Below are 288,358 nucleotides of genomic sequence, written 5' to 3' on the forward strand. Positions count from 1 at the left end.
TTTTTTTTTTCCTGAGTTTTGTGACACAGATGGTACTATTGCCAATTCTCGAATCCCTAACTTTTACCTCGGTCCTTAAGTTTCAAAGGGGATGGTGCTTGTGCTTAATTGTTGTGTTCACAGTAATTTTGCAGCTTGCGTTATGATAGCCGGCACGGTTCTCCAGCCCCTGAGAGACGTTCTACGGGCACTAAACGGTTCAGCTCCGTTCTTGCCATACCTTTCACCATTGGTCATCCTTTTATTTTCCAGATACTTGGCTGTTTGTTAGAGGAGAGTATGCAGTGACTCTCGAAATCGCTGGCAACCCCTCCTCTTCCTCAATGCGCCGCCTTTGTGATACGCTGAGGGAACAGCCGCAGCTCGGTTCCTCAGGCCGGTGAGGTGCGGGGCGGGGCCTCGGCGGCTGCCGTAGCAAACTGCAGGGAGGTCACGCCTTCCGGCCCCCGCCCCACGCACGAGGCCCACGACGTCAGCCGCCCGCGCGAGCCTAGTCCTAGGGTGTGCGGGAGGTCCAGTGCGCATGCTCCGACTGGGTCGCCTCTGGCGACGGAGGCTGAGGGAGGGGTAGACAGCGGTCTTACTAGTGGGCGTCCCTGCTGGTTGGCTCTGCTCCTCTGCCACCGCCCTCTTGGCCCCCAGGGGCCCGTTGCTCCCCTCCCCGCGACCGTTGGCTTGGCAGTAGCTCGCAGGGTGAAGGGTCCCTCTCCTCGGCTCCCCTCCCCCCCACCCCGTCGCCCCGCCCACTCTGGGCTGGGCGGCAGGGTTTGGGGCCGAGCGGAGCGGGGTGAGTATTCCCACAACCTTTGCCGGCCGCCTCTTTCCGGCTCTGTTTCCCGCACGGTCCTCACCCAACTGCCGGGATAGAGAGGAAGGGCGGGCGCGGGTGGGAGGGAAACAGCCCAGACCCGAACAAAAGGCCAGGGAAGCGGGGCTCCCGCCGGTGAAATGTAGGCCGGGTCGCGCTGGAGCCGCTGCGCGGGGGCCAGCCGCTGGCGGGTGTGGATCGCACTCCTGGGCCACCATGGAGACCTCACCCTCGATTTAGGTAGTTAACAGACCTGTGTTTAAAGCCTGTACCGAGACAGAAATTCTTTGCCTCGTAACTTTGAAACAGAGGATATGAAGTTACTGGTGATTCCAGCGGTTAAGTGCCACTTAACTTGAAGGAGTTTCTAATCATTAAGAATTAGGAGTTTTTCTTACAAATAACGTATCTGCTCAGCATTTGAAATCACGAATGGGGGGTGGGTGGGATAAAGGAATAGTTAACTGATTAGTTGAAACAAACTTTTATGATGGTAGAAATTATAAACATCTCTGACAAGGCGAAAGGATAGCTACATGTCTTTTCAAAGTCAAAATAGAGCCTTGTCTGATAGGCCCACCTGAGAATCAGTTATCTAGGGGACTATAGTTTTGCTTGACATAGTATCGATTAGGGCCCAGGCTTTGCAGTTACTTTTTTTTTTTTTTCCTGTCTAATGGAGCAAATTATTTCTGACTGGGAGAAAAAAATACTACTGATGATTATAGTTTTATTGCCCTATTTCCAAGATTTTTATAATTTTTACCATTAAGCTTGCTCCTTCATTATGAGTTCAGTAAATCTTTGCCACAGGCTCACTTTTTATGAATCATGTTTATTATAACGTTTCAAAAATTACACTTCGATTATGGCCTCACTCTTAAGTGGCAAAAGCTTAGTTTATACTTTTCAGAAATGGAAGTCATAGACCCTATGTAGTGTTCAATTACATTATTAGAATCCCGCGTAGAATCCTCCTTGCTTCTGAAGGGTCAAATATGGACAAGAGGAGACATTTACAAAATGAAAACTTGGCCAAAAAAAAAAAAAGTTGAGTATTGAGAAAGTCAAATTAAAGTCTTGCAATTACAAGGTTTAAAAATTGATATTTTAGGGCTTCCCTGGTGGCTTAGTGGTTGAGAGTTTGCCTGCCGATGCAGGGGATACAGGTTCGTGACCCGGTCCGGGAAGATGCCACATGCCGCGGAGCGGCTGGGCCCGTGAACCATGGCCGCTGAGCCTGCGCGTCCGGAGCCTGTGCTCCGCAACAGGAGAGGCTACAACAGTGAGAGGCCTGCATACTGAAAAAAAAAAAAAAAAAAAAAAATGATATTTTAATTGAAACTAGTGGAAACAGTCTTTTCACTGGTTCTAAACTGGATTCATTGGATATACAATAGAATGTTACAAGATTATGCTTTTAAGTTTCTGAGAATTATAAGCAACCCCTTAGGAAAAACAAGTAAGGTAAAGTTTATGTAAGTAGTTTCCTTAAGACGGCTTGATTTGGTTATTGATATATTTGAAGCCTAGAGACGTGTTTGGGACCCTCGAGGCAGTGAACATGCTCAGGGAACCATAACAACAACAAAATGCCCTAGAGATTATTTGGTGATTAACAAATGTCTTCAGGGGCCAAGTGCAGCTGGGTATAAAACAACTGGAAATAGGGAAACAGAGAAGAAACGCTATGTAAAAGCATCCAGATTAGGGAGAGGCAGCTGAAAACGATGTAGAACCAGAGGCTACGCTAATGTACCTGGCACCCCAGGCCTTAAAGTGCTTGACCTTGTAGGGTTTATAGGACCCAGGAAGAGTATTTACTAATATGAATTTAGCTTTGAAGTTAGAGTTATTTCATATCACTGTCATGTAATAGCTTTTCGAGAAAAACTTTTTAATCATCTCTTGTGAGTTCAAGGCTTAACAATAGCTTCCTGTTGTCCACTGTTTTAAATAGAATCTCTTTAGAGTTTTAAGGTGATTTAGAAACTGCTCCACTCCCCCTTTCCCACCCCCAGTATTCCTATATTCCTTAATATTCCTAACAGTCTCTAGTTAGGCTCTTTACCTGTCTACTCTGCCTCATTTCAACCTGTTCCTAGATTCACTGACTGCCCCCACTCCTCATTTTTTGTAGCATCTCTGCCTTTCAGTATCCTTTTATACTAATAGCATTATCTGAAATGTACCTCTTCTAGAGCAGAGGCTCTGGTTCCAGACTGACTGCCTTAGTACAAACTGCCACATTTAACAGCTGTTACCTTGGACAAATTGCTTAACCTCTCTGTCACAATTTCTTCATCTGTAAAATGGAGAAAATCACAGTGACTACCTCATAGGGTTGCTGTGAGGATTTAACAAGTTACTATAGTTTTGGTACATAGTAGGAGCTGAATACATGCTATTGTAATGATTATTTAATCCATAGTAATTCTTTAGACAGTGGTTGTACAATTTATCACTAATTTTTACTGTCTTTTATTCTCTAATGTTCTTTTCAGAATCTTTTCCTATAAATTTGATTACAAACTGTTGAGGGCAAAGGTCATATATTATAATCTTTTAAAAAAGTCTCTTGAAGTTCTCCCAGGATGATTCTGGGGGCGTGATATATTTTTTCCCTATCTTACTATCTAGTTTTCTATTTTCTGTTTTCCATTTTACTTCCGTTGGTTATATTTTAAAATTTATACTCTATTTTGTTCTAAAAGTACTTACAGTCGATTGTAAACTATATATAATATAAAAACATACAAAATAAAGGTAAATCAGTCATGAAAATATGAAGCTTGAATAGAAAGGTGAGGTTGGGGTGCATTATACTCATATACTGTAACCAGTTGTATAATTGTTAGTGGTGGGATACAGACTGAGTTCCGAGCTTCATGATGGTCAGAGGAAAGAAGGAAACATATCACTTGCTGAGGAAGAACATAGCTTCCTTGGAAGTATTTAGTGAGTGAAATACACGTTGTGATCACAGATTTCAAAGATATGCATGCAAAGTCATACTAAGAAACCCTAGGGTTAAGTTCTCCAACCTTGTTAAGCCTACTTCTCATTTTTTCTCAAAGGGGGCTCAACTGCCATTTTTATGGAACTGTTCCATACATTGCAGGATGCTTATCATACTTGGTCCCTGAGCTCCAAATGGCAATAGCAAACTACAACCTCCATCCCCGCTTTGTGACAACCCAGTGTGGTCCTACTCATTTTCAAACAACCCCTTCAAGAGTGGTTCCTCCTGATGTTGGGAACCATTGGACCTTATCTGCCCATATTTTATACAACCTATGCTTCAACTACCGCTTTTTTTTTTTTTTTTTTTTCTTTTAACCTAGCATATTCTTTTCAGGCCCTGTCTTGCTGGAGCACTTCCATCTTTTTGATATGCTTTTGTCTCCACATGGTAGGCCCTTATTCAAATTTCAAAATTCAGTTCTGCGTTTTCTAGACTCCCTGTTTTTTTGGAGTCTTCTCTGATTATCCCAGAAAAAGTTTGACACTTCTTCCTCTGAGGACACACACATACTAAGTGCTAGGATATTGTAGGTGCTGAGTGAATGAATGAAAAGCTTGTGGAGATAAGAAGGCACATTAATCTAGCCTTTAATGGAGACTTTGCAAGAAGAAAAATTTTAAGGGACTGTCTCTTCCATTACAAAAAAGTCCAACAGCTTTTTTTTTAAAAAAAATAATGACACTTGGTAATATATTTTAAAAACACATTGCTCTATCATATATTCAGACTATTTAGACCAGCACTGAGTCCATACCCTCTGATACAGTGTTGATCTTTTTGTACCTTCTTATTTGTTGAATATCTTTGGCCAAGGTCATAAGCCTTTAGTTTCTGGTTCTGGTCTAATTAACATATGTGCTGACTAGAGTTAGTTCTACAAGTCCCACTGTTCAAAGGCAGCAAAAGAGTTTGAGCTGGTGGATCAGTTCAAATCATCACTGTCAGAGGAACAATTTCTCTCATGTGCATGCAGAGAAGTCTTAGTTTATGTAAAAAAAGGATAATCTTCTTATAAAAGTAATGACACCAGTATCAGAAAGATTAGATGTCATATAAATCTGTTGTTTGAATTGGAAAAGATCCAATTGATGAATAGGTTTAAAAGTTTAGTTGAAGAAAGGTGCTATAAAGAGGTAGAGATACGTAAAATAAATTCATTTAAAATTTTGAATTTTTCTTTTGTTCCTTACAATTTTTACTTAATATTTACTGTGTGTTTAACTCTGTTATAGGTGCTAAGACATAAAATTATAAGTCATAGGTCCTCAGCTGTTTAGACATTGATCTATCATCTTCCAGTTTTCCTTGCTGTGGAAGAGATGGCTAAGGCTACACTGTTTTTTGTTCCTTTGTAGGTAAACTGCTTTTTTCTGCATGCTATTTTGTTTTCCTTTTTATTCTTTAGATAAAGATATTCCATAGACTACCTGTAGGCATAGGTTTCCTTCTAGCAGTTTTCTCAAACATAGTGAGTTCACTCAATTTATAGAAGTAAATCTCTTTAATCTTTCTTTTACCCAGATCAGGAAAAATTTTTCCATGGTATGTTTGCTTATGATTTCAATTCAGAAATGCCAGTTATTTGTAGGTTGGGTCTGTGTTCTTTGTCGTTTTTGTCAATCAGTATGCATTGTTTTCATCTTGGTTCTTTTCCTTCTGTGTTTGGAGATCACCTTATGTGTATATGCTAAAATGTTAATGAGATTCCTTTCCAGCTTCTGTACTTCTCTCTTTTGCCTCTTATATAGAGTTTGTCTAATATTGGGTTGGCCCAGGTTCGTTCCTGTTTTTGCATAACATCTTATGGAAAAACCTGAACAAACCTTTTGGCCAACCCAATATTATATGTTTGAATTCCCTTCCAGGTTTTTCTTCTTCAGTTTCCTTTTTAATCTTAGCTGTTTTTTCCTTCTCATCTCTTGCTTTCAGAGGCTGCGTTTTTATTTTTCCTTTTTCTTTTTCAATTGGTAAATTAGATAATTTCTAAGTTTTTCTCCTGATTCCCAGTGTAAGCCCATTATAGGAGCAAGCTTTCTCTCTTCCTTTTTATGGAAGTGCTTCTCTTTCTTATGGTGCACAAGCTTCATCTCGGTCCTGTGCTATTATTGAGGTTTTTGGTTTTCTTGACAGAAGAGGGACTTGTGTAGGGATGGTGTTGCTCATTCTTGTCAGAGTGAGTAAGCTACCTTCATCCTCCTCACTACACTTAGATGCTGGAGGACTCTTCTTCTCAGTGTTAGGTTGGAGAGCATGTTGATAGATACAATCCAATTTATGAAGGATAGATCTTTCTGTACTCAGGAGAGGTCTTATTTTCCTATTGTCTAATCTTTCAGTCCTATGTCTCTAATGAGGGGAGTATTTTTCTGTAATTTGAAGTGGTTTATAGTTTGTTTTTTAATAAATTTATTTTGTTTTTATTTTTTTTGGCTGTTTTGGGTCTCTGTTGCTGCACGTGGGCTTTCTCTAGTTGCAGTGAGTGGGGGCTACTCTTCGTTGCAGTGTGCGGGCTTCTCATTGCTGTGGCTTCTCGTTGCAGAGCGTGGGCTCTAGGCGCGCAGGCTTCAGTAGTTGTGGCTCATGGGCTCTAGAGTGCAGGCTCAGTAGTTGTGGTACACGGGTTTAGTTGCTCCACATCATCTAGGATCTTCCTGGACCGGGGCTCGAACCCGTGTCACCTGCGTTGGCAGGCAGATTCTTAACCACTGCACCACCAGGGAAGCCTGGTTTATAGTTTTTTGAGTGTAGTGGTGAGACCATATTCTTCTGAGGGCTCATACTGTTCCCACAGCTACCTATTGCTGACACCTTCCACTTCTGGCCATGAACATTATATCATTGGTAAAGAATGTTCTTGAAAGAGAATTACTAATGGGTATTAGAAGCCAGTTGTGGCATTTGCCAATTTCTGTGGTGTAAATATTCCCACTGTGGTCAATTTCAGGCTGTCAACATGATGTCAACTGGCTCCCCAAATTCCTGAAAACTTAACTATTGACTCTTTGATACAATCCAGCTGCAGCATGCCACTGCATAAAGTCCCACTGTAGGAGATGTTCCCTAAACTCTTGGAAGATGGTGGGGGTTGAGGAAAGGAAGTGGTCTCATAAACTCTGTCCTCAGCCCCAAGCTGCGGGGCCACTGCAGGCTCTTTTTTTCTGAAGGAAATACAGAATTGAGGAGAGTGAGACTCCTTCTTACCCTCTTCCTAACTGGACCTTTTGCTGCAGAGGCCATAGCAAGCATCAGCTACCAATAAAGCTACCCCAAATCCCTCAATTCCAGTTTAGGTACAATGTTGTATCCTGTTTAAAGTTTGATTTCAGATGTGTTTTTCAGTGGGAAGGCAAGGAAGGAGTACTGAGCCTGCTGGCCAACTGCTGCCAAGCCTGAACCAGCTTCCTTTCTTTTGCTGCTTCCTGTGCTATTTTTTGGATTACTGGGGTCACACCTGCTGTGCCCTGCCCAGGCTGCCAAATGCCTTGAAATCCAGGCCCATTAACACCCCTATTAAAATAATCTATCTTTTGTCTCAGTGTTCTAGCATGAATCCTCCTCAAAAGTATCTCTGGTGCTAATTACAAATGCTTATTTTGGGGCCTTCAGAATCAGGTAATGTTTCTGGTCTGAGCCTAGGATTCCACATTTAAATTTGTACCCTGGGTGCTTCTTTACTCTCTAAAATTTGAGGACCACTGCCCGAGGATACTGCTAGGTAAGTGATTAACTAATCTAAATTAATTCAAGCCAAATTCTCATAAAGATAATAGGTTGAATTCACTTCCCTAGCTAGTAATTGCATGTTTTTTTAGGGAAGAGTCTAAATCTACAGTTAAAATGCAGAATTGCTGCAGGGAGGGACAAGTACAGAGGAAGTTGCCTACTTTTATTAGTTAAAAATGATCTTTAATGTTTAAAGGTGTGCATAGTACAATATGTTCTGTGATAATCACATTTTTATATATGATCTTAAGGTCTGGGGAAATTTAGTTATATGTCATAAAGTGTTTTAGTCTTGTTATGACTCTGATATATATTGATTTATAGATTCATCAAAAGAAATGTCTCTGACCAAAACCATAAAACAAACAAAAACAAAGAATCAGTTCCCCACACATTAGATTAAAAATCCTATAAAAAATGTGGAGAGCTGTAGTGAAAAAAATTGTTTTTAAAATTAAGAAGGATCTTTTGAACAATGATTATATACACAGTGTTAGAATTCGTTGGGGCCGCTTTTCTGAAAAGATATATTTAATAGCAGCAGAATAAGCTTCTTCACACTGTGTACTTTAGGGCTAACCTATAGTTTAGAAAGACTTCTTTCACTTGGTGAGGAAAAAAAATTATTCTACCTTTCCAATCTTTAGCCTCTGTTGGAGCACTTAAAATAAGGTTTTGATTGTTTGAGCTTAAAAAAAGCAGCTGTTTAGCAAGTGTGAAACTCAAGCAAAATAGATTTATTAACAACTTACACTTTATGACACGAAAGAGCTCTGTCTCATTTCTTTTCCTTATAATAAGAGATGAGAGGTTCATTGTTTAGGATAAGATGAGAATTGGAAGTAGTCTTTTACTGTGAGTTCATCTGTGTTCTGTTGTCACCTCTGGTCTGAAGATAGCTTAAGTCTGGAAACATAGGCAGTTCACATGTCTCAGGTTTTCTATGTGCAAAATAAGGATTATTCTTGCCATTATTGCTTAATAAGCTGCAGTTGTGGTTATTTCCATTTTTCACCATAATTTCAGCCATCTCATAATAGAAAGTTCTTAAGATTCTAATTTCTGGCTCTACTAGTCTAGGAACTTGGTAGAGGACCCAGAGTATTACAACTTGAAAAGTACATATAAAAATGTTAATTGAACTATATTTTCATTTTTAATGAGTTGAAATATTCTAACTTGAGCAAAGAGGCGATAATTACTCAGTGATATTTCATTATACCATATTATGATGATTTCAATTGAGATGGATATCATTTTAATATAATATAATTCCTAATTTTGTAATCAAGCCATAAGTGTTTTTATTATTGTATGTAACATCCTTCAGCAAAGCCCGGTCCTTAGATAATTTTAAAAGTATTCAACCAAATATTAATTAGTGCTTTGATGTTCAGTCATCTTGCTAGTGGCACAGTGCTGTTAATTAGATAAACTATGGCTATTGAGTAAAATTTTATGTTTTGACTAACATTTTGAAGAGTTCAGTAAGCCTCAAGTAACTGGAGGGCTTAGGAAAGGGAGTGTTTTCACTTAGTTCAATTTTATTATTAAGTGAGGGTTTGTCTGGAATTTATAGAATGTTCCAAAATGTATTAGTATTCTTTATGAATTAAATTCAGTTTTTCTTTGATTTAGTATCTCTCAGTATATGTCATGGTCATCATATAGTTGGAGAAATTATTTCTCTAACCACTTTGTTTTGGTCTTTTTTTTTTTTTTTTTTTTTTGCGGTACGCTGGCCTCTCACTGTTGTGGCCTCTCCCATTGTGGTGCACAGGCTCCGGACGCGCAGGCTCAGCCGCCATGGCTCACGGGCCTAGACGCTCCGCGGCATGTGGGATATTCCTGGACCGGGGAACGAACCCGTGTTCTCTGCATCGGCAGGCGGACTCTCAACCACTGCGCCACCAGGGAAGTCCTGTTTTGGTCTTTCTATTCTCGTTCTGTATCCTCTCCCTAAGTGATCAGATGTGTTCTGTTATCTATGAAATGCTGATTTAGAATCAATATTTCTAGCTCAGATTTCTCCTTCCTCTTGAGTTCCAGATCCATCTCAGAATTCCTGCTGGATCTCTTTGCTGGGTATTCCATAGGCATTTCAAACTCAAATTCCATAGTGCTACATTAAACCCATCTCACTCCCAGACCTCCTTTTCCTAGAGGGATCTGTTTCAGTCAGTAGACTACCACTTAAGGCAAAGAGCTAGGACTCTTTCTTGAAACTTTTCTCCCATCAGTCCCTCACATACCAAGGTCAGCCAGTTGTTGTAATGAGTATACTACACTATCAAAATATCTCCGTCTCTCTTCTACCCTACTGCCAATCTTTGGCTCTGTTTAGCATTATTTTGTCTCTCCTAAATGATTGTAAGGACCTTTTAACTGTCTTCAGTCTGGTTAGATCTGTAGTTCCCTTTGGAAAACAGAATGCAAATCTGATCGGTTTACTACAATTTCAAAACCCTTTTGAGTCCTCAGGCTACAAGGCTCTCTTGTCTTCAACTGTGGTTTTCTCAATACCCTTCCTCTACCTCTGTATTTCGGTCAAACAAGAGTTCTTCAATTACCAGACCTTCTCTTACATTCTTAGGCTTTTGCACAGTCTGTTCCCTTTACCTCCTCCTTTTGCTAAGTTAGCTTCTGTTCTTCCTTTTACAGACTTCTTAGATGTCACTTTCTCAACTTGTATCTGCACTGAAGCACCTTGTTAACCAGAATTCTTTGTGTAAACTGGAGATCTCACTTACACCCTTGAAACATTTGACTGCCCTTGTAGAAGCCCCTGGAGTTTATCGACTCTTCTGTACTTGGTTCCTGTACTTGGTGCTTTCTCTTCCCAAACTTGTTCTCCCACTGTTCCCCTATTCCTTTCCATTGTGATCTCAGGAGCACACATCCACAGTAAAAAAAAAAACCTTGTTAAACCCTTAATTCATTATTTCCTTTACTACATTCTGTGGAGTAAGATGTTAAAAAGTGTTCCCAGGAAAAAGAATTTTGTGGTCAAAAGAGTTGGGAAACCCTGAGTTAATAGTTTCCCCATATAAATGTGCATTGTGAATCTCCAGGGTGGGAGTGGTGAGTGGACGTAGTGTGGATGTTTCCACACGTATCTTACATGATGTTAACATCTGCACAGGTTAGTGCTTCCACTAACTCGTTTTAAAGGAAACTTGACTTAAAAAACAAACAAAACCCAAAAACTCTTTGAATGGAGGCTTTTTCCTCCACTCTACAAAGCTCAGGGTACTGAGATTGCTGGTAACCCCCACTTCTGAAGAGCCAACTTTAGGTTACTGCTTCTCCAGCCTCATGTAAATATTCCTGCTCCTTTGAGGCTCATGAAATTCAGCTCTGCCAGGTATGGCAAGGTAGACTTTTTTCTCACATGCTGTCCCTAATCACTGGTAGTTGCTGCCTTGAGCGCCATCTTGAGAAGGAATCCAAGGCTGTGTTTGGCTATCATGAACACAGGTATTGGTTTATTAGTGATTATTCTTGATGGACTTGGCATTATATACCACATATTACTTACCAACTCTGTGCTCTATTGTCTTCTACCGTTTGCCTCTTGTCATGTCTAAATCTTCTAGTTTAACTTACATATTTTTTAAAGAGCTCTCCATTCCCAGTAGCTCTCAGAATAATTCTAAATGACTTTAGCGTCCATGTGGAAGACAGCAAACATTACACATCTTATAGTTGTTTAAACTTCCTGAGCTCCAGTGACCTTCATCTCCAAGCTACTTTATATACTTATTTCCATGGCCACAGCTGAGACTTTCTCAATTTCTAACTCTCATAGTCTTCCCATCTTCCATTTCCCTCCTTTCACTGCAGTTGTCCTTTACCCTCTTTCATATGTAGTATTTCTTGATACTGCCATATTTTCCCAGCCCCTTTAACCTTCTCTTGGCATCTTTTCTTTTTCTACATAATCTGGACCTCTGAGCTGTTCTCACTAGCATATTCTGTTTCCTCTTTCACACTTATCCTTCCACTGACTCAACCCAGCAAAACCTCAACTTGCATGCATAGTCAGTGCAGCCCTCTCTGCTTGTTCTGACGCTTGGGGAGCTGAGCACTGCTGAAGGCAACCACAATACCTCACAGAGTGTTGCACTGCAAATTCAGGCTCCCATCCTGTGCTGGGCCTTCACTTGTATCTGTTCATCTTAAAATGCTGTCCTCGCTTCTTCTTCACCATCAATTCCTAATCTATACTCGCTTTCTCAAACACTCTCCTTTTATCATTATCCTCTACCCCTGCATCTGAAAATCTTGTGATCATCAGACTTTGTCTTCCTTAACTTGGGGTGCCATTTGAAAAACTTCTCTAATTTTTATATTCATCCTCAAATGCCTTTCCTCTGATTGCAAGGGACAAGGTGTTAATTGTGTTGTTCAAATCCATCCTCCTGTGCTGATGACCACTTCTCCTCCCAGCCCGTTTAGGATATTGCTTCATCAGTCACTTTCTCTCTCTGGTATTTTCAACTTTTACCTCTCTCCAACCCCCTTTGCTCAGCTTAAACATATATTCATATCTCCCTTTCTTAGGAAAAACAGTATCCTCTCTTAAGCCTATGTGCTGCTTCTGTTACCAATTTGTATCTACTTTTCAATCAAATTTTTTGAAAAGTAGTCTACAAAGTTTTTACTTATTTCCTCACTTGTAGTTTTCTCCTCAGCCCACCACAACCTGGCTTCTCTCTCCACCATTGCTGAAACTGCTCACTAAGGCATCAATGACTGCTTCATTTTCAAGCTCCATGAATGTTTTCAGTTCTTTTCTTTCTCCACCATTGCTGAAACTGCTCACTAAGGCATCAGTGACTGCTTCATTTTCAAGCTCCATGGATGTTTTCAGTCCTTTTCTTAACGGGCCTCTCTTTTCTTTTGACATTGTTGGTTCTTTGTTAGTTATTCTCTACTCCCTGGGCTCTGTGGCACTGCTCTTGCTAGGATCTCCTGATGCCTAACTCATTCTCTAGCTCTTTTGTTCGTTCCTCTTCCTCAATAGGTCCCTTAAATGCTGCTGCTCTGAAGGTTTCTTTCTTAACCCACTGCTCTTCTCACTATGCATAGAGGTTCCTAACTTTCTGGTTAAGACCCCTCAACAATCTTTTGAAAATTATAGAATCTTTCCTTTCCAAAATATAGATAGGCATATACATACAAAATTTAGTGTAAAATTTCATCACCCACCAGAAGGCTTATTAAGAATTTGCTATATGCATTCCAGCTGGGCAGTATTCACCGTCATGGTTTCATTTGTCTCTTTTAAACAGATGACTTCCAAATCTCTTAAGTTCATTTTAGCTTGTCTCCATAACTTAAGATGTGTATTCTTTCTGCTCCATTTCATTGCCTGGCTTTAGATCCTCATGACCTCTCATCCAGCAACAAATTCTAACTCTCCTCCCTGCCCTCAGGCTATACTCTTCAGATCCATCTTCCACAGATCCACCAATGATTTACCATTCTGACCTTTTCAGCTCCAACGTCTGATTCTCTGTTTCCTGTGGAGACAGTCCAAACTCTGGCATGGCACACAAGTGACCTTTCAGGAAGTTCATCACTATTCTATCTGGTATCTTTGAGGACCTTCCCATCCATTTCTTCTCCACTAGTGAGAGCAGACAGATTTAACTTGCATGGGATTTGACTATCCCTGTCTTACTATACTCTCTTTATCATGTTGGTGACGTCAAACTTGCAGTTCTCTATACCCTTACTTACCTTGGTTCACACTGTCCTACCCGCTTGGACCACTGTTCTAACCCCTGTGCTTTACTCACTGACAATTTTCCCTGCAAAAACTCCTACTTAACCTTAAAGATTCATCTCCTCCCCCACCCCACACACTTTCCCACACCATCCCCTCTTTGTAAGAAACTCTTCTTGTGCCTGCCATAATCTGTGCATCACTCCGTTGTATATACTTTTTTTTTTTTTTTTTTTTTTTTTGCGGGCCTCTCACTGTTGTGGCCTCTCCCACTGCGGAGCACAGGCTCCGGACGCCCAGGCCCGGCGGCCATGGCTCACGGGCCCAGCCACTCAGCGGCATGTGGGATCCTCCCGGACCGGGACACGAACCCGCGTCCCCTGCATCGGCAGGCGGACCCCCAACCACTGCGCCACCAGGGAAACCCTAGCCATTGTTTTACAGAGGGAATAGATGCTGTGTCAGTTAATCTGGCAAGTTGAATGGCAGTTGGTCTTATAAGAGAGTTTCTGCTGTAATTATTGTTACTGGTTATCTCCCTTCATTGCAAGATAAGTTCTTTTTTTGTTTGTTTTTTTTTACAGTTCATACTTTATTTAATTATTCATTCATCCAACAAATGTTTATCAGGTTCAGTCTAGAGCCAGGCACTAAGCTGGGTGCTGGGGGTACCTAGATGAATTAGACTCGGATCTTGTCCTCGAGATGTTCATGGTCTCGTTGGGGAAACACAAGGTACATCTTGATGGAAGCATCCTGGAGGGACACCTGTAGAATGTTTATGAGTTTGCCAGGTGGGTAAACGCTTCTGCAATCACGAAGGACAGAGAAGTAAGCAGCTGTAGAGTGACTGTCCCCCTGGGAACCTTTGGGAATGTCTGGAGACATTTTTGGTTGTCACAACTGGGGAAAGGGATGCTACTGACATAGAGACCAGGAATGCTGCTCAACATCCTACAATGCTTCATTCAAGATAAGTTCTTATAAGGCAAGGACTATACATTTTTCCTTTTTTGTGTATCTAACCTTTACCTATGCACGATTCCTACTCCTTACATACAATATGTATTTGTTGGATGAGTGAACAAATTCTTATGTATGTCATACTAAATTTGAATAATGAGAAAGAACACTGGACTGGGAATCAGCTAGTATAGACAGATCATTGGCCCTGGAGCCAAACTGGGGTTTGAACTTTTCCTCATTTGTATTCTTGAGCAGATTACTTACTCTTTTTCACTTGAGGAATGAGGATAACAGCAGCTTTTGGGTTGTGCAAGGATTAAATGGGAACGTGAAGTGTCTAGCATAAGTACCTGACATAGTAAGCAGTTAACAAGTGCTAATTGTCCTGATAGTGCTTATCACTAATGAGGAGAATGTGGGAATTCACTTGGTCCAACTTTTCTCATCGAGAGACTTGAACTATATAATCTGTGAGTTTCCTTCCAGCTGCTCTAAAATTTTCTTTCTATAAACAATGTTTCATGTTTTAGATAGATTTATATAACAAATATATGGGTAATCCTTGATTTTGGCACATTTGTAGACTCAATAAAGTAGGTAATTAATTAGGTGATCATCACCTTACACCTTGCTAAACAAATACTTTCAGGCTTTAGAACATCTTTTGTTAGTGAGTTGAACTCTAGTATAAGGTGTGAAGAACAGCCCAGCTCCACTAATCACTGTGATGCTGTCTATATAAGAGCTAAGGTAGGAGATAGAGAAGGAAGTGTGAGGAGGTTGTTTGGAAGCATTAGCGTAGAAGAAGTGAGATAATAAACACTTGAAAGTAAATTTATGGACAAACTAAACTTTTTGAACCATAGATACGTATTTGTTATCAATACAAAGCTAGGTTTTGGATTTTCATTTTTTTTTTTAAAATAAATTTATTTATTTATTTATTTATTTTTGGATACATTGGGTCTTCGTTGCTGCACACAGGCTTTCTCTAGTTGCGCGAGCAGGGGCTACTCTTCATTGCGCTGCGTGGGCTTCTCACTGCGGTGGCTTCTCTTGTTGCGGAGCACGCGCTGTAGGCACGTGGGCTTCCGTAGTTGTGGCTTGCGGGCTCTAGAGCGCGGGCTCAGTAGTTGTGGTGCATGGGCTTAGTTGGTCTGCAGCATGTGGGATCCTCCCGGACCAGGGCTTGAACCCGTGTCCCCTGAATTGGCAGGCGGATTCCCAGCCCCTGCATCACCAGGGAAGTCCCTGGGTTTTCATGTTGATCACATTTTCTTCCTGATTAAAAAAGGGGAAAAGGGTGAGAAAGATGGAAACAAAACACTTTTTTTTTTTGGAGTGGCTCTGAGGTTATTTTCCAATGTGCATCCCAAGTTTTTGTTTGTTTAAAGAAATAAGTGAATTAGCTGAATTCTTTTCAGTATTCATTCCACAGCTGATGCTAATAGTTTTTATATTTCAGTTGTTATTTAGTATGGAAGAAGATGAGTTCTTTGGAGAAGAAATGTTCCAGCATTATTGTGCAGAATTCATTAAACATTCACAGAAGATAGGCGATGGCTGGGAATGGAGAACTTCAAAGGTAAGAAAATTTTATTTTCTATTTCAATGGGGTTTTTTTTTGTCCCCCCACAACAAAAACCTCAGTAATTGAAAGTAATGTATGAAAGCGAGTTTGATTTAGTAGAAGGCTTAAATTGAAGAATGTTTTAAAACAGATGTCCAATTTATTACTTCAGCTATATATACTCATTATAATTAGGTTAATGTAGTATTATCTACAAAAGTCCTTAGGTGAACTGCTTTAATTTAATAATAAGAGTTGTTAGCATATTAATTATCTGAATGTAAACAGATGCTTCTGTGGTGCTTCAAACCATTTGCTTACACTATTGATTTTTTTAGGAAACTACTTTTGTCCAGAGAGTGGAAAGATAATCCAGAAACCAAACCATAGTCAAATAATCACAAATTCTGAAATATTGAGGACTGTGTTCACTGGGAATTTCTTAATAATATAAGTACTTCCAAAATATTCTTTCTTTTGATTCTATTCAGTAGTAATAATGTAAAAGGTCTATGTACTAATTATTTCCACACATACATTTAGTAAGGTTCTCTGCCAAAAGCTCTTTGAGAGTTCCTTGAAATCCTGTTCTTAGAGAATAAGTAAGTTTTCTCTACTTGACATTTTATCTGATCCGTGAAAAATGGTGAATCCTGATTCTCTGCTGATTAGCTCTGTTTCCTATATGAAATCTGAGAAATGAGAACAGTTTTGTGCTTATTCCTATGATTCAGATCTAGAGGCTAGGGAAATGCAGGCCTTGATCAGATCTAGATTGTCACTGGGAGGAGAAGCCATGATTCCTCTTGGGTTGTATATCAACCGGCTTTGACAGGGGAGCTCATGTGAGGGTTCAGAGGTATAGAGTCAATTTCTTGTGGTGGATTCTAGCCCCACTCTCTAAGCTAGTGATGGGACAGTTCATAAACTTTTAAGGCATCTCTTGCTCTAGGATAACATGACCTTACTAGCATCTTTTATTAATTTTGTTCCTGAGTATTTAATAATTTTGTTTGCTATTGTGTTTGAATTTTTATTCATCTTTTATTCATCTATGATTATTATTGACATATAAAAGAACTGCTAATTTTTGTATTTTAATTTTGTAATCATTCAGTCATCTTACTGAATTCTCCTGTTAATTTTCATAATTTTTCAGTGATTTCTCTTGTGTCTTCTAGGTAGAGTGAGCTTATCTGCAAATGAGGAGTTTTTTGTTGCCTTCTTTGTAATATTTCTCCCTACTATTTTATGAACTGAGTAGAAAAATGTTAATAGTAATAACAGCTCTCTTTGTCTTTTTTCTAACTTTAATATTAATGCTTCTGATATGTAATGATTAAAATGTTGGTTGTTTATTCATTGAATGAGAATAAGTTTCTGACCCCTTTTGTCCTGTAATAATTTGTGTGATTATTCCTTGGGAACTTTCCCTTTTTACCAGGTTAAAAAAAAAAAAGAATTTTTCTTTTATCTTAAGTTGGAGGCAGGATAATAGAGATTCCTGTTACCATTTTAGTGACCTAGCAGAGTTGGGGAGCAGAAAGGTAGGGAGGAAGTTGGGTCTCTGTGTGTGTGTGTATGTGTGTGTGTTGGGGGACTCTGGGGAAGATCTCCAGGAGACAAATTAATATGTCAGAAGTTTCTTCACTGAATTTGTTGAAACTAGTGCCATAAGAACCTGTTTCCAGGATTTGTTTTTATTCTGGCCTGGCCTCTACTTCACGATGGGTATGGCTAAGTCTAGTTTCTTGTTTGCTGCCACTTTCTGCTGAGTTCCCTACCCTTTGGAGTAAGAATTGCACCTCTAATTAAGGACTGTTCTCTTTAATGTGAGGGTAAGCCTGTAGATAGTATCAAAACAAAACAAAACATTCATCAGAGAAAATCGTTATAGCCTTAGGGTAAGGACTGCAAACTCAAAAGTCTGTGAAGACCTGGTTGGGTAATGTAAGTGGGTCAAGCTGCCAGGGACAAGACAGAATGGACACTGAGTCTTGGGGCCTGTGGCTGACTAGAGTGCTTGGCCTGAGGCCAGGTTGGAAACATGGGCCCAGGGGTTTACCAGATCTTCCAAGAAAAGTAAAAAAGATTTGGGGGTAAAATCTAAATTTTTAAAGGTTGGCAACTAATTAAAAAATATATTTTTTAAACACAGTGAGGACCAAACCAAACGTGCCAGCGTTGTATAATATGTGGACTCTGTGTGGCCAGTGGGTGACTTCTGGGACTGGGTGTCTGCATGGTGTTGACTGTGGTTTCTCACCCAGCCCTGCCTCAGTGCATGCTGTTGATCTGAATTAGGAGAAGGGGCTTCCGCAAGGAGATCCCTCTCTTCTGTATTTTGGAATATTAGTGTTTTTACTACTTAATTTCTGCAGTCCTATACCCAGTTTAAGAAGGAAATTGTGAATCAGTCAGTTGTGTATTTCTTTTAACCTTCCATCTTTATGACATCTCAGGCTTTGTGGGACTGTTTGGAGACAATACTTAGAATATTATTTTACTTTTTAGGCTCCAGAAATTAATTTTTATATTAAAAATGGTTGTATTGATGTATAATTAGCAAACAATAAACTGCACATATTTAAAGTATATAATTTGATAAGTTTTGACATACATACGGACCTTGAACCTTCACTACAATCATGAGAGTGAACATATCCGTCATCCCCAAAAGTTTCCTAATACAACTTTTTGATGCCTCTCTCTGCCCCTTTTTGCCCCTTATTTTTTAAAAAACCTTTGTTTATCCCTGTATGTAGAGACTCCTTTAAAGAGTACATATATTGTCACTCATACCTTCAGGTTTGTTCATAAATCACTTTGGTACCACCCATTTTATTTTTTAATTTTAAAATAATTGTGACAATGTTTAGAGAATTGGTATAATTCAACTTTTTATATAAGGCAAAGCATCATTTTTCCTGCAAAGTTGATGAGAAAAGCAATGTGAATTAATGAAACATGTAAATAATTTAAAATTTTTAAAAGGAAGAAGTTTCTTAAAATAAAGTAGTCCTAATTTTTATATCTGGAGGTATGCAGATTAAGGAGAATACTTCTAAATCAATATTTTTTCTGTGGGGCTTAATTCTGTTGGCATCTGGGCAGGATAGTTCTTCTTTTTCTCCTACCCCCATCATCTCCAAACCCTTTAGGAAGGCGGTACACTTTTGTTGAGAGCCATTGTTTAACATGATGGTCTGTCAGATATTAAAGATAGTGGTTAATAGCATGGGCTTGATAGTTAGATAGACCTGAATACAAATCCTGACTCTACCATTTACTAGCTGGATTTTAGACAAATTACTTAATGTCTCCAAACTTCATTTTCTTTATCTATAAAATAGGAATAATAATAATACTCACCTAACGTGGCTATTGTATATGTTAAATGAGATTTGCATTCAAAAAGTTTAGCACAGTTTCTGGCACAAGGACAGTTATATTGTGGTTATAATTTTTAGTTGGTTGTTTGAAATTTTCAGCATCTTTTGTTATAGAAATAAAGCTATGAATGAAATTGTAGTTAGGTTTTCAGAAACCTTTATGAAAATCTATTAGCACCAAATATACCGTAATGGTCCATAGTATATTGTTCTGAATTCTCTACAATAAGAAAGGGGAGCAGAAGATGCTAAATAACAATGAATGCAATTGTTTGAAACACATTATAGGGTTACGTTGTTTTATTGCACTTTGCTTTATTGCACTTTATGGATATTGCATGTTTTACAAATTGAAGTTTTGTGGCAACCCTGCCTCGAGCAAGTCTATTGGTGCCACTTTTCCAACAACATTTGCTCACTCATGTCTCTGTGTCATATTTTGATAATTCTCACAGTATTTCAAACTTTTTCATTATTATATTTGTTATGGTGATCTGTGACCAATGAACTTTGATGTTAGTATTGTGATTGTTTTGGGGTGCCAGGAATCCTGCCCATTAAGACAGTGAACTTAATAAATGTGTGTGTTCTGACTGCTCTACTAACTGGCCATTGCCCCATCTCTGTCCCTCTCCTCGGGCCTCCCTCTTTCCTGAGACACAACAATATTGAAATTAGGCCAATTAATAACCCTACAATGGCCTCTAAGTGCTCAAGTGAAAGTAAGCATTGCCTATCTTCACTTTGAATCAGAAACTGGAAATGATTAAGCTTAGTGAGGAAGGCATGTCAAAAGCTGAGATAGATCAAAACCTAGGCCTCTTGAAGGAAGTTAAGTGTGCTACTCCAGTGAATATTCGAATGGTAAGAAAGTGAAACAGCCTTACTGCTGATAAGAAGAAAGTTTTAGTGGTTGGGTTAGAAGATCAAACCAGGACAACTTCCCATAAGCCAAAGCCTAATCCAGAGGAAGGCCCTATCTCTTCAATTCTGTGAGGGCTGAGAAAGGTGAGGGAGTTGCAGAAGAAAAGTTTGAAGCTAGCAGAGTTTGGCTCATGAGGTTTCAGGAAAGAAACTATCTCCATAACATAGAAGTGTGAGGTGAAGCAGCAAGGGCTGAATGTAGAAGCTGCAGCAAGTTATCCAGAAGATCTAGCTAAGATCATCAATTAAGGTACCTACACTAAACAACAAATTTTCAGTGTAGACAAAACAGCCTTCTATTGGAAGAAGATGCCATCTAGCACTTTCACAGCTAGGGAGGAGAAGTCAATGCCTGGCTTCAAAACTTCAAAGACATAAAGGCTGACTATCTTGTTAGGGGCTAATACAGCTGGTGACTTTAAGTTGAAGCCAGTGCTCATTTATCATTCTGAAAATTTTAGGGCCCTTTAGGTTATACTAAATCTACTCTGCCTGTGTTCTATAAATGGAGCATAAAAGCCTGGATGATAGCACATCTATTTATAAGTGGTTTACTGAATATATTAAGCCCACTGTTGAGATATACTGTTCAGCAAAAAAGATTCATTTCAAAATAGTACTGGTCATTGACAATGTACCTAGTCACCCAAGAGCTCTGATGGAGATGTACAACAAGATTAATAATTGTTTTCATGCTTACTACCACAACATCCATTCTACAGCCCATGGTTCGAGTAATTTCAACTTTCAAGTCACATTTTGTAAGAGATACATTTCATAAGGTTATAGCTGCCAAAGATAGTGATTCCTCAGTTGAATCTGGGCAAAGTCAATTGAAAGCCTCCTGGAAAGGACTCACCATTCTAGGTGCCATTAGGAACACTGTGATTCATGGGAAGAAGTCAAAATGTCACCATTAACAGGAGTTTGGAAGAAGTTGACCAATCCTCATGGATGACTTTGAGGGGTTCAAGACTTCAATGGAGGAAGTCACTGCAGATGTAGTAGAAATAGCAAGAGAACTAGCATTAGAAATGGAGCCTGAAGATGTGACTGACTTACAGCAATCTCATGATAAAACTTGAACAGATGAGGAGTTGCTTCTTACAGATGAACAAAGAAAGTGGTTTCATGAGATAGAATCTACTCCTGGTGAAGATGCTGTGATGAACTGACAACAAAGTATTTAGAATATGACATAAACTTAGTTGATAAAGCAGAAGCAGGGTTTGGGAGGTCTGACTCCAGTTTAGAAAGAAATTCAAAATGGGTGAAAGGCTATCAAACAGCATTGTATGCTACAGAGACATCGTTGGTGAAAGAAGTGGTCAGTCGATGTTGCAAACTTCATTGTTGTCTTATTTTAAGAAATTGCCACAGCCATCCCAACTTTCAGCAACCACCACCCTGATGAGTCAGCAGCCATCAACATCGAGACAAGACACTCCACCAGCAAAATGATTATGACTCACTGGAGGCTCAGATGATGGTTAACATTTTTAAGCAATAAAGTATTTTTTGTTCATACAATGTGTTTTTAGGCCTAATGCTATTGCACACTTAATATAGTGTATACATAACTTTTATATGCATTGGGAAACCAAAAAATTCATGTGACTCGCTGTATTGTGATATTTGCTTTATTGTGGAAGTCTGAAACCTAGCCCTTTATATCTCCAATATATGTCTGTATATATCTTAAAAACCCATGGGCTCATAATGTTAGAGAAGAAGGGAGGGATCAGGGGGATGGGGACAAAGAGAGAGAGAGAGATGAAGAGAGAGTGGATCAGAAGAGACTCCAAACCTAACTCATTGAACACCATTGGGAGTATCTAGGACATCAACTCATCAACTCCTTGGTCTGAAAATTGTTGGTCAAAAGGAAAGAAATAAGCATTTATCCTGTCTTTCCTGTATGAATTATATCTCATAGTAACTAAATAGCCTAATTTGATAAGGAAATTTTTTTCCCTGAGAATTCCATCTAATAAATATAGAAGGGATGATAGAATTAGAAAGTCACCACTTTTCAATCCCTAATGAAATGAATTAGTCAACAATAATCAGTAGATGAAAATATAAGGTGAAAAATTGATGTGAAATTTACAAAAGAGGGATTGATCTATGATTACCTGAACCTAGCATTCAATCTTATCATTACTAAAAATAGGATATCCAGATATTATATACTTTCTGAAGTTTTATAACCTGAATCACAGAGCACAGTCTATGGAATATTCTTGCCCCTAAAGATGAACCTGAATAGAACCAATTAAGGAAGACAAGTGATAGAGGACCAAGTTAATTGACACCACAGGAAGCAAATAGAAAAATCCAGAAATCTAAAGGACATATGACCCAGTTTCCTTAAAAAGTTAATGGTAGGATAAAGAAGTGAGGAGGAGGACTACACTTCTAACTATTTAGAATTAAGGACCAGTTTTTTGTTTTGTTTTTAAAATATCCTTGGGGCAGCAACCAGTAAGCTGTCCCGGTGCGCAAAGCTAGTGTGCAGCTCAGATCATGTGAGACTCAGTCATGGGAGGGTGAGATGACCAGCCTGGTTCACTAGATGGGTCCACTGACCATGCACTTGGGTGTGTTGACAGTGTCAACTGGCTATGAAAGTTTCTAAGTCCTTACTTTCCTTTTCTGAATTTATCTTATTGACCCATAACAAAGAGTTTGCAGATTGAGAGCAGTTTTGGGACTGGTAATTTACAATTAGTTCTTGAATTGGCACCAGTTCAGACCACATTTTGAGTAGCATTACTCTAAATTAATAGAAATCAGGAGGCATAGCCTAATGTAATGTGTGAACCTTCTTTGGACCCTGACTCAAATCAACTGTAAAAGGACCTTTTTTGAAACAGTTGGGGATTTTTGATTATGGACTAAGGTATAAAATGATACTAATGAGGTTAACAAACAAGAAAATACACCAGGAATAGATGAAGCAAATGTGGCAAAATCATGACATATATTGAATATAAGTAATGTGTATATAGGTTTAATTTTGGTACTGTTCTCTCTACTTTTTTGTATATTACATATATGCTTCCTTTTCTTCAGTGTCATCACAATTTATTCTTCACCCTAAACTTTGTTCATCATTGCAAATGTTCTTAGCCTTTTCTTAGATTCAGAGCCCTTTTGGGAATTTGTGCAGTTTAAAACTTCAAAGCAACTTGCCTTCTAAAATTTTTGTTTTTGTTTTTTTACTCACTGGATATGAGTACATTAGTTCTGTGATATCACCTTTTATAGGTTATTGATAAAATAATTTCCCATAGCTTTTCAACTATATTCTCTCACTTTTGTATAGCAGAAACAGGAAGAGAGACCATTCAGATACTGAAAACAAAAGATTCTATTAATACTAATTTTGAGATTAAATTTTATACAAATAACACTAGATTATTTTGTATGTTATCTGTTTTTTAAAAAAAATTTAAATTGAAGTATAGTTGATTTACTTTGATTTACAATGATATGCAGAAGAATTGTTTATTTTATTTTATTTTATTTATTTTGGCCGCATTGCATGGCATGAAGGCGGCATGAGGGACCTTACAAGACCAGGGATCAAACCCATGCCCTCTGCAATGGAAGCACAGAGTCTTAACCATTGGAACACCATGGAAGTCCTGTTATTCTTAAAGAAGAATTAAAAGGCCTCTGCTCCCCACCCCCCATTAATCCCTGTCTCTTCAGTTAAACCTACTTGATTATATTTTGAAATTTCATAACAGCACACTAGAAATATTTTGATTATTTTCCTGACAGCTTAGGAACCCATATTGAAAGGGCTTATTTCCTAATTTATATAGAGTAAAAATTTAAAATTTTATTTTATTCTTAGAAATTTAAACAATTTAAATTTCTTTCTGATTCCTGATTTTTCATTCTGTTTTAATTCCTTCCTTTCAGTAGTCTTTCTGATTAATTCACATTGATTTTCTTAAAACCCTTCACCATTATCCTAATTACATCAAATTCATATTTTAAAAATAGATTCTAAAATATTTCCATATCTTACTTCATTCCATCTTTTAACACTATCTTGTTAGAAAACCCACCCTACCCTTCCCATCAATCCTGCTGCCGTGCTGAATTTCTCACCTTGTTTATTTGCACAGATATCTTTATTTTTAATGTCTTACTATGAAAAATTTTAAGCATACAAAAGCAAAGAGACTAGTATAATGAATTCCCATGTACCTATCACGTAGCTCCCACAATTATCAACTCACAGCCAGGAATATACTGTTTTAAAGCTTATATCATGAAGTGACATGATATATCTCAATTTAATTAAGTTGGCTTTCTTTTTTCCTCTTCCCCCATATGTCTTAAAATTATGGGTTTTTCAAGTGCACTCTAAATTTATTTATCATTAATATTAAAATTAATGATCTCAGAAAAAGACTCTAGAGACATAAAATATTATTTCTACAAATTTTTATTTATTTTAAAAATTATGGTAAAATACATATACATAACAAAATTTATCATCTTAACCATTTTTAAGTGTATAGTTCAGTAGCCTTAAGTACATTCACATTGTTGTGCAACCAAGTTCCAGAACTGTTTTCATCTTGCAAAATCAAAACTCTATACCCCTTAAACACTAACTCCTCATTCCTCCCTTCCCCAACCCCTGGCAACTACCCTTCTACTTTCTATGAATTTGACTACTCTAGGTAGTTCATATAAGGGGAATCATACAGTATTTATCTTTTGTGTGACTGGCTTATTTCACTTAGCATGACATCTTCGAAGTTCACCCATTCATTTCTACAAATTTTGACTTAGGGATTTATAAAGTAGAGAACTAAACAGAGAATTGGGGGTGAATTTCTGTTAGATGATGACATCTTGAATTACATAGCCTCACTCTGTTAAGAGATTTTATTTCTTTTATTTTGAAGCACGACATTATTAAAGAGAGTTAAAAATGCTTTCTATGTATGTCTGGTGAGACTAATTTTTCATCATGTCTCCAATTTGCTGATACTATATAAATCCTACTGGCTAGTTCTATCAGAAACATCAAATTAGAGACTAAATAATGGTATTAATATCTTAAATACAGTTATTTTACTTTGCCTATGCATTCATTTTTGTGGTATTTATACATTGAGTTGTTGGGAGTAAGGCTTTCTATTTTATTTTTATTTTTAAAATTTTTACTCCTTTTATTATGAAAACAGAGGATGGGAAAAATAAGGTGGGTTACACAATGTTATATGTACCTGTATTTTTTTTTTTTTAAACATCTTTGAGTATAACTGTTTTACAATAGTGTGTTAGTTTCTCCTTTACAACAAAGTGAATCAGTTATACATATACATATGTTCCCATATCTCTTCCCTCTTGCGTCACCCTCCCTCCCACCCTCCCTATCCCACCCCTCTAGGTGGTCACAAAGCACAGAGGTGAACTCCCTGTGCTATGCAGCAGCTTCCCACTAGCTATCTAATTTACTTTTGGTAGTGTGTATATGTCCCTGCCACTCTCTCACATCGTCACAGCTTACGCTTCCCCCTCCCCATATCCTCAAGTCCATGCTCTAGTAGGTCTGTGTTTAGGGCTTTCTATTTTAAAGGTGAAATATTAACTATCCTCTTATATCTCTATGTACACAATATCCTTAGATAGATTCTTTGCTAAAATTTAGTGACAATTTTAAGGTTTACGAAAAGAATAGATGTTTCCCACAGGTTTCTTAAGTATAATATTGCTTTATGTGAGTAACAAATAAATACATTTGTTGGTTTGAAATACTTAATTTTGCTTAACTTTTATTCTTCTTCCTCTAGCTTATTAAAAACATTTTTTATATATCCCAGTATTAATCCTTTTTAGGGTGGCTGTGAGTATGTTATTGCTATTAGTTTTAGTGTAATGCTGTATTTGTTTAAGTCATCTACTGTGAGTTAATGAAATATCATTTCTGGCCCCAAATGTCACTAGATAAAGATTAAATATATTGCATTCACATAGTCTCTTGATTAGACTAAAGTAGAGTTTTTTTTAGTTTATCTTTGGAGGTTAGGAGAGAAATGCACTTGGAGCAGCATGCTGTGTTTTTGTAACAAACATTGACTCATAGTTACACTAGGTTTTTCATTCATAATTTATTGTGTGTTATGATATTATCTGTCACTTAAGCATATGCAAATCTTAAGCAATCACTTCAAGAAGAACAAGTTGTATTACTTGTGAATTAAATATTTTTGAACACCATTTTTAAAGACTATCAAGAGTATCAGAAAGGAAAGCTGTAATACTTTACAAATTTATCAATTGAACTTAAACAGTGATAGTAATTGTGCACATTTAACAATTAAAAGCACATTCTTGGCTAACAGTGATGTTTGGGTTCATTGGGCAGGCTGTCAGGCTCTATTTCAAAAAGCCTCCTAGGGAGTTAACACCGGTAAGTTTATCAAGCCCAGGATCTGACCCTCAGATTCAGATAGAATGGAATGGAGCTGTCTCTCATAGAGGGATCCACATCGAGCAGTGTCAAATTATATATATATGTGTGTGTATATATATCCTTTGACATATGTATCCTGATATATATATATATGAGAATCTAATTTATTAATTTATAATGAATAAAATTGTCAAATGAACTGAAATGCTCCTGTCATTGTGATGATTCATTTTTGTAAGTGGGCAAATCACAATTGCTTGAACACAGAATGAGTACAAATTCTCATGTGTAGTTGTATGAATGAAATATTTAGTGGCATAATCTAAGAGTGGCATCATACATCTGGCTCTGCAGTAAGGATAATCTTACCATTTGAGGCCAAGTTGTTTAAAGTATTGATATGCAGGGTAGGAAATCTCTTTCTTGAATAGTGTAGTGGGCAATGCTAATGTTTCCTCCACTGATATCATTTTATTTTTTTAAAGTTTTAATGACTGACCAGTCTCTTTTAGTTGCCATTTGATTATAGCCAAATCTTGCAGACTGGGGAGCTATTCTGTCTCTTTAGGGTCATTTGCCCATCTGCTCTGATCTATTATGAGTTAATTTCATGCTTGAACTTGAAAAATGCTTATTTCCAAAGCCTTGGATTGGGCCTCCAGTTACAGACAACATTACCCTGATCTTGAATGTTTGTAGAAATAGAAAAAAAAATCATAAAAGAATCACATTACCCTAATACAATTGTGGTTGTTTTGGTGAATTTCCTTCATATGTAGGCTTTCATTTTTAGGTCCTCTTAAACACGTGTTGCTAAATTTCCCAAATGGGATTTTATTGGTTGTTCTTTTAAATTTAAAATATTGGAGTGAAATTACATATCTAAAACATTGTCTTCCCTTTTAGGAACAGAATAGGTGTTCACTTTAAATATTGGTTTTGCTAGGTATATTTTGTAACTGATTACCTAAATGAACTGTCATACTACTTCTAGTGCTTTTAAAAATAATTATTTGGTGCTTTCCATGTCATCTGACATAGCAAAAATATGGTTTCTTTTCCAATATATATGGCTTCATTTTGGTCATATTGTTTTAGTGACAATTTCCAGAACTAATTGCATGCTATAGCAGCAATCACATGTATTCTTGCTTTACAGCATCCTTTTTTAGGCTCACAACACTTTGTAAGTATATGGGGCAGTCTTTTTTTCTTCATTTTGTGTCAAGATAACTTAAATAAATGAATAAACTTGGACACCGAGATAACAATTGACCTGCCCAAATCTGAGCTACCACTGGAGCAAGGACCCATGTCTTTGGACCACTACAGTCCCGAATTTCCATATACTGCTTATCTTCTTCTAAATAATAGTCTTTGTACAAAGTTTAATCACATAAGTGATCTCACAGATTAGAGTTTGGTAACCTCGAGCTCCTCATCTTTCAACCTCCTGTCAGTTGAATTCTTTGTTTTAGTAGATGGCTCTACCATCCTTCTGGCTCAGGCCATAAACCTGAAGGCTTTTACATTCCTCTGTCTCCTCAATACCTAGACCTGATGGATCATTATATCAGTTTATTCCACCTTTAAAAATCTCTCACATTGGCTTACCTCTGCCTCCTCTGCCCTCCTTTCCCATTGCCACTGTCTTGGCTCAGGCCATTGTTTCTGCTTTCTGTCTCTGATCTCTCCCTCCGCCAACCTGACTTCCACCCTGACAAAGTGATCTTATAAAACGCATTTCCAATCCATTACTCCCTGGTTAAGATCCTTTAGTGATTCTCCGTTACTTCAGGATATAGTTTAGGGTCTTTAGCTAAGCATACACAGCTCATGCCTAAAAAAGATGCACTATTTTGAGTCTGGCTTTGTTTGTTCAACATTCATTTATGCATAACTTTATGGTCAGTGATTGGTCAGAGGTTATGCTTGGACACCTGAGCATGATGGATGGAGTAAGACTTCCACCCTTCTCAAAGGATCTATATGTGGGTTGGGGAGCACATTCAAAGTTCAGGCAGGTTTCTACTCTGCCCCTGCCTTCTATTTTCTCCCATGTCCTCTGTTCATGTGAGCAGCTCCACCATCAGCCCAGGACTTGAGGACAGTATGGTTTTCTTGAGGCATGTGGGTGGAGGCAGCCAGGGTTGCTTGCAGAGTTCAAGCCCCTCTGTGGTGTCTCATTTCCAGGATCTACCTATTACCTTTATGGTTTTGTTGTTGGGAGGTTGCTTGTCCCAACTGGGATGGCTACCTCAGACTTGCTCCTGAGATTGTTACATTTGCTGGCGATGGTGCTGGACTATATATTTTCATCTTTGGCTCCAGATCAGTTGAGCCTCTCTGGCCTTGAAGCTGCCCTAGCCTACGGTCCAGGGAGAACCCTATCCCTGACCACCTGACCACAGGGGAGGGATGGCAGCAGCCCCAGGCAGGAGTGTCACAGAGTCCCACTGCTCTTACCCTAATTTCAACAGTGTTTCATGAGTAAGTACTTCTTACTAAGTTATTTGACTTTGGTTGATTACCAGAATCCTGAAATGTTTTTTTTTTTTTTAAAAAACAATTTCGAACAATTTCCAAGTTGTTTTTTGGAGAAGATTTGAAGTCCTGCCTCCTGACACCACAGAGTGAATTTAATTTGCATTTTCCTAAAAACTAGTTCATTTGAGCACCTTTTCATATGTTTATTAGTTTATTGTACCTTCCTTTGTGATTTGTTTGGTTAAGTCTTTTGCACATAATCACTACATTTTTTTTGAGATTAAATTTAAGCAGATAGGTAACCCCACCCTCAAGTTCAGTTTAGAAGCCTGCCCCTTCTCTGTAGTTTCATATAATTGATGCACAATTCTGTATGGCGGTTATCTGTAAACTTGCCTGATTCCCCACAGTAGTCTGAAAGCTCCTTGACTGTAGGAATTTTGTTTCTGTATCCTCACTTCTATATCCTTGGTGCTTAGTGTAGTAAGCACTCTATATGCATTTCTTTTTAAAAAAAATTTAATTAATTTATTTATTTTTGGCTGCATTGGGTCTTTGTTGCTGCGCATGGGCTTTCTCTAGTTGAGGTGCGAGGGGGCTACTCTTCAATGTGGTGCACAGGCTTCTCATTGCAGTGGCTTTTCTTTGTTGCGGAACACAGGCAGTAGGCGTGCGGGCTTCCGTAGTTGTGGCATGCAGGCTCAGTAGTTGTGGCTACTGGGCTCTGAGTGCAGGCTTAGTAGTTGGGGTGCATGGGCTTAGTTGCTCGGTGGCATGTAGGATCTTCCCGGACCAGGGCTCGAACCTGTGTCCCCTGCATTGGCAGGCAGATTCTTAACCACTGCACCACCAGGGAAGCCCTCTGCCAGGTTTTTTATTTGTGTAAATGCATCTCATTGTATTTCATTTCATTGTATAATATATTGTTTGAAATAAATGGATCGTTGACCAATATTTAAAAACCTATTTGTTTTATAAGAATTTTCATTAAATAGTAAAATTCCTTTTTAGTAGAATGAATCATTGGGTCCAATGTTATTATGTAATGTTATCGGTGACCTCTAAATTTATTGCTGCTAAGCTCACTGGTAAATTCTTTGATCTTTTAGTAGTATTTGACAAGGATTGATCATTCTTTTCTCCTTGAAATATTGTTTTCATTTGGTGTCCTTACTCTCTTGGTTTACCGCCTATATTACTCTTCACTCCTTTTCAGTCCTCTTAGCTGTTTTTTCTTTTTTCCATAACCTCATAATATTAGGGCATCCAGGCACACTGACTTTCTTGCTGTTCCTCAAACACACCAGACAAACACTGCCTCCTGGGGGCCTCTGAACTGGCTGGGCTCTCTGTTTAGAACCCTCTTCTTTCAGATATGACTAACTGCCCCCATCCCTCTGTCCCCCCATCCTGTGTTTCCTCACACGTCACCTTCTTTCTGAGGCTTCCTTGACCACCCTATTCAATATTTCAAACCACTTGGTCCACCTACCTACAGCCTCACTCCTGATTTCCCTTATCCTCTTCTACATTTTCTTTTTCTCATACTATATTCACCTTCGAACATGCTCAGTTATTTACTTATTTATTATGTTTATTGTTTAATGTCTCTTTTTCCCTGCTCAGGCTATGAGGACAGAGATCTTTATTTTGTTTGCTGATATGCCCAAAGTAACTAGAATATCACTGGGTATAAAGTAGGTACACAAACAGATATTTGCTAAATGAATGATTGAATATCTGATTTTCTGAAAAAAAGAAAAATCTACACTTTGTCTGAAGAATTTTATTAGACAAAAAGTTTTATTTGAAAAAATATGAGAAATTAAAAAAAATGCCCATGTTCTTCTTTTATACCTTAATTGATGAATTAGGATCCATGAAAACACCATAAAATTTACATAAAAAGTTAATAAGTATCATTCAAATAACCTCTGCAGGGCAGTCTTTTTAATAAAACAGGCATTTCTGTAAAAATGGAATTCTTCTATAATGATATGCAGTATAGTAGAATTTAATGCATACTTTAGATTTTAAAATAACCATATAACAGTGTGTTGAGTGGGACCTTTTTATCTTGCTCCTGAATTGCAGCTAAGGCCTCAAGCTGAGGACAAAAGACTTTTGAGTAACTGATTTTCTATATTTGGATTGCTATGAATAATCTACTAGCCACTGGGGTCAGAAACCTGCCTGCAGAGACTGCTCAGAGGAACCATTCCTGAAGAACTGGAATCCACCACCCCACCCCAATATGAGAACAGGACTCAGCGAGCAGAAGTGCAGAGTCTTATTGAGAAACGATTCCCTCCCTCACAAACCTCTCTTCGTTCTCCAAAGAACCACTTGTAAAGTATGGGGTACTTTACAGTTGGGAGAGGGGACATTTCATTGCCTAGTTGAGCACTGGCTTATCCATGGACTTGCTGATCTGCTGTTTTCTGCTGGAGCAAGGCTAAAGGGAGTTGAGAGTAAGAATGGGAAGCAGAGGACACTGTTCAGTCTGCTTAATATGGTCACTTCAGAGAATAGCTGTGCTGGACTTATTTTTCCATTGTCCTGCTCAAGCCAGGAGGTGTAAAGGGACCTCAGCAGTGGTAGAGGGTGGATGGTTACTGTCTAGATCAGATAAATGTCCCTGCAAGATATTCTGAAGAGCCCATTTAATCACTCACGAGGGAGTCAGCAGCTGCATGCCTGCCACATGCAGGAGCAGTCAGTGTCAGCCAGAGAAGCAACAGCAAACAAGGAGAGGACTGTGACTGCACCCAGTTAAGCAAGGGGATGATTCTCCTTCCTGCTTCCAGTTCTCCAGCCATGGGCTCCTGGAAGAAGTAGTGAGGGGCAGAAGGTTTCTCTGAGCAAGACAATGCTTCATTTCTCCATTCTAAGCAGCAGAGAGTGTGGGTTGAACTACAGGGAAAAAAGAACTTCAAATTGATTTTGCGTCTGAAATCTTCAAAATAACAAAAATAATATAAGATTGAGTCTTAATTTTCTGAAGTCTCGAGTTCTAAAAACTGAAAGCATCTAAAAAGTTATAGATTGGGACCAAGTTGTTGTTTAAGGATCCCTAATATATCAGTTAGGAATTGCAGCATAATAAATCATTATAAAACTTAGTGGTTTAAAACAATAACCAGTTATTATTTCTCAGAAACCTACAAATTGGCTGGACAGTTCTGCTGATCTTTGGCAGGCTCAGTTGATCCCCATAGGGCTTACTTATATATCTACAATCCAGTCGAGTATTGGCTGGGAGCTGGCTAGTCTAAGAGGGCCTCATCTAAGAGGGATGATTCAGCCTGCTTCTGTGTTCCAGCAGGCTAGCCTGAGCCTGTTCTCATAGCAGTGGTTAGGGTCCAAAGGAAGAAAGTAGAAACACTCAAGCACTCTTTCAGACCTTTACTTGAGCTTTTCTTGGGGGGCCAAGCTCAGAGTCAGTGTGGAATGGCACTACCAAAGGACAAGATATAGAGAGGTGTGAAAAATTGGGGTCACTAATGCAATCAATCTGCCACACCTATCAGGTGGGAAAGGAGATTCCACACAGGAAAGCTAAGAGCAGTTATTGGAAAAAATAAATCCATTTCGTATTTCTGCTCTGAGGAGTAGACCCCTTAATCACAGGTTACAATTGATTTGGACTACATAGGCTCTTAAAACAGAGACTGTTTGCTCTATATATTCTTTCTAATATGAATTTACTCCAGAAGTCATTGTTTAAAGATCCTGGTGTTTTAATTTGGGGGTCACACTGAATTTGAATATATATAATCTACGTAATATATCAATAGATAGTATCTAAACTTTATGTATCAGGAGAAAGCTGTATACAGAAGACATATGGAATTTGGAGATGAATGACAGAAGATATAGCAAGGAAAGTTATAAGAGGTTGCCTCTGGGTAGGCTGACCAAAGTATGGGGAGGGGTAAGAAAGGGGCTGCTGATTTTTGTTATAACTACATTCTAGTGCAGTTTGACTGTTTAAATTATGTACTAAATCACTTTGATTAAAATCAGTAAAAATTTTTTTCTATAGAGGAAAGTCTATTTTCAAAGCACCATCACTGTGCTGTTATTTACATATAGTACCTCATTTAATTTAATCCTTACAATGTCTCTATGAGTTAGCTGTTGTTATATCTACTTCAGATGAAGCATGTGGGACTAGAGAAATTAAGTGACTTGTCCCAGGTTACCTGGTCTTTATGTAAGAGGCAGAGTCAAGATTGGAACCAACGAGTGTCTGCTTTCAAAGACTGTGGACTTAACCCCCAACCTGTAGTTTAATATTGAATTCATCTACTTAGTTAGAAGCTGAAGTTTAATCTGCTCTATACCAGAGACCCATGCTATTTTGTAGCTAACACAAAATAACTGGAATATATGTATTCTTTTCCTATCAAATTTTAGTTGCTTCTTAACAACATCTAGGTTTGAAATGGAAAAATAGCAATTGAGTAAATTCTTCCAGTGGGAATATGATGAATATCCAGCATGTATAAATTTGCTCTGAGGAAAAAACATTTACTTTTATTTAATAATTTGAGTATTATATTAGATGCTTAGATTTTAGATATTGGATTATAATACCTATATTTAGATTTTTCTTGAAAGGTGTATTTATAGTATAAGAAAAGCATTTATAATTAGGAGTTTGATTAAGATGAACTGTTCTGTTTTCATGAATTTTCCAAGTTATCAATATCCAGCTGTATTATCTTTAGGTTTTAAATTTGGTCCAAACTTCATACACTAATTGCCCTTAACAGTTGCTGTAGATATTTATTGCAAAATGTCATTGAAAAGACAGATTTAATATATTAGTTTAGTGCACATGGCGATTTAAAGATTAGAATATGTTAAATAAACTGTCAGAAATTATAAATAAACTAAAATGAGTAAAATTATCCTTAAATTGCTAGACAAGTCTTCACATTTAATGTTACATTAATGAGTTTTGTACAGAGACTGTTTAGAATAAAATCCCTTTTTCATCAGATGTTGCACATATGCCTTCACTGTTTGTTTTTCTTCAAAGTAAAACTTAATGAAACAGCTAATAAAACCCAATTTTACTCCTGATCCTCAAAAGAAGCAAGCCCTTGAAGTGTGCCCACTGTTTATTCTTTTGCACTGGTTTTTGCTACTTTTCAGCATGTAAATTTTCAAGTAATGGAAAACAGTCAAAGGCCATTAAACTGTTTCTTCCAAGTCTTATAAACCCAGCGTTTATTTCTTATTTGTAAAGCAGTTGCACAATGGAAACATGCTTTGCACACATACAGAGAAGTTTGGTCTCAGATCTTCATGTTCACCTCCTGCTGACTTCAGGAGGGTATAGTGCATGTGCATTTAAATGGATCTTTATTATGTAAATAACCAAGAACCAGAATAGGGATTTTAACTACCCTAAAAAAATGAGAGGTTTCAAAATGAAAGGTGTATATGAGACACCTAGACTGTGTTACTCTGATAAACCTGAAAGTGTATTCAGTTGGTGAATGGCTTATGAAAAAGGATCATCTTGCATGAATTAGAAATCTATAGATGGCAGATGTGTGTATACCCCAAGTAGCTTTTTCACTAACCATACCATATGGCATCCTCTATCTTCCTGCTTCTTTATGGAGAGGATTGTTTGGTGATAGGATGGAGGTAGATATTTGGGTTGGGATGAGAGAGCGGTGCTACTCAGTGTGGTCCTAGATTGACACCAATGCAAAGAGATAAGTAAAGAAATTGAAAACAAGTACTTAGAAACTTGTTAGTAATTTGACAGAGTAATTTTATGTCTGTCAAATATAAATTAAAAAAAGATACTGACAATGGGGGAGGCTATGCATGTGTGGAGGCAGGGGATATATGGGATATCTCTGTACCTTCCTATCAAATTTGCTGTGAACCTAAAACTACTCTAAAAAAAGTTCTTCTTTTTTTTTTTTTTAAATTGGGGCTTGTATTTTGTATGTTTTGGATTTTTAAATTTAATTTTTATTTTTTTCTAGTAATCCATTTTTAGTGTTTTTCACAAAAGTATGTCTATGACAGATTGGAAATAAAAATCCTGATATTTCACCACAGATGGCTTGAAAAGCATTTGGTCTAAGATGAGATTTTCAAATGTTGATTTATGTCCTTTTGCCCCATTATATAACATTAGATATTAAAATTTGAATAAAAAGGAAAAACCATCATTTATAATTCCCATACCCTAACAGAACAGCTTGATGTTATTGAATGGTTAATGAGCTAAGGGCTGGGTAGTAGAACCTGAAGTGGAGATATTCTGATTCCCATTAAGTGCAGGTCCATATGCTCTAGTGACCACTGAGTGAAAGTTGGTGTTGACATTCTCATAAGAAAATCTCATAAGAAAAGCCTGACTAGGATCTTGTGTCCAAATGGAAGTGGGCCATTGCCAAATAGATATTTTTAAAAATGAGAGTAGGTTTTAGGTGCAGGAAGGGAAAGAACAGAGAAAGCTGAATTACATACTTTGGGTTACTTTTGAAGGATCAGGAATTTTGGACCAGCATGGGACATTATGTGGGCCTCGATAACAAAGGGGAAGTAGAAATAGGAGAGTATCAATTGACAAATTTCATTTACTTCTCAGTTTTACCTAGCGTATCTTAGTGCTACTAAAAATCATCACGAGGCATGCCTCTTTGGTATGCATTTTATTCATTGCTGATACCTGGACAAGCAATCAGAGTATAAAGCTGAGATTTATGTGTTATATAACCTCGAGTCATAAAAATGTTCATAAGTCATAGAAATAGAGGTTTACAGTTAGGAGGTCATATAATTCACCTTGTTCCGAATACTGCTTCTACTAAGGCTGCTTATGATGCATTTTTGTAGCCATTCTATGGGTTCTGCTCTTGAGGGTGGGGTGTGCCGGAAGGGAGATATCCTGGGCTGTAGCATGCAAGAAGCACAGGTCTCAAGACCTGGTTGAGCTGGAATGAGACTTACCCAGAGGATTGTACAAGAATATGCTGAGCTTGGGAGAGAGATAAGCTGATCCAGGAGAAAGCTGAAAGTTGACTACTGGATCAGAGCTTCCTAATTGCCATGCCATGCACATTGCTGTGCCACACTGCTGTGCCATGAACAGGCCACAAGGGGCCTCAAGATACTACGGTCATAATTCATTAACAGTGTTTTGTACCATCATTCAGAAATTTATAGTAGTTGAAATTATACTTGAGTATTATTTGAATGGCTCCCTATGTAAACTAAATTCATTAATTATTTTGGACCAAAAAGCTTTAGGTGTGGTACTTGTGGCCTGGAGGTTCTCTGTAGTTTCTACATCACATTGCACCTACCCTTGACATTAGACCTTAAATCATTACAGTATGTCTGATTACACACTTGTGATATACTTGTCATTATCAAGCTTTTTTTTAATTCTTAAAATTGTGATAAAATATATACAACAAAAAATATATGTAAAACATAAAGTGTACCATTTTAAGCATTTAAATTAAAATATTTTAAAATTATGGGAAAAATACATAAGATTTACCATCTTAACCCATTTTTAAGTAGTTCAGTTCAGTAGTACAGTTTAGTATTATTCACTACATTCATATTGTTATACAGCCATTACTAGCACCCTTCTCCAGAACTTTTTCATCTTAGTAAACTGAAACTCTTTACTCACAAAACAACTCCTTCCGCCCAGCCCAGGCAACCACCATTGCACTTTCTGTTTCTATGAACTTGACTGCTACCTCATATAAGTGGAATCATATATTTGTCCTTTTGAAACTGATTTATTCTACTTAGCATAATGTCTTCAAGGTTCATTCATATTATAGAATGTGTCATAATTTCCTTCCTTCTTAAGGCTGAATAATATTCTATTGTATATATATTACATTTTATTTATTCATTCATCTTTTGATGGATATTTGGGTTGCTTTCATCTTTAAAAATTTTTTTTAATGCATGTAAAATATTTGTATTTTAATTTCAATTTAATTTTGCTATCACCATCATCATTTTATAATTTTTCTGACAGAACTTATGTATGATTCTTTTTATTACCTTTATTATCATTTTCTGATACTAAGTGTTGCTAAATAAAACATTGAATTTTGTTGCTTTTTGATTTATTTACTTACTTATACTTAGTTTTTGCTTTTGGTGTTAACAATTAGCCAAAGTCACATTCTTGTTAGAATTTTGTAATGAATTATTGTTTTTGGAAATTATTTGTTTCTAAAAATCAAATAATCATTGAATGTAATTTAATTAAGTTGATTAATTAAAAGGCTTTCTAGTTTCCGGAAATAAATTGTCAAAATATTTTAATCATATATCTACCAATTTATGCATTATATATATTCTGTGAATATTTCAAAGTTTTAATTTTTGGAGTGATAAATGACTGAATTTTCATGAAATTTGTTTTTAAAACATTTTAATGAACACAGATTTCTCATTCCTGTAAACAGGTTTTATGTGGTTGTAAAAGCCTATTGGCCCTATTCTTCCTATTTAACAAATATTTAAATTTTACAGATATTGTACTTACTTTACAATCTTAATGGATAACTTTTTATTAGAGCTGGAAAGCCATCAGTTTCACAAAGAAACACAGTATCAAAAAAAGTTGAAGTCACTAGTTAGGTAATGAAATTAGAATCATCTCAAACTTTGATGTATGTGCCTGTGACTTTTTTCCCCTTAGCCTAAATGCCTTCCTGGCAGGAGAAGTTATCAGATGAAGACACAGTACCAAGCAAACTGCACTGACACCTCACCCCCAACTATTTCAGTTTATTTAGATTAAGCTAAATAAACCAGTTACATGATCACATCATTAAAAGCTGAAGCCAAACTGCCTCCCACAAGGATGGAAGCCCTCATTTTACCAGCCAGGCTATAAACTTAGGCCAGTAAAGCAAAAAGATGGAGGTGACACTCTCAAATAATACTTGTATTGATGATATGTCAGATGGCATAAAGACAAAATTAACCCTGATTATTATTAAATCAAACAAGCTTTTATTTCACATTGGTGAATCTATACGTTAGAAACTGCCAAATTCCGGCACAGGTAGAATTCCTAAAGAGAAACGCTAGGAGGAATATTGGTTCTCTGTAAAGAAGTACCAAAACAAATTACCGAGGATGAAATATTGAAGGTGGTAAATTCATACTTTGAAATAAATAAGGTATTATGGAAACATGCTTGAATTTGTATTACTGGTAGAGTGACTGCAGTGACAGGATGGCATAACAGCTACACATCAAGAGTTGTGAAAACACTGAGATTCAAATAATACGATGTTTTATTCACAGAGAAACTCTGTTGTGTAAAAGTTTGCCTGTATATGGGTTTCACATACTCTCATATATCAAAATGGAGAATCTAATGTAACTGAAGCTGCTTCACTCACATTTGTTTTTGGCTTCATGTAAAGAAATGGGATTGGAATACAACTTTCCACTGAAGGGCAGAGGATGTCCAACAAAGAGTTTTGTCAAAAGTTTATGAAAGAATTAGAAGTTGTTTTGGTAAGCAATTCTTACTTTGAAGATTTATTAAAAGGTAGTTACTTGGGTAGGATGGGAATAAAACACAGACTTACTAGAGCATGGACTTGAAGATATGGGGAGGGGGAAGGGTAAGCTGTGACGAAGTGAGAGAGTGGCAGGGACATATATACACTACCAAATGTAAATTAGATAGCTAGTGGGAAGCTGCTGCATAGCACAGGGAGATCACGTCTGTGCTTTGTGACCACCTAGAGGGGTGGGATAGGGAGGGTGGGAGAGAGGGTGACTCAAGAGGGAAGAGATATGGGAACATATGTATATGTATAACTGATTCACTTTGTTGTAAAGGAAAAACTAACACACTATTGTAAAACAGTTATACTCCAATAAAGATGTTTAAAAAAAAAAAAAGGTAGTTACTTGGCTTTAAAAAATAGCTTAGGTCTTCCCTGGTGGCGCAGTGGTTAAGAATCCACCTGCTAATGCAGGGGACATGGGTTCGAGCCCTGGGCTGGGAAGACCCCACATGCCGTGGAGCAATTAAGCCCATGCGCCACAACTACTGAGCCTGTGCTCTAGAGCCCTCGAGCCACAACTACTGAAGCCCGCACACCTAGAGCCCATGCTCCACAGCAAGGAAAGCCACCACAATGAGAAGCTTGCACATCACAACGAAGAGTAGCCCCAGCTTGCCACAACTAGAGAAAGCCCACACGCAGCAACGAAGACCCAACGCAGCCAAAATAAATGAATAAATAAATTTATTTTTTTTTTAAAAAAAGCTTAGAGAATTCCTTGGTGGTCTAGTTGTTAGGTCTCTGTACTCTCACTAGCCATGCGGCGTAGCAAAAAAAAAAAGCTGAATGAATGAACCTAGTTAATAGAAAATTGCCAGGACCTCATGATAATGTATTCACATGTACTGATAAAATTTATGGATTCAAGTCAAAAATTCAGCTTTGGAAATAAGGAGTTAAAAAAGATTCACTTGTGGTATTTAGTCTGTGTCACAGTTTGAATAGTAAAGAATGATTATTAAGACAAGTAGAGCAACATCGTGTATACTTAAGGAAAAGCTGCTTCACTGGTTAAAGCAGCTTTTCAGTTGTATTTACAATTTATTCATACTATCATAAGAAATTTTCACATTTCATTTGTTGTTGATAGTAAAGGAAGGTCTATTTGTTTTACTGCATGATGGCACTTTTTTTTTTTTTTTTTTTCGGTACGCGGGCCTCTCACTGTTGTGGCCTCTCCCATTGCAGGGCACAGGCTCCGGACGCACACGCTCAGTGGCCACAGCTCACGGGCCTAGCCGCTCCGCGGCATGTGGGATCTTCCCGGACCGGGGCACGAACCCGTGTCCCCTGCATCGGCAGGCGGACTCTCAACCACTGCGCCACCAGGGAAGCCCTGAATGATGGCACTTTTGAAGTACAGTTTAGATTTGAATTATCCAAGTTGTGGTTAGTGATGAGAAAGGAGTTTCCATCATTTGGAGAAAAGTGATAAATACTCCTGCTGTAGAGACAGAAAGTAGATTAGCCTGGGACTGGGAGTAGGAATGGGAATTGACTGTAATAATTGTATAGTATAAAGAAAATATATTCAAGATTTTTTTCACCAGCTTTCATATAGACACCACCAAATACCCTACAGTTTACTCCATTATACTGTTCAAATATGAATTTTTATGTGTCATGATGTGAAAAGGGTTAGGAAGCACTGGACTGAATCATATGACAATCTGGAAGGCTGAAGCAGGAATGCTAACTGTGATGGGTCCCAAATTTAATAACTAAGAGATATCAGAAAATGGAGTAAAAAGCAAGAACTGGGAGAGGGTAAAGTTTCAGGAAATATATTTACCAACTGGGCATGTGTGGTATCTTATGTCTTACTGATATGGGGGCCAGCAGTAGTGGGATGCATAGATGGCAGGAGGGTGATGAACCAGACTAAGCTGGATTAAGCCAGATAGCTGTACAGATGGTTTCTGAACTCAGGCAGTGTGGTTTTCAAGTCTGTGTGCTTAACTCTACCCATACTGCTTCTCAAGTCTGTAGTAATACTAACCACCCATCTCCTTCTAAACTCCCACCTCTGGTCTCAGGCAGATTAATCTTATGGCTTGGGCCTTTTCCTGTAGAGAATGTGGCCTACAGTGGATGCTATAGTAGGGCCTCCTCCTAGACTGTGACTCGGATGTTGCTGGGTCCCACTTCAGTTGCTTGCTTGGGGGAAAGCTAAAGAATATAGTCTGATCTTAAAATGTTATCAGAACATTTACTCTGCAGCAGCCCATCATTTATGTGCTGTGCCGTAGAATATGGAGGCCACTAGCCACATGTGGCTATTCAAATTGAAATTTAAATTAAGTAAAGTTAAATAAAATGAAAAATGTGGTTTCCTGGTTGCACTCACTGCATTTTAAGTGGCTACTGCCTACCATTTTGGACAAAACAAAAAACATTACCATCATCACTGCTGGTTTTGTTGGACAATAGCATTCTCACTGGTCCCCTTCTTCAAGTCTGCTCCATCAGAAGTGAGAGCTCAATTCCTATTGGCTTCTAACTCCTCAGGCTGCCTTACTTCAGTGGCTGGCCCCACTATTTCTGTCTTTCCTCATATTGTGAAAGACAGTGATACCAGAAAATAATAGATTTCTGTGGTCATTAATTGCTGGTTCATACAAGATTTACTTTCTTAAAACAGTTCTGTAATACTGTTGACCTTGTTCTCCTTTATCCTGCAAGTATAACAATTACAAACTGAGTTCTAAGAAATCCCTTCATGACAGCCTGTCACACTTTGGCTCCTATTGAACTTGAAGGCATCTATATCTTGTGGCTTAAAGGTGTGCTTTGCTGTTAAGCAGAGCTCCTGTATTTGTGTAGCTGGATTTTTGAGCCTAGTTTTAGGATTTTGCTTTTATTCATGCCAAATATCATCTCATTTTTGCCTGAGATTTTTTTAAAATTAAATCTTGATTTGATCATCTGATAAACCATTATTATTATTATTATTATACCTAGCTTTTATAAGCATACCTTTGTAGGCTGGCTAAAAAGAAGTCATGTCAAACTAATCTATTTCCTTTTGAGAAGGTTACCAGATTGGCAGGATGCTGTAGAAGGAGTGAGTTTGGTCTCAACCAGATAATTTAGAATGTTTTCAGGAGTGGGCTGTTAGGTGAATAAGGACTGCAGAAAACATATCGAATTTGAAAAACCTGAGAATATTTCGTCTGGAGAAAAATAAACTAATTTAGATATTCAAAAGACTGTGTCGAGTGAGCACTGTTGATCAGAAGGAGAATTTATTGTTATCAGAGGAAGTTTTCAAGGTTAGTTATGAGAAATATAAAGTGTTGTTAGTATGTTCAGGGGAACACAAAGGTTCCCAAGACCTTGGAGCAGCACCACATAAGAAGGGGTAACTGCAGGATATTTCCATTCTTGCGACCACAAAAGTGAAGTGAGCCAAAAAACACAGTGGGAATTAAACGAAGTAGGGTTAAGTTTTCATTAAAGACTGTGCTGTGCGTTCACCACTCCTGGTTGCCCTGGCAACCAGGCTCCCTCACATGCTAATGACATTATAATGAGAAAAAACACATGCAAATGCAGTAAATAGTAATTAGAGGCACAGCCATACATGGAGTAGTGAGCTCTACCTTGGGAAGGTCTGGGAAGGAGCTGGTGAAGGGTTTATACTGAAGACAAAGAAAGAAGTGATGAAAAACATTGAGTTATGTACAAAAGAGTTAAGTTGAGCCTGCATAGAGTATGCTTTAGTATTTGTCTCCTGCAAATACACGTTGTTTCTTCAAGCAGAATTTAGTCAAAGTCAGAAGTCATGCAATTGTACATCCACATTGTATTAACCATTCTACCTGTTGGTGTCATTAAATGGAAAGAATCTTAGCTGTATTTGCTTTAGATTTGGAGCAGCTGTAGCAGCCTGCTGCTTGGAGTGCTCTCTCTGCCCACACTGGGCAGGGCTGGGCTCGCCCAGACAAGGTAGTGGAGCCAGAATATGTAGCCAAGAGTCAGTCTTGGTGAAGAGAGAGTCTTAAATGTGTTACTTCGGATGAGACAAGTAGGACCAGTGAGGGACTATATTTGGTTAATATAAGGTGACACATGCTGTCTATGTCACTGGAAATGTGTCAGGAGACACTGGGTGACTGCCTCTCTCAGGTGTGATAGGTAGGGCTTTTGTTTGCCTGAATGGTTAGACTCAGAGTCTGTGAATCTGTGCTTGACTTCATTCTCTTCCCTTTATTTCATTATTCAGGCTCTTCTTTTCTGTCTTCTATTTTTATTGCCACAAGTCTGTCTGTGTATCTTTCTTGGAAATGGCTAAAAAATGTTACATTACCTGCTTCACTTTATCCCAGTTCTTTGATTTATCTTTTTTGGTGTCAGCTGAATAGAAATTGCAATAGCTTTTGAGGTCCATAAATGTTTACTGTTCTTTTCTCTTCTCTAAATTAAAAAAAAAAGTTTAAAAATTTCATAAGAAATGCATGTATACTTTTGTAAAAATCTGCACTAGTATATTATTAAAAATGAAAGTAATTTAGACATATATGTCAAAATGTTTTAAGTGCCTTTCAGCTATCCCTCACCCCTCTGCCAACTCCCAGTCCCAAACTTCTCCTCGGAGAAAACCAGTGTTAACAGTTTGGAGAGTAAATTTCAAAATCTCTTCCTATGCACACGTCTATATGGTTATTATATATTATAATGTACACTATTAAGACATTATTCATATCTAACACTTATTGAGGGATTACTATATGCCAGACACTGATCTTTTTTGTATATTAATTCATTTAATCCTTAGAACCGCCATTTGAGGGATTTTATAGGAGAGAGGAAGGTCAGAAAAGTTAAGAAATTTGTTCATGGTAACAAGCCAAATTTATATCTGAGGAAGTCTGATTTGGAGCTCATGCTTTCTCTCATCACAATATCCTGCCTGCCCTGCAGGTAACATGTATGTATATGTTTTCTTTTTCCATATATGGGGAATCAATCGTTTCATATGATTGTTCTTAAAGTAGTTTTTTAACTTAATATCCATAGGTTATTCCATATCAATAACTTCCATCTGCCAGGTTTTTAAAAAAAAAATTGTTACATTTTGTTCTCTTGTTCAGATGCACTATAATTTAAGCTTTGCTCTATTGATGGGCATTTAATTTTCTATGGCAAATGATACTTTAATAAATGTCCATGCAAAACAATTTTTATGTGTACTTATTCTTATTTCTGTAGAATAGATAAATAGCATTACTGAATGAGAGGGTATGCTCACTTGACATTTTGACAGATGCTGCAAAATTGGCGCAGCTATCACTCCCTTCTTGAACTACTCCTCGGCGCCTGAGACGCTGACCTTGTGGTTTCCTTCTACCTCTCAACTGTTCTTAGTGGCTTCCTCTGCTGCTTCCTCCTCACCTCCCAATAGCTCAACTCTGGAGTGCCCCAGGGCTCAATCTTTGGACTTCTCTTCTCCAATTAGACACTTTCTCTAGAGATCTTACCCAGCTCCTTGCCTGTAAATACTATATATGCACTGATAACTCTTGAAATTGTATTTTTAACACCTATTATGTCCCTGAACTTCAGGCTTTTATATCCAGCAACCTGACAAACATTTGAGTGTCTATGAGGCAGCACATTTAACTCACTTTTACTTAACCTTCCCCCTCTCCCTCACAACCTACTTTTTCCACATTTCCCTATTTCAGTAAATATTAGCTTCTAGTTGCTAGGGACAAGAACCTGGCATTCCCCTTGACTTCTCTCTTACATCCCATGTTTAATCCATTAATAAATCCTACTATATCTTCAAAATATATCCATAATCAACCACTTCTCACCACCTCCACTGCACCACTGTAGCCCAGGCTGCCATTATTTCTCGCCTGGCCTATTGCAATAGCTTCCGAACTAATGCCCATTAGGAATCTGGTCTCTAAACAGCAGCTACAGTGATCCTTTAAAAATGTGAGTACAATCATAACAATCTGTGCCTCAGAATCCTCCAATGATTTCCAGTCTTTGTCAGAGTAAAATCCAAAGCTCTGACCGTGACTTCCATGGCCTAAATTTTTCTCACCCCTTTCCTCTCTAGTCTTAAATTCCATCATTTTTGTGCTCCTTCACTCTGCTCCAGCCATATACTATCCCTGCTGTTTCCACTATGGAGTCTACGTGCAGCTCATTCCCACTGTCTAGTGTGTTCATAAAGGTAGCTTTATGACTTATTCCCTACTTCAGTCGGATCATCCCTCACCTTATCAGCAAGGTCCTCTTTCTGTCCATCCTCTGTAAAATAGCATCTTCCTAACCCTATCACTTCAGTCCCCTTCACTCTAATTTATTTATTTTTATTGTACTAAAACCATCTACTGTACATATTCAGTTGTTGTCTTCTCCGCCCTGCATCTGTTCCTCCAGAGTGCAAGCTGCCTGAGGGCAAGAACTTCTGTCTGTTTGGTTCACTGCTGTATTCCTAGGGCCTAGCACACCATGTTATATGAACTAAGTGCTAATATTTGTTGAATGAATAAATGAGTGAAAGAGAAAGGCAAAATTTCTCTCCTGACATGAGCAATTTATATTCTTAAATAGTATATGAGTATGCCCATTTTCTCATACTCTCTAGACTATGAGATATTACTGATCTTTAAAAATTTTCATTCTAAAAGATGAAAAATGATATATTGTTTCAATTTGCATTTTCCTCATTACATTGGTGTTGAGCATATTTTTATATGCTTATTGGTCACTGGTATTTCTTCTAGGAATTTCTTGTTTATGCCCTTTGTCTCTTTTACTGTAGTTGTTTATCTTTGTAATAGTGATTTGTAGAAGTAACTTATATATTACAACTATCAATCCTTCATTTCCTATATGTATTGAAAATATTTTTTCCCAGACTGTCACTTCTCTTTTCACTTTGTTAATAGTATCATTTGTCAAACAGGAGTTTTTTAATATTTAATAAATCTGCCAGTCTTTTGCTTTATGGCTTCTGGGTTGGTGTTTTGCTCAGGAAATCTTTCCTAACTTCAAATTAAAATATTCTCTTATATTTTCCTTTAGACCTTTATTAGTTTATTTTTTATGTTTAGGGCTTTAATCCATCTGGAATTTATTTTAGAGATTATGAGATGTGGTAATGTAGTTTGTTTATTTTATTTAATGGTGAACCTCTTGACTTCATTTCATCATTGACTCATCCATTCTTCCATCTGTGATCCAAATTCTCTTTTTATCATATATTAAATTCCAACATGTAAACGTGTCTATTTCTAGACTCCATACTCTAATCCCTGATCTATTTTTCTTTTCTATCATAATAACATAGATTTTAATTATTACTAGTGTTCTTTAGTTGGTTTTGATATCTAATAATCCTATCATTCATTGTTTTTTTTAAATTAATTACCCCATGCATTTTCTTTTAAAAGTAATTTTAGAATCATTTTACAAGTTTCATAAAAAACTTGTTGGGATTATTTTCATGTCCTACAGTATAATTATAGAGTTTTCTTGACATAATGATAGGTATTTTCCTGGATATTTGACAATTTGTGTTCGTACCAGGAATAGTGTATTTTATCTTTATGATTTTAACTGATTATTGCTACAGTTGTAAAGTTACTGATTTTTATATGTTGATCTTTTTCCTGGCCACTCTCTGAAACTCTCTATTTTATTACTTTTTCTGTTGATTCTCTTAGATTATTTAAACAAACAATGAAATCATTTGCCATTTTAATCTTTTTCTTTGAGAACTTTCTTCAGGCAGTGAGCTGGGACACTTGTAGAGCTTACCTTGTTTATTTCCTTTTCCTCAGAGATCACTGTCCTATACTGCCTGTGTCCAACATATGCAAACCCCAATTTCATATATTTTTTGTTTGGTTTTCTAGTTGCTTAAGATGGGAGAGTAGATCTAGTTTCTGTTATTCTATCATGGCTAGAAGACCAAAGAAACACTTAGATGAATGCAAAAATTCTTGAAGGATACCAATCTATCGCCTTATTATATGAAATGTAAATTTAATGAATACTGATTTTAAGCTAAGATTCTGTTAGATACATGACCATAAGTTCAGCTGGTCTGTTTCTAAACCTATGGTTGGGAACACAGCAGGGGGAGAACATGATTAATTCATGGAAATGAGAGAAGACTCTCTAAGATTTGTAGCATAAGTGTGGGGTGAGGTGGTGAGCTTCTGCTCCTTCTCTACTGCATTGTGTCCACCCGCACAACTCCTGCCTTGATGCAGAGGCAACCTGCTAATGTCAAGCTATGGGAAGCAGGAGTTCTGATGGAAGATACAGAAAGAGAGGGCATCAGTATAAGAGCTTTAAACATGCACAGGGTTGGAATGGAAATAACTATGATGGCAGAGATTGTGAGTCATTCTGGAAAATATGTCAGGAAACTTTTGTTACATCAATAAAAAAGGCTGAGTGGACAACATCCTCCCTCTCTCCTTCCTACTTTTCACTCTTCTCTGCCAGCAGTGTGAGTTTGCCACGTTTCTGGTTTTGATCCAAGTAGCGGATATTGAATGCTCTTTTTGGCACATAGGATGACTCCAGTAAAGTCTTCAATCTCACATTATCCAGGTCCCATGCATAAAAACAGTGAGTGTACTACTGTGCAGCCTTCTCTAAAAGCTGTCAATACTTTCATCCCCGTTATTGGTCAAAGCCCTTTTGTTTTCCCGCAACAGCCGTGAGAATCTGGCCTAGTATCTTCAAGCTGGAACAGCTTCTGAAACACTGGCCTCCCTCAGCTGTTCTGGGCGAACTATCCCTGTGTTAGGTGCAGGAGCTGTGGGACTGCCTTTCTTCCACCTCTTTCTGCCTCTTCACCTGTACTGGGCTGAATAGTGTCCCCCCAAATTCATGTCCACCCAGAACCTGTGAATGTGACTTTATTTGAAAATAGGGTCTTTGCAGATGTAATTAAGTTAAGACGAGGCCATACTGGATTAGCATGTGTCTTAAATGCAATCTGACTGGTGTCCTTCTAAGAAGAGGGAAATCTGGACACAGAGATACAGACACACAGGAAAGAAGGCATGTGAATACAGAGGCAGAAATGGGAATGATGTGTCTATAAGTAGTCAACAACCAGTACCTAGGAGGAGACAAGGAAAGATTCTCCCTTAGAGCCTGAAGAGAGAGCATGGCCCTGTCGATACCTTGATTTCAGACTTCTAGCTTCCGGATCTAGACCCGTGAGAGAATTAATCTTTGTTGTTTTAAGCCACCCATTTTGCGGTACTTTGTATGCACCCATGCCAGGAAGGCCTTTCTCACCTTCCTTTCCTTCTTCCCACCCGCACAGCAGGATCCTTCTCCCAGTAAAACTGCTTAAGCTCAGGCATCCTTCATTTCATGAAAAAATAGGAAACTTAATAAATTATTTATATGGCTTTGCAAGGACAGCGCTTTGAAATGAAAGTGACCATTTGCTACCCTGATAATTTGCTACTGTCTATAAAATTTCTTTCAATTTATTTTATTAAGTACAAAATTACTTTAATATTCTTAATTTTCTTGAATAATTCCCTTATAACAGGTAATTTTGTAAAAATATTATTTATGAGAGGAATAAGATTTGGAGTAACTTTAAATTTAGAAATCAAGATGGAGAAGGTCAGAACTTGGGTCATCTTTGTTTTCTTATTTTATCTATGATATTAGAAAAGCAGTGATAAACCTTTGAGAACATTTCATCTAGAGCAAACAAAATATCGTAATATCTCTACAAACTTAAATTGAAAGCAGAGACAAAGAGAGAAAAAAATTTTTTTCTACAGCAGGCCCCCATCTCCCCTCCAATCAGTTTTAGCATTTGTTGGCCAATCCTTGGGCACAAATAAGCAGGACTGCTCTTGGAAGCAGAACCAAATTGTTTAATATAATAAAAAGTATAAGCGTACACATGGAGGTCCTACATTTATGAACTGAAAGTTTAAAAATCAAAATGGGCAGTTTGGAAAACTTGAAAAAAAATTATTAAAAGGTGAAAGAGGGGAAAGAGAATGAAATTCCACAAAAATGCTTAATAGTGAAACAACATTGTAGATATCTGTTGAAAGTGTTAATAAAGAAAATGGAACCAATGTGATCTAAACTTACTTTTGATGCTTTGGCTCCAAGAAAGAGAAGGGATTTAGCATTACTTAAACTATAACCATTAAAAAAATTTGCATGAAATAAGCAGGCTGTGCAAGTACACATCAACAGATATGCGTGTGTGCTCATCCCCACCCCCTCTCCCCAATAAGGCCATCAAATTAGTCCAGTAACCTTTTCTGGGCTGACAAGTGGCTGATTTTCTTCTGCTCTTTATTTCCTGGGGTCACTGCGCTTGCTGTGCTTTTTTTTTTTTTTTTTTTTTTTTTTTAATTTTTTAATTTAATTTTATTTTTTTATACAGCAGGTACTTGCTGTGCTTTGACCTGCCTTTGGGGAAGGGGAGAGCAGTGTGTTCTACTGCTCATCTAGGAAGTCGGAAGGGGTTAGAGGTAAAAAGCAGAGGGACTTGGTAGGGTAGGTCTAAGAGTCCTGTCAGGGAAAGGGAGTAGGACTATTGTAGGAAAACTAACTAAAATGAGCACAGTGCTGGGGTTCTCAATATGTCTTTATTGAATGGAATTGAAAATTGAAGGCCCTAAGTGGTGTAAAACAGTGTCCACTTGAGAAGAAAAGTGAAGGTATACCATAATCTAGGAAAATCTAGGAAAGAAGTATTGGCCTTATTTTGGTTTAGCAACTAGAGGGTAAGTTTAAAAAGGAGAGAAAATAAAAGTTAATATTGTATGCAAGAACATTTTATGGTTCTTAGAGTATTATTGATTGTAGAGAGTGGAAGGAAAGCACAGTATTACATTTTTCTTTCACGGATTGGATTTTTATATTTAATCAAATAACTTTTACAAGGAAAAACAATACATGATCATTGTAAAAATTCTAATAATAAATAGATATATAAAATACAGATGAAAATATTTCCTCCCTCTCCTCTGACTCAATTCTGTAGTTTGTTTTCTATGCACATGTAAATATATGTACGTTTATAACATATTTACGAAAGTGGGATCATTGTTTTGTAACTTACTTTTTCCACCTAACAGTACATAATGGACATCTTTCTTTGTGAGCATATGTAGAACTATCTCATGATTACTGATCGCTACATAGTATTCCATCATATAGATGATTTAAATTTGTTTAAAGGAACCCCTATTGGTGAAGAATAACAGTTATTCTCACAGTGATCCCTATAACCTTTAACAATATATCAATACTTTTAATTCCTGATTTTTCATTTTTGGATAGTAACTATTGATTCCTGCTGTGATAGATGAGGAATTTAGAGTACTTATACTATATCCCACATTCCTTTCTGTTCCTCCTTCTGATTTTTAAATTAATTATATTATTATTTTTACATCATCAAGATTTATAATATTTAGATTCTGTTTAGTAACTATAATTAGTCCTCTGTGCTTTGTTTATAGGTTGATTAGAACTTTAAACCTATTAAGAGTCTGTAATGAGTATGCTAATGTAAACAAGAGTAACTGGTGAACTAAGTATTGTAAGAGAAGGCAGTATAACCCTCTGACACACGGCTGCCTTAGAGAGAATATTTCAAATTAAAATCCCACAGATTCTCTTTTAGTTTCATACCATGACCATGCTAAGAAAAAGCTCTTTTAAACTGGGCAGAGCCAGAGAACCTCCAATCAAGGACCAATGGTCACCATGTTTTATGGTTTAATTCCCAGCTAGTGAACCAATGTGTTCAGTAGTCATTCACACCTTAGGTCACACAGATAAAGGCAATAATCATAACGGGTTATGTTGTGCAAATGGTGAAACAAGGGGGTATGGGCCTCTATTGGATGCGACCACACATCCAGAAGAAGATTTAATTCTTTCCCAGAAGGACAACCTCAGCTCCCTCAGCTGGAATTTATTATTATCTGAGGTGTATCTCCAACCCTCTCCCCCAGAAGGTATGGAGAAGGTATTGGTGGACTATTCAATAAATGGCTGTGTCATGTTTAATAAACTCCAAAAGACTACAAGACCAAGGAGAAGAACAAGGTCTTTTTCAAAGGTGAAATATGTCATATACCTACTTTTACTTTTGGGTTTTTGGTTTCTTGAATTTTTGGTCTTTTGAATTTTTGCCTGAGTCAAAGGCCAGCAGTTACCCATGAATCACTTTGACTGGATCTGGTCACTCTTGATACTGACTCAGAGGCATCAGAGTCAGCCATGGTCAACATCCACACACATATTGGGAAGGTGTGGCAGTATCAGTTAGTGAGATTGGGTGGGGGTTGGGGCATGAGGAGACATTTTAATATATTCAAAATTGTGTTCTGGAAGATCTTTAAATCCTTAACAGTTATCTTCATACACCATTTAACTTTCAGGCTTTAAAAAAAATGAACAGATATTAGTTTAGTGTCTGACTTACCCAGTGTAAACTTTGCTTTTCAGCAGCAGTTTTTCTTTTTTTTTTTTTTGACCCCAAGATTAATTAGCTCTGGGCAGTTACTGGTAGTATTGGTTTGATCTCTTACAGAGGAAAGAACAACCACTTGAGATCTGTGGCTTAGGTCTGGCCTGTTCCTCAGGGTTCCATTGGCCTTGAAGGTCCTGTTGTTTGTTCAGTGCCAGCAGTGACCTAGAAACCTCCTCTTGTCTTAATTCCTCCCCAGTGGCCTTGACAAGCCCTTCCTGCAGCTGATCATTATGGCAGTTAACTTGAGTTTACATCCTACATGCAATCCTTTATTCCAAAGCAGGATTGAGGCTCTTAGATAACCACCTAATTTTTTAGACAGCAGTGTTTTTCTAGAGTAGATTGTTAAAAGCTTATTAAAATTCAACTACAAGAGCCCCATAGTTATTTGGGTAGCTGCATTCCAGCAGGCATAACATAACTGTCTGGGTGGCATAGCTTTTGACAGCTTGTGGGAAAGCAGACCTAAACATGTTCTGTTAGGAAATCCTTAGTATGCAGTCAGTACTACACTAGAAAACTTGGTTGTCTCTCTAGGGTTCTATAAGGCCTCCAGAACATTTTCTCCTGAGAAGTTCAAGTTGGAATCCATTGCAGCATTGTGCTGGCCTGGAGGCATATGTTCAAAAGGCAAACAAATCAAGTATTTGTTTAACATGAAGTGTTTTTTATATATAGGCACAAAAGGGTTTGTACACTAAAAATCTAAGTTTCCTTCCTAACCTTCCCACCCCCCTTACCCAAACCTCAGAGGTCATTACTCATACCAGTGTCTTGGGTGTCCTTTCAGATATCTTCAATGTACACAAGCATATGCGTTTATATTTAAACAAATGGTAGGATCATATACATATATACATGCTGTTCTGCATATTTTTAACTTAATGATCTATTTTGGTTATTATTCCATATGAATACTTATAGTCACTTTTTTATGACTGCATAGCATTCTATTATTTGGATATACTATAATTTATTTAACCAATCCTCACCTATGGGCATTTAGGTTATTTCCAATATTGTGCTATTAAAACAATACTTTAATACATATCATTGCATGAATTTTACTTTCTACATGTGCAATTGTATCTGTATGATAAATTCCTGGAAGTAGCATTTCTGGATGGAAGGTATGTGCATTTTAAGTTTAGATAGTTATTGTCAACTTGCTCTACAGGGAGGTTATACTAATTTAAACTACCCTGCCCTTGGCAATGTATGAGAGCACCTGCCTGTTTTATCCACATCTTTGTCTACAGAGTGTATTTCACACTTTCTGATGTTTGCCAATCTGATAGGTAAGAAATGGTATCACATAGTTTTAATTTGCATTTTTCATATGGGTAACATTGAACATATTTTTATATGACTAAAATCCACATATACTTCCTGTTTAGTGTTTGCTTATTTTTCTGTTGGGCTGTTTGTCTTATTGGTTTGTGAGAACTATTAATACACTGAGGAAATTAAAGCTATTTATATATTGACAAAATTAGTCCTTTTCTATGATTAGAACTACAGATCTTTTTTTCACATTTTAATATTTGCCTTTTGACTTTATGGTGTTCAGAATTTTTTCCATGCAGTAGAATTTATCATTATTTTACATGATTCCAAGATTTTTATTTACTTTTAAAATATCCTTTAAAAGCTTTTAGGGAATTCATTGGTAGTGCAGTGGTTAAGACTCTGTGCTTCCACTGCAGGGGGCATGGGTTTGATCCCTGGTCAGGGAAAGAAGATGCTGCAAGCCTCGTAGCCAAAAATAAAAAATAAAAAAATTTTAAAAAATAGATAAAAGAGTTTATAATCTTCCAGTGTTTTCACTGAACACATTTATGGTATTGTTTTCCTCATTTAAATCTTTATTCCTTGTTTTGGCATAAGGTGAAGGGCATTCCATGTAGAAGACCTGAGGAGTTTTGACTGTGAGGAAGTGTTCTCTTTTTATTAGTGGTGTCTGGGTTACATACAGCACCTGCATTTCCTATTAGTTTCTCTTCTACAGTGATATTGTGGAGCAACCTGCTTTGTGGCAGTGGGCAGCAGGGGCTCCTGATGGCAGAAGTGTAGTTGGACATGGGAAGGTTTTAAGTTATGAGATTACTGGCTGTTACAGATGACCAAGTCAAGGCTGGGCAGGTTGCTAGAGAGTAGGGTTTGAGGTGGTAGTGAAGACCATATAAAAAGCAGTCTCAGCACAGTCGAAGCTCCAAGATGAGCATCCACGGAGGCAAGTTTAGTATATGGAGTGCTCCGAGTGAGGCCTGGAATTCCTGAAAGTTGGGAGCTGTTTGTGGCCTTTTCTGCTGAGGCAGCTGCAGAGTCTGTGGTTGGCTCTGTTCTCAGAGTTCAGAAGGGGACTCCAGTGAATTTAGTGCAGTGGTTCTCTACCCTGGCTTTTCATTAGAGGCTACTGGGAAGATTCTTACTTCACCAGTCTGAGGGTGGACCCCAGCAACAGCATTTTGAAAACTCCTCAGGTGATTCAGATGTGCAGCTAGGGTTGAGAACCACTGTTTAATGCAGTCAGATTGCTGTCCCGCAGGGATTGCAGTGCTCCCTGCCTCAGTGCTTCCAAATGTGCACACAAATCATCGGGGATCCTGTTAAATACAGATTCCAATTCAGAAGGTCTGAAGTGGGGCTTGGGATTCTGCATGTCTAACAAGCTCCCAGGTGACCCTGAGGCTGCTGGTCCCCAGACCACACTTTGAGTGGCTTGAGCTTGTTATTCCATGTGCAGAGCCTGGCGTGTACCAGTCCGCGAGCATCAGTGAAGATCTTTCTGCCATGATCCTGCTCTCTGGCAGAACTTTCTTAGTGTAGTAGAAAGAACACAGGCCAAGAGGCTTGCCTTCTACTTCTAGCTCTGCCCCTAATTAGCTGTAAGACAAGTCTCTTAAAAGTGCTTCAGTCCTTCACCTTCTTATCGCTAAAGCAGGAGGGTTGAACTGGGTAAGCTGTAAGGTTCTTTTTGTTCCACCTCCTCCCATGCAAGTCCGGGGTGTTTTCAGACTCTGTGGGGATGAGGTTTTTATGTGGAGGACAGTCTAGATTCTACAGTAAGGACCCTGGCTTCCCGTTGCAGCCTTTCTTTCTCCAGTGGTGGGGCCTAGGCCCTGATCTTAGGATCGACTGGAGGAAGTAAAACTAATCAATGTTAAAAAATTAAAGGAGGTTAATGTTAAATTGTAAGTACAAAAAGAATGCAGGGAAGCTAGAACGGAACGTCCACTGGAATTTTCAGGGGGAGGTTTGAGTTCAACTTTGTTTACTGGCCTTGATTGACTGTAGAGCCAGTTCAGAGGGCAATTTTCATACCTTTATGTTTGTTGTCTCTAAAAAAGCATCCTTCAACAGCGAAGAATAAAACATTTTCTGACTTAAATTAAAATGATGTGGGAGAAAGGCCTACTTCTGTGGAAGTAAATGTTTGAAATGCTATAAAACTCTTCTTTTTCTATATTTAATTTTTCAAGGTTAATCTTGACTATTAAGAGATTGATACTGAAAAGAAAATCACCATGACCAAATATAGGCTGAGTCAAAAACCCTTTTGCACCTCCCTATAGACACTAATAAATAGTATCAGAAATTGCCTAAACAGAGATTTAAATTGCTTAAATTATAAGTAATACTGAAAATAACGTCTCTATCTTAAAAGATACCATATAATTTATTTAGATTTTATAACATAGGTGTACAGGAATTTCTGACTCACCTCTTTGATGTCAAAGGAGGTGTATTTTGCATTGTAATTAGAGTTTTACTAAATTGTAGCTTCCCTTAGGAAGAGGTTGTATGACCAGCACTCAGGTATAGAAAATATGAAATAGAACATTTATCCCCATTTGATGAATTATACTCAGTACACACAGTTTAGCTCTAACTTTTCTCTGAATATCCTATGATTTTTTTTTCTCTGTTGCTAGATTATTTTTTTTTAATTTTTTTTTGGAAAAGAAGTGAAACCATCTTTATTAATAGATGATACAAATATTATAATTGTAAAATCAAAAACAGTCTCTAAACAAACTTAGCAAAGTTGCTGGCTACAAAGTCGCTAGATTATTTTTAATTTGCAGACTATGAGTATTTTTTCTCAGAAACACATACTATTATGGTTTTGTTGTATTTGGTAAATCTTTTATATAATCAGGTATTGATTATCATAATGAGAGTGATAATACAATACAGTAGAAAATCTCATTTTAAGCTAATAAATGCAATATAGGTCACTTTATAAAAAGATTATTTTGGTTACAAGTGATAGAAAATCCAGCTTAAGTTGGGTGAAGCAAATAAGGGACTTTTGGGGTCCATGTAATTGAAAAATTTGAGGGTAGAGCTAGCTTCAGGTATGGTTGGTATAAATAGTGTAATCAGGATCTGGTCTCTGCATATTATGGCCTTGCTTTCCTCTCCATTGGCTTTATTCTCAGGCTCCATTTAATCACACGGTGGCTGCCGACACTGCCAGGGTTTTATCTTTCTGGTTCAAATCTAGTAGAAAAGAGAATAGCTTTCACTAGAATTTAAAACAATAATTCCATCTACAAAATGTAGAACCTTAGTGAAATAATAAAAGATGATAGTATTTGATGCCTAATAGCTTACTTTACAGGCAGGAAGTATATTCAAAATATTTAACAACCTATGGTAGTGGCATCAACCAGTCTGAATGAGTTGGCTGCAGTCAATCAGAACTAGTGTTGATCATGACCAAACAGCAGGGCGGCCCCTGTGTGAGTCCTGGTGGGATGACAGCCTAACTAACTGGGAGGTATTATGAAGGTACCACCAGATTTCTCAGAAAATATAGTTTCTGTATTAGTTTCCTAGGGCTGCCATAACAATGTACACAAACTGGGTGGCTTAAAACACAGAAATTTATTCTCTCACAGTTCTGGAAGTTGGAAGCTGGAAATCAGGGTGTCAGCAGGGCCATTCTCCCTCCAAAGTCTCTAGAGAAGAATCTTTCTGTGTCTTTTCTAGCTTCTGAGTAGTTGATGGCAATCCTTGGCATTCTTTGGCTTGTAGATGCACCACTCCAATCTTTGCCTCTTTCTTCCCATGACTTTCTCCCATGTGTCTGTCTCTGTAGCCAAATTTCCCTCTTCTTATAACTACACCAGTCATATTGGATTTAGGGTCTAGTCTATTCCAGTATGATTTCATCTTAACTTGATTACATCTGCACAGACGCTGTTTCCAAATAAGGTCACAGACTAAGTTCCCAGTGGACATGAAATTTGGGAGGATACAATTCAACCCAGGATAGTTACCTAATATCAAATGCTCTTACATAGTTGTCATGACACAAATTTTAAAAAATACTCAATATTAAATAGCTCACAAACACTCTAAAATTGTCTTATTTTATAGTTAAAAACTGGATATTTGAATCTTAGTAAAAGTATTTAAGTGAATTATGAATTTTTTAGTTTGGATGCTATTTTTTTTTTTTTTACTACGTCAGATTAAGTAACCATGTTTTTCTTAATTATAATTATTTTAATTCTGTTAAAATACGAATGTTAGTGTGACATTTTGGTGGAGAATTAATAATATTCATTGATATGTGAGTATGTTTGTGCATGACGTGTTATTACATTTTTACACGACTTCATTAAGTTCAAACAAGTTTTGCCTTAAAAAAAGAAACTTACCACAATTAGATGAACAACATCCATTAGTGTATTTAACAGTAAGTATAAAAAGCAGGAGAGAAATGCAACTGGTGAAGGGCTTGGAGATCGTATCTTACAACAAGCATTTGAAAATGGTGGTAATTGTCTTCAACTCTTTGAATAATGGCTCTGTGGAAAAGAGTTTAGACTCCAGAGGGCAGAACTAGAACCAGTGAATTAAGGTTAAAGGGAAATATTTTAGTACAATGTAGAACTAAACTTTCTCAATGAACAATGTGTCATATGCCAAAATGGAGGTGGTAGTCATGTAAGGGAGTGAAGTGCATGTTCCTGGAAGTGCTTAGGAAGGTGCTGAATGATTACCTCTCTGGGACCTTTTAATGGAGATCTTCCCTTGAACAAGAAATTGAAATAGAGGGTCTCTTCTAGCTCCAAGATGCATGTCCTCCTAAAATTTCTATTTCTGTATATGCCATGAATATCAGTATTAATTATGTGACAAGATATTTCTATAAGTTTAGATATTTTTAAACAGCTGCCAACCCATCGTGTCTATGAATTCTATGCTTTGAAATGCTTGGGGAATAAAAGGGATTTAATCTAAGAGAAGAGGAAACATCATTAATAGGTATGAAAAGTAGGGGATTAAAATTTCTATTGAGTACCTACTATGTACAGGGGTCTTGGATGAGTTTCTTTATCCATATTATCTCATTTAATATACTTAGTTTTTCATTGCTCAGTTTGGAACTTATGAGATGCTGTAGATCTTAGAATGATGAGTTCTTACAATAATTGGCATTTTCTTATGTATTGTTTGGTGATGGAACACAGGACTATTCTGATGGCTACATGTGCAAAACGCAGTTTCAAATTAAAAATGGGACTGCAGTGTCGCATCGAGGAACATCTGCCCGTGTACAAACATGTCTTCCCATGGAGGTGAGTGATTTAACATGTCATGTTTTCCTTTTCAGTCTTTGTAAAGTATAAAGTAAAAATTTAAATCTGGTAAATAATATATTTAAAAAATTAACTGCCATCAGATCCTGGACCTGCTGTAGGGGGAGAAGTGAACATCATTTGTAGGAGGTTATTTTCTATAATACTGAGAGCAGGAACTGTGGTAAAGTTAAGATTCACTCCGGGTCTATACAGATTGTAGTTAGCCTTCACCCTTTTGGTTTCTCTTGCATCTAAAGACCACAGATGCCTTCCGTTGCCTGTTGATTTTTTTCCCAGTGAAATCCCCCCAGAATAATACAGGCCTATACCTCAGCTGCTTAATACATGGATGGAGATCTCTTTACCTAGTCTGCCTTTAATTTTTCTCCTATGTCCTTTAAAATATGCTGGATCTGGGTCTCATTCCTTAGGCAACTTTAACCTTGACTTGAAAATCTTGCTAAATTAAAATTTAATAAGGTGCTAATAATGGCTTAATGGTTTTCTGGGATATTTTCAATTTTCTTTTTATCAAAATGCAAATAGCCTTATTGTACTTTATATTGTTAATAAGATTTTTAATATATCTATCGTAAAAATAAACAATAGAGAAATATATTAAAAGAGTAAAAAAACTCCCATATGTCCTTCAACTGGAGGTAACCACTATTAATATTTTAGTAAGTAGTAATATTTTAGTAAGTACCCTTATACATATTTCTGTCATACACACGCATACATACTTGTGTTCTGAAATGAACAAGCATAGCATGGACATCTTTCCATGTCAGTAGATGTAGATATCCATAGTTCTTTTTTTTTTCTTTTTTTTTTTGCAGTACGTGGGCCTCTCACTGCTGTGGCTTCTCCCGTTGCGGAGCACAGGCTCCGGACGCGCAGGCTCAGCGGCCATGGCTCACGGGCCCAGCCGCTCGGCAGCATGTGGGATCTTCCTGGACCGGGGTATGAACCCTTGTCCCCTGCATTGGCAGGCAGACTCTCAACCACTGTGCCACCAGGGAAGCCCCATAGTTCTTTTTTAATAGCTCCATTGCATTCCATCCTATGGATGCATCATAATTATGTGGAACCCATATTGAAGTAAAATACTTGAATTTTAAAATTGAATTGGTGGGAATCTAATTGCTTCAACATAAAGAAAGAACTCTAATGCTTAGAATTCTGAATATCCTGGTAAAATGGGAAAGGAGACTTTTTTGTAAAGGAAGAGTCCTTTCTTAGGACCTGTTAAATCAGTCCCCTTGGGCAGTCCAGCCCTAACCCCCTCTGCCTGTGTATGATGCTGGCCTGGAAGTAACTCTCGCCTGTACAGTTTAGTTTGCAAGTTATTCTTGAGGGTAGTGTGCTTGGTAATAAGGTAAGTGCCCCCGAGTAGGTGTTCAAATCTTGATTACTGTTTCCTGGTTCAAGTAACCAACATCCTATCTGAAGCCAAGCATGTTAGGAAGCATTTCAGTTCATTATATGTTAGCTTTTTTTTTTTTTTTTTTTTTTTTTTTTTTTTTTTTTTTTTTTTTTTTTTGCGGTATGCGGGCCTCTCACTGTTGTGGCCTCTCCCGTTGCGGAGCACAGGCTCCGGACGCGCAGGCTCAGCGGCCATGGCTCACGGGCTTAGTTGCTCCGCGGCATGTGGGATCTTCCCGGACCAGGGCACGAACCCGCGTCTCCTGCATCGGCAGGCGGATTCTCAACCACTGCGCCACCAGGGAAGCCCTATATGTTAGCTTTAAAAAATGCACATGGAGATGATGATTTAAAAGATAAATTACTAGTTTTTGCTTAACAAGTTGTCAGACATTTGAAAAGCACTAAAAAGTGGTGTTGACAGTGTGAGGGAACTGACACTTTCTGGTTGATGTTTTAACTTTACAAAGTTTGAAGATGTGCACATACTATGAACAGTCTATTCCAATTCTAGGAATTTAGCTTCATAAAATATATTTTTTCAACATTTTTTATTTTAAAAATTTCCCAACAAATTTCAAACACATATGAAAAAGTTGAAAGAATTTTGCAATGAACATCCATGTACTCATCACCTGGATTCTACCATTAACATTTTGCTGTGCTTGCTGTATTACATATCCATCCCTGATTCATCTATCAATACATCTTCTTTTTTGATGCAGTACTTTTACATCAAAGTAAATTGCAGACAAATACTTATAAAATAATCAGAAATGTACACAAAGTTTTACATGCAAGTATATTCATTTTACCATTATTTATAATAGGAAAAATAGAAACTAAAATGTTCAACAGTAGTGGATTAGTTACTTACAGCACATCTCTGTGATGGAGTTTGTGATTCAGTAGGTTTGGACTGGGGCCTCAGAATTTGCAGTTCTAACAAGTTCCCATGTTATGCTGATGCTGCTGGTACAGGGACCACCACACTTTGAGAACCACTGCAGTACTTTATAATAGAATTCTTAGCATATTTGAGATGGTGTACAGCTGAGATGGTTAGCTAATATGATGTATGGTAGACTTGATATTGCAATAATCTTGATGAGATAAAAAATGTCTTAGGTTGAGCCTGATATGGAGATTCCTGTTAAAGTGACTTATTAGGGATGTGTTCTTAGGAGAAAACGAGTGCCAGAAGCAGGACAGAACAAGGGATAAAAGCTAAGGAAGATTGTGGTATCACTAGAGACTAACTTTAGTCTGATCTCCTTGAAGCTCTGGAGCACAGATACCCAGAATTAGTCCTACTTTGTGTCCTTGAGGCTGACCTCTTGTACTCTGTACAGTTATTGGTTTGTCAGTCAGTCATTGGCTGACATAGAGATAGACATAGCTTCCCAAGCAAGATGGCTCCAGTATTACTGAGAAATTCTTCAGAGAAGGGGGCTGCTGTGTGTTATCAGCCAACAATTACACCGGCCTTAAGGGGACCTGGGTAGGGCACCAACAGCGTCTACTACCAAAGGGTAACCTGAAGCCAACAAAATGGCATCTGTAGGGAAATTTATGTATAAGGTCTGAATTGACATGACAGCAATTTGTTTGAGAAAGAGCGAGTGATTTTAGTTGACCATAAGCTCAAGATAAGTGAAAAGAATGCCATGGATGCTAGAGAAAATAACTGGAACCTAAGCTACACCAATGAAAGCATTTATAAATGGATTCCAAATATTGTCTGGGGACCCCTGGAGGGTCCCTGAAAGAAACCCTTTCAAGGGGTCCACAAGGTCAAAACTATTTAACAATATTAAAATATTATTTACATTTTTTACTTCCATTCTCCCCAAGTTTTCCAGAGGCTCCCTATGTGTGATATTGCAACAGAATGAATGCAGAAATAGTTATAGGAATCCAGCTGTCTTTAATTGAGTCAGACATTAAAAATATTTGCAAAATGTAAAACAATACTGCTTTACTTATTTATGTTATTTTGGAAAACAATTATTTTTCATAGAAATTTGCTATTACTAAATATTTTTAAAGTGAATTAACAGATTTTTTTAAAAATTCAATTTTAATTTCTAATGTAGTAAATATCCATACACATAACTCTCAAACAAAAGTTCTTTGGAATCCTCAATGAATTTTAAAAGTATAAAGGAGTATTGAGACCAGAAAGTTTAAAAATCACTGATCTAAAGGAAATATTACATTATTACATGTGAAGAGCAACATTGATAGCTAGATTGTATAATGAAAGAATCCATAAGTAATAGTTGAAAATAAATCATAAATAGTGTTTATCCATTCAAAGAAGCATGCCATGGGTGGGCTTGAAAATATATTATTATGAGGACTATTGGGGAGCTCTGAAGACCTAAGAAGGTTAGTTGTCTTAAGATATCTAGAAGGCTTTCCTGTGGAAGACAGAGTAGACTCATTTTGTTTCTAAGGATAGAATTAGTTTGTGTCTGGAAATTATTCTAGACAAGTCTCTACTGTTTAGGGTTGCCTATAGTGAAATTGGTCAACTTACAAAGTTGTGAGTTCCCTTCCCTTTCATGGGTATGTTCAGCCACAGAGTAGATAACCCTTTCTCCAGAACATTGGTCACTGAAGGAAATGTTCAGATGCTTAAAGCACCAGGCAGATGATGAGTGAGTGAAGTGGGGTGATGGTAAGTGGTGGGAGCTGTGGAGAAGTGGAGAGGGAATGGCTCACCCAAAGGGGCAGTAGAAATGCAGCTCCAGGTGGGTTTAATTGAAAAACAAACAAACTGTGCAGGCCAAATAGACTATGTGTATGGGCTTCAAATGGTCCTTAGGCCACCAGTTTATAACCTAGCCTCTAATATTGTAGAAAGGAGTCCTGCATTGTGTAGAAGACTGAGCCAGGGGACCTCTGAATTCTCTTTAGAATTTAAAGCCTGATCCATATCTGTATATCACATTTCCTATTTATTTGAAAGAATGCCTCTACTAATAGTTGCTTTAAAAAGATTTTTTAAAAAATTGGCCATGTATGAAGTGGGAAGTCAACTCACTTCTTTGTTCTAACCAGAACCAGCAGTCTTAACTGTAGAAGCGTAGCTGGATTCATGATTTTTATGCCTGTGAGTTTAATCCTTTAATAAACAGGATTTTTAAAATCAAAGTGAAATATAATGGAATATATAATGAAGTAATTTGTGAAAATCATAAACTATGTCCTTTTTGAATTTTAAAATGATACTTAAAAGAGTGAGATGATATTCAGAAATCTAAATATATTGGGGTATCTTAGTTCTGGTTTTGGGAAACAGGAGTTCTTATAGGTTAATCATTAGATAAGACATTTATTGTTGAGAGTAGTTTATATGATTTGCTTGTGACATTTCTGAGTTTGTGAAATAACAAGACTGTGGCAATTTTTGAACAAATCTTTTCTTTACCAGTTACCAAGAGAAATTCATTGCCTCAATTTAAAATCTTATAAATGTAAGTGAATATTTTCAACAGGAGCCAACATAATCAACACTGGTTCTTGAATATCTTATTATATATAACACTAATTTCTTTTTAAAAAATTATTTATTTATTTATTTATTTATGGCTGTGTTGGGTCTTCATTGCTGCACACGGGCTTTCTCTAGTTGTGGCAAGCAGGGGCTACTTTTTGTTGTGCATGGGCTTCTCACTGCAATGGCTTCTCTTGTTGCAGAGTACAGGCTCTAGGCGCACGGGCTTCAGTAGTTGTGGCATGCAGGCTCAGTAGTTGTGGCTCGTGAGCTCTAGAGTGCAGGCTCAGTAGTTGTGGCACACGGGCTTCGTAGCTCCGCGGCATGTGGGATCTTCCCCAACCACAGCTCAAACCCGTGTCTCCTGCATTGGAAGGCAGATTCTTAATCACTGCGACACCAGGGAAGTCCGTAACACTAATTTCTATAAATGGATGTTGGTGCTCACTTTGTCAACTTACGACTTTTTGGATTTAACTGAAGACTTTTCTTAGATAAATTAAGATATCATTTAACACTAGTGAAAAACATGATTTAACATGTTAAATGCTTTAACAAATATGAGCTTATTGTGGAAAGTCTTATCAAAGCCTTATTTACATAAATAAATCAATAGATTGAGAACAGAAGTGGGAGCAAAGGCTCTGTATTCATGTTAGACAATTTTTTGAGGAAAATCAGTTATTATTAACCTTTAAAACTCATGTGAATATTATTGCAAAATAACTACTAAACTTTAAAAATGTTTTGTGGGCTTCCCTGATGGTGCAGTGGTTGAGAACCTGCCTGCCAATGCAGGGGACATGGTTTCGAGCCCTGTTCCGGGAAGATCCCACATGCCATGGAGCAGCTAAGCCCGTGCGCCACAGCTACTGAGCCTGCACTCTAGAGCCCGTGAGCCACAACTACTGAGCCCGTGCTCCACAACAAGAGAAGCCATCGCAATGAGAAGCCTGCGTATCTCAATGAAGAGTAATCCCTACTCGCCACAACTGGAGAAAAGCCCACGTGCAGCAACAAAGACCCAACGCAGCCAAAAATAAATAAATAAATAAATATATTTTGTAAGGTTCTAAATTAACTCACTGGCCAATAAAGACTACAATGACTAGAATGAAGAAACAAGGTGTAAGTTTTTTTTTTATCATGTTTAACATTAAACCACTCTAAATAAAAGGAAATAATTAGATGAATATTCAACATGGATATTGATTGTTAATAAATGAGTAGTAAAAATTATTAATGAATTCTTAGAAGAGGGAGATGCCTGAAAGTCTTTCCTGTAGAACTAGCTTTTGTCTGACATTGCTTTGCATTTTATTTTTATCTCTAACTTCTTCATTTATAAAATTCTGAATCATTTTTCATAGAATAGAGATGGCCCAGATTTTACCCTTTGATTTATTCAATTTAGATACCCATAAATATTTATTTTAGGTTGGTCAGTGATTTTTTTATATTATTGAAGTTTGGATTCTTCTGTCTGAAGTTCCATTTCTTCCTTTTGATGAGGTATCAGAGATGGGTATTGAGAATGTTTTATTTATTCATTTACTATCTTCATTACTTTAAAGCCTGAGGTTACACCTTCAGATTAAATTTTTTAAAACTATGAAAATGATAGATTCATAAAAATAGTAATAGTATGCTACTGGAAAAAGGGATTTTTGTCTTAGGGCCTTGTAGTCCACTAACTGGGACTTTCCTTAGTACAGGGCAGGTAGAATATTATAGGGAGCCCTGAACAAAAAACAACCTATCATAAATTCCCTGAAGCATAAAGCTGAGAATCAGTAACAGGAGATGATCTCAATTGCCAAAAGAACATATTCAGAGATTGATGATCTTCTGATGTAACCAGGTCTTCAAATATACACATTTGCCCTAAGGATTTTATTAAGTGGCTTCTAGGATGAGTTCTATTTTGTATGTCTGAAATAGACTCATATGTCAGAATATTGTGGGTTTTTTTTAATATATAATGGATAAATGACAAGCTACTGTTCTCAGTGTTAACAATTTCTCTGTAAAGCAACTTCTATTTTTAGACTGAAGTATAGACATGTTGATAAATGTAAATGATGAATAATAAGCATGATTACCACTAGTATTTGAAAATGTAATTATTAAAGCTATGCTAACATACCAGAAAGTCTGTTATATTTAATGTGTGTAGATGCAAATAAAAGTACCTGTAATAGTCAGTATTTATTTATTGATTTAATGAATCTAATGTTGATAGATAAGTGGATTTTTAAAGTAAATAACTATTAATACAGCAGACCCCAGTCCCACAATACCATTTTTGTGTTTTTCTTGAGGTATTATGAATACGTTCAAAGGCAAAGTAAATTTTAATTTTGTTTAATTTAGAGTGTAAATATATGCCACAGAGAACTGTGGTGTTTGAGAGGGGATAGTATAGGATATTCTGAAAACTAGTCAGGTCTGATTAGGATTTTCATTTCTAATAAAACTGTGGGTTATTGCACTAGATATAGTATTTATTACATAAACTATATTTCTTTAACTACTGTATGACAGAAATGTGTGTTTACTTACTCATAGAACTCATCAGAAACCACATATAGAGATGTGGCAGTAAAATTATTTGAATTACCTAATAAAATCTTAGGGGGTCTTAAAGCAACTTAGCGTTTGACTGCAAAACCAGGAAGTCTTATATAGAGGCAGGGACATGCTCCATATTCTCCCGAATCTTCTTTCTTCTCTAGGCTCTTGGTACCTGAGTAATATCACTTTGCAAAACTCAGAGAGAGTATTAGGTGTAGTGAGAACCTATAACCTAATGGGCTTCTTCTTCTTTTTTTTTTTTTTGAATTTTTGAATTTTATTTGTCATACAGCAGGTTCTTATTAGTTAGCTATTTTATACACATTAGTGTATATATGTCAATCCCAGTCGCCCAGTTCAGCCCACCACCATCCCCAACCCCCCCAGAGATTTCCCCGCTTGGTGTCCATACGGTTGTTCTCTACATCTGTGTCTCCATTTCTGCCCTGCAAACCAGTTCATCTGTACCATTTTTCTAGGTTCCACATATATGCATTAATATACGATATATTTTTTCCTCTTTCTGACTTACTTCACTCTGTATGACAGTCTCTAGATCCATCCACATCTCTACAAATGACCCAATTTCGTTCCTTTTTATGGCTGAGTTATATTCCATTGTATATATTTACCACATCTTCCTTATCCATTTGTCTGTCAATGGACATTTAGGTTGCTTCCATGACCTGGCTATTGTAAATGGTGCTGCAGTGAACATTGGGGTGCATGTGTCTTTTTGAATCATGGTTTTCTCTGGGTATATGCCCAGTAGTGGGATTACTGGGTCATATGGTAATTCTATTTTTAGTTTTTTTAAGGAACCTCCATAGTGTTCTCCATAGTGGCTGTATCAATTTACATTCCCACGAACAGTGTAGGAGGGTTCCTTTTTCTCCACACCCTCTCCAGCATTGGTTGTTTGTAGATTTTCTGATGATGCCCATTCTAACTGGTGTGAGGTGATAGCTCATTGTAGTTTTGATCTGCCTTTCTCTAATAATTAGTGATGTTGAGCAGCTTTTCCTGTGCTTCTTGGCCATCTGTATATCTTCTTTGGAGAAATGTCTATTTAGGTCTTCTGCCCATTTTTTTTTTTTTTTTTTTTTTGCGGTACGCGGGCCTTTCACTGTTGGGGCCTCTCCCGTTGCGGAGCACAGGCTCCAGACGCGCAGGCTCAGCAGCCATGGCTCACGGGCCCAGCCGCTCCGTGGCATGTGGGATCTTCCCGGACCGGGGCACGAACCCGTGTCCCCTGCATCGGCAGGCGGACTCTCAACCACTGCGCCACCAGGGAAGCCCCTTCTGCCCATTTTTTGATTGGGTTGTTTGTTTTTTTAATATTGAGCTGCATGAGCTGTTTATGTATTTTGGAGATTAATCCTTTGTCCATTGTTTCGTTTGCAAATATTTTCTCCCATTCTGAGGGTTGTCTTTTTGTCTTGTTTGTAGTTTGCTTTGCAAAAGCTTTAAAGTTTCATTAGTTCCCATTTGTAAATTTTTGTTTTTATTTCCATTACTCTAGGAGGTAAATCAAAAAAGATCTTGGTGATTTATGTCAAGGAGTGTTTTTTCTATATTTTCCTCTAAGAATTTTATAGTGTCTGGTCTTACATAGATCTCAAATCCATTTTGAGTTTATTTTTGTGTATGGTGTTAGGGAGTGTTCTAATTTCATTCTTTTATGTGTAGCTGTCTAGTTTTCCAAGCACCACTTATTGAAGAGACTGTCTTTTCTCCATTGTGTATCCTTGCCTCCTTTGTCATAGATTAGTTGACCATAGGTGCGTGGGTTCATCTCTGGGCTTTCTAGCCTGTTCCATTGATCTATATTTCTGTTTTTGTGCTAGTACCATATTGTCTTGATTACTATAGCTTTGTAGTATAGTCTGAAGTCAGGGAGTCTGATTGCTCCAGCTCCGTTTTCTTCCCTCAAGACTCCTTTGGCTATTCAGGGTCTTTTGTGTCTCCATGCAAATTTTAAGATTTTTTTTTCTAGTTCTATAAAAAATGCCACTGGTAATTTGATAGGGATTGCATTGAATCTGTAGATTGCTTTGGGTAGTATAGTCATTTCACAATATTGATTCTTCCAATCCAAGAATAGGGTATATCTCTCCATCAGTTTGTGTCATCTTTGATTTCTTTCATCAGTGTCTTATAGTTTTCTGAGTACAGGTCTTTTACCTCCTTAGGTAGGTTTATTCCTAGGTATTTTATTCTTTTTGTTGCAATGGTGAATGGGATTCTTTCCTTAATTTCTCTTTCTCATCTTTTGTTGTTAGTGTATAGGAAAGCAAGAGATTCCTGTGCATTAATTTTGTATCCTGCAACTCTACCAAATTCATTGATTAGCTGTAGTAGTTTTCTGGTAGCATCTTTAGGATTCTCTATGTATAGTATCATGTCATCTGCAAACAGTGACAGTTTTACTTCTTCTTTTCCAATTTGTACTCCTTTTATTTGTTTTTCTTTTCTGATTGCCGTGGCTAGGACTTCCAAAACTATGTTGAATAATAGTGGGGAGAGTGGACATCCTTGTCTTGTTCCTGATCTTAGAGGAAATACTTTCAGTTTTTCACCATTAAGAATGATGTTTGCTGTGGGTTTGTTGTATATAGCCTGTATTATGTTGAGGTAGGTTCCCTCTATGCCCACTTTCTGGAAAGTTTTTATCATAAATGGGTGTTGAATTTTGTCAGAAGGTTTTTCTGCATCTATTGAGGTGATCATATGGTTTTTCTTCTTCAGTTTGTTAATATGGTGTATCACATTGATTGATTTGCGTATATTGAAGAATCCTTGCACCCCTGGGATAAATCCCACTTGACCATGGTGTATGATCCTTTTAATGTGTTGTTGGATTCTGTTTGCTAGTATATATATATATTTTTTGTGGTATGCAGGCCTCTCACTGTTGTGGCTTCTTCTGTTGCGAAGCACAGGCTCCGGACGTGCAGGCTCAGCGGCCATGGCTCACGGGCCCAGCCGCTCCGCGGCATGTGGGATCTTCCTGGACCGGGGCACGAACCCCTGTCCCCTGCATCTGCAGGCGGATTCTCAACCACTGCGCCACCAGGGAAGCCCTGTTTGCTAGTATTTTGTTGAGGATTTTTGCATCTATATTCATCAGTGATATTGGCCTGTAGTTTTCTTTTTTTGTGATATCTTTATCTGGTTTTGGTATCAGGGTGATGGTGGCCTCATAGAATGAGTTTGGGATTGTTCCTTCCTCTGCAATTTTTTGGAAGAGTTTGAGAAGGATGGGTCTTAGCTCTTCTGTAAATGTTTGATAGAATTCACCTGTGAAGCTATCTGATCCTGGACTTTGGTTTGTTGGAAGATTTTTAATCACAGTTTCAATTTCATTACTTGTGATTGGTCTGTTCATATATTCTATTTCTTCCTGGTTCAGTCTTAGAAGATCATACCTTTCTAACAATTTGTCCATTTCTTCCAGGTTGTTCATTTTATTGCACTGAGTTGCTTGTAGGAGTCTCCTAGGATGCTTTTTATTTCTTCGGTGTCTGTTGTAATTCCTCCTTTTTCATTTCTAATTTTATTGATTTAGTCCTCTTCCTCTTTTTCTTGATGAGTCTGGCTAAAGGTTTATCAATTTTGTTTATCTTCTCAAAGAACCGGCTTTTAGTTTTATTGACCTTTGCTATTGTTTTCTTTGTTTCTATTTAATTTATTTCTGCTCTGATTTTTATGATTTCTTTCCTTCTACTAACTTCGGGGGTTTTTTGTTCTTCTTTCTCTAGTTCCTTTAGGTGTAAGGTTAGATTGTTTATTTGAGATTTTTCTTGTTTCTTGAGGTAGGCTTGTATTGCTATAAACTTCCCTCTTAGAACTGCTTTTGCTGTATCCTATAGGTTTTGGATCATCATGTTTTTGTTGTAATTTGTCTCTAGGTATTTTCTGATTTCTTCTTTGATTTCTTCAGTGATCTCTTGGTTATTTAGTAGCATATTGTTTAGCCTCCATGTGTTTGGGTTTTTTGTTTTTTCCCTGTAATTTATTTCTAATCTCATAGCGTTGTGGTCAGAAAAGATACTTGATATGATTTCAATTTTCTTAAATTTATCAGAGCTTGATTTGTGACCCAAGATGTGATTTATCCTGCAGAATGTTCCATCTGCCCTTGAGAAGAAAGTGCAATCTGCTGTTTTTGGATGGAATGTTGTATGAATATCAATTAAATCTATCTGGTCTATTGTGTCATTTAAAGGTTGTGTTTCCTTATTAATTTTCTGTGTGGATGATCTGTCCATTGGTGTAAGTGAGGTGTTAAAAGAAAAATCCCCCACTGTTATTGTGTCACTGTCAGTTTCCTCTTTTATAGCTGTTAGCAGTTGCCTTATGTATCGAGGTGCTCCTATGTTGGGTGCAGATATATTTATAATTGTTAGATCTTCTTCTTGGATTGATCCCTTGATCATTATGTAGTGTCTTTTCTTGTCTCTAGTAACATTCTTTATTTTAAAGTCTGTTTTATCTGATATGAGTATTAGTACTCCAGCTTTCATTTGATTCCCATTTGCATGGAATATCTTTTTGCATCTGCTCACTTTCAGTCTGTATGTGTCCCTAGATCTGAAGTGAGTCTCTTGTAGATAGCATATATAAGGGTCTTGTTTTTGTATCCATTCAGCAAGCGTCTGTCTTTTGGTTGGAGCATTTAATCCATTCACATTGAAGGTAATTATTGATATGTATGTTCCTATGACCATTTTGTTAATTGTTTTGGGTTTGTTTTTGTAGGTCCTTTTCTTCTCTTGTGTTTCCCACTTAGAGAAGTTCCTTCAGCATTTGTTGTAGAGCTGGTTTGGTGGTGCTGAATTCTCTTAGCTTTTGCTTGTCTGTAAAGCTTTTGATTTCTCCATGTAACCTGAAAGAGATCCTTGCTGGGTAGAGTAATCTTGGTTGTCGGTTCTTCCCTTTCATCACTTTAAATATATCGTGTCACTCCCTTCTGGCCTGTAGAGTTTCTGCTGAGAAATCAGCTTTTAACCTTATGTGTGTTCCCTTGTATGTTATTTGTCATTTTTCCCTTGTTGCTTTCAATAATTTTTCTTTGTCTTTAATTTTTGTCAATTTGATTACTATTTGTCTCGGGGTGTTTGTCCTTGGGTTTATCCTGCCTGGGACTCTATGTGCTTCCTGGACTTGGGTGGCTATTTCCTTTCCCATGTTAGGGAAGTTCTTGACTCTAATTTGTTGAAATATTTTCTCAGGTCCTTTCTCTCTCTCTTCTCCTTCTGGGACCCCTATGATGCGAATGTTGTTGCATTTAATGTTGTCCCAGAGGTTTCTTAGGCTGTATTCATTTCTTTTCATTTCTTTTTTCTTTATTCTGTTCCTCAACAGTGAATTCCACCATTCTGCCTGCCAGGTCACTTATCTGTTCTTCTGCCTCAGTTATTCTGCTGCTGATTCCTTCTAGTGTATTTTTCATTTCAGTTATTGTATTGTTCGTCTTTGTTTGTTCGTTCTTTTGTTTGTTTTTTCTTCTAAGTGTTCTTTATTTCTTCTAGGTCTTTGTTAAACATTTCTGGCATCTTTTCGATCTTTGCCTTCATTGTTTTCTGAGGTCCTGGATCATCTTCACTCTCATTATTCTGAATTCTTTTTTGGAGGGTTGCCTATTTCCACTTCATTTAGTTGTTTTTCTGGGGTTTTATCTTGTTCCTTCATCTGGTACAAAGTCCTCTGCCTTTTCATTTTGTCTGTCTTTCTGTGGATGTGGTTTTCCTTCCACAGGCTGCAGAATTGTAGTTCTTCTTGCTTCTGCTATCTGCCCTCTGGTGGATGAGGCTCTCTAAGAGGATTATGCAAGTTTCCTGATGGGTGGGACTGGTGGTGGGTAGAGCTGGGTGTTTCTCTGTTGGGCAGAACTCAGTAAAACTTTAATCTGCTTGTCTATTTATGTGTGGGACTGTGTTCTCTCCCTGTTGGTTGTTTGGCCTGAGGCTGCCCAGCACTGGAGGCTATATGGCTCTTTTCTGGGGCTAATGGCAGCCTCTGGGAGGGCTCACGCCAAGGAGTACTTCCCAGAACTACTGTTGCCAGTGTCCTTGTCCCCACAGTGAGCCACAGCCACCCCCACCCCCCGCCTCTGCAGGAGACTCACCAACACTAGTAGATAGGTCTGATTCAGTCTCCTATGGGGTCACTGCTCCTTCCCCTGGGTCCCCATGTGCACTACTTTGTGTGTGTCTTCCAAGAGTGGAGTCTCTGTTGTCCCCCGTCCTGTAGAAGTCTTGCAATCAAATCCTGCTAAGCTTCAAAGTCTGATTCTCTAGGAATTCCTCCTCCCATTGCCAGACCCTCAGGTTTGGAAGCCTGACGTGGGTTCAGAACCTTCATTCCTGTGGGTGGACTTCTGTGGTATAAGTGTTCTCCAGTTTGTCAGTCACCCACACAGCTATTATGTGATTTGATTTTATTGTGACTGCACCCCTCCTGCCATCTCATTGCAGCTACTCCTTTGTCTTTGGATGTGGGGTAACTTTTTTGATAAGTTCCAGTGTCTTCCTGTCGATGATTTTTCAGCAGTTAGTTGTGATTCCGGTGCTCTTGCAAGAGGAAGTCCAAATGGCTTCTTAAGTTTACTCCTACCTTTGAAATTCTCTGTGCTCTGTTTTCCTTAGCAGAGCAAAGAGAGAATCTATTTTTTGAGAGAAATCAAGTTGAATCAATCCAGATAGGTAACTAATTCTCTTTCTATTTTTCAAGCCAGTAGAAAAGCCTTTGTAAAGGCACCTGACAAAGCCATTGTAATTTAACTCAGCAGTGAGTTACGTCACAAAGCTTTCTTTATGTATAGTCCTAATATTGGGGTGGTTTTCTAAAAATCAAAAGTATGATCATTTCTAGCAGCAGATGTGTACTTGAGAGAATATTGAGCTGATATTTTCTGTATGAAAATCTGACTTTCAATGTGGAATGCTTATGTCCAGTTGTAAAGGTCTAACAGGAACCAGTTGTTTCTGAGGAAAAACGCTTAGTGTATTATTTTAATTGCTCTAATTATTTCTCCCATTTACAAAAAACAATGAGTGTGAGATATTTTCCATGATATAGCTTTAAAAAAGAAAGAATGGATTGATTAGAGCTTTCAGTCTTTATGTGGATCTTTTTAAATGGAAAATTTCTGAGCAGGATATCTTGATTTTATAATCAAATCTAAAATAAATGAAAGTGAACCCACTATTTAGTACTTCTTCCTCTCCCTTTATTTTGTTTGAAGTCAGTGGAAACTCCATGTGTGGAGAGGGATACATTGGTTGGAATATATTCCAATGAGATTTGCTCTCACAAAAGATTAAATAGGATCTAAAATATTTGAGTCTTCAAGAGTATTTTATCAATTATATTCAAAATTCTTTTTCTTCCTTAGTTAATTTTGTTTGTTTTTGTTTTATTTCTTTTGGTGCCTTGCAGCATTTAGGATCTTGGTTCCCTGACCAGGGATTGAACCTGTGCCCCCTGCAGTAGAAGCACAGAATATTTTTTTAAAAAAATATTTATTCATTTATTTATTATTATTATTATTATTATTGGCTGTGTCAGGTCTTAGTTGCAGCACATGGGATCTTTCGTTGAAGCTTGCTGGATCCTTATTGCGGTGTGCGGACTTCTCTGTTGTGGCATGTGGGTTCCAAAGCATGTGGGCTCTGTAGTTGTGGCCTGCCAGCTCTCTAGTTGTGGCACGTGGGGTCTCTCGTTGTGGCATGTGGGCTTAGTTGTTCCGCAGCATGTAGGATCTTACTTCCCTGATCAGGGGTCCCCTGCATTGCAAGATAGATTCTCAACCACTTGGACCACCAGGGAAGTCCTGGAAGCATGGAATCTTAACCACTGGACTGCCAGGGAAGTCCTCCTTAGTTAAGTTGAAAAGGTTAATATAAAAAATATCTTCTGGAGTGAAAGAAATGCCCATCAGCATAATATTCTATGCAGGGCTCAAAAAGTCTAAAGAAATTGAATGTTGAAATGAAAATGTGAAATATCATGGAAAACTGCAATCTTTGGATGTTTAAAAGATTGGTTTTTTTTGTTCTTTAGCTTGAATGAAATTAGCTACTTGGCAGGATTATTTTTAAGTGTCAGATAAAGACTATTATATAGAATATTGTTTTACTACAAAATTATTGCCTAGAACTAAGGACAGTTATACATGTAGATTGCTACTTATATAATTGGACCAATATAGCTCCCAATATTTCTTCCACTAATACCTGAAATGCTCCTATTAAAGAGGCTTTATTAAAAATGTGGATGGACTATTTTTACAGGGAGAGAACAAAACATTTTCAGACTGGAATAGTGGTTCTCAACCTTGCTCCTAGACTCTAAGCATTGACCTGGTTAGATCACTTCGATCCCTGCTGTGTCCTAAGCATCTAGCCCAGTGCCTGGCATATTAATGCCAGAAACTAATGTAGCCTGTATCTTGATTTTTCTGGATTGGAACTGTCTAAAATTCCCCTCTCTCTGAAATATTGATAACTTACTAAAAGTCAGCAATGTTAGAATAAATATTTTGTCATTATCAATTTTTTGTCTGTTTATTAAATGAAGTGGCCAGTAATATTTGTTAAAGTTTATTTCTGTATTTACGTGCTTAAGGGTGAAAAATAACTTTACATAAAATAAATGGAAATAACTAGTATTGTCTGAAATCTGTTGCTTGTAGAAGCGCCAAGGTATATTAAGATGAAATTTCAATCGCCAGTTATCCCAAAGGACCGAAAGTGGCATATTTGACAGAAGATCTTTTTCAAGAAAAGTTTGCCAGCTTCCACACTGGAGCTTTTACATATAAGATGATTGGTAGTTTAGCGTTCTTTTTAAAAAATAATAAACAAATGAATATTTCAGGAAACCTCTGCTAGACAGAATCAGGTGGAACTGATTTAATGTTATGGATAATTACATAATTAGTGCTTAAAAAATAAACCATACCGTCTACTTGATGGACTGGAGCTGCTGTGAAGGAGGTATGTAATTATACAATCAGCATCCTCCTCCTATGCTGATTCTAGGTAATCCTTTTTCTTCCTTGTCTGAGAAGGGGCTTCCTGTCTTGTGTTTCTTGATGTTAATTTTAAATGAACAGAGCTGAGCATTGAGTAGTTTCCAGTCCCTTGATAAGTCTTTCCATGATCCAGGTCTGAGTGAGAGCATCCTCTGAGACCAGTGGCTTTCAGACGTTTTTGACATATACCCACACTAAGAAATACATTTTACATCAGGACCCAGTACACTCCATACACACATACCTGAAACCAAGGTTCATGAGAAACAATTCTTACTCTTTTTGATCTACCTACTCTATTAATCTATTCTGCTCTATTTTGTTTTTTTAAAAATGCTGAAGTCCACCAGTTGATTTCAGAACCTTCTAACAGCTCATGACTCATATTTAGAAAATGTTACTTAGATCCTTGATGATTGCTAATGTCAGTGGAAGGGATTCAGAGAGTAGCATAATGGGGCTGCCGTGGGCTTTAGGTAGCAGGTGGTGTGGCATGGTTGAAAGAGCAAGGGCTTTGGAGTTGGCAAATTTGGTTTTAAATCCCTACTTTTCCTCACTTTAACTGTGTACTTTGAACATGTTACTGAACCTCTTTGAGCCTCAAATCCCTCATCTGTAAACACAGATTCCAAATATTTGAGGGACTCAGGAAGTGGGGAATTGGGGGCTCTATATTAAATGATGTCATGGAAGAAAGCACCTGACCATTGCTGAGAAAGTGGTAGGTGCTTCATAAAGTTTATGTTCCTTTCCCCACTCTTTTTCAGCTTCAAACACCTCACCTGGGGAAGGGTGTGGTAATAACCCCTGCCTCATAGGGTAGTTGTGAGGATCACATAGGATAATGGGAGCCAAGGATTAACTAATGTTAATTTTTATCAGAGCATCCTTAAGGCAGCATCACTCTTTCAGAATAAATCTTTGTGCAAGTGGGATAGAGAGTCCCGCAAAGGTTAAGTGACAACACTAGAAAACAAAACTGGTTCTGAAATTCTGTATGATGACTTAGTAGCAAGGATTGTTTGGAGATGTAGTGGTATCGCATGTGGATATTGGAGAACTGCTACCAAACTGCCAAAGGATGATTTATAGTGCCTATTATAAATTACTATATACAAGTTGTTCCATTCTGCATTATATATAGAAATTAAAGAAACTTAAAAATTATTCAACAGAGGATTTTGCTTCATCAAGACCTGGTAAATGAACATCAGAAGACAACTAATTACCTATTGTATAATATTTCTGTTGTTTTCTTTACCTTAACTGGAATGCAGTATAATAATTTAATTGTGAGACGTAGAAGAATGTAGCCTCCATCTCACAGCTTGAACTCTTGGGAGGAAGGAGAATTTTCATTGTATATTTGTATGTTTTTATAAAAGCACCTTCTTTACTTTAAAGGTGTTATAGTTTTTACTACTTCTACATTAGTTCATAACTTTGAAATGCTGTTTCCTCACTAGTTTTAATTTTTTATTTTCTTGCCTGAAAGAAAACTCCTTGGTTTTGATACTGTCTGTGCTTCTCTCTTCCATTCATCTTTTCTCTAGAATTTTACTGATGTTGTGATTATTTAGTGGTAACCTGGGCTTTGTTGGTTGTGGGGAAGGGACGTAAATCAGACAAGGCAAGTATAAGGCCATGACAGATACAAAGCATCTTTTCTATATCTCTTATTCTCCATGGTGTCCAGTCTCTGGTTGTTCTGAAATATTTCGCTTTCATTTTAGGCCTGTGCTGGTTGATTGCACTTAATTTCTGTTTCATTTCTATGTTTCCAGTACCTTACATTGTGTTAGGAAATCACCTAACACTTTAAGTTCAAATCACACTTATATTCAGAAGAGGCATGGCTCCTTTAAGACAGAAGTACCTTTTTCTCTGCCAGAAAGCTCATTTGGGCTTAACCAAAAAGGGTTTCAATGTAAATTGAATATTGATAAAGAAGGGAGGTTAATTGGCCTTAGTAACTTGGTTGCTAAGGAAGCATTTTCCTGATTGGGAGGAAACTCTCCTGGGTATTCTGCAGCTTCTTGTGGACCTAAGATGCTTTGTTTTATCTTACTTTCTGTTTCTGAGTTGGAAGAGGAAAAAGCAGAAAGCTATCATAGGAATGAAAAGCTGTGGGAAGCAGATGGTTGCTCTCTCTTCGCTACAGAAAGAGAGAGCTAAATACTGACTAGCAACAAGCCAATGCCAGCAAGGACTCTTTGTGTAAGGCAGACAGTTGGAAAATACTATGAAGGCAAGATATAAAGAGCTTGCATAGGAGGACATAGAGAGGTTAAGACTAGGGTTTTTTCAGTGGCTGGAAACATGTAGGTGAGAGAAATTAAAGGATATTTTTAATGGACATCCAACATCCATGTTAAATAGCAGGATTAAATGTTTTCTGTATGGCTGAGTTTATTAAGAGGAGTTATTTGCATTTTGAAGGTTTTGTACTATATTCTATATTAAATTTAGTTAATCTGTAATTACTTTAATAAAGAATGTTTAATTACAAACATCTCTGTCATTGTGTAGTTTATTGCATAGTAGTACTAAAAGTAACTTTGGAATAAACAAATTACACATTTTTCATTGAAATATTTTTTTCAAAACAAAAATGCCTTTGAATATTGGTTATCCATATATGCTAAGCTTTAGGTAATACTTTAAGTAATTTGTGAAGTATTAGTTCTGCATACTGAATTATGCTCCACTAACCTCAGTAAGTTAGTGCCTATATTTTTTTTAATTTCATTTTTTTAACTCACCACTTCATTCAACAAATATTTTTTAGTATCTACTGAGTGTTAGGCACTATGTTAAAGGATACCAAAAGGAATAAAACACTCCTCGGAAGCAGTGACATACATCTCAGGAGAGTTTAGAAAAGAATATTTTTTCTGGCATTTTATGGTTTGTGTTAGGTTTTTCAGGTTTTCTCCATAACTAATATTGAATATTATTATTTGTACTGAACATTAGTATTTAGTTTTTTATGATATTTTTAAATTGTAAAATTCTTTTAAATAGTATTATTTGGATCATTTTTATGGACATACTTAAAGAGACAACCAGAATTTCTTGGCTTCTCCTATAACCCTGAAGTGCCATAAGAGGTTACATAAGTCCTCCTTGGGAGCCTCTCTGGAATTTATCTTTAGTTTTTGTGGTCGTGTAGTTCTTGTCCTGAGTGCGACTGGAAGATCTTAGAGAAAAAGCAAAATGTGATGATCCTTTTGAGGGCCTCTGATTATAAAAATATTCTCAGAAAAACTAGTTTAACATGGATTACTTAAATATAACCAGACGGCCTAATATATGGGTGGTCATCAGTGATGAATTTTACACTGAAAGGTCAGACAAGATGACCAACTAACAGACCAAATTGGACTCCTTCAGAAGTATAGTATTAGAATAATATGAAGAGTACTCAATGGTCCTCTTTCCTTTTTAATTTGGATGTATAGGTACATTCTGATAGTTGAAAAAAATTATATGCTAAGTCTACATTTTCAGATTTATCTGCTACCTAATTTTAATCTTGCTTCACAATTCATTGGTTTAGGCTTTTTATAAGCTTTGTAAGTTGGATTGTCTTTCAAGGATTTGGGGTTTAGTAAATGAAAGGTGTCATTAGGGATAAAGGAGAGCAACAAATATGAGATTCAATGTTAAAAGGTAAATGTTTTACAGATTTTTGAGCAGAATGATGAGTAAATGAGAAAAACTCGTGTTTGTAATAATTATAATACTTAGTGACTCTTTGGATATCACATTTATTTTAACTTAGTATTCATTACTTTATAATAGGAGTATTGTTTATTTTTTTATAGTTGTGAAAGAGACTGCACTGAGCTGAGATTTTAAAAAATTGTATTTTTTTAAGAACTCAACTGCTTCTATTAAGATGAAGCTCAGCTAGTAAACTCATTAAGTAAGGACCCTAGGCAGTTCTCTAGCTGAGACTGAAAGCACAGTACTGCAGATATCTTTGCATTATCGCCATGAATGACCTTGAAGGAATCCAGCACTTCATAAAGCAAAATCCGCTCTGTGCCACTTCATTCTGATTTGATTGATGCCTTAGAAAAAGCTGCAAGATTTCCTTTCCTTTATAGTGTGGGGCATATACTCCTTACACTTCATAGATATTGCACTTGTCTGGAGTATTTTGTTGGCAGGTTCTTATAGGTTCTGATCTTTCACTGACTGCAGTACAAGTAAGCAGTGAAATCTCTCTCCTTTGATCAATTATTACTAGGGAGTAAGGTCTTGGTACATTGGGATCATGGTTTTTAAGAATGGAAATATACTGACTTTCTAACTTGAGTGTGATACAGTCATTTTTCTAACATCATAATCTTTCCAAGCATCTCAGTAGGTCGAAGGATTTTAATACTGAGGTTTTATGATTTATATTATTCAAAGGATATAGATTCCTGTCTAGCCACTATTCACTGTGCTTTCTTAGATTGATAGTACCCCTTCCTTTTAGTTTTTTACTTTAATGTGCAATGAAAGTTTTAGTATACATTTTTATACTCAAAGAAGAAGGCACCAGAAATCTTAGAAGATAAAGTGATTATTTTGTCTCTTTGGAGTTCCTTGGTCATTTACTACATAAGAAATTATAAATAAGGATCATACAAAAGTGCAGTCATTTATTTGTCTGCTCTCACCTTGCTGTAGGAACACCAGGAGGAAACTTTTCAATATTTTGGCTCTGAAAAATGTGTAAAAGCTACCTTAGGATCCTTGAAGCTAAGTATTTAGGGATTAACACATGCATTACATTGGGTGGTGGTGAAGCTAATACCAGCTTCAACCTGGTGTATTGCAGAGACCATTTAGAGCCTTTTCCTTTCCACCAGGGAGCCTGGTCAGCCAGTGACTCCAAACCGCAGTGCCTCACTTTCCCTCTCTGAGATCTGAAACTGGTACTCCTGACCTACCTCTGCTAACCTGACTGAATTTTGCACCTTGCTTTGCTCATCTTTCTGCTTTTCTTTGTACTTGGTCCTGTGTGAATCTCCATTTATTTCTGAACTCAACCTTGTAATTTGATTCACATTCCTGGTCTCTTCCTTTGTTTCACAGTTTGCTTTGATGCTCCATGGTTCTGTCTGGACTAAGCCAGTCATTCAGTTTTCTTGATAAACTTCAAGTCCTGACCCCTAAACTTCTGTTTTATGAAGGTAAAGGAGTACAATGAGACTGGCTTTTTTTCTAATCCTCTTGGCCACAATGATTTACAACAATCTATACATCCTGGAATTCAGTGAAGTGACTGTGTGAGAGTTTTTGAAGAAGGTAGTAAAAATATAAGAAATATAATTTAGGAATACCTAAACACCTATTCTTTTATATCTTCTCATTTGTTGAACCCAGAAATATCTCAGTAAATAGGAACTTAGTCATGCTGAGTTTTTTTTTTTTTTCTTCAATTACTTGATTAACATCATGTCTCAAGGGCAGCTTCATTCTGAAGACCCTCTTGAGAGTCTTTGAACATGCTTAATTTATTCTAAATTCCTTTTATAACATATTTTCTGACTGATGAACTTCTAGATTTTCTTTTAAAAGTGCATATGAGTGCATTGGGACTAAAATAAATTCTCAGCCTTTTATCCAACTGTTAGTACTTTTTCTTTCTTTCCTTCTTTTTTTTTTTTTAAACCAAGTTACTAAAGTGGTTAGAAACTCACTCACTTTCATGAAATAGAAAGCAAATTAAGAAGTTATGGAGGTCTTTAAGTCATTTTGAGTTTATTTTTGTGTATGGTGAGAGTATGTATTCTAACTTTATTGATTTACATGCGCTGTCCAACTTTCCCAACACCACTTGCTGAAGAGACTGTGACACCATAAAACTCCTAGAAATCATAGACAAAACATTCTCAGACATAAATTGTGCCAACGTTTTCTTAGGTCAGTCTCCCAAGGCAATGGAAATAAAAACAAAAATAAACAAATGGGACCTAATCAAACTTACAAGCTTTTGCACAGCAAAGGAAACCATAAACAGAATGAAAAGACAACCTACAGAATGGAAGAAAGTATTTGTAACAATGCAACTGACAAGGGCTTAATTTCCAAAATATACAAACAGAACATACAACTCAACAACAAAAAAACAAACAACCCAATCAAAAAATGGGTAGAAGACCTAAATAGACATTTCTCCAAAGAAGAAATACGAATAGCCAATAGGCACATGAAATGATGTTCAACAGCTCTAATTATTAGAGAAATGTAAATCAAAACTATCCTATGAGGTAGCACCTCACACCAATCAGAATGGCCATCATTAAAAACTCTACAAATAAATGCTGGAGAGGATGTGGAAAAAAGGGAACCCTCCTACACTGTTGGAGGGAATGTAAGTTGGTACAGCCACTATGGAAAACTGTATGTATTGATAGGCTCCTCAGAAAACTAAAAATAGAATTACCATATGATCCAGCGATCCCACTCCTGGGCATATCCAGACAAAACTCTAATTTGAAAAGATATATGCATCCCTGTGTTCATAGCACAATATTCACAATAGACAAGACATGGAAAGAACCTGAGTGTCCATCAAAAGATGAATGGATAAAGGAAATGTGCTACATATATATAATGGAATACTGCTCAGCCATAAAAAGAACCAAGTAATGCCATTTGCAGCAACATAGATGCAACTAGAGATTATCATACTAAGTGAAGTAAGTCAGAAAGAGAAAGACAAATACCATGTGATATCACTTATATGTGGAATCTAAAATATGACACAAATGAATCCATTTACAAAACAGAAACAGACTCATGGACGTAGAGAACAAACTTGTGGTTGCCAAAGGAGAGGAGGTTGAGGGAGGGCTTCTGTGGGAGGTTGGGGTTAGCATATGTAAGCTATTATATATGGAATGGATAAACAACAAGGTCCTACTGTATAGCACAGAGAACTATATTCAATATCCTATGATAAACCATCATGGAAAAGAATATTAGAAAAAGAATGTGTATATATGTATAACTGAATCACTTTGCTATACAGCAGAAATTAACACAACATTGTAAATCAATTATACCTTTTTTTTCCTCTATAGTATTTTAATAGACTTTTTTTAGAGCAGTTTTAAGTTCACCACAAAATTGAATGGAAGGTACAGAGATTTCCCATATAGCCCCTGGCCCTGCACAAGTTATGGCTCATTATCAACATCCCCCAGCAGGGTGGTACATTTGTTACAGTTGATGAACCTACATTGACACATCGTGATCACCCAAAGTCCATAGTTTACATTACAGTTCTTTCTTGGTGCTGTACATTCTGTGGGTTTGAACAAATATATAATGACATGTATCCATCATCAACTATATTTCAATTTTAAAAAAAGTTATGGAAGACTAAGGTTTTACTAAGTAGAGATATATTCATAATTTTTACAGATAGTCACAATCAAGGTATTTTTAGAAACCAATTTTGTAAACTAGGTATATAAAAATTAGGGTAGAAAATTTAAAATTATTAATGATACATATAGAATGTAGAATTGCAATAAATACTCAATAAAGGTTTAAGAAATTGTTATTCCATTAAGCTAGCAAAAAAAAATGGATAGTTGCAAAAACTCGGTAAGAAGTTTGAATAAGGTTTTTAAAAAAGGTTTTTCTGGAACTTCCCTGGTGGTCCAGTGGTAGGGAATCTGCCTTCCAATGCAGGAGATGCGGGTTTGATCCCTTGTCGGAGAACTAATATCCCACATACCGTGGGGCAACTAAGCCCACGCGCCACAACTATGGAGCTTGTGCGCCACAACTACTGAGCTTGTGTGCCTCAAGTAGAGAGCCTGCGTGCCACAAACTACAGAGCCCACGCCCTCTGGAGCCTGTGCCACAACTAGAGAAGAGAAAAAAACCCCACACCACAACTAGAGAAAAACCCGCGGGTTGCAAGGAAAGATCCCACAAGCCGAAACAAAGATCCCGTGTGCTGCAACGAAGACCCGATGCAGCCAAAATAAAAATAAAATAAATAAAATATATTTTTTTAAATAAAGATTTTTCGACTTCCCTGGTGGTGCAGTGGTTGAGAGTCCGCCTGCCGATGCAGGGGACACGGGTTCGTGCCCTGGTCCAGGAAGATCCTGCATGCCGCGGAGCGGCTGGGCCTGTGAGCCATGGCTGCTGAGCCTGTGCGTCTGGAACCTGTTCTCTGCAACGGGAGAGGCCACACAGTGGGAGGCCCCTGTACCTAAAATAAAAAAAGAAAAAAAGGTTTTTCTAGTTTGTTCAAAAGCTATATTAAAAGACTATTGTATTTATTTCTAATTATTTTCTATTAGGCCCTCAAATACATTTAAAATGTTAAATCATTTTATTTTTATTTGTGAAGTGATTGTTGGTTAATCACAATATGTATTTTGGGGTAATAATGGATTAAAATGATACTATGAGTTGGAATAAAAGCTTAAGACAGTAGATGCCAAACAGTTTTTAACTGGGTCAATGGTGGATTTAGTGCATGATGTTTATTGTATTTTTCACCAAACTATCATTTCCCATCACTCATCAATTCAATTTTCAATCTTTATTGAATAACTACTATGTACTATTTTGTATAGAGAAAAAATAATCAAGACATTATCTTGACTTTCAATAAATGTTTAAAAGCCACATATTTTAATAAATAATCTGAGTGGATTCTACAAAGAAAACATTTTCTGTTGTATTACTATTATTAATGCCAATTATAATTTATAATATGAAATAATGGAATAAAATTAAAAGTGAATAGAATTAACAAAAATAAAACCATGAAAAACAGCAACAATAGACAAATAAAACAGTAATAGCTTTAGAGATATGACCGAAATAACATATGTGTATTATAATTTTGTTTTGCATGTGCCTGAGTGATTATGTTTTAAGTATGTGTTTTGGTTCTGTTATATATTGCTGCCTAAAAAACCACTGCAAAATTTAGTGGCTTTAAGCAATAACTGAGACTAGAGTCACTTGAAGGTTCAATTGAGCCAGATATCCAAGATGGTTTGAGGTGCCACACACTCATGTGCAATTGGAATGACTGGAATAGTTGAGGCTGGCAGAGCATCTCTTTCTTGCTCTGTATTCTCTACACGTGGCAGTCTTGGGCTTCCTCTAGCATGGCTGTTTCAGGGTAGTTGGATTTCTTAGCTGGTGACCTCTCCCAGAGAACATAGTCCAAGAGACTCGGGGCAGTTGAAGGACTTCTTATAACTTAGCCTTGGAAAGCATGCAGCATCACTTCCTCCACATTCTCTTGGGCAAAAGTGAGTCTCAGGGCAAGCTCAGATTCAAAGGTAGAAAACCACATAAGGGCATGTGTACACTCAGAAGGCATGGTTTATTGTGGGGGGAGAAGGAGAGAGGGGAAGGAGGAGACGTATCTTTAGAGATTAGCTATCACAATGTGAAATATTCATTCATAAGTGGACAATAATCATTTCACCATATTTTTGATATAATTTGTATCAACATACTTCCAAAATTAAAATTCACATTAATTTTATACATAACAGTATTTTATAGCCAAAATATACTTTACCTGAAGATTAGTAAGAGATTTAGTTGCAATGAGAAAAATAAATCTTTTAAAAATAATTGCCTTAATGCTTTCATTTCAGTTTATGTTGAGTATGTCCTGGATACAAGGTACTGCCCAAGTCATTAGGGGAAAGATACAGGGAACTATAAGACTCTGTTTTATAAGACCCAGCACTCAAGCAGCATTAGTTTTTGAGACATGTTTTACCCATCAGGGGTCAAATAGAACTCCATAAGCACTGACAAATTTTCATGGAAGGGTGAGATTAACATGGTCTGAAATTATTTAGGAAGCCTTTATAAAAGACGTTCATAGGCCTTGTATGCTGAAAACTACAAACCACTGATGAAAGAAATCAAAGAAAATCTAAATAAATGGAAAGATACACTGTGTTCACAGATTGGAAGATTCAACATAGCAATGATAGCAGTTCTTCCTAAATATATATATATATATAAATTATATTATTATATACTATAATGTATTATTATTATATATAAATATATATGTTTACATAGTTCCTCTTAAATTTCCAGCAAGATTTATTGGGATATAGAAAATATTGTCCTAAAATTTATAGGAAAAGGCAACGGAACTAGAATAGCTAGAAGCACTTTTAAAAAGAAGAATAAGTGAGAGGAATCAGTCTACCTGATTTTAAGACTTCTTATGTCAACACAGTAATCAGATTGTGTGGTATTTGTTGTGGGACAGACACATAGAGCAATAGAATAGAGCAGAGAATCCAGAAATAGATGCACATAAATATGTCCAGCTCATTTTTGACAAAAGTGCATAAACAATTCAACTGAGGAGAGATAGCCATTTAAATAAGTGGTGCTGGAGCAATTTGGACATCCATAGGCAAAAAATGAACCCTTACCTAAGTCTCACATCTTATACAAAAGTAACCCAAAATGGATCATGGACTTAAAGACAAAATATAAAACATACAAAGCTTTGAGGAAGAAAATAAGAGAATCTTCGGGATCTAGAACTAGGCAAAGAATTCGACTTGAGACCAAAAGCACAATGCATTAAAAAAAAATTGATAACTTGGACTTCCTTGAACTTTAAAACATTTGCTCTGCAAAAGACCAGTTAAGAAGATGAAAAGAGAAGTCACAGAGTGGGAGAAGATATTTATAAACTACATATCCAACAAAGGACTACTATTGAGAATATATAAAGAACTCTCAAAACTTAACAGTCCAATAGAAAATAGGCAAAAGACATGAAGAGTCCCCAGAGAGGATATACAAATGAAAAGCACATGAAAAGATATTTAACATTATTAGCCTTTAGGGAAATGCATTACACACCTATCAAAATGGCTAAAATAATAATAATTTTTTAAATGGTTATAATACGAAATGCTAGCAACGATGCAGAGAAAACAGAATCACTCATATGTCATTGGTTGGAATGTAACGTGCTATAACCACTCTGGAAAAAGTTTGGCAGTCTCTTAGAAAAATTAAACATGCAACTACTGTATGACACAATTATACTCCTAGGCATATCCCAGAGAAATGAAAATTTATGCTTATACAGAACCATACACAAATTTTTAATAATACTTTTAATTGTAATAACCAAAATCTGAAACAATCCAGATGTCCTTTAATGGGTGAATGATTAAACAAACTGTGGTACGTCTATACTCTGGAATACTACTCAGCAATAAAAATCAACAAAGTATTGATACACACAGCAACCTGGATGAATCACCAGAGGACTATGCTGAATGAATAAAACCAATTTCAAAGGTTACATAATATATGATTCCTTTTATATAACATTCTTAAAGTGATAAAATTATAGATTGGAGAACAAAAAACTGATTAACAGGGTTAAGGAGAAGATGGGGTAGGAGGGAGATGGGTGTCACAAGGGATCTTTGTTATGATGGAAATACTCTGTATCTTGACTGTATCAATGTCAATATCCTTGTTTTAATTTTGCACAATAGTTTTGCAAGATGTAACCACTGGGGGAAATTGGATAAAGCATCTGTATTACTTCTTACTTCTTACATGCTTATCATACATGTGTGTTTATAATTACCTTGAGATTAAAAGTTTAATTAAAAATGATTTTAGATTTCAAAGCCAATAACAGGGAGAATGAAGGTACTTTTTAATATAATTAGAAAAATCCTACTTCTTCAATACAGGTGATTTCCATAATCTATTAGAAAAATCCAGTGAAAGAACAAATTACACAAAACGTGATAAGCTCTTAAACATCTTAGAGATTTCAGTATATTTTAGAAAGAGGATACTTATTGACTGAGGTGTATTGATGTGATTTCAAGCATCAGGACCAAATCAACTGGAGCAATACTAGCAATGTGGGACATTTTCTGGAAAGGAGGTAAGGTGTAGGCAGGCTATCTTTTCTAGGGACCCCATTTAGAAATCAGCTTCTTTGCTATTTCTACCTTTTTAAAGCTTTTTTCCTTCCTCCAATTCAGTGGCTTTCATGAAACTTGCAGGAGACCTGCATGTTGACAAAGTCCTACCTGGAATTTAACGAGGTCTGGGGTTTTTTGCCGTATTTTTGTAATGTGGAAAAAATTGACTTGAATTTTATCCCATATTTGTAGGTTGCACTGAAGTGTTTTCAAGAAGCATTTTCTGTTGGATTAGAGCTGACTTAAGGTCATTTGGTTAATACATAGTCAGAGAGCTGTAGAAACCACATTACAAGACCAGGGTTAATTAGTACCAGCAAAATCATATTACAGTCAATATAATCTAAAAAGCTTTCTGAATAATAAGACTATTTCCATGACAAAATGTTGGAAAACATATGTTTCTGATTTTCTTCTTGAAATGTAGAAAAATAATATTTATAATAAAGTATGCATATACATATTTAAAATGGAAATATGAAATTTTTGTATTTATGAAACACTACCAATTTGGCTTATTAGCTTCTGTATTTGAGGGTGGGTTTGACATTTTTCTTTTGGATTTTTCTCATTATGGTGTCCTCAAAATTTAATATACAGTAAAAGTAGCTTTCAAATCAATGGAGGAAAATGGTTATTTATTAAATGTTGTCAGGAAAACCAGAAACCTATTTGGAAAAACAAGATTGGATACCATCTTCCTATCATATGTCAAAACAAATTGAACTGCTAAATGTAAAAATTCAAGTATTAAAGCCCTAGAGGAAAATATAGGTTTATATTTTTATAATATGAAGTGGCAAGGGCTTTCTAAACATGACAGTAATAACCAAAAAATGTGTGTTTCTGATATCTATTTTTCTATAATAAACCACCCCCAAACTTAACAGCTTAAGCCAACAATGATTTATTATTTCTCAAGATTCTGTAGATTGGTTAAGTTATTCTTCCATGGGTCTCACCTCTCATTTATAAGGCTTCTTTTATCTGGTGGCTGTGACCTCTCCCTCCCTGTAGTGGCTTATTCAGTTGTCTAGCCCAAGCTTCTTTACATGGTAGTTGGGTCTTGAGAAAGTGAGGGCAGAAGCTATGAGGCTTGTTCTAGACTCTAGAACTCATATTCACTTTTGCCACATTTTCTTGGTCAAAACAAATTGCAAGGTCAGCCAGATAAAAGGGGGTGAATAAATAGACTCTGCCTCTTGAGCAGCAATATCACAATGCAAAGAGATGCAGACATAATGAAGCATATTTCATTGGGAACCATTATTATAATCATCTCCCTCAGAATCTCTTGCTATCTAAACACTCTGCCTAAAAACAGGAACAAAGTAGATCTGGATAAAGTTTTGGATAAATCTCTTACTCTTGTTCAGCTACTTGCTGTCTGAAACTTAAGATCTAAATAGATTTGGGTAATGTGGTGACCTTGCTCTCTGGACTTGCCAACTATATATGTACTATCCTAACTTGGAAATGTCATAGCTTTATCACTGGCTTTAAGCAATTTGATTATGATGTGCCTTGGTATAGTCTTCTTCATGTTTCCTGTGCTTCAGCTTTATTGAGCTCGAATATGTGGGTTTATACCTGTATAAATATTTATATGCCACCCCCTCCACCATTCCTTTCCTTTAGGGACTGCAATTACATATATATTAGTCTACTTGAAGTTTCCCCACAGCTTACCAATGCTCTGTTTATTTTTTTATTTAATCTTCTTCCCTCTGTTTCATTTTGGATAGACTTACTGCTCTGTCTTCAAGTTTGCCAGTCATTTTTTCTGCAATGACTAATCTTTCTTTAATTCTTTCTTAAACATTGTAGTTTTCATCTGTAGAAGTTTGGTTTGGATCTTTTTTTATATCTTCAGTGTTTCTACTTAACATGTTCAGTCTTCTAGCTCAGGGGATGACAAATAAGAGCTCATGAGCCAAATCTGGCCTAGCAGATTTGTTTTGTAAATAAAGTTTTATTGGAATACAGCCATGCATATTTGTTAATCCATTGTTTATGGCTTCTTTTTGCATTGCAATAGCTGAGTTGAGTAGTTTTAACAGATTCTGTGTAGCCTGCAAGGTCTACATTTCTTACTATTAGGCCCTTTATAGAATAAAAAATGCTGACCTCTGTGCTTCCTGAACATATGGGATACCATTATAATCACTGTTTTACTATGTTTATCTACTAATTCTACCACTGATGTCATTTCTGAGTCAGTTTCAATTGATTGATCTTTCCTTTCACTACAGTTTTGTATTTTTCTGCTTCTTTGCATGCCTGGTAATTTTGATTAGATGCCAGATATTGGTGGATTGTTGAGTGCTGGATATTTTTGTATTCCTATAAATATTCTTCAGCTTTGTTTGGGGATACAGTTAGGTTTTCTGAAGGCAGTTTGATTCTTTTCAAGTCTGACTGTTAAGCTTTGTTTGTTAAGTGGGACGAGAGCAGCCTTTTGTCTAGGGCTAATTTTACCCGTCACTGAGGCATAGCTCCCCTGAGGAATTTATCCAATGCCTCAAGAATTATGACTAGTAGGAACCTGAATTATTTCCAGCTCTATGCAAATGTCAGCTGTTGTTTCCACCAATCCTTTTGCTTTTGGATGGTTGTTTTCTTGACCTGTGTTGTTTCCTCATACACATAAGCTAATCCATACTTAGCTGAAGACGAGAGAGACTTCTTTTTCTGTGTAACTCTCTCCTTTCTGATTCTTTGCCCTGCAAACTTGTAATGTGCTTGGCCTCCTGGATTCCCAGTTCTATCTCCTTAACTTGAAACGTTGTGGGCTCTGCCTGGGTTATGGCTCTGTCCTGTGGCCTGAAAACTCTCTCTTGGCAATAAGCTGGGGCAATCTTAGAGCTTACTTTGTTAGTTTCCCATATTTCAGGGATCACTGTCTTTTGTTGCCTGATGTCCAATGTCTTGACAAATCATTCTTTCATATATTTTGTCCAGTTTTTAGTTGTTTCAGGTGGCCAGATAAATCTCTTCCTTGTTACTTCCTCTTGGCTGAGATGGTCTTCAGAAACCTAGTAACTTTAGATGGCAAGTGACATTTGTATTTTACTATATTAAAAACAAATAACAATATTGTAGAGGACACTGTAAACTAAGTTGAAAGACAAGGTGACAAACTGGGAAAAGTATTTGCAATTATTGTGCCCTCCTAAGCATTGAGATCTCCAATATAGAAGCAAGTCTCATAAATCAATAAGAAAAAGATGAACATTCCCAATAGGAAAATGGAAAAGGGTATTTTTGTTTGTTTATTTACTTGAAAAAATTTCTGTCACAATGCTAATCAAAGAGATACTAATTGAAATAACCAAGAGATACCATTTTTCACCTGTCGTATTCTTAAGGAAGAAAACAAATGGTGATACACATGGATGGCAAAACAGATACTAATACATGTAGGTAAGAATGTAAATTGTCACAATTTTCTTGGAATGCAGTCTGATAATATGTATGAAAATTTAAAATAGTTACTTGATTTAGTGATTCCAAATCTAGATGCTTATCCTAAACAAATATTCCGGCAAGTTTGTAAACAAAATTATTGTAGAATCACCGATAAAAACTAAAAATAACTTGAATGCCAATTATTAGTCAAATAGTTAATCTTTATATGTGCAATTATTTATTATTTTTTAATTCTACAATAATTATCTTTACTATTTTTTGCAATTATTTCTTCAGTGGTTAAATATATGCATATATATACATTCAGGATATCACTATTCTTTTATTGTAAACAATGAAGTAAATATATGTTTATTAACACAAAAAGATGTCTTCAACATGTTAAGTGAAAAAGGCAGGTTATGAACTAGTACGTCTAGATGATATCTGGGAAATATACAAACACACATGTATATACACATACAATATTTCTTTGAAATGTAGAATTACAGGGAATTTTTATTTTTTAGTTTCTCATTCTTATATATTTTAATTTTTCAAAATAATAAGCATGTAAATAATGAGCTTGTACACTCAGGAAAAATAATGCTCTTTCTATATTTTAAAAAGGAAGATATCAGAAAGGAAACCTTCACAGAGAAGCCTTAGAAGGTTCTAAGAAACCAGGTTGTAAAATGGAAATGACACCTGTGATTTGTCAGTTGGTAGATCTGGTTAGTAGAAAAAGCAGGACCCAAGTTTGAGTCCTGGCTCTTTCCTTTATAGGTGGGGTGATTGTGGGCAAATTACTAAACATCTCTAATAGTTTTTAAAGTCTTTATTTTCAAATGTAATATATCATATAATTATTATATTTATGTCACAGGTAATAAAAAGTGCTCAGCAAAGAGTAGTTTATTAAATTTTTTTAATATAAAATAAGGGAATAAGAATAGTTTTTACGAGGCATAAAATCTATTCGGATGATGGGATGAGTTTATTATTATCATGCTTCAATTAGCAAATACTAATTATCTCTGTATGAGAGCTGCTATCTTTAATTTCAATTAAGCTCAATTTTTGTCTAAAATACGATCTTCAATTAAGAGAATCACAGAGTATTTTGTTTCATTTCATTTTAGCCAGGAGTGGTGTCTGTACTTACAGCTGGTAGTTCCTCTTGTCCTATCTTTCCTCAGTGTGCCCACAGCCCACTGTGGCTCCTACTTCTGGCTGGGGAGAGATGGCTTTAGGCAGGAGGTGCAAAAACTTATATTACTGCTGAAGAAGTGGGCCAAGTGACTTGGTACCCTTCCTCCTGGGGATCTCTCTGCCTTCTCTCTGTTTCTAACCACTCCTTCACTCCCAGAGACAGGCTGGCTCTGAAGAACAAGAGGAACCTTGTGTTTCTTAAAATGAGGTGTATTACTTTAGTAGGAAAATTAATAGACATTAATGATCTTGAACTCTTCAAATAAAAAACATTTCTTTACCCTTATGCACCCTTATGACAGCCCAGCTTTAGAGACTTGACAGAGGCAAGAAGTCTATCAGTTTCTTTCCTTTCACTTAAATATAGTTTCTTGCCACTAATATTGTGAAATAAGAATCAATGTTTATTTCCAAAGACATTACTAATCTTTTAAATGAAAACACTGGCACATCAGTTATCACATGGATGTTGTTTTATAGTCAAATAAAGACTCGTAAAGCCTCAGTTCTACAGTCTTTCTGGGTTTGAAATATTTTTATGCACTGCTGTGAGAAGAGCAGGTGCACTCACATCTATTTCTAAGATTTGTCTATTTTATCAGGTGGTTTGGGTTTAAAATTTCTGCAGATGTCAATTTCAGTCATTTTTGCTGTTAGTAGAGCAGCTTAGAAGTTAGCTCTTATAAGTCTAACTTCATATTTATTTTAGAACAACTTATACCTGTAAACTATTTTATCTCTCAGATATGTTTCCTATGGAGTGACTTAAATCCAAAGTTAGCTCAAAATGGAACCCTCCTCCTATTGGAATATTGCTGTTTCAGTATTTTGCAGTCTTTTCTAGTCCGTGGTATCAACATTGCTTTGCAATTTCTTTTGCTGCCCTCTAGCCCTTTGGCTTCACCCTCCATTATTGTATTTCCTTGATGAGTGCCTGTGTCAGGCTCTGAGGTGTTAAGGGGAGGGCGCCATAGGTTGTGGGCTAACTATGCCGGCTTTATTATTAAAGTCTTGAGAGCTTATAATGGGGCCCATCTATCCAAAATATTATGTTTGTTTGCTGGTGTTAGTATCCTAGTGAGATGTAGGGGCAGGCCTGGTAACTTAGCATTTCATCCTAAAGTAAAAGTCTCTATGAACACATTATGTAGACTAATGCCTGTACTTAACAAAAGAAATCACTAATTAGTAACTTCATATACTTTCTATACTGTGCTCTGCTACACCCCACTGCCCCAATTTTCTTGATAACATCATCTGATCAAATAATACCTTCTATCCCTGTCTTTCATGTTCATATTATTATATATATTTTCCTTAAACTACCTACAAAGAAATAATTACAAAGAAATACCTATGAATTACCTACAAAGAAATATCTTCTGAGTTACCTCAAGGTTAAGGTAAATTAGCTGCATTTACTTAGTAGTCGTGTATGCTTTTTGAAGCTATAACATAATATATTTTTAACTTTAGCAAAAGTAAATCCTCTGCAAAATTATAGTTAGTTATATCTAAAATATCTTAAATTATTATTTGTTTTGTAAAACAGAATTTTCAGTCAACCTTGATTTTTTTGGTTAAGGAAGGAATTTTCTTTCTTGGCGGAGAATACTATGTATATACTAAAGTATTATTGTTATTATGGATGCTAATGACCTTTATCCCTATAAATATTAGCATTAAAATTTAAAAATACCTTTCTTTTTGCCAAACCCAAACATTCCCGGATAAAAGATCAAAGGTCACAGAGCTATGATGTTTCAGTACTAAAATATCAAAGTATTTAGAAAGTCTGTTTCACAGTTGCTTAAATTATGTGAAAAGGTTTATCTAAAGGTCTAGGACCATCTTAAATTACAGCATAATATTTGCCCAAAGAAGTCTCAAGAGAGCTTACAATAGATCCATGCCACAAGAGTTTCAACCTGAGCAACAAAATAGCCATGTTTAAACACTAAGTCAAACTAGAAACATGAATCATTTTCTTCACTTAATTTAAAATGAAATTTCCAGTAATTTCCCATTATATTAGCTTCATTTTAATAATTGAAGATGCCAGACATATAGGATACAAAATAATGGGCATATTTCTACTGTAGCAGATTTTTTTTCACTATTATTCATATCTCTCCCAAAACCAAAGCAATCTTGTAAAACTGAGGTGTTGTTTACCATACCCCTGTGTTCACAGTGATGTGGGTCTGGGAGAGAATTGTTATATGGAGCTGGCGAACTAGAAGGAAGGGAATGGACATCTTAAAACTGGTTTAATAATATCAATAAAAAACAATAAAAATGCCATATGGAAAAGGATGAAGTATTGCTCTAAGGAAATCTTGTTTCCCACTGTGACATTTAGTCTGGATTTTCTGTAGTCTTGATTGTCTCATTCAGCATGGTCAGGAAAGTTATTTTTCAGCCCAAGCTGTCAAAAGCTAAAGCTTTTGAATACTAAGGTGTTGAATACTTTTAATTTAGATTAATTAATCAGTTTTGAGACAAAAGAATGAAATTTAAGTCTTTTCTTAAGTTTAGTATTTTAGTATCTAAAGAAATAGAATATATGGTAATAGTGAACTTAATTTTTTAAATTGAGCTCAGCTTTTTCTTTTAAATTATTTGCTCATATTAGTTTTAACTAACTAAACACTGTGCAAATAAAGGGATCATTGTTTCTTGACTTCCATACTTGATTTGACCTAAAGACAAAGCTTTTAGTTAATGGGACCAGTGAAAAATTTTCACGTCACTTAGAACTGAGTAAGATTTATTGAAACAGTCCTAGTCGCGGCAAGAACAATGTGAGTTTGTAAGTGCTGTATAGTTCTCCTTTATGTGGTCCCCAACAAGGCAGCCTGACCAAATTACAGGGACCTTTGCCTACCTTACCCACAACCCATAGACTTGTTGACAGCATTGAAGTAAAATAGAAAAATGAACCATATAAGAGCAATAAAACAGCATTACATCTTGAATTTAATTTAATTTAGATTTAAGTAGGGACTTGAACTGACGTGAACCGTGAACCAAAAAAACTAGACAAACCATACTAATTTGTAGATCTTCTTTCTTTTACCAAAAGGAAAAGAAAAAGCTATCTGAGTGATCAAACTGCACCTTCACCTAGATTTATATTTTCTCAGATTACTCATTGGAAAAAAATGAAAAACCAAACTAGAACAAATATAAATATTTGTCAGCCAAACCTAAATATATTATTTAATTGGGAAAAAAAAAAGTTTAGCTCTCCAAAGGAAAGAATGGTTGCAGTTTGTTCTCTTATTTCATGGTAGTTAAGTGAATTTAAAAAGTACATTGATTAATAAAAATATTTAATAGTTAATTTTAAAGCAGCAATTGTTTATATATTGAATAATTTTAGTTAAGAGATAAATTAGTTAAGGGATATTGGTATAATTACTAATTGACAAAGTACTATAATTTACTTTGTATGATTATCTTTTTATATTTAAATATTATTTCTGTATAATTTTTTTATAAATGGAATGACATTTATAGATATAGAGAATTGTTAATTTACAGTGACTACATCAAATTAGCAGGGACAATGTAGTCAAATATCCAAATGCGTTGTATATGTTAGATTGTGCTTCTTGTTCAGAAAATAGTGATATAGCTCTTTTAAAGTCAATAATAGTAATCATAAACAAGATAATCCCATCAGCACAAGTCAGTCTTACTCTGCGTGTAGTAATTTAGCACAGCATTGCACTTAATAAATTATCATTAATCATTAATACATTTTCACATGTGCATATTTAAGTTCCTTAACATTTGCTATCTTGGTTTTTCTGTAGGGCTAAGGTACAAGACACTCATTTGAAATCTGAAAAGCAGCATAATCAGTCTTTTGAAGCCCACTGCAATCAATATCTATGCAAATGAAGTGGTTATGGAATTTACACAGCTTTGTCAATCAATCACTAGTCAAGTCTCCACCCTACACTCAAAATACTAATAGATTTTTTCTTTTTAAAGAGACAATGACTTACTTCTTTCTAAGTATTTGTTATATAGGCTAGTGCTATTGCTTTGACTGTCTTCTCTCTCCTACCACCTTTTTCCTGCACACTTAGCCCCTGCACAGTGAGGCAGCCCATGCTGCCCATCTCTCTAGTTGGCAGGTGTCAAGATCAGGGGCTTCCTGAGTGCCACCCATGGGCGTCTTATGGCCCTGTCCTTGGCCCTGAGTGCTTGAAGGAACACATCGTGGGGCTCAGAGCTGGTTGGACCAGCATCCTTAGAGTATTGATCAGGTGTTACCTGCCCACTGAGAGAGAGGTCTTCAGTGGATCACTAAAGGGCTCCGTCTTTACCTTGATCATGTCAAATTCTTACCAAGGACTTGGTGGGGACACAGAACACTTGCTAACCAAATAATCAAAAGACAGAAGCTAAGAAGGATAATTAATTAGGTAGGCTACTAAAATTGGGGTTCAAAGTTTATTTCTGTTATATGGAGTAATGGAATATCTATATATTTTTTGGCTGCCTATAACCACAGTATGAATCTTTAGTCCTGAGGATGGCTGAAGAAGCCAATGCATAAGTCTGTCTCAGAATGGAAGCAAAGGAAGTTAATAATCCCTCTGTTCTCCACTGGTTAGATCACATCTAGTGAATTGTAGAGTTCTATTCTAAAAATTTTAAGGACTCTGAAAAGCTTGAACTGTATAGAAGAGGATAATGCAGATGATGAGGCAGCTGGAAATTTTAAGTTTAAAGTAGAGAGGATATAGGTAGAATGTGATGTTGCTCGTCAAATATTGAAAATGTATCTGCAAACTCAGTATGTGAGTTAGGAATTAAGTTCCTAAGTTATGGGTACCAAGAGTGCACACATATGTTTATTTTCTTGTGTAAATAAAGTCTGGGGACAAATAGTCCAGGGCTAGAGAAGCAGCTCCACAGAGTCATTGAGGACTCTGACTCTGGTATCTTCAATGAATGATTGTTTCTGTTTTCAAGATCACATCATAGTAAGTTGCTGGAGCTCCTGCCATCACATCCCTATTCCAGACAGCAGGAAGAAGCATAGGTATGGTGTGGGGGAAGGGCACACCTTCTGCCTTTTAAGAAACCTTCCCAGAATTTCCACAAACTCTTCCACTTACATCTTTTTGGCCATAACTTAGTCTCATGGCCACACCTGGCTGCTATCAAGGCAGAATAGAAAAAAGTTTCAGAAGGGCACCTTTTTTAGAGGTACTGATGTTACTGTTGTTGAACATTCAAAAGCAACTAGGAAATTGCCAATCAGAGAAGTTTTAGGGGAAGACCTGATAGGTACAATTTCTTCCAATACTATGTGCCAAGACTATTTCAATATATGTGTGCATGGGCCATGCTGAGTTTTAGTTTGATTAACTTTTCTTATAAGAGATTTTGATAAAATCAGATTTCTACTTACTACATATTAATAATGACGTGTTCCTTAAAGTGAATACTTAGTATACAAGTCTTGTTATCATGTTATTCAGAAGCCAGCATATTCTTTAAATGGAAGGCACTCTAGTGAAGTAGGATTTTGTGGGCACATAACTTCACGCATTTAGCAATCTTTCTGATACATGAAGTGTTGTGCATTATGAATTTCGTTATTAGTTAACTTGCCACAGGAAGTATTGATCAACTGATTGACCCAAATTTCACTCAGTATAGCTATAAGACAGATACATTTTAATATTTGTGGCATATGAAATGTGTAGGTTCAGTTTTATTTTGTGGTGGATTTTTATTTTCCCTTGGTGTCTGAATTACATGAGTTTCTTCAGAAAATATTAAGTTGTTGATGTGATGTGTATTTTGGATTTGTATTCAGAATTCTATAATTAAGAGATCTAAATATTAAAGTTATGAGTTTTGTAATTTTAGACTATAGTACCCTGCCTGGACCGTAAGTCTATAAGAAGTAGACTGAAAACACCCCAGTACTTCTAGGCCAGTGCTTATTCTATAGACACAGGTAATATTAAAAAGTTATACACAATAGTTGTTGGATAGCTGCTCCATTAGAAACAGAAGAAGAAAATCTATTGCTTGCCAAACCAGAAAAATGTCATCTAAAAAAGAAACTTTCTTTTCAAGATTCCAAATAGGTAAACCAAATATCAGTAAGAATGCAATGGTAAACACTGTCAAATTGTGCTCTTTTAGAGACTTAAATGAATTTTCCAGTACATAAAAATACTGTTATGTGTACATAACTTGGCCTGTACACATTTTCAAGGTATAGTTTTGTTTTAGTTACTCACAGAGAACAGTTCTGGAAAACATTTTTGCTTCAACCTAGAGTTTTTATGGTGTAAAGCATAAAAGGACAGGGTTGGCGGGGAATGCCCTGACCTGATACGTATTAGACCATGGATAGCTCAGCTCTGCTTTGTGGAAGCTACTGTGGGATCCCAGCTGTTTAGTCCTCCTTTTGCTTGGCATCTAGGCCTCATTTCACACCCAATTTGAATACTTTTAGTTTGAGGACCCTTAACTTGATCTTCAGATGGAATCCTTAACTAATGTGATATGTACTGCATTGAACTGACTTGAGCCAAGCCTTCTAAAGACCACAATTTACTTTGCTGGGAGAAGGATTAAAGTGGAGGGATTGATTACCTTGCTTCTTTCCTTCTTTCCTCCCAACTCTTCCCCAAGAAGAAAAGGGCAAATCTTCTTCCACCACTTGCTTTTTCTAAAACTTTGCACAAATAACTCAATAGGCCTCAGGTTCTTTATCTGCAGATAAGGATAATAATGCCTATTATGTAAGGATTATGGCAATTAAGTTCAATAAACATCTGCGTTCTTTCTGGGATCTTGGTCTAGTAAGATGTAAAATTATTTTGTTGTAAAGCTTTTAGCACAGTACATAATGATCAACAATTGTGATTCCCATTGCATTCTAAAATGAAGTCCTCATATAACAGGGACCCCTATGATCCTGTAGTCTCCGCCGTTATTCCATGGGCCTCTCAGTTTAGCTGTGCTTGCTGGGTTGAGATTCACTCTTACATAAACCTACCTGCCCCTTTCTCTTCTTTTTCTACTGCATGTCTATGGCTTGTTACTAGGTCTATTCCTCACTTTCCCTCCCTTGTCCTGCTTCCCATTTGTCTCCCCCTCCCCCGCCGCCCCAGAAAAAGACTTATCTTTCTTTTAGAAATTCATGCTAAATTGCAGTATATGTATGTATGCCTGGGGTGGGCTTCAGTGGCTCTCCCATTTCTTCTGCCTACAGGTTTCTAGGTTGGTTAGTTTGTTTGATTTTTAAAGCTCAAGAAGTGTTCACAAGGTGATCACACCTATGTATCCAATACCCAGATAAAGAAGAACATTACCAGAACCATAGGACCCCCTCTAGGCACTTTCAGTTGCTATCTGCTCTCCAACAGTTACACTAATCTGACTTCTGATACTTTACATTCATTTTGCCTCTTTTTCTTAAACTTATATAAATATATCATACACCACATATTCTGTGGTGTGTGTCTTCTTTTTTCAGCATTTTGTTTGTAAAATTCATCCAAGTTGTATGTAGTTAGTTGTTTGTTCATTCTACTTGATGTATACAGTTGCATTGTGTGAATTTACCACATTTGTTTATACATTCTTTAGAATGATGGGGATTTGGGTTCTTTCCGTTTTTTTACTATTACAAAGAGTGCTTCTGTGAACAATCTTATACATCTCTTTTGCTGAGTATCTGGACATATTTCTGTTGGGTTATACTTGGGAGTGGAATGGATGGGCCAGAGGGTATGTATATGTCCATCTTTAGTAGATTATACCAACAGAGTCTTCCTAGGTAATTGTAAAAATTTACACTCCTACTTGCTTCATAGTTTCAAAAGAGCCTACTCTCTGTCCACAAGGTGGAGTAAATTAACTCTGTTGAAATTTTCTCATCTCCTCTCTTCAAAATTAACTATCAATTTTTAGATAATGCTAAAATGTTTCTATCAATTTGGGATCAAACTTTGAGCAATTATAAAATATCAATATATTGGGTTGGCCCAGAATTCATTTGTTTTTTTTCTGTAAGGTGGCTGTAGTAGCACTGAGTTGTCTTTAACTTCATTCGAAACAGTTTTGTTAGATTGTATTGTGACAGCTGTCATATCAGCATGCATTTAAAAAAAACATCAAAATTGGTGAATTTTTTGTAGCCATTTTAATATTGAAAATGGAAGAAAAACAACATTTTCGGCATATTATGCTTTATTATTTCAGAAAGGTAAAAACGCAACTGAAACATAAAAAAAGTTTTGTGCAGTGCAGTCAAAAGTGGTCTGCAAAGTTTCGTGCCGGAGATTTCTGGATGGTGCTCCACCATTGGGTAGACCAGTTGAAGTGTTGTTAGTGATCAAATCGAGACGTTAATTGAGAACAATCAATGTTATACCACGCGGGAGATAGCCGGCATACTCAAAATATCCAAGTCAAGCATTGAAAATCATTTGCACCAGCTTGGTTATGTTAATCGCTTTGATATTTGGGTTCCACATAAATTAAGTGAAAAAAAACCTTCTTGACTGTATTTCTGCATGCGATTCTCTTCTTGAATGTAATGAAAACGTTCGGTTTTTAAAACAAATTGTGATGGGCGATGCGAAGTGGATACTGTACAATAATGTGGAATCGAAGAGATCGTGGGGCAAGCGAAATGAACAACCACCAACCACCCCAAACGCCGGTCTTCATCCAAAGAAGGTGGTGTATCATGTATGTGGTGGGATTGGAAGGGAGTCCTCTATTATGAGCTCCTTCCGGAAAACCAAACTATTAATTCCAATAAGTACTGCTCCCAATTAGACCAACTGAAAGCAGCACTCAACAAAAAGCGTCTGGAATTAGTCAACAGAAAACACATAATCTTCCATCGGGATAATGCAAGACTGCATGTGAAAATGAAAAGTGTGTCTTTTATTTTTACATAAAAACCAAAGGAACTTTTTGCCCAACCCAATACAAAAATTAAGTACAGGTAATCTGTTTTTCTGTATAATATTCAAGGAACTGATTTAACATTTGATTTTTCAGCTGAACTGAGTAGTAAGTTAACTGACCAGATTCTATACTGGTTTTGGCTGCCATATTGGGATTAGCTGAAGGCAATAGATAGAAAAGAGTTATAGCAATTTAATAGTTTTTTCTTAAATGCCATTGTTTTATTAAATTAACTTTTAAGCAAGAGTTCATGAGCTTTCTTGGAACAGCGTACAGGATGAATAGCTGAGCTTTATGAAGCACTTACTGTGCAAAACAGCTCTCATTTCATCCTATGGTAACCTTCCTAGGTAGGTGTTGTCCTCACTATTTGTTTTTAAAATGAGGAAATTAAGACTCATACAGGCTAAGCTACCTGTTCCCCAGTGCTGTGTTGAGTCTCTTGGACTCCATTCTCACCCATCACACCATCCTGCCCCCAGCCCTGCCACATGGCTAACATGGCTACCAGAGTGACATTTCTAAAACTCAAAGCTGAGCATGGCACTCCCCTGCATAGCAGAGTTTGACTTGCTATTAAATTAACTTTTAAGCAACTTTAGAGCCCTGCTGATCTTAAAGGAGACAATTGAATCTTTATCGTTGAAGTTCTATGTGAGATTATATTGAATCATCATAGATAAGGCCTTTTGTTATTATTGTTATTTTCTACGGAAAAAACATCTGGAATATAAAATTATATTCATCTATATGTATTCTTGTTTCCAAATGTCTAGTGTTTATTGATGTTGTAGGTATTTTGAAATGAATGTGACATACATGAGTTGATTTTGTTATCAGTTCATGCTGCATCATAGAGTCTAGAAAGGATTGAGTTATTATGATGAACACGTAATAATGTCAGTGTTTGATGTCACACACTTGTGCATAATGACATCAGCACAGCTGGAGCTTGATAAATGGACTCCCCTGATATTTTCCCTACAGAAAATGTTCAGTAATTTCAATCAGAAATGAAATTTTCTTTACAGAAATGTTCAGAAATTGTTCAGTAGTTTACTGCACTGTTATTGGCTGATAGAAATGCAAGAAACATAACTATTACTGGTTACTACAGTTTCCATTTTGCAACAAACCACATCATAAGTTTCTTGTGTTCATTCATCACTGGGTATATATTATGTTAAATGAAAATGAATTACATATTCTGAATATTTCTCTCCCACACTTCAAAATGTCCTTTTCAGATATTGTCTAACTGCCAGCTAATTTACAGCTCTGAAACCTTGTTGTTGTAGCATTTCAGAATAGAGTATTCAATAATTTAAAGTGAAATGAATCACTGTGTGATGAAGAATTGCTGTTAAATCTTTTGTGATGTGTTTCTTTGCTTACAGTCATATATGTAATTATATATTTCAATGAGATGCCTTCTGAACATTAGAGGGCATGTTCATGAGCTGAAATTCCAAAAACAAATCTAACAATTTGACAGCCCTGCTCAAAAGACGGCAGCTCAGCATTTTAGAGGTTTCCATGTATTAGATGACAGAGTCAGGATGAGCCTGGGAACATCCTCTGCTCTCTGACCTTCTGGCCACTCCTCTGTGTCGGGCTTCCATTGTCCTATGGTCCTGACAGGGAGGCACCCACTCACCAACTGGTCTCTCACTTCAGCGATCTCAGTGGCAGGGGGTGGGGGCAACAGTCACGAATCCCAGCACAAGAATGCCAGCAGTAGCTCACTGTAGTGGCTAAACCCTTGTTCTTGTTCTCATGGTGATTTTTTTAAGGGAAAATAATTTCCAAGCTCTACAGAATGGATTTAACATACTATTTTGATGCTCTCACAGCTGATTTCAACAAAAATTCTTAGTGTCTAAATGTTAAAAATGGAATAAATATTTCATAAATTCTTTGAAAGTAACAATAAGCAGATTCAAATATATTGACTATTTTTCCTATTTGGCTTCTTCTGACTAGACTAGTGCTTTTAATATTACTGCACTTCATTTTTATGGATAATCAAGAATGTGCATGAAACCTTAATTTCCAGCACAGAAGGATAATTGCTCAGTGATCATTTACTTTCTTTAAAACATAACTGAATATAAACTAAGACAGAAACTAAGAAAAAGAGCTGTTTTTAAACATGCCATTGAAATGGTATATGAAATCAAATGGCATATGAAAACTGTACTCACCTTGGTGTTTTTTTCTGACCTACACCTGTAACTTAAAGTGGACCTAGGATCTGGTTCACCTATTTAGTCATGGAACCATAGGAAGCACCTTGCTGATCACTAGTAGTCTGAATCCTTACCTGAGAAGTTGGGAAAGAGAGCCAATCTTGTTAAGTGATTAGCTCAATAATAGAGGTAGCTCCGGTATCCACGCCACTTACATGAATTCACTGCTCTTCCCACTTGGCTGTGGTTTACTGTTGTTTTTGGTTTCAGCAGCAACATGTTTTAGATTAAAGGGATTTTACAGTACAGTTAAAAGCATAGAAAACATGAATTTAGTAGAAAAGACACTGATCTTTTAATAGTGATGGCTCTGCTGGTCTCGAGATAACCTTTCTATGGTATTGGGTCATAATCATTTTTTAAAAATTTGACTGTCATTAAGTCATATCATAGCTCTTGTACAAATATATGCAAAAACAACTGAATTATAGTGTGTGAATAAACATTCCCTGACCCCAAGCTGATTTTCTTACCACTCTTTCTATGAGCAAGCAGAGGACCATTTAAAGTAAGAAAAGTGGAGGGAAATAGAGAAGTATAAAGGGCAATTTGAACAGTAAATGCACTGTGGTATCCGTGGGACCCTTCTCCAACTTTATGTGATAGCGTACAGTATAGAAAAGGTTCTTTCAGCAAGTGTTTAGGAAAATATGTTCCAAAAGATCTGCATAACATTAGTGTAACCAAGTGTTCCTCTCTGTGGCTTCCTGTTTTGGAATTAAATGCCTTCAGGGTGCTCAGAATAACTCTGTTTAGAAACACAAGAAGAATTTAACCTTTTATGTTCCAAATCAGTTTAAAAAAACTATAGATTAATTAGAAAACAAAAATATCTCATCCTACTTTGTTTCCAAATAGTTTCAGCTAAACTTAAAAAAATTTTATGCATAAAGTAGGTGGTATAGTTAGAAATCAAAGTTATAAACAGGAGTTCTTACAGGAATTATTATCACCAAAATTGTAAGATCAGTTTTGTTTCCTTATAAACAATTTTCATAGACTAAACCTTTTTGCAGATAGGATTATTTCCAAATGAACTGAGTGAAAAAGTTCTACTCTTGTCATTTGAAGGAGGTTCATACAGGGAACAGATAAGCTGAATCTGTGTTTACTTCTTTGTGGTGTTATTGTTCAGCATTCTTAAATTGCTGCTGCAAAGCCAGCAGAGGGAGCACCAAACAATATTTTTGTTTAGCTTAAAGCTTAATAATGTATTTTTAAATTCTTTTCTCCATTTTCATTTAAAAATATATCTACAATGAATCATTTATTGATTATACATTTTTTACTGTATAGCTTTAACTTTCTCTGTGTTTCTAATTCTTGTTTGAAATTAAAAGACTAAAAAGGGTATTATTTATGCAACTCAATTCTACGTATGTCCATTAAATGTCTAATGTATATAAGATAAGTAATGGAGAGTCAAAGGTGAATACTCCACAGTCTCTGTCCTTTAGGTATTTATAGTCTGGTTGGATAGAGAGAATTATAAAGATCCTTCTATTTACAAGGTAGAATATGGGCCACTTATCTTGATAAAGAATCACTGGAGGTATTCTTGAGAGGGTGATATTTGAATTGGACCTTGAAGGAGAGGTTTCCTAAAATGAAAATTCTAGATTGGAGAGAGCAGCATAAATGCAGGGTGTATTTGGGAAAAGGAAACTATAAGGATGTGGCTTGACAGAACATGGGTGATAGAGGGGATGTACTGGGAAATGAGATCAGAAAGCTAAGGTAGAATCAGATACAGAGCACCTTGAAATCCATGCTTAGGAGTTTTGGTTTATTCTTTTGGCAAAGGAGAGTAAATTGCAGGCCATTAAGAGGAAACACATGATGTTTTTCACTCTGGGTAAAAGGTTTCCTGGAGAACCAAGAGATTAAAACTGGACATTTCTGTACTAGTTCATGGGGGTAATATTCTATAATAATAATAATAATAATATCTTTCTTTTGTATTTGTATGTATACATATCACGCATGTGTATATATAGACACCACACACATACAATTTATACAACAATACTGTTTCTAAATCATAAATGTAAATATATATCCTTCAGAAGTATCCTGTGATTTAAAGATTTGTACTAAAAATGTAATGTGTACATTTAGCTAATGTGTACCAGGTCTTATAGAAAATTCAGAGCAAACCTGGTACCCAAAAGAACACCCAGGTTTTCAGTCTCTGTGACCAGGAAATTGAACAAGTTACCATTACTCCCATTGGAGATGTAAGAGATGACAGAGGCTGGAGTGGAGGTGGAGGGCAGGGATTATTCAATGCTGGTGTATCAGACTGGAGATGCTGGAGGGCATCCGTCCTTGTAGAGATGTCTAGCACATACTTCCAGTTTTAGGTTTGGAGCTCAGAAGAAAAGCAAGAGCTAGAGTTTGGGAGTGGATGAGATTATTCAGGGCAATTAGACGGAGAAGAGGAGTGAAGTGAGAACCAAGCCTTGGGGGATGCCTACATGTAGGAGGGTAAGGAAAGGAAGAAGTGTGGGAAGAAGCCTGCGCAGACACTGATAGAGCTGAGAGTAGTCAGGAAAATTCCCCATTTGTCACTCAACAATATGTGCATCGCTGCTGTGTGCAAAGCACTGAAGCCTCTGTCCAGAGTGTAAAGGAGGGGGCCTGAGTAGAGTCAGTTGCTGCAAGGGACAGTTTAGGATGGGGACTGATGGGAGGGTCATCGGGTTTGTTTATTCAGGAGATCAGACTTCCTAAATAGTTCCTTTAGTTGTGTACTAAGATACAAAGTAGACTTGCACCTCACAGCTCTGTTTATGCAAAGTTAAAAGATCCAGAGGACTGCCCCTTGGCTCAAAATTTATGAACTGTAACTTTGATATCCAGGTGTGTTGTTTGTGGGTCAAACTCATTTGTATAGTTTTCAAAAGATGTACAATGCTCTTGTAGCCTTGATTACTTATCTTTATGACGCCTTTGTATTTGATTTTTTGTGTGTGTGTGGTACGCGGGCCTCTCACTGCTGTGGCCTCTCCCGTTGCGAAGCACAGGCTCCGGACACACAGGCTCCGCGGCCATGGCTCACAGGCCCAGCCGCTCCGCGGCATGTGGGATCTTCCCGGACTGGGGCACGAACCCGTGTCCCCTGCATCGGCAGGCAGACTCTCAACCACTGCGCCACCAGGGAAGCCCTGATTTTTTATAACAGAGAAAAAAATCGCCATTATCTTTGCATAAGTTCATTGTAAAAAATTAAAATACAAAGAAGAAATTAAAAAAATCACCCCTTAAATAACCACCATGATACATTAGATAACCAGAAAGAACTTCCTTCCCTTTCTACTTCCTCCTTGCTCCCTTCTTTCTTTTTTTCCTATTGCTTTGTTGATCATAGTATGCCTTTTATTTTAAATAAAAAGGATTAAATTTACTTTTACTTAAATTTATAAAAAGGAAAAGAAACCAAAGGTACCTAAAAGAATTGTAGAGCTTCCAAATAAGTACTTCTTGACTACAAGATGTAGTATGTATTTTGGAAGATCTGTCTACAGTGAAGAAATGAGATTATGACAAATGTAACGAGGTTAGAGTTACTGTTTTATGATACATGTTTCTGTTGAGACCATATAGATTGATTGTTTTTGAAAGATTCACATGTATGCTTTACCTTCCTGTCCCCTCTCAATTTGTTTGTTACATTAGTTGTGCTTGTTTAAGCTTTATGACATTTACATCATTTTGTAATTAAGGCCTATACTTGTTTAAATCTATTTCTATATTTAACTGGAGTTCAGTACTCACCATGATTTTTTTTTTTACCCTGGCGTTTCCATCCTTGAATTTTAATTTTGATTCATATTTTAGTTGTCTAGTTTCCATCAATAAGTGGAATTATTTAGAAAGGGCTATAGACAGCTCTTTCCTGTTGAGAACATATTTTGTTGTATTTATCCTATGCAGACATCTTGGTTAGGCAAACTGCTCTGGGGACATGATTTCTTTCCTTCAGAACTATACAAACACTGGTCAGTTGTCCTCTGCTGTTGAAAACTGCTGTGGAAAAATCCAGTGCTGGCTTCATTGTTCTCAGATTTGTGCGTGATTTCCTTTTTTTCTTTTCTTCTCTCTTCCTTTTTTTTCCTTTAATTTTTTTTCTTTTGGTATCCTCTGTTCAACTTTAATGTTATAAGCATGTGGAAAATGAATTAAATTGAACCTTTATTTCACAATATGCCCCAGAATAAAATCCCAGATGGGCTGAATAATTAATTTTTTTAATAAGACCCATACAACTAGTAGATGAAAACACTGGTAGCCCTCTAATCTTTCTAAGAATCTTCAAGATAGAAAACATGAAGAAATGATCTATAGGTTTTTCTGCATCAGAAAGAAAAAAAAAAGCCTCAGAAAACAAAAACCAACAATAAATACGAATAATGTTAAAGGAAAAATTGCAACAGGTAAAATATTCACAGTAAATGTTAGATGATAGATGTTTGTTGTGTGTGTGGTTTATATATGATAAAACCACTGATGCAAAAGAAAAGTGGGTAAAAGGCACACAGAGGCATTTCACAAGTGGAAAAATTCAAGAGACTAGAAGACTTCTAATAATTTAATATAGGCATAAAGGTGAACTTTTAAGAAAGCACAAAGGAATTTCCCTATTTTGAATACAGATACTCTCATATGTAGTTACCTGTGTTGGATTAAATAAACTTAAATATCCCTTCAAGCTGTGAAATTCCATGTTTCTGACATGTGTATATCAGATCCTTGCTATTAGTTTTTCTCCTTGATAAGTTCAGGAACGATGTCTTATGCATCTTTCTGCTCTTCGCTGGTGCATAGCTCAAACCATATCATGTACTTTGCATGTACTGGTCCTGAAATAAATATTTAAATATTGAATAACAATTGTAATGAATTTTTAAAAACTAATGTTTGTTAACTTATTTTATAAAATATGAGGGGGTTTAGACTCTTTGGTATAGATACTTTAAAATTTATGGTGATTAGTCTTATGCTTCAAATTTTGATAAATGCATTTTGTTACTTGAATAGCAAGATTTATTGTTTTATAGGGTAATTGTATACCTAAATCTCATTTTGCAGAATTCAGTTGTTGTTAATTTCAGTGAATGATCATATACAGAATTGTATTTTTAGATCCTGATTCCTGTGAGCTGCAAAGAATTTTGTTTGCTATGTACATGGTTTATTGGACATTAATGCTAAAATTATTTAAAAACCTCTGAAAATGAGTTTAATGTGAAATTGTGGCATAAAATGCATGTTGCATATATGATTAAAGGTTAGTGATAATTGATCATTTTTGTTGTGTTGATTTAAATAGGGAAACTGAAGTTTTTCACAAATAAAGGGGTATATTCAAAGTGATAGAATGATTTTATAGGCTATTTAACAGCAAACTTTTTTTGGAGAACCATATTGTGGGTAGTGATATTAAAATTGGTATCAGCCTTGGGATATCAAATATATTTATTTTTAACTTTTATGTAGATACAGTTATTTAAATGTACATTTCAAGTACATTTCAAGTGTCTTGCAAAGTAATTTTGAATGAATTCCACTTGAGAAGTGAGGAGCTAGGTTTGTTAGTTATTAAGCCAAATATAGTAATATAGCTTATTTTATTGATCTGTGATTTTTAAAATTAAGAGTGAGAAAAGTCACAGATGTAGTTTGTTGACATATTGCAATCCATATGTGTGCTTTTCTGATAAGGAAGGTATAGCATATACCATCTCTCCAGAATATTTAGCACCAGATTTATGATTTTTCTAATTTGGTTTGTAGCTTGCCAAAGAGCATGTGAGTGCATATTTGATCAGAAGCATATTTTGCCTTGAATCAGATGAAGAATACTTAATGAGTCAATGCCAAGAAGCAATGCAGAGATGATGCAGACTAGCAGACTAAAAAGGCTTTAAAATGCCTTAATGTGAAATATAATAGTTATAAAGTAATGTTACATAAAAAGTCCAGTTTTTCAGTTTTTCATGCCCATCCCCTTAATAAAATTCTTCACCATAACTATTAGGAGTGATATTTTATGTTTATGTGATGCATTTTGCATTTCTACTGGGGTGAAGACTTATTTCAAGTGTATTGTACTCATTCTCTCTTGAGGGCTGAGAAAGACAGGAAATGTACCTTTAGGTACCAGTAGCTCTGCTCTCTCTAGCAAGCCTCCCTCTAAGAGTGAGTGGTAGAGATTACCAATTTAAATTAATTTTTTTCTTTTGCTCCTTTGATGGGAAAAAAATTATCTTTGTGTCAATTTGTATTTCTTGCCTTATCGGTGAAGTTAGAAAATTTGCCTGTTTATTCTGCCACTTGTATTTCTTCCTTTATAAATCGCTTCTCCTTGTTCTTTGTCCATTTGTCTATTAAGGTATTCCCTTCTTACTGGTTATGAAATTCTTTATTTGTTAAGGAATAAACAAATACACACACTTTGTTGTGTATGTTACAAATATTTTACCTAGTATTTTTGTATTTTAACTTTTTTGCAGTGGTTTTTTGGCATATATAATTTAAAAAATGATTATAGCTAAATCTAGTAATCATTTCCTTCTATGCTTTCTTTCTTTGTTAAGATTTGAAAGACCTGTACAACCCTAAATTATATAAAATTTTCTTTCTTTTGAAACTGTGATGTAGGAGGGAGTAATCAGACAAAGCCTTCATATTGCTTAGTTTAAATAAGTTATAAGGAATTACCTTTGTTAGACTGTGTGATTTTTTAATTTATAATGACTCATTTACAGATATCCCATAGATATGATTGGTTGTTTTACCTCAGATTGTGGAGGGCCCTTCCCAAGTGAAGTGTCCAATGTTCTGTGTTCTTAGTTGCTACCATGACACTTCTCCACTGCAGAAGAAGTGGAGAAAGGAGAGTGAGGGATTAGACCTTTCCAATGACACTTCTCTCTTCTTCTCTACTTGAAGAGCACTTTTACGTACAGAAATTTTAGAAATACATAATTATTTGATTTCCAGGCTAGTCCACAATAGCAATAATAGTTTTTTTCCCACTGTTCATTGTATAAAATATCAGCCATATTTTGAGTTAATTGTGGTTTTAAGGGTAGCCTGGGAACCTGAACAAAAAATGGTTTCAAGTTCAAAACAGGTTACAAATAAACTTTGGAAGCATAGCCCATTTGTATCTTGTGGGCTGCTGGTCAGTCTTCTTGAAGAGCCATATCTAAGGACCCTGGACCAGGAATGGTCAGTTGATGTTGGATGACTCTAATGAGTCCTCATTGATTCCGCACAGTAGATTTACAGTAAGACTTGTTTTGTAAGTTCTGTGAGGTGAGAGGCAGTCTGACTGCTGCATGAGTATATTTCTGTTTAGGATCTAGAGCAGAAATACCCAGTAGAATTTCCTGCAGTGATGTAAAATGTATACCATATTACTGTTCACTTCCTGATCAGAGAAATGTTCTGTATCTTTGCCATCCAATATGGTAGCCACTAGCCACATGTGGCTCTTGAGCACTTGAAATGTGGCTAGTGTGACTGAGAAACTGAATTTTTAGTTACTTAATTAATTTAAATTTCAGTTTAAATAGCCACATGTGGCTTGTGGCTCATATTGAAAAGCATAGATCTAGAGGTTTATATTGAGTGGAGTACAGTCCTGAGTTTCACTAAATCACAGAATTAACAAGTCAATTTAATGCCTATTAGAGGTTTTCTCCCCTATTATCTGATAGAAAATGTCATGGAATGTGTAGCTCTTACTTGGATCCTGTTTAGAAGAAATCAACTATGAAAAGTTTAAAAGACAGTTTTGAGACAATCTGGGAAATTTGAACCTGGATCAGGCATTAGGTGGTTTTATGGAATTAGTGTTAACTTTGTTAGGTGTGATAATAACAATGGGTTTGTATTATTAAAACACAACAGTGAAGTTTTCAGATGAAATAATATGATACCTAGGGTTTGCTTTAGAGAAAAAAGTATTTGCCAGGGAATGGCTTAGACAAGATTGACCAGTGTTCACAGATCTTTAGCTAGCTGAACGGCATGTGATGTTCATTATACTGTTTTTATGCTTTTATATGTGGTGGAATGTTTTCATAATAAACAGTATTGAACTGGGAGAGCTCCTTGTTTGTCATAAAGTTCAACCGGTTTTCCAAGTTCATTTACTCAGTCATTAAATGGCAGAGTTAGGATTCAGATCTGTCATTTGGCTCTAAGTTCTGTTCATTTTCTATGACATTGCACTGTATCATATTTTGGACACATAGTTCTTCATCCCACCTTCTCCATGACCCTTGACAAGTTGTCTTGCACATTTCCCTCTCATGTGGATATGGCTAAATTTGGTAGCAGAGCTGGCCACATAGGTCAGCAGAGGGTAGAGTTTTCCATAGCAAGTTGGATCAGATTGGAATATTACAGAATCCAGATTTGAGGGCTGAATGTAAAAAGTAGCTTGGGAGCGAAACCCAGAGGAGCAGTCCAGTAGCAGATTTGAGAGGATAGGAAGAAGCAAGGTCCAAAGAGATCTGGAATGGATAAGGTGGGACCAGGTCAAAAGGCTGAGAGCATAACTTATGTAGAAAGTAAGGATGATGACTGCTAATTCTTACTGGGAGACAGCTGCATAACCTACAAGGGCAGGTAAACTGACTTGGCATATAGTCATATTGACATTATTTATTATATAGTATATATATATATATATACTATATATATACTATACATGATAATCTCTATTTAATCTTAAATAATTGTAATAGTTTAGAATTTTTATCTGGAAGGTGCTGTTGAGGTCGTTTAATTCAACCCATTTATTTCTAAGTGTTACCAAATTGATATTACATTTCCAATGGGTAGTTGGTGTTGAGTTATGTACCATAAAGATTACAAAATTACAGTTATGTATGTGCTCAAGAAGATTTTGAGATGAGTAGATAATAGTTATGATTATTCAAGTAATGCAAATATTTGGTTAAACTTATTGATTAAAGTAGAGAAGAATAATTTTATTTATAACATAAAATTTATTTTATTAATACAACTTATGAATTGTATTTACACTTATGTTTCTAATCTCAGGGCTATTGTTGAGCAAGAATTTCTCATATCAATAAATGAACAGCCACATAGTGTACATTTTAACATTATTGTACAATTTAACATTATTATGTTTTATATATCATACCAGGAATGGGGGTGGGGGGGGTTCAGTAAACAAACCATTAATGCAGGAATAAATTAGTGAGTGGAATGTTTGTTACACAGTTGCCTCACTAGGACATGACTATTTAAAAGCAAAGTAAAACAGGAGATTATTGAATAGCATCGTATTGGCATTGTGATAATTTTATAACTGTATTTATTTGCACCTTTTATGGACTATTTGAATATTTCTTTTTGAGTTCCATTTCAGAATTATTTAGTTAAAGCCAAGAAAAAATTGTTTCTCCTCCTGTACCCAAACTATTCTATAGTCAAAAGCAATAAGCTCACAAAATCAATTTCTAAGTTTAATGGCAGATATTTGAATTTTTTAGGTACTATTAAGTTAGGACTACTATACTCATTTGTTCATTCATGGATTATTTCTTTATATTTATTCATTAATTTTTTTTTTTTGGCCACACTGCACAGCTTATGGGATTTTAGTTCTCGCCCAGGGATTGAACCTGGCCCTCGGCAGTGAGAGCGTGGAGTCCTAACCACTGGACCACCAGGGAATTCCCTTTATTCATTAATTTAACAAACTGAATATGTGTTCGCATTGAGGATGAAAGTATAAATAAGACATAGCCCCTACCCTCATGCTGCTCACATTTGAGCTGAGTAAACAGTAAGTAATTGTGATTGAGTATGCCGATTGTTATAGTGGTGGTAAATGCAAAGGGCCATGGGAATATTATGGAGAAAAGGATTAGCTAGGAGATGGAATGGGGTTGAGGTATAGACATTTTTCATGGAAAAGAACCTTGAAGAATAAATTGAGGTTGATTATATTTCTTGTTACATTAATAATGGCAACTGTGAGAATCAGGTTTTTAAAGATCAATAGGTGTCATCGCTCCTTAGCTCTGAAGGTACTTCTGCTTCCATTTTTCCCTACTGTCTGCTTCAGATGCTTTTTTGTACTGCAACCTTTGATCTCTGTCCTATCTGGTTTTATTCTTTGGATCCTGGTTGACATCTGGTCCATTTTAGATTACTGACCTGGCTTTCAGCTATCTACTCTTAGTCTGACCTGGCATTCTCAAAGTACTCTGCTTCTGGTAACTTCCCCTCTCCTTGACCTACTGCAGCTTCAAGCGAGAGGAGCTTTGTTCACGTGATCTGGCCAGGCATTCAGAATCCTACTCCAGCCAAGGACTCCAGTGTCTTCCAGCCAATTTTATTTTTCTGAGATGGCGTATTAGAAAAGAAAGGTCTGAGAAAATGCAGGTGTGATATGGCTCAAGACCAGGGTGCAAGAGGACTGAGAGGGATATTTGGAAAGGCAAGTGAAGGTTGGACTGTAAGAACCATAAAAAACTTGGATTTGGCGCTTTATTTTTCATGCCAAATGGGACCCATAAATGGTTTTCAGGAGGACTGTAACACCCTCACATCTATACTTTGGAAAGATGATGGTGTCATGACTGGACCATAAAGAGGAGAGATTGCAGTCAGGGAGACCAGTTAAAGGAAAGAGATGATGAAGCACTGAATTGAAAAAGACAGTAGTGATGGAGAAGAAGAAAAATGTCAGAGATAGGACTAGTAAGATTTGGAAACTAACTGGAAATTGAGCAGGGAAGGAAAGAAAAATATTCAAGATATTTTCCAAATTTTCTGGTACGTGTGATTAGATGGGTTATTTTTTCCTTTGTCATTACAATTGTAATTAATGTAAAAAATTAATTACATTTGTGGCTATTTGTTTAATGGCTGTCTTTTCCATTGGACTGAACTCCATGAGGGCAGAGACTTTGTCTTTCTTGCTTATATCCATATTCCCTAGTACTAGACACAGTGTCTGGCTATATTGATACACTCAATAGTTATTGACCAACTGACTAGTTTATTTGTTCAACACAATTTATTGACTACCAGGCACTGTTAAAGATGAATTTTAATACCTTTAACTAAAACATGAAATACATGAGGATGAGGAAGATTAGTGAAAACATAAAGGATTATATTTTGGACAAATTGAATTGAGATGCCATGAACATCTAGTTGGAGATTGAATCTATCTAAACTTCAAAGGAGCGATCTTGGTAGTAGGCAATTCAGATTTGGGATGAAAGTGAAACCTGAAGCCATGGAATATTTGAGATTAATAGAGTAAGAAAAGTGAGGCATAATAATGGCTGAAGACAGAATTCTGGGGAATACAAATATTTAAAAGATAAGTAGAGAAAGAAGAGTTAATTAAGGCAACTGAGAAGGGTGTCCAGAGTTTTAGGAGAAAAATCAGGGGATAGTGTTGTCACCAAATGGAAATGAGGAAAATCTTTCAAGGAGGTGTATGTCTTGGGATATAGTATTTGTGAAATTTGAATCCCTAGAAGAGTTCTTGGCAATCAGGGCTTCCTGAACTATTCTCTCTCTCTTCTCTCTCTCTCTTTTTTTTTTTGTGCCTCAGAATTTATGTCTTAACTCTTTAATTTATGGTCAAATTACTTTAAACTGTGGATACTTTCTATTACCTTATAATTCCCTCTATATGAGTATTATTCAGGGAATACAGCCTTAAGATTGTTGCCTATGAACTGCAAGAGGAAAAGACAAAAATTTAGATATAAGTTTCTGCTTTTAAATGAACTGTATGTCCTAAACTAATTTTCTCTTCAAATATTTATAGTCCATTGCTCCTTTCATTCGAATAAATTTTACTTTTCAGTTGTAATAACACTTTTAAAGCAATTAAAGACAAATGAGTCATTATAAATGATTCTTAATGCATATGGTTATTATTGTAACATTTGTGAATACACTAATTTGTGAGGTAGAATGGGGAAGCTGTTATTCTTTGGTTTGTAAGGCTTTTTGAGTTACTATGAGTTTTATTTTAAACAACAGTGAAAATCACAATCTCCCTTTTATTCTCCTGATTTTCTTTGGAAAAACAAATTATTTTAGCAATAGCCTGGGTTCTTTACCATTCAGTCAGTCAGAGAGAACCAAAAGACAGACAATATAAAAACTTTCTTTGGAAATTAGAAACACTTAAGAATTATTTGGCTGCAGGAATCCACTGCTTATGATATACAAGTGTATGTGCCTGTAAAGATCTGTTTTGTATCTCTAAATTTATAAATTGTATGGGATATTACTCATTTAATATGTCACATTTCCTTATAAATAGACCCCATCAATACTGTACTATGCTTCCACTAGATGATCAGTAAATTTGGGTTGAAAGATTAATTGTTGACAAGATTTAGAAGCTACCTAATGTTTTAAAAATGCCTGACTACAGGTGGGAGGGAAGGGTAAGCTGGGACAAAGTTAAAGAGTGGCATGGACATACATACACTACCAAATGTAAGATTGATAGCTAGTGGGAAGCAGCCGCATAGCACAGGGAGATCAGCTAGGTGCTTTGTGTCCACCTAGAGGGGTGGGATAGGGAGGGTGGGAGGGAGACGCAAGAGGGAGGAGATATGGGGATATATGTATATGTATAGCTGATTCACTTTGTTATACAGCAGAAACTAACACACCATTGTAAAGCAATTATACTCCAATAAAGATGTTTTTTTTTAAAAAAGCTTAATATAAAAAAAATGCTTGACTTGTTGAAATTATATATTGGGTTGGCCAAAAAGTTCTTTTGGGTTTTTCTGTACAATCTTACCAAAATCCCAAACCAACCTTTTGGCCAACCCAATACAAAATCGAGAGCTTTCTGGTTCTCCAACAATTGTTGCACTTAGTAGAAACTATCCTGGCCATTGGTACTCAGGTTGAATCCACTGATGTTTTTTGGCCAGGTGCCAGGAAAGTCTTCAATAACACCATATCTGCCCAGGTGCCATTAGTCCAGCAGGAAGTTTCAGAGCCTGTGGGATATACATGGAGAAAAATCACAAAATAAATGGATGGAATATGTATTTAGGAATAGGCAGGCAGGGAAAAACTGTAGAAAGAACATTTGCATTTTTGATTTAGGCAAATCTTACCCAAAGTAGGATGAAAGTAACCTAATTAAGGGGGATTATTCTAAACATTTTTTCCTTGGCTTCTTGATATAGAGATTGATTTTGGTAATGGATAAAAGAAGTGACACAAAAGAATCCCTGCATTTACTTTTCCTGTTTGTTTGTTTTGTTTTTATTAGCTTCATCCATTTCCTCTAACGAATCTCACTATCTTTGTTGATACCATACTCTCTTTTCCAGGCAACATTTTAATCTCTCATGGATGAGCAGAAAAGTAAGTACTAGACCCCAAAGGAATGATTGTAATGCAGCCAAGATTTAAGCCAAGAGGCAGTAAGGTGATTTAGAGGTCAAATGGCCTGAATCAGGCTGGAGAGTAGAAGTATTATCTACCCATTTAGGTTTAAAGGGTTCTAATATTTCTGGCAGGAAGATTCATATTTATCACCCTGAATATATTTGAAATCTTAATAACTTGTGCTCATAAGTCTTCAAAGTATTCGTTAAATGAGTGAAATGATAAAATTACATTCTGCAAGATGGGGTTCGGTAACCCTGGACCTAGGAGTAAAGGTTATACCATCCTAGAGCCTTTTTCCTTGAGAGGTCACATCACCATATCTATAGTTAATTCTCAAGATTGGTGTAAAAAGAATTGTTAATTTGGGGGTATCATGGCCATAGATGGCTGCAGTCCTGTGATCCTGCTAGCAGGAGACACTGAGAAGGTGACATGGGACATAAATGCCCTCTTCAGGCATTTTCCTAATTTGTGTGAGTCCTTTGCACAGCTGTGGAATAGACTGAGTTTCTTTTGGAAGCTGGACATTTTTGCTTTATTTATGAAGACTGCTTTTTACAGTTAGAAGTTGGAGGCAGTGCCTGTACAGCCTAGTCTAAGCCTAAACTACTTGTTAAAACAAAAGGAAATGGTTAGATTAAAAATAGATTATCTACTTTTTGTTTTATTCCCCTGATATCTGTGGACCCTTTTTTAGTATATCCAGAAGATGAAATATTTTTGGCATGTTTGTAGAAAGTATATTATCAATAAAATATTACTCTTTAAATTTTGGGATTTATTTTGGTAAGAACAGAATTTGAAGCCATCTACTGAGAATTACAATTAGAGTAGGATATAGGAATTAATAACCTGTAATTTACATATTTTTGTTATTGAAGCCTATCATGCTTTAAAGGGTTTCTTAAACTGATATACCCAATTTGAACACAATCATTACTAATTAAGAAAATTGCTTCTGAGGGTTCAACTTTGGTGTGTCCTTTTCTTAAAGTATCTGTGGACAGTACAGAAAATGCCTGACACCCTCTTTTGGTCTCAAGTCATAATCCTAGTTTGGAAGGGGGCATAAAAGTGAAGAGATAATGCTAAATTATTATCTAAAAGTTATCAGTCACCATGTACCCAGAAAAGACTGAGCAGATGAAAAAAATATTAAGCTAAGTTGGGCAAAATGCCCAGAGATGCCAAGAAATGTAGCTTACTTTAGACAAAAAAAAAAAAGAAAGAAAGAAAGAACAAAAGAAAGGAAGGAAGGGAAGAAAGAAAATAATAATGAATATATAAAAATTATGCTTAAGAGTCAGGAATTTCATTTCTTTGATTAAGGTAGTTTCTTCTGTCTTAAGGATAAGCTATTTTTATAACCCCAAATTCTAATTAAGGAGTGTAATTACACACACACACACACACACACACACACACACGAGTAAAGCTATTAAAAATAATAGAATGAAAGGTCCCAATTAAATATGTTACCTGAAGGATTTTTATATGCATTTTATTGGATTGAGGAAGATCCCTCTCTTCCTAGTTTGGTGAGTGTTTTAATCATCAATGGATGTTGAATTTTGCAAATACTTTTTCTGCATCTATTGAAAAACTGTGTGGTTTTTCTCCTTTATTCAGTCGTTGTGATGAATTAAATTGATTTTTGAATGTTGAACTAACTTTGCATTCTTGTGATAAACCCCACTTGGTCATGTCTTAAATTTTATACATTGCTAGAATCAGTTTGCTCAAATTTTGTTAAGGACTTTTGTGTTTATGTTCACGAGGGATATTGATTTATAGTTTTCCTGTATTTTCTTTTCTGGTTTTGATATCAAGGTAATTCTGTCCTAATAAAATGAGTAAGCAAGGGTTTATACTTCTTCTCTTTTTGTAAAGATTTTGAGTAGAATTGGTACTATTTCTTCCTTAAATATTTTATGGAGTTTACCAGTGAAACCATCTGGGCCTGGAGTTTCTTTTGTGAGAAGGTTTTAAACTATAGCCAATTTCTTTAAAGGTAGAGAGCTACTTAGAGTATTTATTTATATGTTTTGTAGTGAGCTTTGATAACTTGTTCTTTCATGAAATTTATCTATTTCATATGAATTGTAAACTTTTTGTTGTACAGTTCAGAACATTTTCTTGTTATACTTTTAATATCTGTAGGATCTTTAGTGATAGTACCTTTTCATTTCTGGTTTTGATGATTTTTGTTCTTTTTTTCTTGATCAGTTTCACTAGGGTTTGTTGATTTTATTGATCTTTTCAAAAAATCAGTTTTTTGGTCTATATTTCCTCTGATTTGTCTATTTTCTCTTTTGTTGATTTTGTTCTTTGTTATTTCCTTACTTTTATTTGCTTTAGGTTTACTTTGCTCTTCTAAAGGTTGAAACTTAGGTAATTAATTCTGGACTTTTCTTCTTTTTAAATATAAGCCCCTAAAGCTATAGTTTTGCTTCTAAATACTGATTTGGCTGAATCCCACAAATTTACTTTGTTGTATTTTCATAAAGAAGGAGGTATTTTATGATAACCTCTGTGAATTTTTTAATTTGACCCATGGATTATTTAGAAGTGTGTTGTTTAATTTCAGAATATTGAGAGTTTTCCTAGATATCTTATTGGCAGTGATTTCTGATTTAATCACATTGTGGTCAGAGATACTCTCTATGGTTTCAGTCCTTTTGAATTTATTGAGACTTGTATTGCTGAGCATATAGCTTATCATGGTTAATGTACCATGTGTACTTAAAAAGAATATTTTACAGTTTGGGGGACATACTATTCTAAAAATATAAGTTAAATCATAAATCCTCTATGTCTTGACTAAAATTTAGTTTAGTTTTCTATCAATTGCTGAGAAAGAGGTGCTAAAGTCTCTTACTATGGTTGTGGATTTGTCTATTTCTTCTTTTAATTCTGTCAGTTTTAGGCTCTGTCATTAGGCACATATACACTTATGGTTAAATATGTATATGTGCCTAATGACTGTTGAAAAATTGACTCTTATCATTACAAAGTATCCCTTTTTATCTTCAGTGATATTCTTTATCTTATAGTTTACTTTCTCTGGTACTAATATATGTACCATATATCTACTCTAGCCTACACGTTTATTGTTTACATGATTTATCTTTTTCTACCTAATTATTTTTCTCTTGTAGACAGAGACTGCTTTTTCTTTTAAAAATCCATTCTGATAATCTCCACCTTTTAATTGAAGTACTTAGTGCATTAACATGTAATATAATAATTAATATGACTGATTTAAGTCTGACACTTTTTCTGTTATCCCACTTTTGGTTTTTGTTCTTCCGTTTCCTCTTGCCTGCTTTCTTTTGGATGAATTTTTAGAATTTCATTTTAATTTCTCTATTAACTTTTGGGATAAACCTCTTTGCCCTATTTTATGACCTATTATGTATTACAGTATACATTCTTAACTTTCTGCAATCTGATTAGTTAATGGTATGCCACTTCACATAAAATGTAGAAACCTTGCAGTTATATACATCCATTTACCACATCCCTCACTTTATATGTTATCCTATATGTTATATCTACATACATTATAAACCTCACATGATAGTGTTATAATTTTTTGCTTTAAGCTCTCACAGGTATTTTTAAATATAAGATAAAATTATACTCCTTAATATTTACCCGAATATTTACCATTTCCACTGCTTTATATTCATTCCTCAAAACCTGAATTCCCTATGGTATCATTTCTCTTTAGCTTGAAGAATTTCTTTGTCATTTCTCTAGTGTGGTCTGGTGACACTGAATAGCCTTAGTTTTCCTTTATCAGAAAATATCTTTATTTCACCTATTTTCTTAAAGGATATGTTCACAAGATACAGGTTTCTTTAAAGATATTGTCTTATTGCCTACAGTGTTTCTGATGAGAAATACATAATAATTCTAATTGTTGTTTTCCTGTATGTAGTGTGTTGTTTTTCTCTTGCTACTTTTAATATTTTTCTCTTTATTTGTGGTTTTCATCAGTTGATTATAATGTGCCTAGGTGTGGATTTATTTGCATTTACTAGATTGTGATTTTCTAAACTTCTTGAATCAGTAAATTTATTTCTTTCACCAAATTTGGGATATTTTCTGCAACTGTTTCTTCAAATCTCATTTTTCTGCTCAATTCTCTCTCTCAAATATTCTTTTGATAACCCAGTTTTATATATCTGATGGACAAGCCTCAGATTCTCTGTTCATGTTCTTTCAATTTTTTTCCTTTTTAAGATTGGCTGATTTCAATTTGTCTACTGTGTAGTTTAATAACTTTTTCCTCTGTTGTCTCTAGTTTTCTATTAATCTCATCCATTGAATTTTTAATCACAAATATTTTTATTTTTTTATTTCTGATATTTCCATTTGGTGTTTTTTGTTTGGTTGGTTGGGTTTTTTGTTTGTTTGTTTGTTTGGGTTTTTTGTTTGTTTTTTTGCATTTCCTCTTTCTCTCATGAAATATCCTGTCTTTTTAACTAGTATGAGCATAGTTTTCTTTACCTTACTGAGTATCTTATAATAGTGTCTTTAAAGTCCTTATTTAATATTGCTGACATCTGGTTCAACTTTTCTCAGCAGACTGAGTCACATATTCCCTGCTCATCCTATGTTGAATAATTCTTGAGTGTATCTTGGATATTTTAACTGTTATGTTTTGGAGGCTCTGGATTTAGTTACATTCTTCCAAAGAGTGTTGATATTTCCTTTTAGCATTCTATTAATTTGGATTCAAACTGCAAACTGTCATGCCTATAGTAGGCAGTGGCTGAGATCTCAGTTCAGTTTTTTACAACTTAGCTCCCAGCTGCTTTCAGTTTGTTCCACACATTCATGGCTCAGGAGTCAGCCAGAGACTTAGACTGAGTTTGAACTCTCTGAGTTTGAGTTTAAGGTTCTTTTTCTTTATCTCCCTCATTTCTGGGGCTTCCTCTATATTCTCCAGTAGCTGTGGTTGCTCCAGGCTTTTTCTCCCTGTTTCTCTACTCAGAGAGGTGATGGGACTTTTAGCTGACTTCCTTCCCCCAGTTCCATTGCCACCACCACTTCCACTGCAGCTGCTTCTAGAGAAGAACAGCAAAAAACAAGTCACTTGCTCCAGATGTTGACTCCCCTCCAAAATCTGTCTTCCTTAGTTGAGTCTCCAAGGCCTTCAAATAGGTTTTCTCCCCTGGAATGTATATCTGTTATTTAGAGGAGGATTGGTCTGTTAGGCACTCTTCCATACTTTACCACTTGGGCATCCTCTGCTCTATCACTAAGTCTGAGTCTCTTAGCATCTTCAGTTCCTCCTTCTCAACTGACTCATTCCATTTAACTTCCAGATAAACCCAATTTCAGATTTGCGTATATATATTTTTAAAGCTCTCACTTTCACATTGGTATCACCTCAAGCTACCTATATGTTATCTTTCTGTTTTTCTATGTCATTTCTTAATAGGGTTATCTATTTTTAATACTTATAGTTCCTCACCACAGGTTTATACCACTCTTTATAGTTTTGCATTTTCTCTTAGTATGCTTTTGATATTTCTCTCTTAAAAGACATCAGTGATAACTGAACCACCAATTCAAAATTTCTTCTCAGATTATCCTTCATTTTTCTGTAACATTCAAGGCTGTTGACCATGGTCTGCTGGAAGCTTTTCCTTCTGTGACTTACATGTCATTTTCCTTTTTTTTTTTTTTTTTTTTTTTAGAAATAGCATTATAGGCATGTTATTTATATATTTATTTTAAATTTTATTTATTTATTAGATTTATTTTTTGGCTGCGTGGGGTCTTCAATCCTGTGCGCGGGCTTTCTCTTGTTGCATTGAGCAGGGGCTACTCTTCATTGTGGTGTGTGGGCTTCTCATTGTGGTGGCTTCTCGTGTTGCAGAGCATGGCCTCTAGGCATGTGGGCTCAGTAGTTGTGGCTCGCGGGCTCTAGAGTGCAGGCTCAGTAGTTGTGGCACATGGGCTTAGTTGCTCTGTGGCATGTGGGATCTTCCTGGACCAGGGCTTGAACCTGTGTTCCCTACATTGGCAGGCAGATTCTTAACCACTGTGCCACCAGAGAAGCCCCCATATCATTTTCAAATCTTTATTTTTCTTCTTTATCTGTGAAGTTCTCATTGCCAGCTCCCTTTGTCCTCTATCTCTGAAATATGGTATTCCTCAAGAGTTTTTCTTGGCCTTGTCTTATTTTTCAATTAGAAATATCATCTACTACTACTGGAGTTGTTCCAGTTACTCCTTTTATGCTGATGACTCAAATCAAAAGTATATTCAAGCTTTAAAGTTATATACATAGGTAGAATTCTGGCTCTACATCTTACTAATTGTGACCTTAGGCAAGAGGTGTAGCCAAGATCTTTAGGACCCACTTTGGGTAAAATACTAATACCTTATAAGGTTGCTTATCACATTGGCATGCACAGTTTATAGTATACATATAATTTATAGTTAATGCTCAAATGTTGGTAACAATTATTAAAGCCATTTCTATAGTACCCATCTCTCTTCAGACTTTTGCCCTACAAATTCAGTGGACTGTAGAATCCAGATGTCTTAAATCAGCATCTCCAAATAGTACCTACTACTGATGTCCCTTTTACAGTTAATAACACTATCATCTTCTCAGTTATTCAGGCTCAAAACATTGGTATTGTCTAATGGATGGGCTTCGTTTTAGCCCCTTCCATTCAACAGTAATTTGCTTAGACAAATAAATACTCTCTTGGACCATCTCTCTTATTTGTTCCCTCTTTCCCAATACTATTTCTAACTATTTTTTAAAACTAACTATTCTAACTATTTTTAAAAACCTCTTATGATCTCTCTTGAGAATCATTCTATTTAGATAGGCTTGTAACTTATCTCACCAGGTCTTTTCTCTCTAATTTCCCATTCATCCTTCAGTTTGCTTCCAGATTATCCTTTTGAAAACAAAGCTCTAATCATATTACTCTACCACATGGATAATCACCATCATCATCATCTAACATTATTTTCTTATGTGCTAAGCAGTATCCTAAATGTTTTACATGAACTGTTTCATAGAGCCCTCCCAGCAGCTTCATAAACCAGATATTATCATTATCATCTCTGTTGAACAAATGAGGAAGCTGAACCTTAGAGAGCTTGATTAACTTGTGATGTCACCCAGCTAATAAATGGTGCAATCAAGTTCTAAGCCCAGGCAGAGCAACTCCAAAGTCTGCCCTCTTAATTTGTTAGACTGCACTGCTTCACAACTACTTCCTTATGATCACCAGTGCCTATCAAATATAGTTTAAGTTTGACACTACCTAACACCATACACAAAACTAAACTCCAAATGGATTAAAGACTTAAAGGTAAGACCAGACACTATAAAACTCTTAGAGGAAAACATAGGAAAAACACTCTTTGACATAAACCATAGCAAGATCTTTTTTAACCCACCTCCTAGAGTAACAGAAATAAAAACAAAAATAAACAAATGGGACTTAATTAAACTTAAAAGCTTTTGCATGGCAAAGGAAACCATATATAAGACAGAAAGACAACCCTCAGCATGGGAGAAAATATTTGCAAATGAAACAACAGACAAAGGATTAATCTGCAAAATATATAAACAGCTCATGGAGCTCAATATCAAAAAAACAAACAATCCAGTTAAAAAATGGGCGGAAGGCCTAAATAGACATTTCACCAAGGAAGACATACAGATGGCCAAGAGGCACATGAAAAGATGCTCAGCATCACTAATTATTAGAGAAGTGCAAATCAAAACTATAATGAGGTATCACCTCACACCAGTCAGAATGGCCATTATCAGAAAATCTAGAAATAACAAATACTGTAGAGGGTGTGGTGAAAAGGGAACCCTCCTGCACTGTTGGTGGGAATGTAAATTGATACAACCACTATAAAGAACAGTATGGAGGTTCCTTAAAAAACTAAAAATAGAACTACCATATGACCCAGCAAACCCTGAGAAAACCATAATTCAAAAAGAGACATGTACCACAATGTTCATTGCAGCACTATTTACAAATGCCAGGACATGGAAGCAACCTAAATGTCCATTGACAGATGAATAGATAAAGAAGTTGTGGCACATATATACAACGCAATATTACTCGGCCATAAAAGAAACAAAATTGAGTTATTTGTAGTGAGGTGGATGGACCTAGAGTCTGTCATACAGAATGAAGTAAGTCAGAAAGAGAAAAACAAATACTGTATGCTAACGCGTATATATGTATGGAATCTAAAAAAAAAATAGACTGATGAACCTAGTTGAAGGGCAGGAATAAAGAGGTAGACATAGAAAATGGACTTGAGGACATGGGGTGGGAGGGCAAAGCTGGGGTGAAGTGAGAGTAGCATCAACATATATACACTGCCGAAAGTGAAATAGCTAGTGGGAAGCAGCAGCATAGCACAGGGAGATAGGCTCGGTGCTTTGCCATGACCTGGAGGGGTGGGATAGGGAGGATGGGAGGGAGGCTCAAGAGGGAGAACAGGTGGGGACATGTGTATGCATATGGCTGATTCGCTTTGTTGTACAGCAGAAACTAACACAGTGTTGTGAGGCAATTATATTCCAATAAAGATCTATTAAAATATTTAAAAACATATATATAGTTTAAGTTCTCTACTTCAGTCCTCTGCAGTCTGACTTCAGACTAACAGTTCTGTCCCGTATTAAATCTCTCATACAACTATGTTCCAAACAAACAGGGTGACTTGCTAAACTGGCCATGAGTTTCATTTTCTTGTACCTTAGATCTTGCCATCTTTTCTGCCTGGAATAACCTATGCCTCATTTCTACGAGTTGGAATCACTCATTATTCAAGCTAAATGACACCTTTTAAGCTGAGACTTCCTGCATCCTTGTAGGATCCAGTTAGGATTGAGGTCTTCATTTGTAATTCCATAAACACTGTTTACTTCTCATACAGGCATTAAAACAGTTTGATGTGTGTTATAGCCACTTGTAGAAATGACTCGTGGGTTTATCTGTCATGTTTTCATTTTTGAATCTACTTAGTATACTGTTTTAGGTATACTAGACGGTCAGTTAATGTTTATTGAATGAATAAAAGTTTGTGATTGTGGACCTCAATAATTAGGATTATTGCTTTGGATTTCTGAAGTATATGAGCTTGAGAGGCAGATATGGAAATTATAAATGTGTTAATTTAATGAGATCACCTTTTTAAAAGGACTGAGACCTTTCTCAATATTCATACTTTAAAATATTTGCCTCTGTGTTGGGTTTTCATTTCCCCCGGGGGAGTTTTTGAAGGTGTAAAGTTCTAATATTTTAAATGGGAATTTTAAAACTATTCACCATGGATGGACCATGGTAAAGAGAGAACTCCAAGAATCCCAGTGAATAAAAATACTCACATAACTAAAAAGTTTTCTAGGAACTATAGCTGCCATTCCAAAATAAGCCCAGTTCACAGAGACTTGAACATACAAATATAATAATTGCAAAATTTTATTGTTAAAGAGATTTGGTCAAACATTAGGCTGATATGGTTAATCATTGAAGATATTCTAGGACAGAGGAATTTTAAGCCAAAATTTAATAAGTTAAATTTAATAACACCCTATGTTCTAATGGTGAAAGGAGACTATTCTTGCACAGGGATGAATTAGACAAAGATTCAGATGTAAAATAGAGCTGATGAGTGCAATGGTGGTTATAGAACAGAGGGGTGATGTATGCCTTCTGTGTGTATGGGTTGTGATCTCCTTTTGAATATTGATAAGTGTCTCATCAGATCCCTCAGGCAGTTCTTAAATATTTCAGCCATGTGCATAGTCTCTGTTTTCTTTCTGTCTCTCCTTTATCTTTCTATATAAAAGTTTGGGGCACTAGATTTTGGCAACAATATAATTGGAGAATAGAAGCATAAAGCTTGTTTGTGTTGTTATTTTGTTTAGTCTTACTCTAGCTTTCACTTTTTATTGATGCTATTGGCTTTTTATCATAATTTGTCTCTCTTCTCTCTTCCTCTGTCCCCCTTCCTCTTCCTATTTCTTTTCTCTCTTCCCCCTTTTACCCCTATTCTGTTTTTCTCCAATTTTTTAGTCTAGTTTTTGCTCAGGAATTTATTTAGTGCCTTTTGTTCAAGGAGGTCAACACACTTCTATCTATATTATTTTGTTTATGCTCAAGACAAATCTAAAATCAAACAAAGTCAGAAGGTACCAAAAACCTACATTCCTACAGTTCTTGAGCTACAGTGTGTTTTGGAATTCAGATTTGGGGGATTTTAGAATAGTAGTGTAATTTTGTAAAAGTAGATTCTGTATTATGTTACATTCCCAGTGTTGTGTGAATGAAGTCGATCTCCAATGGTGAATTCTCTGGCTGATCCATGGGGAGGTGGTAGAGTGGTCTGGTCTGGAGAAGCCTTTTCTGGACCCTCAGATTTCATCATGTTGGGTGTAAGACTGGGTTTGACCCTTTGTTATTTATTGCTGTAAATGATTTTCTGTTCACTTTCTTGCAAGAATTGCTTGAGTTAAAAGTTGAAATTCATGACATAACTTAAAATCCATTTTTTTAAAAAAAGTGAAGTTCATTTATGAGGAACTGAAATCATTAATTACGTTGTAGCTGCTTATCTTTTTTATGATACACATATTGCTGTGGGTATAGTGCTCTAAAACATCTGCTCAATAGTCCGTTATCGCGGTGCAAGAATGCTTTTGCATGAAGGCAATAAAGTAGCAGATGCTTCTTAATGACAATTTCCCAGTTCATTTAGGAAACCAGTTCTGGATTTGGTTTTTCCTCCACCTGTGGCACCTGTGCAGGCAAACGATACTAAAGAGGTTAGAACTGACAAATCAAGTCCCTCTATATAATTTTTTAGGGTGCTCCAAGTTAGTCTAAAAGCCTTATCTAACAGCACTTTAATGAAATTAGCATTTTCCTTACTATGCAAATAATTTTCTACCATTGTAAGTAACCAGGAAAATACATTAATTCAGTATTACCAGCTTACACTTCTTTTATTTTATTGTTTGGAAACTTCTGTTGCATCTTGATTTATCATTAGCATTACAAATAGAAAAAGTGGTTGAATGCCTATGCTTGGTAACAGGGAAAATGAGGGCCCAGCATTTGGAAGTCACATTCCTTCCAGGAGCAATTTCTTTTACCTCAGAGACAGATCGTGAGGCTCTGGTCATTTCCACATGCCACTTTGCACCATCCTTGTCCTTGGCAGGTCTGGCCTTCTCCTCAGTACAGTAGGCAGTCAGTCCCCTGGGTGTGTTCTGAAGGATGCCAGGGAAGCCCCCGCTGCTGCCCCTCTCCCCCCATGTCTTGTTCTCCTTTACAGTAACTGCATGGTCAGTGATTCATTAAGATTTTCCCATTCAGGGAAACTTCTTTTCAAAGGAAAAGACTCTTGGTAAGATACACATTTCTAGCCTGTAACATTTACTGTAAGTGAGTTTTTCAAGCCCCTTTCCTCTGAAAATCAGAAGGGCTGAATTTGGAAGTCTTGTGCTGAAAGAGGAAGACAAGGCCATGAAAAGCTGCATATAGGAGATGCTAAGGATCAATTTTGTCTTCTTCATAATTTTTTAACAATGGTCTGGGTCAATAACATAGTCTTTAAAGTGGATACATGCACCCAGGGGGCTTGCAGAACAATCCATTGAGATGTGGGAAATAATATTAGAACTACTTTTATACTTTATTTTTTTAAATGAAGCTTTACTAATATTTAAACATGGACTCACACTGGGTCTTCATGCGGTTCATTTGTCAGAAGACCAGGAGTCCTGTATGTTACTCAAGGCATCCGAAAGGGAACGGGGAGCCAGGTGCTAGGAAGGGGCCAACTGTGGTGGTTTACTCCTACAGGCTTTTGTTATGTATCACAGCTCATTGTGCCCTGGATTTAGTGGGATGATCTCATCCAGTTTTAGTTAACACAACTCCTACTTGTCGGACTAGGGACTTTAAAGATCCCTGCCAAGAAACTTTAATGAACAACAACAAAATGGCAGTATGTAAAAACGACAATATAATCTGATCTTTCAAAAAAATTCTCTCTCCAAATTCGAAGTTAACATTTCTTGAGATAGGATTTATATTTACTGTTATTAATGATGACCCTCAACCTCTGTATATGTTGTGCCTAATGATCACATGAAGCTCTCTGTGTTGATTGGCAACTCACTGAAAAGCATCCAGAACATGAAGACAAACCTCTTAGGACTTGGAGAAATGACTGAAATGTGTGTCATGATTTACTAGGTGCAGCCAGTGATATATGTCTTCCACGTGGATCTGTGTATTTTTTCAGCTGTTGCAACCATTAAAATCACCTACCAAAAAAATGGAGAGAAAACTGAAGCCAGACTTTTGAAATGTCATGTCATAATTAAGATTTAAAGCAGAACAAACAAAAAAGTCTGTAGCATATTCAGTCAAATTGCTGTCATCAAAATATTACTGGCAAAAAACCGTGTCTGTACCATTACTAAATGAAATAACTGTTTTTCAATAACACTTTACTTACTGTGTTGATTTACACATTTGGAACCCAGGGCTCTTTGTCTATGTGCAAATTACAACAAGATTCTTTATGAAGAGGAAAGAAGTCATGTCTGGTCTTCGGAGTCCGTTTTGAATTAAGGCTGTGCCCCTGTGCTGGAGAGAGAGGCAGGACTGCTGGGCAGGCAGGATCTGGGCATTTGGTGTCTGGGTGTCTGGTCATCCAGGACTGTGACCAGGGCTGGGTACTCGGTAGCACGGGCTCTGAAGCCAGGAGCCCAGTGAAACGCTGGCAACTCTGTGCTCATTTGCATGTGATTTACATGTGTGACCATTTAGGTGCTAACTTTTGCAATGGGTACTTTAAAATCAACATTTCTGCAACTTTATTCAGCCACAGCCACTGCCCCAGAAAGCTGAGGGCAAAATGGCCAAGATGCCCAAAGAGGAGATGAGGGCAAGGGGCCAGTGAAGGTCCTGTGGTGCTCAGAGCAAAGAGCAGAGCGGGACGCCTACTTCTATCAGTGCCCAGATCATCACCTGACTAAAATAATCACTGGGAAAATATTTTTCCCTCATCTTTGTCTTATCCATGAAGGTCTTCAACTTTAATCTTTTAAAGTGTACATAGTATATTACACAGAAATACATGTTCGTAACTGATCAGAAGGTAAATATACACACGTTAAAGATGAATGCTTAAATTTTTTGACTCCAGGAATCACAATCAAAAAAGTTGAGAGACCCCTGATTTATAGGATGGAAATGATAACAGAGAGTTTATGCTCATTCCATTCACTTATTTCATTTAACAAATATTGATTGAATGCCTACTATTTGCCAGGTACTGTTCAAGATGGTTGGGGTACCTTAGTGAATAAGATAGGCAAAAACCGTGCCCTCGGGGCACTCACATCCTAAGGGATGTGTGTGTGCCATAGCATAGCCTTTCCCTGACCCCAGACCAGATGAGGCTCCAAGATGCATTCTTATATTTTTATAGCAGTTGCAACACTATCATCAAATACTTGTTTATGGAACGATTTGGTTTTTCCTGCACTCTCCCTCTAGTTATAAGCTCTCTGAGAGCAAAGACTGTGTCTGTTCTGTTTCACCACTAACTCTCCAGTGGTGGCACCATGCCTAGCGTATAGTAGACGCTCATTAATGGTTAGTGAAAGAATATTTGCTCTGTCTGCACATACTGTGAACATGTGTGCACATGTATGTGAGTTTGCTCAAAGCTGAGAAAGAAAGGCATGTCTCAAGCAGAAACTGTTGCTGAGGGCAGGACGTGTAGTGACAGAATGAAGTGTGCAAGGAGAATTTTTAGTGTCTGCAAGAAGAGTTTGTTAGGAAGAAGCTTGGGTGATTAGAGCTGTTCCTAAAAATCTATCTGGGTGGATGATATGGTCATTGGACTAAAAAATAAACCTTGGGGAATGGGGATTAGGATATTAAAAGGGTCAATCCTACATAAAACTGGTTTATATTTGAAAGAGCTGAAGCAAAAAAGGTAAAAACCACACACACAAAATTTATAGATGTGGTAGAATTATGTATACTCTGGGACTGTGCATTTTCTCTAGTAGCATTTATTGTGATGATAACTTTAATGATTTGTGTGATTATTTGTTTATCATATCTCTTCCCTTTAGGGTACAATGTCTGCTGTTGTTCTCCCCTCTGTTCCCAGATCCTAGGACAGAGTCTAGAACAAGGGTTGGCAAACTGTGGCCAGCTTCCTATTTTTGTACAGCTCACAAGCTGAGAACGGTTTTTGCATTTTTATATGGTTGAGAAAGAATAGTGTTTCATGACACACTAAAATTATATGAAATTTAAATTTTAGTGTCCATAAATAACATTTTATTGGAACAAAGCCACAGTCATTAATTTACATATTGTCTAGGCTGCTTTTGTGCTACAGTGGCAAAGTTGAGTGGTTTTGACAGAGACACATGGTTCACAAAGCTTAAAAAATTTACTACCTGGACCTTTAAGAAAATGTTAGCAGACCCTTGATATAGAACATAGAAAATACCCTATAACATTTGATGACTTAATAAATAAACTAATCAGTATACCTACTATGTGTCAGATAGTTTTATAGTTTATCTTGTTTAATACACTTTAAACAGGGAGAAAGTGCCTTCATTTAACAAATAAGGAAACTCAGGCTCAGAGGGATTAAGTGGTCTGCTCATCCAGAGAGTGCAGTTAGAGTGAACTCTAACTCATCCATTAGAGTTCAGTCTAATCAGTTAGACTGAACCCAGGTCTAACTACAAATTCCATGTCCTTTTCCACATTTGACTATACTATGCTTCTCTAATATCTAGATGTTTTTATCTGAGATTTGAATGTACACTTCCACTCCAGTAGAAAGATGAGAATGTTCACTGTGCTCTCATGGCTGCTGCAGTAGTATTGTTTAACCACCCCTCCGCCCCATCTTTGTCCTGGCACAAGCATGTGGTATGCACTTGTGGAATTTTTTAAGGGGTTCTCCTAGTAAAAGAGCCAACAAGCAAACAAATAAAGCCTATTCACATCCACATAATCCAGAGACAGTTTTGAGGAAGCGGAAGGAACTCAGGCTCACTTGTAGGTCCTGTAAAGCAGTTCACAGCTGATTCCTAGACATGATGTTTCTTGTGCACATACCGAGACAGCTTCTCCTGAAATTACTAGTGCTTGCCTTTTGGTCTGTTTATCAAGACCTTATCAGTTTCACTCTTTGGCAATGAAATTTACTCATTTCTGGATTTGAGTGTAGACGTTTATTCATATACTGAAGGAATTTGCAGTTTATTCATCAAGACAATTAAAAATCTCACTTGTTTAAAGTAGGGTAGTGCCATCTCTTACTTTAGAAAATTACTTCAGCCAAACTCCAGCCTGTTGGATTCAATTAGCATCATTCTTTGAAGGCTTAGAATTTATCATCCCTTCAGGAAATCTAATGTAACATTCTAAGATAGAAAAAAATAGAAAAGGGTGAAAGTTCACCAAATGGAGACACAGGTCCTTTAATAAGGTTCTGCTTCCTACTTATAAAAATACAATAAAATGAAATTAAGGAAGGCCTTAAGACAGACTCATAGGAGTGGGCACACTAAGGTCTATGGACCATAGTTTGTTTTTGTAAATAAAATTTCACTGGAGTATGGCCACCTCTATTTGTGTTTGTCCCAGAACTACTGAGTTCAAAAGCAGAAGTTTGGGAGTGGAGCCCTAGAGTCAAATGTTTAACATCCCCTACTCCCCCAAATCCCATCATCTGTGCAGAGTGAAGGAATCCTGAGCCTGGAGCCTGGGGGCTTAAATTTCTGCTCTGGCTCAGTTTCTTACTTACTGGCTGACATTGGGCCTTCCTCTAGAGCAGAGGAGCAAATGGCATAATGTACACAAATGTTCTTAGAAAAACTGTGAACTATTGTAACTGAGTCTGGTCTTTCTTATGTAGCATGCAAAGGGTAACTCTGAATAGAAACACATTTGACTGATTCTGAAGCTCAGAATACTAGGTAAGTCTTTCCCTTTTCCTTTACTCATTTATGATTTCCATAAGGAATTTCTGGTTTTCATATTCCTTATCCTGCTAATTCTTTTGCATTTAACTTCTCAGAAATCTTAAAAAGTAGGTGAGAAGAACCTGAGTTTTCTTTTAAAAAGTCCTTCTGAGTCCTTATTTTTTTCTAAGAAAATGATACTTTTTATATATTGTTCTGATGTAAGGACTAATCATCATTGACATATGTTAGGTACCTCTAACCATTATTACTATTCCCTTCTGCTGGGGAACCTGTGTTCTCTGGCATGGAATCTCAGAGGCAGCCTCTTTTGCAGTCTGCCTTGCACTCAGCCTAGTTGCTAGCTGCCCAACTCTGGGTTCAAGCTGTCTTGCTGTCTCCTGCCCAGTCCTAAAAGAAACATGGCCTTCAAAGCACAATGGAGCCGGCAGTAAACATCCAGAAAACTGCCAGATGTGTTTTGGCAGGTTTCTGTGTCCCCTCCGTACTGCCTTGCCCTTGAGCATGCCAGGCTGCATCGAATTTAATGCCACACAGGAGACAGATTCTTTCTCTCAGTGAGAACCCACATTGGCCATGCGGATGCTCATTTGCTCCCCTCTGATGGAGCTTGGAGAGCAAAGAATGGCACCCCTTTCTTTCCAAAAAAAATCAGGAGTAGTGGTAGTGTTACTGGGAAAGGGGGAGCCAAACTAAGATGCTATCCTTGGGATCATCTTGGTACCAGTGTCACCCCAGATGCTGTCAGACACACGCCTGCCTGGTGTTGAACTCTCTCTTATGTACTGGATGCAACATTTACAGTTGCTAAAGGAATGCCACCACTTGCAAAGTTCTTGTGACAATCACGCACTCAAAAGCCACAGAGATCATGAAAAAAAGAATCATTCTAGGAGTAAAAATAGTGAAAAAACCACCCCATTGTAAAATAATGAGCACATGAAACAAACCAAACCAAACCAAAACAAAACAAAAAGGGGCTGCTTACTTAGAGTCCCACATAGGTTATTTTAATAATTCATTTAAAATGTTTTAATAATTAAAATTCTTTCTTTCTTAAGGAATTGATTTTTCAATGATTTGTCCAAAGGCTTTGTCAGTCTTTATCACTTCTGAAAATATAAAAAGGATGTTGGCTCAGGAAAATCAAGCAAAGTTTATTACACAGTCCATCTTTCCATTGTGATTAGATGGTTATGTGTGTACTCGTGGATGCAGCTAAAGACTGTCCTGAACCAGTACTGTCCCTCTGTCACTCTTTGGCTTCTTGACTACGATTCTGGCCTGTAACTGTTAGGTGTGAATTAAGAACCTGATTGGTGGAAGATAAACAAATAGAATCTCTTTTCCTTAAGGGACATTATGAATAAATCTCATTGCTTATGTTTGCTCAGTAATAGTAATAGAGAGTTCTAGTGATAGAAAAAAAGTTTTTCATTCTCCAATTACTTTTCCCTGTAGGCTAAATAGAGATATGGATCTCATTTCCTAAGCACAGTACACTATTTGGGTTTGCTTTCAATAAAATATCTATGAAGTGTCTTTAGCATGATCATTATTTAATGAGATTTAGTTGTAAAGCTTAATTCATATCAGATTTTCTAAATGAGAGATCACTGTCAACTTATTGTTAATTGAATTCAATAAAATCAAGGTTTCTATAATTAATGTGAACTACTTAATCCTTTAGCTCTTTGAATGAATGTAATTTTCTAAACACAGGTATCTTCTCATTTAATGAAATAGCAACATTGTGAGGAAAATAAATGTACATGTGATTCCTTTTTCTATTAAGTCTTAATATCAAATTAAATATACCCAAATCCTCTTTAAAACATAATAAAAGAAAAGTAATAAAATATTAACAAACGTACTCAAAATGTTAATAGTAATCTGATGGTGTCTAGAACATCAGTCCAAATTAAGTATATAGCAGTTAAGAAATGGCATTCTCCAGTACAAAGAACAGTGGTTTCAGGATCAGTAGATGTGGGTCATAAGCCTCCCTCTGCCTCTAATTATCTGGGTGACATTAGGTAAACCACTAACCTTTCTGGGCCTTCTTGTTTGGATCAGCAAGGTGAGTGTTGGGCGAGATGGAATGATTGAAATTCCCTTCACTATTAGAGTTCTATGATTCTGTATTGTGTAACATAGTAGCAGAAACTTTTATTACCTTAAAAAAATTTTATGAGAATTAAAAATATTCAACAAAGTAGACTGAAAGGTATAAAGAACCTGCAGACCCATCAATCAACCCCAACAATCATCACTCCGTGGCCAACCGTGCCCCTTCCACATCTCCATCCACTGACACCTCTCCTGTGTTATTGTAAGGCTAATTCCAGACATCAGCCTCTCTTTATCAGCGTAATCGCTCTGCCATCTGTACTGTTAGCCCTGAGGTCTTAGATATTGTATTTTGTTTTTAACGAATCTCAAATTGTCTAGCTATTTTTTCCTTTCCATTTTTTAATTGAAATTTTAAGATAAATACAGATTCACAGGCAGTAATAAGAAATGATCAGAAAGATCCCACGTACCCTTAACCCAGTTTACCCCAGTGGTAACATCTTGCAAAATTATAGTATAATATCACAACCAGGGTATCAGCATCGATACAATCCACTGATCTTATTCAGATTTCCCCATTTTATTTATACTGATCTCTATGTGCATGTGTGTGTGTGTCTGTGTGTGTGTGTTTGGCTGTATACAACTTTAGCACATGTGTAGGTACATGTATCTACCACTGCAGTCAAGATATAGAACAATTCCATCATCACAAGGACTCCTCATGTTATTTTGTAACCCTACCCACCTCCTGTCCATCCCCTCAACACTAACCTGTTCTCTGTTCTTCATTTCTAAAATTTTGTCATTTTAAAATGTTATATAAATGGAATAATACAGTCTGTAACCTTTTCAGATTGGCTTTTATCACTCCATAATTATCGGGAGATTCACTCAGGTGATTGTGTGTATCAACAATTTGCTCTTTTCATTGCCGAGCAGTGTGGGATGATGTACCACAATTTGTTGAACCATGACCTGCTGAGGGACATCTGAACTGTCTCAAGTTTTTGGCTATTCTGAATAAAACTACTATGAACATTTGTGTACAGGTTTTTCATTTCTCTGGGATAAATGCCCAAGAGTGTAATTGGTGGACTGTATGGTAATTACATGTTTAGTTTTATAAGAAACTGCCATATGGTTTTCCAGAGCGGCTGTACCCTTTTATACTCCCAAGCAGCAATGTATGAATGATCTAGTTTCTTTGCATCTTCACCAACATTTGAAGATGTCACTGTTTGTTATTTTAGCTATTCAGATAGATGTGTAGTGATATCTCATTGTAGTTTTAATTTGCATTTTCCTGATGGCTAATGATATCGAATATTTTTTATATGCCTGTTTGCCATTTGTATATCATCTTTGGTCATCTTTTGCATTTTTACCCCTCCATTTACTTCTTTTCAGAATTTAGGGTCGGGGTAGGCTTGCTGGTAAATCACCTATGATGTTTGTTATAGTATACTTAAATGGGAGGAACCAGATCTGCAACTGCTGCAGAAAATATTGCTTACCAGTGTTCTCAGCTCTGTGTTAGAGTCTCTGGGAATACAAAGATGAATAAGATGAGAACCTTGGTCTTAAAGTTCTGAAACCATCTGGCACTTCGGGAAAGGGAAGCAGAAAATATGTAGAAGTCCGAGATTTCCAAATTGCATGACTTCACAGGATGATATTTGCATGGGCATCATAAAGGTGACCATGAATGACAGAAAGATCCTAGCAGAAACAGGCCAAGAATTTAGTTCATTTATTCTGAGTTAAGGATGCAAAAATGTCTTTGCCTGTAGATGGCTGCTCAGAGCAAGGGGCTGGGTTGACATAACAGCACTCTCAATTAGAGGACAGGTTCTCCAGCCTTCAAATCCTAGAAAGGTACTCAGCTGCCAGTGAGAATAGTGACTGGAGTGAAACTTCTAATAGCTCTTCAAGAAGCTTTTTCTGTCCCCTCTCTCATATTCCATGGGCCTCCAAACTGTTCCAGAGAATCTGAATCTGTCTAATTTTTTTTTTTTTTTTTTTTTTTGCGGTATGCGGGCCTCTCACTGCTGTGGCCTCTCCCGTTGCGGAGCACAGGCTCCGGACGCGCAGGCCCAGCGGCCATGGCTCACGGGCTCAGTTGCTCCGCGGCACGTGGGATCCTCCCGGACCAGGGCACGAACCCGTGACCCCTGCATCGGCAGGCGGATTCCCAACCACTGCGCCACCAGGGAAGCCCTGAATCTGTCTAATTGATCACCAGTTGCAAGAACCTGGTGTCAACCCCAACACATACCTGAGTGCTTAATTTGAGTTTGGGTGAAGGACAGTCTTTCCAGGAATTTTATCCTCCCTAGCAGGACTGAGTCTCAGGCAGACTATTTCTGCAGTTTTGTGCAGAAATTAATGACCAAATTCAATATTTACTTACAAACTGGACAGTGATGGTCTAAGAAGAGAAATAGCTTAATAGAGAAGAATAGGGAATAAATACACACATACACACAAATCTAATTTATGGTAAAAGTGGCATTAAAAATCAATGGGAAAATGATGGACTATTAGAAATCATCTAGGAAAAATTCTTACCTCACACCATACACAAAAACAAAATTCAGATGGATTAATGATCTAAATGTCAATTTAAAAACATGTATGTATGTGAGAGAGACAGAGTATGTGTATGTAGAATAGAAGAGTTTAACATTTTTATAATTTTTAAGGATGAGGTGGGACATAGCAGGAGTCCTTCTAATGAAGACAGATAACTTGGAAGCTGCAAACAGAAAATATACAGCTTTGACTACATGAAAGTAAAAAAAAAAAATTTATGATAATATGTACAAGAAACAAAGTTAAAAGAAAACGGAGTGAAAGTGTTTTATATACACATACATACCACACATACACTTGCACACCTTTGTTTTTCTATGGTGCAGAGATGTATATATTTCCAATAATAAGTTATTATTTCTAATATACAAAGAGTTTGTATAATTCAATAAGAAAAAAATGGAAATTAAATGTCAGAAAAAATAGGAAAGGAATAAGAACAGGCACATCACAGAAGAATATAAATTACCAATAAGTATATGAGTAGATGTTCACTTTCACTAGTAATCAAGAAACTAGAAACTAAAACAAAACACTGACATTTAAAAATTCATCAGGGCTTCCCTGGTGGCGCAGTGGTTGGGGGCCCGCCTGCCGATGCAGGGGACACGGGTTCGTGCCCCGGTCTGGGAGGATCCCACATGCCGCGGAGCTGCTGGGCCCGTGAGCCATGGCCGCTGGGCCTGCGCGTCCAGAGCCTGTGCTCCGCAAGGGGAGAGGCCACAGGAGTGAGAGGCCCGCGTACTGCAAAAAATAAAAATAAAAATAAAAAAGTAAATAAAAAATAAAAATTCATCAAATAGGCAAAAATTAAAAACAAATAAAATTCAGTATTTTTGGGAATTGAGAAAGGGCATTCTTTTACATTTTTGCTGGGAATATAAATTGATAACAGCCTTTTTCTGAGGACAAATTGGCAGAATCTATTGAAATTTGAAATGTACGTACCCCCTCATACATTAATGTCACCTTTAGGAATCTGCACCATAGAAAAACAGAGGTGTATAAAAATATATGTGCTAAGATATTCACGGCAGCATTAGTTGTAGTAGCAGAAAATTATAATTAACCTAAAATATCTAGCAATATGGAAATGTTTAAAAAAACACAAAACTATGGCATAGTCATATATTGGAATGTAGTGAAGTCATTAAAAGAAGGAGCAAAATCTGCAGCACTGACATGGCAGCACGTGGTAGTATGTTCATGAGTGAATAAATCAAATCAAGGAACATATGTATATATAGCATGTTTTAATTGGGGATGCAGAGGTGGGAGGGTAGGTGGATGTATGTATATAAACGTGTTTGCAGACCAAAAAATAAAAACTTCTTGAAAAATACACAATGACCTTTTGAAAATGGTTACAAATTTGAGGTACTGAAGTGCTGGGATGAGGGGAATTTCACTTTAAAAAAAAAAAAATGTACTTGTGCAGTGTTTGCAGTTATTTTTAATCACAATGATTTTATAATGTTATGAAAGAAAACAAATTATAAATGCTAAAGAACCCAATCTTTGACCAAAAAGCAAGAATTTTGGTTAGAAGAATTGCTTTAAAAGAAGATGTATTTATCTTTGCCTAATGAAAATTTAAATTAAAAAAATAGACAAAACTCTTCCTTGCTATTGTATTAATTTTCTGTATGTGGAATATTTTAGTGGTTTCTCTTTGGTTATTTAATTCATTGTGTTTAATTGATAGTGTCTACTGGAGTTTAGTGAAAAGCTATTTTGTAAATATCTTCAGTTGTGATTTACCTAGTATAATATCTCCCCCAGTGAATTGACTGTGAGTGGGGAATTAGTAAAGCAGATAACAGATCTGGAGAGTAGTATGTGGCTTTACTTATCTCCACAGGAAACCTTATTTCATATTGGTAAAGTTTGAAATCTTTCCTGTAGCTCTTCCCGATTGTTTATTGTTGTTTCCGTTTTAATGAGAGGTAGAAACGAGCCAAACCAACCTGCTTCTTTCCTTCTACTAAATTAATGTCAAAGGAAATTCTTCAGCCCAAATAAATAAGTGAATGTGTATGGAATCAGATTCTGACTCAACATGTCCAATTAATTGCTTCCAAACGTTAAGATACATTCTTAAGAAACCCCACACATAATAAAAAATCAACCAGTGGAGAATGATTAGGTGAGAAATGAACTAGCTTAGAACCATCTTTGTTTACAAAACCCCATTTAAGTTGACATTAATATTTACCATCTACTCTATTATAAATCAAGATTTATTGTAGAAATGTACCAAGGATAACACAATAATAAAGAAAACAGATTCATCTCAGGTTTTCAAATGTACCTAACAAATTCAGCCTCTTGCAAAATAACTTTCTTATTCAAAATGGAACTGGGGATTGTTCAGCACACAGTGAATCACCTTTTGGCAAGTACAATAGAATCTTTAGGGACATTTCGCAGTATCTTGTTCAATTGTTAGGATGTTTTTAGCTTTCACAGGTAGGGAAGAAGGTAGCTTGTATAGCCATCATCTTGTTGCTAAAATTGTACAGTAAAGATTTTTCAGAGTTGCTGTTGGAATAGATCTTTTTACTTTTTTTTTTTCTTCCTGTTTCTTTACCCAGAACTGCTTTGTCTCTCAAAAACAATCTGGAATTACTTAATGCTGTTTTCTGGTTTTACTATTTACCCAGGACTCAAATGTTAAACACTAATGTGGGAAACTCCCTTTTCCTTACCTCATAGTCCTATATTTATTTAACTGTTATTTTGCAAGAAGAAAACCTCTGCTTTCTCTCTCTGTGTTAATGTACTTCTTTGTATTGACAGACACATTTTGTTTTTGTATTTGCTTTTTTTCAGGAGGCTTTAGAGCCACCCCTGGATGATTTTGAGGTGACGGAGACCACCACGGCAACCGAAGTGATTAAATATGAGTATCATGTCTTATATTCCTGCAGCTACCAAGTGCCTGTGCTTTACTTTAGGGCAAGCTTTTTAGGTAAGACCATGTTGGAAGCTAAATGTAAATTCATAGCATTTACATATAAGGCAGAAAGCAGATTTGGAAAATTATTCTTGAGAGAAAAAAATAGAGTTAAAAATAAGAAAACTGTGGGTGAGGTAAGGTTTTACCAGTAAATTTTCTCATGCTTTAGAAAGAGTATCAAGACTTCAGAGTGAATGATATCATCCCAGCCTTAAGTCTGATCTTCAGATTCTTGGCCTCCTGCCCAGCGTTGACTAAGCCCCCTGGCCCTTTTTCTTTTCTTTACTTTAAACAAGGAGGAACAACTTAAAGCTACAATGTTTATTTACTTCTAACTTTACAGTAAAAATTTCTTTCAATCTCAAGTGATCCCATTAACTCAAAAGTCCCCATGTCTCCTTCCCCAAGCACTAATTATTATTTCAGGAACTGTTTATCAATCCATTTAAGCTGTATTTAAAAATAGCACTAACATTTCCTTCGGCCATCTATACATCTCCAATACCTCAGCTTCCTGCGATGCTGTTACTCAACTCATCCCCCTTGCCAAGAAGGTGGAACACCCTGTCTCCTCTGAGGCCTTGGCTAATAAAGTTTATTTAATGAGCAGCCGCATGGAGCCCTCACCCTGCAGCGCAGCCGGGACTCCCCCACTTCACGTCCTGTGATTTAACGGGGTCAACATCTTGAGGCCCCTCCACCCTGGGCTCAGAGAGAACCCCAGCCCACCCCTACCCTATCTCTCCTTTTCTGTCTGGACTTATCAGCAGCATTTTGCATTTTGAACAGGCTTCTAACCTTTTCTGGATAGCTAAGACATCTGAATTTAGCCAGTGATATTTTATTTTTAATTAAAAAGTAGCTTAAGCTGCTTTGAATGTGTATTTTTGGTAGATTTAATCACTTGCTGCCTTATATTGTTTAATGGTCTCTAATTTTGCTGTGTTGGCGGTTTAACAAGCGCTTAGGATTTAGAACACAAGAACAAATTCTCATAGACTCCCTGGTGAGAAGATTTTACTCTGAGGTGCAGCTCCTAAGAACTGACAATTTGGGGTAAATTTTCAACATGGAACATGGGGAGTTGAGGACACTGATAGTTCACCAATTCACAAACTCTTGCTGCAGATTTATCCGTATGATTATTACCGGCCTTTAAAACACTCACTTTATTGTAATTCTATTGGGTTTGGAGCCCAGAGGTTAAAGGAAGTTTCTTGTCAGTAAGCTGTGTTATACTAAAAAGTAGAAGGGGATACATTTATTTACCAGAGGGAAGAAAAATATCCTTCTAGGTTTTGGTTTGCAAGGGCTCTACCCAGTACCTTCTGGATTCAAGCCATGTCAAGGCTGCAGGTAGAGGAAATAGGACACTACTTCTTCAGTACTGTACTTTCATATAATTAGTATTCAACATAAGCAGTTAATCACCAGAGAAGAGCTCCCAGAGACAAAACAAGTTGTTTAGCTTGTCAGCATTAGGGAATCGGAGGTGCTGAAACATGACTGCTTCTAGCTGGAAGTGGGTCTTGCCGAGGCCGGTGGATGAGCTCATACGTGTACTTTGCTCTTATGTGCCAACAGCTCCCCTTACAGTACAACACAGTAATTGTTCCTGCAGATCCAATTATATTTTAATGAAATTTGTATACTTCCTAAGATCTTTTCTTCATGACGGTTTTCTATTTCTTAAAAAAAAAAACAAACAAAAAAACCCCTAGCCTTTTTGGATCCTATTTATATATTTTTAAGATGCTCTTCATTTATGTTTTTATAAAGGAAATCAAAATGAGTCATTTATTTTGTGTGGAAGCATTTTTTGTTTTCCACCCTCCCTACTCTGTGTTCTGTACAATGAGCATTAGGAATTTTTAAATTCCGGAATTCACTTAGTGGTTTTTCAGGTACATTAAAATACCACATTTAATTTTTTTAAAGCATACTGAATGTTTTCTTGTGAAGAAACACGAAAAATGGTTCTTTCCTTTATCATAGTCTAATAATTTCTCTTTTCTACCTAACTTAACCTAATGAGTATTCTAAAAATGTATCGGCCTTTACTCTGGAGTCAGAATTTTTCCTTTTTTCCCCTCAGTCCATTCTCTCTTTATTTGTTACGTGATTACTCTGGCCCTTCATCTGTTAAACAAATCTCTGTCAGTGTGGTGAATGGATTCCTAACATCTTCCTCTTATTCCAGGTCCAGATTTTTCTTTGTCTCATTCTAAGAGAGTTCCGACCTAGAAAAAGGATGGCTATAAAATTTCTTGCTCAGGGGTCTTTTTTTGTTGCTTCAAAAATAGTTCACTTAGCCTTGTTTTTGACAGATATTTAGGATTTTTTTTTTTGCATTTGACTCAGTAAAAATTAGTTCTCTGCTTTGCTCTAAATTTTATTTCAGTACCTCTTTTTTTAGGTAAAGCAAGTGGTAAGTAATTCCCATTTAAATTGACATTACCTTTTCTTTTATCAACTGGCTTAGATGCCATAGGAAATCTTTATTCGGTTTCTTGAAATGCACATCATTGGACTGTGATTACTTCTTATTCCTTGATATGTCCAGTGTCCACTAGGCCAACTACTGCCTAAGGCTCAGTTTACATGCCACTTACTGTTGTCACCCCCATGTCATATCATATCACATTATATTATATATCATGTTGCACAATATCAGAAAAATATTTGTTTACTTGTCCCCTATAAAATGGTAAGCTAGAAGATAGGGGTTTAAGGTAAAAAGAGGGAGGAAGGAAATTAATAGTGAGCACTTACAACCAACAAAGTTGTAAACTTTATTCATAGCTCTTTGTGTGTGTAATACATATATGACATACGTATTCTTTGTCTTACTCATTTTTATACCCACAGTATCAACAAGTATTTATTGAATGAAACAGTGAGCAGGAATTTCTAACCATTTTTGCATATAGCCCAAAGATGGAAACCTTGTGATGGTGCCTTATTTGAACTTTTCTGATAAGTTATATGGAAGGGAGTAATGCTGTTGTCTCCAGGAAACTCAGAACCTAAACCATCTATATATCTTTACTCTTTACTCTGGTGCTTCCCAGAGACAGCAGGAATGCTTGACTAAGGAAAATAGAAAGTCCTGAGGACTCAAAGGTGAGCATCTAAGCTAGGTGGGCAGCCCTTCCACTTCTATAAACACATATTTTTATTTGATCCTTGAAGACAGACAGTTAAGGTGAGACAGCATTCTGTTTCTGGGCATACACAGAAACATCTCTACTACTTGGCCATATGGGAACTCCGTTCCCTAGGGTTTAACATGAATTTAAGAGAAGAAATAAGTCCTTCCCTGCACTCTTTTTTCCCTAACCACTCTTGCCATTTTAGGTTTGGGAGAGGTGGTGGGGCACGCTTAATACCATTTGCTACCCAGCAGTGGGTGAGAGGTAATTGCACTTCTCTCAAGTACTAATAAGTAGCCTACATTCAGACAGTGCTTTGTAGTCTATGAAGTCCATTCTCACAAAGCACTCTTGTCTTCAAGGGCCCACCTGTTTTTCTCCCCCACTATTTTTTTAAAAAATAAACTTATTTATTTATTTATTTTTGGCTGCGATGTGTCTTCATTGCTGCACGTGGGCTTTTTTTTAGTTGCGTTGAGTGGGGTCTACTCTTTGTTGTGGTGCGTGGGCTTCTCATTGCGGTGGCTTCTCTTGTTGCGGAGCACAGGCTCTAGACTCACGGGCTCAGTAGTTGTGGCGCACGGGCTTAGTTGCTCCTCAGCATGTGGGATCTTCCCAGACCAGGGCTCAAACCTGTGTCCCCTGCATTGGCAAGCGGATTCTTAACCACTGCGCCACCAGGGAAGCCCTACCCCAACCATTTTTGAAGTGCACCGCGTTAAAGATTTATTTGTAGTGTGCGAAAGGCTTCTTACTGCTGCTCATCATTCCAGCAACTTTTTATATCCCAGTGTTCCCTTTTGAGGGCTTGACTTGGTCAAAAGCTGATGGTAAGTGTTAGAAATGTGCTGTAAATCTTAGGCATATACATAATGTCTTTGGGCTTCACCAGACTCCTAAGCTTACCTAGTTTTACCTTTCATTACAACTAGAGATTTCTATATTTATTTCAGCTTGAATTCTGATTAATTTCTTCCCTGTCTCTCTTCCTTTCCTTTGTTAGAGATCTTTATTGAAAAATAGGCCAAGTGGTTCTTCTCATTTTCAAAATATTTAATTCTTTGGTGCTGACATATGGGTTCTTCTTGGGAACCGTTCTGACATATTTCTTTAATTAGTTTGAAGGGCTGCTTTTGAATAGGGAAGGAAACAACATTTCTTCCATTCAGCAACTGAATGTCTGTTCTTTCTGGAGATCCATTCTATTATTGGCCCAGAGAGTAAGAGTATAGAATTTAAAATGTAACCCAGATATTTCACGTAGAAGATTTATCCACTTGTTATATGCTTGAATGATGCTCATGGAGAAACAGGGCAAGAGAAATAGCCAGAGAATAATTCCTTCTTAAAGGCAGCATGACCAAACCAAGATAAAGCCCAGCTCAAAGGAAGAATAACGAAAAGGCTGGAATTAGAATAGCATATACATCATCAGGGAGAAGGAGGAAGAGGCTTGTCCCTGGTGTGGAACAAGAGGGAGTCTTTGTACCATGTAGAAGAAAATGACAGGAAAACAGGAAAGATGGGGGTTGGAGGAAGTTGGAGAATAAAAGTAAAATATTCATAGCTCTACCCAACAATTTTCAAGGGAGTATAACAGGTTGGCTTTTCTGAAGAGGTTGGGAAAAGCCCTGGAGAAGGGGAGACGGGTGAGTGCCAAGCTGTAGCGCTGGAAAGCATGGCATATTTGGGGAACAATGAGAGGCTGGTTTGAGGAAAACCTCTATTCCAAATTGTAGAAGAAATGGTTGGAAAGATATGTTGAGGTAAAATTATGGAAGAGATAATGGATGGGATGGGGTTGGAGGACATAATGAAAGGGTGAAAGAGGTTGAGCAAAAGTGAATGGGATCAAAGGGGGGGTTTTCTAGAGCAGAAAGTATGACCGAGTAGAGCAGAGAGAGAATTAATGAAGGATGAGAAGAAATTTTGAAGAGTGAAATTTAGGAAAAGGAATTTGGCTTTTTTTGGTATAGTTGTTAGAAATATTAAAAAAAAATTTAATAGTCTCTTAGAGAGAATGAATTGGAAGGAACATATTTTCAGGAAAAATAGAGTGAGAGTTAAGGCTGCTGTTGAATAAGAAAGAAAGGTGGATTAGAGGGGTACTTAAAGATTAAAGCAAAAATGATTCTAGTTAATTATTATAATGACCAGGAAATAGAAAATGACTTGGCAGACAATTTAGAGTCTTATTTGATAGTAGAGAATCTTTAAGAAAGTTCATATATGCCACTTATATTTACATAAACCATAGGTCTAGCCAAAGTCATAATAATGCAATGGAACATGAATTTTAGTGCATTAAAAAGAGATTTTAAGGGTTGAAATGAAATTGAAGAGCAAATGGTGAAAGTTATTAAGAAAAATAATGAAAAATTATTTAACTAATATAAATATATTCAAACCAAAAAGTTTAAATAATAGAGGGAATTTAATGAGAATTGTTTGTTGAACCAGGTAAATGTTTGAAACATTATGGGGAATTAGGGTACAAGTAGGATGCTGGGTTGGAACACATGATGGGGATAGAATCCCATTGAAAAGTCAAGCCCTAATTTTAAAATGTATTAAAGAAAAGGTGCAACAAAACTACACGGACACCTAATTGGCTAAAAGGTTTTTTCAAACCTATGTTAGTACAAATCATCACACACGCAAAAAGCAACAGATTTTACATGGATTCAGAGGACAGGAAGAGGACATGAAAAGGCAGACATTTATTTTCTTACCAATGAGGGACTATACTTTAGCTTTCCTGGACAAATAAATGTGTTGTGGACCATAAAGAAGAAACATTTCTTTACTTACTCTTGACAAAACAAGCCCTGTTTGAAACATCCATTAAAATGTACATGAGGGCTTCCCTGGTGGCGCAGTGGTTGAGAGTCCGCCTGCCGATGCAGGGGACACGGGTTCGTGCCCCGGTCCCGGAAGATCCCACATGCCGCGGAGCAGCTGGGCCTGTGAGCCATGGCCGCTGAGCCTGTGCGTCTGGAGCCTGTGCTCCGCAACGCGAGAGGCCACAACAGTGAGAGGCCCGCGTACCGCATAAAAAAAAAATGTACATGAGTGCCTACTGTGTGCACAGCACAAAAACTCATTAGCGTATTTAAAAAATATGCTGAGGAAAATCACTGCCTAACTGGAAACTAGTATATTGGTTTTCTCCTCCTTTAAAGTCACCAAAGCAGAGTTCTTTAAGTCCATATATTAGGCACTGTGCTGAGAAGGTGATCATGGGAAGGAGATCAAGTTGGATGGATAGTCAAGGTGCCGCTGCAGGTGTTAACAGGTCCATGTTCTGTGGGGTACTGAGATTTGAAGAAAGCCAGGAGTCCAAAATGCTGAGTACTGGTGTGCCAGAGCAAGAGGCTGGAATCAAAACCTCAGAACACTTTGGATAGGATTGAAAGTAGAGTACATTCTGCTTTAGAACCAGTAGACCTAATGTTGTAGATATTCATCTGGTGATGTGGTCTTCAGAGTTCTGATGAATAGTTGTATCTCAGAGTTGGTGTCTCAGGTACCTTGTAGACCCAGTGTTGCTTCCCTTGGGACATTTTCTGATTCAGAGATTCTTCAAGAAGGTCTTGTGTGTACTTCTACTAGGTTAAGTGTTTAATTTAAATGAGAGAATATAGCATAACCTGCATTATTATAAGTTCTTAACACAGTGTGTGGACAGTTTAAGGTGACCCCCAAATTACTCCTCTTTGTGCTGTTGGGCATATTTCTCATAAAGATGGATTGCAACATACATAAACTTTCTCATGTAACTGAAAGATGTCTTACATTTATTTTCCACTCAAAATTACTAGACAAATATATGACATTTAAAACATTGGGGATGATAATTTTGAAAATTGATAAATATTAAGCAAGACTTCTAAACCATTTATCTGGGGTGTATTAGTTAGGTTAGCATATACTTAGTTGCAAATAATTGAACCTGCCAATGATAAGCAGAAAAGGATTTATTGGAAGGGTAGATTGTAGAGTCAACTGAAGGCAAAAGTGTTAAGATGTCTGCCTCTCTTTGGCTTTAGTGGTGCAGAATGGGGTTCTGCCTACCACTTATTTTGGAATTTATCTCCCAAGTAGGAACTATGTTTGGATGCTGAAAAATCAGATATTCTCTCTATCTTCATCTACTTAACATTATAGATTTATATGAGTGTTTTACATAAATGAAAAGCTTTTAATCAATGAATTTTTAATCATGATTGTTCAGTTTTTATTCTTAGTAATAATTGTGCTAATTGCTCTAGAAATAATATTGAACATCCATCTATCCAAGCATTGGAAAATATTTATGCACAAGGCATGAAAATGTTTCTGGAATGCATAGATGAATAAAGGAATCAGAGATGATTGATGCCCTCAAGGAGCTTACAGTCAACTGAGGGAAACAAGACAGGTTTGAAATTCACTGTAACAAGTAGAATATGTTAAGGGCCATAAGAGAGGTAAAAATTGTCACCAGGCAGAGAATAGGTTAGTGGTTGACAAAGGCTGGGTGGGGGGGCGGGGGGTGGGAGAAATGAGAACATGTTGGTTAAAGGGTACAGATTTTCAGATATAAGATGAATAAGTTCTGGGAGTCTAATGTACAGCATGGCGACTACAGTTAACAATACTGTATCTATACTTGAGAGTTACTAAAAGAGTAGATTTTAAATGTTCTAACCACATTAACACATATACACACACACAAATGGTAAATATGTGAGGGGATGGATGTGTTAACTAACTTTATTGTGGTAACCATTTCCCAATATATACATATATCAAATCATCATATTGTACACCTTAAACTTACACAATGCTATGAATCCATTATATCTCAATAAAGTTGAGGGAAAAATTACCACCAGGCCTCAGAGGGAAGAGATTACCTTGAGCTGGAGGGATCACGAGAGGCCCTGGTTGGACTTGGGATTTGTCCATACATTGATGAGGGAAAGGGCAGGCCTGGCCTACTAAGAAACCTAGGAAAGGCACAATTCTAGATACTCCTAGGTTAGGCAGTGCTGGTAGAGACTACTAGTGACAACAAAAACAACACCACAACTAATATGTGATACAACTTTATAGTTTACAATGAGCTCCTGGGTACTACTGGTCAGAATGCAGAGTCTGGAACTGGAATGCCTTGGTTCCGATTCCTCACTCTGCTAATTATTAACTATGTGACCTTGTGGAAGTTACTGAACTTTTTGTTGCCTTTCTTTCATCATCTAAAAAAAGAGATGATAATAATAATACCTACTTTATAGAGTTTTAAGGTTTGTGAGCTAATACGTAAAGTGGGGCTTGGCAGGTAGTACCTTCCAGTAATGCTGGCTGAGTTCTGTGTCTTGGCCCTCACAATAACACTGTAAGATAGGAACTGTTACTATCCTCAAGTACAGCCATACAAACTGAGTGCTCAGCGGGGTTACATGCTTTATTTATTCAAGGCTACATAGAAAACTATGGAGTTAAGACAAACTCTCTAACCTTTTTATTTTACTGCATGATGCAGTAACCAAAATTTAAGAAACATTAAAGAGAAGTTGCCATAATCTATACTTTTGGAATTTTCATTCAGATTTCTTGAGGTTAATAAAGACTCAAAATGCAAAAAATGTATGTAGGAATAAATAAAAATTACAGAATTAGCCAGCATAGTAGCTGATGTGAATGTACATGAACAATTAACACTCATTTCATATCACAATATAATTTTCTCACTGAAGCAAAAATGAATTTTCCCGTTTGATGGAGCATCATCTCTGCCTTACTGTGGAATGTGACATGAATTTTTATAGACTTCAAAGCTTTCTTGAAGACAATATATTGAATAATGACATATTCATTGTGAAAAATCCACCCTTTCCTTTTTATTTCTAGTGACCACATTCAGAACATTATTCTTACATTTACTCTAAATAATTTATACTCTCTAATCTTCTTTTTAGGAGTTATGAAATTTTAGTGAAAGCATGCACTGCAGGTTAAAGGTGACTTCAGCATGCTTGCACTAGCGTTAGGTAGTGCTAGTGAAATATCTCATGCTTTTATTTGATTCATGAAAACTAATAGCCCTGAGAAATTTAATTTAGAAAGCTGAACATTTTGAGTAATATATAGATTACTTGACATGTAGGTTATTATTCAATTGAGAGATTTTATATGAAAATGTTAAATTAAATGCTACTGGCAGTTGCTAAAGATTGTACTTTTTAATTATTCTATTTTTCATCCAATGTCTCTGCCTCTTTTGTCATTGACATTTTATTATAGGTTGCTGAGAGAATATTCCTTTAGTTCAAATATGTATTATCATTCCAGGTGATAGAAGCACATAGTAGGCACTCAATAAACACTTGTGAAACAAATGACCTTAATTTACCATGCTCACTTTGTAGGTTGCTGCTGAAATTATTTCAGCTTCTACTTCTATTTTTCAAGTATGCAAGGGATTACTGAGCTTCTCAGCTTCAGTGCGATTAATGAGATTTCTAAGCATGTTGAAATTGGTGCTATCGAATATCTTGGGTCTGAAACTAGGGGGTTGTTGATTGAGTATGCTTATGTCTCCTTTGACTGAGGCCAGATGGAAAAAATAGACCCTATAAACAGGGCTTAATGTTCTTGATTGAAGGTAACTTCAACTGAACATGAAGGCACAAAATAATATGTTTCATGAGTTTAACCAAGTATTTGTTTATGTCCACATTTTAATTTTATTTTATTTTTATTAATTTTTATTGGAGTATAGTTGCTTTACAATGTTGTCTTAGCTCCTACTGCACAGCAAAATGAATCAGCCATACATATACATATATACCCTGCCCTGTGGATTTCCCTCCCGTTTAGGACACCACAGTGCATTAAGCAGAGGTTCCTGTGCTTTACTGTATGTTCCCATCAGTTGTATTTTATACATAGTATCAATAGTGTATATCCACATTTTAATTTTAAGTTAAAGTTTTGGGTCTTCAGTTTTCATAAATAGATAGATAGATTCAAAATCACAAAATTCTTCATGTTTCTGCCATTTAAGGTTTTATGATGTAATTTAAAAAATATATTTGACTATCTCATTTCAATGATTTCAGTGAGATATCTGAAGGCTCCATTTTGGTTTTGTAATACAGTCATATTTGAATGTATTTTGCATGTCAATTGCATACGTCATGGTTTTAAAGATATTGCTGATCAGATCAGCATTTTTTGTCTTTGAATAAAGGATCACAAAACTAACTTTTGTATGTTTTTGCTCTTGAAGGTTGAGTTATGACTAGGTAAACCGGTGATGAGGGCTTAGGGAAAAGAATCCACATCATACTTCATTAAATCATTATTGTCATATCTATATGTGAGAGACAAAGCTATATTACCCAGATCTTCTGTACTGTAAATGGTTGGCAGAAACTGGAGAGATTGACACTCTTGTCAAAGTAACTTGTGCAAGCACTTATTTGCTCATCATTAATATGTGTGTTTTTAAACATTTTCTAAACACATTAGAGAATCCAGTCACATCCACATCCATTCACTTAAAAAACACTCTTCTCTTTGTATCAAGCAGGTAGCACTCTTATGGACATACATAAAAGAGTATCATGCATCTTTCTATGTTTTGAACTTATTTTTTATTCCTGTGATTGTCTCTTACTCTGAGCTAACCAGGTCATTTTTTAATTCTTATATTTAAGGTGTTAATTTTTTTCTCTAAATTAGGTGTTACCTGAAAACTTATGACACATACCCTTAATTCTAGCATCAAATCTGATGAAAATATTCTATAACATTTGTTTTGGGTCTCTCCACATTGTTGCTAGGCTGCTGATTATAGCATTTTGTATGAATGTTTCCAGCAGAGTATGCAGGGTTTTGACAGTGGTAATAGCCAAACCATTTACTCCATCCTTAGATTTTTAGCTGAAATATTTTAAGGAATAAAATTGAGATCATTACTGATTACCAGATTTTAAACCCAGCATTCTTCTCTAGGTATGCAAAGCCTTTCCCTGTCTTAGAGGAAATAAAGTTAAGGAAAGCATCCTTTCACTTGTCATTTATTCAGTAAATATATATAAAGCATTTGCAGCGTGTGAGTGAGGCTTAGAACTGCACAGCACAGGGCTGCTGTGGTGAAAGGACAGATGCAGTCTTCACCCTCAGAGGCAGCATGGAATAGCAGGAAGAGCCCTGAACTGTGAGTCCTGAGATTCCAGCTCCAGTGCAGTCATGAACTGGCTCCATAATTTTGGCAGATGTATATTTCCCAAGACCTTGGTTGCCTTATCTATAAAATTAGTAATTATACCAGCTATAATATTTTATTATCCTATAACTTGATTTCTTTTAACTTTGACATCTGAAAATTATTTTAAAAGCATGTCACCTTTTAATAATTTGATTATTTGGTTTGCTATTTGACACTGACGTACCTAAGATGCTATTCCCCTCTTCCAACATCAATACACACACACACACACACACACATGTGTATGTGCATATTTTGAAGATGTGTAGTACTTGAGATTAAAGTTTGGCCCTATTCTGTAAATGTGTTCAGAAAATAATATAACACAGATATTGAAGGCAGCTTGTTTTAAACTTGTAGCTAAACATGACATTCAAATGTTAATTGGATGAATAAATCTTGTTCATTTTACAGACATGGAAATGTCAATGGAATAAAACAATTTATCACAAGATAATGGTTTCCTGCCACCAGATAAATGCCAAGATGAAGATACTTATTGAAAATGTATCAAAATATTCTATCGCTATTTATTGAAAATAAAGGTTGAGAAAAGTTCAACTTTTCAGGTCAAACATGAGAAATGCCCTGCCTATGGTATTAGTATATTACTGTATCAAACACAATGTGCGTGGTATAGCAACATGAGAAAATTCTAAGAAATAATGGTCTATAAATGAACCTTTTAGCTTTAAGGTATGAGAATTACTGGAATGGTGCAATGGGGGCTAGGAGGAGATACTTAATATATATATTGAACTCCTGTTATGTGCGTGACACAGTCCTGGTGTGTTCACTGATGTAAACTGTTCACAAGAGCAGGATATATTTTGGGGGGGGGGCTGCATCGGGTCTCTCTTAGTTGCGGCACGCGGGCATAGTTGCCCTGCGGCACGTGGGATCTTAGTTCCCTGACCAGGGATCAAACCCGCGTCCCCTGCATTGGAAGGCAGATTCTTAACCCCTGGACCACCAGGGGAGTCCCAGGAGCACAATTTGAAAAGGATTATTATCCTCATTTTTTCAGGTAAAGTTAAAAGCAAAATAGTAAATAAACTATATTTCAATTTTTTTAAAAAAGCAAAATAACTTGCAGTCACATACAGAATAAGTGCCAATACTAGGATTCAAACTCAGCCCAGACTTCAAATTTCATGCTCTTCTCCTACTCCCCACATCTTTACTTGTACTCCATAAGTCTGAATGCAATACCTTTTGGTTTGGGGGGCTTTTGAGTAGATTATTTCCCCAAGTTTTGTTGTACCTGATGACCAAATACTTCTTTGGATCTAATATGCTAATGAGTCTTCTTTAAATGACATTGTCTACTTACCTAAAGAAAAGAGCACACCCATAGGTCTTGAGGACTTGGTTAGCTCTAAATGGGCCAAGTAGCACTAAATTCTAATGTTAAGACCACCTTCTTTTCAGCAGTGTGTGGTTTTAAAGTCCTTAGGTAATTCCCTCTTTCTGCTTTCTTTTCTGAACCTAGATGTCTATCTCTCCACTTTACTTATCTTGTGTCATAGTATTCTTTGTAAAATACATTATTTGGGTGATTACGAATATAGGCGAATAATTGAAGTTGCTTAAACAAAGAAAAGGAGGTTTATTGTTCACTAAAGCTCTTCCTGATCTCTTCATGCCAAGCCCTTCTCAAGTCCCTCCACCCCTAAGATCTCTTCTCCACCTGCCACAAACAGCGGGGGTTAATGTCTCCCTCCTCTGGACTCTCAGAGAACTGCAGCTTTCCTCTGGCAGTGACCATTCTACCTAGGATTTTAGTATAAATATTTACTGATATACTTGTCATAATTTCCCTAGTAGGGAAATACTCCTTACTAGGAGAAACTGTGTGCTTTCCTCCTCTCTATTCCCCATGGTACCCAACGAGTGATTTGAATATTACAGATATTCAGCCAACAAAAGGGTGAAAGAAGCATGTGTATGGTCTCTGATTTGAGGATTAGAGTAAGTATTAAGACTTCAGAGGTATCTATAGTACACCCTTGTGAATATGTGAGTCTGCCTGGTCCTTTGCCGATGCTCCTATTTATCAGTTCTCTAAAACACATTTGGATCTTATTTATTTTGTAAAAATTCCTAGAGGCAATAAGTGAGCAGATAATTTAACTGTTAGATGGTTACAAAGGGGTCACGTTTGAATGTTTACATTTCCCTCTGGAAGAAAATAGTAATTCATATAACACTCTTTTGATAGGTAAATAGTGTGTGTACTAGTAAAGATTTTTTAAAAATAATAATATTCTTTCAGTAGTTTTAGACAGACATCAAACACCATTGTGTCAAATGGATTACTAACTGGCAGTCTTTACCATGCACTTTCACAGATGGAAGCCCTTTAGCTCTGAAGGACATATGGGAAGGAGTTCATGAGTGCTATAAGACTCGGCTGCTGCATGGACCGTGGGACACTATTACCCAACAGGTTAGAGAGTATTTTCATTGTATTATATGTGATTCTTTCCCTCTGCTCGTCTTTTCTTCTAGTTCTCTCTCCTACTTTTTTTTTTTCCTGTTTCACTCTTCTACTTCCTTACAGATTTCAGTTCAAAGACAGTTTCCTTTAATACATCTTCCCAGATCCAGGCTTGGTTTAGCCTATCTGTTATAAGCCCTCATAGCACCCTGTAATTTTCCTTCATAGTGCATCTTACAGGTTTAAATTATCTATTTGGATTTTTTGAAAAAAATTTAATGTCTGTCTTTTCCATTATACTGTGTGCTCCCATGTGGACAGACCCTTTTTTTTCCCCCCTCTTCACTGTATACCCAGCACCAGCACAGTATTTATCATACAGTAGGTGTTCAATAAAAATGTATTAAGTAAATGAGAATAGAAACAAAGTTGGCATATACACCAAGAAATAGATGATTTAGCTTGTGTCACCTATAGTGCTTCAGAGTTTTACTAATAGGTGCATTTGCAAAAAAAATTAACTTTTGATTAATAATAAGTTTGCTGTAGTGATCTGAAAAAGTTGAGAAAATAGATCTACAAAAGTAGATATAAAAAATAGATTTGCAAAAATTGAGAAAAATAGATTTGTCAATCATATAAGTCATTATTACTGCCTTGCTAAAATCAGTAATTATTTTAGAAATTTAAAAATACTCATCACCTTTCAACCAATCATGTTCTCTTTAAAAATAATTTTTACTTATATCAAAAATCTTATTTTTCCCCAGCCTCTGTTAAGCTTAATCAAAGCTTCCTTTAAAAATGACTTTATCAGCCATTAGAATTTTTATGCCCTCTTACGTGTTTGATCACAATAAGACAGTTTACCTCCCAATCAACTTAAGAATCCGTAGGATTTCATAAGTAGTTCTTTGGCAATGACTGCAAATGACCATTTTCTAAGTTTTAATTGAGGACAAAACTAGTTTTTAAGTATATGAATCACACTACCCCTCAAATTAATCCTTTTCTTTCTCTTCCTACTGTCACCTTCCTAGTTCAAGCCCTGTTGTCTCATCAGGAACAATTAGTAAAACCTCCTACTGTGGTCTTCTTCTCCTTTCCTCCCTGCTCCTTCCCTCTAGTCAATTTTTCCTAACCATGCTGCTCTTATCTTACCCATGTGCAAACCTGCAATAGCTGTCCAAGGGGCTATGGTATGTGGTCTAAATGCCTTGCTGGTGTTCCAGTGGCTGCCATTCCCTGGGTCCCACCAGCCTTTTCAAGCTTTTCTCCTACGCTTCCATGCTACAGTTTCAGCTCCTGCCAAGCATGGCTGTTCACTTCCCCAAACCCACTTTGTGTAGTTTGTTCTTTCCAGGTTTCATGCTTTCCCTGTTGCCTTTGTTCTGTCTTTATATATCCCCCTCGTTCTTTCATATGTTCCTTTCTGGGAAACCACTTCAGCTTACAAAAATGGCCCCCTCTGAAATGGCATTTCTGTAGACCAGGAATCAGTGGTTGCTATGAAGAAGGAAAATATAATGAGATATATAAGCAAATCTATCATAAAGATTTTTGGCAAGAGCATTTTATTTTATGCAAAGTGATTAACCTTTAAGTATGTCAAGGTAAGTCCTAAACGTTTCAACTTCCAGTGTCTTGTAAGTGACCACAGACTGTCCAAAAATGTAGAGTCAGAATCCACAGGACCCAGAAAATGTTTGGTTGTGAGAGTCAAGGAAGACGGCAAAGGATAGAGGAAGGAAGCATCCAAAAATATATATGTATTTAACTTCAGGGCCTTTTTTCTCTGCTCCTTCTCAATCATGTTTTACATTGTGCACCTGAGCCCGAATCTTATTTTTTTTCTTTTTTCTGTCACTAGCGTTGCTATTATTAATCTCAGTGCAAACCTATAGCACAATTCCACGTGGTCTATGCCATTTGGGTTTTAATTCCACATGTCTCCGTTCCGGCTTGTGACATATGAATAAGATTTTGAGGTCAACCATATTTTCTTAGTTACCTAATATGATGTTGCCAATAGATTTCATTCCATTGATGGAATTCCTAAATTGCTAAACCAACCACATGAACCTATCTGTATGTTGATAGTTTTTAATGAAATTGACTAGTATCTTTTAGTTTCCAGGCATTTAAGCATCATACAGACAGCTTGTTAGCAGACCATCTTTTTCCTACTTGTCAAAGTATGGTAGTAATGATCAAATCCTATCACAATAAGCATTACTATCTCAATACCAAGTATGAGGCCCACTTATTGGGAGGGATATTTGATATAACCAAACTACAACATAACTATAACATTTAGATATTCCTTTGGGATTTGTCTTATTGGGATTGATCTTGTGGACAGGTATCCCCACTTTTGATAACACACTTTGTTTAAGCTTTAGAATTGCTCATCACAGTGTGTGTCCAGGCATTGAAGACCTAGCAAGGGAAACTCATTTGTTGTCATTGTACTAACTTGGTATTTGAAAGTAATTATTAATATTTACTTTGGAGGTCTTAGCTTTTAATCCCAGTTTAGTTAATGGGTTGCTATTTATGTGCTGTTCTTTGCTTGAGATCTTTGAGAGAGTGTGTCCTCAATTTTGTAAGGCTCCATGTGGAGAAAAAATAGGGTGTCCTCAGTGCTGTGAAGGGGGGGAGGGTGTGATACAGCACTGGGGAAGAATGAGCTGATAGAATACTGGTGGCACCAAATAGTAGACACCATTTTGCAGGATTATACTACAGAACCATTAGGTTGCAGACTGAACATGATAATAATATCCTGTCCTCCAGAGTGGCTTAAAAACAAAAGTTGGCTTTGCATAATATAACATGCATTTCACTTCATTTTCAGGCTTGACTGTGCTCCTATAGTTTATTGCTCTTCATCTTTAGTAATCACACTTCTGTGTTCTCAGCATTTGTCTTGATGATAAGGACCTATTCATGTCAGATATGAACTCTCTCTTTTGAAGACAAGCTACTCATGAATCTCATACATTTGATTATGGTGATTACTTACCTGCTTTTGTCCAACTTTACGGACTACCTATTATCTCAACCCTGCAGCCTAATAAAGAACTTCCAGAAGAAGAAAGTGAACAGGTGCCTAGATTGGATCTGCTAAGTTTGGTACAGTGAATGTTACAGTAATAATCACTGTAAGGTGTGGGCTCTATGTTTTAGGTTAAGAACTCCTGTAATCTTGGCATGAGCTAAAATTAGATGATAAATCATACTTTCAATTTTACTCAAAGATATGTGTAAATATGCATATCTTCAGATAAGTGTATCAGATAAGTGATTTTTTCTTACCATCTCTTTTTTAAACTTTATATGGAAAATTACAAACATAATACAAAAGTAGAGGTAATAGTATAGTGCACTTGCAAACTAATGACCAATCTTATTATTTTGGTATCTCACCCAATCTGGAATTTTTTGGTAGCAAATCCCAGACATCATATTATCTCATCCATTCTCATCCATAAGTATTTAAGTATGTATCTTTAAAAGATAAGGACTCAATATCAAAAAAACAAACAATGCAATAAAAAAAATGGGTGGAAGACCTAAATAGACATTTCTCCAAAGAAGACTTACAGATGGCCAAGAGGCACATGAAAAGATGCTCAACATCACTAATTATTAGAGAAATGCAAGTCAAAACTACATTGAGGTATCACCTCACACTGGTCATAATGGCCATCATCAAAAAATCTACAAACAATAAATGCTGGAGAGGATGTGGAGAAAAGGGAAACCTCCTGCACTGTTGGTGGGAATGTGAATTGATACAGCCACTATGGAGAACAGTATGGAGGATCCTTAAAAAACTAAAAACAGAACTACCATATGACCCAGCAATCCCACTACTGGGCATATACCCTGAGAAAACCATAATTCAAAATTACACGTGTACCCCAATGTTCATTACAGCACTATTTACAGTAGCCAGGACATGGAAGCAACCTAAATGTCCAATGACAGGTGAATGGATAGAGAAGATGTGGTACATATATACAATGGAATATTACTCAGCCATAAAAAGGAATGAAATTGGGTATTTCTAGAAATGTGGTTGGACCTAGAGTCTGTCATACAGAGTGAAGTAAGTCAGAAAGAGAAAAACATATAATATCGTATAATAATGCATATATGTGGAATATAGAAAAATAGTACAGATGAACCTATTTCCAGGGCAGGAATAGAGACACAGATGTAGAGAATGGACATGTGGACACAGAGGGGGAAGGGGAGGATGGGACATATTGGGAGATCATGATTGACATATATATACTTCCATGTGTAAAATAGATAGCTAGTGGGAACCTGCTGTATAGCACACAGAGCTCAGCTTCGTGCTCTGTGATGACCTAGATGGGTGGCACTAGGGGTGGGGTGGGTGGGAGGGAGGTCCAAGAGGGAGGGCATATAGGTATACATGGAGCTGATTCACTTCGCTGTACAGCAGAAACTAACACAACATTGTAAAGCAATTATACTCCAATAAAAAAATAAAAGTGAATAAAAGATAAGGGCTCTACAGAGATGTTTATAGCAGCTTTATTCATAATAGCCCAAATGGAAACAACTCTGAAGTCCTTTAGGAGGTGCATGGTTAAACAAACGGTGGTACATCCTTAGCACAATACTACTCAGCAATACAAAGGAACCAACTATTGATACGCTTAACAACCCAGATGAATCTCCAGAGAATTATTGAGTGCAAAAAGTGAATCCCCAACGTTTGCCTCATATATGATTCCATTTAGCTAACATTTTTGAAATGAGAAGATTATAGATTGGAGAGTAGATTGGAGTTTTCAGAGATTATGAGTAGGAGGAAAGTGGGTGTGGTTATAAAAGGCAACAAGGGAGGCATTTGCACTGAACATGGCCGCTGCAGCCCCCGCCACTGCCGCAGGTGCCACTGGCCTGCCTCCACCTGGGACAGTTTGAAAATGACAGCTGAGACCATTCCTGAGGAAGAACTGTCCTGTGACATGGAGGTGGAAGGATTTACACGAGAGGGTCCTCATTTCTCCATTCTAGGTAACAGTTGGGACTGTGAGAATCAGGAGGGACATTTGAGGCAATCAGCCTTAACTCAGGAGGAACCAGGAGCTCAAGAAGCAATTTGTGAATATCCCGGATTTGGGGCGCATTTGAGCGTGAGCCCAGACCTTCCACGATGTCAGAGAGTTTCCACAAGAAATGGTTTCCATGTACGTGGCTCAGGTGTTAAAAGCCTGGATTATGACCCAGCTTTACACAATTGTCAGAAAAGTTATGTAGCTAAGAGAACGGGTGACAGTGACACCTGTGGGAAAGCCTTCAACCATTCCATGGAAGTTATTCAATTTGGAAGAACTCAAACTAGAGAGAAACCCTATAAATCACCTGAAAGTGTTAAGTCTTTCAACCATTTTACCCCTCTTGGTGAACAAAAAATAATGAAAAGAGGGAAGAAACTGTATGAAGGTAAGGACTTTGGGGACATCTTTACCCTGAGTTCATCTCTTAATGAAAACAGTAGGAACAGCCCTGGAGAAAAACTGTACCCATGTACTGAATGTGGCAAGTGCTTCAAACGGAACTCTTCTCTTGTTTTGCATCACCGAACTCACACTGGAGAGAAATCTTATACCTGTAATGAGTGTGGAAAATCCGTCTCCAAGAACTATAACCTAATTGTGCATCAAAGAATCCATACCAAAAAAAAAAAAAAATCCATACAGGAGAGAAGCCCTATAAATGCAGTAAATGTGGGAAAGCCTTCAGTGATGGGTCAGCTCTGACGCAACAGCAGAGAATTCACACTGGGGAGAAACCTTATGAATGTCTAGAATTTGGGAAAGCCTTCAACTGAAATTCGTCCCTGATTCTGCATCAAAGAACTCATACAGGGGAAAAACCATATAGATGTAATGAGTATGGGAAACCTTTCACCGACATCTCCCACCTCACTGTGCATCTCAGAATCCACACTGGGGAGAAGCTTTATGAATGTAGCAAATGCGGAAAGGCCTTCCGAGATGGCTCATACCTCACCCAGCACGAGAGGACTCACACTGGAGAGAAGCCCTTTGAATGTGTGGACTGCGGGAAATCCTTCAACTGTAACTCTCACCTCATTGTGCATCAGAAAATCCATTCTGGGGAGAAACCCTGTGAGTGTAAAGAATGTGGGAAAACTTTCATTGAGAGTGCTTACCTCATCAGGTACCAGAGGATTCATACTGGTGAGAAGCCCTATGGCTGTGATCAGTGTCAGAAACTTTTCAGGAACGTCACCAGCCTTATACGTCACCAGAGGACTCATACTGGCGAGAAGACCTATGAGTGTAATCAGTGTGGTAAAGCATTCAGGGACAGCTCCTATCTGACCAAACACCAGAGAATTCACAGTAAGGACACCCCATACCAGTGTCCAGATTGTGGAAAGTCCTTCAAGCAGAACTCTCACCTGGCAGTACATCAGAGCCTCCACAGCAGGGAGGGTCCCAGTCATTCTCCTCAGTGTGGGAAAACATTCAGAAGGAGCTCTTCCCTCATCCGACACCAAAGATCACACCCTGGAGAACAACCTGTGGATATTTAATGAACATGGGCCACACTCATCTTCCGACTGGCTCTCAAAAACTTATGTGAGGGAAAAGTGTCTTCAGGGGTGGCTCCTCCCTGTCAGTGGAAAAGACTGCTCTGAGCTGTCCAGCAAACTGGTGGATGTGAGACATTCCTTAGCCATCCTGTTAAGTCTATACATTAGGGAACTCTTACAGAGGATACAGGATGGTAATAAATGTGGCAAAGGCCTCAGGGATGATTCAGCCTGTACCAAACAGGATAGTGAATACACTGGAACAAAACCTGAGAAAGTCAGGTAGATAATTCCCTGGAGAATTTACCTACCCATACATCCGAGTCCTTAAACTGGAAAGAGCCTGCATAATCGGGAAGAGGGATCCTTTAAGAGGGAGTGTCTGTCTTACTGTACGTAAGCAAACTCTTACTGGAATCCAGCGAGGGAAGCTGTCGGCAGGAGCCCTTGCTGTCTTAGCTGTGTCAGCAAAGGCATGCTGGTGAGAAACCCCACACAGTGCTCCAGCTCACAGCAACCACGGAATTACAGTGGATTGACATTTGAATGTATTTCCATGTTACATGCCTGCCAGATGCTGAGGACTCGTTTCAGCAGGGGCACCTGGGTGAGGAAGTCGCTTGTGAATGAACAGTGATGTTATCCCTCTTAATATGGAGACCAAAGCAGGTTCTCCTAAGGAGGAAAGGGCTGCTGCTGAGAAATATGATGCATTGCTTTAGTTGTTGAGACAAACAAACAGAAAAGCACTGAGTTGTTATGTTTACATTGTCACCCCTCATTGTTCATTTGGGACACTTGTGATTTGTTCCATGCAACCATGCCAAACCATGATGATAAAGGTTTTGTTGTCATATTGAAACCGCTTACAATATGGCCGGCAACCAAAAGCATAAAATAGAAGATTTGCCACGTAAAGTGTGCACACATATGGATGTAGGTTGGGAGTTGATCATGGAGAAATAAACATGGGGTTTCCTAAGTGACTATTACTTGTGTGTGATTTTTACTCTATCACAAATCATACAGAGGAAATCAAAAAATACCTATAAATAAATGACAATGGAGACACGACGACCCAAAACCTATGGGATGCAGCAGAAGCAGTTCTAAGAGGGAAATTTATAGCAATACAATTCTACCTTAAGAAACAGGAAACATCTCGAATAAACAACCTAACCTTGCATCTAAAGCAATTAGAGAAAGAAGAACAAAATAACCCCAAATTTAGCAGAAGGAAAGAAATCTTAAAGATAAGATCAGAAATAAATGAAAAAGAAATGAAGGAAACAATAGCAAAGATAAATAAAACTAAAAACTGGTTCTTTGAGAAGATAAACAAAATTGATAAACCATTAGCCAGACTCATCAAGAAAAAAAGGGAGAAGACTCAAGTCAATACAATTAGAAATGAAAAAGAAGTGACAATGGACAGTGCAGAAATACAAAAGATTATTAGAGATTACTACAAGCAACTGTATGCCAATAAAATGGACAACCTGGAAGAAATGGACAAATTCTTAGAAATGCACAACGTTCTGAGACTGAACCGGGAAGAAATAGAAAATATGAACAGACCAGTCACAAGCACTGAAATTGAAACTGTGATTAAAAATCTTCTAACAAACAAAAGCCCAGGACCAGATGGCTTCACAGGCGAATTCTATCAAACATTTAGAGAAGAGCCAACACCTATCATTCTCAAACTCTTCCAAAAGATAGCAGAAGGAGGAACACTCCCAAACTCATTCTATGAGGCCACCATCACCCTGACACCAAAACCAGACAAAGACGTCACAAAGAAAGAAAACTACAGGCCAATATCACTGATGAACATAGATGCAAAAATCCTCAACAAAATACTAGCAAACAGAATCCAACAGCACATTAAAAGGATCATACACCATGATCAAGTGGAGTTTATTCCAGGAATGCAAGAATTCTCCAATATACGCAAATCAGTCAACGTGATATACCATATCAACAAACTGAAGGAGAAAAACCATATGATCATCTCAATAGATGCAGAGAAAGCTTTTGACAAAATTCAACACCCATTTATGATAAAAACCCTCCAGAAAGTAGGCATAGAGGCAACTTCCCTCAACATAATAAAGGCCATATATGACAAACCCACAGCCAACATCGTCCTCAATGGTGAAAAACTGAAACCATTTCCACTAAGATCAGGAACAAGACAAGGTTGCCCACTCTCACCACTCTTATTTTTTGGAAGTTCTAGCCACAGCAATCAGAGAAGAAAGAGAAATAAAAGGAATCCAAATAGGAAAAGAAGAAGTAAAACTGTCACTGTTTGCAGATGACATGATACTATACATAGAGAATCCTGAAGATGTTACCAGAAAACTACTAGAGCTAATCATTGAATATGGTAAAGTAGCAATATACAAAATTAATGCACAGAAATCTCTGGCATTCTTATACACTAATGATGAAAAATCTGAGAGTGAAATTAAGAAAACACTCCCATTTACCATTGCAACAATAAGAATAAAATATATAGGAATAAATCTACCTAAGGAGACAAAAGACCTGTATGCAGAAAATTGTAAGACACTGATGAAAGATATTAAAGATGATACAAATAGGTGGAGAAATATACCATGTTCTTGGATTGGAAGAATCAACATTGTGAAAATGACTCTACTACCAAAAGCAATCTACAGATTCAATGCATTCCCTATCCAATTGCCACTGGCATTTTTTACAGAACTAGAACAAAAAAATTCTCAATTTCTATGGAAACACAAAGGACCCCGAATAGCCAAAGCAATCTTGAGAACGAAAAATGGAGCTGGAGGAATCAGGCTCCCTGACTTCAGACTCTACTACAAGGCTACAGTAATCAAGACAGTATGGTACTGGCACAAAAACAGAAATATAGATCAATGGAACAGGATAGAAAGCCCAGAGATAAACCCACACACATATGGTCACCTTATCTTTGATAAAGGAGGGAAGGATATACAGTGGAGAAAAGACAGCCTCTTCAATAAGTGGTGCTGGGAAAACTGGACAGGTACATGTAAAAGTATGAAATTAAAACACTCCCTAATACCACACACAAAAGTAAACTCAAAATGGGTTAAAGACCTAAATGTAAGGCCAGACACTATCAAACTCTTAGAAGAAAACATAGGCCTAACACTCTATGACATAAATTACAGGAAGATCCTTTTTGACCCATCTCTTAGAGAAATGGAAATAAAAACCAAAATAAACAAATGGGACCTAATGAAACTTAAAAGCTTTTGCACAGCAAAGGATACCATAAACAAGACCAAAAGACAACCCTCAGAATAGGAGAAAATATTTGCAAATGAAGCAACTGACAAAGGATTAATATCCAAAATTTATAAGCAACTCATGCAGCTCAATAACAAAAAACAAACAACCCAATCCAAAAATGGGCCGAAGAACTAAATAGACATTTCTCCAAAGAAGATATACAGATTTCCAACAAACACATGAAAGAATGGTCAACATCATTAATCATTAGAGAAATGCAAATCAAAACTACAATGAGATATCATCTCACACCAGTCAGATTGGCCATCATCAAAAATTCTAGAAACAATAAATTCTGGAGAAGGTGTGGAGAAAAGGGAACACTCTTGCACTGCTGGTGGCAATGTAAATTGATACAGCCACTATGGAGAACAGTATGGAGGCTCCTTAAAAAACTAAAAATAGAACTACCATACGACCCAGCAATCCCACTCCTGGGCATATACCCAGAGAAAACCATAATTCAAAGAGTCATGGGGCTTCCCTGGTGGCACAGTGGTTGAGAATCCGCCTGCCGATGCAGGGGACACGGGTTCGTGCCCCGGTCTGGGAAGATCCCACATGCCGCGGAGCGGCTGGGCCTGTTAGCCATGGCCACTGAGCCTGCACGTCCAGAGCCTGTGCTCCGCAATGGGAGAGGCCACAACAGTGAGAGGCCCGCGTACCACAAAAAAAAAAAAAAAAAAAAAAAAGAGTCATGTACCAAAATGTTCATTGCAGCTCTATTTACGATAGCCAGGACATGGACGTGACCTAAATGTCCATCAACAGATAAATGGATAAAGAAGATGTAGCACATATATACAATGGAATATTACTCAGCCATTAAAAGAAATGAAAATGAGTTATTTGTAATGAGGTGGATAGACCTGGAGTCTGTCATACAGAGTGAAGTAAGTCAGAAGGAGAAAAACAAATACCATATGCTAACACATATATATGGACTCTAAAAAAAAATGTCATGAAGAGATTAGTGGTAGGATGGGAATAAAACACAGACCTACTAGAGCATGGACTTGAGGATATGGGGAGGGGGAAGGGTAAGCTGTGACGAAGTGAGAGAGGGGCAGGGACATATATACACTACCAAATATAAATTAGATAGCTAGTGGGAAGCTGCTGCATAACACAGGGAGATCACCTCTGTGCTTTGTGACCACCTAGAGGGGTGAGATAGGGAGGGTGGGAGAGAGGGTGACTCAAGAGGGAAGAGATATGGGAACATATGTATATGTATAACTGATACACTTTGTTGTAAAGGAGAAATTAACACACTATTGTAAAACAGTTGTACTCCAATAAAGATGTTTAAAAAAAATGGGCAGAAGACCTAAATAGACATTTCTCCAAAGAAGATATACAGATTGCCAACAAACACATGAAAGAATGCTCAACATCATTAATCATTAGAGAAATGCAAATCAAAACTACAATTAGGTATCACCTCACACTGGTCAGAATGGCCATCATCAAAAAATCTAGAAACAATAAATGCTGGAGAGCGTGTGGAGAAAAGGGAACACTCTTGCACTATTGGTGGGCATGTGAATTGATACAGCCACTGTGGAGAACAGTATGGAGGTTCCTTAAAAATCTACAAATAGAACTACCATATGACCTAGCAATCCCACTACTGGGCATATACCCTGAGAAAACCATAATTCAAAAGGAGTCATGTACCAAAATGTTCATTGCAGCTCTATTTACAATAGCCAGGACGTGGAAGCAACCTAAGTGTCCATCAACAGATGAATGGGGTAAAGAAGATGTAGCACATATATACAATGGAATATTACTCAGCCATAAAAAGAAATGAAACTGAGTTATTTGCAGTGAGGTGGATGGACCTGGAGTCTGTCAAAGAGAGTGAAGTAAGTCAGAAGAAGAAAAACAGATACCGAATGCTAACACATATATATGGAATCTAAGAAAAAAAAATGTCATGAAGAGACTATAGTTTTGCAAGATGTTACCACTGGGGGAACTGAATGAAGGGTATGAGTGATCTCTTTGTATCATTTGTTACAGCTGTGTGTGAATCCACATTTATCTCAAAATAAAAAAGTTTAGTTAAAAAAGGTAAGGATTCTTAAAAAACATAACCACAATTCTGTTATCACAACTAAAGTTGTTAATAATTTCTTAATATCATTAAATAAGCAAATGTTTGAATTTCCCCAATTGTTTCCTCTTCCCTCCCTTCCTTCCTCCGTCCCTCCCCTCCTCACCCTCCCTTCCCTCCCCTCCCCCATCTCCCTCCCCCCTCCTTCCTTCCTTCCTTCCTTCCTTCTTTCTTTCCTTCTTTCCTCTCTCCCTTCCTTCCTCTTCTTTTTTTAAATAGTTTCTTTGAATCAGGATCCAAATAAGGTTTATAAAATGGTTAACAACTCAAGACTTTTGAAACTAAAATTATCATTCCTTCCTTTCTTTTTTTCTTGTAGGTTTTGTTAAAGAAAAAAGTTGTTTGTCCTGCGGTATTTGCCGTATGGATTTTTTTTTTTTATTGTATCTCTGTGGTGTGTTTACTGTGTTCCTCCATATTTTTTTATATACACTCCTAGTTAGATCTGGAAGCTTGATCAGATTCAGGTTTAGTATTTTAGGGCAAGAATACTTCATCAGTGATTCTGGGTACTTTTATAAGGAGGCACATAATATTTGGTTTTTACTCTTTTTTGTGATGTTAGCAGCCATTGATGATTATTGCCTAGACCCATTAATTCATTAGAGAGGTTGCAAAATGGTAATGTTTTAATTCTATCATTCATTATTTATTAACTGGACTACTTCTATGACAGAGTTTCCCTCACCAGCTTAGTTTCTTGAGGTGTGCTTTGTATAATAAAGGCAGGATAAATGCTTGATTCTTTCTCTTTATGTTCTAGCTTTCAAGATAATGAGTTGGTTCTGTAGCATCCTCCAAAGGTGACGAAGAAAGTTTTTTTTATGAAATCATGGATATAAATGTTTTATGTATTTCAATTAATTGTAGTGATTGCCTTTATTGATTCTTGGTTTGTCTCATCTTTGGCCAGTGTAAGTCTCTCTCTCTTTTTTTTTTTTTTTGAGCTGCGCTGTGTGGCTCACGGAATCTTAGTTCCCTAACCAGGGATTGAACCCAGGCCCACAGCAGTGAAAGTGCTGAGTCCTAACCACTGGACTGCCAGGGAATTTCCATGGCCAATATAAGTCTATAAGTTGGCTCCTGAGTTATTTTGATAGAACCCAAGTAGCTTTGATGGCTTCTTGCTTTTTGATATAAGTTGATGCCGAGACTTGTGCATTCTCCAAGGAGGCTTGCCCCCTTCCAGAGTCCTTATCTAGTGCTGCACCAGACAGAGTGGATTTAACTTTGGGCACTACCACTTACTAGCTAGTATGACCTTGGGCAAATTACAAAAACTCTCCGTGTCTTATTTTTCCATTAAAATTAATGGCAGCATCCATAGAGTTGGTAGGAAGAGTAAGAGAGAGGGTTGTATACAAAACTCAACCTGTGTCATCTCCTTTCACATATATTCTTTCTAACACCTGAACTATGTGCTTTAGATTTGGAAAACTAAGACTTCTGAGGTACCTTGTTTTCTGATTTTACATGTCTGGGGAAGGCTGTCCAAGTGCAGGTAAATGAATGGGTTTGGGTAGGTAGAAGTGGAAAGAAACTCAATGATTATTTTTCCATGTGATCCCACACAAGTACTGTGAGAGAACTGGACCAGGAGGAGCCTTGAATACACATTCTGCATGCCCCAAATACCAGTAATTTCATTTTGAAGATTTTAGTATGTCTAAAACATGCAAAGGTATGATAATTTCAGTGAGTTTTCATATTTCCATGATAAATCTCTCAGGGTAAAAAACCAACACACACACACACACACACACACACACACACACACACACAGAGCAAAAAATCTAAAACTCCTTAGGTACCCTTTGGTAGATAGATGGCTTTTGACTCTCAGTGATGCAGGAAGTCACTGGTTAAGGATTCTTAAATAATGAAGCTTGATATGTTGCCTGGTGATTTATAATGATGGCTGATAAACTGATGATTTAATTGCGCTTCCTCTAGTAATAGTCTTAAGTGCTCAAGTGAAGTTCCAGTGATTGGCTTTCTTCTGAACTCAGTCTCCCTAGAGTCTCTAGGCATCTCTTTTACACAACATCCAATAACTGACTTTTAACTGTTCCTATTTTAAATAATACAAATCAATTAAAACACCCAGCTGTTTAACAAAACTTCTCAGTGTTGGTATAGGTCTCGGTGGGTATTTCCTGATGGCTCATAATGACATCAATTTAGTGCACCTGGTAGGATCAGTGTGAACTGGAAGTGGCTTAATTCTTAAATGACAAGAAAATTAAGAAGCCTTTATGGATTGCTGATGCTGCTTCAGAATCACTGCCAGCTCCACTGCTGGCTCTTTCACGGTAGAGTTTTATTTAAATGGGATTACAGACATCATGTGATTGTTTTCTCTGTAATTTGCTACTAATTTGTTGATTCTGAGTTTCTAGGTATTTATTCTGGACATAAATTCATCACCTTAGTGGGTAGGTTTATAACCCTGTAGTAATTACATCTATCTTGGAGACTTTTGGTAGAAACCCTCCAATGTTTTAACAGTACTCAGTAATTCTACCACACTTCCCTGTTTTAGGAGAGTGAATGCTTCATTGTGTGTCACTTTGTTTGGTATCCTGGGGTAATGATGACAGTGCTATTTTCCTTTGTTAGTAATTATTTTTAGATTGTCAATCTGCACATGCATTGTGACTTTTAATGTTTATTGAATGTTGATGCTGTGGATTCCATACATCGTCAGAGTACTTCACTCTCCATATTCATTTTCTAAAAATCAATTCAGAAATACCCTCTGTCACTCACAATCTATTGTGCTTTTCTTGTTTGGGGGTAAAAAAACCATTTTTGTAAGTTTTATTTGTTCCTCAGACTTTCCTTACATTAAGAGGTACATGAAAGTTCTTTCTCATTATCTTTGACTAAATAATTAATTTTTCTCAAAATTTTTTTGACTTTACACCCTGGAGTGTTTTAGAAAATCTTAACTTCATACTAAATGCTATTTAGGCATTGATATAATATTACTTTCTCATCCAGCTTTTGATTACTAAGTTAATTTCTAAAATGTTTTGTTTTATTCCATTTCAATGAGAGTTCAATATACATAGTTAAACAAGGAATGTATTTCTTATAATAACCAGCTTATTCATTTATATTTGGGTCTTATTTCTTTAAATTGAAATTTATTTCAGTAGACAATAAAAACAAGAGACTAGTTAATGTTTTTTGTTATATGTATATCTGGTTGAGCAGAATATTGCTTAGCTTTTTACCATCAAAGTTGCACTTTTGACTCAGCATATAACTTGAATTTATATGAGGGCTTTCTTTAAATAATTTTCCAGCATTTCATTGATCCTTAGAACTTTTATTCCTAAAAAAGGAGCAGCTTAAGAAATAGAGACATAGATGTATAGAACAAACATATGGACACCAAGGAGGGAAAACAGGGAAGGGGGTTGGTGGTGGTGGGATGAATTGGGAGATTGGGATTGACATATATACACTAATATGTATAAAATAGATAACTAAGAATAAAAAAAGGGAGCAGCTTATAAATGTGAAAATAAAATACCATTTAAAATATTTAATAATTAATTTTAATATTACTCATCTTAACACATTTCATTTTGATAATTACCTACCATCAATTTTTAATTTTTAATAAACATCTTAGTTCCAAAACTTCAAGTTTGAGGAATATTTATATTCTCATTTCTAATTTTTGAGAAAGAGGTTATTGATGGGTGGGCTGTAAAGCAGCAGCAAGAAGCAGGTAGACAAGCCTAGGGGAGTGGAAAGGCAGGCATAGGACCCAGAGGGGATGGAAGATGGACTCTGCAGACAGGCTTATCCATATATCTGTAAGGGTATAAGCTTCCTAAGAAAGACGCTATTTGTTTTATCTTATTTTTGGCACAGTGGTTGCTGCACATTCATACTCTGTAATACAATATTCCACCTTTAAAGAAAATTCTATTTCCTACCCCTTTTGCCTTTTCTTTTCACCTGTTGTTTTCCTGGTTCTTTTCCATGTCAGCTGTTAAATTCCCTGTATTACATTTGCAGTCTATATTTCAAAGTTTAAAATTTGGCAGATAAATAGAGATACTAACAAAGTATATAAAGTGTGTTTGCAAGTCATTACCAATTATTTTATTGCATGCTGATGTTATTTTTTTAGTACATTAACTCATTTCTACTTCCCTCTGTCCAATCTGAATTTCAAAAATATTTAAAGTCATGTATATACATACACTCAAATGTAAGATTAACACATATACTCTAAAGATCAAAGCAAGTGAGTAAGAACTAAGTGATAGAGGGGAAAAGACAGTTTTACAGAAAACCTAGACTAAGGGATATATCTGAGCTTTCTAGAACAAAATAGGGAAATAACAAAAAAGGGAAAGCCAATTAAATATGTAGCTTTCCTTCTGTTATGAAATGAAAGTTTATCAAGAGAGATAAACCTTTTTCTTATATTAAATTTTAGGAAGATAATTTTAAAAATATAAAAATATAATCTTTATAGATATTTCTTAAGCCACCTTTAGAAGCTGGAGAGGGAGTGATGTTCAGTTGTAATTGTGTGGGAGAGTTATAGTAATGTTCTGCGTGTGTGTAGATTTACACTATAAAGGTCCTTATTAGCAGCTTGCCATTCAAATTCAGCCTGTAGATGTATTTTGAGTGCTTGGAAAGTTTTTTGAATTTGAAAGCCTTTGGACTGGTTATGTGCTCTGTAGTTAATCATGGTCACTTCCCCTTCCTATCGCCTTATACCCTATTTCACTTACTTTGCCCACCTGTCTTCTAAAGGCATATTGGTTTGCCTATTCCAATATTGATACAAGATACAAAGAAAGTTTAGAGATTATGTATGTTTATGAATATATGAATCTTAGTACATATCTTGGACTATTTTCAAATTAAAGTGCTATCACTTGAGCATAAAATTTTTTAATAACTTATTTTTTCTGATTAAAAAAGTAATACATATGGATCGTTTTTAATAAAATGCAGACTAGCATAAGGAAAAAATAAAAATTGGTCAATCTCAAGCGTTATAAATTACCAGCATTAACCTTCCAGTGTATGGCTTTCTAGAAATATTATATATTTTATATAATTATATATATAATATATATTCACACATATGTATACATTATATATAAATATACACAAACACAAATGAGATCATACTATGCGTCTGGTTTTTTGAAATTTACATCACAGCTATCTTTTCATGCCAATATTTAAATATATCTAAATTTTCCTTCTAATAACTGCTTAGAATTCCATTCTAAAGCTATACCATTGTTTTAACCAATTTTATGTTGTGAACATTGAGTTCTTCTACAATTGTTTGTATTATAAACAGTTCCTAAGTGAATATCTTTGTACATACAACTTATGCAGTTGTCAGATTATTTCTTTGGAATAAATTCTTAGAAGTTGAATTGGTGAGTCAATAAGCATTCACTTTTAAAAATTTTGTTAGATATTCCCATGTCAATCTCAGAAAAGATGTACTAACTCCTCCTACCAGAAGTTTATTAAAGAACCCTTTCCCTAAGTGCTGGCTGACACTGGCCATAATTGTTCTCTTTAACATGTTACAATCTGATGTCAACCAGACTTCTGATTGGAGACATGTATCAAACAGTCGAACACCAAAGTTACTGATGAACGAAATGTAGGTTTTTCTCGCAGTTGATTGACACATACATTTTAGACACCGAGGAAGTCGATGTATGGTCAGAATTAAAGGGTCTTTGCATTCTTGCCAAGACATAGTCTTGTTTCTGCTGTCCAGAGAAGCCTGTAGGAGTACCTGCCAGGAGGGCTGAGGCTTTTCTTTGTAAGCTTCATTAGGTTTGCACAAATGATTGAGCAGAGTCCATGGAAGCACGGAAGTCCTGCTCCTTTAAGCATGGAAGATAAGCTCTTGGATGGCAAGATTTTTGCAAGCTGGAGTTGTCAGTCATCCACCTCACCCAGATAACAAGACAGGAGTGGAATATTTGATAGTAACATTGTATTGGAGCAGCCCTGCCAGGATGAGGTTACTATTAATACACCTCCCTCCAAACAATAAAAGGGTTAGCATTTTGAATACTTTCAAAATACTATCCATTTGGGTCCTGAAGAACATCTCCTAAAACTGACAAATTTGGTTTTGGCACAGTTGTGCTTGAGCTGTTCCCCCTGGCAGTAATTGACTGTGAGATTAATGTATTCTTTAAGAAGAACCAGGTCATCACCATATAGACGGGTGCTTGTCTTTCTGTTTGCTGTTACAGGAAATCAAGTACTCACTTCTAAAAGCTCAACCAAATTGGAATTTAAAAGTATGGGGCATGAATGCAACTCTATTATATAGCCTTTTAAGATTAGAATTTATCTTGTCTAAAGGTTTTTCAGTCCAATAGCTAACACTTAGGGAGCATTTCCCAAGTGCCAGCTATTCTAAATATTTTACACTTATTATTTCACTTAATCTTCTGAACACCCATATTAGGTTGATTCTATTCTCTGCATTTTAGAGAAGGGGAAATCAAGGCATAAGGACATCAGATAACATGCTAAAGGTCAAATGTCTATTAAGTGACAGAACCAGGATTTGAACTCATGTTCATGAACTCATGAGTTTGAGAACTGCATCATTAACCACTATACTTTAGCTCCTCCTGCAATGTTTATCTTATTCTCAAGATGTTATCATATAGATCTGATCCATTTTTGTGTCATGGACCCATTTGAGAATCTGATGAAAAATCCAGGACCTTTTCCGTGACACAAAATTTTGCAACCCTATTGAAGAAGAACATCCAAATCTTTGGAATTTGTAGTGGCTGTCGTGGATTAGAACTCAACATCCATTCCACCCTCCTTCATTTTTTCCCTTCCTGTATTGCAGACTTTGGAAAGTTAAAACACCATTCTCCATTTCCCTCTTTAAGAGGGGTCTGGATTTGATTTAGGTTCATCATATTGGTTGCATTCATGCAGGATTTGGAAGGCAGAAGTGTTGGAGGCTGTACTTTGTTGGAAGCACTGTGGGTCATGAGTGTTGTCTCTGTGGCTCCAGTGTCCAGTCACTAGCTTTGGGTGTGTCAAGAGGCAGTGGATGGGGTGACCATTTTGCTGGTGTGAATTGCAGCAGGTGTAGCATGGCCCTGGAGGTGGCCACAGTAGAGGCAAATTTCTGATCATGGGAGTTGGGAATATGATTCTGGAATGGCAGATTCCTGATCTGAAAAGAGGCATTATGTCCCATGGTCTCCAGTTCTCCAGGGAGGCTCTGGGAATTGTTCCTGGAAAGTAATCTAGAATGTGTTTATTCAGCTCTCCCAATCAGGGCTTCAATTAGACAGAGGAGATTCCATTTTTTGCAACTGAATCTTGACTGATACAATATTATGTAACTTGACCTAAGGATAGTTTTTTCAACAGGTTGGGAAACATTTGGGTTCTTATTCAAGTTCTACTTATTAACAGTATGACCAAGGAGAAATTATTTGACATTTCACCTTTCTCTTTCACAAAATGGGAAATTATTTCTATATGGTGACTATTATAAGGACTACTCCATTGGGTTGTTGTGAGAATTACTTGAGTTAATTCATGTGATTTGCCTAGCATAATGCTTGACACATAGTTGGTGCTAAGAATGTGAGCTCTTATTTATCATTAATCCTTAAATACTGTGAAAATAAAAAGCAGTGGGCACAATTTGTGTTTTGGATAAAATACAGACTGCAGTGGTCAATAGAATAATTGTTGAGCTTCAGGTTTCCTACAAAAGTATATTCACAGGCTCAAACTGATAGTTTATTGAGGAGGAAGCTGATATAGAGTACTTAGGGGTCATATTCACTTAGTTAACTAGTTAAAAAGTTTGGTAGTTCTCATTCAAATAGCATTCAAAAAATTCTGGTAAGCTAATCTCCTTCCTCAGGAGAGACCTTCAGCTTTAGATGGCTATTTCAACATGCTGCTTTTTATGTGATGTGGTTGGCAAATCATGGGAGGGATGTCCCAAGGCTGTTAGAGCAGAAGTAGCCCATCTGGGCCTGTGAGAATCCATCCACAGTGCTGCTCTCTGAGCCATGCCATGAGCACTTGCACTCTAGAAACTGTAGTTATTATTGGACTTCTGGCTAAACCTACAGCTTCCCATAGAGATATAGAAATGTCTTAACATATCCTACAATACATCTAGAATTAATTTAAAAAAAATTTTTTTTTAAGTAATGCTGGGGGCTTCCCTGGTGGTACAGTGGTTAAGAATCTGCCACCAATGCAGGGGACATGTCTTTGAGCCCTGGTCCGGGAAGATCCCACATGCCGCGGAGCAACTAAGCCTGTGCGCCACAACTACTGAGCCTGTGCTCTAGAACCCGTGAGCCACAACTACTAAGTCCGTGCACCACAGCTACTGAAGCCCGTGCGCCTAGAGCTTGTGCTTTGCAACAAGAAGCCACCGCAATAAGAAGCCCGCGTACCACAGCGAAGAGTAGTTCCTGCTCACCACAACTAGAGAAAGCCCACGCACAGCAATGAAGACCTAATGCAGCCCAAAATAAATACATAAAATAAATAGATTTTTAAAAATAGTAATGCTGGGAATAAATATTTTTAAAAATTGCTACATGTAAGAAAGTGACGTGGATATTAAGGCTTATTTTCCTGTAACATTAAAGAGTAAGGAAACACAATCCAGGTACAGTTTGTTCAGTTATACTGAATAGCTAACAAGGCTAACTAAATTAAAAAATAAAAGAAATGTTCTACAGTTTAAAGGCAAAATGTCTCCAGAAATTTTGCACCCTTTGTGCAGTGGAAACTGTTTCATTAAATCACTGCAATATCCCCAGCATTGCACTAGTAATTGTTGTGGAGCCAAAGTACAGGGTATTTTACCTGACTAGAAAAACTTGTGTTATATACTGAAGAGAAAAGGGTAATATACATGGACACGGTGAGATAAACCACTTCCTGGTTAAAGGAGTTAAATGGAATATGTGTCCAAGTAGCTTCCTCTAATCAATATGCTCCTTTCTGCCAGGCTTTCTCCCCATCCTCACCCCCACCCCCACCAGCCTTATTCAGGTAGTCTTTAACAGCCAAGAACAGGCTCACATGGCAGTTCAGGCAGGTTTTGAAAACTTAAACTTCTTAATATACAGCCAGTGGGGAACTCCACGACAGGAGAGCCAGACAGTCAATGCTGTAGACCTCAGAAGGTCGCTTATGTAACCTGTTTAAAGGTTCTGAAAGCCTTCCTCCTCCACTGTGATTTGAAGGTGGTCATAGAATCAAATTAATTGCAAACAGCTGTTAAAGGAGAAAATCTGTTTAATTAAGAGTCCTGTAAAATGATCACTTTGAATCCTCGGAAGTCCATCTCCTAGGTAGAAATAATCAGCAAATTGCAATTATTTTCCACATTTTATTTGAATTTCTTCAAAGGCATGTTTGACATCAGTGTCACCATCAAGAAAGGCTAAGTGATCAAAAGCGCTGTTCTCTTGAATATGTGAATGATATTTCCCCTTGGACTTTAATTTAGGAGATTTAAGTTATAACTTTAACACAAGTTTGGCTGTTGTTTTCCCCATTGATCAAAGTGGCTATCCCTAGAGGTGTGGACAATATGGAAACTGTCTTCTCAAAACAGGCCCTTCTTCTACTGACGAAGCTTTAATCAAATCATTATCATTTCATACACTACCATCTCTTATTGTGTCAGCTAACTTGGGTTTCACACTGGGTTCAGGGAAGTCCCAAGTGTGAGTGGGGGTATCTTGGGGCTATTCTATGTGTATGTTAGGATGTATATGGGGGTGTGAGCGGGGGATGAGGGGACATATTTGGAAGAGGCCAAGTAAGGTAGATGGGTCTTTGGAGCTCTTCACCTTACTTCAGTCAAAGCACCTCCACTTTCTTCTGTTTTTTAGTTCCTTGTAAGGTTTTATTTGCAAAAAGTGTTCTGCTGCTTTAAAATGTTTGAAAACGTCTGAGCTAGAGATCATATTGCCAAGATATAATTCAAAAGACTGTCAAGTTAAAGCTATACAACTAACAGTGCTTTGTTCCTTGACAAGGGGAATTTTAAACATGTCAAGTCTATCTTTTGAGAGAGTTGAATCAGGAATATATAAGTCCATATTATTTCCAGCAGGTTGCTCAGAAAAAGGTCCTTTTGGTCTTAACTGAGATCATTGTGGCCAGGCTTACCTTTGCATATGTTGTAGTTATTTTTTGTGGCGCATTGAATAAAAATAGGTCTTAGAATCCACAGCCTTGGATATGACAGTTCATTCTGTCAAACTGAGGCAGGTTCTATCAACTAACGATATGGCCCAGAAGGAAGGTTTTGAACTGAGCTCTCCATCCTGGCTCTTCATAAGAGACAAACTTTTGGCCCTCTGGGTATTTTCTGGAGCTCCTTTATAATCAGAAAATGTAGCCAGTTAACTTTGGAAACTAAAGATCTTAAGTTTCTACAGCTGCCAAGTGTCTCCCTTGCTAACTCAACTTACCTATACTTTAGATAAAGCTTGCCAATCTGCATACACACCAATGTAGTTCAGGGAGATCATCCAGGATGCCCCTTCTTCCTTGCTTGTGTGTAGTCTGCTTTCACCCTTGTCTCATTTGTGCCTGGTTTCAAGTACTTTGTTGTGCAACCCTAGTACCGACCTTCTTTTGTCCTATGACCTTGGTACTTGAGAGATGTCTTCCTGATGCACAAACCTCAGCTCTCTCTTGTGAACATTGGCTTTGGTCTTGTTACTTGAAGAAAAATCCTCCTATCTGGCCCACAAACAACAAATTTGGCAGGACCTACCTAACCATCCCAAACTCTTCAGCCAAGATGGGAGGTTTTCCAAACCAGTCTAAGGACTGCAGTGGCTTTCCAGGTAATGGTTTGGAAATCTTAGGTGCCCCTTATTTTATATGCATATGATCCATATGCCCATACCAAGTTCACATTCAGGGGTTCAGGGGACTAACCTCAGCTGAATCAAGTGCCCTGAGCACTCTTGCCAGGGGCTGGTGTTTAGCAGGAAGTAAAATCCATTTCCTAATGTATGAATGTTCTCTCAAGGTCCTGGTTACTGCATGATGTTACATGCCCTATCCATGGAAGGAGAAGCCCTCACGTATTTTGGAGTGAAAAATATGAGGAAAATTGGGAGAGAGGGAGGGACTGGGTCTGGGGAAGGTTGATTAAGGGGATTCAGCTGTTAATGTGATATATTTCCCTCTAGGTTTTCATTTAATTCACCTGCTCAATTCTAGATTTAATTTGTAGACACTCTAAGTAATATTAGATCATATATAAGTGAGCAAAAAGAAACCAGATTTGCATTTAATAACCAATAAAGAAGGCTAGGATAAGGATGCATATTTTCTACAGGTTTTCTGTAGTTTTGATGTCAACTTTGGACTCACTCCCAAAAGCAAAGATTCCACAACCTGAATTCCTGGTCTAAGAGGTTATTCTTCTTTCATTTTGCAACATTCTAAGGACAGGCAGCTATAGTATTTTTTTAAAAAATTTTTATTGGAGTGTAGTTACTTTACAATGCTGTGTTACTTTTTACTGTACAGCAAAGTGAATCAGCTATATGTATACATATATCCCCTCTTTTTTGGATTTCCTGCCCATTTAGGTCACCACAGAGCATTGAGTAGAGTTCCCTGTGCTATACAGTAGGTTCCCATTAGTTATCTATTTTATACATAGTATCAATAGTGCATGTATGTCAGTCACAATCTCCCAATTCATCCTACCTCTCCACCCCTTTTCCCCCATTGTATTCATACATTTGTTCTCTACGTCTCCAGAAGGGAACAGTACTAAAATAGTTTCTTGGGATTTGGGGACTTCTTGAAACTTTAATTGATGTTTTGTTTGACTTTTCACATTGACTTTTCTGAAGTCAGTTTCATGTTAAGTCACTAATTTCATCAGTGGAAGTATTACTTAATGGTTTATCTTTTTAAAAATATTTATTTTATTATTTATTATTTTTTATTTTTGGCTGCATCGGCTCTTAGTTGCGGCACGCAGGATCTTCATTGAGGCATGCGGGATCTTTTGTTGCAGCGTGAGGGCTCTACGTCGCCCCGAGCAGGCTTCTCTCTAGTTGTGGCCTGCGGTTTTTCTCTCTCTAGTTGTGGTGTGCCAGTTCCAGAGTGTGTGAGCTCTGTAGTTGTGGCATGGAGGTTCCAGAGCCCATGGGCTCTGTAGTTTGTGGCATTCAGACAGCCTCTCTAGTTGAGGCACATGAGCTCAATAGTTGTGGTGCACGGGCTTAGTTGCCCCATGGCATGTGGGATCTTAGTTCCCCGACTAGGGATTGAACCCACGTCTTCCGCATTGTAAGGTGGACTCTTCACCGCTGGACCACCAGGGAAGTCCCTATTTAATGGTTAATATGATTATTTTCCTTTAATGTCCTATAAGGAACATGATATGCCTTAAATGTTTTCAGGTGCATGTGCACATTCAGCTCACACTGACATGTTATATAGCTAATTTTCCCCTAGTTTTTCCTGCACATGTTTCAGTTCAAAGCAGGCAAGTTCCTCTGACCATTTATCTTAGCTGTAGAGATTCTTCAATTCTAAATGTTAATATTGATTTCTTCTTATAGAGAAGTCTGGTAGAAATTTTGAAATTTAGGGTAGGATTAATGGATGACTTCTAGTATTATGAAAGAAAACAAGGAAAGAAATCTCCAAGTGAAACAAAAATTGTTTTACCGATAGTAAACATTTTTTTTCTGAATATTTACTGACTTTTCTCAAAACGTGAAAACTGCCTTATTTCATGGTAGAATTTATGTGCTTGTGAGAGATGGTCTCAAACTTTTTTTTTAATTAATAAACTTCCTATATGTTAATAACTAGAATGTGTGTCATTAAGATATATTGAAAACAACATAGACTCTATAGCAAGAAAGAAGTGGATTAAAGGTTGAATCTGCCTCTTATGAGTTATAATGCCTTGAGACAAGTTACCTGAAAATCACGTTGCCTAGTATAATATAGCAACACCAACTTTCTTTTGGGTAGTATTTGTCTGATAAACTTTTCTCTGCCCTTTAATTATTCATCTTTCTCTGTTTGTTGTTCTTAATAAATAGGACATTAAAAAATTATGTACAGTAAAATTCACTTTTTCTTTGCTGTATAGTTCTGTGGATTTTGACAAATGTATAGAGAAGTGTAACTCTCACTACAATCAAGATGCAGAGCTGCTCCTTCACACCTGCCCCATATTCCCTAGTGCAGCCCCTTGTCCTCAATCCTTTCTCCTGCCCCGACCTTTGTGCTATGTACCTATGTTTTCCTTTTCCAGAATGTTGTATATGGATTTATACAGTATATAGTGTTTTAAGTCTGGCTTCCTTCACTTACCACAATGCATTTGAGTTCATCCATGTTGCTATATATCAATAGTTTGTAACTTTTTGTTGCTGAGTAGCATTCCACTGTATAAATGTACACTTTCTTTATTCCTTTACCACTTGAAGGACCTTTGAGTTGTTTGTACTTTTCATTGATTAGAAATAACACCCCATTATAAAATTCCTTAACATGGAAACACTGTAAAATTCATTAACATGGTTTTTGGTTGATTTAAGTTTTATTTCTCTTGGGTAAATACTTAGGACTAAGATTACTAGTCCATATGATTTTTATAAGAAAACACCAAACTGTTTTCCAAAGTGTTTGAACCACTTGGCATTTCCACCAGCAATTTCTGAGAGTTCCAATTGCTCCACATCCTTACCAGCCCTTGGTATTGTCAATTTTAAAATTTATTTTAGCTATACCAATTAGTGTATTATAGTATCACAGTGTGGTTTTATTTTGCATTTGCTTAATGACCAATGGTGTTGAGTATCTTTTAATGTGCTTGTTTGGTGTTCCTATATTTTCTTTGGTGAAATGTCTTTTTCAAATCTTTTGCCCATTTTTTGATTGGATGTTTTATATTCTTGTTGGCTTTTGAGGGTTCATTACATATCCTAGATACAAGCCCTTTACCAGCAGATACGTGATATACAATACATGCTCCCACTATGTGACTTCTCTTTTTATTCTTTCAACAGTATTTTTCACAGCGCAAAAGTTTTAAAATTATACAAAGTCCAGTTTATCAAAAAATATATTTTTAATGTACTGTACTTTTAGTATTATATCAAATAACTCTTTGCCTAGCCCAAGATCACGAAGATTTTTTATAGACATTTTATAGTTTTACTTTTTATACTTATGTCTATGATACATTTTGAGTTAATTTTTGAGTAAGGTGTGAGGTCTGAGTTCATGTTTATTTTATTTTTTACATGTGGCTATCCCTTTGGTCCAACACAATTTGTTGAAAAGACTAATCTTTCTTGATGGAGTTGCCTCATACCTTTGTCAAAAATTAACTGACTGTATATAAGTGGCTCTATTTTTGGATTTTCTTTTCTGTTCCATTGATCTATTTTCTATTCTTTCACTAATACCACACTGTCATACTTATTGTAGCTTTATATTAAGTCTTGAAATCAGAGTGTAAGTCTCTCCACCTTGTTCTTTGACAAAATTGTGTCAGCTATTCCTTTGCCTCACAGCCTTACTTAGGCTGGTTTGGATCTGTCTTGGACATGCACTGCTTGTGAGTGAGCTTGGGACTTCTGTTTGTGTGCAGAATTAGGGGATCCATTTCTCCAGCTCTCTACAGTTTCTCCCACACTCTCTGGATCTCAGAGGCTCCTTTTCTTTGTCTTCTGGCTAGAAAGAGAGGGTTTCTCTTGGAGTTTTAACTTCTTGCTCTGTGTGTAGTTTCATATTACTAGGACTACCCTTGAGACAAAGCAGCAGAAGAAAAGACAGAAGGAAAAAAAATAAACCCAGATATTCCCTCACATCTTCAGACTACCATGTCTCCTTTTCCCACAGAAATGTGTTTTTTTGTTTGGTTTGGGTTTTTTCGAAGTTTTAGGCTGCCACTGCAGTGCAGGTCCATGACTGGGGCCATCCTTGGGGCAGGACTGTGAGAGAAGAAAGAGGGGAAAAAAAATCATAGATCTTCCCCACCCTCTTCAACTCACAGGGACCCCTTTTCCTGGCTGTCTGGCCAGTGTTTTTGTTGCCTGCACTCCTTGCACAACCCCACACTGGGCAACCCCTGGGTCAAAGCCAGGAGATAAAAGAGGAAAAGCCAGGGAACTTACTCCCCTGGAAGTTTTTCTTCAAGTTTTGGCTTCTCTTTCCAATCTGCTACTACTGTTAACTTTTCAGAGTCCTAGAGTAGTTGCTTTTTAAAATTTTGGGTTTTTTTAGCTTTAGTCAATCGGAGAGATAGGTTGTAGTGGGCTTACTCCATCTTGGCTGGCACCAGAAGTATAGAGTCCTTATGTTTAAGTGCTATTTATATATTTTTCTCATATTGCTGTACTGAAAAAATCCAGTCTATTAGTTTTGTCTTTAAACCAGAGAGTTTAATCTGTTTACTTTTATTGTGATGTATTTCAGTTTTTTTCCTACATCTTATTTGTGCTTCTGTTTGTCTTCCTTTTTGGTTTCCTCGTATAGCATTCTTCTAATTTTAAAGAGTTATGTAACTTTTATGAGATTCCTAATTTTAATCTCTAAAATGGAGATAAAAGGATCTAACTAGAATGTTATTTTCAAGATGAATAAGGTAAAATATTTGATGTATCTAGCATGTCCCAGGTACAGTAAATATAATTTAATAAGATAAATTGAGCACCTATTTCTTCAATAACAGAACAAATATAAATTACTGCTCTTATGAGCTTACATCCTTGCAGGGGAGACACCAATAAACAAAATAAATAAGTAAACTACATAGTCTGATAGAGGACAAAAATTACTATGGAAAAATATAAAGCAGGGAAGGGGTTAGGGAGAACAGTGGGAAGGTAGAGTTGACAGCTGTAAACTGGCAAGTTAGTTCCCTTCTGTATGAGAAATAGTACTGCTTTGTTCTTTGCACGTTTCATTGGCATAGCATTTTATATGTCATTTTGCAGAGCAAGTTAATACCTCATATTTGTTTGTTTGTGGTACATGGGCCTCTCGCTGTTGTGGCCTCTCCCGTTGCGGATCACAGGCTCCAGACGCGCACGCTCAGCGGCCATGGCTCATGGGCCTAGCTGCGCCACGGCATGTGGGATCTTCCCGGACTGTGGCACGAACCCGTGTCCCCTGCATCAGCAGGCGGACTCTCAACCACTGCGCCACCAGGGAAGCCCTCATATTTTGTTTTTATTCTCATTCATGGATTCAACAAATGTAGACCCGATTTGTGCTAACTCTGGGGTACAATGGAGAACAAAACCAGACCTGGCATCCCTGTGAAGTCTTACGGGATTTTGCTACATTATTTTCATACTAGATAAAGTCAATGATGCAAACGTATTTATCTCTTCCATAGTGTTTCTTGAATTTTACTGTGTAATAGGACACTGTAGTAACTGATAGTTTAGCAAGGTAGACATGGTCCGTATTCTCATGAATCTTACAATCTAATGAGAAGACAAATCTTTAAACAAACAACTGCAGCGTACTTTGGCTATAGTATGGAGAAGATTGGAATGGAGCAGGACCAAAGGCAGGAGACCAGTTAGGAGAAAGAAGTAACCCAAGAAAAATATGATGATGGCCTAGATGGGGGGTGGAGGTGTGTGGAGATAAATAATGATCCTAGAGATAAAGAGAAAGTTTATTTTAGGAGGTGGAATTGACAGTGTTGGGGAAACTGGGTGATGGATGATGCCAGTCACAGAGGAGGGATGGGATGAATTCAGTTTTCAAGATCCTTAAAGTTTAAAGATCATGCAAGACATCTAAGTGTCATACTCTGAACCTCATGAGAACATATCAGGAATATATACGTGGATTTGGAAGTTATCAGTAATAAATAGTAATTGAAGCCATGGGAATAGAGGAGGTCACCCAGCCAAATGTGAAATCAAAAGAGAAAATGGCCTAATAGAGAATTCAGAAGCATACCATTATTTAAGCGAAAAGTAGAAGACTGCCTATGAAAGGCATTGAGAAAGGGTGGCCAAAAGTGTAGGAGGAAACTCAGGAGATTCTGAGACCCTGGAGCCTAGGGAGGAATGGGTTTCAGCACCGTGAGCTTGTTGTTTTCAGAGAAGCCAGGTAAGAAAAGGCTGAACTGTGCCCATTGGGTTCAGTAATGACAAGGTCATTTGTGTACTTGTGATGAGTAAACAGATTATTGTGGTTTGATGCCTAAATGGGGAGATGAGGAAGTAGACAGAGTTAATAATTGTTTCATTAATTGGGAGAGAAAGATAGGATGATTCTTGGAGAAGAAAATGAAGGGGAAGGAGGGGTTTATTTTTCATTGTAGTTGATTTGTTTGTTTTTAAGATGTAGAGGACTTGAGTGTTTTAAAAACTCATAGGAAAGAGCCAACAGAGAGAGAGGATATAGAAGGAGAATTGAGAAAGCAAAGTTCCAGAAAAGGTGGGGGTGATGGAGGGACAAGAGATGGCTCTTCCTTTTTAACAGAAATTATAGAGAACAAGATATGGTTATGGATTCAGATGTATTTTTAGTTTGGCAAGAAAAATTTATGGTTTCTAAATTTTCTGTAAAGTTGGAAGCAAACTCATCTGCTGACAGAGAGTGATTTCAGAGCTTTAGAGAAAATGGAGATTTGACTTCCTTCTATGGGGATGGAAAAGTAGACTAGAGAAACAGGACAAGGAGGAGGCATGTTGGGTCCACTTGAGGTGTTCCCAGTTACATAATCTTCTCAAGCAGTGCAACCTGGGTGGAAGTGCAAAATAGAGTCAGCCAGAATTGGGATTTTGCCAGGTGTTAAAATGGAGAGACAGTAGACAAGAAAATTGAGAATACTGGTAAGAATGTGATTGACGTGACAAATAATAGAATCTAAGTTTAATAAGGAAAAGAGGAGGTGAGCTCATAGAAAATGTGGACTAGAGGTTCCCATGAGATCAAAGAACTGAAATCTTGGGGATCTTCTAGGAGATCAGAAAAGATAGGATATTTTGGTTTGGAAATGGTTTTAGAGAGGAAGTGACTCTTGGTGTTGATAAATTCCTCAGTGTGACTTTTGGAGTGCTTAGCTGAAGTGGAAATCAAGAAAGAGGCCAGAGTGTTGCGTGGATCATCCACAGGGATATAAAGTCAACTTGGATGATGGCACGACTTGAAGTAGAAGGAAAGACTATGAATCAAATGCTAAACTCGAAGAGGCTACATCAATAAATAATAGCAATGAGAAGGGGGAACAAATATAGGAAAAACATTTAGGAACATACATAATATTTCGGTGATTAAAAAATTTGAGACTGGAGAAATTTTGAATTCTTTTGGATATTTGATGATATTTAGAAATCAATGTTAAATTTTTTAGATATGATAATGTCATCATTAACTTTGAGAGATATATCCTGAAATATTTATGGAAATATTTATGAAATGATGTTTGAGATTATCTACAAAATAACCCAGGTGTAGGGGACAGGGAGTGTAGAGTAGGTGAAGGTATAGATGAATCAAGATTGTACAAGGTTTTATAATTGTTGAATCTAAGTAATGGTTATTAGAGATTCCATACATGATACTGTCTACATCTTTGTGTGTTAGAATGGTTCCATAAAAAATTTTTCCATAAAAAAAGTGAAATATGCAAAGAAGACCAAAGGCCTCCTAAAACAAAACAAGCAAACCCAAACACTTTCCATCACCCTCAGAATATTTAAAGAAACGAAGAAAACTCCAAGAGATATCTCTATATAAATTTGTAAAAATTAAAATGTCAAGAAATGTCCCTTACTTTTGTAGTCTTTATTTTGCTAATAAAATCAGTATTCTCCTTATTTATACACTACAATATTTCACAAAATTCATTTATATCCTCTTGAAACTTTCATTTCTGGCTGATTTCTTGCTATTTTTGTCTGTCCTAAAAGTTCTTCTGACATGAATAACTCTGATGGCTTGGACATTTAACTGGCTTGCTTTTTCTTCATTCAGTGACCCAATATGTATTTCTCAATGAATGTGTATCAGACAATAAAAGACAGCAAGGGGAAAAATAATAACAGAAATGGGAAGGAGGTAGAAGGTATGAGAATCCAATGGCATGTGCATCAACAGAGCTGATTTTTTAAAAATATTTTCTTATCGAGGCATAAGGTACATTCACAAACATACACAAATAAAATGTATACAGATCATTAATTATCATGTAGTGATTCTACCTGTGTACCTACCATTCAACCAAGAAATACATTCTAAAATCTCAGGAGCTCCCACCTCATACCTGCTCCCAATCACTTTCTTTCCCTTCCCTGTAAGTGAAGCCATTGTCTGACTTCTCAAACCTTCCATTCGTTTTGCCTGTTTTTGAATTGAATTTTATATAAATTGAATCGTATACCATGTATTGTACTCCTTTTTATTTATTTTTTGGCTGCGCCGTGTGACTTGTGGGATTTTAGTTCCCTGACCAGGGATTGAACCCAGGCCCTCGGCAGTGGGAGCACGGAGTCCTAACCACTGGGCCGCCAGAGAGTTCCCAGTATTGTATTATTTTTTTTTAACATATTTATTGGAGTATAATTGCTTTACAGTGCTGTGTTAGTTTCTGCTTTATAACAAAGTGAATCAGTTATACATATACATATGTTCCCATATCTCTTCCCTCTTGCATCTCCCTCCCTCCCACCCTCCCTATCCCACCCCTCTAGATGGTCACAAACCACCTAGCTGATCTCCCTCTACTATGCGGCTCCTTCCCACTAGCTATCTATTTTATATTTGGTAGTGTATATATGTCCATGCCACTCTTTCACTTTGTCCCAGCTTACCCTTCCCCCTCCGTATGTCCTCAAGTCCATTCTCTATGTCTGCGTCTTTATTCCTGTCCTGCCCCTAGGTTCTTCAGAACCTTTTTTTATTTTTTAGGTTCCATATATATGTGTTAGCATACGGTATTTGTTTTTCTCTTTCTGACTTACTTCACTCTGTATGACAGACTCTAGGTCCATCCACCTCACTATAAATATCTCAATTTCATTGCTTTTTTATTCCATTGTATATATGTGCCACATCTTCTTTACCCATTCATCTGTCGATGGACACTTAGGTTGCTTCCATGTCCTGGCTATTGTAAATAGAGCTACAATGAACATTGTGGTGCATGTGTCTTTTTGAATTATGGTTTATGCAGGGTATATACCCAGTAGTGGGATTGCTGAGTTGTATGATAGTTCTATCTTTAGGTTTTTAAGGAACCTGCTTACTCTTCTCCATCGTGGCTATATCAATTTACTTTCCCACCAACAGTGCAAGAGGGATCCCTCTTTTCCATACCCTCTCCAGCATTTACTGTTTGTAGATTTTTTGATGATGGCCATTCTGACTGGCGTGAGGTGATCCTCATTGTAGTTTTTATTTGCATTTCTCTAATGCTTAGTGATGTTGAGCATCCTTTCATATGTTTGTTGGCAATGGAGAAATGTCTGCTTAGGTCTTCTGCCCATTTTTGGATTGGATTTTTTTTTTTTGATATTGAGCTGCATGAACTGCTTGTAAATTTTGGAGATTAATCCTTTGTCAGTTGCTTTATTTGAAAATATTTCCTCCCATTCTGAGGGTTGTCTTTTCATCTTCTTTATGGTTTCCTTTGCTGTGCAAAAGCTTTTAAGTTTCATTAGGTCCCATTTGTTTATTTTGGTTTTTATTTTCATTTCTCTAAGAGGTGGGTCAAAAAGCATCTTTCTGTGATTTATGTCATAGAGTGTTCTGCCTATGTTTTCCTCTAAGAGTTTTATAGTGTCTGGCCTTACATTTAGGTCTTTGATCCACTTTGAGTTTATTTTTGTGTATGGTGTTAGGGAATGTTCTAGTATCATTCTTCTACATGTACCTATCCAGTTTTCCCAGCACCACTTATTGAAGAGGTTGTCTTTTCTCCATTGTATATTCTTGCCTCCTTTATCAGTAATAAGGTGACCATATGTGTGTGGGTGTATCTCTGGGCTTTCTGTCCTGTTCCATTGATCTATATTTCTGTTTTTGTGCCAGTACCATACTGTCTTGTTTACTGTAGCTTTGTAGTATAGTCTGAAGTCAGGGAGCCTGATTCCTCCAGCTCTGTTTTTCTTTCTCAAGATTGCTTTGGCTATTTGGGGTCTTTTGTGTTTCCATACAAATTGTGAAATTTTTTGTTCTAGTTCTGTGAAAAATGCCATTGGTAGTTTGATAGGGATTTGATTCAGATTGCACTGAATCTATAGATTGCTTTGGGTAGTATAGTCATTTTCACAATGTTAATTCCTCCAATCCAAGAACATGGTATATCTCTCCATCTGTTTGTATCATCTTTAATTTCTTTCATCAGTGTCTTACAGTTTTCTGCATACAGGTCTTTTGTCTTCTTTGGTAGGTTTATTTCTAGGCATTTTATTCTTTTTGTTGCAGTAGTAAATGGGAGTGTTTCCTTAATTTCTCTTTCAGATTTTTCATCATTAGTGTATAGGAATGCAAGAGATTTCTGTGCATTAATTTTGTATCCTGCTACTTTACCAGATTTATTGACTAGCTCTAGGAGTTTTCTGGTAGCATCTTTAGGATTCTCTATGTATAGAATCATGTCATCTGCAAACAGTGATGGCTTTACTTCTTCTTTTCCAATTTGGATTCCTTTTATTTCTTTTTCTTTTTCTTCTCTGAGTGCTGTGGCTAAAGCTTCCAAAACTATGTTGAATAATAGTGGTGAAAGTGGGCAACCTTGTGTTGTTCATGATCTTAGTGGAAATGGTTTCAGTTTTTCACCATTGACAACAATGTTGGCTGTGGGTTTGTCATATATGGCCTTTATTATGTTGAGGTAAGTTCCCTCTATGCCTACTTTCTGGAGGGTTTTTATCATCAATGGGTGTTGAATTTTGTCAGAAGCTGTTTTCTGAATCTATGGAGATCATCATGTGGTTTTTATCCTTCAACTTGTTAATATGGTGTATCACATTGATTTGCATATACTGAAAAATCCTTGCATTCCTGGGATAAACCCCACTTGATCATGGTGTGTGATCCTTTTAATGTGCTGTTGGATTCTGTTTGCTAGTATTTTTGTTGAGGATTTTTGCCTCTATGTTCATCAGTGATATTGTCCTGTAGGTTCCTTTCTTTGTAACATCTTTGTCTGGTTTTGGTATCAGGGTGATGGTGGCCTCGTAGAATGAGTTTGGAAGTATTCCTCCCTCTGCTATATTTTAGAAGAGTTTGAGAAGGATAGGCGTTAGCTCTTCTCTAAATGATAGAATTCGCCTTTGAAGCCATCTGGTCCTGGGCTTTTGTTTGTTGGAAGATATTTTAATCACAGTTTCTATTTCAGTGCTTGTGATTGTCTGTTTATATTTTCTATTTCTTCCGGATCAGTCTCAGGACGTTGTGCTTATCTAAGAATTTGTCCATTTCTTCCAGTTGTCCATTTTATTGGCATATAGTTGCTTGTAGTATTCTCTCATTATCCTTTGTATCTCTGCAGTTTCAGTTGTTACTTCTCCTTTTTCATTTCTAATTCTGTTGATTTTAGTCTTCTCCCTTTTTTTCTTGATGAGTCTTGCTAATGGTTTATCAATTTTGTTTATCTTCTGAAAGAACCAGCTTTTAGTATTATTGATCTTTGCCATTGTTTTCATTTCTTTTTCATTTATTTCTGATTTTATCTTTATGATTTCTTTCCTTCTGCTAACTTTGGGATTTTTTTGTTCTTCTTCCTCTAATTGCTTTAGGTGTAAGGTTAGGTTGTTTATTTGAGATGTTTCTTGTTTTTTGAGGTAGGATTGTACCGCTATAAACTTCCCTCTTAGAACTGCTTTTGCTGCATCCCATAGGTTTTGGGCTGTCATGATTTCAGTGTCATTTGTTTCTAGGTATTTTTTGATTTCCTCTTTGATTTCTTCAGTGATCTCTTGGTTATTAAGTAGTGTATTATTTAGCGTCCATGTGTTTGTAGTTTTTACAGACTTTTTCCTGTAATTGATATCTAGTCTCATAGCATTGTGGTTGGAAAAGATACTTGATAAAATGTCAATTTTCTTAAATTTACTAAGGCTTGATTTGTGACCCAAGATATGATGATCTATCCTGGAGAATGTTCCATGAGCACTTGAGAAGAAAGTTTATTCTGTCATTTTTGGATGGAATGTCCTATAAATATCATATAAGTCCATCTTGTTTAATGTATCATTTAAAGCTTGTGTTTCCTTATGTATTTTCATTTTGGATGATCTGTCCATTGGTGAAAGTGGGGTGTTAACATCCCCTAATATGATTGTCTTACTGTTGATTTCCCCTTTTATGGCTGTTAGAATTTGCCTTATGTATTGAGGGGCTCCTATGTTGGGTGTGTAAATATTTACAATTGTTATATCTTCTTCTTGTATTGGTCCCTTGATCATTATGTAGTGTGCTTCTTTATCTCTCATAATACTCTTTATTTTAAAGTCTATTTTGTCTGATATGAGACTTGCTACTCCAGCTTTCTTTTGATTTCCACTTGCATGGAATATCTTTTTCCATCCCCTCACTTTCAGTCTGTATGTGTCCCTAGGTCTGAAGTGGATCTCTTGTAGACAGCATATATATGGGTCTTGTTTTTGTATCTATTCAGCCAGTCTATGTCTTTTGGTGGGAGCATTTAATCCATTTACATTTAAGGTAATTATCAATATGTATGTTCCTATTACCATTTTCTTAATTGTTTTGGGTTTGTTATTGTAGGTCTTTTCCTTCTCTTTTGTTTCCTGCCTAGAGAAGTTCCTTTAGCATTTGTTGTAAAGCTGGTTTGGTGGTGCTGAATTCTCTTGGCTTTTGCTTGTCTTTAAAGGTTTTAATTTCTCCATCGAATCTGAATGAGATCCTTGCTGGGTAGAGTAATCTTGGTTGTAGGTTTTTCCCTTTCATCACTTTAAATATGTTCTGCCATTCCCTTCTGGCTTGCAGAGTTTCTGCTGAAAGATCAGCTGTTAACCTTATGGGGATTCCCTTGTATGTTATTTGTTGTTTTTCCCTTGCTGCTTTTAATATTTTTTCTTTGTATTTAATTTTTGATACTTTGATTAATATGTGTCTTGGCATGGTTCTCCTTGGATTTTTTCCTGTATGGGATTCTCTGCACTTCCTGGACTTGATTAACTATTTCCTTTCCCCTATTAGGGAAGTTTTCAACTATTGTCTCTTCAAATATTTTCTCAGTCCGTTTCTTTTTCTCTTCTTCTTCTGGGACCCCAATGATTCGAATGTTGGTGTGTTTAATGTTGTCCCAGAGGTCTCTGAGACTGTCCTCAATTCTTTTCATTCTTTTTTCTTTATTCTGCTCTGCAGTAGTTATTTCCACTATTTTATCTTACAGGTCACTTATCCATTCTTCTGCCTCAGTTATTCTGCTATTGATTGCTTCTAGAGAATTTTTAATTTTATTTATTGTATGGTTCATCATTGTTTGTTTGCCCTTTATTTCTTCTAGTTCCTTGTGAAACTTTTCTTGTATTTTCTCCATTCTATTTCCAAGATTTTGGATCATCTTTACTGTCATTACTCTGAATTCTTTTTTAGGTAGACTGCCTATTTCCTTTTCATTTGTTTGGTCTGGTCGATCTTTACCTTGCTCCTTCATCTGCTGTGTGTTTCTTTGTCTTCTCATTTTGCTTAACTAACTGTGTTTGGGGTCCCCTTTTTGCAGGCTGCAGGTGTGTATTTCCCGTTGTTTTTTGTGTCTGCCCCCAGTGGGTAAGTTTGGTTCAGTGGGTTGTAGGCTTCCTAGTGGAGGGGACTAGTGCCTGTGTTCTGGTGGATGAGGCTGGATCTTGTCTTTCTGGTGGTCAGGACAACATCCAGTGGTGTGTTTTGGGGTGTCTGTGACCTTATTATGGTTTTAGGCAGCGTCTCTGCTAATGGGTGAGGTTGTGTTCCTCTCTTGCTAGTTGTTTGGCATAGTGTTCCCAGCACTGTAGCTTGCTGGTTGTTGAGTGGAGCTGGGTCTTAGCGTTGAGATGGAGATCTCTGGGGGAGCTTTTGCCATTTGATATTACATGGAGCTGGGATGTCCCCGGTGGACCAATGTCCTGAACTCTGCTCTCCCACCTCAGAGGCACAGGTGTGACACCTGGCTGGAGCACCTAGACCCTCTCAGCCACACGGCTCTGAAGAAAAGTGAGAATAAAAGAGAGAAAGAAGAAAAAAATAAGATAAAATAAAGCTATTAAAATTAAAAATAATTATTAAAAGTAAAAAATTAAAAAGTAATAAAAAAAGAAACAAAAAGAAAGAAAGAAAGAAGAGAGCAACGAAACCAACAAACAAATCCACCAATGATAACAAGAGCTAAAAACTATACTAAAAAACAAACAAACAAGCAAACAAAAAACGGACAGAGAGCACCCTAGGACAAATGGTAAAAACAAAGCTATACATACAATACCACACAAAGCAACATACACACTCACAAAAAATGAAAAAGGAAGAAAATTATATATTGTTGCTCCCAAAGTCCACCACCTCAATTTTGGAATGATTCGTTGTCTATTCAGGTATTCCACAGATGCAGGGTACATCAAGTTGTTTGTGGAGATTAGTCCGCTGCTCCTGAGGCCTCTGGGAGAAATTTCTCCTTCTCTTCTTTGTTTGCATAGCTTCTGGGCTTCAGCTTTGGATTTGGCCCCTCCTCTGCATGTAGGTCACCTGAGGGCATCCACTCTTCACTCAGGACGAGGTTAAAAGGGCAGCTGATTAGGGAGCTCTGGCTCACTCAGGCCTTTGGGAGGGAGGGTTACAAAATGTGGGCGATCCTGAGGTGGCAGAGGCTGGCGTGACGTTGCACTATCCTGAGGCATTCCGTGTGTTCTCCTGGGGAAGTTGTACCTGGATCCCGGGACCCTGGCAGTGGCGGGCTGCACAGGCTCCCGGGAGGGGAGGTATGGATAGTGACCTGTGCTTGCACACAGGCTTCTTGGTGGCTGCAGCAGCCACCTTAGCGTCTCATGCTTGTGTCTGGGGTCCACGCTGATAGCCGTGGCTCTCACCCATCTCTGGAGCTTGTTTAGGTGGTGCTCTGAATCCCATCTCCTCACGCACCCTGAAACAATGGTCTCTTGCCTCTTTGGCAGGTCCAGACTTTTTCCTGGACTCCCTTCCGGCTAGCTGTGGCACACTAGCCCCCTTCTGGCTGTGTTCACGCAGCCAACCCCAGTCCTCTCCCTGGGATGTGGCCTCCGAAGCCTGATCCTCAGCTTCCAGCCCCCGCCCACCCCGGTGGGTGAGCAGAGAAGCCTCTCGGGCTGGTGAGTGCTGGTCAGCATGGATCCTCTGTGCGGAAATCTCTACTCTTTGCCCTCTGCACCCCTATTAGTGCTCTCTCCTCCAAGGCTCCGAAGCTTCCCCCCCACCAACCCCATCCCTGCCAGTGTAGGGGCTTCGTAGTGTGTGGAAAGTGTTCCTCCTTCACGGCTCCCTCCCAGAGGAGCAGGTCCCATCTCTATTCTTTTGTCTCTGTTTTTTCTTTTGCCCTACCCAGGTACATGGGGAGTTTCTTGCCTTTTGGGAAATCTGAGGTCTCTGCCAGTGTTTAGTAGGTGTTCTGTAGTTGTTCCACACACAGATGTATGTCTGATGTGTTTGTGGGGAGGAAGGTGATCTCCACGTCTTACTCTTCTGCCATCTTGAAGGTCTCTGGCCCAATATTATATTCTTTTAATCCTGGTTACTTAAGCTTAATATTATGTTTGTGAGATTCATCCATGTTGTTGCATATAGCAGGGGTTTATTAATTTTCATTGCTATGTAGTACAGTATTTCATTGTATGACTACACTACAATTTACAGTATTTATCTTTTACTATTGGTGGACATATGGGTGCCCCCCCTCAAGTTTTAGCTGTCTTTTGATGCATATACATATGCATTTCTCTTGGGTATGTACCAAGAATAAAATTGCTGTACCATAAGGTATGAATATGTTCAACTTTAGTAGGTAAAACCAGTTTTCTAAAACTATTTTATCAGCATACACTCCCATCCGCAGCATAGGGATTTCAATTCTTCCATATTCTGACTACTGTTTGAAATTGTCAGTCTTTTAAAATTTAATCATTCTGGTTGATGTGTCTTGGTATTTCACTGTGGTTTGAATTTGATTTCCCTGGTGATTAATGAGCTTGTTACATTCTTTTATGAAGTGCCTGTTTGGGTCTTTGCCATTTTTTCTATTGGGTTGCCTGTCTTTTTCTTACTGATTTGTAGGAGTTTGTAATATATTTTGGGTATAACTTCATTGGTGGATATATGTATAGCATATAGCTTCTCCTGCATGGTAGACTGACTTTGGATTTCCTTACTGGTATCTTCTAATAAACAGAAGTTTTTAGTTTTAATGTAAGCTAATTTATGAATCTTTCCCTCTATGCTTTTTGTAGCCTGTTTGAGATAATTGTCTACTACAAGGTCATGAAGATAGTCAATGTCCAGTGCTGTTCAATAGAACTTTTTGCAAAGATATAAATGTTTTTATCTGTACTGTCCAATGGAATAGTCACTAGCCACATGTGGCTGTTGAGCCCTAGAATTGTGGCTGGTGTGATTGAGGAACTGGATTTTAAATTTTGTTTTAATATTAATAAATTTAAATAGCTACATGTGGCTGTTAATTGTGCTACTGGGCAGCTTTGTTATCTAGATGGTTTATTATTTTACCTTTCAGATTATTTTGGTGAACCACTAGGAGATGCTTTTTGTTTATGGTATGAGGTATGGGTCAAATTTCATTTTTTTCCATGTGGATATTCGATTGGAACAGGACCATTTATTAAAACATTGTCCTTTCAACAGTACTCTGTCACCTTGATTACATGTTAAGTTTCCACATACGCATAGGTCTGTTTCTGGAATCTCTGTCCTATTCAGTTGTCTGCCTTTGTGCCAATACCACACTATCTTTATTACTGTAGGTTTATATTAAGTGTTGATATCTAGTAGAGAAAGCTGCCTAATTTCATTCTTCTTTTTCTTAGGTATTCTTTTTTTTTTTTTTTTTGCGGTATGCGGGCCTCTCACTGCTGTGGCCTCTCCCGTTGTGGAGCACAGGCTCCGGACGCACAGGCCCAGCGGCCATGGCTCACGGGCTTAGCCGCTCCGCGGCATGTGGGATCCTCCCGGACCAGGGCACGAACCCGTGTCTCCTGCATTGGCAGGCGGATTCTCAACCACTGCGCCACCAGGGAAGCCCATTCTTAACTTTTATAAATTTAAACTTTATAAGCAGCTTGTCAATTTCCACAAAATCATGCTGGGATTTTGGTATTAAATTGGATGTAGAGATCAATTTGAAGAGAGTGGAAGTTTTTACAATATTGACTCCTCCTATTTATGAATATGGTATATCCCTCCATTAATTTAGTTTAAAATTTTTTCCTTTAACATTATTTTACAGTATTCTACATATAGTTCTGACATATCTTTTGTTGAATTTTCTTAGCTTCTTGCTTTGTTTAGGGCCTCCTGTACATCATTGAATAGAAGTGGTGATATGGGTATTTCATTCTCAATTTCAGAGGAAAAACTTTCAATATTTTATTTTATTCATTTATCTTTACTGAAGTATAGTTGATTTACAATGTTGTACCAATCTCTGCAGTTTGCATTAGGTTTTATTTTAGGTATTCTTTATCTGATTAAGAAAGTTTCCTCCTATTCCTAGTTTACTCAGTGTTTTTGAGATGTTAATTTTTTAAATCAAATGCTTTGTCTGCATCTTTTGAGATGGTCATATGATTTTTCTCTTTTATTCTTTGATATGGTCAATTACATTGATTGATTTTCAAGTGTTAAATCAACCTTACATTCCTGGGAAAAAAATACAATTTGGTTTTAATACACTGTCCTTTTAATATATTGCTGGATTTAGTTTGTTAATATTTTGCTTAGGACATTTTAATCCATATTCATAAGAGAAATTGGCATTTTTCTTTCTTATAGTGTCTTGTCAGTTTTAGATATCAAGCATATGTTACCGTCATAAAATGGGTTGGAAAGGGATCTTATTTTTCTATTCTCTGGAGGAGTTTATGTTATGTTGGTGGTATTTTTTCTTTAAATGTTTGGGAGAATTAATCAGTAAAGCCATCTGGGTTTGGAGTTTTCTTCATGGTAATGTTTTTAATAAAAGATTTGATTTTTTTAATAGATATGATATTATCCAGCTGTCAGTCTCATTGTGGCTCCTTTGAAGGTAGTCTTTCTTTTTCTCTGGATGTTTTCAGGATGAACTTCTTGGTTTTTTAACTATTATATATCTATGCATTATAATCTTTATATGTATCTTCCTTGAGATTTATGGTTCCTTTTGAATCAGTGGCTTGATGTTTTTCATTGGCTTTTGAAGTTTCTTGGCCATTTTCTCTTAAAATATATTGCTTCTGCCCCAGGATCTCTATCCCCCCTTGATGACTTCAATTACAGGTATTTAGACCTTCTTACCATATCTCATACGTCTGTTAGACTTGTCCCGTGCCACCCCACCCCCCACACACGCTTTTTCTTCTCTGTACTTCATTCTGGATTTTTTTTTCTGACCTGTCTTCCAGTTTCATCTATATAAATCTGCTCTGAAAGCCTTTCATTGAATTCCAGATTTGAGTTACAGTATTTTCAGTCTAGCATTTTTATATAATTCATTAAAAAATCCCAGTTCCCTACCAAAATGCTCAAGCTTGTCTTAAATGCATTAATCGAAGTCTGAAGTCAATGTCTGCTAACACTTTTATCTGGTTCATGTGGGTTGTTTCTATTGTCTGTTTTTTCTCTTGGGTTTTGGTCAAGTCTTTTCATTTATATATGTTTAATAGCTTCTTTTTATTAGGAGCCAGATGTTGTACATATAAAAAGTTTACAGGAGTAATTTAAGGCTCTATGACATGTTATTTTTCTCCAGAGAGGATTTATTTCTGTTTCAGGCAGGCAGCTAGCTTAAGATACTAGCAATTTCTGCCTATGTTGATCCAGCTAAGGACTGAGATGTTTTGAAGCCGGGCTTCAGTTGCTATACGGGTTGGTCTGTTTTCAATACCCTTACTTTTGAAGTGTAGTCCTTCCAAATCTCGTTCAAAATCTTCATGTGCTTACCAAGGCCTCTCTTCCTTAGTAGACCCTGAACTTTCAGAATCAGCAGTTGCAAAGTAAAAGGCAGCTCCAAATGCCAGGCTCACTTTGCTGAGCTTCCTTCTTCTCCATATTCTTTGTCCTACAATCCCATGTTTTTGTAACTCTGATGCCTTCAAACAGATGTTGTTAAATTTTTTTCCAGCTTGCCTAGTTCCTAGTGGGAACCATGCTAGATATAGTACTCATATGAGCTGGGGCTTTGGAAGATAGTTGGGGGGAACTGCTTGGAACTGTCAGTGGGGAAGGATCACTCCTGTCCTACTCCAGGCACTGAGTTTCTATTTGAGAGGGCTCCAAGGGAAAGAGACCTTAGGGGCTGTCAGATATTACTCAGGACAAGAGTTAAAGGATTCATGCTGAGAAGAAGCTAAGGAAGTTGGAGAGCTTGGGGAGGGGCGAGTTAATATAAAAGTGGGGTTTTTTTTGTTTTTCTTTTTTTACTTTAGGATAGGTTGGTTGAACTAAATGACATCTACGTTTCCGTGTAATTTGAAATTCTAGGATTCTATTAAATGAGCTGGGCTTCCATTTAGGTTAATTAGAAGTTTAATTAGAACTTAAAATTTCTCCTATAGAGATAAGGAGGCTTATCATCATAAAGAAAACTTCCGGGTTTTAATTTCAGCACAATAGCTCCCAGTTGTAAATTGCTGAACCAGCTTCTTTCTGTAATGCACAATGGGATTCTAAAATCTTAAGTCTAAAGGGAACTAGTTGCAATATGATCTGCTAGGAATTTACTGTTCTGTGGATCATTGTGTAGTATACATTTATGGAAACTGCCTCATTTCCTCATATCTTATACTGTATTATGATTTCTTTTATACAATCTACAGGTTCTGGGTGTTTTTCTGCTCATGATGTAAGTGCCTCCACTCATCTAACCTCTCCTGGGTCTTCATGCTCATTATCTTCTGTCCTTTTCTCCCCTTTGTTTCCCACTGCTCCCTCCATGCCATACTTTTCACTATGCTGTCTAGAATTCCTCTTCCATGGTAGAAAGAACTTCCAACATTCTCAGCCTTTCCATTGAATATTCCTTTTAGCTCTTGTCCTCAGCTGAATCCTGGCTCTCCCAAGAGGATCCTGCTGCTCCTGCAGCCTTCTCTTTCCTGCATATCTCAGACTGCCTTTTTGGCTCATGACTCCTTCACCCTTGTGTAAAATCTCCAGCTCCTTTCAGGTCAGGGCTGACCTGCTGTCTACCCTCTTGACTGCTCTCATGTACAGCTTCCTAGGACTCCCCTTCATTCACATACTTGTGGATTCCTACTCTAGCAGTCCCCCAACTTCACTGAGTCCTTCAGTCAACTCACCCCTTCACTTTTTACTGTTACCACCTCTGCACCTCAGTGTCCTCACATCTCTCCAGACCCAGTGTAGGTTCCATGGCCTGGGTCAATAATCATGCTCTTTCAAACTTTTTATCATCTTGTATCTCTCTTATGTTGTGCCATATCCAAGCAACTGAACATCCCTGTGGAAAAAATCACACAAACACATTGTCAAGGCTCACTTCAAACTGATGATCGCAAATCTCAAAAGGACGTGTAGAACTACCAGGTCATTCAATGACACTCCTCTAGTAAATTCACTTTCCCACTCCTCAAGGGCACTATTTCACACTGTTTCCTCTCACAGCTCAGCTTCTCTTCCCCACTCTTATCTCACAGTGAGAATAGATATAATCAGGGGAGAGCCCCTCATCTTCTCAGCACCAGTGCTTGAGCCTACTGATACCTGTACCCACACACTCTGCCTTAACTCCTGTTACCATGGAAAAAGTGGAACTGCCCCTTCCCAACACTAAGCCCTGCTATGCGCCCTGGGCCTTAAACCCTCTTCCTTCTCAAGGATGTGACTCTGGCAGTAACGCCCTATTCCTCTAGCATCATGTCTCCTGCCACCCTGCCACAGGATCCTTCTACTGCTTTACGAGCACCTTTATTTTCACCCATCTTGAGAAACTTTCTCTTCAAAGATTTTGAGTAGGCAGTTCACAGATAGGTACAAACAAGCATCTTAAATATTTGAAAAGATACTCAAGCCCACTCACAAAAAGAGTAAAGCAAATTAAAACTATATTGAAAGGACCTTTTTACCATACCATATCAGCAAAGATATAAAAGTTTGAAAACATAGTAATGAGAAGGGTATGGCAGAAAGGGTATTTTCACACAGAGAAGTGGGAGAAAATAGGTACAACCTCAATGGAGGTCAATCTGAGTATATCTAGAAAAATTACCAAATGCATATGCCCTTGGACCCAGCAGCCCCGCTTCTGGAGTTCATCCTGTATTAGACCTACAAGTGTTAGAGTGCCTCCAGGGCTTTGTGGACCTTCTGTGTCTACATTCTCTTCCTAAGTGGTTCTACTCACTTCCTTGTCTTTTAAGTACCTTTTATACGCCAGTGACTCTACAGTCAGACCTTCAACTAAGAGATTCCTGAGCACTCCGGACTAGCTCATCTCAACAGTCTACATGATAGTTTGATGGTATCTCAAACTTAAGGTGGCCCAAGTAGGATTGATTCTTTTTCCTTCTCCCTAAACCCACTCCTCCTCTCACCAAGCCTTTTTAATTTCATTAAATGACTCCACTACCCTCCCTGTTTCTCGGGCCAAGAAAACTAACAACATCTTTGATTTCACTTAATCCTGAACTTTTGGCATCTACTTATTCCTTAACTTTATTCCATTTTTAACTTCTTTTAACTTGAAGATTTGACTTTGCTTCTCACTCTCCAATTTCTGTTTTAAACTTCCTCTTTGGACTTGAGACAAGTTACAGTTTTCCAGGCTAAGATTTTGATTCCTCCTGTCCATGATACTGGCTTGTTATCTCTCCCTGCCTTGGCTGCTTCTAACTACCTCTCCCAGTCCTACCTGGTGACCTTCCTTCCTCTGGCTACCACCTTGCTTCAAGTTAATGGGGAAAGCTCAGAGAATGCCAACCAGAGTCTTAAGTGACTGATATGGAAAACTTAGAATGCCAGTGTATTAATTTATAATTGTGTTGTAACTGCCATGTGAATGGGAAAGCTGGCGTCAGCTAATCAGCATTGAAGAAGATTATTGGAAGCCACTTTATAATCAGAATATTATATGGTGAGTCTAGAAATCTCAGCAAAGAAGAATTAGATAATTTTAAAGGTAACAAATAGCTTTGTGTGGCCAACTCCACCATGCATATTTCTGCCAATAGACTAGTCACTTTGTCATCTGGTCTAATAGAATATAGGGTTCATGAGAGCAGAGTCCATATCTTTCATGCTAACCATTAAATCCAATACTTATCCTGTGGATGAATATGCCCAGAGTTCCCTGTCCTGGATGGTGCTACATGAGCACTGCCGAACTCTGCTCTCTGTTTCCCATTTTCCCCTGATCTCTGCTAATTCTCTCTCTTCTGTTGACACATTCTTTCTGAATCATTCAAACCAGAATTGTGCTCTCTCCACTTTGAGCCTTAGATATTGTCTTTTAAGGTAACTTTTGTACAAATTTAATCCCAAACATTTAGGGTTGATTTCACCAGTTTAGTTATGAGGTTCTGCCTCACTGTCACCTAAACTACTCATTGGCCTAATTGTGCATCAGAAGCTAGAAGCGTAAGACATCTACTCATACGCATGGATTTCCACCTGGTAATCTTTGAACACTGCTTCATAATCCATAGATATTTAAATATGAATGCCTTAAGATCTATCTAAAAATGTAACTGATCTTAAAGAATAGAGATTTACCAACAAAAGAATGTGCCATAAAATCTGGAGGCAGGGCTTCCCTGGTGGCGCAGTGGTTGAGAATCTGCCTGCCGATGCAGGGGACGGGGGTTCGTGCCCTGGTCCGGGAATATCCCACATGCTGCGGAGTGGCTGGGCCCGTGAGCCATGGCCGCTGAGCCTGCGCGTCCGGAGCCTGTGCTCTGCAACGGGAGAGGCCACAACAGTGAGAGGCCCGCGTACCACACACAAAAAATCTGATGGCAATATAGTTGACTTTTTTGATGGGTAAAACTAGAACAAAAAAAATAGGTATGATAATGAATTAAATGTATGATATTTTGTAAGCTTGATAAGGATACTTTAGTAGAAGCAGATGAAGATTACTAATTTACAGAAGATTTGCAGTTGCATTGTTGTTGCAACAATATAATTGGGTTCCAATTATAATTATTATGATTAGACTAATGAGATACATTTTTTAATATGAAAAAAATTCATTCAAGGGTTGTTCTTACCTTTCATGTGTAGAAGAATCTGAGTAATAAAGCATCACTATCTACATATGCCAGGACTTTTGTGGTACCTGAGAAGAAGATAATCAGCCCCTTGGAGCCAGGGATAATTGCTTAGACCAGGCTGTGGTTTACCAAAACCTCCTGCGGGAGAAGAGTGTATCTCTCAAGGTGGAGGGGCTCTCTCATCAGATGGCAGTTAACCCTCATCAGAGTTCCTGTGGGTAACCAAATGCAAACTGGCAGCCAAGGAAGTGTACACAGGACCATCTTCCTCTGTTCCAGAGGACAAGGACCATGTGTGTTTCATTCTCCACAGCTTTCCCAGTACATAGCCAAGTGCCTGGCACATAAGAGGCTCTTGCTAAATATTTACTAAATAGTATGAATGGTGACATTATATATTTTACAGCTTTTATTTTTGTTTATTGCAGTACAACAAATTACCCCAAAATATAGTGGCTTAAACATTTGTTACCTTCCATTTTCTGTGGATCAGGAAAACAGTCATGGTCCTCTTGTCCTGGGTCTGTCACAGGGCTGCAGTGGTCCCAAGGCTCGACTAGGGAAGATCCACTTTCTAGCTCACTCACATGGTGGTTGGCAGGACTCAGTTCCTCTCAGACTATTGGATGGAGGCCTCCCTCAGATTCTTGCCACGTGGGTCTCTCCATAGAGCATCTCACAATGTGGCAGTTTGCTCCATCAGAGTGAGGAGATGAGAGGGCAAGAGAGAGAGAGAGAGCTACTACTGTAGAGGTCAGAGCCTTTTGTAGCATAATCATGGAGGTGATATTCCCTCACTTTGGCCACATTCTGTTCATTATAAGCAAGTCACTAGATCCAGCCCACATGCAGGGAGAAGGGATTGCACAAGGCAATGAATACCAAGAGATAAGGATTATTGAGCCATTTTAGAAAGCTGCCTACCAAACCTTGAGTTTCTTTAAATGATGATATTCTCAGAAAAAGAATATTAATTTTCATGTCTTTAAAAAATTGAATTAAATATGCCATAGTTATTCAGAAACATCAGTTCATTTTTTTCCCCTGAAAAAAAAACCCACAAAGGTCAATACCAATAAGTACAGCACCTGTATTGACCATATTTTTAAAAATATTTCCAGATTGTTACATTGTAATAAATAATGACCTTCTGAGAATTCAAAGACCCAAATACAAGGGAGTGTATTGCAGCAGGCTTAATCAGTGTTCAGTGATGATGGAATGTAAAATCGAAAAGCCAAGGATAGAAATCAAATTGCGTTTCTGCAGAAAGATCCTCAACAATTGAAAAACTGCTCTATAAAACTAAAGAACAGCTTGATGATTTAGAAAATAGAAACTGCAGAAATATTCTGTAGATCCTAGTTATGTCGCCACTGCTTATTAGCTTGCCTGTTTGAGAGCAAAGAGGAAGGGCAACAAAAAGAGATTCAAATTAGTGAATTTTGCTCTGGCCCTGAGCCACACTGGCTTAGGACTATTAATGCTAAGTATATCCTGGACTAAAAATAAATCTTATGCCCTTTTATTTTCAAGTGACTTTCCTCCTTCATATCCAAACCAGAACACAGACACATATTATTAATTTATATCCAGACTTATTTGATGGATTATTTAATGAATGGAGTTTGATGTTCTGATATGGTAAAAATTATTCATTATATCCACAGTAATGTTATTGTTTTAAAATAACATAGTCAAATTAGTCACCTCAGCAACTTGTGTGATTTCAGGAATGTTAATTGGATATGTATAGAATAAGAGATCAATGACAGACTGGCAACACTTTAGCAAAAGCCACTTCTAGATACTTAACCTATGACCAGGAAATATCTTAGCCTAGCAATAGATTATTCTAATATGTCTGGCCTATAAAACTCATAATATTAAGAGTTTTCATTAGATTTATTTGCATTTACAACTATAGGAGTGAAGATGGTACCAGCAGCTATATTCTCTTCTTATTTGAAACCCATCTCATAGAAGCAAAATGCTTAACCCCTCTATAAGAATGCTTAGATCTGTAGTGAAATTAGAAAGGTCATGGGCTTTGCAATTAGACAGACATCAGTCTCTGCCTAGTTTCTTGATAGCTGTGTGACCTTGAGTAAGTTACCTAACTTCCCTGGAAACTCAATATCCTCCTATATAAAATGGGAAAAATGATGGTGATGATTTCAGTGATGATGATGATGATCACAGCTAACATGTGTTAAGGGCTTATTATGTACCAGGCACTGAGTTAGTTTTATGTGCATTAGTTCATTCACTCCTCATAGTAACGCTATGAGGTATAAATGCAATTCTTATCCCACATATGTCCTATCACACACACACGCATAAATTCTTTCAATCTGTCCATTACATGGTGGTTTTACCATTTTCAGCTTATCTATCCTTACCCCAGAACCATAATCACAGATTTTGGCTAGACTCTGACTCTCTTCTAGTAAAAGAGGCAGATTCCTTGTGGAAGCTTATAGTCCCACAGATTATTAGGGACTGTTTTTGCTTTCTGTACCATGGTGGTTCTTTTCTGCTATAGGTTCTCAATGCTTTTTTCTCTATTCCTAATACTTTTTATCATACTGACTTCTTTTGTGTGAATAACTTTGAATTCATATGTCTTATTTTCACCTTTGAGGCGTGTGTGTGTGTGTGTGTGTGTGTGTGTGTGTGTGTGTGTTTGTGTGTAGAGAATGACCATTGCTATTATAGCTTGCTTGTATTAAACAAGTTCAGTTGTTTTGGGTACAATATCCAGGAGAGAATGGTGGAGATAGACCTATCAATCACTGGAGTATGTCAGTTTCCTCCATCTCTTATTTACTATCCAGATCTGGGTTTTTTTTACATGAATCCAGAGTCTGCTTTTTCTAATATGTAGTTAGCAATCTGAATGGCACGTTCTTTATAGTACCACAATAATCCCGTCCATTACATCACTTAATTTATGGGAGTGCTAACACCAAAATCGATAAACATTACTTCTGACATGTCAAGAGTGTTAATGGTGTGATTAAAAAAGAAAAAGATTCAAAAATCTCTCTGCACAGAATCCTTTGATATACTGTTGTTAAGGCATACCTACCCAAAGCTGCGATATGGAAGACTTAAATCATTAAGACTCCGTCAACTTTAAAAATGTGTGTCAGAAGCTATTTTTAGCCACACGTATCTTTTATGCCATATTGTGGAATTCTGTTAGCAGATAGAGGGAGAGACTGTATGTCTCAGAGAAGATTGTCTCAGGTTGTTTTGAGACATATCAACAGTTGCTAAGGAACCGTCGCTAATGCTTCTGGGAAATTCTGTAATATTTCACTTAGAAATCGGGAGAAATTTTTATAGAGCAAAGCTTCTTAGACAAGGAAAGCATATGAAGGGTGATATTAGGGAACAGCTTCAAACTGGTAAAAAGTATTTTAAAGTTTCCTAGAAGATTGAGTTTAAATGGGGTTTCTCAGCACCATATAATCGCCTCTTACAGAATCCTGGAAGCTTTCATTTACATCTGATTTTAGAACAAGTAGCATTTTAAAATCTGGTCACATTTTAGTTTATTTTCCGTGATTGATGTCTTAAAATGGAGATTAGCACTTCTTTTCACACAGAGAATTAATTAGCATGCTAGGGTGGTGGTTCCACTGATTCTCTTCTCTTTTACTGAAATGCTATATTAATAGTAAGCACTTAATAAGCACTGACTGTTTACTAGGTTCTACAAAGATATAGTCTTGGCATGTAATGGTTTTAAAACCCAAATAGTCCTCTCTGATTAGCTGCGGCATTGTCGATAGTGAAGAGGCTTTCGCCAGCCACTTTCACTGAGGCTTATGTTGTTGGGGGAGTCAGGCTAGCAGCCTAACAGCCAACTCAGTGCACCATCCCGGTGAGGACCTGCCACATCTCAACAACCTGTTACCTGTGGTCTGCCTGGCCACAGAGAGAAGGTTTGCTCCATACAGAAACATTAGACAAGCTGATTTGGTCTAACTGTTTGGTCTACATGCTTCATTACTTCCAGGCTTATTAGAGTCTGGGGAAAATGTAGCAATAATTCATTTTTTCCTTTTCTCTCTCGTTCACGAACATTAAGTGAACACCTGTCATAAGCAAGGAGCTGTGGTTAGTGCTGGGGCTAGGACACATTTAATACACAGTCCTTGTCCTCAGAGAACTTATATTCTGGTGAGGAGACAATTCTGTGAACAAGCAATTGCAGAACAGTAGGATAAGAGTCACCATGAAAGTGTGTAAGGAGCTGGGGAAGGAACAAGTACAGTTTTTCTGCCTTGGCAGAGGACTCATAGATGGAGTTGATAGGAGTATGTTAGTCATACACACGGGGAAGGGGTGAGAGGGAGCAAGCAGTGTACACAGGGTTCCACAGGCATGAGCAGAAAACAGGCTTCCGTCAGCCCTTGACACTGGTGCCTGGAACCCCAAGAGAGGCTCAGAGATAGAGCAGGACAGTGCACAGAGCCCTGCCATTGAAGGCTTATTTTTTTCAACATATTAACCCCACCCTCCCCTTTTTTGGTTAGAAGACCACTGCAGTGGGCCAATAATAACAGGGATGGAAGAGAATGTAGACTGTGATGAAGGAAATAACATTAGAGGGAAATATTAGGAGGGAAAATATGTATGACTTGATGAAGGCATGGGGGCGGGGGTGCCGGTTGGGGAAATACATGACCCGACCTTCCTCCAACATGTAGAACTTCTTCCTCTCGTGTTCTGCATCTCTCTATGGCCCTCTCTGTGCTCCATGCTGCTTCGTGACTCCAGGCCTGTTCTTCTATGGTTCTCTTTGTCTGGAACACTTTCCCACCTGGCCTAGTGATCTTCTCTGAGCTAGCATGGCTTGCCCTTTTGATGCCTCTGCATTTCTCTATTTAGGATACCAACTGGAAACTGTTCAGTGAGGTATCTCTCCTACTTATGTACAACCTCTTCCACAGTAGGGGCTGTGTTTTGTTTTTATTTGTGTAACATGCATAAGCAGGGTGTTAACCTTTGTGTAAGTAAGAGCTAATAAATGTTCATTGATGTGAACTGGTCTGATAAGAGTTTGGTTGTGTTTTTTTTTTTTTTTTTTTTAACTGCTATGTATGTTTTTTGCCTTCAGATTGCAGATGAGGTGCCAAGTGCAGTAATAATTTAGAAAACATCCAGATGTCAGATAATCACAAGGACAGGGCAAGCCAGGCAACATGTCTTGCTGTTGCCACTTGTCTTGGTGTCTGTTCATTCTGAGGTTTTTCCAACAGCCGGAGAAGCCAAGAGCCAAGGCAGCATCAGGCCATTTGACTGGACTCAGAATCTACAATGTAGAGATGGTTCAAGGACCTGATGCTGGCAGTGTAAGATGTAGACATGCAAAAATGTAGATACAAACAAATAAAGTGAATTCTAGCTAAGTATCAGATGAATGATTCAGACTGTTATGTGCTAGAGGACTATAGAGGAGATGTGGAAGGCCAATAGCTCTTGAGTATATAGGCAGCAAATTCAGCATAATGCTGAGTCTGAAGACCTGAGTTTGCATGCCAATCAGAATATTCACCAAAGAAACATTTTGCTAGTCTTTCAGTGAATGCTGACAGAGAAGCTTGTGTCAAAGTTGCATTAAATGTCATGCTTGAAGTAGGCCAAATCGTGAAACTGAATAGTGCATTTCTTTCTACATTAGAGAAGCAGAAGCTATCAGGGAAAACATCTGTGATGGTTTGATTAGTACCCTCTCCCCAGGTTTACAGAAAGCACCACAATACTCTTTTTTTTTTTTTTTTTTTTTTCGGTACATGGGCCTCTCACTGTTGTGGCCTCTCCCGTTGCATAGCACAGACTCCGGATGCACAGGCTCAGTGGCCATGGCTCACGGGCCCAGCCGCTCCGTGGCATGTGGGATCTTCCCAGACTGGGGCACGAAGCCGTGTCCCCTGCGTCGGCAGGTGGATTCTCAACCACTGCACCACCAGGGAAGCCCACCACAGTATTCTTGATTCTGTGCTTGTTTTAGCTGAAACCATCTAGTCAGACAAATCACTGGTCATCACAAAGTCCACAATACAAACAATGGCATGGAGTGTGTTTTGTTGCGAAGGTAAAGGTTCCTTGGATGTATGGAGGAGAACTCAGAATTATTAATACTAGACACCTGCCTAAGACCAGCCCATTGAACACCATATACAGTTGACCCTTGAACAATGCAGAGTTAATTCAAGCATAACTTACAGTCGGCCCTCAGTGTCCACAGTCCCACCTCAGCCATGGGTTTAACCAACCATGGACCATGTAACAGTATTTACTATTGAACAATATCTGCGTGTAACTGGACCCATGCAGTTCAAACCCACATTGTTCAACAGTCAACTGCATATGGAGTCATGATAAATATCTGATACTATTTTTCCTCTGACATGGCAAGACAGGATGTAGTTAGTGATGCATCAACTTCCCAATTTAAGAATGGAACTAAATAGAGTTCTTATCACAAGGAAAAAAATTGTTTTGTTTTTTTTTTGTATCTGTATGACATGATGGATGTTAACTAAACTTATTATGGTAATCATTTCACAATATATGGAAGTCAAATCATTATGTTGTACACCTTAAACTTATACAGTGCCATACATCACTTATATCATTAAAATTGGAAATAAAAAAAGAATGGAAAAAAATAAAAGTAGTATAACACAGTGATTAAGAATATTTGATTTAGTGCCAAACTGCTTAGATTCAAATGCTGGCTTTTCAAAACCAGTTGTGAAGCCTCGAGCAAGGTAATAATTCTCTTTGTGCCTCAGTTTCCCCATCTGTAAAATGATGACAATAGTTGTACATACTTCATGGAGTTGTTACATGGATTAAATAAAATAATAAAATTAAATGTTTAGAATAGATTGTAGCAATAGATAGTATGCAATCACACAATAAATATTACCTATTATTGTTATTAATGATCTTATCTCAAGTTGATGATAAACATAGTCTCTATGAATTCATTCACCAAATTCAAAATTAACCTTACTACGTGGCTAGTATGAGACATAAGCTCAAATAACAAATATCACTATACTTAAGTAGAAATAAATTCATGTTATTTTGCCATCCAACAGTCATCATGAAGTGGATGGATCTGGTAGTGATTATCACTTTATGGAACTCTGTCACTGGGGTAAATAGCGACCCACATGGAGATTACCCCAGGCTCTGGGAGGTCGAAGATATTCTTCAGAATTTCAAAGCATATCAACTGCGAGGTTGCATAGGGATGAGTGGAAATGGACATGCCAGGATAACAATCAGGACATGTGTTCTTTCAGGTTTCTAAGAAAACAAGTATCATGCTTAAGAAATTCTGTCATCCCATCTCTGATACAGTCCAAAGAATAGCCTTGTGATTTGTATGCGATCTACTTGGTTTTAACAAAGCATTTGAGTCTGGTGAGCACATTGGTAGGTTAGAAAATACTGCGAAGACAGTCTGTGTGTGGAAGTTTATAAGCATCATTTGTTTACTCTGCAAGGAAGTGATGGTGAGAGTTATAGATGCAGACAGATAGCAAATACGTTTACAGTGACTAATAGCACCAAACAAGCCGGCACATGTATACCATTATCGTCAGCTATTTTTTAAATTTGTTTGTTTGTTTGTTTTAAGATGCCCTTTGTTGCCTTCAAAGATTTCGATTCACGTATTAACATGAAGTTTCGGTCAGATAAGAATGCATCTAATCTCTGCCGTATGTAGATGGCAAAAGCAAATTATTATTTGGAATATAAACAACCTTATTATGTATTGTCCACATGCCAATGACTGCACACAGGTGTCTCACAGTCAGAATGATGAATAACCGTGGTTGGGTTGGTTTGCTTAAGTTGTGCATCATTTTGGTCATATTATCAATCCCCAAGCAGAGAAAGATTCTCTGAAATTTCTCTGGACCACCCCTGAAAATTAGAGATAAGTTTCATCATCTCAGTGGCATCATCTTTTGCAATCAATTGGCAATAGCCACCAAATAGAGATTTAGTGGTGGTGTGTGTAAAAGGCACTGTGATAGACAGCACTGTTCGGGAAGCGGAAATCTATGGCATGGTCTCCTTTTCCAAAGATGGGGCGATAATGCACAGATTACATAGCAGAATTAATTAATAAGTTATAAAGTGAGATAACTCTTAAGAGGTGCTGCAGGCAGTATATGAAAAAGCACCAGATCACTGATAGAGATATAAGAAGAAAGTTTGTTTATTGTAAGCTGAAATGGTTCTCTGGAACGACTTCTTGAAAAGAGAGAGATAGAGATGGAAGTGGAGATGGAGATGGGGAGAGAGAGAGAGTGGGGGGGAGAGAGAGAGAGAGAGAGGGAGGGAGGGAGGGAGGGAAGGAGGGAGAGGGAGAGAGAAAGGATTATTCTAGGTAGGTGGGACCAGGACAGACATGAGGAAACACAAGGTATACTGAGAGTAGAGAGCAAACCCAATTAATGACAGTATAAACTACATGAAGAGCCAGGTTACTAGGAATTGCATACCTTTGAGGATATGCAATAGCAGGTTAGGGTGTGACAAGACACAGGATAACTGTGGGTCTCTAGGATATGAACAGCAGAAGAATGTTCATGTGAACAATGAAGCCTTCACTCTTGTCTGTGATTAGGGTACCCTGATAGAAGATAAGCCTAGAAAAATATTAATAGTTTGATGCCAGTTTGCAAGGAAACTGCATAGAGTGAGGGCCGTGCGGTTGAAACTTTATAGGTTTGGATTTTTTACCTAAGGGTCACAAATCCCCAAGCTTCAGGATATATGTGAACCCCATGAATCATAGGCAAAAACCTGTGCATTGTTCTAAGGTCCATAGTTCTTATTGGATACTGAAAGACATTCATGCCCCCTGCCTCCAAATTAAGCTTCACTTAATAAGTGATGGATAATAAGGAATGATTTTGAACAAGAGTGACATAAAATTGGTAATTGGGATGATGACTCTGGTATCTGTACAGGGTGAGGGACAGACTGGAGAGACTGGAGCAGAGGACACCAGGTGGGAGGCTGCAGCAGGCTGGAGGGACAGACGTGGCTGTAACAGCCCCATGGGTGGGACTGACAATCTTCAAGGAGGTAGAGGGAAAAGGAGGTGTTTAAAGGAAAGCTCTCCTTTGGGGGATAATGTCAAAATATTTGTGGAGAAGATGGGGAAATGGGAGGTAGTGAAGTTCAAATCAGTTTCTAAAGAAATCAATCAGTTAACATTTATTTATTCAAGCCTCTTGATCTTCACCATGTTGATGTAAAACTTTTCATATAAGAATTCTATTCCTGTCACAATGAGAGCTTAGACTTTCCTTGCAAGGCCTGATTGGAAAGATGTATTAAAAATAAGGACATTAGTGAATCATGAACTGCCAACTCATATGAATGCTGAAATTAAGATAGTTTCTTTCAAAATTACCTGATTTCAAATTTCCAGTTAAATTCTTGGAAGTTGAAATGTCTCTAAATATTTTGGATGCCTCAGTTGTTGCAGACATTTAGTTGACCAGTTGGATAACTAAGCCCTTTCATTCTCTCAATGTCACACACTCCCAAGTCAAGAGATTTCAAATTTTGTAGGTGTTTCAGAAATAGACGAGTCTCTCATTGTCTCAGTGCAAATTACTTTGGGTTGACCATATTTAATGAGAGAATATTAGAATTCTGAAAAATAACATATTCTAGCTGACTATACAGTAAAACAAGCAATCAAACCAACCAACACCTTGTACCTTCCCCTGAGGTAATACAAATATTTGGGGACCATCACATTAGGGGAAGATTCATATTTGCTCTTGATCACCTGAGTCAGTAAGGATAATAAACCTTCTGGGCTCTAAGTTAATCCCACCCAACTGTTTGTAGTTGAGCACATCTGGGAGGCAGAGGCCAAGTGGGAACTGTGGAGAGGAGACACTGTCTTCAAAGGTCAAAGCACTTTGCTTTCTAAGCCGATTTCAAGTCAGTCCAGCTGCCACAAGTGGTCTCAAAACCAAAATGGCCTTGGCCCCATTATCTGACACAAATATGGCTGTGGCAGAGCCACTTGTCAGGGTCTCTGCTGCCTTAGCATATGCCAAAGCCATTTTCCGACAGTCTGGTGCCTTCCTTGACGCTTTCCACACAGCAGGTATATTGAGGAGCATCTCCGTGCCTACCGGGTGATTGGATGGCTCTTTGGCGGTCTCTGGTGGTAAACATTAGATATGCTTTTAGAGGGAACAGCCCAATACTTGACTCCATTTGAGCAAATGCAAAAACAAACATTTGAATGAATCTGCTAAAATTATCTGGTGTGAACTTAAATCTGATACTAACTTCTAGCTATAACTCAGAAGGATCACGGTGTTGTTGATGTATTATATAGAATGGCATCTTAGAGTGAATTATCTATATAGTATTTAAATATTCTCTCTCCACCAAAACCTCACCTTTCTCCAGTGGTTCTTCTAACAGGAATTTCCAAGATGTGCCTGTGTACATGTCTGTGAGTGTATATAATTGTGCTGGGTATAATTAATTTTTTGATTACCAGATCTTCACAGATATGAGCATTAAGCCTCTTAATTATCACAGTTACAAATGTCCATTTGGTAACTTGCTATCTTGTGTCAGTAAGCGAATTGGACATACTGAGTAGTTATATCAAAGAGACCTGGTATGTATGCCTCAACACATGTATTTCCACACTGCATGCCACTAAGTACATGAGGGTTCTTTTCACTTCTGTTCTTTTTAATTCTTGGTAGAGTGTGTATAATCAGTGACATAAACATCATCCATTAGTCAATTCAGCCTTCCCTGAAGTATTAGTATTCTAAACAATCCTATTACCAAGGCATTATTTTGATACTTTATTAAAAGTCCTACAGCTCTAGCACTGCTATACTCAAACACAGCTTTATGCAATTAGGATTATAATGGAAGCTTTATTACAATGATATATAACTTGTATCATCCTAATAAAAGTTCCTGTACATAGCAATGCTTTAATAACGTTGTTTCTGTAACAGTGATTCCTTAGTAATGGAGCTTCTCTCATGGCAACTTCATTATTAGGAAATGATGTCAGTAATAGAAATGCAAATAAAGATTTTGAGAAGAGCATTTGATGCATGGCTCTATTACTGACCTGCTCTCTTTTCATGCATTACATCTAATCATTATAAACCTACCATGTAGATTATAGTTTTGCTTATTATTCTCCTATAATATTTTAGCATTTGTGTCCTTCCAAATTATCAAAATTGACTGCCATTTTAAAATAAAATTCAAGGGTTAAAATAATTTAAATTTTAATTAAATTTTGTTTCTAAAGCATTCTGAATGTTTGACAAAACCTTCCCTAACTTCTATTGTATCAAAGATTGAGTGGACCAATAGCATTCAAACTGGGATATGCGTACCCTTGAGTGATATGAAGACATCCCAAAGGATATGTGGGTATAGAAAGGTTTAAATGAATTAATATCCAGATCTTCTACTTCCATATGTACCATCTCATAAAATCCATCTGCCTGAAAGGCCCTTACAGAGATTTTCCTACCACACCTCCCCCTTTTGCCTTTTCTCCACTGAGAAAGGCATACATCACACCCACCCTATCCCTTGCCATGGCATATTGCTCCACTCTCCAGGCCCCAATCCATATTTTTAAGAGTCAGGAAGTACAGGATTGTGGTTAAGTGCCTGGGCTCTGGAACCAGGGAGCATTGTGGATACAGGCTCTGTGACCTTGAGTAGTCTAAGCTTTCTGAACCTCCCTTTCTGCATCTACAAAATGGGGATAGTAATAATAGGGTGTTGTGAGGATTAAGTGAATTCAAGCATGTGTGAAAGAAGTATGACCTGTAGTACAAACTAAATGATGCTATTAGTCCATGATTTCCAAAAATATTTCACTTTACATGTTTATTTATCTAATTTTATAATATATTGTTTTGCTCAACTGAGTACTACTAATAATTATAATGACAACTCAATCACACATCTTACTTAATACCTAGAGCAAAATGGTCACAGGAAATTTTAGAAAATAAACTCCTTTATGTATATATATTTTTTGTTTACAAGAATGTGATCAATAAAAAGCTTTTAACCATGAAATATACATTAGGATAAAGTTCTTTGAGAGAAGCAGAATGGAGATGAATTCAAGGAGAAAAATATAAAACATCCAATTGTTCATATATTTTTAAAATGAATGATGGTGGGGATCATAACACTGGGGCGTTTATTTTTGATTGAGTACATTTAGGAGAGTGACAATAATATTATTTAAAGTTGTATGTTTAAGTAAAACAGAATGTTTTTAAAATTGTTCATATTTACAGTACTCTGGAAATTACATCCTTTGCAACTATTTAATGAAAAATTTTAGAGGTCAACTATGTGCCTTGGGTTTTGTTTTTTTTTTTTGCCTTGGGGTTTGTAGATACATATTTTTAAAATATAGGTATGTGCAAGCAAAAACATTCAGACATTGTAATAAAACACTATAAATTGGAGTAATGGTGTAAGTGAAAGTAGAAATATAAAATTAACTTCATAATTTATGTTTTCTGAGTACTAGATATTAAGAATATAGATATTAAGAATAATACCTTCCTTATCAAATTTGGAAACTAAGTAAAGTTCTAGAATTTTGAGACCCCTCTGGCAGAAAGTCGATTTGACTCTGTGTAGACTAATTTGGCTGAGTATCTCTGGTGCTTCACAGTAGGTTAGTGTGAAGACTACATGTGTGCTCCCAAGTTAATTAGTAATGTCTGGGAGACAGCCTTACCTTTGAAGAGGGAGGTGGATTTGTCATTTGATCTGCTTATGGAAGGTGCCCTCTCGGAGTGGATCCTGTTGAGGCAGAAATGGGGAGGCTGTACTGCTGGATGGAAGCTCTGAGAACTTTACTTCATGCTGGAAAAGGCACCTGTTACTGCTACTGGAGGAGCACCAGCTCAGACAGGAAAGAATGAATGGCCCCCTTATGAGGGACTTGCTACAAATGGGCTATTTCCTATGTAAAAAAGATAAGTGTTGAAGAAAGTGTGTATGCCCTCAGGTGTGTTTACTGCCAATTATATTTGTATCAGTTTGATGTGCACGATTTTAGTTTTCATTCTTATTTCGGCCATACCTCAAAATGAAAGTTTAAATGCCATTTTCTTCCTGGGCAAGTTTCAAGTCAGCATATCCATAGTTGTAACCATAATGAATATACAATTTTGTGAGCTGGTTTTCTCACTTAACATTCTTTTCCAGACCCTTGCCAGGGAAAGTAGAGTTTCTTATATGAGTGATATGATAATACTGTAGCCATATTTATACCAAATGGCACAGAATCTGAGGAGAGCATAAACTTTAGTTAATGTGATTCGTGCTGGCCTATTTTCCCGACCCTCCGAGACCCAAGTACCAGCTTGTTGGAGACTCAGGTCAGATAATGCAAGCCTGCTCTGAGAGCGTGGGCTTTGGCATACCATTCCTCAAAAGTTGCTGACCCTACCTCAGCCAAGCTGGGAAAACATCATCCAGGGACATGACATGTTTACAAACTTTCAAGAGAGTTACTCAACCCCATCCTGAGCCCTAAGCCTTCTTCCATATGTTCTCCTGAATCAAGTCAGTAATTCCCAAGGGTTGCATCCTATGGCCAAGTCAAAAGTGGCATGAAGCCTAAGCTAGTTGCTTAGAGTCTTTGTAGAGTCTGTGTGATGTTTTTGTGAAATATTTCAAAGGATGTTTTAATTTGTAACATTGACAGTGCTACTTGAAGCAGTGAGGGAGTAGTCAAGCAGTTTGCATTGGTGACAATATAAATTAGTTTAATCATTATGGAGGGAAAAGTGATAATACAGATTAACAGCCATGTAAATATCCCCACTGTTTCTACTCATTCCTGAAACTTTATTATACACACACACACACACACACACAATTTATAACAATATAAACCTGGAAAATAATCTAAATGTCTCACAGTGGAATATCTATTATAATATATTAGCCAGATGAAATGTTATGTAGCTAAAAAGAAAATTATGAAGATTATGCAAAATATAGGAAAGCATATATGAAATAATGTAAAGAGGTAAAAGGAAAATTGAATCATAAAATTATATATTCACTGTGTACATAACTATGAAAGATAGATAGGTGGGTAGGTAGATATCAATAAAATTGGGAAGAAATCAACCTTTAAGAGGAAGGAAAAAAAGAACTCAATGATGACCTAGTCTGAAGCAATCATGAGATTTATTGACTTTGCTGTGACTTTGCTGGTCTGAAGGGCGATGGGGGGAAAATAATGGTGAGCTTAGATAGCCTCATTCACCAGAGGGCAGACAGCAGAAGCAAAAAGAACTACAATCCTGCAGACTTTGGAAGAAAACTACATTCACAGAAAGATAGACAAGATGAAAAGGCAGAGGGTTATGTACCAGATGAAGGAACAAGATGAAATCACAGAAAGACAACTAAATGAAGTGGAGATGGCAACCTTCCAGAAAAAGAATTCAGAATAATGATAGTGAAGATGATACAGGACCTCAGAAAAAGAATGGAGGCAAAGATCGAGAAGATGCAAGAAATGTTTAACAAAGACCTAGAAGAATTAAAGAACAAACACCTAGAAGAACTAAAGAACAAACAAACAGAGATGTACAATACAATAACTGAAATGAAAAATACACTAGAAGGAATCAATAGCAGAATAACTGAGGCAGAAGAATGGACAAGTGACCTGGAAGACAGAATGGTGGAATTCACTGCCACTGAACAGAATAAAAAAAAAAGAATGAAAAGAAATGAAGACAGCCTAAGAGACCTCTGGGACAACATTAAAGGCAACAACATTCTCATTATAGGGGTCCCAGAAGGAGAAGAGAGAGAGAAACGACCCAAGAAAATATATGAAGAGATTATAGTCAAAAACTTCCCTAACCTGGCACAGGAAATAGCCACCCAAGTCCAGGAAGCACAGAGAGTCCCAGGCAGGATAAAGCTGAGGAGAAACATGCTGAGACACATAGTAATCAAACTGACAAAAATTAAAAACAAAAATTATTGAAAGCAACAAGGGAAAAACAACAAATAACATACAAGGGAACTCCCATAAGGTTAAAAGCTAATTTCTCAGCAGAAACTCTACAAGCCAGAAGGGAGTGGCATGATATATTTAAAGTGATGAAAGGGAAGAATCTACAACCAAGATTATTCTACCTGGCAAAGATCGCATTCAGATTCAATTGAGAAATCAAAAGCTTTACAGACAAGCAAAGGCTAAGAGAATTCAACACCACCAAACCAGCTCTGCAACAAATGCTGAAGGAACTTCTCTAAGTGGGAAACACAAGAGAAGAAAAAGCCCTACAAAAACAAACCCATAACAATTATGAAAATGGTAATAGGAACATGCATATAGATAATTACCTTAAACATGAATGGATTAAATGCTCCAACCAAAAGACACAGGCTTGCTGAATGGATACAAAAACAAGACCCATGTATATACTGTCTACAACAGACCCATGTAGATCTAGGGACACATACAGACTGAAAGTGAGGGGATGGAATAAGATACCCATGCAAATGGAAATCAAAAGGAAGCTGGAGTAGCAATACTCATATCAGATAAAATAGACTTTAAAATAAAGTGTTAAAAGAGACAAGGAAGGGCACTACCTAATGATCAAGGGATCAATCCAAGAAGAAGATACAATTATAAGTATATATGCACCCAACATAGGAGCACCTCAATACATAAGGCAACTGCTAACAGCTATAAAATTGAAATTGACAGTGACACAATAATGTTGGGGGACTTTAACACCTCACTTACACCAATGGACAGATCATCCAAACATAAAATTAATAAGGAAACACAAGGTTTAAATGACATAATAGACCAGATAGACTTAATTGATATTTATAGGACATTCCATCCAAAAACAGCAGATTACACTTTCTTCTCAAGTGCACATGGAACATTCTCCAGGATAGATCACATCTTGGGTCACAAATCAAGCCTCAGTAAATTTAAGAACATTGAAATCATATCAAGCATCTTTTCTGATCACATGCTATGAGATTAGAAATCAATTACAGGGAAAAAAAGGTAAAAAACACCAACACATGGAGGCTACACAATATGTTACCAAATAACCAAAAGATCACTGAATAAATCAAAGAGGAAATCAAAAAATACCTAGAGACAAATGACAATGAAAACACGATGATCCAAAACCTATGGGATGCAGCAAAAGCAGTTCTAAGATGGAAGTTTACAGCAATACAAGCCTACCTCAAGAAACAAGAAAAATCCCAAATAAACAATCTAACCTTACACCTAAGGGAACTAGAGAAAGAAGAACAGACAAAACCCAAAGTTAGTAGAAGGAAGGAAATCATAAAGATCAGAGCATAAATAAATGAAATAGAAACAAAGAAAACAATAGCAATGATCAATAAAATGAAAAGCTGGTTCGTTGAGAAGATAAACAAACTTGACAAACCATTAGCCAGACTCATCAAGAAAAAGACGGAGAGGACTCAAATCAGTAAAATTAGAATTGAAAAAGGAGAAGTTACAACAAACACTGCAGAAATACAAGCATCCTAAGAGACTACTACAAGCAATTCTATGCCAATAAAGTGGACAACCTGGAAGAAATGGACAAATTCTTTAAAAGGTATAACCTTACATGACTGAACCAGGAAGAAATAGAAAATATGAACAGACCAATCACAAGCACTGAAATTGAAAATGTGATTAAAAATCTTCCAACAAACAAAATTCCAGGACCAGATGGCTTCACAGGCGAATTCTATCAAACATTTAGAGAAGAGCTAACACCCATCCTTCTCAAACTCTTCCAAAAAATTGCAGAGGAAGGAACACTCCCAAACTTGTTCTGTGAGGCCACCATCACCCTGATACCAAAACCAGGCAAACATACTGCCAAAAAAGAAAATTACAGACCAGTATCACTGATGAACATAGATGCAAAAATCCTCAACAAAGTACTAGCAAACGGAATCCAACAGAACATTAAAAGGATCATACACCATGATAAAGTGGGGTTTATCTCAGGAATGCAAGGATTCTTCAATATATGCAAATCAATCAATGTGATACACCATATTAACAAATTGAAGAATAAAAACCATATGATCATCTCAATAGATGCAGAAAAAGCTTCTGACAAAATTCAGCACCCATTTATGGTAAAAACTCTCCAGAACGTGGGCATAGAGGGAACCTACCTCAACATAATAAAGGCCATTTATGAAAAACCCGCAGCAAACATCATTCTCAATGGTGAAAAACTGAAAGCATTTCCTCTAAGATCAGGAAAAAGACAAAGATGTCCACTCTTGCCACTATTATTCAACATCGTTTTGGAAGTCCTAGTCATGGCAATCAGAGAGCAAAAAGAAATAAAAGGAATACAAATTGGAAAAGAAATAAAACTGTCACTGTTTGCAGATAACATGATACTATACATAGAGAATCCTAAAGATGCCACCAGAAAACTACTAGAGCTAACCAATGAATTTGGTAAGGTTGCAGGATACAAAATTAATGCATAGAAATTTCTTGCATTCCTATACACTAATGATGAAAAATCTGAAAGAGAAATTAAGGAAACACTCCCATTTACCACTGCAACAAAAAGAATAAAATACCTAGAAATAAACCTACCAAGGGAGACAAAAGACCTGTATGCAGAAAACTATAAGACACTGATGAAAGAAATTAAAGATGATACCAACAGATGGAGAGATACACCATGCTTTTGGATTGGAAGACTCAATTTTGTGAAAATGACTATACTACCCAAAGCAATCTACAGATTCAATGCAATCTCTATCAAATTACCAATGGCATTTTTTACAGAACTAGAAAAAAAATACCTTAAAATTTGTATGGAGGTACAAAAGTCCCCGACTAGCCAAACTAGTCTTGAGGGAAAAAAACAGAGCTGGAGGAATCAGACTCCCTGACTTCAGACTATACTACCAAGCTACAGTAATCAAGACAGTATAGTACTGGCACAAAAACAGAAATATAGATCAATGGAACAGGATAGAAAGCCCAGAGATAAACCCACGTACCTATAGTCAACTAATCTATTACAAAGGAGGCAAGGATATACAATGGAGAAAAGACAGTCTCTTCAATATAATTAGAAATGAAAATGGAAATGCTGGGAATACTGGACAGCTGCATGTACAAGAATGAAATTTGAACACTCCCTAACACCATACACAAAAATAAACTCAAAATGGATTAGAGACCTAAATGTAAGACTGGACACTATATAACTCTCTTAGCAGAAAATATAGGAAGAACACTCTTTGACATAAATCACAGCAAGATCTTTTTTGATCCACCTACTAGAGTTATGGAAATAAAACCAAAAATAAACAAATGGGACCTAATGAAACTCAATAGCTTTTGCAGAGCAAAGGAAACTACAAACAAGATGAAAAGACAACCTTCAGAATGGGAGAAAATATTTTCAAATGAATCAATGGACAAAGGATTAATCTCCAAAATATATAAACAGCCCATGCAGCTCAGTATTAAAAAAACAAACAACCCTTGGGCTTCCCTAGTGGCGCAGTGGTTGAGAGTCCACCTGCCAATGCAGGGGACCTGGGTTCATGTCCCGGTCTGGGAGGATCCCACATGCTGCAGAGCGGCTGGGCCCATGAGCCATGGCTGCTGAGCCTGTGTGTCCGGAGCCTGTGCTCCGCAACGGGAGAGGCCACAACAGTGAGAGGCCCGTTGTACTGCAAACAAACAAACAAACAACCCAATCAAAAAATGGGCAGAAGACCTAAATAGACATTTCTCCAAAGAAGATGTACAGATGGCCAAGAAGCACATGAAAAGCTGCTCAACATCACTAATTATTAGAGAAATGCAAATCAAAACTACAATGCGGTATCACCTCACACCAGTTAGAATGGGCATCATCAGAAAATCTACAAACAGCAAATGCTAGAGAGGGTGTGGAGAAAAGGGGACCCTCTTGCACTGTTGGTGGGAATGTAAATTGATACAGCTGCTATGGAGAATAGTATGGAGGTTCCTTAGAAAACTAAATACAGAATTACCATATGACCCAGCAATCCCACTCCTGGGCATATGCTCTGAGAAACCCATGATTCAAAAAGACACATGCACCCCAGTGTTCATTGCAGCACTGTTTACAATAGCCAGGTCATGGAAGCAACCTAAATGCCCATCGACAGACAAATGGATAAAGAAGTTGTGGTACATATATACAATGGAATATTACTCAGTGATAAAAAGGAACGAAATTGGGTCATCCATGTCATAGCGACGTGGATGAATCTAGAGACTGTCATACAGAGTGTAGTATGTCAGAAAGAGAAAAACAAATATCGTATATTAATTCATATATGTGGAACCTAGAAAAATGGTACAGATGCAGGGCAGAAATAGAGACAGATGTAGAGAACAAACGTATGGACACCAAGGGGGGAAAGTGGTGGGGGGTGGGGTGTGTGTGATGAATTGGGAGATTGGGATTGACATGTATACACTGATGTGTATAAAATTGATGACTAATAAGAACCTGCTGTATAAAAGTAAAATAAAATAAAATTCAAAAGTTAAAAAAAAATAATGGTGAGCTCAGAGGTCAGCCTTTAAATCAGGGTTCACTCCTGAATTCATGTGGAAAGCCTCTGTATTTGCTGCTACTGATTTTCTTTTTCGACTTTAGATTCTTTCTTGTGTCTTAGACTTTCTTGTCTAGAAAATACAGAACTAGATCCAAAGTATAAAAATCAGTTTTTAGGATTCTGACAGAAGTTACTATGGAGAAATGTTTGGTCAGGTAATAGGATTAGAGTGTACATTTTTTAAATCCTGACATTTTTAAGTTGCTTACAATTTAATAAAATATCTTTAAATATAAGAAACTGCCATTCTTGCCCATATGTATCAGTCTATTCCTCTTTCTAACATTTGTTTGCAAAATACCAGGATATAATTATTGCTTGAAAAAAATCCATGAGTATATTTTTATATAGAAGAATATGATTCCTTAATACTGTAGCCTATTAGTAGCATTGTTTTTGTTTCCTGGTTTCAAATGACTAGTAGTCTAAAAACTGGGGGAGTATCTCATTGTAGCTAAATTTTTACAGGTCCAATCTTTACCTAACATTTTTCATTATTAGATGAGTAACAGATTTTATAATGGGTTTATCACATCCTTAGGAATTTTCTTCATAGAGTCTCTTTCTAGAGCACTTCTAAAGAGAAAAACTGATTTTAACTTAAAGAAATCACTAGGAATCTGCTTCTGGGAATAAAAAGAATATTTTAATTATCAAAACTGGGTAAGAGTCAGGAAGGAAATACCTGTTAGCTGTAAACTGGGGTGTTTTGTTAGAAATTTATATTGATTATATTTACATAAAGAGAAGCATTGTGTTATTTAAAAAAATCATCTTAAAGATTAATCTGTATGTTTTTCTTTTACTTAAAAATTCTATTTGGCATCATCCTAAAAAGTAATTATACTAACAGACTGCTATTTTATTTTGTGTTGCTCATAAAACATCTTCCTATGTGATAGTTGCTAGACATTAATATCTGGTTACCAATAAATTAGGCTGTTTTGTGAGTTTGTTCTTGAAAATCCTTGACTTTTCTGATTGCTGATTCACCACTTTATTATACCCCAATATAATCTAAAGTGGTGTCACTGTTTTAGTGAGTATCCCAGAAATAAATTTAGTGAGCCAAAAATTGTCACCGTTATGTAACGTAGTGGAAGGGGAAAAAAAAGAATTAATGCTTGGAAAGCACAAGCTCCCTATTGTTTTCCTTTAAGACAAAAATAGAATAAATGTAATGCCTGCAAGTTGTTTCATGCTCAAGTGCCGCATTTACTCTCAGTAGGCTTGGTGTTGGTAGAGAAAGACTAAGTTCTATTCTTGAATCTGGACATAAGTCTTGACTCCATAATTTCTGAGTGCCAGAGAGGTGAATAAGCCACCTCGCTGAGCAGATTTGTATTAAATGGGTGGAGGCTGAATGAAGGTTCTTCTTTGTGACCCTCCCACAACTCAGGGATTTGACCAGAGAGACAGGAAAGTGAGTGTGTCCTCTACTGCCAACACCACCCATCAGGTATTTTTTTTAAATGGATGTTTCCACCCAAACAGAACATTTTAATAAAAACATTGATATGGACCATAACAAGGCTTTTTAACAGAGACTTAAAGTCCTTTTTGTCTTCATTTAAAGCTGCTTTATTTTTCTTTCTGTGGTGCTGTATAAAATCTCATCAATATACAAAATCATTCTGAGCTCAGATTTTCTCATTTTCTCTGGATGAGAGCTTTGATTAGCTTTTTGCAAGTTCTTCATTAGTAATTGGCTTGTGTTTTTGTTTTTGTTTTTGGCTGTTGTCTCTAATAAGTTTATGTTCTATCAAAGAATTCTTTGAGGATGGTCTGAAATATGCTATTCCATGTTATGTTACAGAATATTACAATTTAATATTCTTTATAAAATGCAACCAACAAGTGCTATTAGCATTAAATGCTCATTTCTTCCTTTTGATGCTCATGGCTGGGGTGGGTTGTTCCGTCTTATCATCATGCCTGACCTAGTTGTGCAGCCGTTCCTGTTTAATTAATAGACATTTACATAAGCTCTTTTTTCCCCCAGCAAGCTTTATAATCGTCTTGTTGGTTATCTCCTTTCACCCTGTGAAGTATCAGCAGTGCTATTTCCATTTTGCATATCAAAATACAGAAAGATTAAATTATGTACAACAAATTGATAAGTGAATAAGTTTGAGAATGCAGAGTTATGGCATATTAATGGTGTTGCTTAAAGCAACAACCCGTATAGGCTCTATAAATATATTAAAACTCTGCTCTCTAATCCAGGAGTCGCAGTTGGGACTGTCAGCAGCCCAAGGAGGGAGCCCTTTGTAGATTTATGCAGGGGTGGGGAGATTAGTTTCTGGACTCCCTCTGGAGCCATGAAAAGAAAGTTTTTGTTAGCAGAAGAGGTCGTATCTGAGGACTATTGCTCTGGTGTCTGTAATTTTTAATAAAAATTCTAGGAAGCCTAGTGGCTTCTGTGCAACATATGAATTTGAGGAACTATTTTTTTTTAATCCATCTTTCCAAACACCACTAGAATTTTATTCCCAATTAACTGGCCACAAAATGTCAACAGGTACAGCTAGAGCAAAGCATAGCTTGGGGACCTTTCTTGGTACTTGGGCATGACTTTCATTTCTTTCCACATTTTTTTTCTTAAATATTTTCTCACTGTCTTTCTAACTATATCCTCATGCACTTATTAGGGGTAAAAATGTGTACCAGGGTATATTTTCTTTCCCCCCCTTTTCCCTGTCTTTTTTTCAAAACTATAAGAGAGGATTGCTTGAACTTCAAACCTTTTTTTGTCTTGTGTAGGTGTTGATTATTTCCAGCAAATACTTTGGAATTTACAGGGATTGCCTCAATCATTTAACAACACACCAAAAAAACAAAACAAACAAACAAACAAAAAAAGGCATTTTTTTTCTTCTTCAGTTTACCAAACTTATTAGTCTTACTCAAAAGGTGGGAGTCTCTGTGCCTCTCACTTAACTCCCTTCCCATTAAACTTAGAATAGCCTCTTTCTGTCTTCAATTCTACTGCCACACTCTTCCCCTGCTCCAAGTCCTGCCCATCCTTTAGGGTTTGGACCAGGTTAAAAACCACATCTTCAGGAAATCTTTGCTACTCACCCCTCCTCCCAGACAAAACTGACCTTTTCTTTCTCTGAGTTCCTATATTCCTGGGTTTGTGCCTTTTAAATGTTGTGTATTATAGTGATTTTTGTAATCCTTGCATTGCAGCTATCCTAATGGGAGCATGGGGAGAAATGAGGAGAGGAGATGACCTATTTCATTTGACTCAAGGTTGCTCTCAGCTCATGGAAATTTATACATCCTGTGTTCAATTTGGTGTTTCCCATTGCAGAGCACTCAACATAGCATTATAGGAATCGCACAACTACAATAAGCATTAGCTCTGCTGGGTGAAAATAGTAGTTGAGTTCCAGGCATCAGGATATCATTATACCTGGATACCATGAGTATCATTCCAGGGAACAAGCCTTCATTCCGTGTGTGGGGTCTCAGGCTTGGCCACCTCTGCATCGCGGTTTTCTTTTAGTTTACTGGTGAGCTCCTCTATGGCCTCAGGTACTTATATGTCTTCCTTAGGAAACCCTCCATCCTACAGTGGGGAGCATCTCATTCTATGGTAGTGCCACTCTGATCACCTACACAGTTTTCTGTGGAGTGTGAAGCCTCCCCATGCCTTCTTTCCAAATGATGGGAAAAAAAAAAATCCCTCCCACTGAGGGTGTCTCTCGTGCCAGCTTTTCTTGTTACTGGTCACAAGTCCTATTATTCATCTCCCATCATTAGACCAGGTGACACTGCTATTCTCCCTGGGGATCTGCTTTTCCATTCTTTTTAGAAATCCTAAGGGAAGGGAAGTGAGTAGTGACAAACTTACTTTACCTTTGGAACTCTCTGCCCTTGAGGTGCAATCTGGGACTTTCAGTCCTGGGCATGTAACTGACTGTAAACCTCAGGAGTTGAGATAATAGGATGTTGTTTTATATCTTTCTAGTACTTCAAACTAAAAGTAACCTCTGTGAGAGCAGATTTTGCTTCTGTCTTGAGTGTACTTATATTTCCAGTGCCTACAACAGTGCCTGGTACATAGAACAGGCTCCATAAATATTTGTTGAATAAATGAGTGGGGAGGTGGATGGCTAGATGGACGAATGTTTAGCATAGAGTCTTACCTACATTAGGTATTCAGTGCTGTTTATTGAATGCACGAACAAAAATTGCATGAAGTAATGAAAGAGTGAGTTAAGTAGAAAGGCATGAGCTTATTACATATTTTAGTAGTATTTGATCTGCTTCTAAATCTGAGTAACAAACGTTAGGGGAATATGGTGGCATGGCAGAGGGAAGGCTAATTCACAGAACTAAAATATGAATCTTGCATCAGTTTTTTAAAATGATAATGAAGGATATTATTTTTATGTAGAAACCAGTAGATTTTAGAATATATTGTAGAGTTGACATAAGTTTTTTACATAGAGAGTTATTCCTAACCATACCCTCAAACTCTCCTTTGTTCTTAGGTACACTTTGGAGGAAATATTTCAGAAAACAGATATTGAATTTCTTATCTGGGGACCCTTACAAATGTACAGGAGGTGCTGCCCCTGGTTTTGTGCCAAGGAGAGAGAATGTTTTGTTCTCTTTCATGGAGGCCATTGGTGATTCCTGCACAAATATTCCCCTTTATGGAACAGGCTGCATGTGCCAGTAATAATTTACTTTGGCATAGTAAGATGTCTTTTTCTATGCAGTAATTCCACAAATTATTGTCGAGTGACTGCTAGATGAAAGGCACTGTCCTGGATGCTGAGATTAAAATAGTAATCAGAATATTTCTTCTGCCCTCAAGAAATTATAGTAGAGGGGGATTCCCGTAAACAGTCAATCTCCTATACAGAACAGTGAGGAATTAAGCAGTAGGCTTAAGCATGGTTACAGTGGGAACACAGAGGGAGGGCAGTTGATACAGGGTTGGGGTAAAAGAAAGCTGAGATCTGTAAGGAAGAAAAGGACATTAGTTGGTGGGGGTGTGTGGGGGGGGTGTTCCCGGCAGAGAGAACTGCGTGTTCAAAGGTCTGGAGGTAAGAAAAAGCATTGTGTTTGGGGAACAGCAAGAAGTGTCATGATAAACTGTACATAAATATAGGTAAATATCTGGTTTTCTGATTCTGAAGCGGATTTTTTTTTAATTGGAGTATAGTTGCTTTTACAATGTTGTGTTAGTTTCTGCTGTACAGTGAAGTGAATCAGCTATATGAATACATTTATCCCCTCCTTCTTGGACCTCCCTCCCCCCCCATCCCACCCGTGTAGGTCATCGCAGAGCACCGAGCTGAGCTCCCTGTTCTATATAGCAAGTTCCCACTACCTATTTTACACATGGTAGTATATTTATGTCAAACCTAATCTCCCAATTCAGCCCACCCTCCCCTTCCAACCCTGTATCCACACATCAGTCTGCGTTTCTATTCCTGCCCTGCAAATAGGTTCATCTGTACCATTTTTCTAGATTCTACATATATGTGTTAATATATGATATTTGTTTTTCTCTTTCTGACTTATGAAGAGGATTTTTAAAACATAAAAGTGATCAAAGAAAAAACAAAGGAGAAAAATTATTGATTTAATTATTTAATAATACATTTCATATCTAAATCATCATTAAAAGAATTTAATGACAAATAATCTGGAAATAAAAAATGTTTTGACTGTTTCAGCAACTTTTATGAGAGGAAGGGTAATCTGTTTATGTACCATTGTATTACTAACATTTGACCCAGTGCATGGCTCACAATGGTGGTTGAATGAATGAAAAGAATCAATATCCTCAAAAGATACTAAAGAACTAATATAAATGAATAAGAAACCCAAACAAATTATATGAAAGGAAATAATAAAAGTAAGTGCAGAAATTAGTAAAACAGAAGACAAAGAACTGATTGACAAGACACATATGATGGGACTGGCACATAGTAGGCACTCGATAAATATCTATTCAGTGAATACAAAGCAACAGAAAACTATAAACGTGTATAAAATATCTGAAAGGGAATTCATCAAATGGAATAAATCTGAGTTGGGCAGTTTTAGATAATTCTGTTTTTATTCATTGTTCTTTTCTGTATTTTCTGAACTCTCCATGTATTGCTCTTATAATTTTTATGAAAATACATTAATATGAAATTTGAAAAAATAGATTTTAAAAAAAGTGGACTGGAGAGGATTAAAACCAGGGACGATCCTTGACACCAGCTCTGGTCAATGGGATGAGGAGGTACAGTGTACGAGCATGCACTTTGGATGTTCACTTGGATGACTGTAAGGCATAATCTCTTGGAACTTGTTCTCCAAAGTGGCAATAATAAAGCCTATCTCAAAGAGTTATTGGGAAAGGGGACCCCTGCAAAGCTCTTAGTACAATGCCTGATACTGTAGGTGCTCAGTGGCCATTTTCCTTTCCTAGCCTGAGGAGGCAGGATGAGGGAGATACCCTTCTCCATTTCTAAGAAATGTGCCCCAAGTGGAAGGCAAATTCGATCAGTCTGGAATGTGAAACTGGATGAAAGCTTAGCATGTGAAATTATATTTGTGCCGTCCTGGAGAGCCAAGAAAATTAAGAAATGAACCAAGTAACTCATCATATTTATTAGATGTAAGAATGAAGGTGCAGTATTATCATTTCCTTATGATAGTCATATCTAATAGTTCTGAAACCAATTCACAGTATTCATGTCAGACTTATTTTATGAGACATTTAACCATTGCTAAATTAAATTTCATAAGAGATTGTGCTAAATTAAATTTCATAAGAGAATGTGCCACTATAACTCCTCTGGAGTTACAGAGATAGAAATCTGACCCATCATTTCTACTTTCACGGAAAACCATTTAGCAGAACTTTGTTCCAGTAGAAGTGTTTATTGAGTTGTAAGCCTAACACAGTTCATTGGCTGCCTGCATTTACACACTGACATTTTTCCCAGAGCAGATTTGCATCAGTTCATTAGTACTGACAGCAGATGGTAGCACTTTCACACAAATTACCTTCTGAATTGATCTAAAAAATGTCACTAAAGAGATCCTGACAGTTTTGATGTTCTTCCATTTCTGAAGATGGTATGTTAAACAAATAAGGTGTAGGATTTTAGATTTTTTTAACTCCAACACATAATTCCTAAACCAAGTAAAGATGCTTTTATCTCTGATTCTGGCTGTCTGAAGGAGAAAGTAGAAAATGCAGATAATCCTTCCTGATAGTGTAAACCTTAAAAAATCTCCATTGCAGAAAAAAGGCTTTTGAAGAATATTATCCAGATTGTCTACACTGATCAAATGCCTCAAATTGTTTGTAAATTCTCTACCTTACTCTGTCTGAATACAAATTGCTTGGCTTACAGGATAAGTTCATTGAATGTGACTGAAAAATATAGTATTGGCTCAAGTCACAAGGCTAACTTTGATTAATAACATACTTAAAGGATTTATTTAACAAGAAGGACCCTTTGAGTTCTAAATGCTCTCAAAAACAATACTTTTACTAACATTCTAATGGCAGGAACACAAGTTAGTACTGACTTAATTTGGCTAAAATACAGTAACTTTGTTCCATATAGTTTTATCCCTTCCCTTCCTTTGTGTTATTATTGTCATGTATATTACATTTATATATGTTATACACCCAACACTACAGTATTATAAGTTTTGCTTATATAATCCTATGTCTATTAAAGTAATTAAGAGAAGAAAATATACTTAACTCATTTTTTATGTTTACCATTTATGATGCTTTTTATTTTTTCCTGTGGGTTTGAGTTACCCTCTGGTATCTCAATAATATCCTCTGGTGTTATTGCCTGAAGGACTTCCTTTAGTATATCTTATAGGCAAGTCAACTAACAAGGAATTCTCTCAGTCTGTTCTTTGAGAATGTATTTACATTACCTTCATTTTTGAAGGACAGTTTTGCTGGATATAGAATTCTTGATTGACAGTTCTAGGTTTTTTTTTTTTCTGAGGACTTGAATATGTGTTTCTGCTGCTATGAGAAGCCAGCCGTTATTGCACTCCTATTCTTCTTTATGTGATGAGTTCTTGCTACTTTTAAGATTTTCTCCTGTTTTTGGCTTTCGGCCATTTGACTATGATGTGTCTAGGTGTGGATTTTTGTGTTTCTACTTAGGGTTTGTTGAGCTGCTTGTATCTGTAGCTTAAATGCTTTCCAACAAAGTTTAGAATTTTTCAGCCAGTATTTCTTCAAACATTTTGCCTGCCCCTTTCTCTCTCCTTTCCTTCTCAGACTCCTACTACGGGTATGCTGGTATGCTTGGTATTGTCCCAGAGGTCTCTGAGGCTTCGTTCTTTTTTCTTCATTTTTTTTTCCCTTCAAATTGAATAATTTTTATTAACATATCTTTAAAACCATTAATTCTTTTATTGCCATCTCATATCTACTGTTGAACGCATCTAGTGAATTTTTTATTCCTGTATTGTACTTTCCAACTCCAAATTTTTATTTGGTTCTTTTTATAGTTTGTGTTCTTTGATTGAGATTACCTATTTACAGAGTCATTATCATAATTTTTGCCTTTTAACTCTTTAAATATAGTTTTCTTTAATTCTTCGAACATATTTATAATAGCTGCTTTGAATTCTATGTAAATCTGATAACCAGGCCCACTCAGAGTCAGTTTTTATTAATAGATTTTTTTCCCCTTTGTGTGTATCTTTTCTGTTTCTTTGCCTGTCTCATAAATTTATTTGAAAACTAGATAATTTAGATAATATATTGTAGCAATTCTGGATTCCTATATTTTTCCCTAAGGGTTGTCTCTTTGTTATTGTTGCTGTTGTTTTTGTTTGTTTGTTTTAGTAGCTTTCCTAGGTTTTACCTGCAGAATTTGCCTACTCTGTAAGTGTGGCCATTCATGTCTCTTTTTTTTTTTTTTTTTTTTTTTTTTTTTTTTTTGCGGTACGCGGGCCTCTCACTGTTGTGGCCTCTCCCGTTGTGGAGCACAGGCTCTGGAAGCAGAGGCTCAGCGGCCATGGCTCACGGGCCCAGCTGCTTGTGGCATGTGGGATCTTCCCGGACTGGGGCACGAACCCGTATCCCCTGCATCGGCAGGCAGACTCTCAACCACTGCACCACCAGTGAAGCCCTCATGTTTCTATTTTGTCTTTCATTCTTATTTTCATGTTTTTGCCTGACTTCTACAGGGTCACCAGGTCTATCTGCATACCTTGCTGGTTAGCCAATGATTGGACAGAGGTTGTGCTTATATACCTCAGGCCTATAAGCCTTCCCTCATTTGTTCATGGATGTGTGTGTGGGTTGGGAGCACATCAAAATTTTATTTAATGTTCAAGTTGTCATCAGCTTTTACTTTTCATCAGGCCTTCTTGTACCTCCCCTGAACATGTGCTTAGCTCCCATCAGCCCAGGATGCCTGGAGAACTTACCTAGCCCTTCTACAACTGTCTCATCTCAAAGATCTCCCTATTAGATTTTGTTGCTAATGCCACCAGGCAGTAGTTTTCTTTGACTGTTGGAAATCAAGTCAGCCTTGCTAGCAGCACAGCTACTGATTCTCATGGCCAGCTCCTCCCGTAAAACTTCCCTGTTGAGGAGCCAGGTGGAGGTGGGGGAGAGTATGAGAGTATTTCTAGGCAAGAAGGCTGAAGACTCTCTCTGTGTCTGACTTGAGGTTCTAGCAGCTTTTCATGAGTTAAACACTTTTCAAATTTTTTATTTGCCTTTGGTTGATTTCCACATCCCAGAAGTGGGGTTTTTTTGACAATTTTGTTCAATTTTATACTTGCTTTCCAAGGAAATTTGTTGACCTCTATATTATTCTGCTATAGCTAGAAGTCTACTCCTATTGTTCTTTATTTATAAAACTTTTCTCAAGAGATTACACAAATGTCCCTTATTATAATTCCTATTATAAGGAGATCAACATCTCATAGCTTGGCTTTTTTAAACCAAAGCATCTTACCAAAACAATATAACTTTTATGTTTAAAATACAATTTAAACATTTGATTTTTAAAGGCAGTCATTGATTTAAATATATTCTATCTAATTATATAAATATAAGTTCTTAACATAATAAAAGACAAAGAATTTTTTTTAATGTCACCAAACCTGTATTAAAGAACTGTCCAAGCTGATCTAAAAGCTCTTCTAAAGCATGAAAGTCCCTATTATTTAAAAAAGTGTTTCACATAAGCATTACCATGTGTTTTATTAGGATATAACCTTAAATGCTAATATAACTTTTTATTTTGTTTGAGGAAAAATGAATATTAAATTGCTGTAGATTACTGAAGGGTTTTTGAAGTGCCTGAACTTGTATTTTAATTTAAATTCTTTAAGTTATTTTCCATTAATTTGTCCTGAATACCAATATATTGATAATTCTAATTGCCATATATATTGTACATAGACTTTTTACTAATTTAGAGTTTTCTTGCCCTTGGTTATAATCAGTTGTCAAGTGTTCCTAAACATTTAGACACTGGTCAGTGATATTTTTCCTGTGCTGCATAACTCCATAGGAGCTTTTTGTTTTTACATATTGAAATTGGACTTTGTTATAGGGTATTATAAGACCATATTCTGGATGTCTGGGTGTTATAGGGTATTATAAGACCATATTCTGGATGTCTGGGTGCTATTATCCTTGTCTGTTTAGATAACAATGGGTTTAATAATAATAGCCAACTAAGTGCTTATTATATATGTCAGGCACTGTTTTGAACAGTTTTCTGGCATTTTTTCATTGAAGTATCACAGTCAATCTATGAGGTAGATACTATCATTAGACCCAGTTATCAGATGAGGAAACAGAGACATGAAATGATTAAGTGGTTTGCCTCAAAGCTCACAGCTAGTAAGTAGTGAAGCAGGACTTAAGTCTTAACTACAGATCCCAAGCCTGCTCTTATCTACTTGCTATATGGAGTGAGCAAAAGATGACTTGTAGACATGAAGTCCAAGTCTTTACTAAGGAGCATCAAATAAGCAGAGCTACAATGTGACATGGGCCGACATCTGCTTAGAAAATGGACCCCTGAACTTTAAGTGTGTCTGTAATTCTCAGATGTATGTTATACTCTGATGTGGTTATTCTTCTGAGATCTTGTAAATGTTAGGCCACAGACCTGTAAGGAAGAGGCATGGTCTTGTCTATATGATGAAGCCATTCCTCATGAGAGTTACCATCTCCTTAAGGAGACTGAATTATTATGGGTTAAGAGTCTTGGAGGACACTCTTGCATAGTGGTTGTGAGTGCTTCCATCCACCATGCAGGCCAGAAAGGGAAAGCCCAGCCAAGATCTCTTCCTGGTGTCCCCCATGACTCAAATGGGCCTGGGAGCCCCAGTATTGTAACACTGTGGATCTTTTAAGAGTCCTGTTGCTTAGTGTTCTGTTACCCTTTCAGTATTCCCAGGCTTTCAGTAGAGTCTTGTTTGACTAGTCCATTCCACCTCAGCTACGGGAAACTTGGGCTCAAGTGTTTAAAGTTGGAGGAGTTTCCCCATGAGCGTGAGAGTGGCCACAGGAAACAAGGGCTGCCGAGGGGAGGGTGAGTCCTAGAGGAGTGGAGGCATGGCTGAGCTGACTCTCCCCTTTATGAGTGTTCCATGTAATGCCATCCTTGGAGGTCTAGGTTTCATTTTATTAAAGAAGGTACCATGTCTTCACAGATTTGGTTACTGCTCTTCATTCCTTCCAATGTTTACTACACAAGTAATCCAAAAAGAATTTAGACTAAATTTAACCTTTTAAATCTCAGCTCTATAAACAGTAATTATTTTAGTCCAGGATGATTGTAAAATACTTTCACATTTCCTGGGTACATTTACCTTACTCATTTCCCTCTATGGTCTTCTGTATCCATCAAGTTTCTCTGCACAGTTGGGTTTTTCTTGCCATTCTGATCTCTGTTTAAAGATCACCTCTTCAGTATGGCCTTCCCTTTCACCAAATCTAAATTATTACCACAGTCCCTCCAAAATCACATTACCCTGTTTTGTTTTATTCATAGCACTTACTATTATCTAGATTATCCTGTTTACTTATTTGTTCTATGTGTTTTTTGGCTGTCTCCTGCACTGGAATGTAAGTTCCATGGGATCAGGGACTTAGTTTATCTTAGAGATAGTGATCTTTGTAACTAGATCCAGAACTATTCCTGGAAGACACATAAGAGATGATCACTAGATATGTGATGAATTAATAAATATTAGTTTAAGGCAGGTAAGGGGAGCCAGAATCAAGTTGGACAGGAGGACTTGTGATAAGCATAACACATCTGGGGCTGTGACCCCAGCATCTGGTTAGGGACAGAAATGAGGGGTAGTGAGAGAGCAGGAGATGGGAGCTCAAACTCTGTGTGAGAATCAGGACCCTGGGCAGAGACATCTGGAGGTGGCACTCAGGGAGACATACTCCAACCTACTCCCAGCAGATAGCTCAGCCCTCGCCACATGTGCACACGCGTGCTCACAAACACATGCATCTCCATGCCCGATGTCACACATACAAATGGAACTGTTCCTTCCATTTCTTATGGTTGGGTGTGTTCACTTGTGCACAGCCATGAATGTTTTAGGGTTGGACAGTGGAGGCAGCAGGATATAATTCTTCCCATGGACAGCTCTGAGTTCAGCTTCTCCTTGGACTGGCTGAGAAGAGAAGAAGCCAGGAGAAGAAGCTAGGCAGCCCCTAGTCGAGATCCAGCCTACAGGCTTGTTTTATTTGGCCTGGACCATGTTTTTTAAAAATTGTGCCCATATTTAAATTTAGGGGGGTTTGCATAAAAATCTCGATTTCTAGGTTATTTTGACAGATGGGAAGACCTGGCACACCAAGTGTGCACCCCACATGGCACAGCTGGCTGAAGCAGCGTGGCAAAAACAGCCTTGGCTGGGCTCTCCAGGTCCCCACAGTCCTCGTCACCTGCTGGTGTAGTTAACTGGCCTCACCCCTTCGGGTCACCTGCCTGGTCTTCATAGGTAGTTGTCTTGGTCTCTTTGGGCGGCTATAGCAAAATACAACAGATTGGGTAGTTGATATACAACAGAAAGTTATTTCTCACAGTTCTGGAGGCTGGAAGTCTGAGACCAGGTTTAGGTCTCCAGCGCTGTCTCGTGAGGGCCCTTTTCCAGGTTGCAGGCTTCTCTCTGTGTCCTCACATGGCAGAAAGGGGCAAGCTAGCCCTCTGGAGCCTCTTTTATAAAGGCATTAATCTCATCATGAGGGCTCCACCCTCATGACCTAAGCGCTTCCCAAAGGCCCTACCTCCTAATACCATTTGTGGGAACACAAACATTCAGATCATAGCAGTATTTGGGTTTGCAGTCTCTGGTATAATGGCTAATTAACAATGTAAGCAATTGACAAATTTATCAACAATAATTGTTTTTGCATTGGTAGAATTTATGCATAGATCACTCACTATATAGAAACTTTCTAGGGCTCCCCAATGCTTGCCAAATGATGTCCACATCCCTAACTTGGCAGCAGTCTGACCTGTATCTTACGTCCAGTCATTCTCTCATAAAGGCAGTGGAGTTCCGTCTTATGGACTTCGAACTTACAGAAACAGCCCCATAAGCTTGGGGGAGACAGAAGGAGAGACATAGATAAACAGACAAACTCAGGGAGAGACAGACAGACAGAAGCAGTGCAGTTTAAATAGTGCCAGCCGTTCCCCTCTTCCACCCCACCCCCTATCCTGTCTACTCACTGGACATGTGCCCACTGGCACTGGATGCAGTTAGGCCTGAAATAATTAACATGTTGACAAAATTTATGTAAGAAAATATGTGAATGATTTTGGTCCCCTTACCATTGACAAAGAGATTAATGAAATGCATTGTTCAGATGGTCAGGCTTCTGGACTTCATGGATATCCTTGAATTATAAATGAGAATAATTATAGGCCAAAGGAAACACTAGCTAAAGAGCAGTTAAGAGGGAACTGATAAATGTATCTGCAGCTTGTATTGAGTGCCTGTCCTTTATCGATAAATAGTTTCTTCTCACCAACTTTTTCTCATCTTTGGGTTATGAATTATATTTCAAAATAGGAATCAATCTGTATCTCAATTTTATAACTTGAAAGGAGTAAAGGAGTAAACCAGATTATGGATTTTAACTTTTTCAAGGTAACTTAATCTGGCAATCCTGGGCCAACTCTGATTCTTACAGGAGCATCCGATACTTGGACAACCCTTTTTTGTACTTCATCCCTGCAAGACGAATGAATTCATGACTCCTGTGTTAAAGAATTTTCAGAAAATCAATAGGTAAGAAACACCATCAAGCTACATTGGCTTTTACTCTTATTTTTAAAGTGTAAATCTTTTTATGTGATTCTAAAAGCTAAGCTAAAAAAGAAATATTCTTTGTAATAATAATAATGGCTAACATTTATTGATTTTTTTTTTTTTTTTACTGTGTACTAGGCACTGTTCTAAGTATTTCAGATATGGTAAGCACTGGATTCTTGTAACACCCCTCCGAGCTAAGGACCATTATTTTGCCCAGTTTGCAGAGGAGGAAGCTAAAGCACAGAGGGGCTAAATGACTCCGCTAAGGTCACACGTCTAGTTAAGCGGCGGAACTGGCATTTGAACCCAGGCACTTATGCCTCCAAGCCATGCACTTAACTGCACTCTGCTACCTTAGCTAACATTGTCAATTGCATCAACTTGGAATCATCGAGGGAAGTCAGGAGCCCCAGTGCCTTGACCTTCCCTTCAGCTGCTTTAGTGAGGGATGGATCCTCAGCCTCTTTGGCCCTCGAGTCCCTGTTAAGCAATGGGCTGGCATTTGGAAATGCTGAGATTCCAGGTGCTGAGCACACGTCTTTGAAGAAAGCCTCATTTCTATGATTGTTGATAACTGATTTTCTACCACTCAAACAACTACAATGGAAACAGTTTTCTGTGTTTCACTTATTTCCCAGGAATGTCAACTACATCACGTCATGGCTGAGCATGGTAGGGCCAGCTGTCGGGCTGAATCTGCCTCTGAGTTATGCCAGAGCAGCCTTTCAGGATGAAGGAAATGTTGACAGACAAGGTAAAAAGAGAAGCCTGCGCTGCATGTTTCACTGTTGCAAAGATTCTGGTGTCTCTTTTGCACTTGGATATGTCGTCCCTGCTGGCACCACCATGTATTAAGTCTGCTTTCATCTTTAACAGACTGGGCACTAACTTGTTTGTTTAGTTTTCCAACCAATCAGCACCCACTCATTTAGGAAGCTTTTGACTTTGCTATAATAACACTCACCCAACCACAGAGCTGAGTGGTTTTATTTTAGAATTGATATTCTTGAAACAAGTCTTTACTGCTCAGTTAACCTTCTTTTATTTTCTTGGCTTTTGTTTTGTTCTTATTCTTCAGATTCTTCTGTTGAGCCAAAGAACTTAGAAGAACTCTGAGAACCTACGTGGCCGGCCCTGGTTTAATGGGACCAATATGGTGTGAGATTTCAGGTCACCGAGATTTTGATGTGGATTTTTTTTCCCTTGGAAGCAAATGTCTGTAGCAACTGATGTACTCTATGTTTAGAAGAAACACTGCAAAGACACAAATCACTATAAATAGCGAAAAAGGAATCTAACTTGGTAATAGAAATACTGACATCATCAGGGCACTTCCAGGTCGTTCCCTCATGTCTCTGAGACTCATTCTCTTCATCATTAATTTGAGAAAAACAAGCTACCTCACAGGGTTGCTTTGTGAAGCACATGAGAGCCTTATTGTGTTTATGAGAAAATATGGTAAAGTATTATGCAAATATTCATTAAATGGTTACCTTTCTTATATTTGATTGTCATTCACCTAGGCTGTCAATAAGTTTAATAGTCAGTAAGATATTAAGATGAACCATAGAATTTTCAGTTTGGGGGTTGCCTGTTTTGTTTTTCATTTTAACTTGCTAGGGTCTTAAACTAAGAGAAAAACGTAATTGACTCTTGAGAGCGTCTAGATTAGTGTCTGTCAGTGGGGGATGCACTTTAGAGTCACTTGAGGATCTTTTACAGTTACAGACGCTGGGGCCTCAATTGCTGGGACAGCCCCTCTGGGGTGATTCTGGTTCACATGCTCCTGAAGAAGTTCTGGTCTGGATGCACCTTTTGAGTGGCATTTATTTGTATTGCTTTGGTCTCCCAGTAGGTCTTTTCCAATTCTGTGCCTAGCTCCTGCAAGAGGGACTTACTTCCTAACATTGCCCGGGCCTTGCCCCAAGAATCTGGATAGCAAGGAAGTCTAGGAGGCATTTGGAGAGGCAGCCTACTTTGGAGAAGCGGTTAGGATGAGGGGATTATCTGCTGGTGAATAGCAGAGGACCACAACAGCCCTATGAGTCTCTAGGTTAAGTGCTGTACTCTCATGAAGGAAACAGAAGTAGAGAAAGGGTTAATTCAAACTGCTGGAAAAGCTAAAAGCAAATTTTAAAACGCTGAGCTGCACATATTCTTGCTGGGATGAGAGCCTGCTTACATGCTTGTTGGGCATTTTGGTATTTACCACTTAACATCTTTTCAGCTTCTGCAAGGGATTTCCACCTCCCACCCCCGACTCTCCCTAATGTAAACACAGATTTCTCAGCAAGTCATTTCTCAAGCCATGTCATTTCTAGGGTAAAAAAAAATTGTAATAATGTGTCATCTGGATGATGTACTTATCTGGAAATACTAGTTATCCTTTTTGAACAGATTCTGAGATGATAGTAGTCTGTCAGTTTGGGGGCAGTGTGTAGTTTCTTCTTTTTTAAAAAAATAAATTTATTTATTTTTGGCTGTGTTAGGTCTTTGTTGCTGTGTGCAGCCTTTTTCTAGTTGCCGCGAGCCGGGGCTACTCTTCGTTGCAATGTGCGGGCTTCTCATTGCGGTGGCTTCTCGTTGCAGAGCACGGGCTCTAGGCAGGCGAGCTTCAGTAGTTGCAGCACGTGGGCTCAGTAGTTGTGGCTTGCGGGCTCTAGAGCGCAGGCTCAGTAGTTGTGGCACACAGGCTTAGTCGCTCCACGGCATGTGGGATCTTCCCAGACCAGGGCTTGAACCCATGTCCTTTGCATTGGCAGGTGCATTCTCAACCACTGCACCACCAGGGAAGCCCTAGTTTCTTTTTTTTAAGTTAATTTTTTTTAATTCCCCGATTGATGAAGACCTAAAAACTCACCGGTGGCAGAAGAAAGTTCTGAAGAGCTCCCGTAGGTTGTAGAGACCACCTCCCCAGACAGATGCTTCTCCTCGAGCAGCTCTATTTCTTTTCAGAATTCTTTTCACTTAAACTTTTAATTTTTGGTTGATAAAAATTTCCATTTTTTTAAGAATGCAGTTAAATAACAGACTGTTATCCCAACCGTCATAAAATTAGAAAATATTTTGTTTTGTCAAAGTAACAGTTCTGTCTCTGCAAGATGAGGATTTTTTTTCTTCAGGGTTTCCAACCAATACAATGCAAAGCTTCTTCAGTGAGGAACAAGACTGGTTAAAGCTGCTACAAGTCAGTCTCCTAAACTCTACTTTTGTGTGGTCTTGGAAAAACTATTTCACCTCTTTGGTCCTCAGAGTCTTCATCTGCACCATGTGGAAACTCAGCCATGTGACTTGTGAGGCCCACCCGACTCTTGGGTCTGTGAAATCAGGAGAAGTCAAGGGAGCTGGACTGTGAGGTTGGTTTGCTACTAGCTGCGTGGCTTGAGCTAATTTTCATAATCTCCTTTAGTCTGTTACCACTGCTGTTTTAAAATGTCCGTTGATATAAATCCCACTCACCTAACAGGGGAACAGAGATTGAAATGGTGAGTGAGTCTGAATGCGCTGCATAATTAACACAGCGCCGCGTGGAGTCCGCGGGAGAGGGTAATCGGCCCTGCTCCCGTCGAGGCACATGCCTGCTCTTCCCACCTCAGTTCGGGCCTGACTTCTCCCCAGGCGAATGGGCTCCTGGTCGGGCGCCTTCTCTGCCTGCAGCCTGACTGTCGCTCAGGCTGGTTCTCACCTGGAAGTGTTTCCCGCCCCATCTCTCTGCCCAGTTCTCAACCTGCTCTATGTGATCCATTCTCTACAAAGCCATCTCTGACCACCACAGCCCCCCGTGGTGGACCTCTCCCTTTGTTATCCCTGTACTTATCCATAGAAGCATTTAACTGTCTCCTTTTCACTCTGATTTGATGGATAGTAAGTAACTTACTGAGCCACTTTTTTGGGTATGTTGTAAGGTGGCATTCAGGAAGAGTTGCTGTCTGCCCCTCGTAAGTGATCCAGGGAAAGCTCTCAGTCTGGGGACCCGAGTGGGTGGGCTAGTTCTTTGAGTAACCATGGAAGGGTCAGAGGCTGTGCTGATCATCAGGTACTAGCCTACAAGCTGGAGGTTAAAAAAATGAAACCAGCACCCCCCACCCAATATGTATAAGATAAGGAGGGAAAAAAAGTCAGAAGTGGGTTTTTGCATCCATTTCTCCCAAGATAGGTATAGTTTTTCTTAATACTCTCAAGATATTAGGAAATGGAGATCTGCATTATCAAAACTAGTTCTTCACATGTATATGGAATCTAAAAAAAAAAAGTTTTGAAGAACCTAGGGGCAGGACAGGAATAAAGACGCAGGTGTAGAGAATGGACTTGAGGACACAGGGAGGGGAAAGGGTAAGCTGGGACGAAGTGAGAGAGTGGCAGGGACATATATACACTACCAAATGTAAAACAGATAGCTAGTGGGAAGCAGCTGCATAGCACAGGGAGATCAGCTCCGTGCTTTGTGACCACCTAGAGGGGTGGGATAGGGAGAATGGGAGGGAGATGTAAGAGGGAGGAGATATATGTATATGTGTAGCTGATTCACTTTGTTATACAGCAGCAACTAACACACCATTGGAAAGCGATTATACTCCAATAAAGATGTTTAAAAAAAAACAAAGAAAAACTAGTTCTTACATAATTCAGAGAGCTGATATTCCAGTGAGTTGGAGTTTTGGGGGGATTAAAATCTGAGAGTAAGAATATGCAAAGATTCACTTCAGCAGATACTTACTGAGTTCCTCTTGTGTGCTGAGCCCTAGGCTGGGTGGCAGGGACAGAAGACCAAGAGCCCTGACCCGGCTCATACGAATGCCCCAGTCCAGTGGAGAAGACAGACAAGAAGAAGATTCGGGGATGGCACGATGTGTGCTGTAGCAGAGATGTGGAAAGCAAGCACCAGGGAAGAGTCACAGAGAGGAATATGAGTAGAGTTGTGAAAAACTTAGGATTTAGCCAGGCCAAGAATGGAGGAAGGAAAGACCTTGAAGTTGCCTGTGGGGAAGTGGTAAAGAGTGAGGCTGGCTAGCAGGACTGCTGGGGCCAGGTCTGGAGGAGACTTTATTGCCACACTGATGATTTGTATTTGGCCTGAAAACCACAAAGAGCTGCTGAGGGAATTCCAGTAAAACAGTTAAAGTGATCATATTTGTATTTCAGAAAGAACTCATATTTTTAAAATGACTAATCACACATACACTTTGTTGGTTTTTTCACCAGCAGGCACTGGCCCACAAACTTTAGAAGAAACAAGAGTGCAGAAAGGGCTGGGAGTATGTCAAGGACAGTTTTTCAATTTTGCCTAGCACCTTTCAAAGCAAAACCTGCCAGTGTCCTGAAAAGTCTGAGTCCTGGTTTACTGTGTTACTTGGGGCAAGTCACTGCACCTCTCTGAACCTCTGTTTCCTAACGTACTAAATGGAAGGAAGGGTATTAGATCAATTAAAATCAATGTATTGGATTATGACCAGTATTTTTTTATGAAATAGAATATGTCTAGGAAAGGCATTCCCTGTGTTTCCTTTACTGTCACAATACTATCATACAGCACATCTGACACTAGATGTTATGGGTTTTCCACACATCAGACAAGTCTGCAACACCAGCTAAGTGTTCTACAATTTAGTTCAGTTCTCACACCATCTACCATCTGATCTACCTATCAGATCTTCCAGGTTAAGTGTTCAGTCCCATAAGACTGCCCCACTTAAGATACCAGTTGCAAGTCCCAGATTGTCACCTGTATTTCTAACTGACCAGCTATATATCTGGGTTCCAATGACCCCCTCCTTGGGTCCAGTAATTTGCTAGAATGACTCACAGTACTCAGGGAAACACTTACTTATGCTTATCAGTTTGTTATATAACAAAGGATATGATAAGGGATATGGAGGAAGAACTGCACAGGTGAGGTAGGTCCAGAAGGGTCACAAGTGCAGGAACTTATGTCCCCCTGTAGTTGGGCAGCACCACCCTCTTGGCATGCAGGTGAGTTCACCACCCTGGAGGCTCTCTGAACCACGTACTTTTGGAATTTTTATGGAAGCTGCATCACATAGGCATGATCAATCATTAACTCCACTGTTAACCCTTCTCCCCTTCCCGGATGATGGGGGATGGGGCTGAAAGTTCCAAGCTTTTAATCAGGGCTTGGTCTTCCTGGCAACCAGCTCCCATCCTGAAGCTATTCAGGAGCCCACCAAGAGTCAACCCATTAGAACAAAAGCCACTCCTATCACCCAGGAAATTCCAAGGCATTTAGGAGCTCTGTGCTAGGAACTGGGGCAGAGACCAATATATGTTTTCTATTAGTTCACAAGTACATAGAAAAAAGTGCATTGCACATAGTGAGGGTATCATTCTTCTGTGAAACTTTGATTTCAACTAGAAGTAGAAACACAGACATAGAAAATCTGTGTCTATGGGGTGTGTGTGTGTGTGTGTGTGTGTGTGCATGCGTGCACTAGGTTGTGATGTAAACGTATCTCTAACTCCAGGGAGCAGAGATTTGAAAACTAATAGGCAAATAAACTCCCTTCCAATTCTAAGACCTTTGATTCCCTTCTTATGCTGCTGACCAGTAAGTTGCTAAAGGTTGTTCTAGAAGGTATAGGGAGTTCTTAACTATTGGCATGCCCATGGAACTGGGCTACCTTGATATGCACATAGGTTCGGGAAGCGCCCCTTCTGGGTTTGTCTGTAAAAGTGCTTTCACATTTTTAGTCTTAAATTTCTTAGTGTTGTTTAAAGCAGTTCTGTAATGTAAACCCCTTGCTTTTGTCTAACTTTTGTGTTGTCAATAGCGACACCTAGTGGTAAAAGAGCCCTATTGCAAATATCTTGTACAGACTTAGAGCTGAAAAGTGATTTTAGAGATCACCAAGTCCCATTTTGTAAATTATTAAAAACAAACTGGAAACTCACATGTATTCCTACATTCATATAAACTTTACATGAGAATAAATAAAACCTATGGCTAGGTGGTGATTTCTTGGGTTACTTTAAAGCTTTTCAAATACCCAGAGATCACTGTTAGTAATAACTGTGAAGCAGAAATTTGACAAAGCATGCCCTGATAGGCTAACAGGAAGTCATAGTTCAGTATATCTACAGCCTTTGGTGCATAGGTATTTACACGTGCATGCCAGATCTTCAGGGTTTAGTATGGTGCCTGGCACTTGGTAGTACTCAATAGACCTCTATGGAATGTTTGTGTATGTGGGTGATCACTGAGCCCAGGGGGAAGCCTCCCGTGGTTTCCTTTCTGCAGACGCTAAGGACTGGACCTGTTTTGCTCCTGGGAACTGATACCCACTCCTCTATCCTTTGAGAAGATTCATTTCCCCTGCCACCGGCAGCAGAGTGGGAGGAGTTTTCCATACCCCTCTCCTCCAGTAGGTTCAGAGAGAGAATACCCAAGCCCTTTCCTGCGTAGTGAGAGGGAGATGGTTAAATAAAATATAGTAGCGTATAGTAGTTAAGGGGAGTGAATTCATATCCATGTATCAAAACAGACAATTCTCGGGGCCTCCCTAGTGGCACAGTGATTAAGAATCCACCTGCCAACGCAGGGGACACAGGTTCAAGCCCTGGTCTGGGAGGATCCCACATGCTGCGCAGCAGCTAAGTCCGTGCGCTACAACTACTGAGCCTGTACTCTAGGGCCCGCGAACCACAATTACTGAGCCCACGTGCCTAGAGCCCGTGATCCGCAACAAGAGAAGCCATCGCAATGAGAGGCCCGCGCACTGCAGCGAAGAGTAGCTCCCGCTCACCACAACAGCAACAAAGCGTGTGTGTGTCGCGCACAGCAACAAAGACCCAATGCAGCCAAAAATAAAATGAAATAAATAAATTAAAAGAAAAAAATAGGCAATTCTCATAGAATGTTGAGTTAAAACAGAAAACAAAAACTAGATGCTAACTATACATGCCACAACACTTATTTATATAAAAATACGCTAATACCACACATTTTCTGTAATACATATACAGTATATGTATCTAAAAACATTAAGGTGGTCTAGAAGGACACACAAAACTTGTGAGAGGTTACCTCAGAGGTGGAGAGTGGAAACTTGGACTGGAAGTGATCAAAGAAGACTTGGGCTCTTTTTTAATGCAGTGTACACATGTATCTAGAGACTGCAAAACTAAAAATTCACTAAAAAAAAATGGATTTTCGTCCTTATAGATAATTTGGAAGTCGCAGAAAAATTTGAAGGAGAAAATTTAAAACTTACTTGTGTTTATAACCCAGGGATACTACAGTTTAAATTTTGATATATTTTCTTGTTGTCATTAAACATATTTAATTAGGATCATTCTGTACATGGTTGTACACCCTGATTTTTCCCACTTAACATTTTATATGCAGCATTTTCCCATGTCATTTAACATTCTTTGAAAAAAACAACTTAAAATGACTAGTATTCCTTTTAAATCAAAATGTACCAAATAGTTTTAGGGCTTTTGGGTTGTTTCTAATTGTTCACTGTTTATTTAACATGCATTCAACCAGCACTTATTTCCTGCATGGTTAGGAGGACCTGTGCTAGGGATATAGTGTTCAGTAGCGTGCCCCTCCTTCCAGAGCTTTCAAATGTAACATATGTGTGCAGAAATAGTTGCTCACATTATGTTTCTCTGGGTTACACTGTTACTAAGGGAATGAAGGGATCAAAGGTTATGGAATGTTTTAAGATTTTTGATTCTTGTCGCTGAACTGTTTTACCAGTAAGGCTATACCAATTTACATTCCCCAAAGCAGCCTGTGTTTTACCATTGCCTAAAATCAATGAAAATGATTTTAGTTTATTGTGCTTTTATTATTGAACTGATCATTCTTCTTTTCTAGTCTTGCTAAAATTTGCATGGATTCCCAGCTTTGTTTCTTCCTGATGTGTTACATATGTCTCAGTGTTCCTAGGGTTAGTTTCCAGCTTCTTTATTGTCCACTTGATTGTTCCATATCTTCATTTTGCCCCTATCAGATCTGACTGTACTGGTTCTAGTATGACCAGACAGAGTATGGCAGTTAAGCAATTAGGACATGTATGTAATTTTAAAAAATTATTATGGGAAATTTCATACATACTGAAAAGTAAATAATACAATGAACTTCAACATACCTATAAATCAGAATCAGCAGTTACCAAGATTTTTGCCATATTTGCTTCATTTAACCCTTTTTTAAAACTTTATAGTTGCTTAAATATTTTAAAGCAAACAGAAATGTTGTGTCATTTGTTTTTACAGGCACACACTGCACATTTTTTATTTGATCTATTCTGTCAAGTTTTACTTCAGTCTTAGGTGTTGAAACATCTTTGGGTTTTTGTCCTCTGCTTTTATTCCTGAGGTTGGGGCTTTATACCCTCTTTCTGATTCTGCATTTACCAGTGACATTGTGGAACTTTTCTCTAAAATGGCCCACTGCTCCATAATTAGGTTAGCTGGTGCCATCAAAGCAGTATGTGAATGTGCACGTTGCAGGTTCTGCAGCCTGGATCATGCATCTGCAGATCCTCACCACTCTGGGGACATTTCATAAATGATGTCAAACCACAGGCAACTTCTCACGACTGTTCTCAGCTGTGATTAAATTGGAAAATTATGTAATAATTATGTAATAATCTGCTCACTGATGTACAAATTTAAACAGTAGCTGGTTTCTTGGGAAGAAACCATTCAAAACTCTGAAAAATATATAGATCCCTTTTCCAGAAAAATGTATGTGTTGGGTATGTGTGTGTATGCAGACACGCACAGGTACATATTTATATCAGAAAATTCTACATACAGTTTCAGGAGGTTCCTAGACCCTCTAAAATATAATCCTAGATCAAGACTCTTAGTCAATAAATCGTTCAAAATGGCTTTCTTCTATTATACACACACACACACAGACACACACATACCCATCTATGTTATGTCATGGGCAGGAGGAAAAGAGTTATGGTGACAGGGGAAAAAAAACTACCTAATTATAAACATAAGAAAATGTGTAAAATATAGAATGAACAAAGTCAGCTATTGTATATACTGGAATTAAAATTCTAAGGAAATACCTGGAATTTATCAGGAACCTAAGTGGGGGCAGTGTGGTCCAACTTGCCTGCAAACACACACAAAAACAGAATACCTGAAGCTGTCAAGCTATATAGAGAAAACGTATCTTCTTATAAACTGGATAAACAAATTTACCAAGCTGTTGGGGGAGAAAGATATGACAAGACAATTTATTTCATGTCATTGTTTCCAAAGCAGGTGTTAATGGACAAAACGTGTTTCAACAAGTAACACTTCCCTCAACTGTTCTCAGCTGTGATTGACATAAAAAAAGAATTATTTAAAATGTGGCTCACTCTGCCCCCTATTGTACAGGTTTAAACGTTCACTGGGGCTTCCCTGGTGGCGCAGTCGTTGGGAGTCCACCTGCCGATGCAGGGGACACGGGTTCGTGCCCTGGCACGGGAGGATCCCACATGCAGCGGAGCGGCTGGGCCCGTGAGCCATAGCCGCTGAGCCTGCGCGTCCGGAGCCTGTGCTCGGCAACGGGAGCGGCCACGGCGGTGAGAGGCCCGCGTACTGCAAAACAACAACAACAAAAAAAAACGTTCACTGGTTGTTAAAAGGTAAGAAAGCATTATATTTATCAGCATCTAACCTCATCTTATTTGAAAATTTGGGTATGCTTAGCCTGTCCTACACTTGGAACCCAGACAAGTAACATGACCCATTGTTCGACTTCTAATTAACTACAAAGAGGTTTAGAAAGCTAGACTTAAACAAAAACTCCTACACTGTGAGTAGATTAGACAATTCATGTCAATAATTTATTACCACAAATAAGCAGATCACTGGTAAGGACCTGCAGAGGAAGCTGACACTTCTCAGACTGGAAGGTCTGAAGGGGTGATCTGGGGCCACAATTTCCTCCTCTCCCTCCTACAGGAAAAGCTCTCCTTATCGTCAGAATTGCTGTTTGAAAGCTTCAGATCCTCTGGGAAGCAAGGGAGGTCAATAATGTTTCATCAAGCCTGGCTCAAGTTCTAAGGGCTGTATGTGAGTGGCTCCCTCATTTTGAAGATACACACCACATATTGAAGGCTTAAGTGACAGTCTGAATGAGGTGGCAACTGTTTGTGTGCATATTTGGAAATGTTGGTTATCTGTCACTCCTGGGTCCCCTCAAATGATCACTCTAAAACATTCAGTTGTTAAATGTTTAATACTTTGCTCTAAAACTCCTGTGGTGACATTACCATGACAATAAGCTTTAAAAAGTCCACTTCTTTTCCTCACATACTAGTAAATATAACATCATTTTACCAAATAATACGGATAGAAATTGTGCTAGAAACTAAGAATGCTTAGTACATCCTGCCAAGGCAGTCCCCCAAGTACAATATCATAAGAAATGTGAGTTAATACTTGGATGATCCATTTTATTTTAGATTTTATTGGTTAGAATAAAGATTATACAAGCAGCTGTTAGTGAAATTTTTATTGTAATATGGTAATTTATGACCTTAGTCTCTTTTCTCAACTTTGTGTAAAATCAATAAAGACATGTTAGCTACTTTGACAAACGTGAAACAGGCTCCAGGAATGTTACCCACAGATGACTGTTATAACAAAATCCAGACATTTACCTGGAATGAAACACAGAAAATTCATCTATACAAAGGTATACATTCAAATTTGCATAGCTGTCAAATTAGAACTGTGTCTCTCAGCTCTATCAAAAAATAAAAGGAAAAAAACCCATAGAGTTGAGGTATTGTATATTTCCCTAATACAGTTTACAACAAAAACTCTTATTAAATACCCAGCATTATGTATGCCATAATTTGCTAAGCAGCCACCTGTAAGGTAGTGTTTATTATTTTGCTATGAGGTGCATCTCCTACAGGAACAGTTTAATTTAGAAGACACACTCTTTTTCTAGTTTCAGTTATGCCAATTACTTGGGCAAATTATTTCAAAAATACTTAAAAGCTATCCTTTTTTGGCTTCTGACTTATAAAATGAGGTGGCTGGAATAGAGCAGTAGTATCCCCATAAGTGCAGAAAGCAAGGGGATATCTTCATAAAGACTGCCTGATAGCTTGTCGATAAGACAGATTTTTTTCCAGAAATACTGTAAAGATTGTTTTCCAGAAGATCAGGAGTATTTGTATAATCTAACAAATGCCTTAGGGACTCTGATGTTCTGGATTTGGGAACCACAGGACTAAGTGATCTCCAGATTCTTTCTGCACTAACAATTTCTGATTTGTTTGGGGTTTGCTAGGCAAATGTAAGAGGTCACAGAATTTAAATATTTACTCACTCACAATTTTTAAACCTTTTAATTTGTAACTAAGACTCACAAGAAGTTGCAAAAACAGTATAATTTGTATACTTCACCCAACTTCCCCTTAATAACATACTTGATAACCAGAGTATATTTTCAAAACCAGTAAATTGACATTACAACAGTATTAACTAAACTACAGAACTTGCTTTATTTCATCAATTTTTATATGCACTTTCTGGGGACTATGAAATGCAAGTATTGATTTGTGTAAATACCACCACAATCAGGACACAGGACTGTTCCATCACCACAAAGACACTCCCTCCTGCCACTCTTTTATAGTTTGTCTCTATCCCCATCATTCATCCTTGGCAGCTACCCATCTCTTCTGCATTGCTATAATTTTGTCATTTCAAGAAGTTCATATACATGAAATGATACAAGACTTATGTAACCTTTTGAGATTGGCTTTTTGTACTTGGCATACCACTAAGATCCATAGAAATTGTTGCACGCAACAAGTGTGTTTTATGACTGAGTAGCATTTCATTTATGGATGCAGCCAGTTTATTTGCCCACTGAAGGACATTTAGGTTGCTTCTAGTTCTTGACTATCACAAATACAGTTGCCATGAACATGTGTGTACAGGATTTTGTGTGGGCAGACATTTCATTTCTGTGTGATAACTACCCATGAGTGCAATTGTTGGATCCTAAGCATATGTTAACTTTATAAGAAACTGCCAAACTTTTCTAGAGTGACTACCATTTCAGAGTCCCACCAACAATCCAGTTGCTCCAGTCTTTCCAATGCTTGGTATTGTCACTATTTTTAATTTTAGTCACTTGCTAGGTGTATAGTGATATCTCCTTATGATTTTAATTTGCATTTTCCTAATGGCTAATGTTAATCTTTTCATGTGCTTGTCATCTCTTCAGTGAAATGTTTATTCATTTGTCCATGTTGTAATGGGATCGTTTTCTTACTTTTGAGATTAGGGAGTTCTTCGTATATTTTGGATACAAGTCTTTTATTGGATATGTGACTTGCAAATATTTTCTCCCAGTCTGTAGTTTCTTTTCATCCTCTTGACAAGATATTTCACAGAACAAAAGATTTTAATTTTGATGAAGACCACTTTATCCTTTTTTTTTCTTTTTGTGGAATGTGCTTTTGGTGTAATCTCTTAGAACTCTTCACCTAACCCTAAGTCATGAAGATATTGTTTTTGTCTATAATTTTTACAGCTTTACTTTTTATATTGATATATGATCCATTTTGAGTTAATTTTTGTAAAAGGTGTCAAGTTTAGGTTGAAGTCCATTTTTCTGCTAATCGAAGTCCCCACTATCTATTGAAAAAAGTATCTGTTCACCCCTCAATTACTTTTGTACCTCTGTCACATAGCAGTTGGTCATTCCTGTGTAAGTCTATTTCTAGTCTCCCCTAGTTTATTGATCTGTGTGTCTGTCCCTCCTCCGACACCACACCCTCCTGATTACTATAGCTACAAATTGTCTTAAAACCAGTTTGTGATTCCTCCACCTTTATTCTTCGTTTTCGATATTGTTTTAGCTATTCCAGTTCCTTTGCCTTTCCATACAAATTTTAGAACTAGCTTTTCTATTTCTACGAAAAAGAGCTGCTGGGATTTTGCTTAAATTTTGCACCGAAGGTTAGTGCATTTCCCTCCCTAGAACTTCGAGAAGGATCCAAGAATGAAGGGGCTTTATTCACAGGTGGTGGGGGATTAGCAGGTGGGACGGAGGGAATACACAGGAGGCAGAGGCAACTCACATCAGGGTCTGAGGTCTTGTGGTGGATTTATGGGTCAGTCGTCACAGGACAGAGGCATCCTGGGTGTACCCAGGAGACAAGTGCGAACCATCATAGCAGGGTGTCTTAACTCCCAGGCTTGTTCATCTTTATAGGTTCGGCTGAGGTCTCAGTGCTGCAGGAGCGAGATGAGGGAGTAGGTGGCTGTCTGTGCCACCCGGCCTTATCGCCCGACCCCTCCCCTTCCGCGCGCCCGCCCCTGCGCAGAGCTTCTTACTGCCAGGGCCCCGCCCTCCCAGCACCTCAGCCCGGGGGTGAAACTGTGACCCTCAGCAGCCTCTTCTGTTACAGGCGGGTGAGGCCCAGGGGCTCCCCATTTGGGTCAGTTACACCCATCTGGAAGCATCTGGTCAGCATTTGGGAATGGCTTAACCAGTAACTGTACAATTAGAGGCACTAGGAAGCATTGGGATGGAAACCAAGAATTGCCAGTCTAGTTACCACATACAAATGTACCAAATTTCTGACACTGCAGAAATACAAAGGATCATGAGAGATTACTACAAGGAACTCTATGCCAATAAAATGGACAACCTGGAAAAAATGGACAAATTCTTAGAAAAGCACAACCTTCTGACACTGAACCAGGAAAAAATAGAAAATATAAACAAACAGACCAATCACAAGCACTGAAGTTGAGACTGTGATTAAAAATCTTCCAACAAACAAAAGCCCAGGACCAGATGGCTTCACAGGCGAATTCTATCAAACATTTACAGAAGAGCTAACACCTATGCTTCTCACTCTTCCAAAATATAGCAGAGGGAGGAACACTCTCCAACCAATTCTATGAGGCCACCATCACCCTGATACCAAAAACAAAGATGTCACAAACAAAGAAAACTATAGGCCAATATCACTGATGAACATAGATGCAAAAATCCTCAACAAAATACTAGCAAACAGAATCCAACAGCACATTAAAAGGATCATACACCATGATCAAGTGGAGTTTATTCCAGGAATGCAAGGATTCGTCAATATACGCAAATCAATCAATGTGATACACCATATTACCAAATTGAAGGAGGAAAATCCATGTGATCGTCTCAATAGATGCAGAAAAAGCTTCTGACAAAATTCAACACCCATTTATGATAAAAACCCTCCAGAAAGTAGGCATAGAGAGAACTTCTCTCAACATAATAAAGGCCATATATGACAAACCCACAGCCAACATCGTTCTCAATGTTGAAAAACTGAAACCATTTCCACTAAGATCAGGAACAAGACAAGGTTGTCCACTCTCACCACTATTATTCAACATAGTTTTGGAAGTTTGGGCCACAGCAATAAGAGAAGAAAAAGAAATAAACAAAATCCAAATTGGAAAAGAAGTAAAACTGTCACTGTTTGCAGATGACATGATACTATACATAGAGAATCCTGAAGATGTTACCAGAAAACTACTAGAGCTAATCAATGAATCTGGTATAGCAGGATACAAAATTAATGCATAGAAATCTCTTGCATTTCTATACACTAATGATGAAAAATCTGAAAAGAGAAATTAAGGAAACATTCCCATTTACCATTGCAACAAAAAGAATAAAATACCCAGGAATAAATCTACTTAAGGAGACAAAAGACCTGTATGCAGAAAACTATAAGACACTGATAAAAGAAATTAAAGATGATACAGATAGAGAGATATACCATGTTCTTGGACTGGAAGAATCAACATTGTGAAAATGACTCTATTACCCAAAGCAATCTACAGATTCAGTGCAATCCCTGTCAAACTACCAATGGCATTTTTCACAGAACTAGAACAAAAAATTTCACAATTTGTATGGAAACACAAAAGACCCCGAATAGCCAAAGCAACCTTGAGAAAGAAAAACTAAGCTGGAGTAAACAGGCTCCCAGACTTCAAACTATACTACAAAGCTACAGTAATCAAGGCAGTATGGTACTGGCAGAAAAACAGAAATATAGATCAATGGAACAGGACAGAAAGCCCAGAGATAAACCCACGCACATATGGTCACCTTATTTTTGATAAAGGAGGCAAGAATATACAATGGAGAAAAGACAGCCTCTTCCATAAGTGGTGCTGGGAAAACTGGACAGCTAAATGTAAAAGAATGAAATTAGAACACTCCCTAACACCATACAGAAAAATAAACTCAAAATGGATTAAAGACCTAAATGTAAGGCCAGACACTATCAAACTCTTAGAGGAAAACATAGGCAGAACACTCTATGACATAAATCACAGCAAGATCCCTTTTGACCCACCTCCTAGAGAAAAGGAAATAAACAAATGGGACCTAATGAAACTTAAAAGCTTTTGCACATCAAAGGAAAACAAAAACAAGACGAAAAGACAACTTTTAGAGTGGGAGAAAATACAAATGAAGCAATTGACAAAGGATTAATCTCCAAAATATATAAGCAGCTCATGCAACTCAATATCAAAAAAACAAACAACCTAATCCAAAAATGGGCAGACCTAAAAAGACATTCCTCCAAAAACAATATACAGATTGCCAACAAACACATGAAAGGATGCTCAACATCACTAATCATTAGAGAAATGAACATCAAAACTACAGTGAGGAATCACCTCGCACCAGTCAGAATGGCCATCATCCAAAAATCTACAAACAATAAATGCTGGAGAGAGTGTGGAGAAAAGGGAACCCTCTTGCACTGTTGGTGGGAATGTAAATTGAGACAGCCACTATAGAGAACAGTATGGAGGTTCCTCAAAAACTAAAAATAGAACTATTATATGACCCAGCAATCTCACTACTGGGCATATACCCTGAGAAAACCATAATTCAAAAAGAGGCATGTACCCCAGTGTTTGTTGCAGCTCCATTTACAATAGCCAGGACATGGAAGCAACCTAAGTGTCCATCGACAGACAAATGGATAAATAAGATGTGGCACATATATACAATGGAATATTACTCAGCCATAAAAAGAAACAAAATTGGGTTATTTGTAGTGAGGTAGATGGACCTAGGGTGTCATAGAGTGAAGTTAAGTCAGAAAGAGAAAAACAAATACCATATGCTAACACATATATATGGAATCTAAAAAAAATGGTTCTGAAGAACCTAGGGGCAGGACAGGAATAACATGCAGATGTAGAGAATGGACTTGAGAACACGAAGAGGGGGAAGGGTAAGCTGGGACAAAGTGAGAGTGGCATGGACATATATATACTACCAAATGTAAAACAACTAGTGGGAAACCGCTGTGTACTACAGGGTGCTTTGTGACCACCTAGAAGTGTGGGACAGGGAGGATGTGAGGAAGACAGAAGAGGGAGGAGATATGGGGATATATGTATATGTATAGCTGATTTACTTTGTTATAAAGCAGAAACTAATACACCATTGTAAAGCAATTATGCTCCAATGTTTAAAAAAAAAAAGCATACGCAAACTGACAATGTATTTAGCTCCTGCTCTCATGAAACAGGTATTTCTCATCTGTCTCCAAATCCTGTGTAATTGATTAGAGAATGGTACTATGTGTGTATGTCTATATTTGATATCTTTGGTTGAAATTTTCAGTGGAGAAAGCCTGTTTAAGATCGAACATGTGTACAAAAACCAACTTGCTCACTGGTAATTTGGCACACTCCCCTGGTATTATTCAAGTTGTGTGTGAATAAAAGCTTTTCCTCTATTAAAAAAAAAAAAGTACCAAATTAACATGTACATCTTAGTAATATGTCAAATATATTTCAATTAAAAAAATAAAAAACCACCTGTCTCCACCCTCGTGGAAAGACAATCACACAACTGTGACAAGTATAAGCACAGAGAGTACAAGTATAAGCACAAGTGTGAAGTGTGAATTTGGGATCAGAGAGGTCTGAGGTGGGAGGAGCAGCAGGTGACCTGCCAGGCACTACCTGAAGCTGGCTGGGGAATGCAGGTTTTGAGCAAGTGAGAGGTCGTGCTGCTGAGCAGGCAGAGAAAAGACCACACACAACACACAGGGTCTCCTATGCCAAGTATGGATGCTGGTCTTGATCTTATGGGAGATAGTAAGCCAAAAATTTCCATTTTCCAAAGATCTTAAACATAACTCAGAGAACAAATTAACTCATACCTACTAATGCTGCCAAAAGCACTTCTTCAGATCAGAGATTTCATAAGGCTAATATTTTGGGTATAATTTTACCGTTTTTTCCTATCGAAATCTTCAAGCAATTTGTGGACAGAGGACCCCTATGTACCCAACCAACACCCACTTCAATTATCAAAAGACAACCAACCCATCTGGACCATTTCTACCTAGTCACTTCCACTACTTTGTGTGCCTCGAAGTAAATCTGAATGTCAAAAATCTATATTACTGACAAGCTCAAGACAAGAGTACTTAGATCAATCTGTCCATAACTGGTCTCCCTTACGCCTTAATTTGCCTGGGATACACTTCCATTAACTCCTGTCTACTAAACTGTGTAGTGCCTAAGTTTTGGTATCATAAACACAAAATTACCGGATGGATCCTGATGACCTTTAGATAAATGAAAATCACCAGAGCAGGGAGTAACCTGACCATAGTATCTATCATGTTGGGTCCCTAAGGAGATGAATCCAGGAATGTATATTTCTCAGGGATCCCAAGATGATTCCCACTAGAAGCTTAAAGAGTTTTTTAGGCCCTCTGCACCGGAACACTATATTATTTCAGATTTAACCAATATTGTTTATTCCATGGAGAAGAGAAAAAAATTTGTTATGAATTTCATTTACTCTAGAAAATTCTGAATTAACTGTTTTCCCACTCTCTTGAAATTGGTAAAGCATACAATCCATCTGTGTAGTGAGAAAAGACACAAAACATATTTTTGGCATATGGAAATTTATTACTATCCTGCTTTCACCATCAAAACTTATGATCTTGGTCTTTCCTTCTTGCCTTTGTATAAGGCCAAAAGAGAGACATTGGCTACTTTGACAACCTTAAAGCGGACTCCAGGAATGTCACCAACAGCATGACCTTTGCGACCAAATCCAGCAACCAGAACTTCATCATTTTCCTGGAATAAAATCAACAGTTTACTTCTGATGTAAGTGGCAATCACCAAAAATACCCATTCATCCTATAAACAACTGAGGGAAACAGTTGCTACCCCACAAACAGAAGCTAACAGACTAAAACACTTACCTCAATAAAATTCAAACAACCATCATTGGGTACAAAGGCGGTGATTTTTTTGCCATTCTTGATTAGTTGAACCCTGACACACTTCCTGATGGCAGAATTCGGCTGTTTGGCTTCAACCCCTCTGAAACATAAACAGCATGTAACACAGTAAGCTGGCTTTCTGAAAAGGGACACATTTTAGTTCATTAAGCATAAAACTTATTAGAAATTGTAGTATTCCTACCTTTTCAACATAATCCTAAACTGCTAAACTTAAAGTTTTTCTTTAGTCTTAGTTTCATTAGACCAATAGGGGAAACTTCTGGCCTCTTTATAGTTGTAAAATACGAACAAAGAAATAGAGCTAGAAATCCTGGATTCAAATCAGTACCACTAAATTTGATGGGATCATTTCGTAAAGTCAAAAAGCAGTTGAGTGCTGGCAAATTCATGTGGCTCAATCTTAGCTGTACAACATCAGGCAAAAAACTTCTCCATATTAGTTTTCTTACCAGGAAAGATGTGAGTAATTGTAAAGATTAAATAGTTGATGGGTGTGAATTACTTAGAATAGTTTCCACACATATTAAGCTCTCATAATGTCCCTTGTTTCATTATTGCTACTTTCTCCCCTCCAATGGCACCCCAATTCCTTCCAAACTAATGCTGAAAGTTTAAAAACCTCTGGGAGTTATTTAAGTTCCCAAAACACGCTGATACACAAAGACCTAGAATTTACATCAAGCCTTCTTTAAGCGCATCTATCCCGAGTTACCATACTAAAACCATGAAGGAAACAGCAATGGACTTTCACTTACACTTTTTCAAGCACAATTCCCTTGGCATGAGAAGCACCTCCAAAAGGGTTGGCCTTCAGGGCTGTGCCCAAATGGGCTTTCTTGTACTGCTTATCGTGCCACTTCTGGTCTCGTCGGTGGCTACGGAGCTTCCTGGCAGTACGAAGACCGCGACACTTGCCTAGAATTCAAAATCACCTTAGATCCCCAGTAAAAACACCCAAATCTTATTTTACATTATCTCAGGTACTAGCCTCTTTTAGACTACAGGCCGGTAGGCTCTGACATCACACTCTGGCCCTGGTTCGAACAGCAAAGTTTCCCTTGAACCAAGTAAGACGTGGACACAAGCGCTCCAACAGCTCTCCCCAACGAATGAAGCCCCTCGCCAAAGCTCGGGGGGAAGCGGCGCCCTCCCCAACGCCCCCGCGTTCCTCTCAACTCCGGCTCCGCGGCCTCCGAGCAGCCCCGGCCCCTTCCCGCCCGGCCATGTGCCTGCGGCAGCGGCGCTCCCCGGAGATCCCCATCTGCTCCCCACCGTGGCTCTCCCTCACCTTTCTGCTTCTATCTGCCCGCCCATCCCCGAAACCCCAGTTTGCAAGCGCAGCCCCCTCACCCCGGCCCGGGACACCTCACCCATACTGCCGGCGCCAGGGTCCTGAGCGAAAGAGAGAAGCTGTGCAGGAAGGAGCCACAAGCCATCGCGAGCAAGCCCCGCCCATATGAGGACCCTTGCGGCTGTTTGCGCAGCGCCTGGTCCGGCTGGCGCCTCTCGGTAGAAAACGAGAAGTCTGCACCACTTTCCAGAATCTGCGTCGTGTTTAATTTGTGCGCAATTCAGAGGTATCTAATTTGCACTGTGGTTTATTTCTTTTTATGTGAATGCCTTAGACAGAAGGAACAGGGACTACCAATCCCAGAAGCCTTTGCACGAGCCCCGCTCATGGCGCAGGCGCTCTGGGCAAAGCCACAGAGCGGGCTTTGTATCGCTGGGTCGGAGGACGGAGAGGTCAGGCCTGTGGGTCTAAGTGCTGTCGAGTGGGAGTCTTATGTTTACAGTTTGGAAAATTAGGCCTCGGATCCTTAACTCCTACTCACAAGAAGAACAGTAAATTGAAAAACATTTAGTGAAGCAAGGTGACGTAGTATTTAAAAACCCATGCTTTAGTGAGAGACCGGCCTTAAACCTCAAAGCTGCTGTCTTGGTTGTGGAATCTTGGGTGATTCATTTAATTGAGTCTTTAAACTTCAGTTTCTCCTGGAGAATGAAATAAATATGAAAGTTTTCTGGGATGTTGGTTCATTCCACAACTAGTTTTTAAAATGTCTTCTCTGTTCCAGGCACTTGGAGATACAACAGTTAACAAGAGAGTGAAGGTTTCTGCTCTTATAAAGTTTATATTCTAGGTACGAGAAGACAAAATGTAAGTGTATTTAAAATAAAAAGATAGTTTTATATATGGATAAGGTGCTATAGAGAAAATGCAATTGGTTAGGTGATAGTGACTTGGGGATGTAGGTGGCTGCCTTGGGTAGGGTGGTGTTAGAAGGTGTCTCTGTGGCAATTACATTTGAGCTGAGATCCTAAAGAGGGAGCCATTCAGACAAGTGTATGGGTAAAGCCTTACAGGAAGAGGGATTCTCAGGTTTCCCTGGTGGCACAGTGGTTGAGAATCCCCCTACCGATGGAGGGGACCCACGGGTTCGTGCCCCAGCCTGGGAAGAGCCCACGTACCGTGGAGCAGCTGGCTCTGTGAGCCATGGCCACTGAGCCTGTGTGTCTGGAGCCTGTGCTCCGCAACCGGAGAGGCCACAACAGTGAGAGGCCCCCTGTTCTTCTCAAGAACTGAGGGATCGGGGAAGGGGGAGCTGAGTTCTTGAAGTTTTTGTGGTGCTAGGTGAGGTTTGAGAGGTTCACAGGGCCATATGGAGCCTGTAGACCATGGTCAAGACTTTGTTTACTCTTCCTGTGATTGAATGCCTTTGGAAAGTTTTCAGCAGGGGAGTAACAAGATAGGGTTTATATTTTTATAGTTTCACTCTGGCTGTTGTGAGGAGGAAAAAACTGTAAGAGGTGAATCTGTGAGACCAGTTGGAAGGGTGTTAACGCTACTTCAGCTGGGAGATGATGCCCCCTCTCAGTCCAAGGTGGTAAAAGTGGTTGGATTAGATTTACAGTTTGATGGTAGAGCCAACAGGATTTGCTCAGGACTGTAGGATGTGAGAGGGAAGTTAATTATGATTTGCGACCTGAGCAACTGAATGACTTGTGTTATTTACAGAGTGGGAAATAGGGAGAGGAGCAGATTTAGAAAGGGATATTAAGGGTGCTGTTAAGGATGCGTTAATTTTGAGAAGCTTGTTAGACTTACAGGTAGGGATGTGAGGTGGGCAGTTGGATATACGGGTATGGTGTTCAGGAGAGTCATCAGTGAATAGATAGCATTGAAAGCCATGGCTCTGAGTGAGATCGTTTAGGGGATGATTGTAGGTGGAACAGAGAGAGGTTGGAGGCCTGAGCCCTAGGCACACGGAAACTTAGTGGTATGAAAGAGAAGCAGATGAAGCGAAATAGACTGAGAAGGAGTGGCCAATGCTGTACTCTGATCAAAGATAAGTGAAGAAGGTGGAAGTGATCAAGTGTGAAGGAAGGGTAAGATGAGGACTGAGAATTGTCTTTTGGATTTGGCAGTGTGGAGGTTGTTGGTGCCTTTGTCAAGAGGGGATCCTGTGGAGTGGTGAAGATGTAAGCTTGATTGGGTCGGAGTCAAGAGAATATGGGAGAGAAGGAACTATAGACAGCAATTATGGACAGTTTTTGCAAGGAGTTTTTCTATAATGTGCAGAGAAAGGGGGCTGTGTCTGGAGAGGGTTGTGGAGCCAGGATGGATTTAAGAGGGCACATTTATGACATTTTTGTATACTGATGGGATTATTCCAGTAGAGAAATAAAAAATAGATAATTCATAGAGAAAAGGGATGATTGCATGAGCAAGTCCTTGAGTAGACTAGAGGGGTGCCTAAGTGGAAGAATTATGTTTTTTGGCTGCGCACGCCGCCTGTGTGATCTTAGTTACAGTCCGGGGATCGAACCTGCACCCCCTGCAGTGGAAGCGCAGAGTCTTAACCACTGGACCACCAGGGAAGTCCCTAAGTGGAAGAGTTGACCTGAGGAATAATAACAATTTATCTACAGTAATAGAGAAGGCAGAGTATAGGGGTACAACTGCAAGTAAATTGGAAGATCTGTTGATAAGAAGATGTGGAACTTCTCTTTTGACTACTCTTATCTCAGTGAAATTAGCAGGGTCATCAGTGAAGAGAAGGAGTAGGGAAAAGAGGTTTGAGTAGAGGGGGTAAGATGTGAAATCACGTAGGATAACAATGGTAGCATTAAATAGTATTTACTGTGTGCCACATATTTTATGTGCCTTACATATATTAACTCATTTAATTCTCATAATTCTGAAAGGTAAATACTTTCATTACCTCTGTTTTACTGAGGGATAGTGTCTTAATCCAGTTACACTGCTGTAACAGAATACCATAGACTGGATGGCTTATAAACAGCAGAAATTTATATCTCACAGCTCTGGAGACTGGCAAGTCCAAGATGAAGGTGCTGGAAGATTTGGTGTATGGTGCGAGCCTGCTGCCCCGTTCATAGACTCTTTGCAATAACCTCAAGTGGCAGAAGGTCCAAGGCAGCTCTGGGCCCGCTTTTATTTATATTCTGTTTTGTTGTTGTTGTTGTGTGTTTTTTTTCCTGTTTTATTGAGATATGTTTGACATATTGGAGCCTCCTTATAGGAGTACTAATCCCATTCATGAGGGCTCCACCCTCATAACCTAATCTACTACCAAAGGCCCCCCACCTACTAATGCTATCACATTGGGGATTAGGTTTCAACATGAATTTTGCCTTCTAATTTAGAAGTATGGGAGGATAGATTGACAAGAGAATGTAGGATTGTTGAACTATTTTGAGGACCCATTTGAAAATGTAGTTACAAAGTTACATCAGTTAGCATGGTTTTGTATATTCTTCATTCAGTGTAGTGACTGAGTAGGTAGAGAGATAGCTTTTAACAGGCCTGGGAGTGGGATCTAGTTAGGTGAATGTGATGGAGGAAGGGCAAGGGAGTTGAGAGTGATTATAAGGAGTCTCTCTTTCCATGAGATTGAAGCTGGAGGAGTAAAGAGCCAGGAATAGGCAAAACAGTTCTGAAGGCCTGGCCCTACCAGATATGAGAAATTTCTATGAGGCTAAGTAAGATAGTGCAACATTAGTACAGAAGTAGATAAATTGACTAATGAATAGAATAGAGAGCTCAGCAAAAGACTCCTATAGAATTAGTATAGAATATTATTAAATGACAGAATTAGATGTCAGATCAATGTGTAAAGGAAGGATTGTCAAACAGATGGAACTGCACAAAAAGTGGTTACCCAAATTAAATTGAATCACCAACTCAGGCTAAAAACAAAAATCAACTCCAGGCAGATTGAGGGCCTGTATGTCAGCAATACAATTTTAAAATTCTTAATGGAAAACAAAGGTGAATATCTCCATGAACTTAGGTAAGGAAAATATTTCTAAAGAAGAGGAAAAGAATGATATATTTGACCATATTAAGAACCTTTGTTTAACAAAAACACCTGAAATAAAGCAAAAAAACAAGTTACAAACTGAGTTGATATTCACAGGAAGTGTTCATACAAAGTTGGGATGGTTTGTTGCTTGAAAGTTTAGTAAAACATCCTGTAAAATCATCTGGGCTGGGTGTTTTCTTTGTGGGAAGGTTATAAACCTCAGCTTAAATCTCTTTAATTAAATCTCTCATTTAAACTAAATCTCTTAATTTACAGAACTATTCAGAGAACTGTGATTTCTTCTTGAGTCAGACCTGGTAAGTCATTTTTTTTAAAGAGTTTGTCTATTTCATCTAAGTTTTCAAAATTGTTTCATAAAGCTGTTATGATATTCTCTTATGCATGAATATATGTATTTTATATATATTTGTTTTTGGAAGGATTTTAACAGTGAATATATAGTACTATATAGTACTATACAGGTTATCTGTTTCATTTTGAGTGAGCTTTGGTAATGTGTGCCTTTCAAGGAATTTGTCCATTTCATCTAAGTTGTCAAATTTATGGGCATAAAGTTGTTTGTACTATTCCTTTATAATCTTTTAAATATCTGTAGATTTGTAGTGATGTCTCATCTTCCATTCCTGATATTGGTAAGTTGTATCTTCTTTCTCTTTTTTCTTGGTCAGTTAGAAGTTTTGTAATCTTATTGATGTACTCCAAGAACCAGCTTTTGCTCTCACTGATTTTCTCTATTGTTTTCCTGTTTTCATTTTTATTGATTTCTGGTATTTTTATTATTTACTTTCTTCTGCTTGTTTTAGATTTAAATGGAAGCTTATGTCATTGATTTGAGGTCTTTGTTGTTTTCTAATATATGTAGTATGACTATCCTAAGTACTGCTTGAGCTGCATGCTGTGAGTTTTGATATGTTATATTTTAGTTTTAATTCATTTCAAAACATTTGCTAATTTCTCTTATGATTTTCTTTTTGACCTATGGATTATTTAGAATTGTGTTATTTAATTTCCAAATATTTGGAGATTTTCTAAATATCTGTGTTATTTATTTCTAATTTAATTCCATTATGGTCTAAGAACATCCTTTTTTGATTGCAATATTTTTAAAATGTGTTGAGGTTTGCTTTATGGACCAGAATATGGTCACTCTTGGTGCATTCTCCATGTACACTTGAAAAGAAAGTATATTTTGCTGAGGAAGAATGTCCTATAAATGTTAATTAGCCCAAGGTGGTTGATAGTGCTGTTCAGGTCTTCAGTATCCTGTATTCAGGATGATAGTGACATTTTGTGGAGAGAGTGGGGATCATAGTTGAATGTTGGGTTATGTTTACTTTAGGTAGTGGGTTTAATTATTATATTATTATAGAAACCAACACATAAATAAAGCATGAACCAATGGTCAGAATGTGTTATGAACCAAGGACTTTGATTACTATAGCTACGAAAATTTTTTTAAAATAATTTAATTTTTGTTTTTGGAACTTTGAATTTTTTACTTCGTGATAAAGAACTTATTATGTAATTTGGAGCCTGAAAGGAGACAGAATTTCCTTTGACCTTGGACCCTGAATATTCTAAAAGGGTACCCAAACAAGAATCAGCTTGAGGAATTAGAGGAAAAGAAAGCTACCATGGCTAAAGTGTAGTGAGCCAGCTGGAAAACAGAGGAAGGTGAAGTCCGAGAGGTGGGCAGGATCAGCTCATGTCCAACCTGTAGGCCAGGATAAGGAGTTTGGGTTTTATTCTGAGTGTGATGAGAAACCACTGGAGGCTTCAGGTGAAAGAATGACAAGATCTGATCTCCATCTTAAAAATATCACTGTGCCTGCCATGGTAGGCCACCACAGAGGGACAAGAGAGGACTCGGGCTATCCAAGGAGGGGACTGTTGCAATAGAATAGGTGAGAGATCATAGATAAGTAGCATTGGAGGTGGAGAGATGTCATAAGAGTCACGATATAATTTGGAGTTAGATCATGTTGGAAAGAGCAAAATCATTGACATCATCATCATCACTATCACCACCACCACCACCATCATGACCATCTAACAGATATTGAGTACTGTTTAGTGTAAGGCTTAGGATTTCACATGCATAATTTCTTTTATCCTCAAAACAACTCCTATGTGGTAGGTGCTGTTATTAGACCCATTTTACCATTTAAGTTGAGACTTAAAGAAGTTAACTTTCTTAACCACAACACATTTGTTGGTTTCCAGACTAGTTATAAGACACAATTTTGATTTTTAAAGAGTTTAGAAAAATTTTTGATGAATGTAAAGTAAATATGGTGCAAAATTGATGGGAAATAATTTTCTAGCCAGCAAAACACCAGGAAATCTAAGGGGTATAGTTGTTAAGATTAAAGTATTCTTAATATAAATTGCAACCCCATATCCATGGGTTACTAGAGATATGTGAAAACCGACAGACACTCTGTCACAAAAGATCCTATTTGGTAGTTCTTAAAATGTTGGGGGAATGGGGGCAGGAAGGAGAACAAGTTTTTCCTAGTATTTCCTCCAAGTAGAAGGTGTTAAATTAGTTTAACTCCTTATTTCTCTGCCAATTTACTCATTCCATGCCAGGTGAGACGAGGTGACATCTCTCTTCATGTGGTAAATCTAGAAAAAATAGTTTAGGCATGTTCAGTTCTTCCTTTTTTCCTTTTTGGGACCCAGCCTGCCATGGAGGACACATTTCCTCCTGTTTCTTCTGGGGCAGGCCTCTCTTCCCTATTGAGAGCCCAGTGCTGCTGTGATAGGCTGCCATGTCTGTCTTCTGCGAGGAGGGGTTCAGTTACAATCCATTTTGCTCCTGCACTAAGCTTTGTCCTCCAACCTGGCCTTTCATAGTAATAAAGATGGTATTTGGGCCTCTGCTTGTCTTACTCCTTGTTTTATATCTCATTTAGTTTAGCACTCAGGTGGAGCAGAAGAGTATTATTATTTGACTTCTCTCAGAGCCCCCCAACTAAGAAGAAAGATTGATCTTCATAAATTAGATCAGTTGATGAGGAGACTTAGGTCAAGGATGATGCTGTTTCTTTGTTCTGTATGGGGAAGAAGTTAGCTTTTGGGGAAGAATGGCTAAGAATTTTAACAATGTTGACAATTGATTCTGGAGCATTTGGAATGGTTAGAAGTTACTCCTAGTGTTTTAGCTGTAAAAATGGAGGCATTAGTTGCTGTGGAAATGTGACAAGATAAAATAACAGCTGTAAGTGAGGAAGAATAAGCAGTAGAAGTAAGACCAGTGCATATACGCTCTATATAACTACTATTAATAAATGTTGAGTGCTTCATTTTCCCTGATTAAATTATTAAATACAACTATTCCTTTATCCAAAATTTGGGCTTCCCTGGTGGCGCAGTGGTTGAGAATCCACCTGCCGATGCAGGGGTCACGGGTTCGTGCCCCGGTCCGGGAAGATCCCACATGCTTCGGAGCGGCTGGGCCTGTGAGCCATGGCCGCTGAGCCTGCGCGTCCGGAGCCTGTGCTCCGCAACGGGAGAGGCCACAACAGTGAGAGGCCCGTGTACAAAAAAAAAAAAAAAAAAAAAAAAAAAAACCCACAAAATTAATGAGATTTCTTATCCTCTCATTCTAGCTACTTTTTGATGTAGTTGTTGTTTCTTCTCATATACCTATTCTGTGGAACTAAAGAAATATGTGTATTGCCATATAATCTTACAAACATTCAGGCCTGATCTTTAAAATCTTGTTATTTAATTAAACCTCTGTGTAGGATCTAAGGGGAATTGACAATGCTGTTCTTTGATGCCCTTTGTGAAGTTCCTGGAAGAGAGTTATCATTTTAATATGCATGTTAAAAGTTATTCTCCAGGTGTTCTCTAACTTGGCTGAAAACCAAACAAAAGAAAATAGGCCTCTATTTCATCAGGGACCTTTGAATTATAAGAAATGAAAGATAATTTTTCTCACTAGGAAAAGAAAAATAACTTTCTTCACTCAATGGAACATTAAGTTTTAGAATCTTATTCCCTGGAGAGGTTTAAGAACCTGTAGATGGGCCAAATCTGTGCTGTCTGAGTTCAGTGGGGACCAGTTGATGTCTGTGATGGAGAATGGCTGGTGTCACTCTTTCTGCCTTTTCATTCCATAGTAAAATGAAGTTTCACCAGGACTATTTCTAGATTATTTGAATGTAATAATATTATAATATATAAATATAAAACTTTTATGAAAGTAAGTATGTAAAGAGCATTTTCTGTTACTAAGATTTTTATTGTTTAAAGGACTTTAAATAAGGTTAAACAAGATTTTTTTCCATAAATTGAAAAAAAGAAAAAGAGAAAAAGAAGGAATGAGGAAGTGGAGGAAGAGAGGAAGAAAAGAAGAAGTGAGGGGTTCTGGGTTTTTAAAGCTACACAAAGGACAGAGGTAATTTTTCCACTGCTCTAAAACATTACTTTTTGATCTTGTTGGTTCTAGCAGTCATTACTGATTATGAAGATAACCCAAATGAATGAATCTATAACCAGTTTATATATAAGATCATTTTTTATACTATGTGCCAATGAATTTTGAAATTTACTTATATAGGTTTTCAGTTAAAATTTCCAGGTTTATGTTGATTTTGTAGCAGACAACATCTTGGATTTTTACCAAGTAGTTGTACATAATGCTCTCTGAAGTACTAATTTTTGTCCAAAGAATCCATTTTGCTCTTTCTATAAACGGGAGCTTAAAGTATAGGGCAAAATCAAAAGCATATATTCTCAATGTGAGTTTTATTTTATCAATTAAAACTCTGATTCCTGTCTGTTGAGGTGAGGACTCTGCAGGTGCCTGTGAGAGCATTTTTGAGAGTAGTAGAGGCATTTTCTTCCCTAGGAAAGCTGCTTCAACTCTTCAAAAGAGATAGTTATGACTCATATCTTATCTCTTTATCTATTGTATACCTGCCTCTCTCCCCCTCATCTAATCAGCCGTTGCTTGGAGTGGAGGTGGGACTTCAGAGAAGTTTGCTAGGCGAAACGTCCCCAAAATGTTTACCCCAGCAATTATGTGTTCACACCTCTGCATATCTCGTTTGAGATCTTTTTGGGGGCGAAGACTAGGTCCTTTTTACCTTGTATTCCTGGCATCTAGCATATGACAATCAATGTTTGCATAATGGACAGATTTATGAAACGTCAGGCCTCCTGGTTCAGTTTAGCTTGAGAAACAAGAATGTAAAAGTGTGCCACTAATTTGGCACATTATCCACATTCCACGAAGTCAAAGGGGGATCTCAAGTAAGAAACATTAACATTTAAATCAAAAGCACTTGTGTTTCATTTGCTAACCTGATTCTAATCAACTCAAGTTGATTTGATGAAAATTGGTAGAAATCATGGCAGCAATTAGGCTCTGAACTTGATAAAGAGTCCGTATTAGTCTGGATTCTCCAGAGAAAACCAATAGGATATATATATATACACACACACACACACACATATGAATAGGAGTTGGCTTTGCAGTTATAGAGGCTGAGAAGTCCCAACATCTATAGTCAGCAAGCTAGAGACCCAGGAGAGCCAATGTTGTATAGTTCCATTTGTAGTCTGAGTCAGACAGGAAAAGACTGATGTCCTTGCTACAGGACAGGCAGAGAAAGTGCAGTCTCCCTTACTCCACCTTTTTGTTCTGTTTGGACCTTCAACGGGTTGGATGAGGACCACTCACCTTGGAAAGGGCAATCTGCTTTGCTCAATCTACTGACTCAAAATGTTCATCTCATTCAGAAACACCCTGAGAGACACAGCCAAGTATCTGGGTACTTAACAGCCCAGTTAAGTTGACACACATTAACCATCACAGAGTCATACCCCTAACAAGGAGCAAGAAGTACATACATACCATGGTATTTTGTTAATAAACTAATGTAATGTGGGCTTTGTCCATTTGCATTTTCAAGCTACTGAATTTGATGGAATACTTGAATTAGTTTATTTTCTAGCTACAATTGCCTAAATATTCAGGTGCTAGGAGTCACAGCCATGTGGCATGAAGTGGGAATTAATTAGGTAACATTTTTGATAGGTTTATTCATTATTCTATACACTTTATTTAGCACCAACTTGGACCAGCAGCGTCTTGGTGTACATCAGTTAATTAGACATGTTCCCTGGCCTCATGGAGCAGGCCTTCTGATGAGGAAACGCAATGTAAATAAGTAACAAGAAAAAAAATGTCTTGGTACAAATTGTGATATATGTTATGATGAGAGTGAACAGAAGTCAGGGAGAGCTAGAGGGGTGTGAGGTGATCCCTACAGAAGGAACAATATGTGCAGAGTCACTGAGGTGCAAAAAAGCTTGGCATATGGAGGGTGTTGAGAAGCTGAGTGCAAGCCAGTGTGCTGGAGCATGGTGGGAGAAGGGCAGCCATAAATGAGGCGAGAGAGACCAGCAAGGGCCAGGGCATGCAGGCTTTGTAGGAGGTATATGGATTTGGATTTTCAATCAGTGGGCAAAGACCATTGTAATTGATTTGAGCATTTGACTAATGCGATTTTCAGTCTGAGACCATTTAAATGAATAGAGGCAGTGGTCTGACAAATGCTAGATGATCCTTGAAATAAATATTAGAATGAAGATAGATCCATTTTTTTTCCCATGAGAACTCAATTCTGTATAGTTATATATGATTATGGAAGATAGATTTTTGATATTCATATTTTCAGGTAACATTTCATTTAATAATATATAGTAAATCAGAAAATGAAGCAAATCCAAGTATTTTCAGTTGAAAAGAAGGCAACATGGATGTACAACTTCCTGTTCTCTCATGGAAAATCTTGAGGGAATATTTTCCATGCACCTCTGTATTTTCTGTTTATCTTGTAAGTCACTAATTGCTCTTCATTTTGGAATATCTTTAGAATGTTTGTATAGCGAACAGCCTTGAAAGGTAGAAATAATGTCTTTCTCTCTAGCAGAGGGGCAGGTGTGTTTATAGCCTTGGAAACTCAGGGTTTTTCTCCTGAAATGAAACCCACCATTTGTACAAGCGTCCATCTGGGCCTGCCTGTATTGCTTTATGGGCAAAGGGAACTAACACAAATAGACTGATGCTCATACTGCTTGTTCTGTGGTGAGTAGTAAATAAAGTCCTTTGTCTCTGACCCATGAGTCTTGTCTTCTGCTAGCATCCATGAAGCCATAACAGGCTAACTTGTTAGCTCCCAAGTTGGGAAAAACCTCAGACCTTCAAAGTTTTGGACAGAGACCCCTTAGCCGTCTGAGCAGGCAGGTATAATGCCACACAGGTGATACCCTGTGCTTTGCAGCCTGCAAGCTATCATATTAGCATTTTTTTTGTCACTAATTTTCTCCTCCAGAGTCACAAGATGAGCTAATCTCAGACAATCACATCTTAAGTGTGACTTCTATTCTCAAATACATGTGTGAAACCTACTAACTACTAATTATTCTGCCTTAAATATTCTTAACCAAGTGGGAAAAAATTTCGACAACAGAAAGAATGCTATATTAAAATTTTAGAATCATCCAGTCATAAAATATATTAAAATGATACTTGATTTAAATAAAAAGTGTTGTGTATGTGTTATGTGCCTGAAAATATAAATGAAGCGTATTTTCAAGAAAGTTTGTTACATGATAAGCACTAAGGGACTAACACTGTGGTTTCTGAGTGTTCACAAAACAATTATTATCACAGTACAGGATCATCATGGGCTTGGGCTCTCACCTCCTCCTGACCAGGCGTTTGAGGAGCCATGTGATCAGGTACTCCTACTACCGTGGGAGACTATGAGGTATTGCTCTGGCAGCTGGAGATGTTCTGTGTTTGCACTGTCCAGTACAGCAGCCACTAGCCACATGTGGTTACTGAGCACTTGAAGTTTGGTTAGTCTGAATTGAGATGTGTATAATAAGTGTAGATTAAATCAATATACCAGATTTCAGACTTAGGGCAGAAAAGGAAAGTAAAATATCTCATTAATAATTTTTAAAATTACTTACGTTTGGAATAATATTTTAGATGTATCAGATTAAATAAAATATATTATTAAAACTAATTTCACCTGCTTATTTTTAATTCATTCAATGTGGCTACTAGAAAACTTTAAATTACATATGTACAATAGCTCTTATATTATTTCTGCTGAACAATGTTTTAGGTCTTTGCTACTTACAGAGCAGTCCTCAAGCAAGCAGCATCAACATCATCTGGAAACTTGTTAGAAACAAAGAAGCTCATGCCCCACCCCAGACCTACTGAATCAGAATTTGCATTTTTAGAAAATCTCATGTGATTTGTATGCATGTTAAAATTTGAGTAGTAGAGAGTCCCTAAGACTAGTATTGCCAGATTTAGCAAATAAAAATACAAGATGTCCAATGGAATTTACTTATCAGGTAAACAACAAATAATTTCTTAGTATAATATGTCCCAAGTATTGCATGGGGCATACTTAGTAATAAAATTATTTTGTTTCTTTATCTGAAGTTCACATTTAACCAAGTGTCCTGAATTCTATTTGGCAACACTGCCTATGACAAAACTCCTCCTGCCCAGACCTGTCTTGCTCCTTGAAATTCCATGGAATCAGGAAGAGGACAGAAAGGTAAAAGAAAAGGTGAAGGGTAGAAGTTGGGTGCAGTGAAAGAACAGAAAAGAAAAGAAATACATGCTGAGAAGTAGGAATAAGATGGGGCATGAACAGACCTTTATTATTTTATAATTTTTATTAGCATTTTTCTTCCTTATTTCTGTTTTCTCCCACTTCTCCCAGTCATTGTGATTTAATCTCCTCATTTTCTATAGGGCTCCCTAGAGCCATGTTAGAAGATGGTATTTGTGCAAAGTGGACAGTGAGGAAGGTAGTATCTCATCAGGGTCAAGACCCAAGTCTTCCTATAATGCATCCTCTCTGAAATGCCACTTACAGATAGCCCCATTCAGCTACCAGTAGTTTGCCATTAAAAAGATCAAGGTTCTTAAGTGTCAAAAATGCTGACACTTTCATTTTGGAGGATTTTCTTTATTGTGGCTTTTTAATTGCATGTTTTTATATAAAACAACTGTTAGGAATTTTGTTATTTGATGCTTTTTAGGTGGTGGTGGGTGGAAGTGGGGGCTGGCAAAGAAGGAATAACAATAGATATTCTTTATTTAGCTAGGCATTGAAGTAAGAAAAGACTTTCATCTGTGTTATTTATTTAAAATTTTATTATATTGTGATAAAAACACAATATGAGATGCACTCTCAACAAATTTTTAAGTGTGCAGTACAGTATTGTTAAATATAGATGCAGTCTTGTACAGCAGATCTCTAGAACGTCTTAATATTGCTTAACTGAAGCTTTGTGCCAGTTAATTAGCAAGTCCCATTTCCTTGTTCCCCAGCCCTTGGCAACCACCATTCCACTCTTTGATTCTATGAATTTGCCTGTGTTAGACACCTCATATAAATAGAATCATGTAGTATTTGTGACTGGTTTATTTCACTTAGATAATGTTCTCAAGGTTCATCTGTGTTGTCACATATCGCAGAATTTCCTTTTTATTTAAAGGCTGAATAATATTTCATTGTATATATATATCATGTATTGTTTATCCATTTATCCATCAACAGAGACTTAGGTTTCTTCTACCTCTTGGCTATAGTGAATAGTGCTGCAGTGAACATGGGAGTGCTAATATCTCTTTGAGATCCTGATTTCAATTCTTGTGGATAATGATCCATAAGCGCAATTGTAGGATCATATGGTAGTTCTATTTTTAATTTTTTGAGCAGTCTGCATATTGTTTTCCATAGCAACTGCACCATTTTGTATTCTCACCAACAGTGTACATGGGTTCCAATTTTTCCACATCCTTGCCAACACTTCTTTTTTTTATAATAACCACCCTGACAGGTGTGAGATGATGTCTTTTTGTGGTTTTGATTTTTATTTCCCTGATGATTAATGACACTGAGCACTTTTCATATACATGTTGGCCATTTGTGTGTCTTCTTTGTAGAAATGTCTATTAAAATCGTTCACCCATTTTAAAATTGTGTTATTTGTTTTATGCTATTGAGTTGTAGGAGTTCCTTATATATTTTGGAAATTAACCCTATATCAGACGTATGTTTTGCAAATATATTCTCTCATTCTATAGGTTGCCTTTTCACTCTGTTGATTGTGTCCTTCGCTGTGTAGAAGCTTTTTAGTTTGATGTAGTCCTATGTCTGTTTTTGCTTTTATTGCCCATGCTTTGGGAGCATAGCCATAAAATTATTGATGAAACCAATGTCCTGAAGCTTTTCCTCTATGCTTTCTTCTAGGTTTTAAGTCTTTAATCCATTTTGAGTTGATTTTTGTGCATGGTGTGAGATAAAGATCGAATTTCATTCTTTTGCATGTGGATATCCAGTTTTCCCAGCATCATTTGTTGAAGAGACTGTCCTTTTCCCATTGTATGTTCTTGGCACCCTTGTTGACCAATTACCCTTATGTGCATGTATTTATTTCTAGGGTCTCTAGTCTGTTCTGTATTGTTATATATGTCTGTCTTTATGCCAGTATTGTTCTGTTTTAATTACTGTAGCTTTGTAATGTATTTTGAAATCATGAAGTGTGATGCCTCCAGCTTTGTTCTTCTTTCTCAAGGTAGATTTGGCTATTCAGGGCCTTGTTTAATCTTCACAACAATTTTTTGAGTTAAGTACTTTTGTCCCCACTCTGCAAATGAAGAAAAGTAACTTGCCTAATATCAGATAGCTAGTAAGAGCTAGAGCTGGGAATGCACTTGAGTGCTGTCTGACTCCAAAGCCAGTGTGCTTTACCATTGCATTCCATGCCTCTCAGCAAATGGAGAATCATGAATTCAATAGGAAACTGTGTTCTAGGACACATACATAAAATTAGTTTCGCCTCAGAGAGTTTTACTTAGTTATTCACCTGAAAAATGCATATGATATTGTATACTTCATAGATTTTTGAGGAGAATTTGTTTCCTGAAAAGCATTATGAGATTCTTAAGAGAGTACCAAACTATGCCAATTTCTAAAAAGAGCTTAATAATCTTTCATTGCGATGAATAATAAAACAACCTAAACAGTCTCATTAGTTTCACTCTGTACTCTAAGCAGAATCAGGCCCCTCCTTCCACCCTCTCCCACACATAATACATCCTGGAAAAGCTATCTTTTTACTGGTTGAATATATTAGTCACAAGGCGTAAAAAGTACTGCCTCTGCTCTGTTTGCATTTATGAATTAACAGATGTGCTTGGTTTGAAAAAACGGATTCGTTTCTTGATGGGAAGAAAAATCTTTAGTTTTTCACTTTATTTTTTTATGTATGGGATTTTTCACTAACCTTGGACCAGTTACTTGCCAGGAAGAACGTAAGGTGAGTAACTGCACATCTTTTAATATAATGCATCTGTGAACTTCAGTGCAAGTATGAAATTAGGTGGTTCTGTAATTTCTTTATATTGTTGCACAGCTACATTTGTTAACAATTCAAAATGGATACACTAGATTAGATCATTTGGTAGCTACTAAAATCATTGAATGAGAGTTTATAAATAAGAGATTAGAATATAATCTTTATTATAAGAGGGAAGAGTTAATTTATTTGTTCAAAATATCCAAGAAACATTTGTATTATGTATCAAAGTATATCTCTATGAGAAAATGACTCAAATCTGTGTTCATGTTTCTTTTATACTTATAAGTAAATGTTAATTTCGGTTTCTCCTGCTGTTTTTATGTGAGAAGAGAGTAAGAAAACATTTTAAAACCTCAGAAATATGTTACCTGTTCCCCAAAGGACGGGTATTAAATTATTTTAACTAGTAGGAGATGGTAATTGTGTGGAGTACATACTATTTAAAACTAACAAGCAAAATTTCTATTTCTATTTCCTTTGTCCTCTTGGCTTCTTTTCATACCATGTAAGGGAACATATAGAGATTTCTATATAAAGAAGAACATGCAAAATCTGAATAGCAATTAACTTATGTCATATCCCCCAATTACTCATTATGTGCTCTCGCAACAAATCCATCAGGGGATTTAGTGTGAGCACAAAGGAAAGTGTCAAGCAGGATGATCTGCCAAAACTTGTGTTAAGGAATTCTTAAGTCATCAGCTAATAAAAACAGTAAGTACAGGTATTTTTTATTTGTTTCCCCACATTGTTTCCAAATCAGTTAGTGCTTTCCTTCAGGTTCACTTTCAAGTAATAAGTGACCTATACTCCTTAGGTGGTTAAAGCTTAGTAATATTTCCTCACCTGGTTTATACAGAAATGACTGGTTTGTGTATTACACTGGTAAAATGTACACCAAGAACTGTAAAAATCCCAATTCTGTTTTTGAAGCAAGATTAATGGGTTTAAATAATTTTAGCTCCAGAAGAGACCCTAGAAATCATATAAATCAATGATCAATGAATCTAATAATATGTCATATTAATTCATTATGAAGGAAACAACAGTTGCTGTTTTGTGAATGTTCTTTCAAATCATAGATCTGGAATTTAAAATATATTTCAATTCTATGAGTAATTCAAGGTTCTTAAGTCTCTAGGAAGGGTGATTGTATTTTAAGCCTGATACATGTTACCTAAGCTTAGAGAAAGTAGGGGTCATCACTCTTCATTTACATATTCCTTCCTCAAATTGGGTTTATACTTAAACAAAAAGGAAATCTTTTCCCTCTCACACAGCACCCCCCATGATCTCCCATTTCCCACTTGCCTTTCAGAGTTTGTTCGTTCATTAAATTGTTCATTTATGCATGTAACACATATTTTTAATACTTGATACTTTAAAATAGGCACAGTGCTAGGTGCTGGTTGTACAATGGTGAGCAAAACAGATATAGTCTCTGCCCTCATGAACCTTTAAATCTAGAGCAGGGGTGCTCATTAATCAAATGAATGATATTATTACAAATAAACTGTGAAATGTGCTTTGAAAGAAAAGTATGGTAGACTGTGAACACATATAATAGGGGGATCTGAACTAGTCTGAAAAGTTAGGGACAGTGTTTCTGAGGAAGTTATATTTGAGCTGTGATCTGGAGAATATGGAGGACAAGACAACGAGGTAAGGGGAAGGGCAGGATGGAGAAAACTCCAGGTAGAGGGGACAGCAGGTGCTAAGACTCTTATGAGGGAAGAAGGAAACATGAAGCATTCAGGGAACTGAACTAAAGAATGCTAGTGTAGCTGGAGGAGAGAGGGGCGGAGGCAAAATGAGCACAGCTAGCAGGCTGTGCAGGGTCTTTCAGGGCCTTGTAGGCCTTGGTAGGAACCTGATCTTCACCCTGAGCAGAACCATGAAGGATCTGCATCACTTTCATCTTCATGAAGGCATACTTGGGAGACTCATGATGGAACACCTGGTAAATCAAAAATATTTCACCAGCCACTGCAAGCCTAGGGCTCTTGATTACTTTTCATGTATTGCAAAAATATTTCACCAGCCACTGCAAGCCTAGGGCTCTTGATTACTTTTCATGTATTGCAGAGTTCCCTTTTACTGGAAAAGGGTCTGAATATTTTAGTGCTAATGTAGGTTTACTTTTTTTACATTAAAAATCAGTGTTTCTTAGTTTATTCACATGGATAATTTTAACTAGATAATCCTTTAGTTCCACTTTAGTTCAGAGATCATGTAGTGATGTGAAAATGCATGTGTACTGTATTTTGTCTTTGGTTGAGATTATGGCTTCCTTTAAAACCTCATTAGTTTAGGCTTATGGGTGTGGGCAAGGCCTATCCAAATTAGAGTTTATTTGAAAAAGAAGTATAGCAGCATTATTGTATGTCCATAGATTCACTGAAATGAAAATAAGCCTATTTTGTGTGCTAAAAGCTTTTCATTAGTGAACACGTGGAAAATTTTAATTAGTAGCGTCTCAAGCCAAGCATATTAATATGATAACTCATTCATTTATTCGTATACTTTTATTCAGTAAACATTAAACTCCTTTGCTGACTAGATATTTTCAAATGACTTGATATATTATTATCTTATTTAGGTAAAATGTATCTCAATTTTCTGTTTTTCTTCATTAAAACATTTTAAAATTGAATCCTTAACCTTGTATCATGAATTATGATTTTTGGATAAAGTTCAAATTAAAAATAGTTAAAATTGTATATGGTGATATTAGAAAGCTTGAAACTTTTCAAGAAATATTTCTGGGGTATTAATGTTTCTTTCATATATTCAGTTACTGTTTAACTTGTACTGTAGAATTTGGAGTTTAGGTAGGTGGAGATCTTTTGGCTAAAGCATATCTCTATTGTGGTTATATGATCATTTTGATGGGAGCCTCACGCTTGTTGCTCAGGAAATTTAATTTCTTAGTGCTCTTAGGTGTGATTTGATTCAGAGGACTGATTAATGCTAACCCTACTCACAAGAGACATAGTATAAATCAGAATGCTAATTTATAAATTTTTAAAGTAAGGCATCTTTTAAAAAAAGAATGAATTAGAAAAATTTATCAAAGTAATACATATTCATATGTAATATCATATTCATGATACATATTCATGTATCAAATGGTACCAAGACACATAATAAATTATTTTAAAACTGTCTCCTATTTCGTCAGCTTTTCTCTAGTAACAAACAACTCCAAAATTCCAGAATCTTAGAATCTCTAGCATTTATTTCTCACCCCTGTCACATGTTGACAGCTACAGGTAGGCTGCCACAGCCCTGCTCCAGCTCTGTTTCCCATGTCTTCTCATTTCAAGACCCAGACTTGAAAGAGCAGCCTCTATTTGGACATGCCATTATCATATCAAAGAGAAAAGGGCAAGGGGTGGCAGACGCATGTAACATCTCTTAAAGTTTCTGTGGAACTGGCACATTATTGCTTCCACTCATATTCCATTGGCCCATGTTCCAAGACATATAGCCAAGCCTGATGATGGGGCGGGAAATATTCCCCCCACAGGGAGGTACTACAAGGAATATGGCCAAAAACAGAGATATATTCATCTCTGGGATTGCTGTTCCTAAGGAGTTAGTTGGGAACAATCATACAGTCCACCACTGTATGTATGAAATATTATTATTTAGATGATATATGCAGATGATTTCTCAATTTATACATTTTAGATCTTGTGTAACAACTTCCTTTTATTATCAACAGAGTATTTAACATGTAACATGGTCTCTCAGATCCTCCTTTTGCATATAGATCTCCCTCTGGGTTTCCCTTCTTCAGAGCCCTTTTGTCCTGTTGCTCCGATCTGGATTGATTCTCTCTAGGTCTGATGTGCAGTAGTCATCCTTAAGTTTCTCTTCATTGTTCTTCCGAGTTTGATCCACTGTTTATTAGAACCTATGCTTTCCTCTTTCTTGGTTTTATCCCTTACTTTGGTGGAGCATGTCCTCCATTAGCTTTTGAAAGGATGTAAGAAATACATTTTCTGAATCCTTGCATGATTCTTTTTTATTTCTGGAAGCTTATAGGACATTTTCTTTCTTCCAGTCTTCAAAATGTTACAAGTACCTTATCTCACAAATATCAACTCAGAATGGATCCTCACATAGCTAAATGTAAATGCTGAAACTTTAAAACTTCTAGATAAAATGCAAGGAAAAAGACATAGAATGGAAAAAATGATTTTCAATGCATATATCTGACAGAGAACTTGTATCTAGAACATACAAAGAATTCTTTCAACTCATAAGAGGACCATGAACTTATTTTTAAAAATTGGAAAAAGTTTTAAACACACACTTTACAAAAGAAAATATATGAATGGCCATTAGACACAAGAAAAGATGCTCAGCATCATTAGTCATCAGGGAAATGAAAATTAAAACTACAATGAGATAGCAACCCACACCCATTAGAATGGCTACAATTAAGCAGACTGACAATACCAAATGTTTTGTCATAAGAATGTGGAGCTACAGGAAAGCTCACTTGCTGAAACTGATTGGCAGTTTAAAAGTTAAACAAACTTATACATTATGACTTAGCCATTCTGCTTTGGGTATGTATTCAAGAGAAGCAAAAACATATTCCACAAAACCCCATAAATGTCCATCAGTGGGTTCATAGACAAAATGTGGTATATCCATACAAATGAGATATTTCTCAGTAATAAAAAGGAATGAAATATTGATACATGTAACATCAGTGAATTTTAGTCATTATAAATCTGAAAGAATCCAGGCACCAAAGGATATATGTTACATGCTTCTATTTATAATTGGAGAAGATGCAAACTAATCTAAAGTGACAGAAAGTAAGTCTGTAGTTGCCTGTGGCTGAGGTGGAGGAAACATCTCTTCACTACAAAAGTGCATGAGGAAACTTCTGTGGGATGTAAATATTCTGTATCTTTATTGTGGCAGTGTGTCATAGGTATATGTCTATGCCCTAATCCATCAAACTGTACACATTGAATGGATTAATGCAGTTTACTATACTTAAATTATATGTCAATAGAGCTGATAAAGTGAAAAAATAATTGCATGCATATATGAATTTATTAACAGCATCTAGTAGACATTATAGTTATCAATTTATCATCTTAAGAAATTCTCACTAGCTGTTAGAGGTTGTATTACAAGGAGAGTGGTGCATTTAATTTGTAATTGCTTCCATATAATTAATTCTAAAGCATTTCACTATAATATAGATTTAGTAATTCTTTATCCAAAATTATGTTTTGCATATAGATAATGTGTAATATACATATTTCTCTAATTGTAAAAACGTTGAGTTTATATGATAGTTATATATATAGGTCTTGGATAGGAATCTCTAAATATAGAATTTGATCTGCATTCTCATATATTACAGGTACAACTTATGAAAAATTAAAAATATGCAATAAACTAAAAATAAAAATAAACTAAAAATTTTTATGACATGACACAATTGGAGATTTAAACTGATACTTAATATTAAAGAATTATTAATATTTTCTAGATATAATTGGGCTGTTACTTTTTAAAGTCCTTATCTTTTAGAAATACCTAAATAGATATAATTTCTGATATTTTCTTCATAATAATACTAGAGTGGGGAAGTGGGTGGGCACATAGGTAAAACAAGATTGGTTATGACTTGATAATTACTAAAGCTGGATGATGGGCCCAGGTACTTGGGGAGGGTGAAGGAGCTTATATTTTTCTGTTTAAATTTGTGTATGTTTGCAATATTCCACGATAAAAAGATGTATATATCTTCTAGCATAGCAATTTCACTTCTAGGAATTTATCTTAAGGAACTTCTCAGGAGTATGAACAAATAATCCATGATAATGTTCAATGTAGTATTGTTTATTAATTGGAAACAACTTAAATACTTAATAGGTTTTTAGTTAAATAAATTAATACATTTATTTGTATGATGTAATACCACATGGAATTCAAAATTATGTCAGAAAAATATGTAATAACGTGGGAAAATACTTGTGATATATTTTTAAGTAAAAAAAATTACATACTTTAAAATAGGATATTTATAAAAATCTGTTTAAATGATATAAAAATAAATTATATTTGTGTGTAGGGTCTGTATTCATGTATGTAGAGTGAAATGCTGGAAGGATGTATTATTATAATTTATATCTTCATAATTTTCAGAAAAACCTTTTTGGCAATAGAGTCTGTCTTTTTTTTAAATAAAAAGGGTTGAATATTTTTGCTTTAATATGTTGGCAGTACAATGTGGTATAAAATTTCACTGTAAAATATTTTATTATGTGGTTATTTGATTTATTATTTGGTTATTATTTATTTTTGGTTAAACCTCAGTGTCTAGCATACTGCTTGGCACATAGTAAACTCTAAGAGTAGATTGTTTATTCAATGAATGAACGTTAGGGTTGATATTTAAAAAATTTTTTCTACTTTAAAATTTTCAGTCTTTTCCTTATTTTCTTTGAAGAACATATATAGTATTACTTTTTAAATCAGAAATTCACTATTCAAAAGTGAACAGTTTTGACAGGCTAAGGTTCTGCTCCTCTACTTTGAGATGTAATAAACCAAAGTATCCTTAAAATTACATATAAAATCTAAAATGTAGATATTTGTTCAACATCTTTTTATTTTTGTTTCTTCTAGTTTCAGCTCTTCGACATCTTCAAATAAAGAAGTGGTTATGAACAATGGTAAGACTTGTAATTTCCCTTATGATTCCTTGGGGGGTTGAGGAAGGGTTCTGTCTGTGATGGGCTTCCCTGAACACCAGTACTGGCATCAGCAGTCTGATGTGAAAATCTCTTAAACTACAGTATTCTAATTTATGAGCCAAAAGAGACTTAAGCCTGTGCTTAGCATATTATTGTCACTCAATTACATTAATAAATATATGACACAGCCTTTGTACTCATATCATTTTATTTGACAGATCAGCAGAATAATGGAGGTATGAAACCAGTGCAGGATTTCACAACAATACGAATCACACAGGTATGAACATGTTAGGAAACTAGATTGTATCATAAAAAAAAGTAAACACATTTCAATCAGGTCAGAGCCACTGTGAAAATATAAGTAATAATTCTATTAATAACTAACATTCTTGCTTGAACTTTAGGTGAGGAAATGTATTATGGTAATCTTATAGATGAGAAAACACTAAAGTTTCACTTGCTGTCATATACAGTATTTTCATTACAATATTCAGTTTTACTTTTGTTGCTTTCCACATAGGATCACTATAGTAACAGTTTATCTTTGGTTACTGGTAAACTTGGGTTGTTGCTGCCTGTTCAACTTCTCTTTTATCTCTATTTACACTGGAGTAATTGGTATGGAATAGTTGCTCTAGATAAGTGGATCTTCTTTCGGATAGAGACCTGCCTTTATTATATCCAGAATGACATACTGAAGTGCATTGTCTTGGGCTTCCTGGAAATCTGCAAAGGTTTCTTAAGATGTAGAATAAGGTTAGAATACCTTGCTAGTTTATCTATATTAAATGACCTGGAACTACACTGTCCAAGACAGTAGACACTAGCCACATGCCGCTATTTAAATTTAAATTCAAATTGGATAATGTTAAGTAAAATTAAAAATTAAGCTCCTCAATTGTACTGGCTACATTTCCAGTGCATAATAGCCAGTATCACAGGAAGTTCTGTTGGACATTAATGGTCTAGAGAATTACGCTTGATTTTCAGAAACCTCTTGTTTTCTTTGTTTAACATATTAATGAATTTATTTAAAGTTCTGAATTACTTGGGTTCTAATGATATTATTTTTTGAAAAGATTACTGCCATTAGTTTCAAGGCATGGTGAACTTAAAAATAAATTAATAGACTTTTTTTTTAGTAGTTTTAGGTTTACAGAAAAATTGACCACAAGTACAGAATATTCCCATATACCTCTCCAGTCTGCAGCCCCCACCCCTGCTAATTTCCCCTGTATTTAAAATCTTTCATTAGTGTGATGCATTTGTTAAAACTGATAATCCACTACTGATACATTATTAACTAAAGTCCATAGTTTACATTAGCATTCATTCTTCGTGTCGCACATTTTATGGGTTTTAACAAATGTATAATAATATCTACTATTACAGTATTATACAGACTAATAGTTTCACGGCCCTAAAAATCTGGTGCACTCCACCTATTTATCCCCTCTTCCTCCCCCAGCACGGTGACTGGTGACTTTTTAAAGTCATTATTGCTAATATTATTACTTTCAAAGTTGGTTTTTGGTTTGTTTGTTTTTATAATTTGATCCTTTACATTTTTGGTGCTTTGTGGAACTGGGTTTATGTGCCTTTCAGGTATACCTATCATTTTTAGGCTTGATAGGTCCACCCATCTTTTCCCCACAATAGCATGGACTCTGGAGCTAGCAGAGTTTCAACAGGTTTTGAATTGGCTCTTTTACTTCCAAGAAGCCTTTTGTACCATGGATACAAATTCATATCTTCAATTTCATTTATTTGGTTAATTAGGCTCTCAACTACAATCTGAGCAGACAAAGATTTAGAAAAAGAACCTTGGAATGCATTCAGCCATCATAGCCTGGTTGATGTCTCCGTGGATGGAATTCCCTGCATTCTCTTTTGGGCCAAAAGAATAACAATTAAATTTAAGAATCAGACCTGGCTGGACCTTACAGATGAAGCCATTGGCCAGAAGGCAACATTGGATGCTGGCAACTCAAATTGCAGTGAAGGAAGTGCCATGTAAGTTGACTGCTTTGCTGGAGCAAGCCCTTAGGGTGAGTGTAGCCTGTTTAATGGGTGGTCCAGTTTTCTGTCATTTCTGAAAGTAGAAGTAGGTTCCTTTGTACATGACCCTGACATACATTTCTGAGGAAATGTCTAATGTCTAAAAGGAAAGAACAAGTCAGAAATTAATTTTTTTAATTTCTTATTTTTTTTCCCAGTTATTTTCTTCTGAACACTTTAGCTAATTGTTACAATACTTTGTGGAAGTTCAGGATTCTGAAAATGAAGTTTCCCAAACTCGTTCTGAAAAAGAGAAAGGATTCCAGGCTCTGTGTCAACTCCAATGTGAGGTGTCAGACTACTTTTGTCCCAGCAGGAAGGAAATGGCATATCGGTGAGCAGAGTCATACATATTCTAGTGGGTGAAACAAAGCTGATTCCATCTAGCCAAGGCAGATATTTGATTCTAGGAAGTGTTCTGAAGTTATGGAACATTGCCTGTTTGCAAATGTGCAAGGGTACCTTTGCATGGCCAAATTTCAGAGAATTCTTTAGGACATTTAAAAAATGATTAGAATAATTATTTTTAACTTGAGATAAGCAGATTAAACAACTATCCCTTTCGAAGAAGAAGTTAGTTTCCAGTACCTCTGCTTTTCAGCCATCGAAGCAAATATTTTTTGCTTGTATTTGTTTTGGTCCAGAGGGAGGAAGTCTGGCGTGTTCCACTTGCTTTCTATAAAGCTCCTTGCTTTCAACATTTGTTGGCATAATGGAGGCTTTTGGAAGATTGTCTGCATTTGTTCTGGCCTGGTTTAGATGGGCAGAATGCTTTGTATAGACCATAACATGCTCTGTGTTTGTGTATGTGTGTGTGTGTGTGTGTGTGTGTGTTTCTCTATATTATTCTTACATACTTTGGTGGAAACACTTTTTTATTTCTGAACTTCTCATTTAAAAATTCTTGATGATGGGTAAAAAATGGATTATATTCATGTATGCTTACAAGTTACATTAGAAGTTTTAGTAAGTATCTTGCTATTCACAATGACTATCTCTTATCAGAGAGCTAGGGAATTGTAAGCAAAATCCAGAGTCCTCCCGGATTTGTTTATTCTGTTACAGCATAACTATCAAAGAGACTCCAACATTGCTGAGAGCTCAGGACTTTTTCCTCAGCCTCTAATTAATTCCCTACAGTGCTCTTTATTTGTGGTCAGCTGCGGGGAGAGAGGCTGATTGCCTGGGGATAGTCTTGCCTGTCCATGGCTGACTGGCCCTCCTTGATTGCATTTATCCTGACCCCAGGGAATTTGTGGGGAAGATCAGGGCACCACAGCTTTTTGCTGGACTTTAGAAACCTTGATTATCACTGGGAACCTAGAGACAGAAAGAATGAAAACTTAGCTTCTAGGCCCAGTTCTGCCAGTGAGCTCTGTGACTTTATAAACAGGAGCCACTCTAGGATCATCATGTGTGAGATGGAGATGGTGGCATCTATTACTAGCAGCTAACAGGACTGGAGCACTTGGAATTGGCCAGGCACCTTGTGAGGACTTCACAGGTATGTTATCTGTTCTTCCTCACAATGCTATTGCGAGTAAGTCCCTGAGTCACAGGTACAGTTATCATCGGTGGTTCAGGTGAGGAAATCAAAGCTCGTGAGGTTAGGAAACTTGCTAAGATCATACAGCCTGTATGGTAATAGAGCTGGGGTCTAAAACATCTATAACAATGCCATTTTCCCTCCTCTCTCTTGGCCCTATCTCATTGTGGTGTGAAAATCAAATGAGGAAATGTATGCATGAGAACTTTGCCAAGTGCTACTCAAAGTATAAGATACCAATGACAACTAGAGTAAAATAGTGTCTAGTTACCTGGTAGAGAGGCCTAAGGAACCTTTGGTTTTCATAATACACAAATTAATGCTTTTTTTCTTTGTCACTGCCCAAGAATTCTAGTGGGTGAGTTCTGAGCATGTGTCATCCACCTTTTGGAGTCCTGATAGGTGAGCGTGCAGGCATCCTGTAGAGCCCACCCAAGGGCATGAGGGGGAGGCTTCCCAGGATGTGAGGCATTCAAGGAGCAGCTGCTGAGACTGTCCCTGATTCCTGTGAATTGCATAGATTAGTGAGATGCCTTTGTTGTGCTGGCAAGGAAATCTTATATTCAAGAACTGGAAAGGGAGTTGTGGAAAGAACAAACCCAAGCTAAGACATAACCATGTAAGGTCAAAAGCACAGATTAAAAAAAAAAAAATGACCATGTTTTAGTGCTTGGAAACAAAATGTTCAGGGAAAGGCAAATTGTTGGCAGACAGATTTGCTACAGAAGTCTTTTTAAATAGTGAAAGCCTTACAAACAGAGCATAATCCCAGCATCTGTGTGTATTTTGAATTTAGGCAATTAAAGTCTCAAGAATTCAGAATCTGTTTTAAACATGGGAGGGTAGGGTGCTTGGAAGAGTAAATGAAGCTCTTTTTTGAGTGACTCCCTAGGTTGTATTTCCCCTTTATGGTGCAGCATGTGGTGCAGTGCTTGGCACATAAAAAAATCTCACTGAATGATTGCTGAATTTGCTTTGTTGAAATTGGGCCTCATGTTCTTTACCCCACAGCAGAGCACGTTAACAGCTTTCATTGAAACCAGGACTGCTGGAGAAAGCTCTTGGGTCATCAGAAGCGTGGAGGCCATTGAGCTGCTCCACCAGAGATTCGGGTGGGCGCACTGTGGCTTTGCTTGGAGCTTCAGTTCATTAGCTGGAGAGCCAATTTGTGGGTAACTAAGCTATTCTGATTCCTTGGAAGAAGTAGAGAACTTCTGTTAGAGTAAGTGACCAGTCAGATTTATAAAGTACAATCCAAGTAATGCACTTCATTTCTTTAAAGTATTTTCAGTAATTCGTAACAGATTATCAGAATATTGTTAGAGAAAAATCCTCTTGAAAACTTGCTTTACCGAGTAAATTAGCTTATAAAGTGTTTGTAAATGAGTGCTTCTAAGGTATCTAAGCTTATGGTGTTAGGAAATAAAGATATTTCTTTTAGTGATCTTATTAATATGGTTAATTTTGTAAATACTCCTTCCCTTTCTCCATAAGTAGTAGGAAGATAAACGAGCTCAGTCACTGACATTTCTATTTCTTGATAAGTGGGACCAAATTGATGAGATTATATTTGTGTGATTTTTTTCAAATTTGTCATTGGACATTTTATAACCATCTACTTTGGCTTTTTTGTTTTTATAATGTATACTGAGGTGTTATAACTTCCAGACATTATAATGTCACATATCAGCATCATCCTTTATATATTTAAATTTCTCATGTTTTCCCATTTCAGTTGTATTTAGCTTTTCATCATTCTTATTTTTCAACCTTATTGAAATTTAAATGAAATATAATAACTGCACATATTTCAGGTATACAATTTGGTCAGTTTTGACATACATTTATACCTGTGAAACCATCATCACAAGCAAGACAGCAAACATTTTCATCACGCTCAGAAGCCTCTTTGTGCCCCTGTAATGCATCCCTCTGCCCCTCCCACCTTTCTAGGTAACCACTTTTCTGCCTCCTGTTGTTATAGATTAGTTTGCATTTTCTAGAATTTTATATAACTATAATCATATAGTGTACATTCTTTTTTAGTTTAGCTTCCTTCACTTAGTATAATGATTTTGATATTCTCCTGCATTGTTGCATGTGTCAAAGGTATATTTCTTTTTACTGATGAGTAGTAAGTATTCCTTTGTATGGATATATCACAACTTACTTATCTTGATGGAAATTTGTTTTTTCCTCCAGTTTTTAGATAACTTTCCAAATAAAGTTGCTGTAAGTATTCATGTACAAGTCTTTATAGGAGCATATATTTTCATTTCTCTTAGGTGAATACCTAGGAATGGAATGGCTAGATCATATGGTATGTGTATTGTTTAGCTTATTAAGAAACTGCTAGGGCTTCCCTGGTGGCGCAGTGGTTGAGAATCCGCCTGCCGATGCAGGGGACGTGGGTTCGTGCCCCGGTCCGGGAGGATCCCACATGCTGTGGAACGGCTGGGCCCGTGAGCCATGGCCGCTGAGTCTGCGCGTCTGGAGCCTGTGCTCCGCAATGGGAGAGGCCACAACAGTGAGAGGCCCGCGTACCGAAAAAAAAAAAAAGAAACTGCCAAATGGTTTTTTAAAGTGGTTACAGCGTTTACCTTTCTACCAGCATTGTACAAGAGTTCCAGCTACTTCACATCCTTACCAACATTAGGTATGATCAGTGTGGGACTACAGAGAAAATATTATTATGTTTCTGTATGGTTAGCAATTTCTAAACAAATTTTGCTCGGACCTGGGTTAAAAAATAAGTCTTGGAGTTAGTAAGAGATGTACCTCCTCAGAGGAATGTGATTACATGTCAAGGAGTAATGAAGCTCAGCACCATCGAGATATTCCAGGGCTTGGAAACCCAGAGAAGTTTCTTATCGTCTCCTTGGAGACTTTATTTACCTACATGGGTATTAGACATGCACCTATTTGTTTCCTTTATGGTGAGCTGTTTGCTCCCATCCAAAGGCTAATAAAACTCATACACTTTTATTTTTCCAAGGAAAATTTCTGACACTAAAGCAGCAAATGTCTTTCTCCTTCTCTCAGGAGTTGAAGGAGGAACCACTGTCTCCTATATGAGCTCCCAGGTTCATAATTTTAGTGTTCCTTACCTGTGTTGTAAATCCCAGTATGTGCAGGATGGCATCTGGCTTTCAACCGGGGAAGAATTGGGCTAAAAGGGGAACCAATGTGGTTATTGCTCTGGGTTAGTGATAATCTATCTCCTCTCCAGGAAATCTTGTGTTAATGTTCCAAAAAATGTGAATAAATATAGATACTAAAAGCTTAAGAGTATTTTTTTTTTGAAAAAAGTTTTAACCATACCGATTACTGTACCATGGCATCTTATTGTGGTTTCATTTTGTATTTGCTAGATAACTAATGATATTGACATCTTTTTATGTACTTACTGGTTATTTGTATATCTTCCTTTGTGAAGTGCATGTCTTTTGAACATTTTAAAGTTGGGTTGTCTCCTTATTATTGAGTTGTTAGTGCTATTTGCTGTATTTCAGATACAAATTCTTTGTGTATATGTGTTGTGAATATTTTCTCCCATTCTGTGACTTGCCTTTTTCATTTTCTTAACAGTAACTTTTGAAGAGCAAAAGTTTTTAAAATTTGATAAAGTGCAATTTATCAGTTTTTTCTTTTATAGTTCATACTTTTACATTTTTTCAAGAAGCTGTTTCTTACCCCAAGATTGCACAAATGTTATTTTATGTTTCTTCTATGTGTTTTACAGTTTTAGTTGTTACATTTAGACCTGTGATCCATTTGGAGGTAATTTTTGAGTATGGTGTGGAGTAAGGGTTATTCCTATTTTGATGGACTGTGTTTCTGTTTTCTAAGGTTGTCTCTGAAGTTTGGTGATGCTGAAAATCCCAGAGGTATTGATATAAGGTGGGTATGGATAGCACTTTGGAATGTCATAGTTTCAGCACTTCAGATTAGCTCCATATAATTTATTCATTCAACATGTAAGTATCAATGGACTGCTGTGTGCCCAGTGTTGTGACACATGAAGTGCCACATTTATCTAATTACACTGAAAAGTCAGTGATGTTATGATGGGATCCTATAGTAATACTTTCTTTAGTTTCTACCAAAGCAACTATACTTTTTCCTTCTTCCTTTAGTGACCTAGAAAATACATGAACCTGAGAATGTGATACCTCTTTCCTCTGAGCAAAGAATAAAATATGTTTAAAGCTCCAAAACTGAGGCTCTAGTTTGAAGTTATTTTCTGTATAGCTCCTTACAACTGAATCACACTTATCATTTAACTAAAAATTTAAACTAAAATTTAACTAAAAATTCTCTGTTAGCTGAATTCCCCAGCAGACAATCAGCATAGGCCTGCATTTTTCTGTGTTTATGTATGGAATAATGCATCTGCCAACATTGGCTTTTCCAAGCAGTTAGGAACTGCTCCAGGGGAGGGGAGCAATTTGAAGGCATTAAAATTTTTTTTCTTATAAAATTATAATGTTTCCTTTCCTATAGGAGCAGCCCTTTAGTGGAGATAAGCAGCCGTGTCTTTAACATTTCTTGAAAAACCAGAAGGATGTGCTAAGGCAGTCTTTCCTAAGCTGTGTTCTATGTAACACTTTTGCTCTGTGTAAGTGTTTATAATATTTCCAGAAAAGGGGTCCTGTGGTCAAACGTGTTTGAGAAAGACTGCACAGCATATCCTCTTGGAGATTCACGGTATAAATCTGTATATTGAAGTTTCTGTGAAGACGCGCTCTTAAGGGAGATTGCTGCACTTGGTGACTTTGATTAACCTAGCATTTCCTGTCTTTTTTTGTTGTTGTTGATGGTTGTTCAGCAGTTAGTTGTGATTTTGGTGTTTTCGTAAGAGGAGATGAGCTCAAGTCCTTCTACTCTGCCCTCTTGTCTCCAGTCCCCCTTTCTTTCTTTTTTTGCCTCTAACCTAGCATTTCCTATGTTTAACCTTGGAAAGCTCTTTCCTCAACATGTGCCTACATATCATGGGATATGAGTGTTTCACTGGTCATAATTTAGAACATACATGCCATCATCTTTCAGAGACACTTTATAGAATCTCACAAGGTGACCAGACATATATACATATCTGTTTGATATAGGAATGGGAATATTTTTGATTCCAATAGCACCTTTAAAAATTTTTTTCCCTAGAGGAAAGTAGCTTTTTGATTATTATTTTTTCTGATGATAAAGCTATGTGGCTGACATTGTGTGTACCTTGTCTATATCCTCTTGGGCATTTCCATTTGAGAGCACTATAGTCCACCAGCTCAACTTTTTTTAAAAAAATTATTTATTTATTTAAAGATTTATTTATCATTTATTTATTTATTTTATTTATTTTTGGCTGCATCATGTCTTAGTTGCAGCATGCAGGATCTTGCATTGCAGTGTGTGGGCTTCTCTCTAGTTGTGGAATGCAGGTTTTCTCTCTTTAGTTGTGGAGCACAGGTTCCAGGGTGCTTGGGCTCTGTAGTTTGTGGTACGGGGGCTGTAGTTGAGGCGTGTGAGTTCAGTAGTTGTGGCGCACAGGCTTAGTTGCTCCATGGCTTGTGGGATCTTAGTTCCCTGACCAGGGATCAAACCTGCATCCCCTGCATTTGAAGGTGGATTCTTTACCACTGGACCCCCAGGGAAGTCCCCACCAGCTCAACTTTCAACTGCCAGCCTTTCTTTGCCTAAAAGCTTTCTCTGGCCAAAGGGGCCCACTGCCTCCCATCTGTACCCCAGCAATGACTGAAAGAAGTCTGTAAATATCCTAGCTCCCTCACCCTCGGGTGAGATAACTCAGAGGTGTGTGTTCTACGCTGTCTCCCAGGATTCCCTGTGGGCATTAATCCCCTGTCGCTCATGGTGGAAACTTGCTTACCTTTGTCCTTTGGGGCTGCTTTCCATTCCTCTGTCATTTCTCTTCTCTCTCTTCTACATACTTTTGTTTGTTTGTTTTTATTTGCAATACTTCATTAAAAAAAATTTTAATTAAGTATACTTCAACTATAGTTCATTTACAATGCTGTATAAGTTTTGTACAGCAAAGTGATTCAGTTATACACATACACATATATGTGTGTGTATATATATATATTCTTTTTCATATTCTTTTCCATTATGGTTTATTTCAGGATACTGAATATAGTTCCCTGTGCTATACAGTAGGATCTTGTTGTTTATTTATTATATATATATAGTAGTTTGTATCTGCTAATCCCAAACTCCTAATTTATCCCTCCCTACCCCTTCCCCTTTGGTAACCATAAGTTTGTTTTTTATGTCTGTAAGTCTGTTTCTGTTTTGTATCAATTTTTAGATTCCACATATAAGTGAGCATTTGTAGAGACGTGGATGGACCTAGAGACTGTCATACAGAGTAAAGTAAGTCAGAAAGAGAAAAACAAATATCATATATTAACACATATATGTGGAATCTAGAAAAATGGTACAGATGAACCAGTTTGCAAGGCAGAAATAGAGACACAGATGTAAAGAGCAAATGTATGGACACCAAGGGGGGAAAGAGCAGGGGTGGGATGAATTGGGAGATTGGGATTGACATATATACACTAAAATATGTATAAAATAGATAATTAATGAGAACCTGCTGTATAACACAGGGAATTCTACCTCACTTTGCTGTACAGTAGAAACTAACACAACATTGTAAAATAACTGTACCCCGTTTTAAAAAAAAACAATAGAATACTACTCAGACATAAAAAAGAATGAAATAATGTCATTTGCAGCAACATGGATGGACCTAGAGATTATCATACTAAGTGAAGTAAGTCAGAAAGAGAAAGACAAATGTCATATGATATTCTACATTTTTTGAATGACTAAATTCCCCAATAAATTTGGGATCACATCCACAAAGTACTTATATTCACATCCTTGTCTCAGGGTCTGCTTCTGTAGGAGCCCACACTAAGACAAGGTTATATATATATATCTGTTGAAAACAGAAAGATTGGAAAATACTGAGCTATAAAAAGAAAATGAAAATCATTCATAATCCAACCACCATTGGTCATCACAATTAACATTTGTTTTTTCTATTTATACTTTTTTTATTGTGGTAAAAGTTACATAACATAAAAGTTACCATTTTAAAGTGTTCACTTCTGTGGCACTTAGTACATTCACAATATTGTACAACCATCACCTCTGTTTAGTTCCAGAGCATTTTATCACTCCAAAAGGAAACTCCCTACCCCTTAGCAGTCACTCCCCATTCCCCCTCCTAGACGCTGGCAACCACCAGTCTGCTTTCTGTCTCTGGATTTGCCTGTTCTGGACATTTCATATAAATGGGATCATACAACATATGACCTTTTATGTCTGACTTTTCCAACGTATCCTTTTAAAAGAGCAACTTGGAAGGGCAGGAACAGAAGTAGGCACTGAGCTGCTCCATCCACTTCCCTCCCTCCCTCTCCTTGTTTAACAACAGGCACCCTGTGTGATTGCCAGGGGCTCTCCTGGGCTGCTGGAGCACCCTTTGCCTGCATGTCCACCAGAGGGCCAGACATCCACCAGGGCAGCCCTAACCAACAGGCGTTTCCAGATATCCCAGCAGGACAGAGCCAGAGTCGCCCTCCAGGGACCCTGCTGAATGCATGCCCTTACTTGTTCTCCCCTCCCTCTGACTGTTTCACATCTTTCCTCTCCTGTCCCCCTGGCATTTTCTTAAAAAAATCACTCGCCCACAAATGCTTTCTCAGGCTCTGCTCCAGGAACCAGCACAGGTTTGAGAGGCTGGGGCAGAGGGTGTCATGTCCCCCAGGCCCATGGGCATGCCATTCCTCCCCTCAAGTGGTCCAAGAGACACAGAACCAAAGACCCTGTTGGCTGGACAGCTGTTTGGCAAAACGACGTGGTGTTTTCACCAGGAAGGATTTTTTCAAGCAGTTCCATTGGTGCATTAATGTTCCCACCTCACTGAGGCTGTGTCAGAACAGCCTCAGTCTCAGGCCGTTATCTGAAACAGGGCTGCAACAATGTGGCAGGCTCCACTCAGCCCCGAGCACAACAGAAGTCACTTCCAGGGAATCCAGAACCAGCCTGCCCTTTCTAGGAATGGTTTGTCTCTCCCATTGTCCTCTGGAACAGCTGACTCCAGAGTCCAGATCTGAGATGTCCACCACCTCCATGCTTCTGGCCTTCATCATTCTCGGTGGACTGTTGCAGTGGGCGGGGGTGGCCAGGCTCAATTGCAT

General features: G+C 37.3%; 3 protein-coding genes and 1 pseudogene across 6 annotated transcripts; 3 read left to right on the forward strand and 1 right to left on the reverse strand.

The window, feature by feature from the left end:
* The first annotated feature begins 479 nt into the window (after window positions 1–479).
* ATG10 (autophagy related 10) lies at window positions 480–235,225 on the forward strand. Of its 4 annotated transcripts, XM_067031250.1 has the most exons (9): window positions 751–787; window positions 15,719–15,838; window positions 57,679–57,786; window positions 115,533–115,566; window positions 139,145–139,283; window positions 153,035–153,132; window positions 233,601–233,698; window positions 234,361–234,476; window positions 234,801–235,225. In XM_067031250.1, exons 2-9 carry the CDS (start codon window positions 15,813–15,815, stop codon window positions 234,836–234,838), a joined length of 657 nt encoding a protein of 218 aa, XP_066887351.1. In that variant the 5' UTR covers window positions 751–787; window positions 15,719–15,812; the 3' UTR covers window positions 234,839–235,225. The 4 variants fall into 4 exon arrangements, with proteins under 4 accessions (XP_058916714.1, XP_058916715.1, XP_066887352.1 ...); XM_059060731.2 differs by lacking the exon at window positions 115,533–115,566 and having other exon boundaries at window positions 480–1,048; XM_059060732.2 differs by lacking the exon at window positions 115,533–115,566 and having other exon boundaries at window positions 731–787.
* LOC136793984 (zinc finger protein 329-like) lies at window positions 158,091–159,730 on the forward strand. Its single transcript, XM_067030875.1, is given in 2 exon segments — window positions 158,091–158,834; window positions 158,837–159,730. Coding segments are annotated over 2 exon segments (1,638 nt in total).
* Window positions 235,226–252,661: 17,436 nt separating the features above from the next.
* RPS23 (ribosomal protein S23) lies at window positions 252,662–254,499 on the reverse strand. Its single transcript, XM_059060733.2, has 4 exons — window positions 254,397–254,499; window positions 253,782–253,941; window positions 252,985–253,105; window positions 252,662–252,856 (listed from the first exon to the last, which is right to left on the reverse strand). The coding sequence occupies exons 1-4, from the start codon at window positions 254,398–254,400 to the stop codon at window positions 252,710–252,712; spliced, it is 432 nt and encodes a 143-aa protein (XP_058916716.1). The 5' UTR covers window positions 254,401–254,499; the 3' UTR covers window positions 252,662–252,709.
* Window positions 254,500–269,659: 15,160 nt separating this feature from the next.
* Window positions 269,660–288,358, forward strand: part of LOC131754748 (V-type proton ATPase subunit S1-like protein) — a 25,356-nt pseudogene continuing 6,657 nt past the window's right edge.

The sequence above is a fragment of the Kogia breviceps genome, chromosome 4 (genome assembly GCF_026419965.1).
Source record: "Kogia breviceps isolate mKogBre1 chromosome 4, mKogBre1 haplotype 1, whole genome shotgun sequence".
Taxonomy (NCBI): Eukaryota; Metazoa; Chordata; class Mammalia; order Artiodactyla; family Physeteridae; genus Kogia; species Kogia breviceps.

What these genes read in the sequence shown, in the direction of transcription:
- ATG10 (XM_059060731.2), top strand. Translation starts at nt 15,731, where the DNA reads ATGGAAGAAGATGAGTTCTTTGGAGAAGAAATGTTCCAGCATTATTGT. An exon ending in GGGAATGGAGAACTTCAAAG is followed by an intron (nt 15,839 to 57,678) that starts GTAAGAAAATTT and finishes GATGGAACACAG; the next exon opens with GACTATTCTGATGGCTACAT. An exon ending in AAACATGTCTTCCCATGGAG is followed by an intron (nt 57,787 to 139,144) that starts GTGAGTGATTTA and finishes GCTTTTTTTCAG; the next exon opens with GAGGCTTTAGAGCCACCCCT.
- RPS23 (XM_059060733.2), bottom strand. An exon ending in GGAATTGTGCTTGAAAAAGT is followed by an intron (nt 253,106 to 253,781) that starts GTAAGTGAAAGT and finishes TTTATGTTTCAG; the next exon opens with AGGGGTTGAAGCCAAACAGC. An exon ending in GTTGTTTGAATTTTATTGAG is followed by an intron (nt 252,857 to 252,984) that starts GTAAGTGTTTTA and finishes ATTTTATTCCAG; the next exon opens with GAAAATGATGAAGTTCTGGT.